Source organism: Symphalangus syndactylus, chromosome 6, assembly GCF_028878055.3.
Source record: "Symphalangus syndactylus isolate Jambi chromosome 6, NHGRI_mSymSyn1-v2.1_pri, whole genome shotgun sequence".
Taxonomy (NCBI): Eukaryota; Metazoa; Chordata; class Mammalia; order Primates; family Hylobatidae; genus Symphalangus; species Symphalangus syndactylus.
Genome location: NC_072428.2, coordinates 81941958 through 82185750, shown reverse-complemented (window position 1 = coordinate 82185750; position 243793 = coordinate 81941958). Strand labels below are relative to the sequence as shown.

At 37.4% G+C, this 243793-nt stretch overlaps 3 protein-coding genes across 22 annotated transcripts; 2 read left to right on the top strand and 1 right to left on the bottom strand.

The window, feature by feature from the left end:
• The first annotated feature begins 14697 nt into the window (after positions 1 to 14697).
• MTMR2 (myotubularin related protein 2) lies at positions 14698 to 110498 on the top strand. 3 transcript variants are annotated; one of them, XM_055283342.2, is made up of 16 exons: positions 14990 to 15014; positions 24567 to 24637; positions 54781 to 54886; positions 77937 to 78012; positions 81267 to 81361; positions 81531 to 81641; positions 84985 to 85086; positions 85984 to 86067; positions 93232 to 93381; positions 94122 to 94310; positions 96078 to 96263; positions 99117 to 99323; positions 102575 to 102667; positions 106383 to 106496; positions 108272 to 108448; positions 109140 to 110498. In XM_055283342.2, the coding sequence occupies exons 4-16, from the start codon at positions 77967 to 77969 to the stop codon at positions 109299 to 109301; spliced, it is 1716 nt and encodes a 571-aa protein (XP_055139317.1). In that variant the 5' UTR covers positions 14990 to 15014; positions 24567 to 24637; positions 54781 to 54886; positions 77937 to 77966; the 3' UTR covers positions 109302 to 110498. The 3 variants fall into 3 exon arrangements, with proteins under 3 accessions (XP_055139316.1, XP_055139317.1, XP_055139319.1); XM_055283344.2 differs by lacking the exon at positions 14990 to 15014 and adding an exon at positions 55355 to 55427 and having other exon boundaries at positions 24561 to 24637; XM_055283341.2 differs by lacking the exon at positions 24567 to 24637 and having other exon boundaries at positions 14698 to 15014.
• A 1437-nt stretch (positions 110499 to 111935) lies between these two features.
• Positions 111936 to 155289, bottom strand: CEP57 (centrosomal protein 57). Of its 11 annotated transcripts, none has more exons than XM_055283346.1 (12): positions 155197 to 155289; positions 145526 to 145682; positions 131559 to 131738; positions 131079 to 131200; positions 126699 to 126815; positions 125696 to 125773; positions 122630 to 122737; positions 122032 to 122109; positions 116605 to 116846; positions 115283 to 115427; positions 113359 to 113597; positions 111936 to 111964 (listed from the first exon to the last, which is right to left on the bottom strand). In XM_055283346.1, the coding sequence occupies exons 1-11, from the start codon at positions 155251 to 155253 to the stop codon at positions 113370 to 113372; spliced, it is 1512 nt and encodes a 503-aa protein (XP_055139321.1). In that variant the 5' UTR covers positions 155254 to 155289; the 3' UTR covers positions 111936 to 111964; positions 113359 to 113369. The 11 variants fall into 11 exon arrangements, with proteins under 11 accessions (XP_055139321.1, XP_063498126.1, XP_055139320.1 ...); XM_063642056.1 differs by lacking the exon at positions 155197 to 155289 and adding an exon at positions 154417 to 154704; XM_055283345.1 differs by having other exon boundaries at positions 111936 to 113597.
• Positions 154761 to 176186, top strand: FAM76B (family with sequence similarity 76 member B). 8 transcript variants are annotated; one of them, XM_063642063.1, is made up of 11 exons: positions 155640 to 155775; positions 156143 to 156300; positions 156607 to 156671; positions 157491 to 157545; positions 158906 to 159061; positions 161910 to 162109; positions 165252 to 165299; positions 165492 to 165572; positions 166222 to 166357; positions 169150 to 169251; positions 173496 to 176186. In XM_063642063.1, exons 2-11 carry the CDS (start codon positions 156292 to 156294, stop codon positions 173583 to 173585), a joined length of 942 nt encoding a protein of 313 aa, XP_063498133.1. In that variant the 5' UTR covers positions 155640 to 155775; positions 156143 to 156291; the 3' UTR covers positions 173586 to 176186. The 8 variants fall into 8 exon arrangements, with proteins under 8 accessions (XP_055139335.1, XP_063498132.1, XP_055139333.1 ...); XM_055283360.2 differs by lacking the exons at positions 155640 to 155775; positions 156143 to 156300 and adding an exon at positions 154761 to 154980; XM_063642062.1 differs by lacking the exons at positions 155640 to 155775; positions 156143 to 156300 and adding an exon at positions 154841 to 154980 and having other exon boundaries at positions 166225 to 166357.
• The last annotated feature ends 67607 nt before the right edge of the window (positions 176187 to 243793 follow it).

Sequence of the window (243793 nt, the reverse complement as noted above, 5' to 3'; positions counted from 1 at the left end):
AATTTATTATCTAAATTTTAAAAATTAAGGGGAAATAAAGTTTGTGCTGGCTGGGCACAGTGGCTCATGCCTGTAATCCCAGCACTTTGGGAGGCCGAGGCAGGCGGATCACGAGATCAGGAGATCGAGACCTTCCTGGTGAAACCTTATCTCTACTAAAAATACAAAAAATTAGCCAGGCGTGGTGGCGGGCGCCTGTAGTCCCAGCTACTTGGGAGGCTGAGGCAGGAGAATGGCATGAACCCAGGAGGCAGAGCTTGCAGTGAGCCGAGATCACGCCACTGCACTCCAGCCTGGGCGACTGAGTGAGACTCTGTCTCAAAAAAAAATAAAAAAATAATAATAAAAATAAGGCTTGTGCCAATAGTGTTGCAGGGTCCTTACTCATATTCCCCCTTTTTTGTTTTCTGAGCATATTTTTAAGTGTGGAATGGATATGTTCTACTATGGCCTGTCCTTGGGGGTTATATGTGATGCCTGTGGAATGTTGGATGTTCCACATGTGACAAAATTGTTGAAATTGTGACCTGGCATAAGCCAGACCATTACCAGTTTTAATTTTTGTGGGCCGCCCCATAAATGCAAAAGTTTAAAGTAGATATTTAATGACATATGCTCCAGGAGAGCATGAGCACAAATTAAATGAAAATTGGTATCAATGGATACATGTACATGTCTAAGTTTCCCAAATTCAGAGATGTGTGTAACATCTGTTTGCCATAACTGATCAGGTTCTGGTCCTCTACGGTTAACACCTGTAGAAGGAGGGGATGTGCCTGTGGGCTGGCAATCTGGGCATTATAGGATAATTTGTTTAGCTAGTCTCTGGGTAAGTTGAAATTGTTTAGATAAGTTTCTCCAATTTTGGTGGAAAAATTGATGCTATTGGGTGGCTTGGTCAAGCAGTGATGTCATAACCTGTAGGTCTGCTTGATCATTGCCATAAGCCAATGGGCCAGCAGTGAGCTGTGGGTCTGAATGTGTGTAATAAAAATAGAATGTGTATGTTGATCTAGCAATTGCTGAAGTCAGAGAAAAAGTGCACACAGGGTGGGCTCCAGAGTGGACTTAATGAGGGCTGCCTCAAGGTTCTGCAATAAATAAACAGAGTAAGCAGAGTCACTAACAATATTGATGGGCTGAGCGGAAAAAGTTTCCAAGGTCAATATTAAGGCTCCAACCTCAGGTCTTTGAGTGCTAGTAAATCCAGAACGAGTGAGGGAATTATGTGGTCTCCACCAGACAGCCACTTTTCCATGTTTACCAGAGCCATCAGTAAACAATGTTAAAGTGTTAGGTATGGAGGATGGAACAATTTTAGTAGACAAAACCACAGAAGTATGAGATAAGAACTGAAGTAGTTTATCAGCAGGAAGGATATGCTCTATATGGCCTGTATAATCAGAGAGTGCTATTTGCAGGTCCACAGATGAGGGCAATACTGCTTTGAATTGCTTTTTACTTAAAGGAATTCTGATGATATCAGTGTCATAACCTAGTAATAGATTGCATCATCTGCAGCCTGAATAGATGACTTTACTAACTAGTTGGATACAGGGAGAGAGTGTTTTAGTCCTGGTATGTGAGCAGAAAACTAATTCTAGAAAGTGTAGCTCTGGGGCCATCTGTCCTATTAACCCTGTAGGGGAGTGTTTGGTAGGAAAAACAAACAATCGAACTGAATACTGTGAATCTATGTGATCTAGTTGCCTTCGAGAAATAGCTTGCTCTATCTCTTCAATTTCCCTTTGTGCTGCAGGAATTAAACACCTACGAGAGTCCAGGGCAGCACTGCCTTTTAAGATAGAAAACAGGTTCTGTAACTTATCAGTAGTTATGCCTTAGGTGGGGTGAAGCTAGTTAATATCGTCTAGTAATTTCTGATAATCATTTAAGGTAGGTAAGTTTCTAGTATTTAATTTAACCTTTTGAGTTCTTACTGACTAGGAGTTAGTATGTACCCAAGATATTTCCAAAGAGAGGATATTTGTGCTTTTTCAGATGCTATGATTAAATCTCTTAACTGTGTATTCTTTATGAGAAAGGCATGTAAGTTTAAAAATACTGGCTCCATTGTGGTTGCTAGTAAAATATCATCCATAAAATGAACAATCTTGCAACTAGGAAATTATTTTCTACTGGGGAGCAAAGCCTGATTTATATGATACTGACACATGGTGGGACTGTTCAGCATTCCTTGAGGAAGCACATTCCAATGAAATTGGCAAGCTGGCCTTTCATTATTGATAGCTGGTATTGTAAATGCAATTTTTTTCTCTGTCCTGTTTTGCAAGGGGAATAGTATAAAAACAGTCTTTTCAGTCAATAACGATTATAGGCCAATCTTGAGGAATCGCTGTGGGGGAGGGGAGCCCCTGCTGAAGGGGCCCCATAGGTTGCAAATTAGCATTGATAGCACGTAAGTCATGCAAAAGTCTCCATATACCAGACTTTTTGGGAATGAAGAAAATGGGTGAATTCCAAGGGCTGTTTGACGGTTCTATATGGCCGGCTTTTAACTGCTCCTCAACTAATTCATGGGGTCTTTGTAATTTCTCTCCCTTTAAAGGCCACTGTTCTACCCAAAGTGGATCTTGAGAGAGCCACGTCAGGGGTAGAGGAGGGACAATAACAGTGGCCATTATTAGAAAGGGGTCTGCAGAGTGACCCTCTCATTGGGCTAATAGGTCCTGTCCCCAAAGATTAACAGGGATAGGCATGATTAGAGGTTGTATAACTGCCTTTCTTCCCTCTGAATCCAACAGGTTAGGGGAAATGTGCTCTGCTTGGCTGTGCGCACTTCTCCGATGCTGACAATTTTTTGTTTCTGAGTGACCCAAGGCCAAGTTTCTGGCCAGTTTTGATCACTAATGATTGGAATATCTGCCCCTGTGTCCAATAAGTCAGTGACATTCTTATTTCCAATTTTTAAGGTGATCATGGGTCTCTAATCAGTGATTAATTGATTCCGATATACTCCTGTGGCTCCTATGCTTCCAAAACTTCCCTTTCCCCTTTCTTTTCCGTGAGCATTGGGAACCCAATATGGTAAAAGCAGTAACTGAGCGATCTTTGATCCAGGAGGAAGAATATTCAGACTTTTACATTCCATCAAAATTAATATCTCACCTTGATAATCACTATCAATTACCCTGGTGAGCACATTAATTCCTTTACTGGATAGGCTTGGTCGCCCTGGGACTAATCACACTATTCCCGGAGGCAGTGGGCCCCAGATCCCAGTTGCAACCTTTTTAGGGTCTTCTCCTTTAAGCACTAAATCGTTGGGGCAGAGTAAGTCCAGTCCTGTGCTCCCAGTGGTGGCTGCTCTGAAAGAGAGTACTGTGGGCCTTCCATCTGACCGAGGAAAGCCACTGGCATTGCCCCAGTTTGAAACGGGGCCTGGGGCTGGCCCCTCATGAAGTTTCTCACCTGGTTACTTGTGTGGTTGCTGTTTTTATCAAATTTGGACCTGAATTAATTTGCCCAATGTTTTCCCTTTTTACATCAGGGGCATATAGAAGGGAGTTCTTTTCCTGAGTTACCTTGGTCTCTATTATTGAGGCATTCCCTCTTCATATGACCTGGCTCTCTGCATAGAAAACAATTTGGGTCTCTCTCCCTTTTCACTTTAGGAGGCCTTAATGCTATAGCTAGTATTTTGGCTTTGTGTGTTTCAGTCCCCACCAGTTGACATGCTCGTATAAGTTCCCTGACTGTGGCTGCCTTTCCTCTGATTGCCTGCGATGCTTGTTGACAATCCACATTAGCGTTTTCATAAACCAATTGCAACAATAATATATCAGCGGCCTGGGTGTGACTAATTTGTCACTTAATTGCCTGGGTTAATTGACTGATAGACTCAACGAATGGCTCCTGTGGCCCTTGTTGAACATTTATAAAAGATCCCTGTTGAACTCTGCTTCCAGGAATTCAGTCCCAAGCCCTGAGAGCGCAAAAAGACACCTGTGGATAGGCCTGGGGATCAAAATTAGCTGTTGTTGTACATCGGCAGGGGGACCCCTCCCCTGGAGCATAGCAGCTGTTATGTCTTGCCTGGCCACCTTATTCTGGTTGGCTTGTTGTTCGCACAACTCATCATATTCTGCCCTCCAGAGGAGGTAATGGCTGGGTTCCAAACTTGTTTTAGCTAGCACTGACCAGTCACATGGGGTCATACGGAAGTTTTCTGCCAAGGCTTCAATCATTCCATTCATAAATGGGCTAGCGGCTCCGTTTTCTTTAGTGCTTTTTCTTAGCTCTTTATAAGCATTAAAAGAAATGGGTTCATGCACTTCATTGTCCTGTCAATCTTGCATTACCGGGCAGGCTAAGAGCTCCCCTTCTAATGCTGCTTGTCTAAGACAGGGTCCCATAGCTGTAGCATATCCCTTGTATTTTTTCCAATTTATTGGAGGGGGGGCTCAGGCAAAACCTCTGTTTCCTCTTTGTTGTTTTGGCCTGGTGATATCAGGGCTGAGGGATAAGGAGGAGGTAAGGTAGGTGATGGTTCCTCTTCCTTTCTGAGGCTCTTCTGTGTAAAATGGGCCAGAGCTGCCCTATCTAAGGCCCATAATGTTAGAGATGTTACTGGGACCCATTGCCCTTGCACATAATGTTGTTTAAGATTTCTTCCCACTTGTTCCCAGAGCTCTGTGTCTAGCATATCTTCTTCTGAGAACCATGGGTTATGGAAAACAGCTATTTGCATTAGGTCCCTTAATTGAGCCTGTGAAACCGAGGCTGTGCTAGCTTTAAGCAGCTGTTTCAATACTTTTATATACTGCTTCTGTTGTGCTGATAACTGTTGTCCCATGATGAAACCCTAGCCTGAATAATTCCCTCGAACTTGGAAATCCCAAGCGGACACCAATGACTTACTGACTTACTGACTGTGCAGCCTTTTCACCTTCATTTTCAAGGGTTCTGTCGCAATCTGTTGGACATTCCTCATGCGGAGCACCACCTGCCAGGTCTGACCCACAGACCCTGGCTGAACGACGGATGAACAAATGCACTCAGACACATGTATCCAGTGAAAAAGTGGGCTGGGGACGAGGCTGCCCACAGACACCGAGGAGGGTGCTGTAAAGAGTCACGAGCTGTGGCCCTGACAAGGTGACTCTGTGAGCATTGATTCAGTATAGATTTAATGACAAAGGCCTTGGGTCAACACACTTGTGGGCAATTCACATGGTCGCCCTTTGCCCTCTGCCCCCTGCCCAACGGTAGTCCTGTGTGCGGATGATTAAAGGCCAGGTTCTGAGGCCTAAGTAAACTAACCTATCTAGATCAGTTTCTTTACATCCCCTTGTTATCTAACTTAAGCTTTCAGGCACTGGATAAGAGAATCTGGCTGCCTTCAGCCAAATCCTTTTCTGAAGCTTTTGTAAAACTTTCCGGCTTTCCAAGAGGGTTTGCATCTTTCTACAATTTTTCCCAATACCCTGACTGATCTCCTACAGGTAGGTTGGGTTTCTAGGAATTTATTAATTTCTTCTAGGTTTTCCAATTTTTTGGCTTACAATTGTTCATAGTATTCTCTTATTATCCTTTTTATTTCTTTGGTATCACTTGTAATATCTCTTCTTTCATCTCTGATTTTAGTCTTTGAGTCTTCTATTTTCTTAGTTAATCCCTGTGCTATTGGTTTCTGGTTTTATTTTATTGTTATTGGAAAAGATACTATGTATGATTTCTACACTTTTAAATTTTTTAAGACTTGTACTGTGATCTAACATATGGTCTATCCCAGAGAACATTCCACATGCACTTGAGAAGAACACATTCTGCTGTCATTTAGTGGAGGATTCGATGTCTGTCTGTCAGGTCCAGTTGGTCTATATTGTTGTTAAAGTCCTCTATTTCCTTATTGACGTTCTCTCTTGTTGTTCTATCCATTATTGAAAGTGAATTATTAAAGTGTCTTACTATTATTGTGTTTCTATTTCTCCCTTCAGTTCTGTCCAAATCTGCTTCAAATATTTAGGATCTCTGAGGTTTAGTACATAAATATTTATAATTGTTATATTTTCTTGATGAATCGACCCTCTTATTATGCAACATGCTTCTTCATCTCTTGTAACAGTTTTTGACATAAAGTCTATTTCACCTGGTACTAGTAGAGGCACCCCTGTTCTCTTTTGGTTACCACTTGCATGAAATGTCTTTTTTGCATCCTTTCACTTTCAGACTATGAGTGTAGACTTAAAGTGAGTCTCTTCTAGACAATATATACTTGTATCTTGTTCTTTTAATCCATTCACCCAATCTATGTCTTTGATTGGCAAGTTTAATTCATGTACATTTAAAATAATTACTGATAGGGAAGGACTTACCATTGCACCATTGCAATTTTGTTGTTTTCTGTGTTTTGCAGCCTTTTTTTCCTCCTTTCCTTTTCTATTGCCTACCTTTATGTTTCATTGATTTTTTGTAGTTGTATGCTTTGATGTCTTCATTTCCTTTTGTGTATGTTTTATAGATATTTTCTTTGTGAATACCATTGCAATTATGTACAACATATTTAAATGATAGCATTCTATTTTAAATGATAATAACCTCAATCATATACAAAAATGCTACTTCTTTATAGCTCCACTCCACCCCCACTTTATGTTACTGATATCATGTTACATCTTTACATATTGTAAACCCATTAACATATACTTTGTGCTGCTGTCTACAATCTTTTCACTTCAACTTGAAGGACTCTTGTTAGCATTTCTTGTAGAGGAGGTCTAGAGGTAATGAACTCTCTCAGTGTTTGTTTATCTAAGAAAGTCTAAATTTCTCCTTCATCTTTGAAGAACAGTGTGGCCAAATACAGTATTCCTGTTTGACAATATTTTTCCTCAACACTTTGAACATATCATCTTATACTCTTATGGCTTGTAAAGTTTCTGCTGGAAAATCTGATAATCTTATAGAAGCTCCTTTATGTGACAAATTGCTTTTCCTGCCTGTTTTCAAGATTCTCTCTTTGTCTTTGATTTTAGAAAGTTTGAGCATACCGTGTCTTGGGGTGATTCTCATTGAATTTATCCTAGTTGAAGTTCTTTGAGTTAATTGAATCTTAATGTTCATTGTTTCTTTTGATTTGGGAAGTTTTCAGCCAATATTTCTTCAAATAATCTCCCTGCCTTTTTCTCTCTCTATTCTCCTTCCATAATTTCTATAATGCATATATTGGTCCACTTGATAGTGTCCCATAATTCCCTTAGGCTCTTGATATTTTTTGGATATGTCTCCCCTCTAAATCTCATGGTGAAATTTAATTAGCAATGTCAGAGGTGGGCCTGGTGGGAGGTGTTTGGGTCATGGGGGTTGATCCCTCATGGCTTGGTGCTGTCCTTGTGACAGTGAATAAGTTCTCATGAAATCTGATTGTTTGAAAGTGTAGGCACCTCCCCACTACTCTCCCTCTTGCTCCCATTTTTGTCATATGAAACACCTGCTCCCCCTTCACTTCCTGCCACAAGTAAAAACTCCCTGAGGTCTCCCCAGAAGTGAAGCAGATGCAGACAACGTGATTCCTGTACAGCCTGCAGAACTGTGAGTCAGTTAAACCTTTTTTTCTTTATAAGTTACCCAGTCTTGGATATTTCTTTATAGCAATGCAGTAACAGCCTAATACAGCTTTCTTTACTTTTCTTCCTTTTTTCTTTTAGTTTTTCTGACTCAATGATTTCAAATTACCTGTCTTTAAGTTCACTAATTATTTCTTCTGCCTGATAAAGCTTGCTGTTGAATTCCTCTAATGAATTTTTCATTTCATTTGTGTTTTCTAGTTCCAGAAATTTTGTCCTTTTTAAAATAGCTTCTATCACTTTGTTGATGTTCACATTTTGTTAATGTATTGTTTTGTGATTCATCTATTGGTATTCTCTTTAAGCTCATTGAACATCTTTATTTTTTAACATTTTATTTATTTTTTTCAGCTGAAGTTTCATTCTTGTTGCCCAGGCTGAAGTGCAATGGTGCAATCTTGGCTCACTGCAACCTCTGCCTCCCAGGTTCAAGCCGTTCTCCTGCCTCAGCCTCCCAAGTAGCTGGGATTACAGGCATGTGCCACTACACCTGGCTACTTTGTTGTATTTAGTAGAGATGGAGTTTTACCATGTTGGTCAGGCTGGTCTTGAACTCCTGACCTCAGGTGATCTGCCCATCTTGTCCTCCCAGAGTGCTCAGATTACCGGCATGAGCCAATGTGCCTGGCCTCATTGAGCATCTTTATAACAGTTATTTTAAATTCTTTTTCAGGCAGCTCATAAATCTGAATTTCTTTAGGGCTTGTTTCTGGAGTTGTATTTATTTCTTTGGTTGGGCTATGTTTTACCCTTTCTTTGTATGACATGTAACTTTTTTGATAGGATTTGAAAAAAAAAAAACACCTCTCCCAGTCTTTGTGTACTAGTTTTGTGCAAGAGAAGACCTTTACTAATCATCTGGGCTGGAAGTTCTATGACTTCCAAGATCTTTTCTGATCTCCTGCTTTTTTTGGTGTCTGCCTGTAGAAATGGGGCTATAATATGCTGCTCTCCTCTATTACAGGCTCCAAGCTCTAGTATCAATACCATAAGTGCTCAGAGTCTGGCAAGACCAAAACCAGTCCCTTGGGCAGCCCCAGAAAAGCCAAAACATTTTATTAAAAGTCCCCTTTTTTGCTTTCATCCACAGGAAGAAGCCCTAATAAGAAGTGTGGAGTGTTCCCTCCACCCATTCCTTCATGACATGCCATCTAGGGAAAGGACGATAAACAGGTATGCCAAATGCCATAAGTTTTTCTACCTCTTTCTCTAGAATACTCTCTTGGTTTAACATGCTTTAACTTCTCACACAGATTGTCTTGTACTTTTTTTTTTCTTTCTTTCTTAGACAGGGTCTCATTCTGTCACCCAGGATGGAGTGCAGTGGCTTAATAACGGCTCACTGCAGCGTTGACCTCCTGGGCTCAAGCGATCCTGCCATCACAGCCTCCCGAGTAGCTGGGACTACAGGCACATGCCATCACACCCGGCTAGTTTTTTGTATATTTTGAAGAGATGGGGTTTCACTATGTTGCCCAGGCTGGACTCAAACTCTTGAGCTTAAGCAATCCGCCCATTTTAGGCTCCCAAATTCTGGGATTACAGGGGTGAGCCATTGTGCCCAGCTTGTACATTGTTTTTAAGTCATCATCTGTGTGGCCAGAAAAGCCTGCATTTTCCTAGTCCGGCCTCTTGTTGACATCACCCTATTTTAAGTAATATTTCATTTAGGATTTCACTTGTGTTTATAAATGTTCACGAAGGAAAGGCCTATGGGAAACAGACCTCATAAAATTGATTCAGCAGCTTTCTTTTTCTGTTCCTTAATTTCTTTAAAATCTGTTAGACTTGATTCATAAAAATATTTGAGGGAGAGGTTTTTGATTTTTTTTAACTTCTATTTTTTTTCTATTCCTTATTTAGCAAATTTTGGCATGTCTCTGTTTCAAAATATTTATTTATTTAAGATTATAAGCATTTGGCGTAAAGATGTCCATAAAATTATTCTATGATGTTCAATCTATTTTAATTATATCTTCTTGGTCATTCAATGTTTATTATTTTCATTTTCTCTCTTCATTTCGATATATAATATTTGTACATATCTATAGGGCACATGTGATATTTTGTTGCATGCACAGAATATGTAATGACCAAGCCAGAGTATTTAGGGAATCCGTCACCTTGAGTATTTATTATTTCTATGTGTTGAGAACATTTCAAGTCCTCTGCTCTAGCTATTTTGAAATATACTGTATATTCTTGTTAACTATAGACATCATATTCTGTTATTGAATGTTAGAACTTTTTTTTTTGAGATGAAGTCTCATTCTATCATCCAGGCTAGAGAGCAGTGGTGTAATCTTGGCTCACTGCAACTGCCTCCCAGATTCAAGCAATTCTCCTGCCTCAGCCTCCTGAGTAGCTGGGATTACAGGTGCCTGCCACCACATCTGACTAATCTTCGTATTTTTGGTGGAGATGGGGTTTCACCACTTTTGCCAGGCTGGTCTTGAACTCCTGACCTCAAGTGATCCACCTGCCTTGTCCTCCCAAAGTGATGAAATTACATGACCCACTGCGCCCAGTCTATAACTTATTTCTTCTATCTAACTGTATGTTTGTACTCGATAACCAACCTCTCCTCATCCTTCCTCTACACACCCTTCCTAGCCTCTGGTGTCCTTCATTCTACTCTCTACTTCCATGAGATTGACTTTTTGAGCTCCCATATATGAGAGATAACACGTGATTTTTATCTTTCTGTGCCTAGCTTCTTTCACTTAACATAATGACCTGTAATTCTATTTATGTTGCTGAAAATGACATGATTTCATTCTTTTTTATATTTCATTGCATACATATATTTTCTTTATTCATTTGACCATTGATGGGCATGTAGGTTGGTTCCATATCTTTATTACTGTGAATAGTGCTGCAAAATAAACATGGGGTGCAGGTATCTTTTTGATAACTAATTTCTTTTCCTTTGAATAAATACCCAGTAATGGGCATGCTGGATCATATGGTAGTTCTATTTTTATTTTTTTTTCAGAAATCTCCAGACTATTTTTCATACTGGCCGTACTAATTTACATTCCCACCAACAGAGTATAAGAGTTCCCTTTTCTCCACATCCTCACCAGCATCTGTTATTTTTTGTCTCTTTGATAACAGTCATTCTGACTGGGATAAGGTGATATCTCATTGTGGTTTTGACTTACACTGTCCTGATAATTAGTGACATTGAGCATTTTTTCATATACCTTTTGGCTATTCTTGTGTCTTCCTTTGAGAAACATCTGTTTATGTCCTTCGCCCTTTTTCTCTTTGAGACAAAGTCTCACTCTGTCTCCCAGGCTGAAGTGCAGTGGCATGATCTAGGCTCACTGCAACCTTGGCCTCCTGGGTTCAAGTGATTCTCCTGCCTCAGCCTCCAGAAGCTGGGATTACAGGCACCCATTACCACGCCCAGCTATTTATTTTTTATTTTTTATTTTTTGGTAGAGATGGGTTTTTGCCATGTTGGCCAGTCTGGTCTCGAACTCCTGACCTTAGGTGATCCGCCCACCACAGCCTCCCAAAGTGCTGGGATTACAGGTGTGAGCCACCGTGCCTGGCCCTTTGCCTTTTTTTTTTTGAGATGGAGTCTCACTCTGTCGTCCAGGCTGGAGTGCAGTGGCACGATCTTGGCTCACTGCAACCTCTGCCTCCTGGGTGCAAGCAATTCTCCTGCCTCAGCCTCCCGAGTAGCTGGGATTACAGGCACACACCACCATGCCCACCTAATTTTTGTATTTTTTAGTAGAGATGGGGTTTCACCATTTTGGCCAGGCTGGTCTCAAACTCCTGACCTCAAGTGATCTGCCCACCTCAGCCTCCCAAAGTGCTGGGATTACAGGTGTGAGCCACACGCTTAGCCTGCATATTTTTTAATGGGATTTTTTTTTTTTTACTGTTCAGATATTTTAGTTCATTATATATTCTAATTACTACTCCCTTGTCAGATAAATAGTTTGCAAATATTCTCTGCCATTCAACAAGTTGTCTCTTTACCTTGTAGATTGTTTCCTTTACTGTGCAGAAGCTTTTCACTTTAATATAGTCCCATTTGTCTATTTGCGCTTTTGTTACTTGTGCTTTTGAGGTTTTAGCTGTAAAATCATTGCCTAAAGTCCTGAAGTAGTTCCCTTATATTTTATTGTAGTTATTTGACAGCTTTAGGTGTTACATTTTAGTCTTTAATCCATCTTAAGTTGATTTGTGTATGTGGTAAGATACAGGGGTCCAGTTTTATTCTTCTGAATATGGATACCCAATATTTCTAGCACCATTTATTGAAGAGATTGTCCTTTCCCCAGTGTATTTTCTTGATGTCTGTCCAAAATCAGTTGGCTGTAAATGCATGTGTTTACTTCTGGATTCTCTCTTATGTTCCTCTGATATGTGTGTTTGTTTTTATACCAATACGACGCTGTTGGTATAGCCTTGTATTTATTTATATTTTGAAGTCAGATAGTCTGATGCCTCCAGCTTTGTTCTTTTTGCTCAGGATTGCTTTGGCTATTCAGGCTCTTTTTTAGTTTCATGTGAATTTTAGAATTTTTCTTCTTTTTTTGTGAAAAATGACACTGATATTTTGATACACATTGAATTTGCAGATTGCTTTGGGTAGTATGGTTATTTTAACAATGTTAATTGTTCTGTTCCATGAGCATGAAATATCTTTCCATTTGTTTGCATCTTCTTCAATTTCCTTCATCAGAGTTTTATAGTTTTTCTTATAGAGGTCTTTCATTTCCTTGGTTAAACTTATTCCTGGCTTTTGTTTGTTTGTTTTTGTTTTGCAGTTTTTGTAAATGGGATTGCCTTCTTGATTTCTTTTTTGGCCATTATAGATGCATAGAAATGCCAACTAATTTTGGATGTGGGTTTTGTATTCTGCAACTTTATTAATTTATGAGATCTCAATGGTTTTTTGGTGTAGTACCCATACATGAACTGTTGTCAGTCTATGATGAGATAAACGCAATATTGAGAATAAGTGTTTAGGAACTTTCACGAAACTTTCAAGGAATAATATCTGTTAAATCTAATAAACAATTTGGCCTTGTATTTTGCATACCTTTTTCTTTAATTTTCCTAGTGCAGTTATCCCTTCGTATCTGCAGATTATTGGTTTCAGGACCCCCAAGGATAGTAAAATCTAAAGATGCTCAAGTCTCTTATATAAAATGGCATTAGTATCTACATATAACCTATGCATATCCTCCTGTATACTTTAAATCAACTCTAGATTACTTATAATATCTAATACAATGTAAATGTTATGTAAATAGTTGTTATACTGTATTGTCTTCTATTTGTATTATTTTGTTTTTTACAATTTTTACAAATTTTTCAATCTGTGGTTGGTTGAATCTGAGGACATGGAACCAACTGTGATTAATTTTTCTTATATTTTAAAAAAGTATTGGTTGGTGACAGTTTGAAAATTAAAAACAAAACATTGCTCCTTCTTGCAGATAGTTTGAGAAAAAACAGCCCAGATTATAAATTGAAAAATTAATAACTTTTGGTGAGGTCCCAAGTTAACCATGTTTTATCATTTTCTTAGAGTTCATTAATTAATTAGAGTTCACTAATTAATTTTCAGCTGATATTCTTTGCTTGTGTTTTCACTCTGAGAAGTTACCATTTTACCAGTCAGGTTAGAAGTTAAGCAGTAAGTTCGGTGGAAAAACAAGTAATAATAGATCTACTTAGTGAGACCGTACTGTGCAACCGACCCTGCATAGAGAAAAACAACCTATTACGTAGATATTTTTATTCCCATTTTAGAGATGTGAAACAACTTAATCACAGCACAGAGGAAGTGTAGAGACAGAACCGGGATTCCGATGCAGGTTTGTCTGGTTCCAAAGTCTCTACACTTTTACTACACTGTTCTTTATTAATCACTAGGTAGAACCATACACATATTGTTAAATCAGGCAGAAGGTTTCGAGGGTTCTATTAACAAAGTGCTACGAACGAACTGGGTGGAAGAAAGTACACGGGTCTCCCATTCAAGGGTTCATCAGTCTTCACTAAGGAAATTTAAGTCAAAGTAGCTGACAGTGAGTCAGCATTTTGGAAGGCAGGTAGAGATGGTGAAGAAATAAGGAAATTCTTCTATGAGTCATTATAGATATTTAAGCTTGTTAAAAAATGTTTTTGACTACCTACTCCCTTTGCCTATAGAGTCCAGTTAAGGTCTCTTAAAAATTACGGAAATAAAAACAATCGGTCGCTGTCTGTCCTCGCCAAACTCAAAAAAGGCTAAGCCTTTTGTGCTTAAATACATACTCATCAGTAACTACTCTACCTTACACTGAACATAACTAAGCTAGGTTTTTCTTCTTGGGAATGTACTTGCAAGTTAATACTACACTGCAACTATAAGGTTTTTAAAAAGACATCAGCTATACATTATAAATTAAATCTAGTTTAAATCAATATAATTCTATTTATCCTAGCAAGGAATTTTTTCTTTTAAGGATCGTCTGATTTTTTATTTTACAGGAATAATGTTTGCATAATTTTAAACCCCATACATGAGATGATTGGGATTCAATCTCAATCAGAAAAATCCCTTTATGGTGTCCTTCTTATGGCCTTCCTGTGTTCTAACAGAAAAATCCTAGCAGAAGCATTTCCCCTTTACCCAGTTCCTGTTCTCTTATCATAGTTCTATTCCTCCACACTCCCTTCCTGCTAGGCATGGGAATTTGAAAGGGCAGGGAAAAATCGGTAAAAGTTTGTCTTCTACTTGGGTAATCCAATACCACCGCATCCAGTAGTATATAATTCTTTTTGCATGTATATCAGTTTGCATGTATATCAGATCCTCCCCAATCCCTCTTCCATACCTCTTTCTCACTTTTCTTTCATTATCAGGTTCTCTTGTTTTCCTTGACCCCCACATTCCTGTCTCAATCATCCTCCTGGCCTCAGGTCCTTATCTCTTTCCTGAGACCCTCATGTTTAGTGTTCCCTCATTCCTCTTACACCTAGGATTTCTCCTCCTTCCCTAAGGGTCTGGTCCTTCATCCCTCCCACTTCACCAGACCCCCTCACCCTGGGAGCCGCCACCTCCCTTTCCCCAAGACCAGAGGTCGCGCGGCCGGACACAACCAGCACGGAGCGTTGGTGCCGGCGTCTGAGCGGCGCAGTGGGGTCTTCCCGCTGCCCAGCAGCCTACAGGCGCGGTGCACTCTGGGGGAACATGGCCGCTTCCGGTCTCCCTCCCGGGCCGGCGCTGGCCTGACTGCGGCCCCTGCCCGGAGCACTCCGCCCTCCGCTTCTCCAGCCCTGTAGCCGCGAAGACTGCTTCAGCCTTTCCCGCTGCTGCCCCTGCCGCGCGATGGAGAAGAGCTCGAGCTGCGAGAGTCTTGGCTCCCAGCCGGCGGCGGCTCGGCCGCCCAGCGTGGACTCCTTGTCCAGGTAACCAGGACGCCCAGGGCCCCGCCCAGCGCCCGAAGGGGAGGAGAGGGGCCGGGGACCCGCTGGATTGTTGCCCCAATTCGCGGATTCTGGTTTCTGAAGGCTACGCCGGAATTCCTTCCCGGGGACTTGGGAACCGCTTCTGCCTCCCTCCCTGGGGCGTGGAGGCTGAGGAAAAGGAGGTTAAAACTCGCTGCTTCTCTATCGATTCCTCCACCTTTCATATTCCGATCTCGTTTTCTCCCCGATGGAGGTGGCCCCAGTTAATTACTTTCTCCTGTCTTTCATTCCCTCTCAAACCTTTTTTAAGACCGTTTCCCCCGCCCCCATTCTTTTCCCCACATTTCCTGTCTTTCTCTGTCACTTTTTCCAAAACCATCCTAAAGTCAATCTTTCTTCCTCCACCCCTTCTTATGTCTTTGGTTTTTGGGTTCTTGCCCAGCCTTTTTCTCTCTTTTCATGGCTTCACCTTCTTAATTTCTTTCATGCTTTTCTCTACACTCTGATTTTCTTCTCGCCTCTCCTTTTGCTTAAATATGTAAATAAAAATGTCTCCTGTGCTTCTCTTTTCTAAATCTTCCAGCTGAAAGTCAGTATCAAGGAATCTGAGTGGTTTTTATCCCCAGTGATAGGTTTAAGAAAACAAAATGAGTGGTAGTTTTCTTCCTTCTTGGGCTACTGGTTCTCCAGGTTGTCATTTCTCTTGTAACAGATGGGAATTTTTTCCTGGAATTTTGAGGAGGACTTTATGCAGCTTTGCAGAGAGCTTTTATGAATATTAACTAGACGCGTTTTGGATGCAGTCTTTTTCTTTGATTTTAAAATAATGATTTAAAATTTTATTAAAAAATAATGTAAGACCTGTATTTGCTTTTTATGCAGCCACGATGAAATCTGGTTCTTTTCCACTGAATAATAGTCTAATTGTTATTAGAGAGTGATTCGATAACTGCTGTGTGAAAACACACAATTTTCATTTTCTCCTCGAATTAGTTGAAGTGGCTCTATTATAATTCATTTTGGATTCTGCTAAATATGGGTAGTTATTGCCTTTTTTCCTGTTGGTGTTCCGTACTTCACTGGGGAACCACTGTCTGATCCTTCATTCTAAATCGCCATATGCACTCATAGCTCCCTGCCCAGTCGTTTTTCAGAGTCTTTAATAAGCACACTATAATTGTTGGCTTAAAGTGCCTTTTCCACCAGGCTATAAGCTATTATACTTGAGGGCAATCTTAATCATCTTCATATCTCCAGCACTTAACATAGTCTTAGCATGTGATAGGTACTCACTAAATGGTTTTTTTTTTTTTTTTTGAATTTGTAGCCTGAATTATCCAGGAGAGGAGGATTTTTCTTTGCAGTTTGATTATATATATTGCACGTTTGAGTCAAGTATTTTTTGAATTCTGTATTTATTGCTTTGAAATTTAGAAAGCTGAGGATTAACATGTTCAGTCGTATAATTCATTCAGAAAACAGGTTGGAAAATTCTCATTTTATGGGAAAGTTACAAATGACAACTATGCCTCAGAATAGAATAAGAGGCAACCAGTACTCTCATCCAAGGCAGGGAAGTTAGAACCACATGAAGCAGCATAGTATGTTAGAAAGAAGGAAGTACTGGAAGTTAGGAAGCTCCCATGCTGAAGTCTCTGGCTGAGCTAGCTCTTTGGTCTTTATCATTTAGACTTTTTAGTCTACAGTTTTCTCATCTTTTAAAATAAGAAGCTTGATCTAGAAAATCTGTAAGGTCCCTTGGAACTCTAACATTGTCATTTTTAAAATTTTAATGACAATACTAAGATAAATGCATTGATATTAATTTTAAAGATAATTCCTTTGCAAATAACCTTTGTTTTGGATTTTTGCAATTACACGAAATAAATGTCCTTTATTATTACAAACTAATATACCTAACGGTGCCACTTTAACATATTTATTTCCTAAAAAAGAGAGCCCGGCAAGTTTAAAGTTTATATATGTATATGAACTTCTTTATAAAAAATTGTGTTACTGACAAAATTGAGAAAATTAAGTACTCCTCAAGAGAATTGTGATATAGTAGATTAGCCTCATCCTCTCTGGACAAAAATATAAGTATGATTCCTATTTTCCATAAGAGAATGCCAGCTTTCATTACTCTCCTCTGGAAGGTAGAAAAGTAACATTTACTTAATGTCTACTGTATGGAAGTTTCCCTGCTAAATTCTATGTATCTTTTATTTCATTAATCATCATACCTGTTTGTGGCACTCTCCTTAATCAGCAGTATGTAATGTATTACATTATAGACACTAGTTAGAAAGCTTAATTTTAAACAATCTAGGCTAACACTTCATCGCAGGTGACTCTAATACATTGCCAGTGTGGACTGCTCTGGTCTCATAGCTACGTTAAGTGTCTATCTAGATTGTTTAAGTGACTTCTTTTGTTTCATTAGCCTTTGACAAAGCAAAATTATTGCTGTTTGGCCTATATTATCTCAGTTTTTGCAGAAATGATGCCCTTAAATTGTAATTTATTTTTATGCTTTCTGTTTTTATACAGAGGCCTAATTGGGAAACTGCCTTTGGAATTTGTTTTGATATCTCTGGCAGAATAATAGTTAATATTGTTAAATGTGTCACAGAATGTTTTTCACACATGGATTAACATAAATTTCTGCTGAGTTTAGCTACAAGGAAAATTATTTGTAGAAAAAATTATGTGTGCTCCTTGTTGGTTAGTAAGTGGTAACTACGTAACTGCATCTTTAGCTTAGTAAAACACTTTAGTCAAATTTATATTTGAAGGTGGTAGTATACTCATCTCTAATTTCTTTAAGTACTTTTATTATTACATGAACTCAAGTTAAATATTATGTGTTATGTTTAAATGTATTGATTAGATGTCTGAAGCCCTTTTGGAAAGTAGGAAGAATAATACACTAATCCATGTGGTTGCCCATTGTTTTTTGAAAATGACATACTTGGCCGAGCGCCATGGCTCATGCCTGTAATCTCAGCACTTTGGGAGCCAAGGTGGGAGGATCACTTGAGCCCAGGGGTTTGAGACCAGCCTGGGCAACATAGTGAGACCTCATCTCTAAAAAACAAAGACTTTTTAAAATAAGTCAAAATATTTTAAAAAATGAAAATGACATACTCCATTGAAGTTGGATGAAAGGCCGATGTGCAATCTGTAGTTCACAATAAACATGTGATGAGTCTTACTAAGTATCTGTAGTTATTTCAGAGTTCTCTTGTCACCAGTTATGCCTTCTAGGTCATCATAGGTCTGATGCTTTTGCCCACAAAAGGGCAATTTCATTCTTCATATGATATCCAGATAGTAGTTTCCTAACCAGCTATAGTTTTGTCATCCTGCATCTTTAAAAAAAAAAAAAAAGGTAACTGTCAGCTGGGCGTGGTGGCACGCACCTGTAATCCTAGCTACTTGGGAGGCTGAGGTACCAGACTTACTTGAACCTGGGAGGCCGAGGTTGCAGTGAGCCAAGAACGCGCCACTGCACTCCAGAGTGGGCAATAGAGTGAGACTCCATCTCAAACAAAAACAAAAAACAGTAGTTGTCTTTGGTGAGTCCTGCTTAATATTGCCATACTTCAGTAAACTGTTCAGCAACTCTTGTATATCTTGCTGTTGGCCATTCTTCATGTATGTCTATCCCCACAGAAAGAGAGAGGGAGTTGTGGAAAACTTCACTTTAGCATCCTGATAATCTAGTTATATTCTGTAATTTTATTCTTGTTGGGTGTGCTCTGATTCTTGATATAAGTATGACTTTATAGGATATAGGTAAAATAATACTGTAGGTCAGATGTGATCATAAGAGTAGGCCTGAGTCTCAGAACTGTAATGAGTTACACAGCAGAATTTGACATTATATTGGTAATAATCTGCCATCTTAGTCTGGTTTTCCATTTTTCAGTTTATACATTATTATAAAATGCACTGCTTTAGTGGGTTTCTTTGATTAGTTTGTATTGTGCATAATCAAATGGTAAGATATCTAGTGCCAAATAGGTGCTCAGTGAACATCTAAATAAAAGAATGTTGACGGAATGTTCACCACTGGTCTTGTTTGTTGTTCCCGTTCAAAGGATTAAAAAGGATTCCTTCTGTTGAATTTGGCCTGAACTCTTGCAATTTCAGGTCTAAGCTGAAGTTATTTTTATGGCAGACTCTGGGCATCTTGAGCTGATTTTACTGGCTGTATTATCTGTTCTGTGCCCAGTCCTATACACAGTGAGGTTATATCCTCTTCAACTACCTATTTATCCATCTGCTACTCTTGATTACTTTTGCCCCTTTTGCTCTAACTTGTGTTGTTAGTCGTTTTAATTAATGTGTATTCTTGTCATCCTTCATATACCCTCAGGCTTTAGTTATTCTGGGTACCATACTTGTTTATCCCAGATTATTTTGGTTTTATCAATTTCTAGTATATAATTTCATTAGCACTGATGAGCATCTTATATTTACATTTAACTTTCATTAAAAAAAATCAAAGGGGAGGTACACATACTTAAAGTAGTTCTCAACTAATTGCATTTCTAAATTGCATGCCTGCCTTCTAAGTTGCATGCCTCATTTGAAAACAGCAATTCCTAGATTTCTGTTTCCATGGATTTTGATGATACTTATAGCCTGAAGAAGTAGAAGAGTTTCCTGGATTTCTAAAACACATTTTGTTGCAAGTTCTTATCTTTAGTTTTAGCCTCAAGGTCACTTAAGAGTGACGTGTTGGAGGCCAGGTGCAGTATCTAACGCCTGTAATCCTAGCAGTTTAGGAGGCTGAGCAGTTTGGGATCGCTTGAGCCCAGGAATTCCAGACCAGCCTGGGTCACATGGCAAAATAAAAAGTTAGCTGGGCATGGTAGTGCATGCCTGTAGTTCCACATACTTGGGAGGCTGGTGTGAGAGGATCACCTGAGCCTGGGAACGTTGAGGCTGCAGTGGGTTGTGATGGTGCCACTGTATTCTGGCCTGGGCAAGACAGTGAGACCCTGTCTGAAGAAAAAAAAGTGATATGTTGGTAGGAAATATGCTTTTATGTTGTTTTTCTAGTAGTGGTGATGGATTTGTGTAAAATCACACATTTTTACCCATTCCCTTTATCACTCTTGGCATGTCTTCTGACACAGCTGGCAAGATTAGAGGTAGAAATTATAGCTGTAAAACAGAGTAAAGCTACCAGATTGAACCTACAACCTTGGCATTATTAGTAGTACCTTGCATCAAACATTGAACATATTAGACTAAAAATTACTTATTTTGGATGTCATTACTTAAAAACCCTCAAAGATCTAAGTTCTCTTAGATAAGAACCAATATTGGTCTGAAATAGTAATTATGTAGCTTTTCAGAAAGGACATATTTAAAGAATGCAAGTTGATAGTGAACCTGAGACTGGGTCCCAAATATATCTGTATTTTTCCTTTTTATGCTATTATCAATAATTTCCTATTACTGTAGACCAGTAGTTCTCAAAAGTTTGGTCTCCAGGCCAGTAGCATCAGTATCTCTTTGGGATTTGTTACAAATACAAATTCTTGGGCCCTACCTTGGACCTAACTGAATTAAAATTTTAGGGGTGGAGCCCAGCTGTTGGTGTTTTAGCAAGCTTTCCAGGTGATCCTGATGGATGCTAAAGTTTGAGAACCACTGCCTTGGATCTTCTGCTAATTGGTGCCTTTTGTAATGCAATCAACATTAGTTAAAACGAAGTTAAGGTCTATGTTAGAAGTACTGTAAAACTATTACTTGAGAGCATTTTTGTAAAAATGTTGACTAAAGTAGTAAAAGGTAAAAGTCATCTCTTGTTGATTTATTAGATTTGATTTCTAGGAAATTTCCTAAGGCATTTTTCTGTCTCAGCCATGAGTAACATAAAACAAGAATATGTGTTTTAGGTTTTTTCATAAAAATAGATTCTTAGTGAGAAAGATTAGTGGAAACAAGCATTTATAAAAAAGGTACAGTTGACCCTCGAACCACATGGGTGTGAGCTGTTCAGATCCACTTTTATGTGGATTTTCTTCTGCCTCTGCCACCCTTGACACAGCAAGACCAACCCCTCCTCTTCCTCCTCAGCATGTGCAACATGATGAGGATAACAAACTTTATGATGACCCACTTCCACTTAATGGGTAGTAAATGTATTTTCTTTTCCTTGTGATTGTCTTAATAACATTTTTTTCATTGTTAGAGTTCAGTATATTGGCATGCAGCCTGAAATATGTTTTGATGGGCTGTTTCTGTTATCCGTAAAGCTTCCAGTCAACAGTAGTCTATTAATAGTTAAGTCTGGGGAGTAGTTTGGGGAGTCAAAATTATATGCGGATTTTCAACTGCATTGAAGGTCAGCACCCTAACTCCTGTGTTGTTCGAGGGTCAACTGTGTTATGAACAAGTAATTCCAGGAGGCCATCACCTGAACCTGTAAAATTTGGATTATGCCCAGGGGAAGGAGATAACCTGGATACAGATGACCAGAAAGCAGTAAGTTTATTTTGGAAAGCTGCCAAGTTAATGCTATTGTATTCAAAATCGCCAGAGCCAAAGATTGCATGTGATTCAGGATTTGAGTAATGGAAATTCTCCAGATTTTAGTGTGGAATATTTTTCCTTTGTAAGGAAGATGGTTTTGAATATGTAAAGTACTTGCTATCTTTGTGTCTACTGTTTGATTTAGTTAAATCGGTAGATAATAATTAAACACTATTAGAGGTGATAGTCAAGGATAGGGAGTGATTTTAAAAACCTGCTTTCCACAAGAAGTCAAATTAAAAACGGAACTGTATAAAAAGATAAGGTTGGTACTAGATTATTAAAATAAAAAGGACTAGGGAAGATGCCTTCTTGAAAATAATAACTTCAGTTCCCTTTCCTGTAGCTTTATTACGCAAAACTAATTGTGCCTGTCCCTCCTAATATGTTTCTATATAGGTACCAATGTTGTCATTAATATAAACTGTTAATAAGCAAGCTTCATAATTCTTCCCTTCCCCAAGTACATAGGACCTATGGCCGTAATCACTGGTGAATACTTATTCTTTCAAAGACTCTTACTTTGTATGAATAACTCTTGGGCTCTTTAAATATTTTCAGTCTAGAGTAAATAAGAGCAAATGCTTTGTATTAAATATGTTAAAAATTACCTGTAAAATATATTTTAATTAAAAATTTAAACATTGTTATTTGGAAAATTCTTTTTTTTTAAGTTATGCTTTAGGTTTAGCAGCACATAACAAAATACAAACTGACAGTGGCTTAATATAAGAGATGCTAAATTTTTTTTCCACATGAAAGCCTGGAGATAGTCAATACAGATCTAATATGGTGGATCTGAAGTATCAAGGACCCAGATTGTCTTACATTCCAGGGTTACCGCATGAACCAAAATTATTGTTGGAACTCTAGCTATTATATCTTCAGGAGGAAGGGAAGAAGAGGAGCATACTCTCTCTCTTTGAAGGTTACTTTTTTGGCAGTCACATGTCGTTTTTTTAACTTACATCCAGTTGGCTAGAACATGGATGGTCCCATGGCCATACGTAGGTAAACAAGAGGCTAGGATAGGCAGTCTCATCTGTGAGGCCTTTGTGCTGAGCTAAATTTGGAGGTTCTGTCACTGAAGAATAGGAGAGAATGGGTATTGGAGTCATAGCAGCTTTTCCTCTTGTGTACAGATGAATCGTTTAAAAGAAAGACATTTTCCACCTAAAGTCTGCAATATTTCACTTATGCCAGAGACACCCTTAGAGTCGCAAATGCAATGACCAAAACAGAAAACACACTGAAAGAGAGGAGGTAATATATTGTTGCGGACTAAAAAAGAGAACTATCTTGGAGCACTCTGAACTCTTGAGTTTAGCTTTCTATTTTTTTGTGTCTTGTCTTGGGTCAGATTTTTATAATCCTAGTCTGGAACCATAAAATGAAAGTGATACATTTAATAATGACAAGATCATTAAGTGATGGAGAAATAGAAATCAAAGGAAGAATGGATTGCCGTGCTATATTATATTTCACTTGAAGAGCTCAAGGAATTGCACGGTAAAGTAGTAGCGTGGCCTACTCTGCTTACTTCCAATTTGACATCCATTTCCAAGCCATGTATCCATGTATTTTATCCTCTTCTAGAATGTTGCATCAGGTTCTACTTAGGTATTTTCTCTCATTTCAGTTGTAAGGATGTGGTTTCCATAAGGGAAATAAATAAAGCTGACCATTTTAATTTATGAATGCTTTTGCCAATATTCAGTTTGTTTGTGTATCTTTGACCTAAACATTTTATTAAAAGTCCGGAGACATCTGTGTCTTATATATTCCTTTGTCATCTAACTTAAATATTAATATTTTAAGCGTATAATTTCAAACATAAGGAGATTATAATTTGGACGTGAATAGAAGAGCATATGTATATAAGTCTCCTCTGGATTGATAAAACATTTATTCATCAGGCTCCGAGGATTTAATAGACATTAAGTCAGAAATATATCCATTTCTCTTCTCGGCAGAATTGCTTTTACTGATAGCAGCAAATGAGCAGTTGCTGAGATAGGGAGGAGGCCTTGTCTGGAGGTTATGCATTAGCAAAAGGGAAAATAACTGGCTGATGATGGGCTGGTGATTACAAGCCTTAATATTCTTGAGCTGAGCCAAGAAGCCCAGCAAAGTTCAAAAATAAAATTTTGTATAGTACGGATGTTCTCTGTTACCAATATTAGATAACAACATTCTTTTATCATAACCAAAGGCATTGCCTCAAAATAGCAACACTGGAGACAAGCCTTGCTTTCCTAGTGGTAGACAGTTATAGTAATAAATTAATAATATTAATATTAAACACAACAATAATATAAATAGCACATTTATTGCATGCTTACTATGCTGGGCGTGTTGCTACATTTCTTCTATGCATTTTCTCATATAATCCTCATAACTGTATAATTAGAGAGTGTTAATGTTTCCATTTTACACAGAAGAAAACGGAAGATTAGAGAGGGCACCTTGACATGTGAATTCAAGTCCATTTGACTTCAGAGTCTGTGTGCTCTAAAGAACACACATGTCTGAAGATCTAGTGCCCCAGGTGCAAACCAAAGCTTTGTAGTTAGAGGGCAGTCCCAGGGCAGGTTGATTGGGTGGTAGTGATGAGGACACGAGTTTCCTCGACCTGCTATTTTGCTGGAGAAGCATAAAGATACAGTATACATTCACCAAGTGAGAGTTTGTGTTTGGAGAGAATTTTCTTTACCTTTGAATTTTTTTTCCTTCTGACAGAAAATAGGATGTTTTTTTTCTTTGCCTGATGATTAAGAGGATAGTATCATTTCATTCGTTACCTGATGATTAAGAGGGTAGTATCATTTCATTCAAAAGAACAGTTTTATGTTTTGAAGATCATATAAAGTATGAAGCAAGTAATTGCCAAAGCCTCCTCCCCACCACTCCCTGCCCTGCAGGCTTTGCACAATGATTTAGAATACTTTAGGGTTCCTTAAATTTCTGAATTCCCCTAAGTTCCTTTGTGTTTATTTACAGTTAATGTGTTAAGAGCCATTGACATTTGAAGATCATCAGAAGTGAAGATAAAACATCTCAAAAATTATAATGTAAGTGAATGGGAAAATGCAGATATAAAAATGGACAAAAGTTAATATTGCCAACAATATTTCTGGATTATATATTATCCCAAATGAAATTTGCACATATGAGTAACAAGTAGTTTCAAACTTCAGTTCCATTTCCAAGTCCCTGTCCTTAAAATTCTGTGTTCTCTTCTGCTTGGGGAAAGCAGTCACTAAGTTTTAGTCATCCAGTTATTTTCCATCAGAATTCTTTTGGCATCCATGTTCTGTTTTCTTCCTTTTCCTCCTTAGCACTTTGCAGTTTGACTTGAGAAGAGGATGACAAGAATTCATGTTATATGCAAAATGTTGTAGATACTAAGGTCTTTGCTTTCCAGCTATTGATGTGTGTTGTGTATGTTATTCAAATGTAATTTTACTACTGTCTTGTATGTTTCTTAGCCAAAAATATGACCAGTTAGCTAGCCGCCTTCCTTTCTCTATTCTTTCTTTTTTTCTCCTCCTCTTTCCCTTCCTTTCTTTCTGTAAATAATTCTTTAACATCTACTGTGCCTTACACACTGTACTAGATTCTGAATTCCTAAAAGCTTGGTGCTGAAATGAATTATATCATCTTTTTATACTCTTAGAAGGATTAGAGATCACCAATTAGTGTTTTTCAACTGTGGCTGAGGACCACCTATGTATTTCAGTCAACTGTGAACTTGGTGAACATTTAACTTCCTAGGTTTCAGCGTGGACATTCTGAATCACTGAGGTGACGTTAGGAATCGGCATTTAACAGTTGAAGAACCACTGATCCAGATGCTGTTGGATGCTAGTGTAGTTCCAAAAGTTTTCAGATGTGGAAATAGATCTAGAGAACTCTGATAATTTACCCCAAAGCACAATAAATGTTAGAGGGCCGGGAAAGGTTGTGGTTTTCCTCTGAGGTCATAGAGCTATTTAGTGTCAGAGATGATCTCCTAATTCCCAGTTCTAGACTTTACCATGTAGCATCATGATTTTTTTGCAGGGCCATATAGCTTCACTGTATTTCCTGTCTATAGAACCCTCTGCTTATACCATGTATAAGATTATAACCAATCTATCACTGTTCCTGAAAATAATAAGAGGACATATGGGTTATGTAAATGAAAAACATACTGTTTCTTCATTTTTAGTCAGATATGTGACTCATTCTGGTTTTGAAATCATTGGATGATAGACTTGGTGAAGGAAAGAAAAAACATTTTTTTGTATCCATGATATTATTTCTACCTGGATTTAAGTTTTATGCTTACGAAAATGAGGATCTGATTTCATTTTGTGAGTGAAATAGTAGGTACAAATTTTATAGTGTTTTGCAAATAGTAGGTGCGTGATTAGCTATACTATGAACAGTTTAGTGTTAAAACTTTTCTTCATTTGTATTCTGTGAAGTACACTAGTTAGGAGTGATTTTATTTGCTTCATACAGAATCTGATGCTTTATATACCAAACCAGAAACTTTAAATAATTGAAATAATTTTGTTGTATTTATAATACTGTATTTTATAGTTGGTATTCACAAGATCTCTGAGGGACTGAAATCTATGAAGTATTTTTGAACTATAAGAGTTTGAATTAATTTTAGTATTGTGTATATTTTATATTGTATTATGTATGGTATATTGATAGTTACTGATTTGTAACTTTATATTAGTAAATCTCGTTATCTTAATTTTGGAAATACTCTGTAATTCTCAAATTACTAGAAAGCTTAATGATGCACTGCTTTTTTAATATTTCAAGCCATTTTAATTCTATGATATTTTTAAAAATGTCATTTTAAAATAGCCTATTGATTTCTAAAACATTATTATATTTTTCAATTATAAATTTTCTTTTCATTAAAAATTTTTTTGTTCTTTTCATAACCATGGAAACAAGATTGTAGTTATAAGAGCTCTAGAAAGGAACCTTATTATGTGGCTTTCTAGTTTATGATTTCCAACAACTAATCTGGTAAATAGGGAAGAGTATTCAAAATTAGGGAGAGATGTCCTTGGCAGTCATGGATCACTGAGTAATGTCAGTATTTTGATTTTTAGCTTAACCTTTCTGGACTACAAAGAGAAGTTGAATGCTTTACCTTTCCTACTGAGAGTTTCAACTTAGTAACAGAAAAAAAAAAAAAAACCCACCTGTGTTAACTTCATTTATAAGACTTTGAAGTTTGTGCAGAAAAGTTGTATCTCATTACATTGAAAGGATAGTGAAAGATTAATTGTATAATAATCAGTTTTGCTTGTCTTGGAAAAACAAAATATATCTATCTAGATAGCAAAAATAATGGATATATGACTGTCTAATTTTAATAATGAATTCAGGTTTGCAAGGTGGGGTGAGAAAATTACATGACAGATCATTTTTCAAGACATAAATTTCCATGTTTTCTATACTTGTCCAAGTAAAAGTGTTTGTTGAGCAAGTGTTTAGGGAATAGATCACCTTCTCTCTTTTAGTGTTTTTGCCTGTATACTTTAGTTTGGGATGGAAGGGTTAATTTCAGAGCTCTAATAATCTGACCAGTTTTCAGTTTAGTTTGATTCTTCTCTCAGTTAAGTGATATTTAAATAACTTTTTCCCTCTAGGCTACTTATAAATCTGTGTGTTTTCATTTGAGCTATCATCTGAATTTGAATCGGAGGTTTTTGAAGAGATTCTGAGAAGCTCCTTAAATGGGGTGCTGAGGCTGTGAGATTGGCGCTGGAACTCAAGGTTCTTCCTGCCCTCCAGTCCTCACGCCTGTCTCCCAGGGACACATTCATTTTCAGCAGAATACTTTGGCTTTCACCTCTTTATTTATTTAAATTTCCCGATAAGTTCTTTGAAGAAACAATACTCTGGAGAAAAAACAGACATATGTAAGTTATTTTCTATACAGACTGGTTGTTCAGACTCTGCTACATTATGAAATCATATGCCTGTGTTATATTTTGGGAAAATGTAATTAATAGACCTGGAAATAAATTGATAACTGTGCCCAGGGTCACGTGTACCTTAGAACCTTGGGATTTTCCAAACTAAGTGCCAACATGCACCAGTTGAAAGGCTGTCCCAGAGCTCAAATCCCCTTTGTTTCTCTGAAGAATACAACATGTTGTCTCTTATTTCTGTCAATCAGATGCCATGATGATCATTTATATAATCTTTTTTATCTTATGAATTGGTTAAGTTTAATGCAGGGTTCTGGCACAGCATTTTTAAACATAATTAAAAATTATAAATTAATTTGTTTTGGGGGTTTGTTTTTCTGTTTTGAGGATCCTGCAAATATTCTGACAATAGGTCTTTTGTGTCTCAAATGTTTTATACACACTGCAGGCCTTTTATTATTTTTTTTAAATAAAATCTTCAACAGAATGACTAATAGAGCATGAACAGTGCTTATGATACTATAGTGCATTGTGTAAGTATTGAGAGCAAAATTTGCATTCCTAGAAAAGCTTGTTCACAATCAGAATATAGAAGGCATGCTTTAATGTTCTTGGGCAAACATGCCGTGTATGTGCTCAGGACATTACTTACAAGAAAATCACTTTTTAAAAATAATCTTTTCTTTCTACGGAATATTGAAGAAAAATTGAATTGGCGGCAAGAGTCAAACAGTTTAAGGCAAGTGGTTTAGATCTTATTGTAATGACTATGGTTAGTAGAAATGGAGCCTCTCCTAAATCTTTTAGAGGCATTTGTTTACTAGGATATATGAAAGGATAGATGACTTGAAGTTTCCAGGTTGTTTTCACTTTAGAGTATATACTCTAAAGTATATATACTCTTTATATGTTTGTTCATCTGCATCTTTAATTTTCAGAAATACTTTTTCAATTTTACAAAAAGTATTTTTGTTGAATTATAAATATTAGATTCTGTTCATTGCTGTGAAGTACCTTCAGGTGTTGCTGTGATTGACAATAAAGTAATGATAATTCTATTTACACTCTGCCAAACCAGTGGAGCCAGAAAGGGTCAATACTTTTCTAACAGTTACATTGAAAAATACTGGTGGTGAAATTGGTTTTGTGATTAAAGTTTTGGGTCTGTCTTCTGATTGACTATATAAAAAATCATGTAGGGTGTGTGTGTGTGTGTGTGTGTGTTTATATATATATTTTTAAAAAAATTTCTCCCCAATATTTATGCTTTGTATTATGTGATTCATCAGTTAACTAAAATTTGTAAGTTTAAAAGTATGTATATTCAATTTTCCTAGTGCACATGAAGACATTTTACATTATAGAGCTGAATGAAAAGTACTTTTAGGGCCTAGTGCTTTGCTTAATTTTAATTTAATTAGTGGATGCCTTCTTAAAAGTAGACTTCCTATTCTGTTCTTGTATTTCCACAATGCTATTTGTTGAACACTTTCTACCAGTTTAGTACTTAACACTAAGTACTTTCTATAGATCTTGCTTTTTGATCCTTATTAAAATATTTTGATCCTTATTGCAAGATTTTATAATGTATCATTATCATTTTATAAATAGAGAACTCTATCCCCAGTATTTAGTACATTGATGATCTCAGTAAATGTTTGTGGAATGGAGGGGAGGTTAAAAAAAACAAAATAAAGGAGATTTAGGAAGTTCCTGCTCTAGAGAGGACAGGAGGGAAGATGGCTGAGGCCTTTAGTTAGAGGTGGAAGACCTCAGTCTCCATCCTTCCAAGGAAGCTAAGGTGGTGTTTTGAGGTGTGGAATATTTGGATGTGATAAGTGAACCCCTGCTATCTGGAGACAGATTTTTCTGCCTTTGCAGCATTAAGAGGGATTCTTATAAGTCCAGAGTTTGAGTCAAAATATGCTTCTGTAGTAGGTACCAAACTTCATTTGTTTAGACATAATCTTAATTTGAAAGTTTCTTAGGAATATTTGTAACTAAAAACAAAATCTGCATGAAACAACAGCAAAAAAATAAACAAGTGAAGAGTGCTTTGTCTTATTTATTGATTCTATTTTGAAAAGCATATAAAGAGTAATTTTTCCCCCCACCAATAATGTTTGTATAACTTTGTTCACCTAAATGCTACACTTTTAAATAGTAGAAGTTTGGAGACCAAAAGGGTGGAGCATTGCTTTTAAGAATAGTGTAACAAAGGAAAAAAACCCTTTGTTATAGTAGCAGCAGAAAAAACAATGTGTGGGAATGACTAAGAATCAGATGATGGGATTACTGTTTTGATCTTGTGGTGGAAAGAAAACTCTCTCTGGCTGAGATGGTGGCAGGGCTATTAGAAAACCAAGGCAGACTAGTGCTGTACTATATTATTCTGTTGCTATAAACCTAAGTCCTATTATTTCATAGGCATGTGTATATGTATATATTCCAGAGTGCTGGTTATACTCTGATAAGTTTTGTTGTTTTTGAGAAAATATTTTCTTTGTCACCACTTCATTCATTTCTAAGCGTTCCAGTTTCAGTCTATGTATAGATAACCCCCTCACAGCACCATTAATTGAATAGAGTCCTTTCCCCAATGCTTGCATTTGTCAGCTTTGTCAAAGATCAGATGGCTGTAGGAAGGCAGCATTGTTTCTGGGCTCTCTATTCTGTTCCATTAGTCTGTGTGTCTATTGTTTTTGTACCAGTATCATGCTGTTTTCGTTATTTTAGCCTTGTAGTATAGTTTGAAGTTGGGCAATGTGATGCCTCTAGATTTGTTCTTTTTGCTTAGAATTGCTGTGGCTATTTGGGCTTCTTTTTGGTTGCAGATGAATTTTAGAATAGTTTTTTCTAATTTTGTGAAGAATATCATTGGTAATTTGGTAGGAATAGCACTGAATCTGTAAATTGCTTAGGGTAGTATAATCATTTTAACAATATTGATTCTTCCTATCCATGAGCATGGAATGTGTTTCAATTTGCTTGCATCATCTTTGATTTCTTTTAGTAGTGTTTTGTAATTCTCATTGTAGAGATCTTTCACTTTCCTGGTTACCTGTATTCCTAGGTATTTTTTTTATAGGTATTGTGAATGGGATTGCATTCTTGATTTGGCACTCAGCTTGAATTTTATTTGTGTATAGAAATACTACTGACTTTTATACATTGATTTTGTATCCTGAAACTTTGCTGAAGTTGTTTATCAGATCTAGTAGCTTTTGGGCAGAGACTGTTGGGTTTACTAGGTATAAAATATATCATCTGCAAACAGATAGTTTGACTTCCTCTCTTTTTATTTGGATGCTTTTTATTTCTTTCTCTTGCCTGATTGCTCTTGCTAGGACTTACAGTGTTATGTTGAATATGAGTGGTGAGAGTGGGCATTCTTGTCTTTTTCTGTTTCTTAAGGGGAATACTTCCAGCTTTTACCTATTCAGTGTGATGTTGGCTATATAGCTCTTACTATTTTGAGGTATGTTCCTTCAATGCCTAGTTTGTGGAAGGTTTTTAACATGAAGGGTTATTGAATTTTATCGAAAGCCTTTTCTGCATCTACCGAGATGATCATATGGTTTTTATTTTCAGTCTGTTTATGTAATGAATCACAATTAAGTGATTTATGCACATTGAACCAGCCTTGCATCCCAGGGAGAAAGCCTCCTTGATCATTGTGGATTAGCTTTTTGATGCACTGCTTGATTCGATTTGCTAGTATTTTGTTAAGGATTTTTGCAGCTATGTTCATTAGGAATATTTGTCTGAAGTTTTCTTTTTTCGTTGTCTGTCTTCGAGGCTTTTGTATCAGAGTGATGCTGGCCTCAGAATGAGTTAGGGAGTCCTTCCTCCTCATGTTTTTGGGGGGAATAGTTTCCATAGGAACGGTACCAGCTCTTCTTTATGCATCTAGTAGAATTTGTCTGTGAATCCATCTGGTCCTGGGCTTTTTCTGGTTGATAGGCTTTTTATTACTGATTCAATTTTGGAACTTGGAATTAGTCTGTTCAGGTTTTCCCTTTCTTCCTGGTTCAGTCTTGGAAGGTTATATGTTTCCAGGAATTTTCTATTTCTTGTAGGTTTTCTAGTTTGTGTCTATAGAGGTATTCATAGTAGTCACTGAGGGTTTTTTGTATTTCTTTGGGGTTGGTGGTAGTGCCCCCTTTGTCATTTCTGATTGTGTTTATTTGAAGCTCCTCTGTTTTTCTTTATTAGTCTAGCTAGTGGTCTATCTTAATTATTCTTTCAAAGAACCAACTTCCACTTTCCTTGATCTTTTGTATGTTTTTTGTGCGTCTCAATTTCATTGAGTTCAGTTCTGATTTTGGTTATTTCTTCTGCTAGCTTTGGGGTTGGTTTGCTCTTGGTTCCCCAGTTCCCCTGGGTGTGATGTTAGGTTGTCAATTTGAGTTCTTTCTCATTTTTCGATGTGGGGGTTTAGTGCTTTAAACTTAACTCTTAACACTGCTTTAGTGATGTCTCGGAGATTCTAGTATGTTGTATCTTTGTTCTCATTAGTTTTAAATAATTTCTTGATTTCTGTCTTGATTTCATTGTTTATTCAGGAGCAAGTTGTTAAATTACCATGTAATTGTATGGTTTTGAGTGATCTTCTTAGTATTGATTTCTGTTTTTATTGCACTGTGATCCAAGAGTATGGTTGATATGAATTTGGTTTCTTTGAATTTGTTGAGTATTGTTTTATGGCTGATTGTGTTGTCGATTTTAGAGTATGTGCCATGTGCATATGAGAAGAATGTTGTTTTGGGGTGGAGAGTTCTGTAGATGAATGTTAGGTCTATTTGATCAAGTGTTGAGTTTAGCTCTTGAGTGTCTTCGTTAGTTTCTTGCCTCAATGATCTAATATTGTCAGTGGGGTGTTGAAGTCTCTCACTATTATTGTGTGGTTATCTAAGTCTCTTTGTAGGTCTCTAAGAACTTGTTTTATGAACCTAGGTGAGCTCCTGTGTTGGATGCATATATATTTAGGATAGTTGAGTCTTCTTGTTGAATTGAATCCTTTACCCGTTTTATAATGGGTATAATAATATAATGCCCTTCTTTGTCTCATTTGATCATTGTTGGTTTAAAGTTTGTTTTGTTTGTTTGTTTGTTTTTGAGACAGAGTCTTGCTGTATTGCCTAGGCTGGAGTGTAATGGCACTATCTCGGCTCACTGCAACCTCCGCCTCCTGGGTTCAAGGGATTCTCGTGCCTTAGCCTCCTGAATAACTAAGATTACAGGCGTGTGCCACCACACCTGGCTAACTTTCTGGTCTCAAACTCCTGGCTTCAAGTGATCCACCTGCCTCAGCCTCCCGAAGTGCTGGTATTACAGGCAGAACCACGATGCCTGGCCAAGTCTGTTTTGTCTGAAATTAGGATAGCAACCCATAGTTTTTTTTTGTTTTCCATTTGCTTGGTAGGTTTTTCTCTATCCCTTTACTTTGAGCCTATATATTATCTCCTTATTTTAGTGTGAATATATCTGGCCTGCTATTTTTATTGCTGTTGTTTTTAATATAGTGGATATGTTGTAAATGCTAATCTCTAAAAGAGTTCTGATTTTAGTTTAGAAAGATTTCTTGGTAAATAAGTATTTATTGAGTCTGTGTATTTCACCAAACTAGAAAACATAAATTTGCTTGAAAATATTAGCAAAGAACCAGTTTTAAATAGGTATGAATTAAAGATGAATGTGCTGAGGGAGGCGTATATCCAGGAAGAGGGGGAATAATATAGAAAGTCTAACTGAGAAAATTACTTTTGTTTCTTAGCCCCATACATATTTGTTTTTTGCTCTAAATTTATGTCTTATGCATTTTAACAGTAACTTCATTTTCTGCATTTTAGCACTGTTGTCAATTACAGGATGCTGGTCCCCTTTCCCCAGCCTGCGTTTTTGTTTTTAAGCAGTGGTATGTGTTGTGTTTGTGTGTGTGTGTGTGTGTGTGCAGGTGCATGCGTGTGTTTTTAAGAATATCACACTTTAGACAGTATTTTCACATCAGAGAACTGTGAGGCTGGATGAAATAACATTAAGGAGAGGAGGAGTACGTAGAGAAGACAAGTTCAAGGACTAAGTGAGTTTAGGGGCACTCCAGCGTTATGAGGTTAAGGAGGTGAGATGGAACCATTACAGGAGACCTGAGAGGATTGGCTAGGGAATAGGAGAAAAACCGTAAGAGTATAGAGTTCTGGAAGTCAAGCCTCGAAAGTGTTTCAAGGAGGAAGGTGTGATCAACTATGTTAAATGCTGCTGATAGATGAGGAGGAAGTATTAACAGGTTTAGCAAAGTGGAGATTATTGATGACCTTGACAAAAGCATTTTTGTTGGTGTGGTGGAGGCAAAGGCCTGACTGAAGTGGATTTAGGAAAGAATGAGAAGTGAGGAATTGGAAGCACTGCATATATAATACTGGAAAGGGGTCCTGATCCAGACCCCAAGAGAGGGTTCTTAGATCTTGCTCAAGAAAGAATTCGGGGCAAGTCCATAGAGTAAAGTGAAAGCAAGTTTATTAAGAAAGTAAAGGAATAAAGAATAGCTAGCTAGGGCTGCTGCTTGCCCATTTTTATGGTTATTTCTTGATTATATACTAAACAAGGGGTGGATTATTCATGATTGCCATGGTACTTGAGGGAGTCTAGCAGTAAGGACAACCAAAGGTCACCTCCGTCATTATCTTGGTTTTGGTGGGATTTGGCTGGCTTCTTTACTGCATGCTGTTTTATCAGCAAGGTCTTTAAGACCCCTGTCTTGTGCAGACCTCTTATCTCATCCTGTGACTTAGAATGCCTTAACCTCCTGGGAATGCAGCCCAGCAGGTTTCAGTCTTATTTTGCCCAGCCCCTATTCAAGATGGAGTTGCTCTGGTTCAAACACCTCTGACATATAGACATCTCTGTCAGTGAATTTTGCTATAAAGAAGCTCAGAGAAATGAAGCACTATTTGGAGGGATTAAGATGAGAGAAATAATACTTTGTGTCTATGCTGATTAGCGAGATTGAGTAGAGAGGGAAAATTTTATGATGCAGTAACTGGAGGGAAGAATTGCTGGAGAGATTTTCTTGTGTAAACAAGAGGAGATAGAGTTTAATGAGGGTTTTTGTTTCTTTGTTTTTTGTTTTTTTGAGATGGACTTTTGCTCTGTCGCCCAGGCTGGAGTACAGTGGTCTTGGCAAGATCAAGTGCAGTGATCTTGGCCCACTGCAACCTCCACCTCCCGAGTTCAAGTGATTCTCCTGCCTCAGCCTCCTGAGTAGCTGGGACTACAGTCGTATGCCACCACGCCCGGCTAATTTTTTTGTATTTTTAGTAGAAACGGGGTTTCACCATCTTAGCCAGGATAGTGTCAATCTCCTGACCTCGTGATCCGCCTGCCTCGGCCTTTTAATGTGCTAGGATTACAGGCACGAGCCACCATGCCTGGCCTAATGAGGGGTCTTTAATGGCAATATGGATGATTTCTCCATAGTAAGAGAAAGCAAGGCAGAATATATGTGCACAGTGCACACAGGTTATAGTTGGAGAGCTTGTGGAAAATCTGTGTTTGCTTCTGTATTTTTGAGTGAAACAGGAAGTTAGAACATCTAGGAAATTCAGGGTGGAGAGGATGATACAGGGTGAAGAAAGCAAAGAAGATATGAAATAGTAATCTAGTAGAATGAGAGAGTGTATGAACTAGAGAAATGTTGTGTAATATCTAGGCAGTATTAAGGGTCTAGTTGAGGTAAGTGGCCATGAATTCAAAATGAGTCCATGCTCTGTGGTGGTGTTTTTTTTCTGTAGACTCATTCAACTGTGTGGGTACGGTCTGGAACAGTCAGAAAGTTGGCTTTAAGCAGCTTTCCGTGTTGACAAGTAAGTACTATGAAGTAAGCAAGGGCAAGGGAATGATTGTAGTAACAGTCATGGAGTTTTAAAAGCTGGGAAAAGCGAGAAGTGAGAACATGAAATAGATACTCTGGAGTGTAGTAGGAACAGTGGAGATTTTGGTGAAATTGAACAATTCGAGGTGTTGGTTGAGGGTACTAGAGAAAAAGAGCTGGTGGTCAGACAGTAGAGTGTTTGAAATTTAAATTAGGGAGTGATTGCAGTTAATTGGTAGTGGCAGTCTGGAGGATATGATCATTGAGGTGAATGGCTGAGGTAGAATGGAAAACAAGATCATTGCGGAAGAGAAATTCGATTAACTGAATGGCCAAGTTGTTTAAATGCTCATTTATGTAAATTGGAATCAGCAAGAATTACAGCAGTTGGCAGTACTGGAAAGAATTATGGTAAGCCTGAAGCTGAAGTTTTAAGGAGTGAGAGAGAGTGACTTAGAGACAGGCAAATGATGTCAACAAAGAGGGTGGTACATGCTGTAGTCTGATGGCATAAGGTTGAGTACTTGGGGTTTTTAGAGACAGGTAGAAGAATCTGAAAGTGGCAGTCAGGGACAAGGCCCAGTTTTCAGGCCTAGTGGTGGGAGAGGAATATTGGAGAGAAAATAAAAGGGCTTATTTTTCTATCTGAGAAGGCTGTTGGGGAACAATGTCCTCAGGTAAAAACTAGGCTTTAGTAAGCACAAAAGGTAAAAAGACCCTTTAAGAAGAGCTAGAGATAAAGGTCATTTTGGTGATGGTTAACCTTAAAATTCAGAAACACAGGAATAGGGAGTGAATGGGAGGTAGAATCAGAAGGAGGATTAGAATCTGGTAGTTCTGACTACTTGTGAGAACTATTGAAAATAGAGGTAAAGGTATAATGATGTTAGCCCTTACAGTTTTTTTAATGTGGATAGTTGTAAGAATGTCCATGTTAAAATGCAAATGACGTTGAAGGGAGGAAAGGGTAAGGTTGTGCAAGAGACACTCACAATCTGGGGCCTCCACTTCACTTTTGCTAATGGTATTGGAGAGGCTGACAGAGAGATGGAAGGACAGTCTTTCTTCCTCAGAGCACATGGATTTCCAATGCCCTTTTTAAATTCTTGCTAATGGAGGCTGGGGGATAAGGAAATGGGTTGGCCTGTCTGCAGCACAAGGAGCTGAGTAAATAACCAATTACATGATATACCATTGCCATTTTACATAGAAAGAAACTGAGATTCAGAGAGGTAGAACACCCTGCCCATGGTCACATGGCTACTAAGTAGCAGGGTAAAAGAAAACGAAGCAGTCTTCGTGGATGAGGAGTCAAGGAACAGTAAGATTCTATGAGATAATATCATATTGCCATGAACTCTTATCTTCATTTACTATCAGATCTTATAATATCATATGGATTCATACTGAATTCTAAGTGGGGGATTAAATTACCAATCCAGCTTTCTCATGTGGAACGCATTCCTTGTTTTTTGTTGTCCAAAAACTTTAAAAATATTTATGGGAAATAGGCTTAAAGATAGTTACTGTCTCTGTAGTTCATTCTTAACCTGTTTCCAAATCCAGTTAAGCTTTATCTGCTCCAAGGAGCATTCCTTTATTGGTCTCAACTGAACTTCATCCTCATGCATTGAGTTTATATAATAAAAATACATATTGGGGTATATGTTTGTGTTATAGCTCCCCAGTTAGATAATAAGCACTTTGAGGGCATTTCTCCTTTTAGTTCTGTACTCCTTATCAGAAGCAATATGAGTTAGTCAAAAGGAGATCCAATTCTGTATCTGCTTCTCTCTCTCTCTTTCTCTCTCTCTGGCTGTGCCACTAATTTGATACTATATTCCAAACCATTTACTTCACTTCTCTGGGCTATACTTTATCTATAAATAGGGGGAGGGATGGGGTTTCACTAGAATGATCTCAGAAATCCCTTATATTTTCAATATTCTATAACTTCCTGATTGGCTGTGAGAATAGTTGGCTACTAATGCAATACTTGCATGTGAAAGGGACAGTTTAAAAAAATATTTGGTATAATTCTAGGTACAGTATAGCTTAGTGTCCTTGAAAGGTGTTGGCAGTAGCCAAGCAGGATCAGAGTGAGAAATAAGGCTGGAGAGAGAGTGTGGGGCCAGACAGTCAAATGCTTTGACTAGTAGTGGGTATTTGTGAATGTGGGACTGAGAAGATTAAAGATAGAAGTTTGAAAATCATTTGCACGGAGATGGTAACTGAAGATGTGGGAATTCATGATATTTCAGAGAGAAATTAAGAAGAGAGAACAGAGGCAAGGTCAGAGCTTTCAGGAGAATCTATATTTAGGGGACAACTGGAAGAAATAACTTAGAAAAGGAGAGAGTCAAAGCAAAGCTAGTAAATTTTAATGACAAGGGAAGCATAGAGAGCAAAGAATTCCAAGAGGGAGGTAGTGATGATAGCATCAAATAATGCACAGAGGTTAAGGAAGGTGAGAACTCAGAGAAACAAGGCCCCTGGTTTTTGTTCCTGAGGTCATTAATGACATCTAGAAAACAGCGTCAGTAGAGTAGTTGAGGGTGGAGTTCAATTTGAGTGTTATTAATGATTCTCACATAAATTCAGGTAATCAATATTGAGTTCCTACTAAATGTCTGGTATTGTGTAAGTTTATGCATGTGAGTGTGTGCGTGCACGTGCACGCATGCATGCACACACACACTTCTCCCAAAGTAGACTGGATGGGGCAGAATGATGCACATGAGAGAAAGGACTGGCTTTGAACCTGCAAAGAGAAATGTTATCTATAATAGGAAGGAAGGGTGCGTTTGGATATAGATAAGTTTATTGAACGAAGGGCAAGAAGTTGAGGCAGTCCATGCCTCCATACCTTAACTTTTTCATTCATGTCAAATAAGTATTTCTAAAACATTATAGAGACTGTGTTGACATTGTAATTAATTTAACATTTTATTAATCAGTCCAATGGACTTTTCTCTTATTTCCCTTGACTGCTCTGTAGTATTAGGTAGTGTTAAGTACTTATTTTGAATAGTTCCATTTGCTAAGTATTAAATCTTGTTTTATATCTTGTCCCTGGGCTACATAATTCGATTTTATGGATTTGATTTAGCTGTCACCTAGCTGTAATCTCTCCATAGAATGTTAAAGCTGTATTTTTGCTTGCTTAATGAATATATCCACTTTGATGCAAAAACCTCAAGTTCAATGTTCAATGATATCAAAATCTTTTGAATTATTTCCACATACCACATCCTAGCCAAACCTGCTCGCTCTTCTATATTTTCTATCTTTGTCATTATGTGGTCTCGTTCCATTGTCTATTGAGTGATCTTACTGCTCTAATACAATAACTTATTAACTGACCTAAGTTCCTCTAGAATTTTTTTCCCAGTGTATGCTTCATAACCTGAGCAGAATGTCTCTGCACATAGAAATATTTGACACTTCCACTCAGAAATGTTTGATGGCTTCCCTTTGTCCTCAGAACATAATCTGGATTTTTAGCATGGTATCGAGGTTTATTCACAGAACATAGCTTGAACTTTTCTTGCCTCCACAAAGCCCAGTTACATAGGTTTCCCCAAATGATCTATTTATTTAAGCTGTTCTCTGTCCGGAATGTTTTTACTCTCTTGCTTTACCATCAAATCCTACTAACAAGTCACTGGCCAGCAAATATGACATCTTTCAAGCTTGCCTCAGCTTTTCCCAGTCATATTTAGTCCTTTCCTCCTCTGCGCTCCTTTAGTTTTTTTTTAACCATTCTTATAGCATTCATCACAATCAGATTCATAGACAGTTAAAAAGGAATCTATCTCTCCCATGAGGCTATAATTTGGGAACACATATAACATTGTTGTATTACATATATATCTTCATAGAACACTCATATAACACTGATAAGCAGTAAATCAACATTGCCTGAATGAATGAATAATGAACAAATATATGATCAAGTAAAATCTAAAATACTTTGGCCTTGCTACCACCTCAGTCTTAAAAAATTTCAAGAACCATGCTGTTTTGGTTACTGTAGCCTTGTAGTATAGTTTGAAGTCAGGCAGCGTGATGCCTCCAGCTTTGTTCTTTTGGCTTAGGATTGACTTGGTGATGCGGGCTCTTTTTTGGTTCCATATGAACTTTAAAGTAGTTTTTTCAAATTCTGTGAAGAAACTCATTGGTAGCTTGCTGGGGATGGCAATGAGTCTATAAATTACCTTGGGCCATATGGTCATTTTCACGATATTGATTCTTCCAACCCATGAGCATGGAATGTTCTTCCATTTGTTTGTATCCTCTTTTATTTCATTGAGCAGTGGTTTGTAGTTCTCCTTGAAGAGGTCCTTCACGTCCCTTGTAAGTTGGATTCCTGGGTATTTTATTCTCTTTGAAGCAATTGTGAATGGGAGTTGACTCGTGATGTGGCTCTCTGTTTGGCTGTTATTGGTGTTTAAGAATGCTTGTGATTTTTGCACATTGATTTTGTATCCTTTGCTGAAGTTGCTTATCAGCTTAAGGAGATTTTGGGCTGAGATAATGGGGTTTTCTAGATATACAATCATGTCATCTGCAAACAGGGACAATTTGACTTCCTCTTTTCCTAATTGAATACCCTTTATTTCCTTCTCCTGCCTAATTGCCCTGGCCAGAGCTTCCAACACTGTGTTGAATAGGAGTGGTGAGAGAGGGCATCCCTGTCTTGTGCCAGTTTTCAAAGGGAATGCTTCCAGTTTTTGCCCATTCAGTATGATATTGGCTGTGGGTTTGTCATAGATAGCTCTTATTATTTTGAGATACGTCCCATCAATACCTAATTTATTGAAAGTTTTTAGCATGAAGGGTTGTTGAATTTTGTCAAAGGCCTTTTCTGCATCTGTTGAGATAATCATGTGGTTTTTGTCATTGGTTCTGTTTATATGCTGGATTACGTTTATTGATTTGTGTATGTTGAACCAGCCTTGCATCCCAGGGATGAAGGCCACTTGATCACGGTGGATAAGCTTTTTGATGTGCTGCTGGATTCGGTTTGCCAGTATTTTATTCCTCAATATTCATCAATTTATTGGTCTAAAATTCTCTTTTTTGGTTGTGTCTCTGCCAGGCTTTGGTATCAGGATGATGCTGGCCTCATAAAATGAGTTAGGGAGGATTCCCTCTTTTTCTATTGATTGGAATAGTTTCAGAAGGAATGGTACCAGTTCCTCCTTGTACCACTGGTAGAATTCGGCTGTGAATCCATCAGGTCCTGGACTCTTTTTGGTTGGTAAGCTATTGATTATTGCCACAGTTTCAGAGCCTGTTACTGGTCTATTCAGAGATTCAACTTCTTCCTGGTTTAGTCTTGGGAGGGTGTATGTGTCGAGGAATTTATCCATTTCTTCTAGATTTTCTAGTTGATTTGCATAGAGGTGTTTGTAGTATTCTCTGATAGTAGTTTGTATTTCTGTGGGATCGGTGGTGATATCTCCTTTATCATTTTTTATTGCGTCTATTTGATTCTTCTCTCTTCTTTATTAGTCTTGCTAGCGGTCTATCAATTTTGTTGATCTTTTCAAAAAACCAGCTCCTGGATTCATTACTTTTTTGAAGGGTTTTTTGTGTCTCTTTTTTCCTTCAGTTCTGCTCTGATTTTAGTTATTTCTTGCCTTCTGCTAGCTTTTGAATGTGTTTGCTCTTGCTTCTCTAGTTCTTTTAATTGTGATCTTAGGGTGTCAATTTTGGATCTTTCCTGCTTTGTCTTGTGGGCATTTAGTGCTATAAATTTCCCTCTACACACTGCTTTGAATGTGTCCCAGAGATTCTGGTATGTTATGTCTTTGTTCTGGTTGGTTTCAAAGAACATCTTTATTTGTGCCTTCATTTCGTTATGTACCCAGTAGTCATTCAGGAGCAGGTTGTTCAGTTTCCATGTAGTTGAGCGGTTTTGAGTGAGTTTCTTAATCCTGAGTTCTAGTTTGATTGCACTGTGGTCTGAGAGACAGTTTGTTATAATTTCTGTTCTTTTACATTTGCTGAGGAGAGCTTTACTTCCAACTATGTGGTCAATTTTGGAATAGATGTGGTGTGGTGCTGAAAACAATGTATATTCTGTTGATTTGGGGTGGAGAGTTCTGTAGATGTCTGTTAGGTCCCCTTGGTGCAGAGCTGAGTTCAGTTCCTGGGTATCCTTGTTAACTTTCTGTCTTGTTGATCTGTCTAATGTTGACAGTGGAGTGTTAAGGTCTCCCATTATTATTGTGTGAGAGTCTGAATCTCTTTGTAGGTCACTCGGGACTTGCTTTATGAATCTGGGTGCTCCTGTATTGGGTGCATATATATTTAGGATTGTTAGCTCTTCTTGTTGAATTGATCCCTTTACCATTATGTAGTGGCCTTGTCTCTTTTGATGTTTGTTGGTTTAAAGTCTGTTTTATCAGAGACTAGGATTGCAAGCCCTGCCTTTTTTTGTTTTCCATTATGCTTGGTGGATATTCCTCCATCCTTTTATTTTGAGCCTATGTGTGTCTCTGCACTTGAGATGGGTTTCCTGAATACAGCACACTGATGAGTCCTGACTAAATGGTGGTGGGAAAACTGGCTAGCCATATGTAGAAAGCTGAAACTGGATCCCTTCCTTACATCTTCTACAAAAATTGATTCAAGATGGACTAAAGACTTACATGTTAGACCTAAAACCATAAAAACCCTAGAAGAAAACCTAGGCTATAATACCATTCAGGACATAGGCATGGGCAAGGACTTCACATCTAAAACACCAAAAGCAATGGCAACAAAATCCAAAATTGACAAATGGGATCTAATTAAACTAAAGAGCTTCTGCACAGCAAAAGAAACTACCATCAGAGTGAACAGGCAACCTACAAAACGGGAGAAAATTTTCACAACCTACTCATCTGACAAAGGGCTAATATCCGGAATCTACAATGAACTCAAACAAATTTACAAGAAAAAAACAAACAACCCCATCAAAAAGTGGGCGAAGGACATGAACAGACACTTCTCAAAAGAAGACATTTATGCAGACAAAAAACACATGAAAAAATGCTCATCCTCACTGGCCATCAGAGAAATGCAAATCAAAACCACAATGAGATACCATCTCGCACCAGTTAGAATGGCAATCATTAAAAAGTCAGGAAACAACAGGTGCTGGAGAGGATGTGGAGAAATAGGAACACTTTTACACTGTTGATGGGACTGTAAACTAGTTCAACCATTGTGGAAGTCAGTGTGGCGATTTCTCAGGGATCTAGAACTAGAAATACCATTTGACCCAGCCATCCCATGACTGGGTATATACCCAAAGGACTATAAATCATGATGCTATAAAGGCACATGCACACGTATGTTTATTTCGGCACTATTCACAATAGCAAAGACTTGGAACCAACCCAAATGTCCAACAACGATAGACTGGATTAAGAAAATGTTGCACATATACACCATGGAATACTATGCAGCCATAAAAAATGATGAGTTCATGTCCTTTGTAGGGACATGGATGAAACTGGAAATCATCATTCTCAGTAAACTATCGCAAGGACAAAAAACCAAACACTGCATGTTCTCACTCATAGGTAGGAATTGAACACTGAGGACACATGGACACAGGAAGGGGAACATCACACTCTGGGGACTGTTGTGGGGTGGGGGGAGTGGGGAGGGATAGCATTAGGAGATATACCTAATGCTAAATGACGAGTTAATGGGTGCAGCACACCAACATGGCGCATGGATACATATGTAACAAACCTGCACATTGTGCACATGTACCCTAAAACTTAAAGTATAATAATAATAAAAAAAATCTAAAAAAAAAATAAATAAATTTAAAAATACAGTTTAAAAAAATTTAACATATATATTCTTATAAAAACAAGGATAATTACTGTAGAATTGAAATTTTTTACAAGATTCCAAATGTTTTTAGTGATAAAGTAAAGAAAATATATTGTATATAGAAAATAAATGTCAAAAAGCATTTAGCGAAAATTAAACTATTATTTCTGATTTTCAAAAAAAAAAAATTCAAGACAGAAATCAGCAGCTCCTCAAACGACCTGTTTTCTTCTTTGCCGTCTAATTTGGCACACTGATTTTTCAGTCAGCAAGACTGGGGATCATATTTTGAGTCTTCCTTCTCCCTTGTTTTTCAGGTCAAGTCAGCTGCTAAATTCTATTCTGTTTCCAAAGTGTCCCATATGTCCACTCCTATTTTATTTTTATTGCTAGTTTGGGCTCTCAGTACCTCTGACTTGAGAAGATCTCCTAATAGTCTTGTAACAGATTTTCTTTCTCTTGCAATCCATTCTTTGACTTATTGTTAAAAGTCTTCCTAAAGTACAGAAACTTTCAGAGGTCTCTCATTGCTTACAGAAATATCAACTTATTATTCAGCACTTTCTACTCTGTAATCCAAACCTACCTTTTCAGGCTTATCTCTAACTGTGCATTATAAGTACCCTGTACGCCAATAAAAGTGATCTGCCTTCTCCAGTTGCTTTAACATGTCTTGAATTTCCTACTTTGTCCTTTTTCATGCTGCTCCTTTGCTTAGTGAAATTGTTGAGAGTATTGAACCTCTTTTATCTTCTGGCCAACATCAAATGCCACCTCTTTCATAAAAGCCTTTCTTGAGCCTCTAAATTAAAACTTTATATGAACTTTTCATATACAGCATTGTTAGGTGGTCTCTCTCCCCAATATTATTGTGGATATATTTTGAAATGTAAGACATTTGAAATAGAATCACTACTTAGCTAAATAGGTATAGTTTCTGGTAAAATCACATAATATAAACAACACCCAAGGGCTCTGTTTCTCCAAACCCCCAGGGATTTGTTTCTCTTTCTCACATCCATTTATCATGTTCTGTTTGTGTTTTGTGTGTGTGTGTGTGTTTGTAGAAACAGCATCTCACTGTGTTGCTGTGCTTGTGTTAAGTACACTAGTGAAAGTTCACCAAAAGCAGCAAGGGTCATATTTATCTCTGTATTTCTAGGGGTTCCTAGATGAGTAGTATCTTACATATTGTAGGCACTAAAAAAGGCATTGTTAGTTAAACTGAGAAGTGGGATAACCAAAATAATATGCTGCTGAAGGGAGATGATCATTTATAGAATCAGAACTAAGAAAAAAACATTTTTTTAAAAAAAGAAAACAACCAGGCCATTAGTAATTATAGAAAGAACAATTTCAGGGCATCACTTGATAGTGGCAGAAGCTAGATTCCAAGAGATTAAGCAGTAAGTGGGCATTGAGAAATGGAGGCAATGATGATAGCCACCTAAGAATGGAATATGGTCTGCAGATTTGGGAAGAGACTTGTGAACAAAAACCATATGTAGTATTTGAAAGAAAAAGGAGTTTGCTGTCAGAAATGCAAGTACCAAGATTACTCCAAAGTGTTTCCATTTTTTCAAGTTGGCAGAAAAGTACTCCAAGTGAGTCAGGCAGGCCGCTGAAGCAAATAACCAGCTCTAGTGTGCCTTGGTCACAAAGTTAGAGTAAGTTTGTGAATCACAGAATAAGAAGACTTGTAAACATAACCTTGTTGAACACTGGCAAGGGTGATGTCCTGGAGTCAACTGAGTTTACGTTAGTCTGGTCCAGTTTAGTCTGATTAAATTATTTAGAGAGAAGAGTTACTGAACCAACTGTGTATGTATTGTTAGGGGGTCTCTCTCCCTGAAATTATTGTGGATATATTTTGAAATCTAGGACATTTGAAATAGAATCACTACTTAGCTAAATAGGTGTAGTTTCTGATAAAATCACATGATATAAACGAAAATATTTAAAGGAATTGTGGCTAATATTTGTTGATAGATGTCATTTCTATTTGTAAGTAAGGGTGTCGAATTTGCACAGTGATAGTCCAGAGCTCCTGAAATATATGTAGTTGTTGGACTTAATTTCCCTTTGACTCCATTATACATAAATATTCTCTTAAAGACTTTATTGTAAGAAACACAATATCAGATTAATTCTATTTAGTCTTTGTGTCTTTATATTTAAGACTGTGATTACATAATTAAAATACTAAAAAATTTCAAATATGAAGCTATTTTAGCACACATGCATGTGTGCATCGTGTGTGTATAAAAAGTTTATTTAATTTTTTAGTATTTATCTGCATATTGTGTGGATATTACAAAAGGTAGAATACTCATTTCAGAAGCCCTGGACCACTTTAGAACTAAAAGGGATCATCGGGGCCAAGATTCTTAACCTTTAAGTCCCTAACATTGTAAGCACTTCAGGAAATGGCTCTCATGGGATTTTAAAAGAGGTCTATGACCACCAAAAAAGTTAACCACCAACAGTCTAATTGGTACTTTTCATAGAGTGACAGTGTAATGGGGAGTGGGAATTAAGTGACTTGGCCAAGGATACTGCTGTTAGCTAGATAGGACTAATCCTGGTTTCTCAATTCCCAACTACTTCTTTAACCTTCCCAGTAGAAATAACATAGTCAAAAACCAGTTCCCACTAGTTTTTTTTTTTTTTTTTTTTTTTTAAAGATTGTCATTCTTTTAAGACAACCTCTTAAAAGAAATGTTCGTCTTGGTATCCAGGAAGCCTTTTGATGGGAATGGGACATGATATATCGTATACGGAATAATATGCACACAATAACAACTCCAGAAGGAAAACTAGACTTCCACCTTCCCTACCCATGTTTTATCCCTCTCCCTCCTTTCAGAGATTTCTTTTTTGATTTATCTTGCATGTTCTAGTGATGGCCTCTGATGCATTTGATTAGAATAATTCAATCTTCTGATCATTCTCATTCAGTCTTTCACTCCTTAACAAATATTTCCTGAGTGTCTACTTTATACCAAGTGCTATGCTAGGTCCTAGGAATAGAATGTTGAGCAAAACCAACAGGATCCCTTCTCCTTGAAGTTTGATGTCTTAGGAAGCATAGCCATTAATCAAGACAGGCACGGTGTCTTGCATCTAATTCTAGCTTCTTGGGAGCCTGAGGGGGGAGGATCACTTGAGTCCAAGAGTTTGAGGCTGCACTGAGCTATGATTGCACTATTGCACTCCAGCCTGGGTGACAGAGGAAGACCCTGCCTCAAAACAAAACAAAAACAAAATTAAACATTTGCAAAGATATGTAAGAAGAGACTGGTTGTAAGTGAAAAGAATGAAAAGCACAAAGTGCTACGAGAGTGGCTATGGGAGCACTGGTTTTGTCTGGGGCATCTGACTGGATTTTCCCAAGGAGGTGATATTTCACTTGAGGAGTGTGGCAGAACCATGCTTCCTGCAGAGGGCTAGCTAATTTCAGAATCTCAAAGAAGGCTAGCGTGGTTGAACTGGGGAGAGCAAGGGGAGAGGGAGATACACAAGAGGAACTGGAGAAGGAGGCAAGGATTAGATTATGTAGCAACTTGAGGCTGTGGTAAGGTATTGATCTTTATCTTGAGAGCAGTAGGAAGCCATTGAAGGATTTTAAGAAGGGGAATGACATGGGTTGTTTCCACTTTTTGGCTATTGTGAATAATGCTGCTATGAACATTCATGTACATATTCATGTACATTCATGTGTTTTTAATATATATTTTTTCTCTGGTAAATAATCGTAGTTTTTTTTTGTGTGTGGCAAAATATTTTCATTTCTCTTGGGTTTATTTTTAGGAGTAGAATTGCTGGGTCATAGGGTAATTGTGTGTTTCCCCTTTTAAGGAACTACCAGACTGTTTTCCAAAGTGGCTATACCGTTTTACATTCCCACAAGCAGCGCCTGAGTGTTCCGATTATTCCACATCTTTGCCAACACCTACTATTGTCTGTTTTTTAAAAAATTTTATTATAGACAATATAGTGTGAGTGAAGTGATATCTCATTGTATGCCCCTTGCCTTTTATTAGCCAGGTTTTGAAGCCTGGCATTTAGATTTCAGCAAATTACAGCCTTTTATCTGTTTAGTTTGAATAAACTACTTATTTACAAAATATGCCTTGTAGTTTCTCAAGCCCTTTATTTTTACTTTTTTTCCCTTTGTGTGTGTGTGATTTCCAAAGCCTTGATCTGATTCATTCACTCATTAAAGGCCCAACCTCAGTGTCTTCTGCTTCCTTCAGTAGCACGTGGAACCATCTGAAATAGTTGATATTTGGCCATCTGACCTATAAAAACAGCAATTTCAAATGGTTCAACGTAATACATTTCTTGGCTTCCTCTAGTCATAATTACTACCATTTCCTTCGGGGTTTTTTTTTTTTCTCCTGGCCCTTGTTTGTACCTCTCATGGTATTATTGATATGCTTGTGTGGTATAATGTCTCTTATTGGTCAGAAATCTGAAGTGCAGAGGCTGTTTCATAACCCAATGTTTTGTATGTAGAAAGGGTGTGGTAATATTTTTTTCAAGGAAGAAAAGAACATGAAAATGGTTTCTTCATGAAATTATCTTGTATAATTGGAGTGTTGGTCAGTGGGAGTAAACAGTTTTGGGAAATGTAGAAAACAGTAACAGGCAAAAGGAGCATTCGATTTTTACTCATATTTTCTCAAAGAAAAGTTATTATTGGTGATGTGATCATGTACCCTCTTCCATTGGTACTGTCTTCTTCTTTTTAGTCCTTTTGAGGACTTAAGAGTTTTCTTTATATAGAAGAAAAGTAATTTTAAGCAGTCAATTTCAAATTGGAGTTCTTTTTCTTCAAAATTTCAAGAAACTCTTTTGATAACTTTAATCTTCTATGATAGTTTCACTTTTAAACTGCATTTGCAATGCCAAGACACATGCTTCCATAGTGGGAATAATATTTATTTTTCTAATACTTCAAACATAATGCCATCCAAGAGACATAAGTTCTTATTTCATAAACATTAGGCCACTAATTATAGTTCTTGCCTTTGAACTTTTGCCATTATAATTTTATTTATGTAACTAATCTGACTTGAGGGATAATATGTGTGCAGTAACATTCAGTTGTCATAAATAATAATAGCTACATATGCCACGTATTCTTCTTTCAATGTTTTACCTGTTTTATTTTGAGAAGGTTGTTTGCTCACAGAAGATTGTAGTAAAGAAAGAATCTTGAAATAGTAAATAATAACAATATGTGGGGAGAGGAGCTTTTAGGTGAGTAAATGCAATATGTGTTACAGGTATTATGATAGAAATATGTACAGTGTACAGTAAAAGAAGCAGTAGGTATGTCTACAAGACAGATGGGACAAAGAGGGCATGGAAGATTATAAAGGACATTAGAGGCAGATACAATAGGGTTATCAAAGGCACAGAGGCATGAAATGGCTACAGAACTTAAGAAATCTGCAAGCCATTCCCAGTGGTTCCAGATGAGTAAAAACTACAGCTGAATATGTAGAACAAGGGCCAGATCGTGGAAAACTGAGTGTTATGCTGAGGAGTTTTGGCTTGATTCTGTAGGCAGTGAGGAATCAGTGAAGATTTAAGCAAGGGATTGATATTATTAGATTCGGGTTTTGGAAAGATCACTTTGGTTTTGGTTTGGGATGATGTATTGGATGAGTAGGAGAAAAGAGACAAGTTAATTTGCAGTAGTCCAGAGAAGTGGTGTTAGGATGGTAAAAAGTAGGATAGAGAGAAGATATACCCAAGGGATGGTAGGGAAGTAGACTGTACAGGACTTTGGATAGATTGGATTTGATAGCTGTGTGGGAGAAAAGGATGGTTATGGTTTAAAAAAGTCACTTGGGGAATGGGAGAATCATTGAGCACTGTGTTGGGCCTAGCTGATGTTTCTAATCATAAGTCCTAAGTGGCCCCAGTTTGAAGATTTCCTTCACTAGTAGCCAAGAAAGATGGTTATGTTGGTCCACATTTAGGGATTAGCAGGACAGTCGTGGCTAATGGATACAGATATAAGGACACTGATGGTTAGGAAGGGAAGTGAAGTGGGCAAAGGAGAGCAATGAATGAGGAAGGATAGTAAAAATGGAGGGGTTGAGGGTCTGGGTATCTCTACTAGGTTGCAGATGAGATGAAGGGAAAGTTAAGAAAGTTAAATATTTAGAAAGGGTTGGCATCTAGTTTCCTCAAGTTTAAGATTATAGTGGCAGGGTAATTCCCAGAAATGATAAAGTCCAAGGTGTAATGACAAGATGCACATTGCTGAAGTGGGAATGTGTATGAGGGGTGTAGGAATTGAGGAATTTTGAGCTAGGTTGTTGATAGTTTATCTTTATGGGTAATAAAATTCCAATAATGATGACAGCTTTGGAGTAGAAAAAAATGCTAGAGTAGAAAGTGAGCCAGATGAGAAAACCCTTAGTGAGTGAGGAGGATGGGTGGGTGGATGATAGTAACAAGGAGGTTGTATACTGAAAAGCCATGAACCTTAGAGGAAGAAGGTTTTTATATGTGAAGATGCAAAACTAATACTAATGTAGAAGCCTGAGAGTTCAGCTGGGAAAATGCTTGTTTCATCTTTGGGCGTTGTTACATGTGGGAAAAGAAAAGAGTCTCTTATTAAAGTCTGCAGAGAAGTGGATTCCTGTGAGGAGAGGTTAGTTGAGGCAGAGGTGAAGGGGAGAATCCTGTTGAAGATGTAGGGGAGCTTATTCACTGTGGACTAAAACATTCAGATAAAGATTAGGAAGAGAATTAGTAGTTGAAGAAAGGCTTGGATAGAGAAAAGTGGGTGTAGGAAACACAAAGTAATATGGTAATGAACATATGCGACAGAGTGTTGACTAGAAGTTTTAGCATTTGGAAGAAAGGCCCAGGTTGACAAGGAAAACAGGAATGTTTGGATGGACTGAGGTGAAGTATATAGGCCTGGGAAATCTGAGGACCAAAATGGTATCGGTTACTTAATGAGGTTAGAGACTTGCAGTTTCTACTCCAAGTTCAAATGCCTGGCTAATTACAAGATTCTTATTATTTGGAGTTTGTAATTTTAAAAAGAGGTGGCTGTGTAACTGAAGTTCTCTAGTCTAATGTGGGAAGTCTTAAGTGCAGTTATAGACAAAGTCTGTGAAAGTGTAGAAGACTGAGAATTTAGTTCCAACTGGAAGACCTTCTTGGAAGACTCCAAGACTTCTTGGAGAAGTTAGTTTTTTAAACCAGGTCTTAAAGGGTAGGTAGGATGTTATTAAATAGATTAGGGTAAAGGAACATTCTATTTTGGAAAGGCCTGAAGCAGAGGCATGAATTTTGGGAAATACAGAGCTTGTTTGTGGAACAGTTCATAAAAAATAAACATAGAGAGCTTGACTTCAAGATGAGCAAGGGAGAAATGGAAAAAAAGTGTTGGAAATTAGCGTGTGTTATACCAGTAGCTATGGTGACTACAAGCATGCACAGAGCCAGTATGACAGAAGAAAACAAACAACTACAGAAAAGAGAACTATGCATCCTAGTGTGCCCATGGCCACCTTCAGTCTGAGTAGCTGCTAAAGGCAGCATTTTACGTTTATACCAGAAGTTGTTTTTTTTTTTTTTTTTTTGAGACGGAGTCTCGCTCTGTCACCCAGGCTGGAGTGCAGTGGCGCAATCTCGGCTCACTGCAAGCTCCGCCTCCCGGGTTCACGCCATTCTCCTGCCTCAGCCTCTCCGAGTAGCTGGGACTACAGGCGCCCGCCACCACGCCCGGCTAATTTTTTGTATTTTTAGTAGAGACGGGATTTCACCGTGGTCTTGATCTCCTGACCTCGTGATCCGCCCGCCTCGGCCTCCCAAAGTATACCAGAAGTTTTAACGGTTCTGCTGCGCCTGCATGCTTACTTGCTCTCTCATGCTCTCTCTCTCTCCCTCTCTCCCTCTATCCTGTGCACTCTCTCTCCCTCCCTCTCCCCCTTTCTCTCTCTCTCTCTGCCTCTCTCTCTCTCTTTGTGTGTGTGTGTGTGTGTGTGTGTGTGTGTTTCTGCCATAATCACAAGAACAGTACTATGATGTATTCCCACACTGTACCCCTCCAGTTCAATATTTGCCTGGAGAGTAAAACCCTTTGTAGACTGGTTATACAGAGATATACATTTAGTGCTTATTCAGCTATAACACTGTGGATCATCATATCTACCTATGTTTATGTGTGTCTGAAGTTAATAATTAAAGGCTATTTACCACACTTTTGCTAGAAAGACTGATTCTTTGAATCTGAGACTGCAAAGTATAAGTTGCAGTACCTGGATTTGTTATTTTCTCTCTCTTAGATTTATTTACTTTATACTTTGGCTGTAAAGAGCCATTTGGTTTCTTTCTTTCGTTTTTTTTTTTTTGATGAGAGTCTTACTCTGTTGCCCAGGCTGGAATGCAGTGGTACGATCTCAGCTCACTGCAACCTCCACCTGCCAGGTTCAAATGATTCTCATGCTTCAGCCTCCCAAGTAGCTGGGACTACAGGCGTGTGCCACCACTTCTGGCTAATTTTTGTATTTTTAGTAGGGAGGGAGTTTCACCATGTTGCCCAGGCTGGTCTCGAACTCCTGGGCTGAAGTGCTCCACCCTCCTCGGCCTTCCAAAGTGCTGGGATTACAGGTGTGAGCCACCACGCCCAACCAGAGAGCTGTTTGGTTTCTTGTGCTACATGCTACAATAGTCTGTCAATATTATTTTTCTAGATAATACACTCTCCATAATTTCAAGTTATATTCAATTGCCTTTAAGAGTTTTTCTCCCAGAAGGGCATAGGCGTATAAAATAGCATTATACATTTGAACTTGCCTCAGATAGACTTTATGAGATGTTGATTGCTATATTGTGTTTGACTGTCTAGAACAGACTCTACTGCAGTGATTTAAAAAATTTAAGTTCATTTATTTTATTTAAAAAATTTTAATTTAATTTTTTGAGATGGGTTCTTGGCATGTTGCCCAGGCTGGTCTCAAACTCCTGGGCTCAAGTGATCCTTCTGCTTCAGCCTCTCAAGCATCTTGGACTACAGGCACACACAGCTATGCTCACCCATTTATGTTACATAACAAGAATTCCAGAGGTAGAGAGTTGTTGGCTCAGTGATGCTACAGGAACCTATGCTCATCCTATTCTTTGGCTCCTTGTCCTCAGCAGGCCAGCATGTTGCTAATGTTTATAAGATGGCTCTTGTATTTTCAAACTTTATATTCTTATTTTAGGCAAGAGAAATGGGAAAGGACGAAAACTACCCTGCTGTTTCTGCTCCCCTTTATTGAGAAAATAAAAGGTTTCTATAACCATTAGTAGATTTCCCACTAAATCCCACTGACTGGAATTGACTTACGTGGCTCTCCTAGCCACAAGGAAGAGAATAGCAAGCCTCTTATCTTCGGCAGGGCACAAACTACCCCGATCAAAGTCAGGGAGAAAGGGGAATCTATTTGAAATAGGGGGCTAACAATGTCTGTCAAAGTACTGTGCTTAAAATTTGGTTATTTTACCTGTTATTTTAAGGCAAATGACATTTAATCAGAATTTAGATACAAAGAAAAAGGAAAACATTCATGGCCTATCACTTTTTCTTTCCTTACATTATAAAACTATGTAATATAATTTCTTGTGACTGCTTTTTTGTATAATAGTATAGGTTGTTGGAAATACTATGTCGTGTTTGCACTGGAATGCCACTTTTCATTCATTTAAATGAAGTGACGATTTCTTTTTTGGGGAGGTGATTTTCACATTGTATAAGTAATTTAGTTATTCTTGTTATAGACAGGTTTGTAATGAATAAATGGGATTTATTTTAAAGCTAGATGGTTCTTAATATCACAACTCAAAGGTGAAGTATTTCATCAAAATCTAGTGAAAAAAATTTTGAATTCTGGTATAAGGAAGACTTTTAATATGTTTTAGAAAAATACATTTTTGAAAATCTGAACTTTAAGACTCAATTCAAAGTATTCGAGGTTTTTCTACCATTGATCTTACCTTAAATAATTTTAACTTTGTTTTACTGATAAGAGGAAATGATATCAGTTAGTCAGTTTGTGGCATATTGTCACAGACTTTTAAATTTAACAAACATAATACATGTTAACAGTGTACACAGGTCCTGAAGTAGATTTTGTGGAAAATAAAAAAGAAGTAGGCTTGAGCATGGTAGCCCATGCATGAAATCCTGACACTTTGGGAGGCTGAGTGAGAGGATCGTTTGAGACCAGGAGTTTGAGGAGAACAGCCTGGACAACATAGTAAGACCTCATTGCTCCCCTGCCGCCCCACCCCGCCCCCCAAAAAAAGACATAATTTTTGTTCTTGGGGCACTAGTTGGTGAGACAAAATAAACAATAAAAGTGTGATCAGGTATCAAAAGTTTGGCCAGGCGTGGTGGCTCACACCTGTGATCCCAGCACTTTGGAAGGCTGAAGCGGGCGCATCAGTTGAGGTCAGGAGTTCAAGACCAGTCTGGCCAACATGGTGAAACCTCGTCTCTACAAAAATACAAAAATTAGCCAGGTATGGGGGCAGGTGCCTGTAATCCCAGCTACTCAGGAGGCTGAGACAGGAGAACTGCTTGAACCTGGGAGGCAGAGGTTGCAGTGACCTGAGATCGCACCATTGCACTCCAGCCTGGGTGACAAGGGTGAAACTCTGTCTCAGAAAAAAAAAAGTTCTATAGGAATTTAAGAAAGTAAAAGTAACTGTAGAGTGATTACTTATAATGGAAGAAGTAGATACTTCAGGCAGGGTTGTTTGATATGGTGAGAAGTACAAGGTACAAAGAAGAGCTTCTCTTTCCATCCTCATCTGCTCTTTTATCCATTCACCCTTATTCAACTATTTGTAGTGTCTGAGATGTTCTGTAGACTTTGATACTTCTATACCTTTACATTGCCTTTTGTTTGTTTTTGAAATTTCCTTGTTTGTTGGTCTGATAATCTCCTATCTTTCAAGACTCAGTTTGAATATCATCTCTGAGAAGTCTTCCCTGAACTTTCTGGCAAGAATTGGCTGCTTCCTTTTCTTTTCTCCCATAGATATTTGTATGTATGTGGGGTGTTTGTGTGTGTGTGTGTGTGTGTGTATGTGTTTCTATTTAGAGTCATCACACTGCACCACTTTATTTACTTGTCTGTGTCACAGGCTTGTGAGTTTCATGAACATGGGGATGATGTCATATTTATTTTCAAATCACAGTGCCTGGTGTAGTGGTTTTGTACATTGGATCACTCAATGAGTGTTCTTTGGATGAATGAATGGATGGGTGAATGGATAAAAAGAAGGAATTAGCCTGGAGTGTCTTCAGGAGTACTGGGAGTCTATCCAGAGGGAACTTAGATTGTAAGAATACTTGACCCAGCAGGAATAGTTTGTAATTTGTTAAGACTTAGAGATAAGATTGAATAGGCAAAGCAGAACTTAGTTGGCTGTGGAAATTTTAATAAATATTGGAGTTATATTAAATACAGTGTCTGAAATTGGTCTTTGAAGCCCCCATTTTTCCAACATACTGTACTTTTGTATTTTGTAGTGCCTCCACTTCTCATTCAGAGAATTCAGTGCATACAAAATCAGCTTCTGTTGTATCATCAGATTCCATTTCAACTTCTGCCGACAACTTTTCTCCTGATTTGAGGGTATGTATACTATTTTAAAGTTCTGATGAAGTACTTTCTGTTAAATATTTGTGGCCAACACTGTCAATATAACTAATTTAGCAGGAGATACTGATGGAGTATTCTCATAGATCCCGGTCTACAAAATATCCCAGAATAGGCCAGCAAATTTGGAATGCTTACCTATTTGTAAAAGAAAAATGTGTAATTCATCTCTGAGGTTGACCACCTCTAAGTTCTTTGCCAAAAGATGATTAATGGATTTTTTGTGATATAAAAGATTTTTATGATTATTCTCATAACCAATTATAGCTAACATTTATTGAATACGTACTGTGTACCAAGCGTTGTTCTAAGTGCTATACATGAATTATCTCTTGTAAAACTCTCACCAATTCTGTCACCATTCTACAGATGATAATAACTTGTAGAGATTAAGTAATGTGTCCAAGATCTCATAGCTAATAAATTCTATTGCCGGTGTTCCAGCCCATGCAGTCCAGTTCGGGAGCTAAGTCACTTAAACACTGTGTGATAGTTCCTACACATCTTGTTATAGTTTGTAAGTATTCCTCTATTTATTAAAGGTCTCGTTTCTCTGAAATTAACCACATTAGCGATATCCTGTAGCACTCTATATTTCTGGATTTATCTACTTTTCTATAACTGCTTGTCTATGAATGATTGAGAAAATGAATTATATGTGTAGTGCTAACCCTTTAACTTTACTTCATAATCTTTTTTTTTTTTTCTCCAAAAAACACAAAACAGTAAACATTTATTTCTCATGGTTCTGGAAGCTGGGAAGTCCAAGATCAAGGTACTGGCAAATCCATTATCTGATGAGGGTATGTCTTCTTGTATCCTCACCTGTTGGACAGCATGTCAGAATCTTTTTATTCCAAAAATGTGGCTGCTTTCTCACTGGTTAAACTTACATAATTTTAGCTAAAACACTGTTTTCCCTAAGGAAGTCATTTGCTGTTGAGCATATGTTGAGGATACTTACATCTTTTTCATCCATTTCATTGTCAAAACAGAATTCAACAAGAAGACAACATCTGTAAAATCTTCTGCATATTTGTCATTACCTTTTGTTAAATTTCATAAAATATTAGATTGGGAGTAGCATGATTTTAAACATCACTAAAAGTTAGAAAGGCTTATCTTCGTAATCTGCATATATCTTGTGCTAATTATGAAAACTTCATGCATCATTGGCCATTATCTTGAAGCATACAAAGGGAAGGGTTCATTGTTAACAAGAATGGTTATAAATCCATTGTTGCTTCTCAAGTTGTTACTATTTAAAAATATATGTATGTATCTAACGTTCGCTTATTCATTACATTAATAAAAATCCACTAAGGGCTGATAGGCTTCTTAATAATTTTGAAATGTCTTGGCCTACTTCTGGTCAGATTTCTTTAGTTAAAAGCATCATTAAATAACAACTAACCTCATGTTGTGACTGATAAAGAACTCAGGAATGAAGGAATGTCACTTTTGCTACTTGCTTATGCCTATATCCTACCTGCTGTTTCCTGTCTGAGACATTTTAAACCATTTGTCTATACTTGTATTAGTTTAAACTACTTAACTCGACATACATGTGAAGTGCAGTACACTGCAGGATGCTGAAAATGGATAGATGAAGGAGGATTCTCCACTGTCAACTTCTCTCTGCATGTAGACCTCCATCATTTCCTCAGGACACCATGAATATCATAAATAGTGAATGACTGGCTTACATTTGGACAAAATGAGGGCCATAGTGCATAATGTTAATCTGTATATAAAATATTTTAAGGTTTTCTAATTTTTCTTAAACTTTTAATTTTAGAACAGTTTTAGATTCTTAGAAAAATTGCAGATAATACAGAGTTCCCATCTACTTTACATCCGGTTCCACCCATTATAACATCTTACATTAGTAAGCTACATTTGTTCCACATAATGAACCAATATTGATACGTTATTATTAAAGTCCACACTTTATTCAGATATCCTTAATTTTTACCTAATGTTCTTTTTGTTCCAGGATCCTACCCATGCAGGATGCCACATTACATTTAGTAGTTATGTCTTCTTAGGTTTCTCTTGGCTGGGACAGTTTCTCAGACTTTTTTTTGTTTTTGATGACTGTGTCAGACTGTATCTTGTTTTTGATGACTCGATGGTATTTTATAGACCATGTGACATTTTACTGATTCAACTGGGGTTATGTGTTTTGGGGAGGAAGGTCACAGAGGTAAAGTGAGTGCCATTTCATCACATTTTATTAAGGGTACATACTATCAACATGACTTACCACTGCTGATGATAACCTTGATCCCTTGGTTGAGGCGGTGTTAGGTTTTTTCACTGTAATTATTCCCTGAGCCCCTCCCCCACCCACATACTGTACTTTTTGGAAAGAAGTTGCTATGCACAGCCCACACTTAAGGAGTTAGGGGGTTATACTCTACCTCCTTGAAGGTGGAACATCTAACAAGATGTTTTGAATTCTGCATGGGAGATTTGTTTCTCCCATTTATTGATTTGTTTAATCTTTTATTTATCTTATTATGGACTCATGGATATTTATTTTATACTTTTGGTACAATCCAGAACGACTTTATTGATTCCAGCTTCAAATTGAGAGTTCTTTCAGTCAGATCTTTTGTTCCTTTGCCATGCTCTCGTCATTGTGTTTTTTGAGCACTTGCTTACTTTTTGGCATGACAAGATGCTCCAGACTCATAATATATATTTCTTCCCTCAGTTCTAGAATCATCATCCAGTTTTCATAGGAGCCCTGGTTCCTTTTTTTGGAAAACAATATCTAGCCACTAGGTGTGTTTAGTTTTTTTTACAAAAGAAAAAGTAACAAAGCCTTTTCCTTCTGAAGCAAAAGATCATTTTGCACATGTACAATTTGGAGATAATACGATGGGTAGGGTGATTATAAATGCAGATTTGTCTGGAATAGTTGTCCCTTCAGGTTTAACATTAGACATAAGTGTCCTGAATTACATGACTACCTTAGCACTAGGTTACAAAGGGAGTCTGTCAAATTTATACATCAGTTCTGTTTGCAGGAATTGTTTCAATGTATCCCCATTAGTGCCTTACTAATTTAGGATCTTTAACAACTTAGGAAGACCCTCACAGAATTTTTATTTGCTGAATAAGCAGATAGCTGTTAGATCAAGGAGAAGATGGTTTTAGGTAACAAAGGTTAACTGTTCTTTCCCTGGGAGCGTGCCTAAAAGGGCAGAGAAAAAAAAGAAAAGTAATATGTTGTTAAGCTACATGTTACCCAGTTTTCTCATTTTTAAAGGTATCTTTAGTTGTTAGATATATCTTTACTTGAATTATAGTCTTCAGTTGCTGGAGGGAGATGAATGAGTAACAATTAAATTAAGTGTTAGTATCATTTAAAAAATCCAGCCTGATTTCAAATGTATATGTGGATTTCTTTTGCGGGGAAGGTTGGGGTGGGAGAAAGAATGTACTTCTAACAATTTAAAAAAAAGTCTAGCCTGCTACTATGATAGATATTCATCCACGACTCATCTCTTTTAGCTTTCTAAACAATCCTGTGATGCAGTTGTTATTATTCCCATTTGCCAAATGAGAAACCTGACAGTCAGAAAGGGTGAATGAAATCATCATGTGCTGAGTGGCACAGTTGGCTGTTGCCCTTATTTTGTCTCCGGTCATTCATACTGTTGTAGGATACATTACTAGGAGAGACTCCTCCCACAATTTTGCTGCTAAGCTTTTTTAAATGCGAAGTGAGATTTTCTTAGTTAATAAGGAATATCTTATACATTTTGGGGGATGAAAATAGTGGTTTTCAATATTTCTTGATAAATATTTGAGAAGTGCTTTGCTAAGTAACCAGAAAAGGAGAGTTTTATAATAAAATTTGATTTCCTCTCTCAATTTTTTAAATTGGTGATGATTGCTTTTCATGTATATCTTTAGCAACCATAAAATGGTAGTGTTTTAATTACAGGCAAAACTAACTGCAGACATCGATGTGTTGCATTTTGACTGACTATGGTTTGGCTCTTATGTGTGTGATGAAGGGTTTGGTGTAGTGTTTTTGAAAATTATCATTCACAGATGATTTGAAGCTGGTTAACCTCTAGGCTTCCAGTTCTTCACATAGCCTCATTGCTTATTTGTGTCCTGAGCCTTCACATTTTATAAGCTCCTTTAGTAACAGCTTTTAAATAGAAAGTGTAGAGAACATAATACATTGAAAAGCTAATCCAGTTTCATTAAAAAGATTAAACTGTGTAGGTTTTTTGCTACAGGTACTGTAAAATGGCACTTTCCTGAAAGGATAGTGCCTTAGTAGATTAACAGCTAACTATGAAAGCTTTTTCTATTAAGAATTTTGTATTCAAACAAGATTTGTTGCCTCTGCATCAGTAAAGCAGAATGGAAAATGGGCTGGGGATGGAACTAGTCTAGATATATGTTGAACTTTGATTTTTCAAGTGGAATTCTATTTGTATTACTTTTTTGCCTTGTTATCCTTGTTTGTTATGGAAAAAGTCTTATACAGATGTAATCTGGTAGATGTATTTCGGAAAAATTGGGCACGAATCCAGGCTTTGTAAATGAAATTGTGCTTTTCTGGTGACATAATTGTAGATTGTTTTCTCTTTGCTTCATTTGTTCTCCCTCTGGAAGTAAAACTTATTTAATCTCAGTTTTAAAACTTAAAAATGTAATATTCTTTTACATAGAATTTTCAATAATGCAATTTAAAGAAATAACTCATTTGCAATTTTTAAAATTAGGCTTGTTTTTACTGAAACATATTTCTGAAGTTGGCCACTTAGTAGAATTAAGAACCCAGGGAACTTATGTCTGGTTATTTATTTGCTCACTGGAGAATAAATCCCATAAAATATAGGATTTTAAAATTCAAATGCACAGCTCTACTTATTTATAAGTTATAATTTGTATAGCACTGGGTTTTAATTAAAGTATGTGCCTCAATTGGTGGTTATTGAAAGATAAAAGTCAAGCTGTGTAGTAGTTCCTTTCCTTTGTGAAGCCTGTGGTTTTATACCACTGTTTGTCAACAATTCAGAATTAAATATTAAATAGACTTATGTCTTTTGGCCGGGCGTGGTGGCTCATGCCTGTAATCCCAGCACTTTGGGAGGCCGAGATGGGCGGATCACGAGGTCAGGAGATCGAGACCATCCTGGCTAACATGGTGAAACCCCGTCACTACTAAAAATAAAAAAATAAAAAAAAAATTAGCCAGACGTGGTGGCGGGCACCTGTAGTCCCAGCTACTCGGGAGGCTGAGGCAGGAAAATGGCGTGAACCCAGGAGATGGGGCTGGCAGTGAGCTGAGATTGCGCCACTGCACTCCAGCCTGGGCGACAGAGTGAGACTCCATCTGAAAAAAAAAAAAAAAAACAACTCACACCAGTTAGAATGGCCATCATTAAAAAGTCAGGAAACAACAGGTGCTGGAGAGGATGTGGAGAAATAGGAACACTTTTACACTGTTGGTGGGACTGTAAACTAGTTCAACCATTGTGGAAGTCAGTGTGGCGATTCCTCAGGGATCTAGAACTAGAAATACCATTTGACCCAGCCATCCCATTACTGGGTATATACCCAAAGGACTATAAATCATGCTGCTATAAAGACACATGCACATGTATGTTTATTGCGGCACTATTCACAGTAGCAAAGACCTGGAACCAACCCAAATGTCCAACAACAATAGACTGGATTCAGAAAATGTGGCACATATACACCATGGAATACTATGCAGCCATAAAAAATGATGAGTTCATGTCCTTTGTAGGGACATGGATGAAACTGGAAATCATCATTCTCAGTAAACTATCGCAAGGACAAAAAACCAAACACCGCATGTTCTCACTCATAGGTGGGAATTGAACAATGAGAACACATGGACACAGGAAGGGGAACATCACACTCCGGGGACTGTTGTGGGGTGGGGGGAGGGGCAAGGGATAGCATTAGGAGATATACCTAATGCTAAATGATGAGTTAATGGGTGCAGCAAACCAACATGGCACATGGATACATATGTAACAAACCTGCACATTGTGCACATGTACCCTAAAACTTGAAGTATAATAATAATAAAATTAAAAAAACACAAAATAATTATGTCTTTTATGTCTTTGTTTCAGATATCTTGTGTACATGTATATGATAAAGGATATGTTTAGTTCTTAACCATCTGTCTTGTCTTGAAGTATGTAATAGGCTTAAATCAGGCAAATGTGTCTATGTCTTCAAAATTTGTTATGCATATTTCCTTTACAAACTAAAGGCCAGAAATTATTTTATTTTATTATTATTATTATTTTTTTAGAGGGAGTCTCACTCTGTCCCCTAGGCTGGAGTGCAGTGGTGCCATCTCAGCTCATTTGCAACCTCTGCCTCCCGGGTTCAAGTGATTCTCCTGCCTTAGCTTCCCGAGGAGCTGGGATTACAGGTGCGTGCCACCACGCCTGGCTAATTTTTTGTATTTTTAGTAGAGACGGGGTTTCACCATGTTAGCCAGGATGGCCTTGATCTTCTGGTCTCGTGATCCGCCCACTTCGGCCCCCCAAAGTGTTGGGATTACAGGCATGAGCCACTGCGCCTGGCCAATTGGATTATTAGACTATGTCCATGAATGTGATATTGACATGTACTGAAAATATGCAGATCTATTTAAAATGAGTTAAGGAGTCTCATAGAGCATATGTTAGATAGTAAACAGTGTCTATCACATAATGATTATTTTAATAGAGAAGAAATGATTGTTAGCATTTATTTATGATTAGCACCACGACCTCCCTTACCAACAATATCAACTCTTAACAACCTAGGAATTGAAAAAAATCAACCTTAGCCCGATAAAGGATATCCATCAGAACTCTACAATAAGCCTCATACTTAATGATGAAATACTAGAAATGTGTTCATTAAGCTTAGAAACATGATCATTACTATCGCTACTTTTATTCAGCATTATGCTAGAAATCCTAGCCAGTAAAATAAGAAAAATAATAAATGATACAAGAAATGAAAGGAATAAACAAAACTTTCATTATTTGTAGAGGATTGTCTGTATGGGAAATCTGAGAAAATCTATATACAAACTACCAGAACTAATTGTATAGCTTACCACTGTTGCCGGATACAAGATAACATAAAAAGATCATGCTTCTGTACCTTAGCAAAAATGTTTAGAAAATGTGATTTAAAGAAGATCCCAGTTACAACAGCAACAAAAGTACCTTACTTAGGAATAAGTTAAAACGAGATATGTAAGAACTTTATGAAGAAAGTTATAAAACTTTATTAAAGAAGCTAAAAGAATAAATAAATGGATGAGTAAATTCAATAGTCTGGAGATGTAAAATATTTTCAAATATATCTGTTAATTGAATATAATTTCAAAAAAATTCAAAAGTTTGTTTTACAGAACTTGGCAAAGTTTTAGCTAACTCTAAAATTTATATGCAAGGGTAAAAGGTCAAGATTAACCCAGAGGAAAAATAAAGTGGGGAGATTCACCCAATCGGGCATAAAGCTAAAGTAAATCAGAATGGGAATAAATCAGTCAAGTTTAGGAACAGACCGATGTTTATAGGAACTCTGTATATGACAGATGTAGTATAACAAATCAGTGGGAGAAAGAATGAACTATTTGGTAATCAATGCTAGGTTGGCCATGTTTAATAAAAAAAGAGGTTGAATTTCTAATGCACACACACCGACTGGATTCATTAGATTGAAAACCTAAAACTGAAAATAAAAACTTTAAAATTTTAGAAGAAAATATATGACAATATCGTTATGATTTATGATATCAGGAAGAATATTTAAAATAAGACTCTAAGGTATTAACTTTTAAAGAAAAGATTATTATTTTTATTGTGCTAAAATTTACTAACTTTATGTGACAAATTCCGTATGTGAAGACTGTGAAAAGACAGGTCACATTTTGGGATAGTAGACTTGCAAAGAATATGTGTAACTGATAAAAGATTAGTACCCAAATATGCAAAGAACATCTACAAATTAATAAGAGAAAATGCAACCCAACAGAAAGTTGAGAAAGTCTATGAACCAGAAATTCAAGGAAAAATATATACATAATGTTTCACCAATATATTTTAAAATGTTAAACCTCACTATAATCAGGAATCAGGGAGATGCCATTTTTAAAGCAACTGAGAAAACTTATTTCACATTCATCAGATCAAAACAATCAACAAGTCTGATAATACCAAGGATTGTTTGAAAAGTGGGGCAGTGGGAATTCTCATACAGTGCTGAAACAGCCACAGTAGGGAGAAATATAGCAGTATCTACAAATGCTCATTCTTCTTAGTAGTTCCAGTTTTACTAATGTAGAAAGTCCCACATTTATTCCAGGAGACTGGAATAAAGATCTTAATTATACATTATTTGTGTACATGATAAGTGTACATCATTTGATCATTAATAGTGGTATATTCTATGACAGAATGGTATGTATCTAGCTAAGTAAATTTCAATACACAAAACATACTATATATTGATTTTAGACGTATATGCAGTTGAGAAAATACAGGCTCCTCCTAAAACACACGAGTAATGTATCGAGTATCTTACAGTTTCCCTCTTGCTTCACCACATCACCAAAGGCCTGTTTACCTCAGTTCTTTTTACCTAGTACCTTTTACATGTCTGACTTCCAACAAAAAATTACAAGGCACACTAAAAGGCAAAATTTACATATAAGAATTACACAGCTTTCTATTATAAAAATACTTATAAAATATAAGAGAAATAAAAATTCTATAATAACAACTAAAAATGTAAAATAGGAATAAACTTAAATATGCAGAAAGTATGTGAAGAAACTTTAAAACTCTGCTGAGTGGTGAAGATGAATACTTAGAAAGACATACCTTGATTTGAACAGAAAAGCTCAATATTTTTAAGATTTTAATTTTTGCTTATTCTAAAATAATATGGTTAAAATTTGACAAGATAATCCTCAAGTTTGTAATGACAAGTCTGGAGGCAATATGAATGCCTTTCAGTAGGGAGGATGATTTTAAGATCATTTATATGTTTACTGTTGAATATGTGCAGTCTGAAGTGAATGGGGGATCTCCATTTGTTTTTCAAGATAGATTAAAAATCCAAGGACAGAAGAACATTGTGAATAATAAGCTCCCATTTGTTGGCGATAGTAGGTGGAGTGATAGAAGAGGCTGTGGGTACATAAACAGGTGATACTAGTCAAGAGCAGGTAGAATGGAAAGAAGGAAGACATGTTTCGAGGCCATTGGAATAATTCCAAGTAAAAGTTGCTAAAGGACATGTACTAGGATAATGACATAATGCTTTGCAAAAAGCAAATCTGAAAAAATTATAGGTGAATGTAATGTACACAAAGCTACCTGAAGATTGCAGATTATGGGAAGAGAGGAGTCAAAGATGATGATTCCAGGTTTCAAATCTGGTGACAATATGTGGTTCATTTCTCATCTGCCCTTCTCTCCTATGTGTACTTTGCTGTTCCTTCTCTTATAAGTGGGGTAATGCTAAAGTTTTCTTCATCCCTTGCTTTCCCCACACTCTTTCTTCCACATTCTCTTTCTTCTTCGTGGTTTCAGCTGTCATCTCTTTTTGGATGACTCCCACATTTTTACCTCTGGTTCTGATCTCTTTCTCAGCCTCTGGTCCTTCATATCCCTTGCTTGCTTGGGATGTTACCATGTTATGATCATGGTCTTAGTGTAATCAGACATCTGTTCAATTCCAGCCACTGTTGGGAGATACATGCCACCTTGGAAAAGTTCCTTAACTTCTATAAGGGTCAATGACCCCATTTATAAATGGGCATATGAATACTACTTATCTTTCAAGGGTGTTAAGAGCACTTAATGAATAATGACCTTCTAAAAACAGTACATAAACTGGGCTCATTCTCCTTGGTATGAGGTGAAATGAAAGAAATTTAGATAATATATCTATCCACCTATCTTCTGTTTTTCTTGTTTTTGGCAGATAATCTATTATGAACCATCATTTATTAGAAAGGACTGTCTGAAGTATAGCTCAGAAGGACACATCAGAAGGTGTGGGGCTAGTCCTTATGGATGGAAAAGTGGGGCTATATTGGCATGGGGAATGAAAGGAAGAGACAGGACAAAATGTAGAAATGGATTAAAAATGAGAGTCAAGGAAGCATTAAATTATGACTTAGCTGATGTATGGAATAATGTGTTACCCTTTAGAGATACAGGATTTTTTGTAGAAGTTTTTGCAGAAAAGTGAAGGAATTGTCATTTATTCCGTTGAATGTACCTTGTGTGGAGCATTTGTTACAACTGATGAAACGATACTGATACATTTTTATATTAATACTAAAATACATAGTTTGCATAAGGGTTCATACTTTATGGTGTACATTCTGTGGGTTTTGACAAAAGTATGATGGCATATATTCATTGTTACTGTATCATGTAGAATAGTTTCAGTGCCCTAAAAATCCCCTTTGCGTCACCTCTTTCATTTTCCCCTCTCCCTGAACACCAGGCAATCACTAATCTTTTTCTGTGTCCACATTTTTGCCTTTTCCAGAATGTCATGTAGTTGGAATCATCTAGTGTGCAGTCTTTTCAGAGTGGCTTCTTTCACTTAATAATATCCTTTTAAGATTCCTCAAGTCTTTCCATGGCTTGATAGCTAATTTCTTTTTATTACTGAATGATATTCATTTGTATGATGTACCACAATTCGTTTATCCATTCTCCTACTGAAGGTCAGATTGCTTCTAAGTTTTCACAGTTATGAAAACCTGTATTTTAAGATTAAAATCTGGAAATTTTTATTGATATTAGGCGTTCATTTCTTAGGGCTGCTATAATAACAGAGTACCACAAACTGGGTGACTTAAAACAACAGAAATTTATTCTTTCATAGTTCTGGAGCCTAGACATCAGAAATCAAGGTGTTAGCAGGGTTTGCACCTGCCAATCAACAGAGCTTTGAGGGAGAATCTATTCCGTACCTTTCTCCTAGCTGCTCATGAGGGTTAGCCATCTTTAATGTTCCTTGGATTGTAAATGCATCAGTCCCTCTTCACGGGGCATTCTCCCTGTTTCTTCACATTGCTGTCTTCTTGTGAGGATACCAGTCATATTGAATTAGGGGCCCACCCTACACCAGTATGACCTCGCCTTAACTAATTAGATCTGCAACAACCCTATTTCCAAATTAGGTCACATTCTAAGGCACTGGTGGTTAGACTTCAACAACGTTATTGGAGGGCACAGTTCAACCCATAGCATGAAGTGATGTTTTCTAGACCATTCTTCTTTAGATAGTCATCCTTTTTGTTGTTGTTGAATCATGGATGGTGATGTAACGTTTTCCAGCTTTGGCTAGTTGTGGTTTCAGCTGAAAAACCAAAATGTCCTTGACTGTATTAATTAAAAAAAAAAAAAAAAGGGCTTCCCTGTGCTTGATCTTGAATGTACTTTGAAATGTGTAACCAGTAAGATCTATCCCAGATGCCAGTCTGTGGCTCCACCTTGTTAGAATTTTTGTTTGCATGGTTCATTTGGCCACTTCGTGGTTTGTCAGTCAAGTTGTAGAAAAAATAGAATTAAGTATAATTGATATAAATAGTTTTCTTTAGAAGGATTATCCAACAAAAAATAAGTTACTAAGAAAATCCTTTTTTTCTCTTCTGGGTTTTAGTACAGTATGTAAAAAGACTGTGGAGGATAGTTTATAACTGTATGGACTCATTTTTCCCTTTCAGGTGATTATTATTTAGTGTTTTGCAGATTTCAGACAAATTATTTCCTATTTTTCTACCATCTAACCATTCCATGTGAAAACTGACTCTTAAACTTGCCAACTTCTAGATCCAGTTGACAGTAATTTCCTAATTGTGTGTGTGTGAGAGAGTGCATTTTTGTGTTTGTGTGCCTGTGTGTGTGAGAAAGAGAGAGAGGGAGAGAAGAGAAAGGGAGGGAGTGAAAAAAGAAATTAAAGTCACATGGAAAATTACTGGGCAGTTTGAAAATAATTTGATGAAGTGGGCATGGAAGAAAATCAGGGCTGGGAAGGGAGGAATACCAAACTGATTATGTAGTAGGAATAAAAAAAATTATAAATTTGAATCTTGTGTTTTTTGTTTTCAAGTAAGAGTTTTAATAAGATTATCAGACTTTTCTTGATAATAAAAGGATTAAATATTGTATTAAATGCTATCAAATAGCACATTTTATGGAATCTTACCTATTGATGTGGCCAGAGCTCCAGAGTCAGGCAGGGTTCTGATGCATCTGATAGAAAACAGGTTGGCTAGCGAGTTAGTAACATTATTTTGACCCAGTAAGAGAAAGTGCTTAATGTATTCTAGAGGATTTCTCCAGGAGTGAATTTTCTTCCCTCATGTCTGAGGGTTGTGTAACTTATTCTCCACTAAAGATATTTACATGTGAAGGCAGAAAAACCTAATGGACCAGAGTGGCTTTGCTCTCTTGGTTCCCAACCCCCATTTTACGAAGATAGGTTCGGAAGCTCGAACTGGGTGGAGCCCACCACAGCTCAAGGAGGCCTGCCTGCCTCTGTAGACTCCACCTCTGGGGGCAGGGCATAGCCAAACAAAAGGCAGCAGAAACCTCTGCAGACTTAAATGTCCCTGTCTGACAGCTTTGAAGAGAGTAGTGGTTCTCCCAGCATGCAGCTGGAGATCTGAGAATGGAGAGGCTGCCTCCTCAAGTGGGTCCCTGACCCCAGAGTAGCCTAACTCGGAGGCACCCCCCAACAGGGGCAGACTGACACCTCACATGGCCGGGTACTCCTCTGAGACAAAACTTCTAGAGGAACGATCAGGCAGCAACATTTGCTGTTCACCAATATCCACTGTTTTGCAGACTCCGCCGCTGACACCCAGGCAAAGAGGGTCTAGAGTGGACCTCCAGCAAACTCCAACAGACCTGCAGCTGAGGGTCCTGACTGTTAGAAGGAAAACTAAACAGAAAGGACATCCACACCAAAACCCCATCTGTATGTCGCCATCATCAAAGACCAAAAGTAGATAAAACCACAAAGATGGGGAAAAAACAGAGCAGAATAACTGGAAACTCTAAAAATCAGAGCACCTCTCCTCCTCCAGAGAAACGCAGCTCCTCACCAGCAATGGAACAAAGCTGGACAGAGAATGACTTTGATGAGTTGAGAGAAGAAGGCTTCAGATGATCAAACTACTCCGAGCTAAAGGAGGAAGTTAAAACCCATGGCAAAGAAGTTAAAAACCTTGAAAAAAAAAATTAGACGAATGGCTAACTAGAATAACCAATGCAGAGAAGTCCTTAAAGGACCTGATGTAGCTGAAAACCATGGCAGGAGAACTATGTGACAAATGCACAAGCCTCAGTAGCTGATTCAATCAACTGGAAGAAAGGGTATCAGTGATGGAAGAGCAAATGAATGAAATGAAGTAAGAAGAGAAGTTTAGAGAAAAAAGAATAAAAAGAAATGAACAAATCCTCTAAGAAATATGGGACTATGTGAAAAGACAAAATCTATGTCTGATTGGTGTACCTGAAAGTGACGGGGAGAATGGAACCAAGTTGGAAAACACTTTGCAGGATATTATCCAGGAGAACTTCCCCAATCTAGCAAGGCAGGCCAACATTCAGATTCAGGAAATACAGAGAATGCCACAAAGATACTCCTCGAGAAGAGCAACTCCAAGACACATAATTGTCAGATTCACCAAAGTTGAAATGAAGGAAAAAATGTTAAGGGCAGCCAGAGAGAAAGGTCAGGTTACCCACAAAGAGAAGCCCATCAGACTAACAGTGGATCTCTTGGCAGAAACTCTACAAGCCAGGAGAGAGTGGGTGCCAATATTCAACATTGTTAAAGAAAAGAATTTTCAACCCAGAATTTCCTATCCAGCCAAACTAAGCTTCATTAAGTGAAGGAGAAATAAAATCCTTTACAGACAAGCAAATGCTGAGAGATTTTGTCACCACCAGGCCTGCCCTACGAGAGGTCCTGAAGGAAGCGCTAAACATGGAAAGGAACAACCGGTACCAGCCACTGCAAAAACATGCCAAATTGTAAAGACCATCGAGGCTAGGAAGAAACTGCATCAACTAACGAGCAAAATAACCAGCTAACATCATAATGACAGGATCAAATTCACACATAACAATATTAAGCTTAAATGTAAATGGGCTAAATGCTCCAATTAAAAGACACAGACTGGCAAATTGGATAAAGAGTCAAGGCCCATCAGTGTGCTGTATTCAGTAAACCCATACCAAGTGCAGAGACACACACAGGCTCAAAATAAAGGGATGGAGGAAGGTCTACCAAGCAAATGGAAAACAAAAAAAAGGCAGGGGTTGCAATCCTACTCTCTGATAAAACAGACTTTAAACCAACAAAGATCAAAAGAGACAAAGAAGGCCATTACATAATGGTAAAGGGATCAATTCAACAAGAAGAGCTAACTATCCTAAATATATATGCACCCAATACAGGAGCACCCAGATTCATAACGCAAGTCCTTAGAGACCTACAAAGAGACTCAGACTCCCACACAATAATAATGGGAGACTTTAACACCCCACTGTCAACATTAGACAGATCAGTGAGACAGAAAGTTAACAAGGATATCCAGGAATTGAACTCAGCTCTGCACCAAGCAGACCTAACAGACATCTACAGAACTCTCCACTCCAAGTCAACAGAATATACATTCTTTTCAGCACCACACCACACCTGTTCCAAAACTGACCACATAGTTGGAAGTAAAGCACTCCTCAGCAAATGTAAAAGAACAGAAATTATAACAAACTGTCTCTCAGACCACAGTACAATCACACTAGAACTCAGGATTAAGAAACTCACTCAAAACCGCTCAACTACATGGAAACTGAACAACCTGCTCCTGAATGACTATTGGGTACATAATGAAATGAAGGCAGAAATAAAGATGTTCTTTGAAATCAACGAGAACAAAGACATAACATACCAGAATCTCTGGGACACATTCAAAGCAGTATGTAGAGGGAAATTTATAGCACTAAATGCCCACAAGAGAAAGCGGAAAGATCTAAAATTGACACCTTAACATCACAATTAAAAGAACTAGAGAAGCAAGAGCAAACACATTCAAAAGCTAGCAACAGGCAAGAAATAACTAAGATCAGAGCAGAACTGAAGGAGATAGAGACACAAAAAACCCTTCAAAAAATCAATGAATCCAGGAGCTGGTTTTTTGAAAAGATCAACAAAATTGATAGACTGCTAGCAGGACTAAGAATGAAGAAAAGAGAGAAGAATCAAATAGGTGCAATAAAAAATGATAAAGGGGAGATCACCACCAATCTCACAGAAATACAAACTACCATCAGAGAATACTATAAACACCTCTACGCAAATAAACTAGAAAATCTAGAAGAAATGGATAAATTCCTTGACACATACACCCTCCCAAGACTAAACCAGGAAGAAGTTGAATCCCTGAATAGACCAATAACAGGCTCTGAAATTCAGGCAATAATTAATAGCTTACCAACCAAACAAAGTCCAGGACCAGATGGATTCACAGCCGAATTCTACCAGAAGTACAAGGAGGAACTGGTACCATTCCTTCTGAAACTATTCCAATCAATAGAAAAAGAGGGAATCCTCCCTACCTCATTTTGTGAGGCCAGCATCATCCTGATACCAAAGCCTGGCAGAGACACAACCAAAAAAGAGAATTTCAGACCACTATCCCTGATGAACATCAGTGCAAAAATCCTCAATAAAATACTGGCAAACCAAATCCAGCAGCACATCAAAAAGCTTATCCACCATGATAAAGTTGGTTTCATCCCTGGGATGCAAGGCTGGTTCAACATACGCAAATCAATAAACGTAATCCAGCATATAAACAGAACCAAAGACAAAAACCACATGATTATCTCAATAGATGCAGAAAAGGCCTTTGACAAAATTCAACAACGCTTCATGCTAAAAACTCTCAATAAATTAGGTATTGATGGGACGTATCTCAAAATAATAAGAGCTATCTGTGACAAACCCACAGCCAATATCATACTGAATGGGCAAAAACTGGAAGCATTCCCTTTGAAAACTGGCACAAGACAGGGATGCCCTCTCTCACCATTCCTATTCAACACAGTGTTGGAAGTTCTGGCCAGGGCAATCAGGCAGGAGAAGGAAATAAAGGGTATTCAATTAGGAAAAGAGGAAGTCAAATTGTCCCTGTTTGCAGATGACATGATTGTATATCTAGAAAACCCCATCGTCTCAGCCCAAAATCTTCTTAAGCTGATAAGCAACTTCAGCAGAGTCTCAGGATACAAAATCAATGTGCAAAAATCACAAGCATTCTTATACACCAATAACAGACAAACAGAGAGCCAAATCACAAGTGAACTCCCATTCACAATTGCTTCAAAGAGAATAAAATACCCAGGAATCCAACTTACAAGGGACGTGAAGGACCTGTTCAAGGAGAACTATAAACCACTGCTCAATGAAATAAAAGAAAATACAAACAAATGGAAGAACATTCCATGCTCATGGGTTGGATGAATCAATATCATGAAAATGGCCATACTGCCCAAGGTAATTTATAGATTCAATGCCATCCCCATCAAGCTACCAATGACTTTCTTCACAGAATTGGAAAAAACTACTTTAAAGTTCATATAGAACCAAAAAAGAGCCTGCATTGCCAAGTCAATCCTAAGCCAAAAGAACAAAGCTGGAGGCATCACGCAGATCTACAACTATCTGATCTTTGACAAACCTGACAAAAACAAGAAATGGGGAAAGGCTTCCCTATTTAATAAATGGTGCTGAGAAAACTGGCTAGCCATACGTAGAAAGCTGAAGCTGGATCCCTTCCTTACACTTTATACAAAAATTAATTCAAGATGGATTAAAGACTTAAATATTAGACCTAAAACCATAAAAACCTAGAAGAAAACCTAGGCAATACCATTCAGGACATAGGCATGGGCAAGGACTTCATTCTAAAACACCAAAAGCAATGGCAACAAAAGCCAAAATTGACGAATGGGATCTAATTAAACTAAAGAGCTTCTGCACAGCAAAAGAAACTACCATCAGAGTGAACAGGCAACCTACAGAATGGGAGAAAATTTTTACAACCTACTCATCTGACAAATGCCTAATATCCAGAATCTACAAAGAACGCAAACAAATTTACAAGAAAAAAACAACCCCATCAAAAAGTGGGTGAAAGATATAAACAGACACTTCTCAAAAAGAGACATTTATGCAGCCAAAAGACACATGAAAAAATGCTCATCCTCACTGGCCATCAGAGAAATGCAAATCAAAACCACAATGAGATACCATCTCACACCAGTTAGAATGGCGATCATTAAAAAGTCAGGAAACAACAGGTGCTGGAGAGGATGTGGAGAAATAGGAACACTTTTACACTGTAAACTAGTTGAACCATTGTGGAAGTCAATGTGGCAATTCCTTAGGGATCTAGAACTAGAAATACCATTTGACCCAGCCATCCCATTACTGGGTATATACCCAAAGGATTATAAATCATGCTGCTATAAAGACACATGTACATGTGTGTTTATTGTGGCACTATTCACAATAGCAAAGAGTTGGAACCAACCCAAATGTCCAACAATGATAGACTGGATTAAGAAAATGTGGCACATATACACTATGGAATACTATGCAGCCATAAAACATGATGAGTTCATGTTCTTTGTAGGCACATGGATGAAGCTGGAAACCATCATTCTCAGTAAACTATCACAAGGACAAAAAACCAAACACCGCATGTTCTCACTCATAGGTGGGAATTGAACAATGGGAACACATGGACACAGGAAGGGGAACATCACACTCCGGGGACTGTTGTGGGGTGGGGGGAGGGGGGATGGATAGCATTAGGAGATATACCTAATGCTAAATGACGAGTTAATGGGTGCAGCACACCAACGTGGCACATGTATACATACATAACAAACCTGCGCATTATGCACATGTACCCTAAAACTTAAAGTATAATTTAAAAAAAAAAGAAAAGAAAAAAGAACCTTAAAAAAAAAAAAAGATAGGTTCCTGGTGTTGCCTCTCTTGTTTTGACCTCACTTCATTTATTCATTGAATCTGCTTTCTCTCTTCTTCCATTGCTAACATATCTGAGATGCAATTCCTCTCAAGTAAAAACCATCAAGTATTATTCATATAATTGCTTCTATTTGTTTTATAAGCCTAGGGTCAGATTTGATCACTTTTCCAGTGTATCATATTCCTCTTTATTTCTATTACCAGAGACTAATCCAGAATTCTGTTTCTTTCCTAGATTATCATCATTTCATCTTCATCCTTTTCATTTCCTTGCCCTCCTTGACCATGCCATCTGCCCCTATCAAAGGCCTGCAGTGATTTTTTTTTTTTTTTACATGACTGGTCAAGTTTAAAGTCCTTAACTTCTCCTCAGTATTTTATTATAAAAGTTTCTGAACAGAAAATAAAGTTTACAAAGGACCCTGCTGTATCCACCCTACTTCTTGCTTTTATTTGACATCCATCATCTGTGTATCCCTCTATCCATCTATTTATCTGGCTTACTTTTTGATGCATTTCAAAGTAAACTGCAGACATCAGTACTTTTCCAACTAATTGTGTCAGCATGCAAATAAATATATGTAGTTTTTCTTTTGATATAAAATTTATATCTATTGAAATACAGAAATCTTAAGTGTACATTCTGTGAGTTTAGAAAAATGCATACACCTGTACAACCCAAATTCCTGTCAAGATATAGAACTTGTCACCCCAGATACTTTCATCATGCCCCTTTTCAGTCCACACTCTCATTCTCATCCCCATAGCAACAACTGTTTTGAAGTTTTTCGTACTGTAGTTTAGTCTGTTGCAGAATTTCGTACAAATGGACCCATACGATATGGACTGTCTTGCTGAAGGCATCTTTGAAACCCTTCACTAGGATGCCCTAAACTTTTACTCCATTTTTATTTCTCAAGCCATCTCCTTTATTCTCTCAGGTAGACATTATTCCATTAATTTTCCCGTGTCAGAGTCTTTGGAATATTGCAGCTATCTTCAGTCCTCATAAGAAATGAAAGAAAGGGAAAAGATTTGCTGCTTTGCTTTGAACAGTTAGATGCTTACTATCCTGTAGCTAAATCTAGAATATAGTAGTTAGGAGTCAGGGAGAGATTGATTTATGGTTCCCTATATGACATGCTTTCTCAAATATTAATCCCTTTGATGAGTATTAGAGAAAGTGTGTCATATAGGGAATCTCTAGAGCAGAGAAAAAAGCACCATGTCAATAGGCCATTTTGGTAAAAGGCAGTGAAAACTTCTGTTGATGCTTCTATTACGTGAATAATAAGTACAGATGCTCCTCGACCTATGATGGGGTTACATCCAGATAAACCCGTTGTAAGTTGAACATACCGTAAGTTGAACCATTATAAGCCAGGGACTGTCTGTATTTTTTTTTCATTTTCATGGTGTTTTGCAAATCTCTTTATGGTGCAGTTATCTTGATTTCATAGTTGCTAACTTTTAAGGTGGGTATTAATATCATGTTAATAATATGAATGGTGAAACTAAGACTCAGAGGTTAGTATGGTGGTAATGAATGTGGAGTTTTTTTAGGGGTTCTTAGGATATGAAACATAAGGTTTTGCAATACACCACAAATTCCTTGTATATTTTAATTTTGATTTTCCCTTTTTAGCTGAATTACAGTTTAAGGTATTTTTTTCCTTTTTTTTTTTTTTTTCTAAAATGTATTTCTGGGTTGTATTTTCTGAGACCTGGCTATCTGAGAATGACTTCCTGCTGCCATTAAATACTTTATGGGAGCATTTTCCTTCACAGCTTTGATCACGTTTTGTTATTGTCTTGTAGAATATGGTATTATAGATAACCTTGAAGCTAACCTGATTTTGCTTTCTTCAAAGGTAATTTTTTTTCTGCCTGTATTCTTATAGTTTGTATTTTAATTCTTTTAGTTCAAAAAAATTTGCCAAGATGCAACTAGGTATGTCTCTGTTCATTGATTTTGGGTGGAACATGGTAAACTCTTCTGATCAACATCAATTATATATTGGACTTTTTGCTCCTCTTGATTATTTTTTTTTCCTTTAGAAAATACAATTCTTTTCTTATTTTCCATGATGATTTTATCTTTGTTCTTTTCCTTCAAATTCTTACAGCACTTTTCAAGTTTGTCCTCAACAATTAAATCTGTTTTCTGAATAACCAATGCAATTTGTTGCTAATTCCATACAGATTTTATTTCTGCTATTACATTTTTAAATGTCCTTGCAGTCATTCTCACTCATTTCTCTTGTTTCATTGTGTCTCTTTCCTTATGGCTTTCTGTTTCTACTCTGTTTCTTTTTTTTTTTTTTTTTTTTTTTTTTAGCACAGGGTCTCACTCCCATTGCCCAGGCTGGAGTGCAGTGGAGTGCATCACAGCTCACTGAAGCCTTGACTTCTGGGGCTCAAGGTAGTCCTCTCATCACAGCCTCCCAAGTAGCTGAGACTGTAGACCCGCGATGCCATGCCTGCCCAGCTAATTTTTTGCATTTATAGTAGTGACAGGGTTTTGCCGTGCTGTCCAGGCTGGTCTTGAATTCCTGGTTTCAAGCAGTCCACTCGCCTCGGCCTCCTAGGATGCTGGAAGCATAGGCTGAGCCACTGTGCCTGGCCTTCTCTTTGTGTTTATTAGAAAATATGGCTTATTTCCTTTTGAGCATGCCAAGTACCTCATACATGCTTTTACAAATGCCTATAGAGAATTATTTTCAGAAGACTGCTTTTTTTTCTTTTTTAAAGTTTTAGGTTGATATTCTCTTTTCTTTGTAAGTCTTTTTTTTCCTAGTCTCTTTTCTCTTGTTTGATTAAGGATAGATTTGTCTAGAATCAGTGTTTGTCAACAAACACAGGGTCTAGATTGCCCCATCCCTGTTCTGTTCTCTTGAGTGCTAGTTGGAGTTCCTTTTCCTATCTCCAGTGTAGAATTAGTTGTTTACATACAACCTTTAGCATAAGCCTATTGTTAAAAGTCTGTCATCTAGAGTAGCTCTGCTGGACAAAGATAGGATCTTGTATTGCTTCTTTTCATTGCCTCACTCTTTGACATTCTGGTCAGAGAGAATATAAGAAAGCCTATGTGTGGTTCTCAAAGTGTGCTACTTGCAGTTTTCCTGTCTCTTTTCTCACTTTATGAAGCTTTAGGAGGATTGTATCTCCCATGTTTCTGTGTGCCTTTGCCAGAACTACCCTCTTCTCTTCTATACATAACATAAATATTTTCCGGGGGTTGCCAGTCCTTTCTGAATGTAGAATGTAGAGAAAGAGGAAGTCATGTGGAGCAGTGCTGTAGCAGCCACAAGAAGGTATACATACGCAATATGGGAACTACTGCCCAGCATTATAATTGACATAAATGTTGTATTTCTGAGTGAGGTGGTAGACCGGGGGAAGAATAAAGCATTTTCCTTTCTATAATCTTTCACGTGGTTGATTTTTTTCGGTATACTCTGATATTTGTTTTGTTATCTTTGGGTCTAATTTTGTTGCTTTCATAATTAGTAGAATTATTAGCAGATTCTGGCAATCAGTTGTTAGTTTGAACTTTTATTAACAATAGACAACACTTATTACATACATCTTATGTGTTAACACTGATATAAGTGCTTTAAATGTATTAACCCATTTAATTTTCATAACAACCTATGTGTGGTACTATAATAGTTACCATTTTATAGATGCGGAAAATGAGGCATAGAGAAGCTGAAAACCTTGCCTAAGAGTACCAAGTTAGTATGTGGTGCAGTCAGGATGTGAACCCAAGTCTGTATTTTTGTATATGGCAAGTTTTTGCCTTTTTAACCCCATCTTCATAGCCTGGTCCTCCTTTCCTCTCTTCTTTCCTTCTTCTCTTCTTTTATGACTACATAAGACTATTTAGGGACTGGCAACCAGATAGCATTTTTAGAAGATGACCTTTAAAGACGACTTTTCTGAAGTTTAGATGTGGCGCATAAAAATATATGTGTGTGTATATACTATTTATTTAGGTATTGCATTAAAGTTACTTTATGAAACAAATTGTTAAACTTTCAAAAGAATGAATTTGTTTAGATTGCAAATTTATTCAAAATAAGTTAATTTGTTCTTTGTGGTTCTTAGTTGTTGGTCGCAGGTGAGCCAGATTGCAGAAGATGGCGGAATTAATGGGATTGGGGACAGAAATTTACTGTTTGATGGTGACAGAGGTGGGAGGAGGTGAGGAAGGGTTTTGGTAGTTAATGGGGGATATATTTAGCATATGACAATTTGGGTGTGTCTGTGTGTTCTCTGGGTTGTAACTCCTTTAGAGAACTGTTTCTGTATCCACATTCTTGGAATATAGTGTAGCATCCTTCACAAGGTAACTACCTGGTAATATTTGTTGATCATGATTTTATTTAAACTCTTTCAACAAGGTTATTTATCAACATCATTTCTAAATTCTTTAAACATTAAATCTACATAAGAACTTAATTTTGTCTGAGTTTAAATGTACTATGGCCCTTCAGCATGGCTTTGGAATCCATTCAACTGTAATTCAAATCTACACACTGGCACTTTAACTATGTGATCTTGAACTAATTACCACTTTTGGCTGCTTTTTCCTCATCTGAGAAATGAGGATATAATACCTCTTTTATTGTTAGGCTGTCTTAGGATGCAGTGCAAAAACATGTACAATTTTTTGTGTAACAAATGTAGAGTGCTTTGATATGATTTAAGCACTCAGTAAATGCTTTCTAGAAAAACATTAACTTCATATATTATACATGCCAACACTACGGTTTAACAAATTTGATTTAAAATAGTGTATGTGATATGATGTTATAACTTCAAGAGCAAGTATACTCAGTTGAAATATGAGTGAAAAAGTAGCCTTTGAATAAAATTGTTTCTTTTTTTGTCTTTCCCACCCCAGGTCCTGAGGGAGTCTAACAAGTTAGCAGAAATGGAAGAACCACCCTTGCTTCCAGGAGAAAATATTAAAGACATGGGTCCGTAATGGTATTTTTTGCTTAATGTCCTTCTCCGTTCTGACTGTGCAGAATGTTCAGTACTCTCAGCATACAGAGAATAAACTGGCTGTCAGAGTCACCTCCTGTCTGGCAGAACTCTTTACCTGCAGTCTTCCCAGCGTCTTAGTGTGTTCTACAAACGTAGGCCTAGACCCGTTGCTAGTGTTTGTGTTTGAACTCCTGGGAAACATGCAAGTTGAATTATACTTTGCCTCTTCTTTGGTTTGTTTTACTGTCTTTAAAAGTAGGTGGCTTTTTGCTAAAAATGTTGCTGAAGCCTGTGAAGGAAAATTTTATTATTTTGAATTACTATATTCAGATACTGAGTTGCCTGGATAAAAACATTGAATTGTCACCTTATACAAGTAATTTTTCTTAAAATATCTTCTCTTCTGTTTGCTTCCTTCATGTCTTTCTTCTCTGAATAAACTCAGGTTAATTTTTGGATGAAATACATCATCTCCATTGCATCTGTTTGTATGTAGATGCCCTTCTCTTCCCAGCCTAATACTTATAATATGGACTGGAAACTGAAAATGAGCTTATAAGCTGTGTTTTTTTCCTCATGCTTTTGTTTTGTTTCATCTGTGTGATAATCTACAGATATCTACTCATAAACTCTGAGAAATAAAGTAATATGTTAGAAGAATGAAGTAAATGATTTCTTAGTTAATATAACTACCATCTTTCATTTTGCTACCAATCATAATTTTTAAAAAGGATTTTAAAAATGCTGAATTTTACTTGGCTAGGTGTCATTTCTATGTGTAAAAACAAGCCAAAGGGAGGACCTGTATTCTGAATGGATAATTATTTACTAAATTTAGCTTCCTAGTCCTTAGCATGCTATTTGTCTTTTCTTGCTCTTGACTCTTGATTGAATAACCTCTCAGTCTTTTTCTTTGCCCCAGTCAGCCTTATGTATACACCAAGCTCTCGATCTGAACTACCTACTTACATTTTTTCAGAATTGGCTATTATATAATGATAGTAGTTATTATTATTGAGTGCTTACTATCTCAGTCATTCTCAGAGAGTATATTCTTGAGAATAACATCAACCCCATTTTATAGATGAGGAAGGAAATTAAGGCATAGGAAGATAACCTAGCTAATAAGGTTATATCTAGCATTGTGACAATTTCTTTTTCTTATTCTGAACTTAATGCCGTAATTGCAGCTCCCATTATGAAATATGGCTTTATTAAAGACCTTCAAGTTACCACTCAGTCTCATTTGTTGGCTCTTCTTCCTTTAATAGCAACACGCCCTAGGACTTCATCCTTGACCCATTTCCCTTTTCCCTCCTGTATACTCTTTTCGGTTGACCATATCTAAATTTGTAACATCACTTGCCGTATATTGGCTGATGACTCCAAAATTTCTATCTCCAGTGTGAACCCCTGTCCTAATGTAGGTAAACAAATGCCTCTATCTTAAACACACATCCTTGAATATCCCATAGGAACCTTATACCCAACGTCTCCAAAATGGAAATCATCACATTTAACTCCAAACTTACTCTTTTTCTTGCATTCTCTCTCTCAGTTGACATCAATACCAGCTGTCCATTTACTCAAGTCAGAAATCTGGTTGTCGTACTAGACTGCTCTTTTTTTCTTTTCTGGACTCTTAACTTCCAGTCAGTGTCTGAGAATTTCTTGTATTTATCTTCTTTTCTCCATTGTCATGATCTCTTGAGGAATGATAGAGGGTACAGAACAAAGCAAAGACTAATGATGATAATAGTAACATAGGTATAAACCCTTGAATTTTTGTATTGTACTTAGAACTTTAGAAGCACCTTTATATGTATATTATCTCATGATTTTAGAATAAAGGGGAAGGTGTAACAGAAAAGCACTGGCCTGAGAATGACATTCCTGTGGTGGGATATAGGATAATAAGGCTGAGTTTTCTTACATGAGTAAGAAAACTGACTCTGGAAGGAATCCAGAAATGTTTTAGTAACCTTGAATAAAGCTTTTCTAGTTGAGGTAAAAATTCATAAGGGAAAAATATTATTTGTGCAAAGCAAGTTTGTGTATTTTTATATAATGATGGGTTCATTTAATTTTAAAAGCTTCCCTCTAAATGAAATATGCATTGGAAACAATGATTTAAAAAAGTAGTTTATACTTAAAATGTTCCTAAGGGAACTATTTTGAAGGTTAGAAATGATTGTGAAAAGATCAGTCTCATTTCAAATTCCATACAAAGCAGCCAGTCCTTCGAAGTGTTGAATGAGAAGCAAAGTCAGGAGGTTGTAATACCTTATTAAATATATTCCATGGCCCCAAGTTTTCCCAGAAGCCCGTTGAAAGGGTCTTAGAAAGTTGTTGCTCCACAGAATTGTCCCTTACTTCCTTGGAATGATGAAGATACTCCTTTATCTGCTGATTTGGTGTAATAATGACATACTAGGAATTTATGAATATTTTAAGATATAAAAACCATGTATTGGACATTATGAACTGTGGCATTTTAAATAATACTTTGAGATACTGATTCCTAAGTTATCCTGCATAATCAGTTAATGCATGTTTTACAAAACATAATGCCATGTAGAGCCATCGTTTATTTGATAAAACATTACTCGTAATTATTTCTTTACAAAGTCTGGCATCGGTTGGTCAGCAGTACAATATCCTCTTCTTATACTGTTATTTTTCTAAGAAATTATATTTTAAATGTGTGTCATTTCACCTGTAAAATTTTCCCCATAAGTATTAATCAGATCAGGAGTTTGTGGAATAACATATGTTTTGGACATTGCATTTTTAGAAGAATGTTGACAAACTGGACTGTAGGCAGAGGAAAATCAGGAAATTGGTGAAGTTACATAGAAACCGCAATGAGATGATGGCGACTGTGCCTTGACATGCTTATTGTTGATACCACCATTACCAGTACTCTTTCACCCATCTCTGCTGCAGCTACCCACACCTGTTTTATCTAGCCAGGATAGTAGCCCCTTTGTTTACTTCCGTTCTATCTCATGGGATGAGAAGTCCCTCCACCTTTTCAGCCTATCCCATTTAATTCTGTGTTTCTTCCCTAGATTAGTGCAGGGATGGAAGCTTGGGTTGTAGGATTCTGAGGTCTCTGGAAATTACTGGTTCTGTTATTTTTCAGCATAAATTAGTCTAGGAATCATAACAATTTTATAAGATGAGATAGCAGGTTTTAATAGCACATACTGTATAGTAAACTGTGGACTTCTTGCCTTTTCAGCCAAAGATGTAACTTACATATGTCCATTCACTGGTGCTGTACGAGGAACTCTGACTGTCACGAATTATAGGTTATATTTCAAAAGCATGGAACGGGTAAGAGTCAGATTAGATTTTTGTATGTACATGAGCGTGTTGTTTGTAGCTAGTTTTGTTCATTTCTGATCATTTCTAATTAAAGCATTTCTGATTAAGATTTAGATCAGCTGTATAATTGGACAGTATTAATTGCTCAGTTTTAATTATTTTTTCTTTCCTTCTTTAGGATCCCCCATTTGTTTTAGATGCTTCCCTTGGTGTGATAAGTAGAGTAGAAAAAATTGGTGGTGCTTCTAGTCGAGGTGAAAATTCTTATGGACTAGAAACTGTGTGTAAGGTAAATGTTATAATATGTATGTGATTTTCTTTGGTTTGAAAAGCTTTGTATTAAATAGAACCTCTGTTTTGAAATTGGTTTCCAAAATATAAAATGGATTTCCAATTAGAAATATTATTTTAGTATGACATTGATAGAAGAAAACAAAATTTAGCAGTAATAGAAAAGGTGATTCATGAATTAGACTTAATTCTTTTGGGCCCAGTTCAGTCTACATATTTTGATATATTCACAAATTCATAACTTATTTTTTAATAATGATCATCTTGGCCGGACGTGGTGGCTCACGCCTATAATCTCAACACTTTCGGAGACTGAGGCAGGCGGATCACTTCAGGTCAAGAGTTCGAGATCAGTCTGGCCAACATGATGAAAACCCATCTCTACTAAAAATACAAAAATTAACCAGGCATGGTAGCGGCCACCTGTAATCTCAGGTATTGGGGAGGCTGAGGCAGGAGTATTGCTTGAACCTGGGAGGCGGAGGTTGCAGTGAGCCAAGACAGTGCCACTGCACTCCAGCTTGGGCAACAGAGCAAGACTCTGTCTGAAATAATAATAATAATAATAATAATGACCATCTTTAATGCACATAGTACTGATAGCATACCACATAGTTCCACATTGATTATTTCACTTTGAGCCTTATACAAATCCTGTGAGGTAGGCACAATAGACATTACTACCTTTAATTTACAAATTAGCAACATAAGGCTCTGAGCAGTTCCACTACTTTGTAGTAGAAGAAGTAAATAACTAAATATGTTATATTCATCATCACCTATCTTTTCTATTTCTAGTTCTCATAATTTTTCTTTTTTTTTTTTTTTTTGAGACGGAGTTTTGCTCTGTTGCCCAGGCTGGCACAATCTTGGCTCACTGCAAGCTCCGCCTCCTGGGTTCACACGATTCTCCTGCCTCAGCCTCTCGAGTAGCTGGGACTACAGGCACCCGCCACCACGCCCAGCTAATTTTTTTTTGTATTTTTAGTAGAGATGGGGTTTCACCGTGTCAGCCAGGATGGTCTCAATCTCTTGACCTCATGATCCACCCATCTCAGCCTCCCAAAGTGCTGGGATTACAGGCGTGAGCCACTGTGCCTGGCCAATTTTTCTACTTCTAAAACAATAGTGGAGAAAAGTTGATATTGTAGACTTTTCTTATGCTCTTATTTACTGGCATTCTTTAAATGCATTGATACTTGAATGAAACATAGATTGTTACATTTTTATCATTAAGTCATAGGTATTTAATACTACGTACCACTCCTCCAGGTCACTGTTACTAAGGCCTAATTAACTAACACCCATGCACATTGAGATTCTACATCACATTGTTCCTTTCTTTTTATTCTGCCAGTGCCAAAAGAAACAGCATGTGTATAATTCAAGATACTTTGTTATGCTAATTTTAGAAGTTTTGTGACTCTGGTATTAAAGCTAATGACTTAGTAATTATTTTTGTAGTTTTTTTTTTTGAGACAAGAGTCTGGCTCTGTCGCTCAGGCTGGAGTGCAGTGGCGTGATCTCGGCTTACTGCAGCCTCTGCCTCCCGGGTTCAAGTGATTCTCCTACCTCAGCCTCCTGAGTAGCTGGGATTACAGGCATATGCCACCATGCCTGGCTAATTTTTGTATTTTTGGTAGAGACGGGTTTCACCACGTTGGCCAGGTTGGTATCAAACTCCTGGCCTCAAGTGATCTGCCCGCCTCGGCCTCCCAAAGTGTTGAGATTACAGGCGGGAGCCACTGTGCCTGGCCTGTGGTTTTCCATTATAGTCAGAAGGGCTCTGTGAGTGTAATCGCTGGGAACCATGTGTCAAGCACACTGTTTCCTCATCACTTTTCTGTAGTTTAAGAGTAAGTAGTGCATAGAATATAAGAGGATGTGAGAGAAGATAATTTTGAATCTTAATCATTTTAAATATAATTTTTTTTCCATGGAACAGGATCGTTATCAATAAACACAAATATTTTTAGGGCCCCTGACATGGTACTTTCAGAGAACTCTGTGGCTAACAGAATGATTCTGAGTATCTCTCCTAGTTATGAAGATATTTACTGAGGGAAAACAAGATATCAGCTTAGGTTCCTGCACATGTTTATTTTAAAAGATAGTAAAGCCAGCATTCTAGTTTTGTATCATATACTGTCTTACTTACGTATTGTGGGTACATTGTAGTGGAGTGGCTTTGTGTGTGGTTCTACAAAATGAGGCATAATAAAGCTATTTTGAATTCTGCCTAGGTAAAAACATTTAAATGATCAGTCTTAAAATTATTCTTTTCTTATAAATTTATTTTTTTTTTTTTAATTTTTTGTAGAGACAAGGTCTTGCTATGTTGCCCAGGCTGGCCTTGAACTTGTAACAATTTATGTTTCATTCAAGTGTCAATCAATGCATTTAAAGAATGCCAGTAGATAAGAACATAGGAAAAGTCTACAATACCAATTTTTCCCCACCACTGTGTTAGAAGTAGAACACCTCAAGTGTCCCTCTTGCTTTGTCCACCCAAAGTGTCGGAATTACAGGCATGAGCCACTGTGCCTGGCCCTTGAAATTATCTTAATCCCCAGTTTTTTTCTAAGTGCCGTTAAGATACCAGTAAACCAGAACATGAATAACTGCATTCAGCCTGAGCATAGAAAACTGCTTAGGGACAAATGGAAGGGAACCTTGGTCTTTAGACCTTACTGTAGAGCCTGGATAATATAAACTAAACTATTCAGAGTTTATGTGTCAGTAGATGGTGGAAGAACGTGGTTATGGAGTGAAGGAAGGAAGACTTTCAGGGAGGGTTTAGTTCTATCAAGTCTAATAGCAGGGGACTTAGGAAGAGAAGGTCCAATGCAAATGAACCCTGGGAAGGGATAGTTAGTAGGAAAATAATCACCAGATACAATGAACTGAAGACACGTATGAAATGTAACAACTACTAATCAGGTTTTATTAATAAAGAAATTTATGACAAAATGGGCTATCACAGGGAAAGCACATATGCTGATAGTTTGTATCAGTCATGATATTAATCTTCAGATGTAATATCGTTAATCTCCAGTGGTTACATCAAATACTACCTCTTTCACTGGCCTATTTTGAGTCCATAAGCATAGGTAAATTTCCTGCCCTCTGAATTCTGCTTTGTAGTAGAGTACCTTGTGTTTCTTTCAGTTTTTCCCAATAAACCATTATAATTTCCCTGTCTCCAGGAGCTGATGTCTGATTTATTTTTGTATCCCACATTCACAGATCTTAACATTTTACAAGATAGTTCCAAGTAACCTTATTTGTTCATTTAAGTAAGTAGTGAAGAATTATTAACTTGGTTCCTAAATCTTTTCTAGGATATTAGGAATTTACGATTTGCTCATAAACCTGAGGGGCGGACAAGAAGATCCATATTTGAGAATCTAATGAAATATGCATTTCCTGTCTCTAATAACCTGGTAAAATGTTTCCTGTCTTTGGAAAATTTGTGCTATAATTGTTGATGTAGTATAAAGAAACTTGTCTAGGCTGCCTAGAATCTCTACATTTACATCCCTGCTTTGACATTTAACCAGATGTATAGTGTTAAGTGTAACCTAGTCTCTTGGATCAATTTCTTTAGGTATGAAATAAAGGAAGCTGGACTAGCTGATTTCTGAGGTCCATTCCGGCACTAACATTTTATGATTACATGATCTTGCTATTCAGGGTGTTTCCATGATGAAAAGTTACCTGTTGTCTTCATTAGGATTTGAAATCTCCTTTTTAATTGGGAGCCAGTTAAGACTAGCAATTTGGGAGGCAGGTAAGGGTAGGCAAACCCTGAGTTCCCACTATGTGCTATAGACAGTGTTAGACTCCCACATTTATATCACGTCACTTCTATGTAGCCTATGGTGGTAGATATTATTTATCCCTGTTAAGCGATGAAAGCAACATCAGGTAAGCAGTTAACTCAAGGGCACAGTTAGTAGGAGTACCATTTGGAATCAACGTTGGTCTTATGACTCCAGTTCAAATTTTTTTGGCATCATAGTTGTTTTTAAATGTAATGTCTTTATTTGAAAGTAAACCTACAAAGGCTACCAAAGATAATCTGAAGGAAATATAATGATATGTTAGTATTTGATAAGTTTTGTTGGCAAGTGTCTTTGCTTTTTTGTATGCTTAAAAATATGTAAAAAAAATAGATTTTCAAAATGATAAAACAAAAACTATAATACAAAAAAGGATGCTAATACATAAAATGTTCTTGCAGATAAATAAATGAAAACTTTAGATATATGGATACATTTCTGATTCATTACCTTCGTGAATATCTTTTTTAGCTCTTACCATTGTTTACTTTTTTGTAGCCTCTTTTTGCTTTTGAATACAAAGAAGTATTCCCTGAAAATGGGTGGAAGCTATATGACCCTCTTTTAGAGTACAGAAGGCAGGTATGTACTTTCTTTTCTTTCAATTTTAGTATTTTGTATTCTTTTCATTACTAAGAAAACTGGGTGGAACCATGTACGAAAACCAGCATATCTCATACCACAGTAATTCACCACATTAAGAGATTAAAGCAGAATTCAATCTTGAAATCTGTTTTGGTATATCATTCTTCCTATTCTTCCTTCAGGATACCACTTCCCAGAGAGTCTCTATACTGCATTACTTAAGCCTCACCCTAAATAGTCTTTTCTTTATTTTTAACTTTCCTCCTGTCCACTATGCTTTCTTGAGAATTTAAGACATACTGATTATTTCTTGGTAATCGTTAGATTTGTTATCTAGAATATTCTAGAATTCAAATATGAAAATTCTTGAGCTTTTACTTTTGTATTTAAATTTCAAACATAGCATTTTAATTATAACGTTTCTAATTTATTGTGGTTTTGTTTCACAAAGCCAGGTAGAGGTAAAGAACCACCACCAGAGAGCTAAAGATATCTAAATGACTTGAAGTGGGGTTTGTTACCACACTTACATGTGGAAAGTGAAGTTGAAATTTCCTCCTTCAGTTATAAAGTTCATTGGCAAAATATGAAATAGAATACAAAATTAGTGGGAATCAACTAAAAGCCAAGAGTATACAAGAAACATGTTAGGAAATTCATGCTAACTCCAAAATCCAGTGTCAGAAGATGACTAAGCAACCAAAAAGTCTAGCAAGTGTCTTTAGAAATTATAAAAATGAGGACTACTCTTTGGGAATCTGGGAAGAAATTGCTGTCCCAGGAGCATTCAGTGTAGAACTTTGGAAAGCAGATGAGGTAACTGTGTCTAAAGAAAAGAGATAAATTATTACTGAAAAGAAAAAATAAGTTGAAGTGTAAATGAACAACTATACCCATACAGAAAGAGAATTATGAGATTAGGAATTGTGGCAGTAAGAATAGAGCATTGGCTTCTACATAAAATGGTATGGATGCTATATGGTCTTTGACTTACTAGATGAATTTGTTGGCTTTTTTTTTTTTTTTTTTGCAGAATGAGAAACTGTCTCTGAGTCAACTAAAAGGTCTAATGGAGAGGACACTGTATTTGTAGTTAGAAGCTGTAGTTTTAAGATTTCTTTCTTGGATATATTTTAAGTTTATTACAGAAGAAAATGAAGATGATCTCTTAAAATTAAGGACTAATGATAAAGCATCAGATTATTCACTTCCCCCCCTTTAAATTAAAAAAAAAAAAAAAGGAAGTGGTAATACTTGCATTCTGTACAAAATTCAAAAGGTCCAGCAGGGTATACTGAAAGGTAGGTTCTCCTTCCAGGACAACCCTGTGTCCCCCTAGCCGTTCCAGTTCCCCTCCCTTTAGGAAATGATATTATTGGTTTCCTGAGTTTTTTTTTCAAAGGTTTCATGTCTACAAAGCTTGTGTATGTATGTGTGGGTATTGTTTTTTTAAGCATATGTTAGCATGCCATGCACACTCTTCTGTGCTTTTGTTTTTTCATTAATATATTTTGGAGATGGTACCATCTTCAAACATATAGACCTTTCTTTTTTTTTTAAATTGAGATATTACTCACATACCATAAAATTTACTGTTTTAAAGTATACAGTCCACTGCTTTTTAACATATTCACGAAATTGTGCAATTACCACCACACTAATTCTGGCACATTTAGAAGACTTAGTTTTGAATTTTAGCTCTAGTTCTTACTCTCACACTCAGATGTAGGCTCTTGAATGAATCATTTATGGCACAGTGCCTTCATTTTTTACTTGGTGATAGATACCACGTTATGGGATGTTTGAAGGATTAGTAACATATAGAAGGGCACTTTGTAAACTGTAAAAATCTATCCAAATGGTGATGATTATATTTATTACATTGTGAGGCTCTGAAAAACAGATATCATGACTGGCTTTATCATGTGCTGCCACTAAAAAAATGAAAGCCACATTCATTCAATAGATCTACACTTAATAGTGTTAAAAGAAATTAGACTATATCTCTTCAAAAATGGGCATAGGCTGGGCACAGTGGCTTACACCTGTAATCCTGGCACTTTGGGAGGCCGAGGCAGGCAGATCGCTTGAGCCCAGGAGTTTAAGACCAGCGTGGGCAACATAGTGAAACCCCATCTATACAAAAAATAAAAATTAGCCAGGTGTGGTGTGCACCTGTGGTCCCAGCTACTTGGGAGGCTGAGGTGGGAGGACCACCTGAGCCTGGGAGATCAAGGCTGCGGTGAGCTGTGAACATGCCACTGCACTCAAGCTTGGGCAATAATGAGATGCCATGTCTCAAAAAATAAGTAAATAAAATAAAAATGGGCCAGGTGCGGTGGCTCACGCCTGTAATCCCAGCACTTTGGGAGGCCGAGGTGGGAGGATCACGAGGTCAGGAGATCAAGACCATCCTGGCTAACAGGGTGAAACCCCGTCTCTACTAAAAATACAAAAAATTAGCCGGGCGAGGTGGTGGGCGCCTGTAGTCCCAGCTACGCGGGAGGCTGAGGCAGGAGAATGGCGTGAACCCCGGGGGGCAGAGCCTGCAGTGAGCCGAGATCACGCCACTGCACTCCAGCCTGGGTGAAAGAGCGAGACTCCTTCTCAAATAAAAAATAAAAAATAAAAAAATAAAAAAATAAAAATAAAAATGGGCAAAGCTATTAATAACCATTTAGGTTTGTCATATAGGAGAATGTTTCTTTAATTTACTCTTGAAGGAGATATACAGTATGTAGTGATTATAGACAGGACTATGGAATTTGTGGATAAGGCCAAGAAAAATAAAGTCATCAGTCTGGGCACAGTGGCTCACACCTGTAATCCCAGCACTTTGGGAGGTCAAGGTGGGAGGATTGCTCAAGCCCAGGAGTTCAAGACAAGCCTGGGCAACATGGTGAAACCCTGTCTCTACCAAAAATACAAAAATTACCCAGGTGTGGTGACACATGCTTGTAGTCACAGCTATCCAGGGGGATTGAGGCAGGAGGATTGATGGAGCCCTGGAGCTCGAGGCTGCAGTGAGCCATGAGTGTGCCACTGCACTCCAGCCTGGGTGACAGAGTGAGACCCTGTCTCAAAAAAAAAAAAAAAAGGAAAAATATCAAGTCATGGGTAAAAATTTGTATAAAGATAATGAGCAGTCCAGTGCAGTGGTTCACACCTGTGACCCCAGTACTTTGAGAAGCCAAGGTGGGAGGATTGCTTGAGCTCAGGAGTTCGACACCAGCCTGGGCAACATAGTGAAACCCTCTCTCTACAAAAAATACAAAAATTAGGCGTGGTGGTGCATGCCTGAAGTCCTAGCTACTCTGGAGGCTGATGTGGGAGGATTGCTTGAGCCCCGGAGGTTGAGGCTGCAGTGAGCTGTGATTGCACCACTGCAGTCCAGCCTGGTGAAGAGTGCAGAGACCTTATCTCATGAAACGAACAAAAAAGATAACGAGCACGGTCTCCTGCAGAAATACCCAACATAAGTTACATGCATTACTTAACAAACTTGGAAAAGAGTCATTTCAGTCAAGGGAAACAGAATTTATCCTTAGAACTGGAATATAAGTAACTAAGAAAGCCATAGTCCTTTCAGTTTGTTTGTATAATAACTTGACCCTGACAAGTGGATACTGAAGGGCAGTGATTTTACTTGGAGAGTAGATATACACCAAAGATCAATAATTGTCAGAATATTTTTAGTAGTCTACAAAGAGAGTGTCTGAGGGCTAGCCAATTCCAGTTTTCTGCTTGAAAGGCAGTTTTTAGTGAAGATAGGTGTGTCGGCTTATCTAAGAATGAGGAGGACAATAGCCATGAAGGTAATTTAAGTCAGTGGTTCTCATTCCTACCCCACCCTGCTACTTACCTGAATAATGTGACATACCCCATGAGAACAGTGGTTCTCCTGGTAGTGTTTTTACAAGGATATGGGAAGTGGGGTGGGAGAGAGACGGGAGTACCTTTCTGGGTTGGGGGATGGTACATTAGGCTCTCTGATGTATACTTCTCAAGTGATCTTTTAGCTCCGACTCCATGTTTTCTAAGAAAACTTCAGAAACTAATTTTGCTTCATATGGAAACTTCCTGTGGTTCACTGATTTATTCATTCATGCATTTATCAAATTCATATAATACCTTCTAAATACTAGTGGCTAAAATATGAAACAAAATGATAAAGTCCAGGTTCCCAAAGAGTTTGTGTTCAATGGAGCATTCAAACAAATAGATTAACAATTACAATATAATGTAATGAATAGTCTGATAGAGCAAGTACTGTAGGGAGAGAACATGAGGCCATCTGGGAGCTGAAAGACGTTTGATATAGACTAGACCAGAGCATACAGTGGCAAGGGAGAGATCTGGAGAAAGCAGGATTGTAGAGGGCTTTGCTAAGTCTGGTAAAGGGCTTCATACTTTATATGAAAGGCAATAGGTAGCCATTGATTTTAAGCAGAGGAATGACATAATCCCTTTTGCATCTTAAAAGATTACTGTGGAGGCAGTGTAGAGAATGGATTATAGAGGGACAGGAGAGAAGTGATAATGGCCTGAATTAGGGAAGTGGTGGTAAGAATTGAAAAAAGTGAGCAAACTTCTGGTATTTCTGGAGGAGAAATCATAGAAATTGGTCACTGACTGGATGTAAGGGATAAGGGAGGGGGAGGAGTTAGAGATGATAACCAAGTTTCTTGGTTGAATGCTATCTCTTTAAACTCGCCAATTCACTGTACTTTTTAGTACCACATGTGAAAAAATATATATAAGTATATATATAATATATACATACATAAAAAACATGAAATATATAATTATATATATTTTTTCACGTGCTATAATAAAAAGTACAGTGAATTGTGTATATATGTATATATATAAAATATATAAATTTTTAGAATCTCGCTCTGTCACCCAGGCTGGAGTGCAGTGGCGCGATCTTAGCTCACTGCAACCTTCACCTCCTGGGTTCAAGCAATTCTCCTGCCTCAGCTTCCCAAGTAGCTGGGATTACAGGCATGAGTCACCATTCCCAGCTAGGTTTTGTATAATAGAAACGGGGTTTCATCCATGTTGGCCAGGCTGGTCTTGAACTCCTGACTTCTAGTGATCTGCCCACCTCTGCCTCCCAAAGTGCTGGGATTACAGGTGTGAGCCACCGTGCCCGGCCAGCACATGAATATTTTGTTAAAAACCTCTAATTAAGCCTTTTACTTCTGGAAATAAGTGATGGGTAAAAATCTGTATAAAGTTAATGAGCAGCCTGGTGCAGGGTTTAACTTTCATCTTGAAGTTGTCCAGAATATCTGAAGTCAAGGAAATCAGGAGGGAGGGAAAGATGTAGACCACAGGGAGCAAGATGGGACCAGGCTAATTATATGGGGTAAACAGGATGTAAGGTACTAATGAAAGAACAGTTAGGGATAAATAGAAGCGCTATTGAGAGTGTTTGCTGGAAGGGAATTTTCTTTCTTAACATCCTTCTGGGTGTTTGGCAACAGCTTGAGAAATACTTCTTTAAAGGAGAGTACATTCTGCTCTTTGAGATTTTTACAATTTAGTGAACTACGAGAGTAAATTTTTCTTGAGAAATAATGTACTTTTATATAAAAAGGATAGATTTGGAATGCTCCTGGAATTCTCTACTACTTTCTACTGTATAGCTTTGGCCAAATTACAAACTGTGCCATAGTTTCTTTATCTATGAAATGAAGTTAATGAAACCCGAGTACAGTAAAATGTATCTGTGTGTTTGGGTGTAAAGAGGCTGGCAAAGTGCCTACACATAGTAGATGCTCAGTAAATGTATTTTTCACTTTCAATTCTGTCTTTTTCTGTTTGATAAGAATTTTCAGAGATCATAAAATTTAAGATAGATTTTCTTAAGTCCAACCGTTTAATATAATAGCTTAATTTTGTATACAGTGAAGGATGGAAAATTTCAGTTGTCTTATTAAGTAATCCTATATGTGAAGTAGTACACTATTTATAAAATAGCAGATATTGAAGGAGCACAAGAGCTCAATAGTTGATGTTTTTAAAAATTGTTTTAAGCATTTTTCTTGCCTGTTGCCTGTTGTCATTTTGCCTTCCATTCCTCCCTTACTTTTCTAATATATTTTAGATTAGCAACATCCATTAGTACTATAATACCTGAGTGAAAAATGTACTTTACATATGTAAGTGATAGCTGTGTATGTAGCACTCTGGTGGACACTTGGTGCCTGGCTTCTGATATTTCTTTGTATAGATGAATGGCAACAAAGTCAACCATCTGGTCAAACTGAATGAGACCCTGTACTTTGGGAGGCCAAGGCAGGTGGATCACCTGAGGTCAGGAGTTCACAACCAGCCTGACCAACATGGTGAAACCCTGTCTCTACAAAAAATACAAAATTAGCCGGGCATGGTGGCGCATGCCTGTAATCCCAGCTACTCGGGAGGCTGAGGCAGGAGAATCGCTTGAACCCCAGAGGCAGAGGTTGCAGTGAGCTGAGATCACACCACTGCACTCCAGCTTGGGCAACAAGAGCGAAACTCTGTCTCCAAAAAAAAAAAGGGAACATTTGGCCAGGTGTGGTGGCTCACGCCTATAATCTCAGCACTTTGGGAGGCCAAGGTAGGTGGATCACGAGGTCAGGAGATTGAGACCATCCTAGCCAACCCCATCTTTACTAAAAATACAAAAATTAGCCCAGCATGGTGGCGTACGCCTGTAGTCTCAGCTACTCGGGAGGCTGAGGCAGGAGATTCACTTGAACCTGGGAGGCGGAGGTTGCAGTGCACTGAGATCACACCATTGCACTCCAGCCTGGGCGACAGAGCAAGACTCCGTCTCAAAAAAAAAAAAAAAAAAAAAGAATAGGAACATTTGAACTCTTACTGTTTCCTTCCTCCTCCTGAATATGCTTAGCACAGGCCCACACTCAATATTTAGTGAATTAATGTCTGTTATATTAACATCAAATTGGGTTCCACAAATGAATACGTATCCCTACATTAGAATATCTAATCCTAAAAGCCTGGTACAACAGGCTGACAACAGCTACCCCAACACTTTAGGAGATGGATAGTAGAGGTCAGAGAGATTGAACAGGATGGCTTCTGTCCTGGTGTCATTTAATATTTTAGTTATATAGTAATTTGTCTTATGTCTCATTTCACATGTAGGGAATTCCAAATGAAAGCTGGAGAATAACAAAGATAAATGAACGATATGAACTTTGTGATACATACCCTGCCCTCCTGGTTGTGCCAGCAAATATTCCTGATGAAGAATTAAAGAGAGTGGCATCCTTCAGATCAAGAGGCCGTATCCCAGTAAGTAGGAAGTTTGGATGAGCCTTTTCAAGTGCTTTTTTAGTCAACATAATGCTGAGATTAATGAGTGGGAGAATGGATTCAGGATATAAATAGCTATAGCAGCAGGTCTTTCGTGGGGATATTGGAGATTTATTTATTTAGTAAAGTTAAAACTGGAAGAAAGACTTAAAGAGGCTTCTGGAGAGTGTGATATGGGTATTAGATAACTGCACAGAATTGCATGATTCTTCACTGAAAAACAAAGTTTGCTCTGTGTATTAGTCACTATTTATCTTATTGTATATTCTTTAGTCATGGTGATAAATGTTCTTTTTTTTTTTTAAGTCCTAGAAAGAACACCACCTTACAAATTTATAACTGGATCTTAGAAAGATGAGCTTAAATAATTTTAGGTACAAAATTCATAGATTCTAAAGGCTTTTAGAACTGAGCAGTTTTACTAATATATTAAGTGGGGTTTACTTAGCCCTGTTTCACAGTATTTTTTTCAGGAGATAACATTTCCCAATAATCAAAGACTTTCCTAAATCAGTATCTGCATAAGAATTAGACCAAGTTTTCCACATGCCAGAATTGGCTTGAAAGAAAGGTGATGATTTTTCCTAGCAGCCCCAGATGTCCTTTCATGGCCAGGCTTTGGATCCAATTAGAAAGCAGAGCTTTATTGAGTACTGTTTTTGAGAATTATAAACAGAGAAGTATGTAAAAGGTATGTTACCATTTTTTTCCTCATTAAGGTTTTATCATGGATTCATCCTGAAAGTCAAGCCACAGTCACTCGGTGTAGCCAGCCCATGGTTGGAGTGAGTGGAAAGCGAAGCAAAGAAGATGAAAAATACCTTCAAGCTATCATGGATTCCAATGCCCAGTCTCACAAAATCTTTATATTTGATGCCCGGCCAAGTGTTAATGCTGTTGCCAACAAGGTCAGATGGTCTCTTAGTAATTATAATTATGGTTTCATGGATCAGCTGAGTTTGGCAGGGCCACAGTGTAGTAAAAAGAGCTCAGGCTCTATAGTGGTAAAGGTATAGGTTCTAGTCTTGGCTCTTCAACTTGATGGTGTGATTTTGAGTTAGTTATTTAACCTCTTTAGACCTCAATTTGTTTATTGGTAAAAATGAGAATAATAATAGTTAACAGCATTGTTTTGGGAGCAAAAATCACTTAATAAAAAATAATGCATAACCCTTTGCTTACTCACATAATAACTAGGTGTTCAGTTATTCTTAGCTTCCCACTTCTCCAAAGTTGACAACTGAGCTTATGACTAACTGAAGTCCCTGTGTAGTACTGCTCTAGGAATATCGAATTAGTGTTCTCAGTGACTAGTGGTGCCCTCTTCTGACCGTCCTCCACCTGAATAGGTTATTCAGACTGAAGAACTGGCAGTTAGCTGTAGCTAATTGTTCCAGCAGAATAAATATTAGCACTGTGGAAACTGAAATTTTGGTTCAGTTGACCAATCTATAGAAGGAGGGAAGGAGAAGACATAACTACTGCAGCAGGTACCATTAATGAAAAGCGCTCATCTTTTCAAGTGTACATTTCAGTGCTTTTAGTGTATTCACAAAGTTGTACAACCATGCCACTACCTGACTCCAGGGCATTTTCATTCTATGTGTTTCTGTGACAGGTTCTGTATAGTTGTTACCACTGCTGTCTTTCTAGAATGTTGCAACAAATTTGAATTGAAAGTTCCTGTCTTATTCCCACTCTTCAGAAGTAATCCTTAACAGGTATCCATTGAAACACTGTTAATTCTATAATTGTGCCAAACGATTTCCCAGACTCTCAGTGTCAGAAAGGAAGCTGAACTTCTGTTCTTTCAGTAATTTGTTGCTGGTTATGAGTTGTTGGGTTTTGTTGTTTTCAAAGGTGTGGGTCATATGATCACTTAATTTTATATAATTTACTGCTCCAGTATTTTCCTAATTTGTTTCTATTAGGACTCTAAGTAGTATGATTCTACATGAGTTAGGTAGGAGATAGAATATTTTATTCATGAAATATAAAAAGATTAAGTCCAGAAAAATAAGGTTCTTCTTTCTAGCCATAGCTTATTTTGAACACCAAATATTTTCTCATTCTATTCTGTAGATGTAGATTTAAGTCTTTGAGAACATTGATGATGATAGCATTCTGTGCTTTTATCCTTGTTCTGTCTTTTTATTTAAAGAGAATTATGTGGTTAAAAAAGACACAGGTCATTTTGATTGCAAAGAATTTATTTCTCAGATATGAAGATTAAAATGAGGTGAAGAGGCAGGGAGGTGAAGAAGCATAGGTGAACCAGACATGTGGTCTCAGCACATGAAACTTACAGTCTGGTAATTTCAGTATATATGAAAGGAAGTTTTCTGTAAGAACTTATGTTTGGGTAGGACTTGGCATATGGGCTGGGAAAATTTAGTGCTTTACAATGTTTAAATACCTTCCTATGTGTTTCATATTTAATTTTAATAATGGCCACATGAGCAAGTCAGAGTACGTATATATTCATTTTGTATAGAAGAACATGAGGAAGCGAGTGGTTGTGCTAAATAAGTTGTCCCAAGCCATCCACATTTTCCTGTGGAGTTTTCCTGGTCTCCAGTAATATGTATCATCTTTTATGCTATTGGATATTTTATATCACTTGTTTACAGATGTGCATTCATTTATGATTTTCCATGATGTGTGCTTTTTTCCAGGCAAAGGGTGGAGGTTATGAAAGTGAAGATGCCTATCAAAATGCTGAACTAGTTTTTCTGGATATCCACAATATTCATGTTATGAGAGAATCATTACGAAAACTTAAGGAGATTGTGTACCCCAACATTGAGGAAACTCACTGGTTGTCTAACTTGGAATCTACTCATTGGCTAGAACATATTAAGGTGGGTGTGTGTTACTATATCCCAAACAAACACTTTCTCTACCCCTTTGTTTATATTAGCTTTTTACTTATAATTGAAATCAACATGAAGGTACCTTTCTAAACAATGAAAAATGGGTAAATGCTTTGATACTTGGAACTACTACTGAATTTTAATGTTTGAATGAATTGGTTTTTTATATTGTGCATTTGGTTATGTTGTACTTCTTTTGTTCCCCCTCTCCCATCCTATCTGAATTCGAACCATCCTTCAGATTCCAGTTCATATTTCATTTCTTCCATAAAGTCTTCCCAGATTGCATCCTTTTCCATTTTCTCTGAACTCTTTACCCTGTCTTTCCATCTAATCAGGAACTAGCCTGTACTTTGTTTGCTTTTGTGTGTCAACCAATGTATATTGCTAATTTATGGAGACCAAGACTGGATAAATCCTATATATAGTTTTTTGTCCTCTCAGAAGCTAGGGCAGCACTATCCGTGTGAATAGGTACCCAATAAATATTAGTTGCCTGATTTGTGAAGTTAAAACCATTCTGATCAGGGAAATGAGGTGGAGTGATTTGGTTGCATGAGCCACACTGAGTGCTAAGTCATTCACAGAGCACATGTCAGTGCTAATTTACCTAACATGCTAATTTAATATGCTTATATTTTCAGATGTGGTCTGTCAGTAACATAACTCACCAAAATATAGGCTTATGTAACCACATATATAAATATTATGAGGCAATGGGAAATGCAGTCTTTCATGTTAAGAAGGAGGATACTTCTACTCACATTAAAATCTCTGAAGTTCGGCCGGGTGCAGTGGCTCACGCTTGTAATCCCAGCACTTTGGGAGGCCGAGGCGGGCGGATCACGAGGTCAGAAGATCGAGACCACGGTGAAACCCCATCTCTACTAAAAATACAAAAAATTAGCCGGGCATGGTGGCGGGCGCCTGTAGTCCCAGCTACTCGGAGAGGCTGAGGCAGGAGAATGGTGTGAACCCGGGAGGCGGAGCTTGCAGTGAGCCGAGATTGCGCCACCGCACTCCAGCCTGGGCAACAGAGCGAGACTCCGTCTCAAAAAAAAAAAAAAAAAAAAAAAATCTCTGAAGGTCAGACAGAATTGAAGAGAAAACCAAACTGAATAAGAATTTTAAATAGACCATTTTTACTATTGTTTCCCTTTGAGAAGCTTAGAAGCTTGAAAATCACCAAGTATAAACACTACTCAGCATGTTCATGTGGCCCATTTATTAAATTATGTGATGTGTAAATATACAGCCTTAGGCTTGATATGGAACTAACATAAATCGCTGTGTTTGATTCTGAAAACTCCAGATATTTAATTTGCAGTTTCAACATGGTCTCTAAAAGGCTGACTATAACAGAATCAAATTTCCCTAGAGGTATAAGACATATAGTTGGGCTAAACTACTTTATTCCAATCCTTATCACACAAAGAAAGTTTATTCACTCAATCACTCTCTTCTGGTCTCTGCTGAAATACCACCTTTCTGAGAGAGGCCTTTCCTAGCCTCTTTACAAAACAAGAGTTCTACCAGCATTCCCTATAACTTCTATGGAGCGTTTTCACTTATTGCCATCTAGTATACTGTATATTTCCTTGTTTATTTGTGACTGGTGGGCCTTGCCCAAATAGAATGTAAACTTCAGTAAGCAAGAACTTTGTTCCCTGCTGTATGGCCCGTGCCTAGAGCAGTATCTACCTTCTAGTAAGGGACTCCATAAATGTTTATTTAATGAATGAATGAACAATTACTACTTAGGATAACTCTTCCTGATCAATCTTAACTAAGCCTTTGGGTTAGTGATTCTTAACTTTGTATATGCACTAGAATTATAGGTGGAATTTATTTAAGATACTGAATTAGGATCATTGGACAATGAGGTCTAGGCACTTCAGGCTTACAAATGACTCTTGATATACAGTCAAGATCGTCATAGTACCCCATTTCCAGAATATGCTTATAGCTGTGATCAAGGGGAGGTTATCGTATTTCCAAACTTAATAATCTGTTTTCTTTCATTCTCATCTATGTAGAACTATACTGTTTTTCAAGTATAATACAATATGGCCATTGCAGAGAAGAATAGGGCTGTATTATCTTTTTTTTTTTTTTTTTAAGATACCATACTTTTGTGTTTCTTTTTTGGTTATATCTAATTATGTTTAGTTTTAACTCAAGATCGATTTCAGAAAAGGTAAGTTATTTTGCACAGGATTTCTGCATATTTAGAAAAACAAGAGGAAGTTATTTTAACAGATTGACATATTAATCTGTGAATTTTTATGCATAGCGTTACAGAAAAGTAGCTCACTCTAAAGTTTATACTGTGCTTGCTGTATGCTCTGTGACATAAAAATCTTTAGTCAAAACAATACAATAAATGCTACAGAGTATTTTAAAAGAGGTCCAGTATTATTGCTTTCAGGTACTTATCCCAATTTGGTTTAAGCATTGTTTTAAATCATAAAAAGGCTTCAATTGCCATATCAATTATTTTTATTTAAATAGATGATGGAATATTTGATTCTTAGGAACAGATCTCTTTAGAACTTTTCTAAGAAGAATCTTACACCATGATTTATTTAGCACCCAAAGGTACTTTTGATTTGGCTATTTCACTGGGCAAATTAATAGGAGTCAGCAATTATGAGGTTTTTCTAGTTTTAAAAGCAAAATTTATATATCTTCTACCATTAAAAAAAATTCTTCTTAGGAAGGGACAAATGTTTTTCCTCATGTTATTGAAATAATGATCCCTCATAAGCTGTATTAGTAAATTTTGAAGAAGGAAGTATTTACCTTGTTTAAAAACAGTTTATTAAAAAATCTGTTTTCCAGCTTATTCTTGCAGGGGCTCTTAGGATTGCTGACAAGGTAGAGTCAGGGAAGACGTCTGTGGTAGTGCACTGCAGTGATGGTTGGGATCGCACAGCTCAGCTCACTTCCCTTGCCATGCTCATGTTGGATGGATACTATCGAACCATCCGAGGATTTGAAGTCCTTGTGGAGAAAGAATGGCTCAGTTTTGGACATCGATTTCAACTAGTAAGTAAGGAACCTTGACTTTTGATATATCACATGCATCTCATGCCAAGGCATGTGAAAAAAATGTGTTTTTTAAAGTAAGATATTCATCTGAAATTGATCATTTATCTAGTGGGGTAAACGTGTTTGCTTGTTTTGGAAAGCATTAAGATATCCCTAACATGACTAGTCTGGAGCCAAAGCTAGCTATTTGCCAAGCGTCTGACCCGGTCTGTTCTGTGATCTCCACTGGGAAACATCCGATATCATTCAGTGATGTCCACGGGTGTTTCTGGGCAGGCGTTTTCCTAAATAATTGAAAAACTTTTAGAAGGGTCTTTACCCAGATGCTGTCTGTAATGTTTACCTTTAGTATCCAGTAGTTACCAGAGTATACTAGCAGTGTTTATACAGTTGTCCCATGGTATATGTGGCGGCTTGGTTCCCAGATCCCATGAACAGGCCAAAATCCACACATATTCAAGTTCTGAAGCTGGCCCTGCCAGGACCATGTAAAGTCGGCCCTCTTTGTATGTGGGTTCCGCATCCTGCATTTGGCTGAAACAAATCTGCATGTAAGTGGACCTGTGCAGTTCTAACCGTGTTGTTCAAGGGTTAACGGTAACTTGAAAGGAACAGATATTTAAAGTTAGTCTGCTCTTTTGAACTTGAACTGTTAAATAAAATGGGGTACCTGGAGTGTTTATTCAGATGGCTCACATTTTGCCGTTCGCTACACGATGTACTTATCATGAAAAGGCCATTTAAAACAAACTCGTACTTCAAAGAATCAAGTTTTAGTCAGCCAAAGCTGCACATGTTCATATAAATGTGTTCAAAATCAAACATTTTGGGGTGTTTGAAGTTGCTATGGATTCCTAAATTGCTAACTCTGGTTACCTACTCCCCCCCCGTTTTTTTACCTAGTTATATTCTGAAAATAGAATTTTGACAATTAAAGGGCATCCAGTCAAGAGGATTTGCTCATAAGGTTAATGTAGAGTAATGATTCTCAAACTTTTTGGTTTCAGGACCCCCTTTACATTGTTAACAATTATGGATAGAACTTTTTTTTCCTAACTCCCCAAACTTGTTACCCAGAGAACTTTATGTGAGTTATATCAATATTTGCCATATTGAAAATTAAATTTGAAAAAATTTAAAAATATTTCTTAATTTAGGAAATAAGCTTATTATATATTAACAGAAATATTTAAATGAAAAAATAATGTTTTCCAAAACAAAAAGTTTAATGAAAAGACTGGCATTGTTTTACTTTTGCAAATTTAATGAGTTTGGCTTAATAGGAGATAGCTGAATTTTATATCTATTTTTACCTTCAATCTGTTATGTTTTGTTGGTTTTAAGTATATGAAGAAAATCTAACCATATACAGATATGTAAGTGGAAAAGCAGAAAGTATTCTAATAGCTTTTTCAGGGAATTGTAGATATTCTTCTTTGATACTATGCCAGAACTTGATAAATGGTAGTTTCTTAGAGGTTAGTTGTTACATGGAATCCAAAATCAAGTTAATGAATTTTTTTATCATTAAATTCCATTGGTCTCACTTCCATTTTGAATAGATCTTTTACCCATGTGTGGTTCTGTAACATCACATATTGGTTATGTGGAAAATACGGGCTTATTGAGTTACACAGATCTTCCAAATGTAAATGCATTTCATCATATAATACCATAAAATCACACTTGTTAATCATCACCATTGATTTTGTCAGAAAAGCCTTCAAGTATTTTTAAGCTCATTATGGTGGGCAAAAGTTCACCAAAAATTGAGTTTTCACTCAAAAGCTTGGATTTTTTCATTGACAACAAATATTGCCAGCTGTTTTCCTTTCAGTGATAATTCACATTGTACATTTTCAAAAAAAAAAAGTCTTTAAGTCTTTCTAACCACAGTGCATACATTAATTTTTCTTTCAAGTAAAAATAATGAGAAAGTGCTGTCTCCTACCATACTACATGCAGCAGCAAAGAGTTACACATATTTCCCATTTTGTCACACAGACCATTAAAAAAAAAGTGTACTGAAGGGATGAGATTTAATAAAATTAGTAATTTTTACTGCCTTGTTAAGTACACTGGCATAAGAGAAACGGACTTTTTTTCTTTAATTTAACTGTGTCTGGTAGGGTAGAATACAGTGGGTACGAATGCAGTTTTAATTATAAGCATTGGCCTGCTTGATGCCTGCAAAGGCACCAGAAGTTCTATCCTTCATAACTTCTGCATCATTAGTGCAAATGCCAACACACTGAAAAAGGTTAATAATGTCTTAATATTATGAAAACAGTTTTGACCTCACAGCCCTTGGATGTTTGTGGACCACACTTTTAGAATTCCTGCTTTGGGGTAAGGAGCAGGATTCTGTTTTCAGTTATCTGAGTCAAAGGTCCTCAGAGGAAATAACTGAGAAACTAGGTAGATGACTGCATGCTTGGAGGGTGGATGTCAAGCATTTTTGACACGTTTTCTAAGATGTGTGCTAATATGGTTCCTCCTGATGAAGACACATTAGTGCTAAGATAGGATGGGGTACCCTTCACTTGGTGGTCAAGATATTAACAGAGAATGGTGCTTTCTGAGGCCGGTGTCCATGTAACTTATTTCTCAGAGAGAAATGAAAATCTCCAGGACAAAAATCTGGCCTCTGAGTTCTGACTGCTTCCATCTTTTATTAGCAACCTTTTAGGATCTGGGTTTATTAAACAGAGTAGTAATTCATATTACAAGCACTTGTGTCAGAAAATATCTGAGCAGTTTGCACATCAAAATGTTAGATTTCTGCTTGGCAGGATAATGGGTGATTTTTTACTTACTTTGCAATGCTCTTTAAAAGACTTTCTGAAAATTTTTATGTATTTGAGACAGGGCCTTGCTTTGTCATGCAGGCTGGAGTGCAGTGGTGCGACCGTAGTTCACTGTGGTCTTGTACTTTTGGGCTCAAGCCAGCCTCCCACCTTAGACACCTGAATAGCTAGGACTACAGGTGCATGCCACCATGCCTGGCTTTTAAAAATTTTTTGTAGAGATGGGGTCTTGCTATGTTGCCCAGACCCATCTCGAATTCCTGGCTCCATGTGATCCTTCCACCACAGCCTCCCAAAGTGTTGGGATTACAGGTGTAAACCACAGCACCCAACTTTGAAAATTTTTAGACTACTGACCAATTATTATTTTTTAAAAAAATTATTTCCATCAAAACATGAAAAATCCCCTGAAGTTCATATATTTCACTCTTTTTGCTTCAGAGAGTTGGCCATGGAGATAAGAACCATGCAGATGCAGACAGATCGCCTGTTTTTCTTCAATTTATTGACTGTGTCTGGCAGATGACAAGACAGGTAATTTATCTGGCCTATCTATTCTTACACATCTCCTTTCAGTTTTCCTGTCAGAGTGGGGAGATTTGGTCACTGATTATCCTATAAATCATTAAATGGAAATTCTTGTAACATCTCCATGTCCATGTGAGAGCTATTATTTATTGTCACATTATGAATCAGGTTAAAGATTAACACTTGAAAATTTGATTCTATTAGTATTCCAATGAGTAGCATTGATAATAACTCCCGAGAGGTTTTATCCTTTGTTTTGAACAAATAGTGTTAAATAGGCTCACCTAGAAGCTCATTTATATATTGCTAAGAGTGGAGAAAAAATAAGCTAGGTACTACAAGCAAAATAAAATCTTTTAAGTAACTTTAACTGTTAATTTTTTTTTTTTTTAATTTCAATCTGCTTCTTCTGAAAATTTTTATTTTAAGGGAAAAATGTTTATATAGAAAGCAACAAGGGAGGCACATATCACATCCAGTTCTTTTTATTTTTTGGCATAGAGAGAACTATTATGGCTTTTAGAACTTCTAACAAGTTTATTTGAAATATTAATATAAATGAATTTAATCTTTTGGAAAGAGCAGAGGGGACTGAGAAAACACCTGGTTTATTGTGAGATCACTTTATTAATGAGGCGACGGGTCATTGTCTTAAAAATATGACTGAATTCTGACTCAAACCATCTCGAAACCCTGTTGGATGCAGCTCATTGGGAGATAATTATTTACCCAAGGGTTTATTAGACCCCAAAACAACTGGAAGTCTGAATTGTTTTTACTTAGATTGCCATATGAATTTAAAGTAGGGCAAGTGCTGGCTCTGCCTGGCTTTGGATCATATTTATTTAGGAGCATATTTTTAGCTTCAATAAAATACTATTTATTTCAATACAAGAAAATTAATGGTAATCAGGTGAAATAATCATCAATTATATATTTAATAGTCCCTTGCCTCCATAAACATTTCTACTTGGGTGAATTATTTAGAAACTGTTGAGTTAAATGAAGCATTTTCGTAGCTATGACTACAATATGATGACACTAGTATTTTAGCATATATACTGAAAAGGTGTATACAATTCAGTTTTGGTTTATAAATCAGACCTCTGGTGTGTTGGGAGGTAGGAGGAAGAAAAGGTGCAATGTTTAGTACTTTCTTGGATTAGGTTTGACTTTTTCCTTTGGAATTGGCTTTGAGGCAGTACATCAACTACCTAAGTCCCTACAATCCTTTTTTGGATGTTTGACCCAAAACATTAGGACCCCACTTTTGACTATTACCATATTCAGTTTTAAATAACCTTTGACTCTTGGCAGAAATCAAATTCACCATCAAAGGAGTAGGAAAGCTCTTTGAAACTGTGGTACTGTTGATGGTTGTGTGTACTGCTTTCCAAGGTGAATACCTTGAAGGAAACAATGTGTTTGAATGTATCGGTTCTGATACGTTTGCTAGAAAAAAAGCACATTTACCAATTTCTTGCAAAGAAGAGTACATGATAATCTACAGCCAACCACCCTGAATGCACCCATCTCATCTGATTTTGGAAGCTAAGCAGGGTCGGGCCTTGTTAGCACTTGGATGGGAGAAGAATACATCATAATACATTTCTTCCTTAGTAATTTTAATTTTGGTAACTTTTTATATGCTGTAAATCTAAAAGTAGTTTAACCCTAATTTTGAGCCTGGCACTAAATAAAAGAAAATCAGTTTAAATCTGTATTTTTTTTTTTTTTTTGAGAAGGAGTCTCGCTCTTTCACCCAGGCTGGAGTGCAGTGGCGCAATCTCGGCTCACTGCAGGCTCCGTCCCCTGGGGTTCACGCCATTCTCCTGCCTCAGCCTCCCTCGTAGCTGGGACTACAGGCGCCCGCCACCTCGCCCGGCTAATTTTTTTGTGTGTTTTTTAGTAGAGACGGGGTTTCACCGTGTTAGCCAGGATGGTCTCGATCTCCTGACCTCGTGATCCGCCCGCCTCGGCTTCCCAAAGTGCTGGGATTACAGGCATGAGCCACCGCGCCCGGCCTTGATAGAACCTAAAATACTTTATAGCCATCTTTATTTTATACACCTAGTGTTTTTCTGTATATTTTCTTCCTGAATATAAAGCATATTAACTAGTCATAATGTTTGTTAGCAATTGTCAGTTTTATAAATACTTGAATACTAGTACAGAGACTTGAATAGCACATTTGTCAAAACAGAACCAACTATATTATGACAGCCATATTCTATACCTCTCCTCCTATTTCCATCCTCATTTCTGTCACCTCAGCCCTGAGATCAGGAAGCAATTGTTGAAGGGCCTTTTAGATTTTAAACATGTAAAGAAAACAAAATAGTTCTCTTCTGCTTAGGGTTTTAAAAGCAATAGCTGCAGTTAATGCCCTGCTATTTTAGTTTCTTTGTGAGGAAATGCCTACTGATTAAGCTGTCTTCTCATAACTGAGCTGATAGTTTCGCCAAGAAGATGAAAAACTAATCGCAGGCATAGATCCTTGGGATTGCTATTTAGTGATTCAGGATGCATTCATATTTTGCTAATAATAAGGCTGTGAAGACTGTGAAAAATATAGGAGGTGGGATTTATTTTTTAAAGGAATAAATGGGATTTGACAAAGTTTTTTACAATTGGCTTTTTGTTGTGGAAATGCTTGGTCATCTTCTGCTTGATCATCTGCTTCATTCAGCTTCACAGCCACAAAAATCAAGGCCTAGTAAGTGCCCTTTCTGATTTAGGAAATTTGTCATGTTACCCTGTGTATACTTGCTAAAATGTAGGAAACTTCAAGGCAAAGTTGTTTTCATCCCTGTTCCATTTTGCTGTTTATACTATTTTCCTCCACTATAAAGGAAGGGATCTAAGATGTAAAAGCTTGGAAGCAATGTGTCTTTTCACAGTCTGCAATCTAAATATTTATATAATTTCTTATCACGTACAGCCCTATAACTGGTAGAATCTTACATAGAAGCTTCCAAATAATTCTGAAATATTAGATAGGATGGATTAAACGAAACCTTCTAACTTTCAGGGGTTCGTAATTTTTCATTTGATTAGTCCCCTAAAATTGTGTTGTGTAAAACTAATACGACATCCAGTCAAGCCCCTGGCTTGGGTTAGAGAGTGAATTTTCTTTTTGTTAGATGCTGCCAAAATAGTGGCTTACAAGGGACTCTGGTTTGGTGGGATGGATGTTCCCTGAAAAGTTTAGGTCAGTGCAAAAGTAATTGCCATTTCAATGGCAATTACTTTTGCACCACCTAAATAATAGGTTGGTTGACTTGTAAATTATCTGCCTTAGATGTTTACTTTTGTGTATTGCTGACATTTTCTGGAGACATTATTGGCATTTTGTGTGTAATCCTTAAAAAAGAAAAACAACTATGTTGTTGAAAATTTAAAGAATCTTAATGTTGTTTGTGGTCATTTTTGGCAGAGAATGCCTACAGTTGCCAGAATTGCCTAAGTCAAAATTCAGCCTGCAAGTTTAGGGTTAGCAGACATAGCAGATACAGAAACATCATGATCAGAAAAGTGATAACACGATTTTTGGAAAAAAAAAAAAAAAAAACCACACAAATAATGCCATAATGGTTTGGAATAATGTAGATTTGAATGTTTAACTTAATTTTAAATGCTACCTCAAAAGGATCTACCCATACAGGGATGAATATGCTTGAAGAATGTCTTAATTTATGTGTTTGTGATGTTCGATTTGCAGTTTCCTACCGCATTTGAATTCAATGAGTATTTTCTCATTACTATTTTGGACCACCTATACAGCTGCTTATTCGGAACATTCCTCTGTAATAGTGAACAACAGAGAGGAAAAGAGGTAAAATATGCAACATGACCTTCCCATACTATCTCTACTGTATACTTTTCCCTAAAAGAATGTACTCTGATAGGTTTCAACTAAAGTCATTCTTTTGGGTCATACTTTATCTTACATGCTATAATAATTGATTGCTTCCTTCCATATATCTGGACCTGATGTATTCTGAAGTATCTTTCTCACAAGGCTGAAGGTGCTAGCTAGCTGTCTGCTGAGTTCATGAGTGGGAAGTGGTTTCTGCTAAAGAGAACTGAAGTACGTGAAGTCTAAGGAGCACCAGTGTACCAATTTTTCTATGTAGAATGGAAATCCTTTACAGCTGGTGCAGAAAAATTTAATTAGCAGAAAATGTATATTCGAGTGAATAGGCAGCTCAAATTCCCAAGTGTATCCTACTTATTGAGACATTTTAGGTTAAGTTTTTGAGTTTTTTAAGTTGTAAAGTAATACCATAAAAAAATTCAAATACTGAAAAGACAGTATGTAGAAAGTTAAAGTTTTTCGTTATCCCACTTTTCCCCCAAAGGTATCACTGTTAAGTGGGGTTGGTATTAAGAAGAAATGGTGTAAGGATTACATTTCAAGTTTTACTTCTTTATCAAAACTTGTCTATCCTATGTATCAACATCTTAATCATCTTGATTGGTATCACCCTCTGCATCAACTTTTATTCTAAAAAATGTGGTTATAAAGTATTTATGTTTTATTTTATAAAGCATAATAGGAATAAGTACTTGCACTGAAGCCCAGTTGCTGGGTTCAAATCTTGGATCTATCACTTACTGTAACAGTTCGCTTGGGGAAGTTAATGTCTGCTTTTGTAAAATTATGAAGATTATTAAATAAGCGATACAAAATACCACAAGAACTGCTATGTGGTATTTCCTAAACTTCCTTAAAGGCAGGTATTAAATTTTTAAATTCACCTTATGTCTTCAGTGTCTAGCATGCAGTAAATATTTCTATGCATAGCAGGCACTCAACAACTTAAGGAATGTTCATTAGAAATAGCATAGCTAAGTTTCAAAGATAGTTTTATTTTTTGAAAGCCTTGGGTAGGAATCATTGATTATTTAAAAAAAACTTTTTAAATTGATAATAATATGCATACCATGAAATTCACTTTGTATAGTGTATAGTTGACTGGTTTTTAGTATATCTGAGTTGTACAGCCATCACCACATTTTCATTTCAGAACATTTCATCACCTCAGAAAACCTGTTAATAGTCACTCCCCATTCACCCCTGCCAAACACTAATGTTTTTGTCTCTAGATTTGCCTCTTCTGGACATTTCATATAAATGGAATCATTTAATATGTAAACCTTGTGTCTAGCTCCTTTCCTTTAATATGCTTTCAAGGTTCATACATTTTATATCATTTCTTTTTATGGCTGAATAATATTCCATTGTGTGGATATATTTTACTTATTCATTCGTCAGTTGATGGACTTTTGGGTTGTTCCCACTTCTTGGCTGTTAATGAATAATGCTGCTTTGAACATCTATAAAAAAGTTTTTGTACAGACATATGTCTTCCGTTTGTTGGGTATGTACAAGAGTAGAATCGTTGGGTCATATGGTATCTATCTCTTTGAGGAACTGCAGACTGTTTTCCAGTACCCTCTGATCTTAAGTTGGTTTATCACTGAAGTCTCCAAGTCCACTTCCTCTAAAGAGATTTTAATGACAAGAAGGTACTTCTTTACAAATTTCATCTAAAGTGTAAATAGCTTATGTGGTGGAGAATCTTTACCTATTTTTCCTGCCTACAGAATCTTCCTAAAAAGACTGTGTCACTGTGGTCTTACATAAATAGCCAGCTAGAAGACTTCACTAATCCTCTCTATGGGAGCTATTCCAATCATGTCCTTTATCCAGTAGCCAGCATGCGCCACCTAGAGCTCTGGGTGGGATATTACATAAGGTGGAATCCACGGATGAAACCACAGGTATGTGCCTTACAATATACAATGGGAGTTTTCATTCATGCAATGCAACTTTGTCTCCTTAAAAGCAGCTGGAAAGATTATCTGTGCATGTTTAAAACTTTACCCATTGATAGGTACAATTGTATAGTAGAAAAATACTACACTGGGGCAGGGTTAATCAGTATACCTGCTTCTTAGGACTGCTTGTATGACATATGACATTGGACAAATCACTGCTGTCTTTTCTCGCATCTTCCCTCCTCTTTCTGGATAACCTCTAGGAGGTCTTGTTTTAATAAGCTGAAGAAAGTAGCTTTAGGAAAGCTAAAAGCTGAACAAAATTCTGGTCTACTGTGAATATATTTATGGAACATTAACTACTTAGAACTGTTTAAGACTAAAAACCTGTAAATAATAGGGAACCTTCTGACTACTGTCTTTTGTCTTGTTAATTATTTGTTGTATTTGGAAAAGTACCAGTTTCAGGAGCACCTACACAGCAGGTTATTCTTTGGAAATACTCAGGGGCACTGGGAAGCCAGTGAAAAGATTAGTGGTGTCCACAGTCCCTGTATTTAATTTCACTGATGGGTTGGAAAGGTGCCACTGGTTCCAACAGCTGAAAAAACATATACTGCAACATTTAGGGAATGATTTGACCTGGCTTTGGTCAGGAGTGCCTAGTTTAATATTTTATGTTTTGCTCTTGCAGGAACCTATTCACAACAGATACAAAGAACTTCTTGCTAAACGAGCAGAGCTTCAGAAAAAAGTAGAAGAACTACAGAGAGAGATTTCTAACCGATCAACCTCATCCTCAGAGAGAGCCAGCTCTCCTGCACAGTGTGTCACTCCTGTCCAAACTGTTGTATAAAGGATTGTAAGATCAGGGGCATCATTGCTATATACACTCTTGATTACACTGGCAGCTCTACGAGTAGAAAGTCTTCCGAATGTAGAACCCATCTATGAGAGAAAGTTCAGTCACTTTATTTATTTTAAATCTCTCTAGGATGAGTTTAGAACGTAGCAGTGCAGGTGGCTTAAGTGAAATAACCCCATATGTAATTACATGATTATGATACTAATCTTTTAAGTATCCAAAGAATATTAAAATACTTCAATCCTGATCCACAGTGGGAACAAGTTTAAATTAAAAGGCAAATGTTGTTACAAATTTTTGGCATCTGGTAATATTAAAACCATTTTAGAAATACACTCTGTGCTCACTGTGCAGAGGAACATCAGTTTTCAAAAAAACACTGAAATTCTGTGGCATCACATATATTAATTCTGTGGCATCACATATATTGGGCCTTGATGTCATGACAGATCAAACTCATTTGATATCCCTTTCTCCATTCTAGGTTTTTCTTTTTTTGCAGTAATTGATCACTTTTCAACTTCCATATTCTTCATATAGTAAAAGGCAAAGTGTTGAAGATATTACGGTGTGGTAGTAGTTGAAAATTATTGCCGTCATTATTTACATACTTAAGACATATTAGCAAGTTGATCCAAAATGGGAGGCCTTATAGATGTGCTTGGGGGAAAATGAAGGGGAGAAAGTAGCCATACAGGAGTTCAAAGAATTCCATGCCCTTCAGATTAGCCTAATTACCAGAAACATCATGGAAGATATTTAAAAAACTAATTATTTACTACAGTGTATTTCACTTGTCTGAACACACAGAAGTTAATTGGCAAGTTTTTAAGACTTATTTAAAAATCTTACTAGGATTGACATTTTTTCTGAAGTCTGTATAAATAGCTTATGGTGAGAAGTACTGTGCTCAAATTTTACATTTTTTTCCTTTGCAAATTCTGTAATTCCACTCAACGATTAAGTCTACCAAACAACACACGGTATGTAAACGATGTATTACAATCTCAAAGCCAGTAAAAGAAATCTTGCTTCACTGTTCACCTGCTACAAGTGTAAGAGTTTGGTGCTGGTAGAAACATTTGACTCTGATGTCTATTTTATTCTACATAAGAGCCATATGTAATGTACTGTAACAAAGGAGCTTCTTGTCCCCTTGGTCTTTTAATTAAAACAAATTCCAACTGACTTTTAAGCTTTGTTCTTGTCCAAAGTTGCTGTTTCTTTTTTTTCCCCAGAAGTATTTGGAAATTATTGGAGGAAGATGCACCCCAGATGAAAATGTTCAATTTGTACCCATTTTTCCTTAACCAACAAACACCCAAATCAAACAACTAAAATATACAGTGTTTTTCCACTCACTAATTCACTATACAGGGAGTCTGAACCTTAGCCTCCCTCTTGGTCTTGCAGTGAGGAACTATAGTTTCTATTAGTATATCCAATTTAGCAAAATTGGTACCAAAATGATTTCTTTGGTAATTGTGTGAAATATAAGCTTTTTAACAGGGCACTTAAGTGGCTAGCAAATCAGTATTAAAAATTAAGCTTTCTAAGTATTAAAAATTAAGCTTTCTCCAAGTATTTCACAAACGCATCTGCCATTTTCCTCATTTAAACCTTGGTTATCTTGGCCTGATACCACATAAAACAATGTAGAATGGCTGAAGAGATCAAGAATTTAAAGCTTCTAGTCTTAACATACTTGCATCCACTTCAAATTCAAATCAAAAGCCAGGGAAATCTAAGTGCAACCTTACCACTTCTCTGCTGAGAACCTTTCAGTGGTTCCCCCTCACCTTCTGCAGAAGTCTCCAATATGGAGTACATGCACTTCAGCATTTAATATATACCACTGGTGTGTGTGGAAGGGAGGGAGGAGGAATACTAGCCCTTTTTATATATTTACACAAGCAAAACTTTTAAATATTTGAATTGACAGTTACATGTTTCATAACTTTATATGTCTATTGGTTGTGCAGGTGTAATTTTTTCCCTCTTTGATTAGGGTTACAAAATTTAGAGACCAGTATGATTAAGTTGAAGCTCCTTGGCCTCCTTCGACCTAGTCTCTGCATACCTCAACTTTTACATACCAATGCTACTCTGTTGTTCACAATTGCCTCATGTAATCTCAGATTCCTGCCTCCCCACTTTTGTTCAGTCTATCTTGCGCACCTGGAACAACTGTTCTCCCTTGTGACTAATTCCTATTTTCTACAGTTTAGGCATCATCTCTTCCTCTAGGAAATAATCTGATTCATGACTGCCTTCTCTGACATCCCCACCTTCCTCTGTGCCCCCATAGCACTGTGTATACAGCTACTACCACTGCAGTTCACCACATTATATTGGAATGAACAATTCACATGTCTACCACAAGTCTATAAACATAACCTTATTTGAAATGAATTGCAATAAAGCTCTGTTACAACGTAAGTGGATGGATGACACATTCCTCTACTGTAAACTTGTAGATAAGAAAACGGAAGCAGTATTTTTTCACTTCTCACCTGACAGTACAAAAAGCTGGAGTAGTTCAGTTTGAATCCTAGCTGAGAAATGGGGTGGGATTTAGCATCATTCAATCACCATTCTCCTAATTAGGACTCAGAGCCACTACAATTCAAATGATGGTTATACAATTTAATGACCTGAAATTCAAACAAGGAGATAACAGGAGTTTTTAATAGTTGAAATGGTGGTTGACACATATATTTATCATGTCACCAGAGCACTGTTTCTCACTTCCCTTGTGTCTATGGGCTCACAATTATTAATTCGATCAAGCTACAAACCTACTCATTAGAAAACCGGACACACAAGCACAAGTTTACAATTTCAGGAGAGTCACAAATAATACCCCAAAATCTATTTAAGGATCCTAAATTAAAGCCTGTTACTGTAGTATCTTGTATCATGAGGAAATCTAATATTCTTGGGCTCTCTTTCTATGTAAGCATGAGTATGGCAACTAAGTACTAGTTTTTTCTCTTCATCAATACATTGATGTCCTATTTAGAAATGCATTTTTTGAGAGCTTATCACAAAGCCTTTATTAACAGGCTGTTAAGGAAAGTTGCAGTGTTTCCTTTAAAAAGGTGCTTTATTGACTTTAAATTTATAAAAAGTTAACATGTCTTGATCTAGTTGAAATTATGATTTATATCAACATGATAATTATGTGTACAGTTCATATTCCACTCATACTGTACACCAGTAAAAGCAAATATTCAAAGGGTTCTCTAAGTTTCAAGATTTAAAACCATAATGCCTTGACGGAATATCATGATTACAAAGCAGGTATTAAGAACTGTGAAGGTATATGCTCACAACATACCCCTTCTCCCATTCTCAATTTATTCTAAAATCTCATTTATTTCACTGATAATTTGTTTATACTTTCAAAAGTCCTTTTATAATTTTTATAGATACAACTCAAAATGACTGCTTGGGTCTTTAAAAAATTAACAGATTAAAAAGCAATACAAGTGCACTTAGTACTGATCAAAGTCTGAAATGCCAAAAAGCAAAATAAAAATCCTCTGAAATATATATTTTTAAATATAGAAAAACTCCACCAATAGTAGAAACAAAGTATGTTTAATGGTTGCTTTGGAAAGGGGAAGTGGGCACTTCATGCCAGGGAGATTTAAAAATGAGACTTTTCAAGCAAGCACTGCCTATAGCATAGTCTCATATTTTCAAAATTTAAACCTAATTTTAATTATATATAAAGAACTATTTTAAAAAATCACACCCACAAGTAAAAAACTGGTAATCTGTTTACAAAGTGCAATATACCAGTACAGCAAACTCATCTCAACAAAACAAGATTATGTGTGGTTTCTCAGGCTTTAAAACTCCCCTGGTTTCCATTTAAATGCTTTAACATTGAGTCATCCTGCATACATGAAAAGCCTGTGTAATGAAGCCTGGGTCCCTAAACACCTGCTATTAATTCCAACATAAGTGAGTATGAGACCTGGGAAGTAAATTGTCATCATCTGATTGATGAGGTACAGATTATCTGAATAAAATTTCTGACCTGGTTATGAGTCAGTAATCCCAACACAAACTACTGCTTTGTAATGAATTCTGTATGCTTTGCATGTCCTTCAATAACTGAAGATTTTTTCTCCTTTTTTCTCCAGGTCTCAGTTTGGTAAAATCTTTATTTGTGGTCCCTGTGATTCTAGAACGGCTGCTGCTGTTTCCTTCTTCATCAAGAGTCTTTTTGGTAGCTTTTAATTCCTTCTTCTGCTTCTCTAACTTCTGTTTCTCCAGCTATACCAAATAACCAAGGCAGGAAGGAAAAGGAGAATTTAATGAAAATATTTTTTTTCTGACAACAAAAATTACAAGAGTACCTTTTTTTTGGTTAACTCTCATGCTAACTGAAACTCAATATATTCTAGGTTTTCTTTTAAAGACTTCAAAATCTACTGCACTAGTCATTTAACACTTAAATATTAATATAAATAAATATATGCTTAAATACATATATATATATATAACAATATACAAACAAGTAAACATGAGTAAACAAATTCTGGTTGTCCTAAATTAAGGCAGTATTGCCAAAGTACAGAACAGGGTGAGTGAGAAGGGGAGTTGAAGGAAAGACTCATGGAGGAGGCAAAAAATCAGAAACAGAGAAAAGAAGAACAGGAAGGATTTTCACAAATGGGAAAAGAGGAGAAAGGCATTCTAGAAACTACTCTGAGGAGGCAAAGAAGCAATTTCCAGATGGATGAACAGATGTAATTGGTAATGTATTAATACTATGAAAAGAATTTTATTTTTGTTCCATTATTTTTAGAATCATTTTAAATAGGTGAGCTTTATTTTTACTTTAGCCAAACTGATGCTGGCATGTTGGTATTCCAATAGAATAAGTCTAATTAGTATAAGCAACAAATTAGACCATTACTCCTTACTCCTACAGGAATAATTTGCTTGTATTTCTTTTTCATCCATGAACTTTGAAAAAACAGCCAAAGTTTTAGAGTTGAAAAGGCTAGTTTCATCCTAGCTCTGCCATTTCCCAGTGAGCTGGTACTTGGGAAAGTTATTTAATTTCACTGAGGATATATGCATACTTTCCAGAAAATGTGGCCTAGCATCTACCTCATCTATATGAGAATATACCCACTTCAGAAGCCTTTTGTGAAAATTAAATGACATGACATACTCAGAGCACTTGGCACTGTGTGTCTATCATATGGCTACCAATCAACAGTCAACAAACCTGTTCTGCTCTCTGAACTTCTCAGCCTTCTCCATTTTAGTCAGTGGAATCACCATCCTGCCTAACTCCCTCTCCTTCTACATGATACCCAGCAGCAAGTAACCCCAATATTTTTTTTACTTCCAAAACATACCTCAAATCTGTTTACCTCTGCCCACACCCAACTACTGTCTTGCCGACCACCTCTGATACATCTATAGTTGATCTCTCAGCCTCTGCCTTGATCCCATCACCCTACCCCTAGTCACTACAGTAATCTCTTAAATACATGAATCATGTTTCTCTCTGGTTGAAAACCCTTGAGTGTGACGTCACCACTGCATCTAGTAGTACTACATTGTTGGCTGTTATAAAATGATTAGTAACAAATATATTTCACATATTTAACATATGACTTATTCCTTTGGAAACAATTTCGCAGGTGCTTTTAAAAAAAACTTACTTGGATAAACTCAGATTTAAATTCATCAAAGAAGTTAAAGCTTATTCATAAAGAATATTAAATATATTCAGTATTTGAAAGATGTTTCTTAGATGAATATGCTAAGTGACTAAAAGTGTCTTCTTAATCCACTTACCAATTCTCAATGAACAAATGTCTTCAGTAAAGAAGTATCTCCTGTAGATATTTATCTATGATACATTTAGTGTCATCATTTGAATTAAAGTGCATTTTTTTTTCTTAATCATTAGAAACCTAAGTGAAGGAAAACTGAGTTACCTGGGCTTGGTATTTTCGAACTTTAGTTATTTGGTTGGCTTTTGCTTCCATCCTTCCCACTAATGCCTCCAATTCACACTCTAACTTGTCTTTCAGTTCAACGGTTGGCGACTCCTGGATAAGTTTTGCAAGCTGCTGGTGATCACTATATACAAAGCAGAAGTAGAACGTGGTTAAGTTTTCTGTGTTTCATGGTTAGGTCTATTATACCTTACTCATTATGGGTTACTGCTCCATGTGTTTAAAAAGTGACTCCATTTTTTGAACACAGCAAGAAATTTTTTTTTTTTTTTTTTTTTTGAGACAGAGTCTTGCTCTGTCGCCCAGGCTGGAGTGCAGTGGCACGATCTCGGCTCACAGCAAGCTCCGCCTCCCGGGTTCACGCCATTCTCCTGCCTCAGCCTCCTGAGTAGCTGGGACTACAGGTGCCCGCCACCAAGCCCGGCCAATTTTTTGTATTTTTAGTACTATCGGGGTTTCACCCTGTTAGCCAGGATGTGATATGCCCACTTTGGCCTCCCAAAGTGCTGGGATTACAGGTGTGAGCCACCGTGCCTAGCCTAGATCAAGAAATTTTTAATTCAAAATATGAATTTAAAAGTTCAAGAAAGGCACTGGAGGGAAATGCAAGAGTTCTTAATTTCAAGGTTAACTCTTTATATTCTTATTTTCCCCAAAAGAGTATTGTATATGTAAAGGAAAGTCTACAGATGAATCTTGCTCTTCAAACACTCATGTCTTATCAGTTAAGTTTAGCTAAAATGAATGTAATGTCAGGTGCCAGATAATGATGTAGTAAACAACAGACCACATATACAACAGTGGTCCCATAAGACTTTAGTATCATATTTTTACTGTACCTAGATGTTTATATACACAAATACTTACCATTGGTTACAATTGCTTATAGTATTTAGTAGTAGAGTAACATGCTGTATAGGTTTGTAGCCTAGGAGCAATAAGCTATAAGCTTAGCACACTCTTATGTTAGCACAAGGAAAAGAAAATCGCCTAATGATATATTTCTCAGAGCACATCTTTGTCATTCAGTGATGCATGACTGTGTATCGTAAGTTCTCAAAGAAATAAAACTTAAATATAAACCTTGGTCTTCAAAACATTTAACAGTATTTAAAAAGAGAGAGATTTTACCCTTATTAGTTGTATTTGTTAAAGTCCCAGTAACTTGGTTGGTATAAGGATTGTGCTCAACCATACTTGCTGAACAAAGGAAAGTAAGATTAATAAAGTCAACAAATTTAAAAAAAAATGTGATTTTAGAGCTAAATTGAATTTAAAAAAAAAAAAAAAAAAAAACTCACAAGCTCATTTGCCCAAATTCATCCTGTAAAGTCTGTAAGACTTCTGACAACTCCTCATTAATACCGTTGGAGGAGGGAGGTGTTACTGACAACTTCTTACTTTTACCACCTCGTGAAGATAGTTGCTTTGCCAAAGGAATACTGTTGATGACTCGATCATTGCACAAAGCTTTACTGTGTTGCTTCATCAGATGCAAGACAAGCTGAACATTGGCTACCACGGCATGGCTAGGACTTGTGGACTAAAGGAAGAAAAATGATGAAAGAAGTAATTGAAGTTATATTCTCTATACCACTTTCTATTCCCTAAGCCTAGGTAAAAAGAACTCTCCACCCCCCAAAGTAGAGTATATAAATCCTAAAATTATTCTGATCATGATTTTCTTCTATTTGAAATCCTTTGATATAAATCCACTAACTATGTTTCAGAATGGAAAATAAGGCCCTACATACACATCATTGAGCTGCAACCTACATTTCCTAGCCTCATGTCCTATCATCCTCCACTTCTCTCCATTTTGTGAACAAACCATATTTGCAGATGACATTTTTTTGGTGTGTTAGCAACATTTATATCATTCTTTAAAACCCAGTTCAAATATATTATTTTTAAAGGCTTCCTTAAAACTGTCAGGTAATCGATCAGTCCATTCTCAGATCACCTATAACACTTTTTACATCTCTCTCATAGCATTTATCATATTTTAATTGCTTTTACATATCTATTTCACCTATTAAACAGTGTACATCCAGGTGGTAGAGACTACTGTTCTGTATCCTGGAATAATAGGAAGCACTAAATACATGTCTATCACATGTATAAGAAAAACCTGATCGACTTCTCAAAGATATTGTTTTTGTTTTAAACACTAAACCAACAATCTCAATGTACTATTCCACTTTATAAATAGATGGCTGGGCTTACTTGGCTCCATAAATATTATTAGACAGCATATTTCAAATGCAGGTTCCTAGGCAGCACACCAAACTCACTGCAGAGTTAGGGTTTGGAAATTTGTGTTTTCAAGTCCTCCAGTTGATTTTGATCAGCCAGATTTGGAACCACCATACTAAGCTAAACATAGGCTTTCCTTCTAATCTTAGTTTCTACTGTTAGCTAGCAATGTGAATGCAGCGGTATTTATATCACATCCAAGTGGGAGTTTATTACATCAATGCAAGGCTGGTCCACTATTCAAAAATCAATCGATGTAACCACTATTTTGCTCGTAACTTGTAATATATGTTTAGTATACTAATTGCCTATAAGTACACTTTCAATATGCAATAATTTAAAAAATTCTCGTTCTTGTTATTTTTCTGATTATATTAATATGCACTTGACCCTTGAACAATGGAGGGGTTAGGGGCACCAACCACCCATGCGGTCAAAACTCTGCCATAATGAAACTTTTTTTTTCCTTCAACTTTTAAGTTCTGGGGTACATGCGCAGGTTTGTTATATAGGTAAATGTGTGCCATGGTAGTTTGCTGCACAGATCAACCCATCACCTAGGTGTTAACCCCAGCATCTATTAGGTACTCTTCCTGATGCTCTCCCTCCCCGTTAACCAACTCACCCACCAAACAAGCTCCAGTGTATGTTGCTCCCCACTATGTGTCCATGTGTTCTGATCATTTGGCTCCCACTTATGTAAGTGAGAACTATAATAAATTTTGCCCTAAAATGTAACTAATAGCCTGCTGTTGACTGGAAGCATTTATATTATGTTTTATGTATTATAAACAATATTCTAAAAGTAAAGTTAGAAGAAATTATTAAGAAAATCCTAAGGAAGAGAAAGTATATTTACTATTCATTAACTGGCTCACCATACAGGCCTTCATCCCCATTATCTTCACTGTTGAGTAGGCAGAAGGGTAGGGTTGGTCTTGCTGTCTCAGGAGTGGCAGAGGCAGAAGAGATGGAGGGGGAGGCAGGAGAGGCTAGCACATTCTGTGTAACTTTACAGAAATACACTATAATTTGTCTTTTCTGCTTTTTCATTTCTCTAAAAATGTTTCTATATGATACCAATTTTTCTTCCACCACTTGCTTTAGTTTCAGTGATGTATCATAGAAGGGTCGATGTCGTAAAAGTCAAAAGCAGGCTGGGCGCAGTGGCTCATGCCTGTAATCCCAGCACTTTGGGAGGCTGAGGCGGGTGGATCACCTAAGGTCAGGATTTCGAGACCAGCCTGGCCAACATGGAGAAACCCTGTCTCTACTAAAAAATACAAAAATTAGCCAGGCATGGTGACGCGTGCCTGTTGTCCCAGGTACTTGGGAGGCTGAGGTGGCAGAATTGCTTGAACCCAGGAGGCAGAGGTTGCAGTGAGCCGAGATCGTGCCATTGCACTCCAGCCTGAGTGACAGAGCGAGACTCCGCCTCAAAAAAAAAAAAAAAAAAAGTCAAAAGCAGTCTTGAATAAGTAGAACCCTTCTGCCAGATTATCTAATGTCAACTTGTTTTCTGACATTACTTCTGTGTTGTCTTCTTCATCCTGTGGCACTGGTTTGAAAGCACTCGTATCCATCCCAGTAGTTTTCTGTTAATTCCTCTATCATGGTGTCTACTGACTCTTGAATTTCTCCAAGATTCGTATCTTGAAATCCTTCACCTCCAACCTTTTTTGCCATATCTACAATCTCTTTCATGATTGGCTCTGTCATAAATCCTGTGAAATCATGCATATCACCTGGAGAGTTTTCTTCAACAGGAATTTATTAGTTCAGGCTTGATGGCTTTCATGACTTTTTCTATAAAAATGATGGCATCATCTTCAACTGTAATCCTTCCAGAATCTCATCATGTTCTCTCTGAAGTTCTCTTCCACAGCATTAAGAACCCTTTCTATAGTGTATAATATGCCTTAGAGGTCCTCATGCTCCCTGATCTAGAGGCTGAATTAGACACATTGTGTTTAGGGGCAAGTAGACTACTTCCATGCCTTTGGTGTTGAACTTCCATGCTCCTGGGTAGCTAGGGGCAATGCCTAGTATTAAAAAGACTTTAAAAGGCAGGCTCTTACTGGCAAATTACTTCCTGACTTCAGGGACAAAGCACTGATGAATCAATGCTTTTTCTGAATCCAGTTTAGAAAAAGGGTTCTCAAAGGGGCATTCTTGTTGTACACCCAAAGACTGGCAGTTGGGTATATTTCCCCTTGAAGGCTCAGGGATTAGCAGCTTTATAGATAAGGGCAGTCCTGATTGTAAATCTGATTGTGTTTTCACCAAATAGTAGATTTAGCCTATCTCCTCTTTCCTTAAATCCTGGTGCTGACTTCTCCTCCTTACTTATAAATATCCTTCGTGGCATCATGTTTTTGCCAGAATAGGGTACTTTTGTCTGCATTAAAAGCCTGTTCAGGAAGATACCCTTTCTCCTCAATGATTTTCTTAATGGTATCTTGGGACTCATCTGCTGCCTCTTGGTCAGCAGAAGCTGCTTCTCCTATCTTGACATTTTTAAAGCCAAACCTCTAAAATCATCAAGCCATCCTTTGCTGGAATTAAATTCTCCAGCTTTAGATACCTCACCTTCCTTTTAAGTTGTCATATAATGACTTTCCTTTTTCTCAAATCATGTTAGAGTCTATAAGTATGCCTTTCTTATAGCAATCCTGCATCCACATAAAAGCTGTATTTTCAATGAGATAAAAAGCTATTTTGCAAAAAGCACAAGGTTTTGGCACCTGCTAGAGTAGCTGCAGTGGTACATTCACAAATTTCTTTTTTTTTTTTTTTTTTTTTTTTTTTAATTTTTAAAGAGGATCTTACTCTGTTGCCTATGCTGGAGTACAGTGGTGCCATCATCGCTTACTACAGTCTCAAACTCCTGGGCTAAAGTGATTCTCCTCCGTCAGCCTCCTGGGTAGCTGAGACTATAGGTGTACCCCAACATGCCAGGCTCCTTTTTTTTTTACAATAAGCCTTCAGCTGGATTCATTTATTTTGAAATGGTGGACAACCGCAGCTGCAGACCTCAATCTATGGTACGTATCAAGCAATGCAACTTTTTCTTGTCATGTCGTGATTTTTGTCTGCTTCTTGGGAGCACTTCCACCATCATTAGTAGCACTTGATATGGATCCTATGATATTATTCAAATTATTTACTGTATTGTGCTGAACATGATGGAAAATACGGAATTACTAGAGAACACCTTTTACTGTGATACACAATTTACTGGAGAGATGAACTGCTCAGTTGAAGATGATTAGCGTCACGTGGCATTTTAAGTGAATACTCCCAACCCTTGAGCTCATCACAATGGCAATAGAAGGTGGCTACAAAATTATCAGTCGTACAGTATGTACTACAGTTAATTTTACACAGTTATGATTTAATACTGCATCTTTATCTCTGTTTACATTTCTCTGGACTGTGAATGGCGTCACATAGTCTGTGTGCAGATCGTTTTGATAAATTATAATTAAAAAACAGATTTGTGCATATTTTTTGGTAGTAAATGATAAAATGCACTAGTATTGACTTAGTCAATTTTATGCATCCATGACATACCAACTTTTTCTTAACTTCTGATATTTCTAAGCTATAGTTAGCAAGTTTTTTCAAATTGCCAAAAATCTTCAAAAAATTTTCCGAGATACTTATTGAAAAAAAAAATCTGCCTGTAAGTAGACCCACACAGAGTTCAGACTCATGTTGTTCAAGGGTCAACTGTACCTTTTTCAAATACTTGTCACCACTAATATATTATATTCCCCATGATTTCACTGCGAATTTACTAGGGGTTTAAAATAAATAAATATAAACAAATATAAAATTCAGAAGAACATTTACTTCCCAAGATGCCAGAATAACAAATCTAGTTGGAATCTAAATATAAAACCACCAGCAACACAAACAGCTTATAAAGTAGTGTCAACTAGCACAGTTTTAGGCACTTCACTCAGTACTTGATATATGACAATACAGCTTTACATTCAAGTGCTGAAGAAACTTAAGATTCAAGTGTACGTATGACTGCTTCTTGGAGAATTAGTCCTAGAAATGAGCTGGATGTGAGGACAAGTAGAATGTGCTATATGCTTATTCGAATATCTACCTATACCTAAATATAACTCAACAGGATTGATACTAAAAATCCAATGCTACAAACATACTATTTCTTATTTCCTTGACCCCTACCTGAAACGACACCTTCTTCAACTTAGGGTCTCTGCTTTTATCACTTCCTTTCCACATATACTTTATCTACTTTAAGGTATCCTCCCCATCTCTTCCTTGCTTCCCCGATCCCCAAAAACCTCCCTCCATCTCATTTTCACATCACTGTGATCCACACTGGTAAAGGGACAGAAAAATGTTCCTTCCATTTATAGACATACTTGCAAATACAGGGACTTAATTCAGGGATCAACGTTGTACAAAAAGAATCCAGAGTTTGACCAACTCACCTTCCCAGCTACAAATGGCATATCGCCCAAGCATAATCTATAATGTGGTTGTGCACCAAAATAGTTCCTAGAACTTTTCTGAATGAAAAGAAAAGGAAAACAATTTTATTTTATTCACATGATAATAAAAACTGACTATACATGACTAACGTGAAACTTCAGTTAACTACTGGGCTACTACTTGCCTTATCTATAGCTGGCATTATGATCACAAGCCAGCTCCTAATAGTACTTGTTAGCATATATCCTAGCCTAGGAAAGGCTGGGGGGAAAAAAGCACTTGACAAAACAACAGTTACATTCTAAGTAGAAAATCGGTATACATATACACAAAACACTGTAAGAGCACAAGATAATGCAGTACTAATAATGCTAATTTTGTATGGTGTTCTGTAGTTCCAAAATGCTTATATATTTTCTCACTATCAGGATACAAATTTAGGAGTAGGTATTACTTATCTCCACCTTCTGAATGAAGAAATTGAGAATGAAAGATTTACTCTCTCAAGGTTGTAGTACACCACACAGTTTATGGGTGTTTTGACATAAACTATACCAAGTAATCAGCATGTTGCCTGATTTGGTTCTGTCTTCACACCTTTTCTGGTGGTTTTGACTTCTTTTTTTTAATTCTTCTTGCATTGGGAACGCGTGGAGTTGCCTTATCTTCAAAGATAAGTCTATTTGTTTCTAGACCAGTCTGCAACTAGGAAAAATGAGAGCCTAAAGTTAATGCTGTAGAAATAAAAGCTATGACTCAGATTTGAGATGCGTCATGTAAAAAGCCTGTAAAAACCAATGGTAGCATCTAACTGAAAAACATATTATAGCTGTATAACTATGTCTTGAACCAATCTATCAACGTTTGTCAAATATTTTAAATAAATACCAGTCTCTCATTTCATCTTGACCTTCTGTTATAATTTGTCCTTTCTTCAGTGTGGAACACATTATCTCCAGTATTTGTAGTTACTCCATAAATTCTATCTATCTAACGAGTTAAATGCAATGTATCTAACCCCAAACCATGGCTTAAATATATTCTTTTCAAAAATGGCATCTACTACATTACCAGACACAAAACAGCCGAAGAGCAGAATACATTTCTTCCCTTTCTAAAAAGCCATGCACTTACTATACAAGAAAAAGGAATTGAAAACTATGTCCAAAAAAATACCAAAAAACAAAAAACACTGGAAGCTATCAGGCAAATGTTACCAAGCCCTTTTCTCTAGAAGCTGAGTAACTGTATTAATTTAAAAATATCCTATCTTCACGGTAGAAATTCCGCGAGCACCAATAATTTCAAAAAAGGACTGCTCTTTTCACTAAGCCAACTTTCAACTTTCTTTAAAAAAAAAAAAAAAAAAAAAAAAAAAAAACCTGTCTGGAATAGTGGTTGTTTCAAATCTGCCTATATGTACCAAAACTGTCTGCAGTTTATGAGGACAATTTGGATTGCCAGGTGCCTGTCCAGATCTCATGATTTTGGCCCTTCCAGATTGCGGAAATTCATATTTTAAAGTATTTTAAAAGTTCCCCAGGAAATTCTAATGGAGCTAGAACAAATATTCAGAACTACTGGATTCCATAAAAACAGATACTGAGATTATTACTAATACTTCCCACATGAGTGCAGCTTTGGGGTAAAAAATCTATTCCATGACAAAGGAATACAGGAACCTCTACCCTCAGGAAGCATCTATACACTCCCAACACACCTAACATTGCTTTATATATAGTAAATTGACTAGACATAATTCAATGAACAGGAAATTACTACTCTAGAAGACTTATGATGCCAATGAGTGTAAACAGTATATAAGAATTTTTTTGAGTATTTTAACTTCCAGTTTATTTATTCTTCCCAGCAGTTGTATATTTCTGTTACAATTTTAAAACATTTTAAAGCACTTTCATTATTTTTTATTCTCATTTGATCACACCAACACTAAGAAGATGCAAAATGCAGAACACTTTTTTTTTTTTTTTTGAGACAGAGTTTTGCTCTTGTTGCCCAGGATGGAGTGCAGTGGTGTGATCTCAACTCACTGCAACTTCCACCTCCCAGGTTCAAGCGATTCTCCTGCCTCACCCTCCCAAGTAGCTAGGATTACAGGCATGCACCACCATACCCGGCCGATTTTGTACTTTTAGTAGACAGGATTTCACCATGTTGGTCAGGCTGGTCTCAAACTCCTGACCTCAGCAGACCACTCTTTAACAATGGTAAAAATCCAGACTCTGAATATTACATAACTCGCCCAACACTAGACTTGGAACCACACATCTATCCCTCATTGTTCTTTCAGTACAATAATGTTCACCATCAACTCAAAATATTTACTGGTAACATATTACCAGCAACAACTAATTTGGTCCCTATGTGTTGCCTGCTAAATGAAGGAGAAAATAGAAGTACCATAAATTATTTTAAAAATTCATTAAATAAGGAACTTACTAAATTTTGTATTTCATATATAATGTACTCAACACCACAATGCATATAAAGCACAACCCACAAGTTTGTTACAAGTATGGAAAGGAAACAGTGAAGTGGCCAACCCTAAAGAGAAAATGGGCAAAGAAATTTTGTTGGTCAAAAATTAAGCCATGTGGCTATATACCCCAGAAAGCACACTGAGGGAAAACAACAACAACAAATCTACAAATTGATCAGAAGGTAAATATTTGAGAAGGAACTGTATCAGATTTAATAGAAAATAAGTCAATAAATTTAGAGATGCACTAGAAGAAATAGACAACATGATAAAGATAACTTTTATATTCCTGTAATCACATATATGAAGTGAGCCCAAGACATTGTAGGCCTTTGGTCACAGATTGAACTGCAGAGGCTCTACTCCTTGGAATTGAGACCTGATTCTTGTGTTCATACGAAAAAAGATACATGCAAATGTCATAATAAAAGACCCTGGAAGCGGCAGGAGAGTATCTGGGAGGAATTTGAGCAAATAAGCTCATAACGAAGAGTGTCTTCAGTTAAAAACATGAAAATTTTATTTTACTGAGTCTGTAAGTCAGACTTACTTCAGTAGTCTTGCTATGTAGCTCCTAGAAATGCAGTTCTGGTTGGTACATATAAACTCAATGCTTTTGTGAATCCACACTACCTCACCTATTCTATCTGGTGGCCACTGCATGGGATAAAATCCAAAACTAGGAGAGAGTAGAGCTCATTTTCCTCATGTGGTGGCTTCTGTTAACTGGTCTGGGTCAATAGCTACTGGGGCATCCCACTACCTCAACTTCTGTCCTGGCATCTTGAGGCCACCAAAGAAGAGAAGTACCTATAAGTAGGATACTGAAAAATAGCTTTTAAATATTACTGATAGTGGCTGTAAGAAGTTTTACATGATTACAGACCTTCTTATGTGTGTAGTCTCTGATGTTTTTTAGTCTGTTATTTTTTAAAATGCTGACTGAAACTCCACAATTACAAACATGCTATAAAATTGTTCAAATTTTACTCTGTCTATAAAAATACTTGTTCATAATTTTCCACATTAACCTATATCTGAAAATTTATGTGTTGGACTATTCTAAAATATAAATAATGTAAGATACCCAAATGTAATTGTTTACTTGTACATAAAAAGCAGTAAGAAATATGAAGAGCCCAGTTTCTCACATTTTAACTTACCTCAGCTGCCTTAGCTTGCATGCGTTTCCTTTCCTGTTCTTCTTCATGGAGTTTTGCTTCCAACTCTTGCATTTTTTTCTAGTGATAAAAATGTCAAAAGGGATGAAGGTGAAAAGTCTTAAGTGTCTGTAAAATTTTAATATAGCAGCACTGGAACATGTAAATTTTATCCTACTCAATATAAGGTGGTTAGATCACTGTAGTAATGGAGGCTGTGAGCTGGACGGCATCCATGATGCTCTCCTTTTGTGTTGAATTATTTATCATCTGTGAGGTAGCTGGACAAAATTATGGGTAAAATCTATGGCCAAAGAACACAGCACTGCATGAATGTAAATAGGGACAGGGAGGCTAAATCTGGAACTTTATTCTCAGTGGCATTAAATATCTCCCAAATGAAATAATTAAAACTAAAATTAGCTCAGAGAGCAACTTAAACCAAGTGATGCAAGCCTTAAGGATACTCAAAAACATTTAATTTTTTTTTTCTTTGAGATGGAGTTTCGCTCTTGTTGCCCTGGCTGTAGTGAAATGGCGTGATCTCGGCTCACCACAACCTCCGCCTCCCGGTTTCAAGCGATTCTCCTGTCTCAGCCTCCGAGTAGCTGCGATTACAGGCATTTGCCATGATGCCCGGCTAATTTTTGTATTTTTAGTAGAGACAGGGTTTCACCATGTTGGTCAGGCTGGTCTTGAACTCCTGACCTCAGGTGATCCACCAGCCCTGGCCTCCCAAAGTGCTGGGATTACAGGTGTGAGCCACCACGCCTGGCCAAAAACATTTAATTTTTTAACAAACATTTTCATAAAAAAAAAAATGCCCACCAAGATTGTAAAATGTGAACATTCTCTCCAAATTTGTATTTTCTTTTTAAAACTCCAATATATTTCTTCATTATAAGATCACTTTTAATGCTATAAATATCCAGTGATACAAAATAATTAACATTAAAAAAAAAACCACCCTGATATATGTTAACAGTAAAAAGACACATGCACTGACTTCTGCAAGGGCCTGCATTGTGGTAAGTTTGTTATACTCCTGTTCAAGAAGATCCAATTTTTCAAGTTGGCTCTGAACATGTGTTTGATCATGTTGTCGTTCTCTTTCTAGGGAAACCTGAAAAACAATATTCAATATAGCTTGATAATTTGACAATCAAACACTGCTCAGTGTTTTTCTATGCTGTTATTTGGCCCTTCACATAACTACTTCTAGGAAAATAACATTAAGATGAAACCACAGGGGGCATCAATAAATGACCAAGTGGATACTGTTCTGAACTCAGTTGCCTTGGCTTATAGCTATTTACCTAATACATAGTTTTATATAGTGACATTATCTTTATGCTCTGGGATAGCAGGGATTTACTGGACATACAGGGTTCACACACAGATAAATACTTTTAGTTTGATCCTGTTAAGTAGTTAATCTCTTAATTAGGGTAAAAATTATGGTTTTGGTATCTATCTTTTTATATTTCCCTTGAATTCTATGTATAATATCCTTTTATACTTTATTTTTATTTTTGAGACGGAGTCTCGCTCTGTCGCCCAGGCTAGAGTGCAGTGGCTGATCTCGGCTCACTGCAAGCTCCACCTCCCAGGTTCATGCCATTCTCCTGCCTCAGCCTCCCCAGTAGCTGGAACCATAGGCACCCGCCACCACACCTGGCTAATTTTTTGTATTTTTAGTAGTGACATGGTTTCATCATGTTAGCCAGGATGGTCTCGCTCTCCTGACCCCGTGATCTGCCAGCGTCAGCCTCCCAAAGTGCTGAGATTATAGGCGTGAGCCACCGTACCCAGCCCTAAACTTTTTTTTTGAAATTTAGAGTCAAAGATTTATAAAGATTGCCTCCTATATAGACTTTTTTTTTTTTTTTTTTTTTGAGGTGGGGTCTTGCTCTGTCACCCAGGCTGGAGTGCGGTGGCATGATCTCAGCTCACTGCAACCTCTGCCTCCTGGGTTCAAGTAATTCTCCTGCCTCAGCCTCCTGAGTAGCTGGGATTATAGGCGCCTGCCACCATGCCCAGCTAATTTTTGTATTTTTAGTAGAGATGGGGTTTCACCATGTTGGCCAGGCTGCTCTCAAACCTGACCTCGAGTAATCCACCCGTAAACCATTATACTAGGATAATTTTAAATATATTAACTCAAGGTCTATTATTGGTAAAAAGTGCCTGAACTTGTAAACTGTGTCTTCAAAATAAGGCTATAGCAATAGGTACCATATTAATAGAAATTTGAATATGACAAATTAATATAAAGCAATAATTTAGGAATTTGTGTGAACTAATTCCCTTCTAGCCACATCCTAGTGGATATTAACAGCTCTTGACATCTATTACATATGCCTAATAGTTGTCTCCAAGACATATATTAGTCAAAACATCTTAAAGTTGTCTTATTAAACTGACCCCTTTCTCCAGCCCATCCATCACAGAAATGTTAGATAAACACAGCAGACATAATAATAATATATGATTATTGATGTGGTCTACCTCTGTGTCTCCAACCAAATCTCATCTTGAATTGTAATCCAAATTGTAATCCCCACATTTTGGGGGAGGGATCTCATGGGAGGTGATTAGATCATTGTGGTGGTTCCCCATGCTGTTCTCGTGATAGTGAATTCTCATGAGATCTGATGGTTTTAATAGGGGCTTTTCCCCACTTTGCTCTGCACTTCCCTCTCTTGCCACCATGTGAAGGACATGTATGCTTCCTCTTCCGCCATAATTGTAAGTTTCCAGAAGACCCCCAACAGACATACAGAACTGTGAGTCAATTAAACCTCTTTCTTTCATAAATTACCCAATCTTGGGTGTTCTTTATAGCAGCGTGAGAATGGACTAGTACAATTACACAGCAATTCTGAAAGCAAGAAAGGAAAATCTTCGGATACAAAAAAAAGAGAAAGGAACTGAAAAGCAAATCAAAGGATACTGAAGTCAAATATCACACAAGGCAATATTGCAGCTGGGGTACATAAAATGTGCAGGAATATAAAACTTTAAGCAATATATAATCCACAATGATCAACAATATCAAGCCAATATAGTAACATAAATCTGGATCAGAACCAGTGATTTTATTTATTTATTGTTTGTAGAGACTGGGTCTCGCTCTGTTGCCCTGGCTGGTCTCGAACTCCTGCACTCAAGTGATCTGTCTGGCTTGGCCTCCTAAGTGCTGGCATTACAGGTGTAAGCCACCCTGCCCAGCCAGAACCAGTGAAAACCATCAAGCCTAACCAAAGGCAAATTCACAACTGGCTCACAAGGCTGCCCACACAACTGAGGAATTTATTGTGGAATTACCACAATAAATGAAAAAATGAGACCACCATATAACTTTTCTTTATTAAGTTCCCATAAAAAAACAAGATACCATAAGGGAGAATCAATAGATAAAGCCAAACAAACGAGGATTAACACTTTGAAAACATCTAATAATTTAAAAAAATTGAGAATTGTTTATAGTGTTCAAAGAGGTAAAAGGAAGGTATTAAAACCACAGAGTAACAGTACATTCAAAGAACAAAACTAAGTGGATGGAAAAAGACCCAAATGAAAATGAAAAATTATAACCACTGAAATAAACGCAATAACATAGTGAAGAGACCTATCACACACAAGAATTAATTACTGAGACATTTTCTCAAATATTGTTGTATGATTGCTCAAATATTTAAGTCTAATTCTCTCCAACGAGAACTGAAAGCTGACTGAGGGTAGAAAGCACATATGGTAAGCCCTCTGTATCTGTGTGTTTTGCATCCATGGATTTGATCAACTGTGGATTGAAAATATATGAGAAAAAACAAAAAAAGATGGTTAAATCTGTACTAAACATACACAGATTCTTATTCTTGACATTATTCTCCAAACAATATAGTATAGCAACTATTTACATAACATTTACGTTGCATTAGGTGTTATAAGTAACACCTAATACAAGAGATAATTTACAGTATATGAGATTGGGTGTAGGTTATATGCAAATACCACACCATTTTATAGGAGACTTGAGCATCCATGGATTTTACTATCCACAGGGGTCTCAGAACCAATTCACTCATGGATACTGAGGGACAACTGCCTAGTATTTTTTTTTTTTCCACTGCAGAGCATCTGGCATGTTAAGTATATAAACATTCAAATTTTGCATAATAGAGTTAAGATGTCTACAAAACTAATGAATGCAAACTCTAGATTCATAAGAGAAAAAGGAGTAAGTTTTAAAAAATATACACAAGGCTGGCCGGGTGTGGTGGCTCATGCCTGTAATTCCAGCACTCTGGGAGGCCAAGGCAGGCGGATCACATGAGGTTGGCAGTTCAAGACCAGCCTGACCAACATGGTGAAACCCCGTCTCTACTAAAAATACAAAATTAGCCGGGTGTGGTGGCATATGCCTGTAATCCCAGCTACTTGGGAGGCTGAGGCAGGAGAATCACTTGAACCCGGGAGGTGGAGGTTGCGGTGAGCTGAGATCACACCGATGCTCTCCAGTCTGGGCAATAAAAGGGAAACTCTGTCTCAAAAAAAAAAAAAAAAAAAAAAAAATATATATATATACACACACACACACACACACACACACACACACACACACACACACAAGGCCAGGGACAGTGGCTCACGCCTGTAATCCCAGAACTTTGGGAGGCCGAGGCGGCCTGATCACTTGAGGCCAGGAGTTTGAGACCAGCCTGGCCACATCTATACTAAATATACACACACAAAAAAGTTAGCTGGGCATCGTGGCATGCACCTGTAATCCCAGCTACTCGGGAGGATGAGGCATGAGAATCACCTGAGCCTAGGAGGTGGAGGTTGCAGTGAACCGAGATCATGCCACTACACTCCAGCCTGGGTGACAGAGTGAGACCCTATTTCCAATCAATTCATCAATCAATATATTTGAGACTGATGTTGAGATATCTTCTCACAAATGTGCAGGTCACCTAAATATGAAGATCTCTGGTGTAAGAAAGCACAAAAATGCTATGCTAAATAACAATTCTGAAGAGTTTTACAACGTCATCTACTATCTCACCTGAGTCATTAAACAAATTTCAGAGATATAGAGGTATATGGTTATTTACACTTTTTATAATGTAGACTCAAAGAAGCTAACATAACTTTCAAACATCTCATAACTGTATTTTTACCATTTAAGTAAAACTCTATGAAACACAACAATAACAACAAAAAAAGCCAATCACATCTTTAGATTTCGTAACTGATGCCAAGAAATTTCAGTCCTGGGCTATAACAGCACTAGTCCTCACCGAAAGAAAAAAAGTCTTTATTCCATTAGTTTTCCGCATAACTAACTGTTCTTGAGTATCAATCTGTGAGGTGCTTTACTTACTTGTTTCTCTAAGACAGATGTCCTCTCCATTTCGGCATGCTTTATCATATTTCGCATGTATTCCAATTGTTTTTCTAATAGATTGCATTTATTTTCTGCAGCTAACAACTGAGATGTCAGTTCTGAAAGGAATACATAAGAAAAGCAGAAATCAACTCACCCATAAAAGAGTTTTAACAAGCTGTTAACAGGAATTGAATCTATTGTGTACACAATAAGAACATCTTCCACAAACCTGGATGCCTTTTCAGATTACCTAAATCATTCTCTTTCTACGTGCTAGTCAAACTGGCCTTGCATTCAATAAATAAATACCATGTATGACAACAACATTTGCTCCTCAAAATGCACCAGAATACAATGCAGTTTTGTAGTACTTGAAGATACCACTATAAAACACTAATGTAGTATTTCTTTTAGAATACTTCATACAGCACAACACTTATTTTGATAGAATTTTAATTTTCTTCATAAACAAACCTTGATTGTGCTTTGATTCCTCATTCTTTGAATTCTCCCTTTCTTGTATCTGTTCATCCAGTACTTTCTTATATTCAATTGTTTCTCTAGATAAGCTTTTCACATTTTCTTCTGCCTGAATCCTCTCAAGTTCCAAGCGTCGAATCTTATCTTGAAGATTCTTAAGAGCAGAAAATATGGCTGCCAAATACAAACACAAACATGGATGCTATAACAGCATATGTGGAGAAAGTATATTAAGAAAGAATAAACTCATCTAAATAAAAAATAAAATTGATGGATGAGTCCAGTGGAGGATCACTCTTTGGGAACAATAAAATGTTAATTATCTCATATTTGTTTTTTAAAAAATCAATTTAAAGACATTGAGTGTGCCGGGTGCAGTGGCTCACACCTGTAATCCCAGCACTTTGGGAGGCTGAGGTGGGTGGATCACCTGAAGTCAGGAGTTCGAGACCAGCCTAACACAGTTGAAACCCTGTCTCTACTAAAAATAAAAAAATTAGGCGAGCGTAGTGGCGGGCGCCTGTAATCCCAGCTACTTGGGAAGCTGAGGCAGGAGAATCGCTTGATCCCGGGTGGGGTGGGGAGTGTGGGGGGGGTGGAGGTTGCAGTGAGCTGAGATCACACCATTGCACTCCAGCCTGGGCGACAGAGTGAGATTCTGTCTCAAAAAAAAAATAATAAATTTTAAAAAAAGACATTGAGTGTTTGAAATGCGCTCAAGTAAAAACCCCATTACTATGGTAAAAAAATTTCAAAGACTTTTATAAAGTGGTAAAAAATTTAGCCAATCATACAAAGTTCACATAACAGTCCTAAAGCACATTACTGTCTTATTAATTAATAATATATTACTTATTAATTAAAATTATTAGTAAATGTATTAGTAACTACTATTAATACATTTTAATAGCAGCACATGTAGAAACCAACTATAGTTACAGTAAAGCACAAAAAAATACTACTTTTAAAATCTGCATTTTAAGTACTTTCTAAACTCCGCTTCAAGTTTGATTATAAAATTATGTTGACTGCAGTAAATGTAGAAGACTGTGAAAAAACACACTGAAAAATAACCAATAATCCTATTACCCAGAGATAATGACTGTCATTTGGTTATTTAAATTTTTTCCTATATGTGTAAAATAAATTGAGACAAAACACATCAAGGTTTTTTCACTTTAGCCTTATTAGTGAGAATTCCCTCAGGCAATCAGTCTTAAAAGATTTTCTAATGATCAATAATTAGAAACTAAAAAGTTAAGTTACTGGGTCAAAGAACAATCATAGCCATTCTAATGAGAAAAATATGCTACTTCTAGTTATTTTCCATTTCCATTAAGGTATAAATCTTTTCATATATATTATTGGCCAATTTTCTCCCTTTCATGAATTTCCTTTACCCATTTTTCTATGGGAAAAAGTTTTCTTCATTTTATTATCTGCCTTTAATTCTAGTTATGACGTACAGATGTTTTGATTTTTCACAGAGGTATACCTAATTCTTTTCCATCATTTTTTTTAAATTACAAGTTCTAGGGTACATGTGCACAACGTGCACGTTTGTTACATATGTATACATGTGCCATGTTGGTAGGCTAGACCCATTAACTTGTCATTTACATTAGGTGTATCTCCTAATACTATCCCTCCCCCCTACCTGCAACCCACGACAGGCCCCGGTGTGTGATGTTCCCCATCCTGTGTCCAAGTGTTCTCATTGTTCAATTCCCACCAATGAGTGAGAACATGTGGTGTCTGGTTTTCTGTACTTGGAATAGTTTGTTCAGAATGATGGTTTCCAGCTTCCTCCATGTCCCTACAAAGGACATGAACTCATCCTTTTTTACAGCTGCATAGTATTCCAATGGTGTATATGTGCCACATTTTCTTAATCCAGTCTTGATGGACATTTGGGTTGGTCCCAAGACTTTGCTATTGTGAATAGTGCCACAATAAACATACGTGTGTATGTGTCTTTATAGCAGCATGATTTATAATCCTTTGGGTATATACCCAGTAATGGGATGGCTGGGTCAAATGGTATTTCTAGTTCTAGATACTTCAGGAATCACCACACTGTCTTCCACAATGGTTGACCTAGTTTACGATCCCGCCAACAGTGTAAAAGTATTCCTATTTCTCCACATCCTCTCAAGCACCTGTTGTTTCCTTTTTAATGATCACTTTAATGGCTTAGGATTGTCTTGGTAATGTGGGCTCTTTTTTGGTTCCATATGAACTTGAAAGTAGTTTTTTCCAATTCTGTGAAGAAAGTCATTGGTAGCTTGATGGGGATGGCACTGAATCTATAAATTACCTTGGGCAGTATGACCATTTTCACGATATTGATTCTTCCTATCCATGAGCATGGAATGTTCTTCCATTTGTTTGTATCCTTTTATTTCATTGGGCAGTCGTTTGTAGTTCTCCTTGAAGGGGTCCTTCGCATCCCTTGTAAGTTGGATTCCTAGGTATTTTATTCTCTTTGAAGCAATTGTGAATGGGAGTTCACTCATGATTTGGCTCTCTGTGTGTCTGTTATTGGTGTGTAAGAATGCTTGTGATTTTTGCACATTGATTTTGTATCCTGAGACTTTGCTGAAGTTGCTTATCAACTTGAGATTTTGGGCTGAGACGATGGGGTTTTCTAAATATACAACCACGTCATCTGCAAACAGGGACAATTTGACTTCCTCTTTTCCTAACTGAATACCCTTTCTTACTCCTGCCTGATTGCCCTGGCCAGAACTTCCAACACTATGTTGAATAGGAATAGTGAGAGAGGGCATCCATGTCTTGTGCCAGTTTTCAAAGGGAATGCTTCCAGTTCTTCCTCATTCAGTATGGTATCGGCTGTGGGTTTGTCATAGATAGCTCTTATTATTTTGAGATACGTCCCATCAATACCTAGTTTATTGAGAGTTTTTAGCATGAAGGGCTGCTGAATTTTGTCGAAGGCCTTTTCTGCATCTACTGAGATAATCATGTGGTTTCTGTCTTTGGTTCTGCTTATATGATGGATTACATTTACTGAGCTGTGTATGTTGAACCAGCCTTGCATCCCAGGGATGAAACCAACTTGATCTTGGTGGATAAGCTTTTTGATGTGGTGCTGGATTCTGTTTGCCAGTATTTTATTGAGGATTTTTGCATCAATGATCATCAGGGATATTGGTGTAAAATTCTCTTTTTCTGTTGTGTCTCTGCCAGGCTTTGGTATCAGGATGATGCTGGCTTCACAAAATGAGTTAGGGAGGATTCTCTCTTTTTCCATTGATTGGAATTGTTTCAGAAGGAATGGTAACAGCTCCTCTTTGTGCCTCTGGTAGAATTCGGCTGTGAATCCGTCTGGTCCTGGACTTTTTTTGGTTGGTAGGCTATTAATTATTGCCTCAATTTCAGAGCCTGTTACTGGTCTATTCAGAGATTCATCTTCTTCCTGGTTTAGTCTTGGGAGGGTGTATGTGTCCAGCAATTTACCCATTTCTTCTAGATTTTCTAGTTTACTTGCATAGAGGTGTTTATAGTATTCTCTGATGGTAGCTTGTATTTCTGTGGGATCGGTAGTGATCGGTATCATTTTTTATTGCATCTATTTGATTCTTCTCTCTTTTCTTCATTCTTAGTCCTGCTAGTGGTCTATCAATTTTGTTGATCTTTTCAAAAAACCAGCTCCTGGATTCACTGATTTTTTGAAGGGTTTTTTGTGTCTCTATCTCCTTCAGTTCTGCTCTGATCTTAGTTATTTCTTGCCTGCTGCTAGCTTTTGAATGTGTTTGCTCTTGCTTTTCTAGTTCTTTTAATTGTGATGTTAGGGTGTCAATTTTAGATCTTTCCTGCCTTCTCTTGTGGGCATTTAGTGCTATAAATTACCCTCTACACAATGCTTTAAATGTGTCCCAGAGATTATGGTATGTTGTGTCTTTGTTCTGGTTGGTTTTAAAGAACATCTTTATTTCTGCCTTCATTTTGTTATGTACCCAATAGTCATTCAGAAGCAGGTTGTTCAGTTTCCATGTAGTTGAGCGGTTTTGAGTGAGTTTCTTAATCCTGAGTTCTAGTTTGATTGCACTGTGGTCTGAGAAACAGTTTGTTATAATTTGTTCTTTTACATTTGCTGAGGAGTGCTTTACTTTCAACTACGTGGTCAATTTTGGAATAAGTGTGATGTGGTGCTGAGAAGAATGTATATTCTGTTGATTTGGGGTGGAGAGTTGTGTAGATGTCTATTAGGTCCACTTGGTGCAGAGCTGAGTTCAATTCCTGGATATCCTTGTTAACTTTCTGTCTTGCTGATCTGTCTAATGTTGACAGTGGGGTGTTAAAGTCTCCCATTATTATTGTGTGGGAGTCTGAGTCTCTTTGTAGGTCTCTAAGGACTTATTTTATGAATCTGGGTGCTCCTGTATTGGGTGCACATATATTTATGATAGTTAGCTGTTGTTGTTGAATTGATCCCTTTACCATTATGTAATGACCTTGTCTCTTTTGATCTAGTCTGTTTTATCAGAGACTAGGATTGCAACCCCTGCGTTTTTTTGTTTTCCATTTGCTTGGCAGATCTTCCTCCATCCCTTCATTTTGAGCCTATATGTGCCCCTGCATGTGAGCTGGGTCTCCTGAATATAGCACACTGATGGGTCTTGACTCTTTTTTTTTTTTTTTTTTTTGAGGCAGAGTCTCGCTGTCGCCCAGGCTGGAGTGCAGTGGTGCGATCTCGGCTCACTGCAGGCTCCGCCCCCCAGGGTTCACGCCATTCTCCTGCCTCAGCCTCCCGAGTAGCTGGGACTACAGGTGCCCACCATCTTGCCCGGCTAATTTTTTGTATTTTTAGTAGAGACGGGGTTTCACTGTGTTAGCCAGGATGGTCTCCATCTCCTGACCTCGTGATCCGCCGGCCTCGGCCTCCCAAAGTGCTGGGATTACAGGTGTGAGCCACTGTGCCCGGCCGGGTCTTGACTCTTTATCCAATTTGCTAGTCTGTGGCTTTTAATTGGGGCATTTAGCCCGTTTACATTTAAGCTTAATATTGTTACATGTGAATTTGATCCTGTCATTATGATGTTAGCTGGTTATTTTGCTCGTTAGTTGATGCAGTTTCTTCCTAGCCTCGATGGTCTTTACAATTTGGCATGTTTTTGCAGTGGCTGGTACCAGTTGTTCCTTTCCATGTTTAGTGGTTCCTTCAGGAGATCTGGTAAGGCCGGCCTGGTGGTGACAAAATCTCTCAACATTTGCTTGTCTGTAAAGGATTTTATTTCTCCTTCACTAATGAAGCTTAGTTTGGCTGGATAGGAAATTCTGGGTTGAAAATTCTTTTAAGAATGTTGAATATTGGCACTCTCTCTCTCCTGGCTTGTAGAGTTTTTGCCGAGATATCTGCTGTTAGTCTGATGGGCTTCCCTTTGTGGGTAACCTGACCTTTCTCTCTGGCTGCCCTTAATATTTTTTCCTTCAACTTTGGTGAATCTGACAATTATGTGTCTTGGAGTTGCTCTTCTCGAGGAGTATCTTTGTGGCATTCTCTGTATTTCCTGAATTTGAATGTTGGCCTGCCTTGCTAGATTGGGGAAGTTCTCCTGGACAATATCTTGAAGAATGTTTCCCAACTTGGTTCCATTCTCCCCGTCACTTTCAGGTACACCAATCAGAGGTAGATTTGGTCTTTTCTCATAGTCCCATATTTCTTGGAGGCTTTGTTCATTTCTTTTTACTCTTTTTTTCTCTAAACTTCTCTTCTTACTTCATTTCATTCATTTGATCTTCAATCACTGATACCCTTACTTCCACTTGATCAAATCGGCTACTGAGGCTTGTGCATGTGTCATGTAGTTTTCATGCCACGGTTTTCAGCTCCATCAGGTCATTTAAGGTCTTCTCTACGCTGTTTATTCTAGTTAGCCATTCGTCTAATCTTTTTTCAAGGTTTTTAAGCTTCTTTGCAATGGGTTCAAACATCTTCCTTTAGGTCGGAGAAGTTTGTTATCACTGATCGTCTGAAGCCTTCTTCTCTCAACTCATCAAAGTCATTCTCCGTCAAACTTTGTTCTGTTGCTGGCAAGGAGCTGCGTTCCTTTGGAGGAGAAGAGGTGCTCTGATTTTTAGAATTTTCATCTTTTCTGCTTTGGTTTCTCCACATCTTTGTGGTTTTATCTACCTTTGGTCTGATGATGGTGACATGCAGATGGGGTTTTGGTGTGGATGCCCTTTCTGTTAGCTAGTTTTCCTTCTAACATTCAGGACCCTCAGCTGCAGGTCTGTTGGAGTTTGCTGGAGGTCCACTCCAGACCGCTTGCCTGGGTATCACCAATGGAGGCTGCAGAACAGCAAATATTGCAGAATGACAAATGTTGCTGCCTGATCCTTCCTCTGGATTCTTAGTCTCAGAAGGGCACCCGGCCATATGAGGTGTCAGTTGGCCTCTACTGGGAGGTATCTCCCAGTTAGGCTACTCAGGGGGTCAGGAGGAGGCACTCTGTCCGTTCTTAGATCTCCAACTCCGTGCTGGGAGAACCACTACTCTCTTCAAAGCTGTCAGACAGGATCGTTTAAGTCTGCAGAAGTTTCTGCTGCCTTTGTTCAGCTATGATCCACCCCCAGAGGTGAGTCTACAGAGGCAGGCAGGCCTCTTTGAGCTGCGGTGGGCTCCACCCAGTTCGAGCTTCCAGGCTGCTTTACCTACTCAAGCCACAGCAATGGCAGATGCCCCTCCCCCAGCCTCGCTGCAGCCTTCCAGTTGGATCTCAGACTGCTGTGCTAGCAGTGAGTGAGGCTCCATGGGCGTGGGACCCTCAGAGCCAGGCACAGGATATAATCTCCTGGCGTGCCGTTTGCTAAGACCATTGGTAAGGCACAGTATTAGGGTGGGAGTGTCCTGATTTTCCAGGTACTGTGTGTCAAGGCTTCCCTTGGCTAGGAAAGGGAATGCCCCAACCCCTTGTGCTTCCTGGGTGAGACAATGCCCTGCCCTGCTTCAGCTCACACTCCATGGACTGCACCCACTGTCTGACACACCCCAGTGAGATGAACCCAGTATCTCAGTTGGAAATGCAGACATCACCCGTCTTCTGCGTCACTCACTCTGGGAGCTGTAGACTGGAGCTCTTCCTACTCAGCCATCTTGGAACTGGACCAAGTTGTTCTTTATTTCTCTATTAATTATACCCAGCTTACTTCCAAAAAGAACTTAAAGAAAATGAACATTAAGACTAGGGTTTTTTCTCAAATATCTTACAGATTACAGGATGGTTCTTTTGAATTCTGAAAAGTAAGCTGGTTTTGCAGTCACTTTTATGATTGGGTCAGAAGTCATCAGTGCTTTAACAACACAGTCTTGGGTGTGGTGTTTCCTCCCATCATGTTTTCTTTCTTTATATACTTACAAAGTTCTTCCCAACCTCGAGATCAGATAAACTTTGTATTTTTTTAATTATATTTACAGTTTCATATGTTTACATTTGTTAAGTCACAGAAAAAGTGTTTTTTGTATTGAAAGAAAAACTTTAAATGTCAAATTGATCATACACTAAATTCACACATATATATATATTAGATACCGTAACTCTTTGTTACGTACACACCCTAAGACAGTTTCAGATCTTTCTTCTATTCTGGATTCCTTAATATTAGGGAATTAGTGCCAGTATTTCAATTACTAAAATTTCATAAACATTGATTCTATCAGTCACCTATATTATATAAATCTTAAAACATTTCCAACTGATTATTTAGAATCATTTTGTCTAAACACTAATTTAAACTATACACTAGGTAGGCAGAGCTGCCGTCTTTTAAGAATTGAGTCCTCTTACTCAACCCAAAGTACTCTTGTCCATTTATTAACATAATTTATTCCTTCACCAAATTTTTCAGTGCCTAGGATATTACAGGTCTCAAATAGGAGACTAATGTATTTTATTGAAGTCAGCTTATTCTTGCTGGTATGCAATGAGACTACAATGTAACTAGAAAAAATGCAGACATGAAACAGACACACACACAGGTAGAAACCTGAAAAATCAACTGAAAAGACACTCAGAACTAAAACAGAAGAAGCCTAAATATAAGATTAATAATAAAGGGAACAATTCTTTTATATACCTGCAATAATCAGATAAATACAAAAGAAAAATAAAATTTTAAATGTCCTTTAATATCCATTGAGTTTTCTTAACCTCTTCTGAACCAGAGGCAAATTTACTAAAGACTTCGTGATATCAAATATTTTTTGCACTCCTTCATTAAATTATACCCAACAGTACACAATTTTGCTAATATTTTATTTCTGCACTTATATTTATTATTGAAACTGGCTGAACATTTCATTTTTGTTCTTTACGTCAGCAACTGTAGTATCACAGGGATATGCTGGGGTGTGCGCTTTCCTTTTACGTATTCTTGAATGGCTTACATATCCCTGTTTAAATGTGTAATGTTTGTTTTCTTTTTCAAAAAATTACTGAATAAATGCAGGGGATAATTTAGAAAACACATGATTGAAAAGGAAGAAAATCACACCCATAATCTTACCATCTAGGTGTAGTAATTATAAACATTTTATTGAAATTCTATAGATTTTAAAAATGCTTTTATAGGTGAGACTGCCCTTTACTATGTCATATTTATTTATATATGAGCACACTTTAAATGCAATTTATATTAAGCATTTTCATTAACATTGTATAGCTCTCATTATGTATTCAAGTCTTCACATATGCACCTCAGTGAGCACATACAATTGGCTTGAGTTGACTTATCAGAGGTGACTTTTTTTATCCACAGTCTCTTCCTGAGACCACAGGCTGCAGTGTTCCAGTTCTGCTTTGACAACTCATCACGCCCAGCTTTTCAAAGTATTCCAGAAGTTGCCTCATGGGCGCCTAGAGCTTTGTTCTCCAGTCCCTACCCACATTTAAAATTCCATCATCTCTGCTACTGTACCCCAACACTTAAGGCTTATACCTAATGCCAAGACTCCTAATACTGTCCCTAAGGTTTTTGGCTTTAGTTCCATCCTTATTGTCCTGGCTTGAAACTCATTTTATTTCTGTACTTGGGTATTTCTCCTTCTCACTTTTAAACTAGGTATTATTTGTTTTTATTTAGTATTACATGCAGCTGCTATTCGTCTATACTATCTGTTTGACAGTAGTACTGCCATCCATCGTTTTTATTTGTATGGTAGTAAACACCTTTGTCAGCTATTTATTTTTTAAGTTTCATTTTATTTCAGGTTTTACTTAAAAAGCATATATTGACTTTTGAGTTGACATAATCACGTGTCATACCTGATAAATTTCATATTTTTCATTATATTTTATATTTCCTAATTTTGTTTCCTGGAATTTTTCTTATATTTTGCTATATGAAGTATAGCACACATCTTTGGAACTGTTTGCCTGACTTATATATCTCTTTTTCTGGGAGTTTCCCCTTACCTCAACATGGCTATATCTTTACTATCTTTTGACAAATCTGACTAACTGATCCACAAGGGACACACACTGAAACCCAGATAATGCTTGTCTTCTTGGGACTTTTGTCCAAAACGTCAAAGCCAGAACTGGTTCAACTTAAAACTCAGTAATTTTTAGTAATGTTTCCTGCTAGGCAAAAAAAAAGCTCTTTTGTAGCTAGAAAAAATGAAACTAGTTACAAGCTGAAAAAAAAAAGATGGAAAGTGCTAGCCATGTTTGAGTCCCTAATGTTCTTCAAGTCCACCTGGGTCTATTTATCGCTTGGGACATTTCTGTCATTAACATAAACACGGGTTTATGTTGTAGATTAAGGGGCAGGGGGACCCATATCTGTAATATGCATCTTTGATTTCTCCAATATTGCTGTCTTGGTAGTTCTCCACCTTTCTGACTTTTCCTACTTTTTAGTTTACTGTTTAAATGGTGGTATTTTCCAAAGCTCTTTTCTCCCTCTACTTTCTTTTTCTGGAGAAACCCCTCTATACTCATAGGCTTCATCCACTACTGTATCCTTGATGATGCCTGAGTTCATTAGTGTAGTGTTCTCTATTATACTTGACCTTTTCATTTTCATTTGCTTAGTATTCATCTCCATCTAATTCACAGGCATCTCAAATTTGATACAGCCAAAATCATATCAATTCCTCTAAGTATGCTTTTTTTCTGTCATCTGTCCTAATCATACCGCTAATCATCTACACTAGAAATCTTAGACTCAAAGATTTCTCCATCTTCCTCATTCCCCACAACAAAATATGCATAAATCTTTCCTTAATCAGTCTCCTGTTCTGTCTTGTTGCTTCAGTTTAGACTTCCTTCTGATGTAAACCTCAGTCCATCAAGCATACAGACCACATACGATGTGTGAAGCACTCTGCAAGGTGTGAAGACCGTCTTTGGCCTCAAGGAGCTATCATCCAGATTCTGGAACAAACGCTACTATCTACATTCTTCTCACACCTGGTAAAAAAGTATTTACATGAACAAAATACTACTCTGGACATACTCATATCCTTGATTACAGTGGTTCTCAAAATGTGGGGCATAGGCACATTGAGGGCAGGGCTCATGAGGCCTTTCCCAGGGCCTGTGAGGTCAACACTATTTTCATACTACTATTAATAGTAAGACTTCGCCTTTTTCACTGTGTTGAAGTTTGCCAACGATCACGCAAAAGCAATGTTGGGTAAAATTCCTAATTTTAGCTCAAATCAAGTTAGTAACACTAAACAACTATTTTAGGCATTGTATTCTTCACTGTCATAAATTCCCAGTAACAAAAAACTAAGCCACAATGTCCTTGATGAAGCAATAAAAATCATGTCAGGTTTGCCAGGCACGGTGGCTCACACCTGTAATCCCAGCACTTTGGGAGGCTGAGGTGGGCGGATCATGAGGTCAAGAGATCGAGACCATCCTGGCCAACATGGTGAAACCCTGTCTCTACTAAAAATACAAAAATTAGCCAGGCATGGTGGCATGTGTCTGTAATCTCAGCTACTCGGGAGGCTGAGGCAGGAGAATTGCTTGAACCTGGGAGGCAGAGGTTGCAGTGAGCCAAGATCATGCCACTGCACTCCAGCCTGGGTGACTGAGTGAGACTGTCTCAAAAAAAAAAAAAAAAAAAACATGTCGAGTTTATAAACCTTTCACATGCTGTACTCTTATTGAACTTTTCTTCTTATAAAACTGTACTCATTCTTTAAAACTCAGATTATCTATTATTTCGTTTTTCCTCTGAGAGGTTTTCCTCTCCTCTAACCTCCCCAACACACTTATCCCTATCCCCCAAAAATGTCTTTTCTGAACTCTCTTGGTCTTTGTTCATATCTCACAGCCTTTATTTTTTTTCTGGGTGAGAAGGGGATAGTGATTTCTGTGTCTTTCCTTCCCATTTGGAAAGTAAGTATCGTTGGATTAAAACACACTATAAAAGGATAGTGGATTGTAATGATTATCCTGGGACATTGCTTAAACAGTTCACAGCATCATGCTCTAAAGGCATAAAAGCTTATTTACTGTCTTGAAGGTTACTTTTTATCTTATTTCTCCTCTCCATCTCCTCCCTGCTTCTCTCACTTCTCTTTTATTCCTTAAAACCACTGATGTTGCACTCAAGCAGAATTTAGCTCTATTAATAACATGCTGTGCTAAAATTTTTCTGATTCTCTGTGAATAAATCTGCCTTCTTAATTTTTCTTATTCTTTGCTAGTAATTTCTCATTTTTTTGAACTTTTTGGAAGTTTCTTTTCATGGGTGTAAAGATCAGAACTAGATACAATATTACAGTTGAAGGATTAATATCTAATTCTTAGATTTTGTGTTCCTGTTAGAACTTTGTAAATGGATATTTTGTTTTGTGCTTATTTTTGAATAAGAAACTTACTGAAACTGATTTTTGCTCTACTGTGGGCTTCAGTCACTTTTTTTTTTTTTTGCTTTTTAAACATGTTGTTTGAATCTCATGCAACTTAATTTTCTTAAATTGCCAACCTGCTATACTCTGATGTGTAGAACCTTATCAATTGCTTTAACCATTAATTAAAAATTTTCGTTATCATCGAGACACAGTATCTTATAATAAAGAGGCTTCTAGGTTAACGATTACAGAGTACTAAAATTCTTAAAAGACATCACACTATTTAGTTACATTTATTTCGGCAAACACTTTTCAGCACCCATTATAGGTTAGGATTTAAACTGGTATTACCTACTTGGTATTTTACTGTACAATCAGTCCAGTTTACAAAACAGGTTCATTCTGAGATTTTTAGGATACTTACAATACATATCCCAACTAAAACAAAAAAAGTTCCTCAACTAATTTACAAACGCCTGTTTAGCCTACAATTTCAAAAATATTTCTTTTACCTAGAGAATCATTAACACATATAATTGTTGCAATATTAGTGATTAAACACAACTTTTAAAAAAAGGAAATGCCGTAGCATCCCAAATAAAGCAAAGACATTTCATTTAAACTTCACACAAAGTATAAGGTAGGTGTATTTTAAAAGATACAGATGAAGAAACATCTAAAAGATGATTAACAAATTCAGTATCAAAACCATCTTTTCATTAACTGAGTGGGCCCAATCTGATAACATGACCAGAAAATTTTCTCCAGCTGCGGTTAGAAAAATGTAACAGAACTCAGAGAGATTTGAAACGTAAGAGACTTGGCCAGGTGCCATAGCTCATGCCTGTAATCTCAGCACTTTGGGAGGCCAAGGCGGGTGGATCACGAAGTCAAGAGATTGAGACCATCCTGACCAACATGGTGAAACCTCGTCCCTACTAAAAATACAAAAACTAGCTGGGCGCGTCTGTAGTCCCAGCTACTCAGGAGGCTGAGGCAAGAGAATAGCAATAGCTTGAATCCAGGAGGCGGAGGTTGCAGTGAGCCGAGATCACGCCACTGCACTCCAGCCTGGTGACAGAGTGAGACTCTGTCTCCAAAAAAAAAATAAAATATAAAAAAAAAGAGAAACATGAGAGACTCTACCTACTGTTACCATAGGAGACCATAAAGAAAACATGAAGGAAGGAGGACAGTTTCTAGGAGCAAAGACTGTCCCCAAGTAAAAGTCTGCAAGGCAACAGAATCTCAGTACTGCAATGACAAGGAACAGAATTTGGCTAAGAATCTTAATGAGCTTGGAAGCAGATCTTCTCCAGAGCCTCTAGTGAAGAACAGAGCCCCAAGCAAAGCCTTGATTTCAGCCTTGTAAGGCTCTAAACAGAGGACCCAGATGAGCCTACACAGATTTCCAACCTACAGAAAACTGAGATAACAAATATTTAAAGCTAAGTTCATGGCAATTTGTTAAGGCAACAAGAAAACTAATACAGATGGCAGGTTCCAGGAACAAATGTATTTCAAAGTAGCCAGAGCAAAGGATGGGAAAGGAAAAAACAGAAGACAAGTTAGGGATGAAGCTGGTGAGGCATATAGGGTCTAGGTTATGAAAAATTAAGAATTTATTATGTAAGCTGTGATGAGATGCTAAAACTTTAATTTTGTGGGACAGATGATGGATAATGACAAATGACAGAAATGTTATTAACTGGGGATGAGGAGGAGAAAACAGGCAGGGAGATTAATGAGGAATGTATTATGAACATCTGGGCTACAGATGATGAAAGCCTGAACCAAAGCAATGAGAACACAAAAAGGCAGAAAAACCAGTATGCTTTTGGCATATTTCAGAAGCAAAAAAAGGCCTTCATTCTGGACTAATAGTGGGGATTACAGAGCAGTCACTGATGACTCAAAGTGTTTTAGCATCAGTAATTTGGTGGATGATGATGTTCAACAATCAATATAAGGAATACGAGAAAAGCATAATATTTTGTGGGGGCTAAAAACTGGAAGAAAAGGGGAAATATATTTTCCTCTAATGGCAAAATAATGGAGGACAAAGTTAAGAATTTTAAAGCAGCAAGAAAACACAAATAACATCTATTTCGTTAGACTCAATTACCTCTGCTGTTGCTTTCTGGATAGGCAAGTGTAGGCTTACTTGGGGAGCGTCGTAGATCACTATTAAGGAAAGGCTTATCCGAAGGATATACTACATATGGAGATGAAGAATGCCGAACCATGCTTCCATTAGACCTTGATGGCTCAGCTAAGCTGTTCTAAAAAATAAAGACACAAATTACCTTTCAAAAGTGTGCACCACAAATAGCAGATTTAAACCACAAATATTTATGACTGAGAACTAGACTGTCCATACAGACAACAGAAAAAATCCACTGACTAGAAACAATACAATTCAATCATTAAAGAAATACAACTTTTCAAGTGTTTCATATTAGTCTAAATATAGCCATATGCCAGACACTACAAGAAAATAATGTTCATACAACTTGAATACAAATGCTGTGCAGAAATACTTAAATGATACAATGAATGTAAATACCGTAGTTAAAAATATATACTGTGAAATGTAAGTTCAGAAAAATAAAAAAATTATTTTTACAGGACCAGAAACTGCTACAAATAACTGAATTACTCTATTCCCCATCAACAAACTACTACTTGAACATTTATAGTATTCAAAACTCCAGAAAGAAAATAAGGCACTGTCCTTGCCTCAAATAATTTACATTTAATTAACAAAAAAGAAAATAATTAGAAAACATTAAGGCCCATCAAACACTCAAATTTAAAACTTTATTTCCACAGTACACCATTCTGTCATGAATGAGATTCTGTTAAATTTAGGATTCCACATAATAATTTCAACCCAGGAGATGCTAACTGTGGAGTTTTATTTGTTGTAGGCGACTTCGTACTGACAGATGGTCCTAGACTGGGGGAAGTAACTAAGAAGCTGAGGGCTAAGGTGGAAGATATGACTGCCAGCTATTCAAAATGTTCAGACATCCACTTTCCTTCCTCAAACGGCCACAGCAAACTATGTTTTTCAATTCTTACCTTTGAAGATTTACATTTACCAGAATAATCTGTGTTCATAAAAGTACAAGAGCACAATGAATATTTAAAACAGTAAACAATCTCCTGAAGCAAAGGCTATCGAAATACCTGCACTGTATTTAAATCTTATTTAAAGATTTTACTTCCATGTTAAAAATCATGCAAATTTCCAGGTGACTTAAGAAAGCAAATATAAAACATTTTCTATTTATATAAATATAAAACACACTATGGCTATGACAATCAAAAGTGGGGACAAAGAGCTTAGGAGGGTAGGGCCAAGTCTTAAAAGTGGTACTCAAATAAATAAGTGCTAAGTCTACTATAGTATGTTCGTATATAACAAAGACTAGCATTTGTCATTTTCCAAACTTAATGGCAAATTGGCATCTGGTTTTAGAGGTAACTGGAAAACAGGATGAGTTTTCAATTTTTTATAATATGGTCAAAGGTCTTGCAAAGCATCCTCAATTACTGCATAGCTTAATTTTAAATGTCACAGAGAACCTCAAGTTTTCATTGGTTATTTACAACCCACCAGAATCCTATCATTTAACGTTCAAAAATATTAAGTGACTTGCCGAACACCCTCTGCCCAGTCAGAGGAATCCCATTAATTACGTGATTAACTAACAAACTAGTTCCCAAAATGGAACTACCTCTGTTCTACATTTTGTGTTAGTGGGCTTGCCCTTTACTCACTATTTTATATCACTCCTCACGACATATACATTTTTATTATCTGTATGCCCTGTGGTATAATAAAAAATATATTTAGTCTTTTGTCCTTGGTTTCAGATACAGATTCAAAAACTCCTAGAATTTCTTAAGTGATAGGGTATCCTTGTTAGGCTGATGAGGGGACTCAAGGTAGGGTGCCTAGATAGCTTCAGGTTTGAAGGTATCTTCTGGAAGCTGGTTGCCAGAAAAACCAACCACTAGATTATAAAGAGCTACAAATTTCAGCCAGGCACGGTGGCTCATGCCTGTGATCCCAGCACTTTGGGAGGCCGAGCTGGGCGGATCACTTGAGGTCAGGAGTTCGAGACCAGCCTGGCCAACATGGTGAAACTCTGTCTCAATCTAAAATACAAAAAAATTACTCAAGTGTGGGAGTGTGCCCTGTAATCCCAACTACTCGGGAAGCCAAGGCAGGAGAATCACTAGAACCCAGGAGGTGGAGGTTGTGGTGAGCCAAGATTGGGCCACTGCACTACAGCCTGGGCGACAGAGTGAGACTCCGTCTGTTTGTGTGTGTGTGTGTGTTGGGAGGGAGGTGGGGTGGGGGGGAAGAGTTACAAATTTCAGCCCTAGGCCCTGACCTTAGGGGAGGTAAGGGGCTGAGATTGAGCCCAGTAACCAGTGGACGATAATTTACTCAATTATGTATTTATGTAATGAAAGCTCAATGAAAACTCTTGAATAATGAGGTTTGGGGAGCTTCTAGATTGTTGAACATACTGATATGCTGGGAAGGTACTGCACCAGAGGATACAGAAGCCCTTTCCCACCTTGCCCTATGTCTCCTCCATTTGGCTGTTCCTGAGTTGTGTCCTTTATAAAACCGAAATTGCTTAAGTACAGTCTTTCCTGAGTACTGGGAGCCGTTCTTGGAAAGTTGCAGGAATCCCTTAATTTGTAGTCAGCTGAGCAGAAATGCAGATGCTCTGTGAACTCTGACTGACTTGGGGACAGGCAGTCTTGTGAAATGGAGCCCCTTAATGTATGGGGGTCTGAGCAACATCTGGGCAGTGTCAGAATTAAAATAACTGTAGGACACCGAGTTGGTGTAGAATTTTTGCTGGAGAAATTAAGTTCTAATAAAGGAGTTTTATTATGTTCAATAAATCTGTTGAATGTTAACTATACATTTCCTCCACAAAACAGGAAACTGCACATTACTTATAAAAGATTATCCTTTTCAACAAAGTTACCATAACCCTTTAAGCGATCACCAAAAGCTTTTGGGCTTCTTTATGTTTAACAAATATCACAAATATCATAGGAAGGCTGTGTAGAACGGAGCCCAAGTCTAACTCCCAATCCACTAATCTTTCCATGACCCTAAGCATTCAGTAAAAATTATTCCAACCAAAATATGATTGTAGGAGAAACTTTCAGGATTAAAGGTACAATGTTTAACCTGATCTAGCTTTTCCTGCAGCCTTTAGTTGTTAGGGCAAATATCTCATTGAGGAACACATAATTCAAATATTTATTGAACATCTTTTTATGACACTGTGTGAAGTATGAAGCATAATTTAAAAATGCATTATTACTTGCTTTCTTTATAAGTGTAACATGCAACACAGCTGCAAGATATTACCTAGATAAAACTCAAATACAAAAGAGTAGGTGGGAACTGCTAAATTGGATGTAATAGAGACTAAGTGCAAATTAAATTAAATTAAATTCAGGTGCATTCATCAGAGCACTGCTTCAGAAGGTCTAACAAAGGAAGGTCTTTATTAGTGCTGAAATCGATACTGGGTCTCGTAGATTGACATGTATTCTGATAGGCAAGCTATAAATGGGTATGAAAGGCAATATTTCCAGGTTAATGAATACATCAGTTTAGCTGAAAAAAGAGTTTGTGTATACATGTTGAGGAAATAAAATTGGAGAAGTCAAGGTCCAATGGTGGAGGAACATGATGTAGAGCTCTGAGCAGTGCAATCAATGCAACAGTTTCAAACTAAAAATCAATACGATCATCAACAAATGTAGAAAAGCATTCAATAAAATTCAACATCCAGCCATTATTTTGTAAAAAACTTACTCCCTTATGATAATATGAAGTTTTACAAGAAAACATGGCAAACATACTTAATGGTGGAAAACTTGAAATATTCCTTTTAAAATCAGGAATAAGACAAAGATATCTACATCAATTCTAGTCAACATTGTACTTCATTTCCTAGTATGCACATTAAGAAAAAAAAAGAATAACAGCTATTAAGATTGAAAAGGAAGAATCCCCATTTCGTATCATGACTATCTAAATAGAAAAAAACAAAAAAATCCTCAATTATGAGAATTAAGTCTGGAAGATTGCTGGGTAAAATAGATATGTAAAAGTCAGTAATTTTATATATTAGAAAATGCAACTTATGAAAATATGTATCACACAATTAAAAACTAGAAATTGAGAAATATACAAGACATGAAATTATACTGAAAAATGTTAAAGTTCTAAATAAATGGAGTAACATAACATTCAGACAGAAGGATCAATATCCTAAACATATCAGTTATACCCAAATTAAGCTAGAAATTCAATAAAATCTCAATCAAAATTCCAATAGCAGGTTCTAGAATTTCTACTGAAGAAAAGCAAAGGACCAACAATAGCTAATACTTCTCTTGAGTAACAAGGAGGTAAATGACCCCCCCACCTCCAAGTGGGTATCTAAGTAGGGGAGACAAATACAACAAAGGGACAAAGAGCCAGGTAACACACCCATAAACATATGGAAATGAACATATTGCAAACCACTGGGGATAGGATGAATTTTCAACAAGTATTGTGGGGACAATTGTGTATTTTAAGTAAAACCATTAAATTGGATCCCTATCTCACAGCATACAAATTAATTTCAAGTAAATTAAGGACATAAAAAGCTCCAACTTTAAAATAAGTAGGAAAAAAATATAGAAGAATACAACCAAGGCCTTGGAGAAAGGAAGAATTTCTTTAACAGAAATCACTAATTATAAAAAGACTAACAAATTTTACATTAAAAGTAACAACAACTATTAATCGAAAGATATCAACGACTAGCCAAGATGTCCTTGGAACAGTCTTAACAGACTGATAATTAATATCCAGTATATATATATATGTGTGTGTGTGTATATATGTGTGTGTATATATACGTGTATATATGTATATATGTGTGTATATGTGTATATATGTATATATACGTGTATATATGTATGTGTATATATATACACGTATATATATGTATGTATATATACGTGTATATATATGTGTATGTGTGTGTGTGTATATATATATAGGCAACCCAACTGAAAAACAGGCAAAGGACATGAACAGGTATTTCACAGAAGAAAACACACACACACGACTAGTAAAGGTACGAAAAAAACACGGTTGCATACTCACCAATGATAAGAGGTGCACAAATCAGAAAATTGGATACCATTTCACACACACAGCAAAAATTTACAAGTGGGACAATACCATCTATTTAAGAGGACATAGAATAAAGAGGGCTGTTGGTATAATCACTTGGTAAAACAATTTAGTATGACCGAGTAAAGGTGAAGACGCACATACTCTGTGAACCAGATAATTCATTCAGTTATATTTGCTGAACGATTTTCTCTCTCCTCTTTCTTGAAAATGATATGGGTTGAGTCACAGTACATATTCCATGACCCACTACTGAGTTGTAATCCAGACCCCAGCCTCCGGTCTGGAAAAAAAAAAAAATCACTGCTCTAGAGTTGCCCCTTGCAAACTTTTTCTCTCAGGACCCCTTTACACTCTAAAAGATTTAGTGAAAAGAATGGCACTATTTTACATTTCTGCAGATCTCTTTAATGTTTGCTTTAAAAAAAAAATGCTGGATTCTCTTATCTAGTTCTGCATTCGCTCTGTTGGATATGTTATTTTGTTTGACATATTAAAGAAGATCTAGTCTACCACAAACGTGGTCATTACAGAAGGATCTTGTAGACTCTGAGAGGATCTTGGAGATCTCCAAGGGTTGTGAGACCATACTTTGAGAACTGCACTCTAGAGAAACATTTGCCATGTACGGCATATAACAATGAATACAACAAGATTGTTTCTAATATCTGGCAAACAAATGGACAGCAAAACCCATTAAATCCAAAGCCTATTAAGATACTGTCATTTACTAGCTAGATAACTTTGACTCAACCTCTCTGGGCCTCATTTTGCTCATTTGAAAAAGGAAACATTAATGCCAATCCCAGAAGGTTATTGTGAGGATTAAACGAGTTAATGCATAAAAAGTGCTTAAAGTGCCTTCAAGGATTATGCCTGCCAGATAGTCCTATATAAATACCATACATTATAATCTTAAAATACGTGGTAGTGGGTGGGTGTGGGAAGGAGAAAGAAGAAGATACAAAGGGGAACATGAAGGTATTCATTTTTATTATTCTCAAAAAGTAAATCTTATATTTAAAATTATAAAATGTATGATAGCCATAAAACATTTTTAAGGGAAATTAATATGGAGCTACTGTGCAGCTTGGTCGAAGGACCTATCTAAAAAGTCAGACAGACAAATTAAGAGATTAGGTCATTAATCACCAAGGTTATTGTGAAAACATTACAAGGCTGACATGAAAGACATTCTTGTGTGTTTCAACACAATGCCGCCCATACTTCCATACGGAATTCTCATTATGCCCAATCATGGTTGCTTTCCTGCCTTTTCCACCAGGCGAAGTTTATCAATTCAAGAGCAATCACTCAATAAACGTTACCTAGACCTAACTGAAACCTATCGCCCTACTTCCATGCTGTTCACATTTGAGATTTACACGGTCACTGCTTCTTAAAGACGGTGATTTATGAATCTACTTGTTAAAAATCCTTGCCTGTAAAGCATCTCAATGCACTTATAACTAACTCTGTATGGGTTTATCAATGTCGAAAACAGTTGAATATAACAGTTGTTAATCTTCACAACCGTGAAATCTGAATATGACTTGTGTTCTCAGTTCATGGTATAGTTTTAACAAGTTTTTTTTTTTTTTTTTAATGTTGCCTGCTGTTAAGATCAGCTGTTTGATAAGCTAAGTGCTTTTCCAACGCTGTTGGAAATGGCAGCCTTATTTCTGATGGGACATCTAAGCAGGACCTTTTCTTACGCAGCAACCAACCAACTAAACTTAGTCATTTTTGTTTTGAGAAACAGTAACTTCCAAACTAGACATTTTGATGTAGCAGATTGAGTTATGGTTGTTACACTTTGATTTGTGGAGGATCCTAGATATTCTTAGTGTACCCTTGATATTTAGAATCCAATTAAAGCTGAGCTTAGCACGAAAAATATATATATGCTTTCCTAATGAACAGTCTTTGGGATTTCTGTCAAGGGTACCGTATAAGTACTAAGAGCTGACTATATCCCAGTGCCAATGCTCAGCTAGGTGTCCTTGGCATAATGCAGCTCAATTAAACATTCACTTAATATTTTATTTTATAGAGACAGGGTCGCTCTGTCGCCCAGGCTGGAGAGCAGTGGCACTCTCATAGCTCACTTCAGCCTCAGTGATCCTCCCGCCTCAGCCTCTCTAGTAGCTGGTATCACAGGCATGAGCCACGCACCCAGACTCAATTCAACATTTCTAAGAGTATTCCTTGTTCAGTCTCCAAGTGCTTAACTTTTGAGAGCCGTGAAAAGCTCTCTTCTCCCAAGTTTAATCATATCTCCTATAAAATCTCATCCATCTGCTAACACTTCCAACAGTTTCTTTTATTTTTTTCTTTTACTGACCTAATCCTGAATAACCTTAAATTGCTGCTTTCCTTACTTCTCCTTAACTTCCCCAGACCTCTCTGCAAACTTCTAATTCCCATTCGGCTGAAACACTGTAATACTTTTAGTCCTATTATTCTAACAATTTGTAATTGTTCGAAAAGCTGAAACTGACTTCTCCAAGGTGACCAGGCTTTCTTAGCGTTCCCGACTCTTTCCCCCTAGATTCTAGAAAACAACTTTCCCCCGATACTCTTCTAGTTCCTTCCCTCACCATCCTTTTTTTTTCACGTTTTTACCTACGTTTCCAATTCACCTCATCCAACTCTACCTCCGTATTACTTCTCATTCCGAACTATCTCAAGTTTCCTAAAAGCACCTACTGTTCTAGCACATACTCCAAAATTCCTGCAGCGCCTTTTCTCCTTCCTCTACTCTTGGGACAAGCAATTACAATTCCTTCGACACGCAACTAGCTCTATCTTCCCTTCTAGGAAACCTTCTCTAGCCTACCTAAGCACTGCTAATCACTCCCCTCTAGATTATTCTACTACGGTAGCACTTCCTAAACTGTACTGCGCAGTAATCACTAATTACGTGTAGTTTCTCTTCAGTGTTTTGCTCCTTCAAAGCAGGGTTTCTATTCTATTCATTTGGACCCTAACAGTATGCCAGGCATCGAACATTTGCTAATTGGAGAAATAAGAGCTCCAACATTTACTTCCTATCAAAGCTTTCCAACGCCGCGGTTTTCAAAAACCTAAGCATTCGACACTCCAATTTGACAAATACCAGTGAATAGCAGTGACTAAACTGGATGGTGACCTTCGATGAGGCAAAAACCATATTTAAAATCAATTCCCCCTGTCGCCTCTCCAAAAGGGCATTTCCACACTTAAGTTCCAGTAATTCTAGGTGACAGGAAGCGCGCGTTCTGGCTACGAGGATCACACAACGAAGTTAATGGGAGTGGGAGGCACTGCAGGGATAGGAAACAGCATAAGCAACGACTAGTAAGCGCTCGAAAGACGGCGGACTACTACCGTGCAGCTGTCTCTTAAACACACTGGCGCGCCTCACCTGATCTGGCGAGTTTCCTAGAGGGGCCGCTGAACCCACGTGACCAAAGGAGCTACGTTTTCGCAGGCCAGGGAGTGGGCGGTTATCCCAGCCGGTCCTTGGGAGTGTCAGGCAACCGGGGTTGCTACGCCAAAAGGTGAATGAGGGCTGGGGAACAGAGAGAGCCAGCCCAGTTTCACTGGGAGCCAGAGGCTGCAGCCTCGACAGAAGAACAGTGAATGGAAGCTTCGGGAGCGCGGAGCAATCTAGGCACACCCGCCGTCCTCCAGAATTGCGTCAAAAGCTGGACTGACAGCGCCCTGAAACATGAGGAAACTCAAAGAGGCGCTTAGGACCGATGTGGGGCCCACTCGCGCCAACTGCTTCTTACCGACAACTGAGAACAAGAAGCCGCAGAGACAGACGCCGCCGCCGCCATCTTTCAGCCTGCCCAGGGGGTCTCCGCACCTCAGGGGCGGTCTAGGTTCTCGTGCTCTTCTCCAAAACTCGGGAGCCGCCCACCAGGGGGGAACCCTAGGCTGAACCCCTGATGGAAAAGGGCAAGAGTGCTGGTGCTGGGCTTGGAAACCCCTGCCACACACCCCCTCAGGGCCGCCTACGCTCACAGCTTACATAGAAAGGGCAACACGTCCTAACGGACTTCTTCCCTAGCCAATCAAAATAGCAGACGTCTTTCTGTAGTAGGGGAGAATCCGCCTCTTCCCTGGTGACGTCACAAGGTAGCGCGTAACGGGGCCCACTAGGGCAGACAACGCCGGGGGCTACTGGCTGGCTCTGCGGGGATTCTACGGAGGGGCGGGCTTCCTCCAGTAAGAAGCGTGGGCGAGTAGTGTTGTCGCCAGTGGCAACCGAACGGAGTAATGGAGATAAAACAAAAGCGAAGGCGAAATTAAAGCGCTCCATGAGTTCCCTCGGATTAAACGCTGGAGAGAGCGTGAGTTTGCCGCGGGGACGCCTCTCCAGGCGAAGTACTTACCTTTTGGCCAATAACAAATAGGATTAGGAGGATCTTAACGATTTAGTCCAATAGAAAGCAAGGGAAAAATAGTTGCGGCAGAGAACGAGCCTTTCGCGAACATTTGCCCAATTGGATTGGGGCGCTCTCACCCAAACCTGGGACTGGCTGTTAGAAATAGCCGCGACCGCAGACCTTTGGGCGGGGCAGGTTCAAAGCAGATTTCGCGCGCTGAGAGCTCCGGGATGTCATTGGCCGCCGACATCCTCCCTTTGTGGGCGCTTCCTGCGTCGCGGAAGTTGGGAGTTGGGAGGAGCCATCGGGTGACGCGTAGCCTCCGCAGCCAATCAGGGATGGGGAAGGGAGGCCGAGAAGGAAGCGGATCCGCGGCCGCGCAGCTAAACAGCAACCTCCTACCCGCTTCGTCTCCCTCCGCCGTTATCGGGGCCTAAGCGGGAGCGGCTGGCACGGCGTCACTGGGTGGGCTGGGGCGGAAGTGGAGGCGGAGGGAGACGGTGGCGTCGTCCGCGGGGCCGTGGGCTCTCGCGGCGAGGCCCTGGTGGGCGCGAGGCAGGGGGAGGGGGAGGAGGAGGAGCCCGCGCCCCGGGCGGCGGCGGCGGCTCTCGGGTTCTCCGTAGGGCCCCGCCTCGGAGCGGGCGGCGGCGGAGGAGGAGACTGAGGAGCAGGATGGCGGCCTCGGCCCTGTACGCCTGCACCAAGTGTACCCAGCGCTATCCCTTCGAGGAGCTCTCCCAGGGCCAGCAGCTCTGCAAGGTCCGTGGGCTCCGGGAGGCGGGCGGGATGCGTGTCCTCGGCCGTAGCCGAAGGGGGCCGTGTAGCCGCTGCACTGCAGCCCCTCTCTTCGCCGGCGCCTCAGGGGTTTGGGAGTCTGGAGCCCTCGCCTCCCCATTCGGGGACCCCTTTTTCTGGGGACTTGAACATTAGCTGGGAACGGCCCCTGAAAGGGAGGCAGAATCGTGTCCTCTTCCAGGCGGCCCAGGAGGGTGCCGGTCCCCGTCAGCGTCTGGGGGTCTCAGGGGTGGGGTTGAGTGAGGCAGCCACCTGTCTATGCCGCAGAGACCCAGGGGTGGAGATGTTTTCATCTCGGTTTTCTGCCTGGTCTGTCCTCTTCTTCCACCAGGAGGCAGGGGACGGTTTTTGCACTTTCTTGCTAGGAACCCGAAGCCGCAAAGCTGATGGCATCCTTCTTCCCTGTCCAGGAAAGCGAAGCGACTGGTTTGGGAACAGAATGCTCTGATTTGGAGCTCCTCCCATCCCATTAAAGCCTGGATGCTGTCTGTGAGCAACCGTGCAAAATAATAAGTAGTTTCACATTTAACCAATCCTTGAAATCGGCCCTGACAGCTTTCTTAATTTGTCTGTAATATACCCCCAAGTCTACTAAAGACAAAGACACCTATGCCTTACCTAAGGAATTATATTGTGATTGGCCACTTATATGATAAAGCATCCAGTTCTTTACGTTGGGGCCTGGTTTTATAAATGATTTAGACATTTCACTAGGTTGGGTAAACAGTTTTCTACCAGAAGAGTTAGATTTGGGACTTTCAGATAGATACTGACTAATGTATTGTCTTATTACAGGAATGTCGGATTGCACATCCTATTGTAAAATGTACTTACTGCAGATCAGAATTTCAACAAGAGAGGTTTGTATACTGAACAGTTTTTGACTGTTAAAGACAAGTGTCGTCTGTATGGAATACTTGGGGGTTGTAATCCCATATTTTTATGAAAGTATTTTTAAAAAATGGTTTAGCCCCAGAAATTTTAAGTTGTAAACCTTTTATACATGGTGGGAGAGAGAATGTTGCCAAAAAAACCAGTGGTGGTTAATTTACATTTAGACTTTATATGAGAGAAAGAATAAATTACTACATGGAAAATGTACAGCCTTGCTAATGAAAATGCAAATGTAAACAGTTATGTTAAACTAAAAAAAATGATAAAGGCTTAATGGACCTGAGGAAAGGTCTGTAGTGTTACCAACTACCTTCCAAGGGTGAAATCTAATAATTTGTTACATGGAAGAGGAGTAGTACATAACATTTTTAACAGTTAGTTCCACTCTGAGAGTATATACAGAAAGTAGCTTCAGAAAAGAACAAATAATTTCTTCGTAAGTAGGCGTGGGCATTATAATGTTGGACAGTAGCCAAGTGGAAGATTAGGTAGGCACTGGTATTGTAATGCTGTGCATTAATAGTGTCAAGTGTGAAGATTTTGGAGCTATATAGGAAACATTAAGATGTTTTGTTTACAAAAAGAAATAATAAAAATATAAAAATATTTGTCGTAAGTTAATTTGGGTAAAACAACTCTGAAAATATCCTTGTATTTTTGAAAAAAATCCGTGGTCCATATTAGAGTTTTAAGTATGACAAATCTTTGACTCATTTTATTTTGACATTGTGTTAATTACTTTAGAAAGCTACATAAACATGATCTATATACAATTTCTTTTTCAGCAAAACTAACACAATTTGTAAGAAGTGTGCTCAAAATGTGAAGCAATTTGGGACGGTAAGTATGTCTTATGTTTTCATGTCATTGTTACCAGTTAATATTTTTCACAGAGCTGTACCTTGTAAAAAAAAAAAAAAGCACTGGCTGGGCGCAGTGGCTCACGCCTGTAATCCCAGCAGTTTGGGAGGCTGAGGCAGGCGGATCACGAGGTCAGGAGATGGAAACCATCCTGGCTAACACGGTGAAACCCCGTCTCTACTAAAAATACAAAAAAAAAAAAATGAACTAGGCATGGTGGTGGGCGCCTGTAGTCCCAGCTACTCCAGAGGCTGAGGCAGGAGAATGGCGTGAACTCAGGAGGCGGAGTTTGCAGTGAGCGGAGATCCTGCCAGTGCACTCCAGCCTGGGGGACAGAACGAAACTGTGTCTCAAAAAAAAAAAAAAAAAAAAAATGTACTGCTATGCTCTTAGATATTTCAACATGCCATATTTTATGAAAGACATTTTCCATAGTTACTTTGATGGAAAGGTGACAACATTTAAAAACAGTCAAATTATATACCTGTTTTACATGTATTGAATCCAGTGTGAAATTTGTGAAGCTATTCTTTAAAGATTCAAATATAGCAAATTCTTGGTTATGGAGAACTTATCCATAAAGTTTGCATGATCAGACTTCAGCCCACTTCAAAACAGCCTCCTCAGAACTATTTTTATAAAACAGCACAATTAAGATATTTATTGACAGAAGTCATGACCCAATCCTAGTACAAATTGTCTTATATGTATACTATAATCATTATAGGTATATTATACCAATATTATTTATTATTGGTCAAAAATGCTAACTTTAACGCTCTAAACTGTCCTGAATCATCTTTTGAATATCAAAGAAAATCAAGGTATGTTTTTATAGTTTATGTTGAATATGCTTGTCTCCATTTTTTTAAAGTTGAAAATCACTTATATATTCCTTATGATTTGTACCTATATGTGATGAAAAGTTAACATTTTTTAAATAAATGATAAGATCATTAAGCTAACTAGGATATTAAATTAATAGAAGGACATTTCCTCAAATTCTTGATTCATGAGACTTCTCTACATGTGTACCTTTATTTTCATTCTTTAAAACCTTTTTTATGTGTAGTTTTGTATTATCTAACAGACTATGCAAATCACAAATCTATTTCTCATGATCTTAGAGTAATAGTTTCATGACTAGAAATAAATACTAGTTGAATGCATAGAAACATAGTATGAAAGTTATTGCATATGACAGGGCAACAAACTTGACAGAAAACAAATTTTTTACGTGAGTTTTCTTAATTCCAGAAATATGTCTACAATACTGGGTATATGCTATGCAGCAAATATTTAATGTTTTTAAAAGTCTCAAAATGTGTATGTTTTTCAGCCCAAGCCTTGTCAGTACTGTAACATAATTGCAGCATTTATTGGTACCAAGTGTCAGCGTTGCACAAATTCAGAAAAAAAGTATGGACCACCTCAGACCTGTGAACAGTGCAAACAGCAATGTGCTTTTGATCGGAAGGAGGAAGGAAGAAGAAAGGTATGCTTTATTTATGTTATGACGTCTTCTGGAAATTAAATAAAATGCCAAACAAGTTGGAAATTACAATTAATACACTACTGAGACAGGATCTATTCTTTAGGTCCATGAAAGCAAGTAGTTAGATGAAAGTGCAGGAATAGTGAGTTTTCTCCTTGTTTGCATGATACATAGTTTCATGTACTATACTTTAAAAAATATTCTAGGGTGGCTATTCTGTACTGGTTGGCTATCCCACATTTGGTTCAGGAGCTTTAACTAATTGCTGTTAAATAACTCCTTTTACTTTACCCTTTTGCTGGTTACTTGACATCACTGGTGTGAAAAAAATACCTGATGGCACATTGGCACATAAAATTCAGTTACTCTTGTGCCTTTTGATACAGGCTCTTATTTGAAACTGTTGTTTGTTTTTGTCTACCTGCAGTGACTTAATAAGTATATGTGTTCATGTGATAATTCCTTTGCCGATCAGCATTCACACAGGCCTCCTGTTGCCTATCAATTTTAGTTGATTTGGAGAATGACTACCTCTTTGAGGGGCTTCCTCAGGTCTCCCCACAGCAATGTACGTACCGTGTTATAAGACATGTCCCTCCAGCATGTCTGGTACATACACATCATGGAATACTGTGGATGGAATACATGTGAACAAACAAGATAAAAAGTTGGTTTTATTTTTAGAGGTTTAGTCAGTACTTTTGGAAAGTCTTCTTTGACACAGGTACGATTGATTCTCATTATATGTGGTAGTTCTTTAAAGTTCCCACTAAACAGTGAATACGGTAGTACCCACCTTATCCCTGGGAGATACCTTCTAAGACCAGTGGATGCCTGAAACTGGGGATAGTAACGAATCTTACTGTGTTTTCTGCTGTACATACATGACTATGATAAAGTCTAGTTTTTTAATTAGGTATAACAAGAGACTAATAAAAATAAAATAGGACAATTATATTAGCATACCCCAGTTACAGTTATATGAATGTGGTCTTTATCCCTTAGAATAGTGTATCGTATGTAATATTTTTAGACTAAGGTTGACCATGGGTAACTAAAACTGTAGATGGGGGAGTACTGTATTGAAGCATTGCCCAAGAGAAATAAGGATTAAGTTCACATCTCCAGTAATAACATGTTGGTCAGTTGATCAATATATAACCTTATTTTGTTTGTGTTCCTGTTTGAAGATATCTCATTTAATATATACTGTCGATTGGCCAGGCATGGTGGCTCATACTTGTAATCCCAGCACATTGGGAGGCTGAGGTGGGTGGATCACAAGGTTGGGAGATCGAGACCATCCTGGCTAACACGGTGAAACCCCGTTTCTACTAAAAATACAAAAAATTAGCTGGGCGTGGTGGCAGGCACCTATAGTCCCAGCTACTCGGGTGGGTGAGGCAGGAGAATGGCGTGAACCCAGGAGGCGGAGCTTGCAGTGAGCCAAGATTGCGCCACTGCACTCCAGCCTGGGTGACAGAGACTCCGTATAAAAAAAAAAAAAAAAATATATATATATATATATATATATATATATATATATATATATATATATACTGTCGATTAATTTAATTGCACTGATGGCCAACAGCGTTAAGAGTGCCTGAGCATAACTTACGTAACACACGTATTTTCTCTGTAAGACACATCACAGCCTTCGTAGCTTTCCTTTTTTAAGTTCAGTGGTACATGTGTATGTTTATTATATAGGTAAACTTGTGTCATGGAGGTTTGTTGTACAGATTATTTCATCACCCAAGTATTAACCCTAATACCCATTAGTTATTTTTCCTGATCCTCTCCCTCTTCTACCCTCCACCATCTGATAGGCCCTAAGGTGTGTTGTTCCCCTCAGTGTGTCCATGTGTTTTCATCATTTAGTTCCTGCTTATATGTAAGAACATGTAGGATTTGGTTTTCTGTTCTTTTGTCAGTTTGCTAAAGTTAATGGCCTCCAGCTCCATCCATACTCCTGGAAGGGACATGATCTTGTTCTTGTCTATAGCTGCACAGTATTCCATGGTATATACGTACCGTGTTTTCTTTATCCAGTCTACTAACGATGGGCATTTAGGTTGATTCCATGTCTTTGCTATTTCACATTACAACCTTCTTGAGCCTAGGAACATTATACAGCACTTTGGCAGTACTCTTTGGGACTATAAAAACTTGAAAAACATGGCACTAAATAGACTCTGAAAAGGATACTTGTCTGAGAGGTGAAACAAATAAGGCAGAGCATCACCTTGTTCCACCTCAGCTGGGAATGTGTGCTCTTGGGTGGCACAGATTTTTCACCACTCTTGTGTATGTGTGCAGTGGCCACAAAAGTGCTACAAGTCTTGATTTTTGGGTTACAGATACATTTTACTAGTTAGGCAAATACACGAATAGGAAATGCAAGAATAATGAGAGGCAACTGTGTGTGTCATTTAGGTGTTTCTGTTTTTCTGTAAATTTACAATACTTACTGTAGTGAAAAATTATTAGTAATTACACAGTGATTTAAGAATTCAGGCTATATTTCTTGGGAGTATATCAGTCAGTTTATGCTTATTCTCCTGGAATAAGAAAAAAGGTAACATTTTCTTTGTCTTCAAATTAAAAATGCCTCAAAACTGATGTCATCCTCATCAGTTTTATAATTCTCCAAATAAGTATTTTCCCAAGTTTCAGAAAAGTCCAATTTTATTTCTGTTTTGCTAAAAATCCGTGAATATGTGCATACATGCATTTGCACATGTTACGTGTGGAATATAGGTGGAAGTTGAGTGGTTTATCTTACCTGGTTTCATTTACAGCCAGCTTATATGGGTACATTTAATTTAACACATTTTCTTGAAAGGTTGATGGAAAGTTATTATGCTGGCTCTGTACTTTATCGTACAAAAGAGTTTTACAGAAGACGAAAGAACAGAGGAAGAGCCTGGGATCTTCACATTCAAATTCATCTTCTTCATCTCTTACTGAGAAAGACCAGCATCATCCAAAACATCATCACCACCATCATCACCATCACCATCGTCACAGCAGTAGCCATCACAAGTAAGTACTTTGAAATCATATTTTCTAAAACTCTTCCTTGCATTTTAATGCCATTTATTGATGTTTACTTCTTGCAAATATTGACTATGTGCTTGTCTAGTTTCCATTGTACACAGTAAGCATCTTGAGTGTCTTAAGGCTGTGTCTCCATTTTATTCAGTGTATAATGTTATATACATGGAATATGTTTAGCTGTTTACCATAATGCAGATAAGATACTTAGGAAATTAATCTATAAAATTATAACCATATAAAGTCAAAATACAAGTACATCAGTTATTAACACTTAAATAACTTATCAAAAGCCTCAGTATTCTTTTTTTGTTTAAATAATTGTTAAAGTTTTATTTGAAAAATTATATTTATCTTAGTTGTCAATTTGTTTTAGTAAAAACAAACCGAAACAAACCAATGACTGGGTTTGGAGAACATATTTTAGTACTATAATTTGTTACTATGATAGAAGCATTTCTAATCTTTGTGGTCCCCAAAATATGAGAAATATTTTTAACTAGTGATACTTTGTGTTTTTTCAAATGTATATTTAGGAACTCTACTTAAATACAGACAACTGTAGTTTTCCCTCAGTATGCTTAAGGGATTGGTTCTGGAACCCCCTCATAGACCAAAATTTGCCTATACTCCAGTTCTGCAGTTGGCCCTGTGGAGCCTGCCTATAGGAAAAGTTGGCCTTCTATATATGCAGGTTTCACATCATCCAAATACTGTATTTTTGATCCGTATTTGGTTGAAAAAAAAAATTCTCGTATAGATGGTCCCATACATTTCAAACCTGGGTTGTTCAAGGGTCAGCTGTACTTGATTTTTAAAGTGACCTGTGGGGGGAGTTATGTAGTAGTAGTACCTTAACCCTTGATGTGTGTGGTATAAAGATTTTTTAAAATGCAATTTTAGTCTTCATGGAAAAATCAAGAACATGAAAATACAAATTAAACTGATAAACACAAATTAAAATGGAAAAAACAGGGACATACGGCATGCCCATTTTCAGAAGAATTTATTATTTGTTCGTAAATTTTTCTGTGAGTCTTTATAAGGTTTCAGATAGTTATTTAAAACAATTTACAAAAAAACTGATGCCCACCTCATTTTGGAACACATGCAGTATTTTTAGAATGTAATGTAGTTCTGTCTAATTAGTAAGATTTGTTCTAAACTGTATCCAGTTACCTATTAGATTATGAGGTTAACGTTGAGGTTAGTGATGTTTAATTCTACCATGTTGTAGTGCTTTCTAAATGTGGCAGTGGTAGACTACAATGCAATGCCTTCTCTTCTGGCTGTTTTGAAGAAATCTTGTGATCTTTATATCAGAGTATTTCAGGAAGCAAAATAATATAAGTCTACCTTGTTTTTGCTTGCTTTAAGAAAAAATATGACAAAATGACTATATAGCATAATAGCGTATGCCAGACCTACTTCTAAGACTCCCAAAATGTCTCCTTTCCCTATTCTTTACAGATAAATTTGTCTTAGCGTGATGTAAAAGGACACAATCAGATTATGTTTGTGAAGACTAAAGTATGTGACAGCAACTTAATTTTTTGAAAGAATGACAGGTTTCAAAAATAAAGGGAAAGATAACAGCATTGAAAATTAAAGTCTTCAATTTTTTTACTTTTGGTTACTTATGAAATACAAACATTATTTTCTATTTGATGGCTGTTGACCATTTGATGAGCAGTTAGTTTGTAGGGTCCTATCTTAAGTTCAGTAGATCAGAATGAAAATGAGCATTCATATTGTGATAGATAGTGATCGGCAGGGGTAGCGGATGTGGTTGCCAGGTGGCACTAAGGTGGGTCTGAATCTAGGAAGGGACAACCCTCAGAAAGCTAAGATGGGAATTCCAGGTGTTTGTGTCAGTCATATTAATGTGATTATTCTTAACTTCGAGATATGGTTAGTGCTGTTAGGTCATGTATGGCTTGTTATGCTTATAATGAAATTTGTGAAGAAAAAAAAGGACAACTGCATTTCTCAATAGGATTTCCATTCATTCACAAGTAAGAATAACTCAGTTGATGGAATTGTTGCTATTAATATTTTTTTCCCAACTTGGTACTTGTTTACAGCTGAGTCTTAAGGTCTGTTTTTTTCTTTTGCTTAAAAAACTTCTACAGCTGAACCAATAGTAAATTTTAGACGCAGGTAAACATGTATATGTATATATATGTATGTCTATTTTGTATATGCTAGCACTGTACTAAGTGCTTTTACATATATAACTCATTTAATGCTCATATCAGTATAAGGTATGTATTACTTATGAGGGAACCGAGGCTGGGGATTTTAAGTAATTTGCATAAGGTCACAGCTCAGGTCTTCTAACATCTTCTAAATTGTGTAAATACATGGCATCTGGTTCATAGGAGATGCTCTCTACATGCTGAGTGAATAAGCTAGGGGTTAGTGAAGCATTGACTGATATGCAAGTTTAGGAGGAAAAAAATGAAGGATTCATGATGAATTATAAAGTGATTATTAGTATTATGGTAAAATACAAAAGGAGTATTACAGTATTAATTATGAGTAAAAGTAAAATAATTTGTTACTATGAAATTTCTCAATAGTTTCAGCGTAACTTCTCCAGAATACTAATTAAAGAGAGATCTACGGACTTTGGAGAGGATTCTTAAGAAAACTGGGAAAGAATCAAAGAAATCAATATATTTCCCCATTTAAATTTATATACTATTCTGAGCAACTTGAGTTACTCCAGAAGAAGAATCTCTATTTTGGATTATTAGGAAAGCCTTAACTTTTAAAGATACAAATTTTGTGTCTGAAATAGGGCAGCCAAAGTACAGTGACATCTAGACACAAGCATGAAAACTACTTGTGTAACCCACCCTTTGTATGATATTAAATTGAACTGTGGAGATCCTGATTAAAAAGAATTCTTGAAGAACTTAAGATGGTTAGTAGTCATTTGATAAAATTTATCTCATCAGAATGTGATTTATTCAATATGTATTAGCTTAGTCTAAAAACTTAAATATACCTTTCTCTGAACAAAATATTATAAACATAAAATTTGTATCCATTGAGAAAGAATGTTAAATTTAGATGTATTAAATAAATAAATGTCGTTATTAGATGTCATTTGTGTATTTTTCAGAATCAGCAATCTAAGTCCAGAACAAGAGCAGGGACTGTGGAAACAGAGGTAAATACATTGCTGTATTTTCTGAAGTATTTTGAAATGTATATTTGTAAATGTGATATCCCTTCAACTTTGTTACTTAAGCCTTACCAAAATCAATATTTTCAGTAATATTTTAGGGGAAGATGAATAACTTATCATTTGGTTTCTCTGTCCTTTTTACTCTTAACTATTCTTATTAATGTTTGGTTTCAGCCATAAATCCTCTGCAGCAATTCAGAATGAAACTCCAAAGAAAAAGCCCAAATTGGAATCTAAGCCATCTAATGGAGATAGGTAAAAATGAATTCTTTTAGTGTTGTGAAAATTCAACTTAGCTGAATAGTTATGGTCGAATGCCAGTTATTACTAGATGAAAAAATAGAAACATGTATTTTCTACATTGACTTGAGTCACCTAGAAGAATAAACATAAATTAGTGTAAAATTTTTAGCTTAATTTTGGCAATAAGAAAGTGGCACTGAACTATGTTGTTCTATTTGGGAAATAAATTTGGGTTTTGAAGAAACAAATTTAAATGGAGAACATTATTTTTATCTTTATTCTTCAGTGAAACACAAATCTAATTGTGATATTTTAAATTGACCTGCTTAGAAAATGTTTTTAGATTAAAAATATTATGAGCATTACTTTGTTTTAGTTCATTAGCCAAAAGTTTGCTGATGTTACTGTACAAATTGGCTGCCTATTGCTTTACACTAGAAGTATTGACCCCCTAAAAGCTAATACTGAATTATATTTCTGCAGGTGTATGTAATGTGTGCCATTAGTAAGGTAATTTGCCAGTTGCATCCATTTCTGTCAGGTACATATTTTTTTGCATTAGCCTTAAGGATGTTTGTGGAATTGTCTAATTTATGCAATTTGAACACCTGCTAATTTTCCTTCTACTTCATTTAACTGTGTTTTACTTTTTTCTTTTTAGTAGCTCTATAAATCAGTCAGCAGATAGTGGGGGAACAGACAATTTTGTCCTTATAAGTCAACTGAAAGAAGAAGTGATGTCACTTAAGCGTCTCTTACAGCAGAGAGACCAGACCATTTTAGAAAAAGATAAAAAGGTAAGAACATGGTTCATTGAAGCCTGGTAAAAGTTACGTGTTGACTGTTGCTTGATAATTGCAAATTTTATTAGACTTTCTTTAATAATTTGGTAATGTTTGTTGTGCATGATTTTTATAAGACAAATTACAAAAGCCCTCCAGAAGCCATCTAATGAAGATAGGTAAAAATGGTCTTTCAGAATTTTAGTTCTAAGGATTAACTGAGGCTTAATTAGGATAGTAATTTCCAAACTTTAATTTTCAGTAAGCATGTAATTTAAAAATAGGTCTAATACCTAATTAAAAATGAGATGTAAATGGAATATTTGATAAACTTTTTTGATGTAAGAATGTAGTTTGAACAGTCTTTGATACAACATTCATATATTTATATCAATCCAGATCAAAATACTGCTGAAAAGTAATGGTATGGGAATTTCCTGTAGTAGTCAGTAATTAGCAATAGATGTCTAAAAGCTCATTGTGTAGGAAGTAAGGGTACTTATTGGGACTTTTATCAGTTAAATGAAGAGGAATATTAAAATATGTTGTTCATTTAGTGAAAAGAGGAATATTAACAGAATTATAGAAGGATTTAAGGTCTTGTGCTATGAAATCAGGATGGCATAATAGTGGGCAGGCATGGAACAGGAAACAGTTTTGAAGTAATTTAGCCATACTTAGATTCAAATCCCAGTTCTAACATTTTCTGTGTGACCTAAAGCAGAATGTGTACTTCTTTGGGCCTCAGTTTGCTCATTTAAATGAGAGCATTAATACTATCTCAAGTGATGGTTGTGATGATTAATGAAAATGCCAAGTATTTATTATAGCTCCTGGTATGTATAAGTGCCCATAGGGGCTATTACTGTTTGATCATCTTTTGTACTTGTTTTATGGTCCCAGACAATGTAGTTTGACCTATATCAAATGTATTATGCAGTAGGAGAACACTAAAATCATTTCTTTTAAAAGAATAAGACCTTATTATGAATACATATGACTTATATCCATCTCTGAGTCTGTGCTTGAGTCTGTGCTGAGTTGGCTTTTACTTCTGGCATTCAATAATTTTTGATACATTTTTCCACACCTTGATGGTTAGTGGGCTTAATTTATTTTATTACATTTATACCTTTAAGCAAATTTAGTATATGAAAATTAGGAGTGACATATAAAATAAAAATAGGATAGTTACGGGTGTCTTTGTCTTATGGTTCTTTTTGATTGACAGCATTTTTTAAATTAATGAGCCTTTATGGAAATTTGTCCTGTGTACAAAGTTTTAGAGACAAGCCAGGTATATCTGCATTAGCCTTGAGAAAAGTTGAATAAAATGCCAACTTTACTGCAAAACAGCAATGATTTCAAACCCAAGTAGTAATCAGTTATAGAATATTGACTGTTAGATTTTTCTTTCCTCTCTAGCGTAAGAGGTACTATCTTTGTATTGTGCAGTTAATTGAAGTTTTCTGCTTTTGTTAGTGTTCCTCTTTAAAAAAATCAAAACACTAATGGGGATTGAAATTAGCATTGTTGTAAGGAAAATCCTTATTGTAAACCTAAAATAACTATACATTTGCAACTTTTTCTTATAAATCTAAGACGACCAAGTTATTTTCCTGAATTGATTTCACAAAGTTATTTAATGATTTCTAGAGCCAGACACTGAACTAGATCATGAGGATACAAAGATGAATAAATAAGACATAATTCTTATTTTCCAGAAGTTCATAGTCAGGAGGCAACTCACAGTGTAGTGAATAGAGTTAATTGTCTTAGCTGATCTGGTGTAAGTTGGCATTTCAGAACAGAAAATCTTTTGTGATTAGAGAAAGTTAGAAAGAGAGAACTTAGTTATACTTTGAATTTGACAAAAGCAAGGGTTTTTTTTTTTAATAAGAGTATAAGACTCCATGATTTTATCTATTTTTGCTGTTGTATGTCTTTCAGTTTATTAGATACTGGGTAATTACAAAGGAGAATGTGTAAACCTTTAAAGCTGGCATAATGAAAAACATTAAAAAATAACCTGGAGTTGCTTCTGCATGGTTCTAATAGTGAAATTACATAATAACTTATTTAGTTTAAGTCATGAGATATTATACTGTTAGGTATGTCATTTATGAAAAAATTATCGTGTAGCCTTCTTCCTCAAAGCACTGATTTTTTTCTTGTATTTGTCTAATTTAGCCCAAATTTTATAGTAACCTTCTTTCCTTTCTCATTCTGTGTGTTAGTTGTATTTCTGTACTTTGTTCTCTATTTTTACCTCAAGTGTTAGGTGGTATTGTGTACATAATCCTGGACATAAATTAAAAAATGAAAACAGTGTAGCTTTTGGCTGAAAAGACCATTCCTTTTTATATTACCCAGTATGAAATTTCTTTCTTTAAGCATTGAAAGATTATTTTACCCTTAAGCTAGTTTAAATGTTTGTTTTTACTATTATTGAAGTACATTTTTAAATGAGGCATTTTCCCAGTTATTAGCCGTTAAGCTTTTTTGTTGGCATACCAGTTGCCAAACTTTATTTCCAGTCGAGCCATGTTTAGGAAAAAAAGAAAACTCAAAAATTTTACTGATGGTCAGGTATTAACATTAAAATTATACTATTGTAAAGCAGATAGATTTCATCATTTCACAAAACAAATTTTAGATAGCTTTTACAATTCAGGAAACTGCAGTTAACATCTTCCACTTTTGTAATGAAATGTGAGTTTATTGTGAAGGTTATTTAAAATGGTGTGTGTGTGTATGTGTGCAAATATATATATATATATATATATCTTTTTTCTTTAATCTCTCAGTTAACTGAACTAAAGGCAGACTTTCAGTACCAAGAGTCAAATTTGAGAACAAAAATGAACAGTATGGAAAAAGCTCACAAAGAAACTGTGGAACAACTTCAGGTAACTACCATCATTTACGTAAAATGTTAGGCAAGAAGGGCTAAACTTGAGTAATAGCATTCATTGACTTAAATTGTTATTGGTAGCCCTATTTTTTGCATTGTTGGTGCGTTTCAGTTTTGGTTTTGACTTTATAATCATGTTTAATCTTGATCCCATTAAAAGTTATTGTTTGAAATTACTTGAAAAGGGGATTCAGTACTTTAATCCTGAAAACTTTTGCCTAAACTTCAAATGGAGTTTTTGGAGGAGGGTATCATTGGAGTATGTTCAATTGATTATTGGGCTTATAGCAAAAAATTAAAAATCAGATTCATGAAACTAAGGTGAAGAGCAGATCTTCAGTAGCAATCATTCTTCGTATTAATATTTCCTTCCAGATAATGGGAAAGGAGATGGGTGTATAAAACCAATTCTTAAGGACCTCGAGTGGCAAAAATGTATGCAAAGCAAGAGAGTCTACTTAACCTGCGTACAGTGGTTTGCAAAGTGCCAAATAGGGTTCTGCTAAATGCTAACAGGTAGTGATCTACCTGAAACTCAGAGTACTGCAAAGTAGCATTTTAAGTACACAGAACAACTGAATGGTGAAGTCAAGAGTCACCACAGTAACAATCTGATGTCTGGCGTGCAGAGATGGTGAACATCCAATATGGATACAGAATGCTACCATATTAAGCTTGTTCTCATCTAGGTTTCATAAATTTAGAAATCAGACCACACTATACTAATTACATGTTTGATTTATACAGTCTCACATTTGTAGAATTAATCTTTAGTAACAAAATTTTTAAGGTGTAAGAAGTTTTAAGTGTTAGTGGAAGATGGCAGCACACAGACTTCAGACTTGGGAGAGTACAGCTTCAGAAGGAAGGAGTTAATACTGCCCTGTTTCATTTTGTTTTTTTCACATTGTAACACCAAGGGATATTTGCTGTTCCTTTCTTTTGGTTTTGTATTATTCATACTTCTTTGCAAGTAGCTTAAATTAGTAGGATTTAGGAACTTGCTGAAATTCGAGGTACAGATTGTCTGGTCTTAATCCCTATCATACTATTACAAAGACTGTTGAAAAGGAACCTCATATAGAACCTGGGACATAGTAGGCATTCAAATAATTTGTTGACTAAGTGGTGATTTATGGAAATGCCCATCTGCCGTCTGTTCTGAGAGATTGCCCATATCATATATCAGATTCTTATATATTAGTTAATGTTTTTATCCACCAGCAAGTATTACTTTTAATTTTATGTTATTCCTATTTTTCTTACTCAGTTATTAATGCTGAATGATTACCTGGAACAAAATCTTCCACCTGGTGATCTTTGATTTAATGTAATGTAACCAAAGCTCTGAAGTAAATCCAGAATGAGATAACAGAATAACTGCAATAGGTGCTTAGATATGTTTTAACTTAGTGCTCCCCACTGTTCAAAAGAGCAGTTTGTGTTTTGGTTTTTCTTTTTTAAAATCATAGTTGCAAATACATGGAGTCATCTTTGACTTAGCCTGATTGATATCTTAAGCCTTCCTCCTCTTGGTAATTGAAGTTTCATGTAGTGTAAAAGTAACTAATATTAAATAGGACATTTTGACATGATTTTACATATGTTGTCTTACTTGTTACAAAAACTGAGTTATGTGATATGCCCATTTTACAGAGGAAACTGTGATCACACAGTAAGCGGTGACATAGAAATCTCTATCTTCTGACTCCAGTTTATCTATACTTTTCCCTGTTCTACACTAGTTCCCACCACTTCAGGTTCCTCAGGTTTTCTATTTCATCCTTCCTATCAGGCCACTTCCTTGATTTTTTCCCTAGAGACAATCTGTCATAGCTGAGTGCCTCTTTTTACCTCAGTTCCTTTAGCAACCAGTGATACTAGTAGGATTCTTTACTGAGGTGAGGAAACAGGTAATTTTTTTTTTATCTTTATGTAATAAGGAATTGAATCCGGTGACACAAGATGGATCTTGCGCTAATAGCTAGTAAAATATTTTTAACTACCAAACTTATGACAAAACACTGAACATCACATGAAAAGATTGTTCAAAATGTCACCCCAAAATACCCCAAATATTGAAAATACTAAGAATATCAAGTAAAAACTCTTATTCACTTAATTAGGTAAGTGGTTAAAAGGAAAGGGACCTAACATTTGAGTGCCTTCTGTGTACCAGGAACTATGTTAAGCTAAGTGTTTTATATATTTGATAAGTTCCTTCAACTCATTTTGAGTTCGGATGGTGGAGTTACTGTGTTACAAATGAGAAAATATGCTCCAGGTTATGTAGCTGGTAAGCAAGCCAGGATTTAAAGCAGTATCTGTGTAATTCTTAATCCTGGTATTCTTTCCTTTGCACCAACATGTCTAAACTTTAAAACTTAGCTTTCTTAAGAGTCTGTAAAGAATTTCATTGATTTTTTTTTTTTTTGGCTGACTGCAAAATGAAGTAATTTTAGGATAAAACAATTTAAATGTACATATATTGAAATATTGCATTATAAAATTCATTTTTAAGGTATTCAAATTAGAATAAATTTGGACTTGTACTTAACAATTGTGTTATTTATTTACCTTAAAGACTTTTTTCTTATGTAATTTGTTAAGAAATATCTTTTATTAGTGATATAAACACATTAAAAGCAAATTGGAAATTAGCTACTAAAGCATTAAATGGAAAAATTGCTTTGAAGACCTAATGTTCAAATTATTGTATTTTGTACTTAAAATATGAAAATTATAAACACTTTATTTCTTGATGATTGAGATAACTTGTAGATTCACATTTTAACTATTTTGTATCAGTATAAACATTTTTACATAAATACAACTTACAGATCTAGTGGAGATCTTTGAGTCAAATTTGCAGACTCAAAATTTGGAATTGATACTGAATTTGAAATTGAAGTTTTTCATTGCCACCTTAGTTATTAATAACGACTGAATAGAAAAGTTCTATTAATCATGCATCTGAACATAAAAAATTATTTGATTTGCACATGTAAGATAGTACTGAGAATATTTGTATTTTAGAGGTCATGGGTGTTAATTAGCAAGAGCGACTGGAGAAGAAGGGTGGGGGAATGGAAGAATAAAGTTTGAAAAAGGTTATTTCATGAAACCACTTTAAGATGGCATACAGAGAAGGCAGAGTGTTATCTGGCCATAAAAAGCTAAAATTAGTATAAAATATGAAGTACTGAGGTTAGAAAAGTCTGTCTATATAATAAAAATTCCTGAAACCTGTGAAGGAAAATGGTGTTGAAACATAAGTCAGAGGATATCTTTTTAAAATGTGTTAAGTTTAGGGCAGTGCTCTCTTTTCATCATTTTGCCCATTTTGGCTCAAACTACAAAAATGCTTGATCATTAATGTATTTGTATATATAGGGATCCTTACTAAGTTTCCATATTTAAGAGACTAAATAAGGTGACAAAGGCAGTCAAAATGTGAAAATATTCACTGTACTTACACATTCCTCATCACTAAACTAGTGATGGATGGACATTTAATAATGAAATTCAAGTCAGATGATGAAATGAAATTTTGAATCTTTGCAAAAATTCAAGCTTTCATGAGATAGGAAATGATGATGTGGAATTGCTCAAGTCACACTAACATCAGTGTCAGATGACTATGGTAATTAAAGGAACAACAAGATAATGAGTGGTTCTGATGGGTGCTTTAAAAAAAAAATTGAATATCATTGGGTGCATTTGGCAAACTAACAAATTCTGAGTATTTTTTGCAAAAATGACCTCTTATGCTTGTTCTACAAGAGAGTAAACATAGAAGAAAGACCTTATACAGCTTGCCAGGAAATATTCCTCCCAAATCTTGATTCATTCTTTGATTTTATTAATTGTAAATTACAACTTATTTTCAGTTTTCATGTTTTTAAGATGAAGGGCCAAACACCTTTTCCCTATTAAAATTTGGACCTTCTTTTAAGTGGATTCACTTTGTTTCCTTTTTTGTAACCAATTATGCATCTTTGGACACAATTATATTAATAATGACATATACAAAGGGGGCTGATTAGCCAATCTAGAATTTTCCTTCTGCATGTTCATCCTTAAAGAGATGAATGTAAATGTATCAACTCTTTCATTTAATGTTAGTGCTTTAGTTAAATATTTATATAAATGAAAACAGTATTAAATAAGTAGTATTCTTCAGCATGACTTAATAATATTTCAAACATTTTTAATCTTGAATGTTTTTGTCTCCCACAGGCCAAAAACAGAGAACTACTCAAACAGGTTGCAGCATTATCAAAGGGTAAAAAATTTGACAAAAGTGGAAGCATACTAACGTCTCCTTGAGAAAATAATTTGTTTAGCGTTTCTTCTTACAATGTAAATTTGGGGAAAAAGAATTCTGTGAAGCCCTTAAATTCTGTGTAGTAGAAAAATATTTTTGCACACCAAATGAATTGGTGTGTTTCCTATTCACTTTTGTAATTGATATCCAGCATTTTTTAAGTTGTAAAACATTCAAATAAAACTTCAGCTGGTTTGAAGTAACTTTTTAATTATTTGATATCCAGGAACTTTTTTGCCAGCAATAGTATTAAACAGTTGTAAAGGAGTGCATGAGTAGTGCTCTTTGTAAAACGCAACATGCAATAATAGAGTAGGTATGGTTTAAGAAGTCAGAGCAGCAGGGTTTTTTTGTTTTGTTTTTGTTTTACACTATGCTAATTTCAGACAGTTTTCAATTTAGAAATACAAAAACTTTTAAACTCGAAAAATGGCGAACACTGGTTTTTTGGGAATTGTGTTTTTACTTTGCATCAACATGAATTTAGGAGAAAATCACGGTGCTTTTATTAAATGAACTTCAGATATATGTAAATTTGTTTTTTGAAGTTACATCATTAACATTAGTAACCTAGCATTTTCATTATTGGTATAGGAATTAATGTTTATTGTACAGTATGTAAGGTAAAATGTGTTTCCGTTTTGTAAAAACTACTGTAGATTTTTACTTACAAGTGCCTTTTTGCCACCTAATGTTTTTATTTATAGGAATGCTGATCTTTTGTACATAGTTTGTTTTAAAATCATGTTTAATAAATGTTTGTATATAAATGCATATGTACAGAAGCCTATTTCAAAAGGAAATCAAAGTTGCTAGTAAAATGTTTGAGATTACATTTAGAACTAACTGATAATGCATATAGATTGTAGAAAATTTTGTGATTTGTTTCTGTGTGATAAGAGAAGCTGTTGGTCTTTGAATTCGTTTAATTATGTCAAAATAGTTCCCCAAAGATTTAAAGTTGCTTCTTAAAGAGTAATTTTATTTTTTATGTCATATGGCTTCATATTAGTGTTTTGTGAGTTACATGTTTTGCTTTATTTTTTATAAAATTTCTTTAAATTTTTAATGTTTCTACAATGATCCTTATATCTGCTTTCCCTATGTGTGGTTATCTAAGTGAATATTTATGTACAACATACTTAATTTGTAAATTTAAAGCAAATCTGAAAAAAATTAAATCTTTTTAATCCAATCTGTGATATCTTTGAATAAATTGGAATGTACTATAAGATTCAGGCACTATAAGTAAATTGTCCTAAAGTCTTTAAAATTGTCTATAAAAGGTTAAAGTAGGGTGGGGTAGGTTATGTGAAGCTATTGACTAATTATATTCTGATCCAGCGGTTTTCAGCCTGAAATGGAATTTATCTCCTAGTTATTATCAGTTCAGAGTTTTAGTTTGATTTTAAAGTATTGCTAGATACACTGTATAGAGTGAGTTGCTTCTCTTAATAATTTATGGGCAAAGATAAATTTGCTTCATGTAAAACTGTTACTAAATTTATAAGTTTTAAAGGTTTTGTTTTTATACAAGCATTGATTGTGAATGTCATATCAAAGATTGGCTTTTTTAAGAACACATGATTGAAACATTTTTTTTTTAACATGATGTGTTTCAATAGACTGTTCTCATAGTTCATTATAAAGTGATACCAAATAATTCTTTGTCCATTTTCAAAGCATAATATAGGGTAATTTTCAAGTGATAGAAAAAGATTCAGTTAGAATCTTGTAAACTAAACCAGTTTATTTTTATGGGATCTTCATGTAATAATTTTCTTAAATTTAGTACTCTCAACCATGATAGATAATGCCTTAACATGGATTTTAATGTTTGCAGGATTTGCTAAATTCATAAGATAGTTATTACCTTTCTTTGAAATTTGTAATGTTTTATATTCTTGTTTCATAGCCATTTGTCAGTCCACAGTGGTGATTATGGTTTTACTTTTTGATAGTTCTTACACCTTGTTGGAGAAACTACAAAAGAAAGTTGTCCTTGTCCTTCTCCTTAGCTAACATCAAAATTAAAAATAGTTTAATATTAATATTAGCTAACATTAAAATGGAAGGTAATTCAGTTTTAATGTTAGCTAACATTAACAGTCTAATAATTAGCTTTGTAAATTCCAAGGCTAAAACCCTTTCATGGGCTTCACAGTATTTAGTCCTAATTAAATACCCTTCTTTATTCCATGACCTTATTTTATAACTTAAATTTTTTGCAATTGTATAAACTAGTAATTCAGTCCCAGTCCTGGATCTCTGTAGTGTTTTGACATAATAAACTGATATTCTTTAAATGTGGACCTGTAAGGAGATACTATGGTGTGGTGTATTGTGCTTTTAGCCTGTTTTCCACTATTAATTAGCATTTACCAGTAAGGGTTATTTTGACTCAAGTTATTTATGTATTAATAGCCTGTGAATATTGCAGTCCTTTTTAGATTATATTGGTCTAAATATGCATTCTGCAGTGAACCTGTTAAGCTGTTCACATGTATAGACTATTGAAATACTGTACTTGTACACATCTGACTGTTGACATTTTGTACTTTTTTCTAGATCCAATATTTCACAATAAAAAATTTGTCAAAGGCTTTGTATTAGTTTTCAATGGCTGCTGTAACAAATTCCCACAAACTTAGTGTCTTAATACAACAAAAATTAATTATTTTATGGTTCTAGAGGCCGGAAGTCCAAAATCAGGTTTACTGGTCTAAAGTCAAGGTATTGGCAGGATTGCTTCTTTCTGGAGGCTGTAGGGGAAAATCTGTTTTCTTGCCTTTTCTAGCTTCTAGAGCTGCATTCCTTGCATTCTGTGAGCTCATTGACCTTTGTCTTCAAAGCCCAGATTGTAGCATCTCAAATCTCTCTGCTGCTGTCATCATACCTTCTCTCTAAGAGTGTCTGTCTCCCTCTGTTCCCTCTTATAGGGACCTCACGAGAACATTATTGGCTCCACCTGCACGAACGACGTAGTTTTTCCATCTCAAGTCCTTAACCTAGTCACATCTGCAAAGTCCCTATTGTCATTAAAGGTAATGTATTCACTGGTTCCAAGGGTTAGGGCATGGACATATTGGGGGACCATTATTGAGCCTACATAGCTTCATCTACATTTTGCCCCCTTTTTCCAGTATGAAACCCTGAAACAACAGATACATGAGAGAAGTTTAGGCCAAACATTAGAAACTATTTTCCTGTCTGTCCATTCAGACCACTTTAGTGCAATAGTTATTTTTCCTGGAAGAAATAAATTTGCATCTAATTGAGCAAGTATTTCAAGCTATAGTGAAGTTTTTGAAAACTTTGGAACATGACTAGTACCATGCTAGGTTGTTTGATACGTTGAAAGTTGAAGGTGTGATTCTTTAATTTATAGACTAGGTGGGCAGATAACGTACTTGGGAAAAAATCTGGAACCTAACTTTGGTATTATAAAGTGTAGTAAAAGCTAACAGCTTTTAGCAAGGGGATTCCAAGACTTCAAGGTGTAGTCACTTGTTTCTCAAACGTTAGTATACATCAGTTACCTGGAGGGCATGATAAACACATGTTGCTGGACCTTATGCCCAGTTTCTGATTCACTGGGTCTGGGATGGAGCCTAAGAATTTTCATTTCTCAGTTCTCAGGTAATGCTGCTTCTGGCCCAGAGCTCACATTTTGAGAACTTATCATTTTAATATTTCCTGCATTTCCCATACAAACTATACCATTGGGTAGGTAAGTAGTAGATGGGGGGTAGTTTCTCTTTAAAACATCCTATTCTAATGAAAAAGGAAGGATAGAATTGCAACATCACTATTTTGCAACCTCTCATGGAGTTAAGGATTGGTCATCAACAGCTACTGACAATACGCAAACACATTCTTAAGTGCTTTCTGATGGCGGAATACACTGCTACCTATAAAGTTTTGCCAAAAAGAATCAAACCTAAATCTGACGAAGCATCTACCAATTAACCAAAAATAGAAAGGATGGAAGATCATGTTGAGTGACACCAAAAGGATACAGTTGGCACAGTTGTTCAATAAGTTGCAAGCAGGAGGAATCAGTGGAGGGAAAACCTATAGCATAAAAGGTACTTAATATAAGCCAATCACAATATGTGACCCTGATACAGATCTGGAATCAAGAAATTAAAAATTTTTGACATGTATGAGAACTGAAAATTTGAACACTGGTTATGTAATGATTTTAAGGAATTAACTACTGTTAACTTTTCAGATGTGATGTTGGTGTTGCAGCTATCTTTTTTTAGAGTCCTAGAGACACCTACTAAAATATTTATAATGAAATGATATGATGATTGGTATTTGCTTCAAAATAATACAGGGAGGGAGATACGAGAATATAAATGAAACAGGATTGGGTGTGAGTTGTTAATTTTTGAAACTGGGTGATAGTTATATGGTGGTTTATTATACTATATTCAACTTTTGTGTAAGTTTTTTCATAATGACAAGTAACACTACCACCATCGCCCCTGCCTGCCAAGTTACACTCAATTTAAACAATATATGCTTATTGAAAAAAAAAAAATGCACAGTACAAAAATCAGGAGAAAAAAGAAAAAACCACTCAGTTCTCCCAGGTGACATACTTGTTTCTGTTTTGTAAGTTTTCTTGCAGCATTGTAAGTAATGACTGTGATCATGCCACAATGTAATTCTGGTTCCTGTTTCCATTCTTCCTTTCTCCCCCTACTTAACAAAAGCAATTCCCACACTAAAACAACAACAGCGATTATTTGTTGTCATTTCTTAGCTGTGCATGTGAGGCATTTAAGACCACTATTAAATATTTAAGATGACTTTTTAGTGTAATGTCAGGTTTCAAATCCCACTTTGCCATTTGCTAGCTAGGTGTCTTGGAGGTGTACTTAATATCTCTGAGTTTCAGTTTCCTCATCTGTGTAATTACAGTTATTAATGAACATTAAGGTAAAGTATTGATACACAAAGCACTTTACATAATATGATAATAGATTTATAATATGATTGTTTATTTTAATCAATTAAAAATAATACATAAGGTAATATAAAGGCTAACTACCTTTTCAACTTTGGAGCATATCCCTTGATGCAGTCAATGAAAATTCTATTAGGGTTGATTAATGGCATCATAGTTTTCGGCCATGGAAACTTTTTTTTTTTTTAATAAAATCTTATCAAGCGTCCCAATATATAAAACAAAAGCTGATACACTGGTTGAAGTCGAGGCAAGGATTGGTATCCCTTTCATAGTAGGATCAAACATGGCAGATGCTGGTACGGTGTCTTTGATCCTTGATGCTACATAATTTAAATGTCACAGTTATTTGAATTATATCTGAGTTTTTGCTGATTTTTAATTGAGAATCTCAATTGTATCTTACTGTATAGACATTTTCATTTCAGGGAGGTGAATTTCCTGTTAAATTTAATTATCAGTTGAACATGTGTTATGTGCTATGCACCAGTCACTATGCTAATTGCTACAAAGATGCAAAGATAAGTCTTATTCCCAGGAGCTCATAATCTAGAAGAGACAGCTAGGTAAATAAATTATTGCAGAAAGTATAATAAAGTATAGATATTCACAAATATTTACATTAGGGAGGGACTTACTAAGATGAAACAATTTCATGTAAAGAGAAAAAATGTCCAAAGGTTCATGACTTCCAGAACATCACATTTGCCTGTTTTTTTTGTTTGTTTGTTTTGTTTTGTTTTTTAACCCCTTACCTTTCTTGATGCTTTTCAGTTTCTTTTGTTGGTTCCTTCTCTTATCCCTTACATGGAATGGTTGGAGTTGCTCAGGGCTCTTTTTTTGCTTTCTAGGTAAACTCATTAATATTACCTATAAGCCTAATGACTCCCAAACTTACAGTAACGGCCTAGACCTCTCCCCCTAATTTCCAGACTTTATATTCAATGAAACTTGGTATCTCTATCTGAGTGTCTTACAAAGGCTCTCAAGTTTAACACGTCCAAAATGATGTGCTCCTTATCTGCACTCCCCAGTCCAAACAACTACCAAGCCAGCCACTCTGCTATCTTCCCATCTCTGATAATGGCAACTCAATTTTAGTCGTTCAGGCCAAAATCCTTGATGTTATCGTTGACTCTTTTTCTCTCACTTTATGTCTGTTCTTTGAAAAGTTCTGCCAGCTCTAACTTCAAGAGTTGACCTTTTTTTTTTTTTTTTGTCATCTCCACTCCTAACTGGTAACTCTGTTGTCTGCAGTCTGTTCTCAACAAAGAGTGATCCTATTAAAAGATGTCATGTCATGTTATCCCTCTATTCCAGTGGTTCTCAGCTGAGGGTGATTTTGCTCCCCTGGGGACATTTGGCAATGTCTGGAGACATTTTTGGTTATCACACTGGTGGGGTTGGGGAGAGGTTGCTACTAGCATCAAGTGAGTGGATGCCAGGGATGCTGTTAAATATTCTACAATGCACGAAACAGCCGTATGCAATAAAGAATTGGTTAACTGAAAATGTCAGTAGTCTCAGCTGAGGGTTGAGAACCTCTGCTTAGTTCATTGGCACTGCTATAACATAACACCTTAGATTGGGTAGCTTATGAACATTAGAAATTTATATCTCACGGTTGCAGAGGCTGGGAAGTCCAAGATCAAGGAATTGGTAGATTGTGTGTGTGATAAGGACCCATAGCTCATAAACAACCTTCTTGCTATGTCTTTACATGGTGGAAAGGGTAATGCAGCTCTCTGGGGCCTCTTTTTTAAGGGCACTAATCCCATTCGTTGGATCAGATTTCTCATGACATAATCATCTCCAAAAGGCCTCACTTTCTAATACCATCACCTTGGTGATTAAAATACAACATACAAATTTGGGAGGGAACACAAACATTCAGACCATACCAGCTGCTCTACTCAAAACTCTAAAATTGTTTTACATCTCAGCTCTTATAATGGCCTAAAAGCCCTGTAAGAAAAGTCTTTATACCACACTACAGCTATTCTCCACCTCTTTTCTTTAATTCTGTAAATATTGAGGAAATAAAATGTATTTAAAAGTTTTTACCCTTTTTCTTAAAATTCCTACCTATTTCCACTAGGGGGAGGGCTTCACTACTAAATAATACAGTATTTTCATTCGCCACGTTGATACAGGAGTCACTGTAATCAGAGCAAGCATCCTCATACTCTTTGTAACAGAACGTTTTATTATATACGGTAACCCATTTTCAAATGCAATTTATTTTTCACAATTCTAGTGTATATTTTTTTCAATTCGATGAAAGTGAGTTTTAAAATATAATTTTGTCTTTGAATGTTTTTGAATCTGCAAATACTATTTTAAGGAGTCGCTTTAAAAATTTCCATACTGGATTTTTTTGTGCACATTTCTTTCCTTCTAAATCCAGTCCTACTGATGCACTAGGTGCAACATTTATTTGGTCCCTCCTTCATCTATCTGTGAGGAAGTTCCTGCACCCAGTATACCCAGGGGTAACATAATAGGTTAGGAAATCATCAATTCTAAATCAGAAGCCCACTATCTCCAACTAAGCCATTGTCTCCTAGAGAGGCATGACATGGGCACTGCATTATTGAGCTTTTCATTGTCAATGTACTCCTGGAGGCCTGGAATTCTACAGTACAAAACCTGTGCAGCCATGAATCCAAGCCTGAGGCTAGAAATGTTAGGCTTTGAATCAAGCCATCGCATGTATTAAATGCCTCCTAAATGATCGTTCTTTGTAGATGTTGCTTATTTTTGCACATTCTATGTGACATGAATTTTTCTTCAAGAGGATTATTTGGCCTCCCCTATTATTCATGGAACAATGTCTACTGGGACATCAAGGTTTCATAAAGGCTGGACCATTCACCTTCTCTTGTGACCCCCTCTTTTTATTTTATCAGTGCAGCTAGAAAAACTGTACAGTTTAGAAAATACCTGAAAAGTGATGAGTGAAACTGAAAACGATGAGGTGGAACAGCAGTGAGAAGGTAACCTGAGAAACCTGGAAAGTAGCTGAAAGGAATGTGGGGCATTGGGAAAAGCAGAGTTCATACAAAAACCAAACATGAGCCAGGTGTGGTGGCTCACGCCTGTAATCCCAGCACTTTGGGAGGCTGAGGCAGGAGGATCGCTTGAGCCCAGGAGTTTGAGACCAGCCTGGGCAACACGGTGAAACTGCGTCTCTACAAAAACTACAAAAAAACAAAAAAATTAGCCAGGTGTGGTGGTGCACACCTGTGGTCCCAGCAACTTGGGAGGGTGAGATGGGAGGATCGCTTGAGCCCAAGTGGTTGAGCCTCCAATGAGCCAAGATGGCACAATTGCACTCCAACCTGGGTGGCAGAGCAAGACCCTGTCAAAAAAAAAAAAAAATTAAACCAGTTTTTGACAACAAAAAAAATCTCCCCCCGACAACTGCCAAAACAAACAAACAAGCAAAAAACCAAACTCAGAAAACACTTTCTGGCATTTTTAAGTGGTGGTTGCTGAAAAGAATTTAACCTTTCCTTAACTCAAGGACAAATACCTAACATGAGACTTAGGATAGTGTTGCATAAAGAGGCCACAAAGTGTGATAGCTAAGAACTGATACTTCAAGTTAGATCCTGGTTCAAACACAGACTTGGCCACTGTCTGGCTGTATAACACTGGGTAAGTTACTCAAGCCCTCTGAGTTCAGTTTCCTCATTGCTAAAATGGAGGTATATCACATCACTGATGTCAAGTTTAAATAAGGCATGCAAAATGCTGATCTCATGGCTTAGCACATGGCAAGTGTTCAGTAAATGGGCCATTATTATTTTCTGTAAAAGCAAATGTATGGGGGCTCCCCTGGGAGATGCTGGTATGCCCTGAAGACCCCCAGGCCACAGTGGAGCACCCTGGACCTCTTAGCAGGAGAAGCCACTTGGAGGAAGCTCAGAGGGAAGGGAACACATGGCCCATGTTTGAGAATGCCAAGGGTGTCAGGAACATGGTGTTGAGGTTCCTAGGAGCCTTTTCCACCCCAGGCAGATGTACTTGAAAGGCAACACTCTCCCTACACAGGAGGGTAAACTGAGGTGGGAAGTGGACAGGGGGAGCCTTGGAAGGAGAGTCAGATCAGATAGGCTTCTGTTCCTCACTTCTATTATGGCCTTCACATGCCAGGGGCCCTCTATTGGACTTGGGCTCAGTGGATGGACAAGAAGCTGCTGGCCATGCTGGCCACCCAACCTGTTTGCTTCCGATGTCCCGCCACCAGCAATTCTACTCTCCATTTCCTGGCTGAGGACCCACAAGGAGTTCCATGGAGAGCCTCATATCAGTGTATCCAGTTGCAGCACCAGCAATGGAGCCTGGTCATGGAGAGTATGGTGGAGAATAAGTTTGGCAGCATCCTGCAGATGTACACACTGGACATGCCAGATGAGGGCTACAGAGAGGGGCAGGCAGAGGGGCAGCCTTCCAGTCCCCATCTGCCCCCACAGAGTGCTCTTCTCACTGACTAATTCTGCAGGCATGGCTGCTGCCCAATCAGACAATGGTGCTGGGCAGTGAAGTGGAGTCCCACTGCAAGGTGTACAGCAGCTTAGCACATGGAGATGAACAGCAGCAAAGTCGACCCTGCTGGCATGACGTACCTCACCATGCTCAAGGTGGGTGCCACTGCTGGCTAAGTGCAAGGGGTGGGTGGGCCAGGGTGACACTTCACTGAAATCTACCAGCATTATAGAAGTTTTGGAATAGCCTATGAAAGAGAAACTATGGTACCAGCCAGTAGACAAAATCCTCTGCAGTGAGCAATTCTGGATATGAACTTGCTGCTGGTTCACAGCATCTGCCATGAACTGCAGTCTAAAATTAGGTGCAGTTTCTCCTAAAGTAAGAATATGTGTGTCAGTCAATAAAAATGGGAATCACCCCTGTGACTACTGTCCCTCATAATCCTGCTTCTCCCTCTGCAACTTTGTGCTCTCTAAATTCCCATACCGAGTAAAGAACTCCTTGGTGAGCTTATCATCAACCTCACATATTTAATAAACGTGGTTTTATCTTAAGACCCACTCTAAAATTATGCGACAAAGTCTACTTGAATTATAGTAGATGACAAATTAAAGAATTAGGACGGGCCATTATGGAAGTTGTAGAATTAGTTTTATTTGTATCTATGAGTTTTCTATTGGCCTATATTCATTACTTGTAAAATATATCATGTTTCATTCTGTCAAGTTTAAACTGATACACTTTATAATAAAAGGTGTCCCAGCCAAGGCCCTGCTAGGCCACCACTACTGCACCACAGGCTCTGTCCCATCATCTGCAGAGACTCTGGTTTCTTCACGACAATTTTTGGGTGGCAGATGGGCAGCTGTGTACCTGGGACCGCATCATTGAACTTTTCAGGGATGTAGGATGTTCTAAGCTCCAACTTCCAGCTAGTCTACCTAAAAGTGTTTGAAATTCTTTGGTGTAGTATGAAGATGGAAATAAACAGCTCTGAATGCTGGCGGAAAACAAACAAATGTAGGACTAAATAGGAAAGGACACTGGAACTTGCTCCAGATATCAAAAGTTCCTTGAGATCCAGTTACTTTTAAATTATTTGCCTGTTTCAAATAAAGAGAAGGCATATCTATGCAGTTGCATGATTTCAGAGCTGAGCTTCCATTAAATTAATCACTGAATCAAAGTCTGTTGTGATGGAGAGAAATAAATATGAGATGTGGAGTCAGAAGACCTTGAAAATACCTTCTTTTTCATTTTGTTTCCTCTTTTAATGTGTCATACTAATTCTGCTGTAAATATCAACCCTCAGAACTGTGAGGATCCAGTAACATTATGACAAATTGCCCTCAAATATTGTTATTATTACAGACCATGCAGCAAATACTTCCTTGGCAGCTGAACTGATCGGAGCCCCAGGGTACCTTAATCATGGCCCCGGTTTGAATTCTGCCATGCTCGTTGGAGCTGCGGAAGTTAACAAGTTGCACGACCTTTCAGTGACCGTCCCTCTAGATCACAGGTTCTCTGTAAGGAACAGAGATATCTAACGGGCTTCCTTCATGTCATAGAATCCTGTTGGTGCTCTTCACATAGCAGATTCTCTTCTTTGCTTGGTCACTTCTATCCTCCTGCTGTTTCTACCCCAGAATCTGTGTCAAAGCCAGCTCCACCTCAGATCTCTACCACCTGCTGTGCTTTTGGGTCTCCAGCATTTGCTACTTTCTGACTGTTCCTTTTTGCTCTTTCATTTTTCTTCCTTTTCTTGTTCTTTCTTCCTAGTACTTCTTGTTTTGTTTTGTTATTTTTGCTTCTTTACAAGTGCTTTAAAAGAATTTTTGCTGTGCTAATAAGCAGCTTGAATTTCCTGGCCATGAGAGACCAATGAAAGTGGTTTTTTGTATTTTTAATACCCCAACCAACCAGCCAGTAGACCCAACCTGATAAAGGTGACAAGATGATCATGAATATGATTGAAAAATCCAGATTTGGAGAAATCTACTATGCTCAAATTGTTTTGTGATTATTTTGTTGAGGCCATGAGACCCTATGATACCTTGTAGAGGGGAAAGGATTTACTAGAAGGAAAGGAAGATTCCCACTGTTAACCACCTGCACATATGTGATGGACCAAGGTCGAGGAGAGGGAAGGGCTTTGTCTCCTCTCTAGAGCTCTGAGTAAGTAGGCGTGGGCTCTGAAGAGTGGGTAGGCCTGGAGAAGACCAAGGAGTAGAGCTGTACCAGTAACAAGGACAATGGGTAAGGAGAAACCAAGGAAAACAAATAACCACTCCCTCATGGGAGAGGCCTGAGCAGTGGCAACAGTAAGTTCAGAGGTTACAACCTCCAGAGCAGCAGGGAGAGCCTTTGGGTCTCAAGGCTCCTGTATGTATTCCACTCAGCCCAAAGCAGCAAGATATAAGAAAACATCTCCAGAAAGACTAGATGTCTTGCTCGTCTGATCAAATGAAAGCTTGGTTTTCATATCTTGCCAATGGGGAGATGTTTGAAATTCAAGCTGGTCAAACTCTTCATTCCTGTTGTAGATTCTTCAGAAGCTTCAGACTAGAGGTTTTCATACTGTGCTCCACAGAAGCTGTAAGGGTCTGCAAGTATAATAAAAATTCATTTAAACATTTTTGAGTACTTCAAAAACGAATGAGAAGTAAGAAACATGCTGGGCACCGTGGCTCACACCTGTAATCACAGCACTTTGGGAGGCCAAGGCAGGCGAATCACTTGAGGTCAGGAGTTTGAGACTAGCCTGGCCAATATGGTGAAAACCCTGTCTCTACTAAAAATTCAAAAATTAGCCAGGCACGGTGGCACTCACCTGTAATCCCAGCTACTCCGGAGGCTGAGGCAGGAGAATCACTTGAACCTGGGAGGCGGAGGTTGTAGTGAGCTGAGATAATGCCACTGCACTCCAGCCTGGGTGAAAGCAAGATTCCATCTCAAAAAAAATTAAATTTAAAAAAATTAAAAAGAAGTAAGAAACAGACTCACAACACATATATCACAAACATATAACAGACGTATAACAAATGTTACATGTAACAAGCGTTAATACATAGTAGGTTCTATACATTAGGATTATGATTTCAAGTAATAGAAATCAACCATAAAGAGCTAAAACAAAAATGGAGATTTTTATCTGAAGGATACTGGACTTTGTCATAGACCAAGTGCTAAAATGCAGCCAGATCTCAGGAAGCTATTGAAACCAGGTATCAAAGGACAATAGAAATCTATTGCTCACCTTTGTGTATTTCTTCATTCTTTCATTTGAAGACTTGCTTTCTATGCTCCTCAGGCCTTGTGGCCAAAAATGTCACCATACCACACACCCTGAGTCCATATATCTGCAGAGTCCATATATCTGCAGAGTCCATATATCTGCAGAGGCTGACTCAACTTTGAGTCCCTATTCCAAATGCTCAAGAGAGGAAATCGAATTGGCTAACGAGCCAAGTATCACCTGCGCAATGAATTAACTTGGCCACGGGCGCTGATACGCAGTAAAACATGGCTTCCAGGATCCTATCTATGTTCACGGGAGAAGAGATGTGTGGGAACCAGCAATGGGAAATCCCTGAGATGTCTACTGTAAGGGCCACAAGTTATGGGCTAACTTGTGATACCTTGTTTAACTTGCTTTTGAGTAAATTTTGGAATATTTTTTTCTTACAGATTTTGTATTGGTACTTTTAAAAAAAGCAAATGTGTTATATAGGAGGTTTGTAGCTCTACCCTAGTGTTTTTTTTTTTGAATTCAGATTGGTGCATGTGTTCTCTCATAAAGTTGTATTAGCAAGTGAATTATAACAACTCACAAATGCTGAGTTCAATTAAATGTTAGGTAACATTCAGATGCTTCCACTGGATGCATAGCATTTTTGTGGAGAAATAGCCAGTGTTAAGAAATATGTGAATGGGTAACATGTTGTGGTCCAATTATATTACAGATAGTTTTAGCATTTGTGAATTTGTGATGCTGTCTGACTTTTAATAAGCTGAACAAGCTCAATTTTACAATTCAATCCTTTAGTATTTTCCAGTTTATAAATGCAGATAAATGTCAAGGATAAAAGTGAACCTTAAAGTTTAAAATCTACATGCAAAACAAAATAAATATAACCATTTGAAAACAGCCTCAGTCTGGCAAAGCAATTATGAGATTCTAGATTTAAATTGCTTGAGTTCCACGTGTAGCTTCTTGCCTTACTAGCTGTGAAACCTTAGATATACTACCCAACTTATCTGTGCCTCTGTTTGTTCAGCCATGAATTCAAGATAGTTTTATAGATTGCTCTGAGCATTAAATGGGACAAAATCTAGTAAGGTGTTCAGAGCATTGTTTAGCACTTAATAAGTGCTCAATAAAACTCAGTTATGATTCATTATCAACTCATGACTTTGTTGGGCATCACTATTAAGTTTAATCATCCCTCTGTCTCAGTCTCTTCAGTTCATGCTTAGAGGTGGCACTGCCTCCATTCTTCCTCGTCCACTAGTATTCCATCATCTAGTCTCTATCTTATAGAAATTTACTAATGACTTTCATATGCTGATGTCCACCATCCATTCTCAGCTCCTATAGGAATTTCTCCCATTTTTTGCTGATTATCATTTCAGTGGGTCGTCAGAAAGATGGGAAAGGAGTGTGTGCTCCATTTACTGTCTTGAATAGAAGTCATTCTGGATTTAAAAACACATTGTTAGGTATCTCATAATGATTCCAATTATGTACTGCTTTTAAAAATGTCCCATCGCCGGGCGCGGTGGCTCACGCTTGTAATCCCAGCACTTTGGGAGGCCGAGGCGGGCGGATCACGAGGTCAGGAGATCGAGACCACGGTGAAACCCCGTCTCTACTAAAAATACAAAAAATTAGCCGGGCGTGGTGGCGGGTGCCTGTAGTCCCAGCTACTCTGAGAGGCTGAGGCAGGAGAATGGCGTGAACCCGGGAGGTGGAGCTTGCAGTGAGCCGAGATCGCGCCACTGCACTCCAGCCTGGGTGACAGAGCGAGACTCCGTCTCAATTAAAAAAAAAAAAAAAAAGTCCCATCAACTCACTCCAAACTGAATACTTACCAATGACAAAATGTGAACAATGTTAGATAATTGTTAGTAAGCCAAATTTGAATAAAAGGTATTTCTTCCATCCTTCTTTCAAGATTTGGATCAATTATATTGTAAGGTATTACAAGACTGCCAGGCAATCTGTTAAAAACATTATCGTGGGGGGTGGAGCCAAGATGGCCGAATAGGAACAGCTCCGGTCTCCAGCTCCCAGCCCGAGTGACACAGAAGACTGGTTATTTCTGCATTTCTGCTTGAGGTACCTGTTTCATCTCACTAGGGAGTGCCAAACAGTGGGTGCAGGACAGTCGGTGAAGCGCACTGTGCACGAGCCAAAGCAGGGCGAGGCACTGCCTCATTTGGGAAGTGCAAGGGGTCAGGGAGTTCCCTTTCCTAGTCAAAAGAAAGGGGTAACAGACGGCACCTGGAAAATCGGGTCAGTCCCACCCTCATACTGCGCTTTCCCAACGGGCCTGGAAAACGGCACACTAGGAGATTGTGTCCCGCACCTGGCTCGGAGGGTCCTATGCCCACGGAGTCTCGCTGATTGCTAGCACAGCAGTCTGAGATCAAGCTGCAAGGCCATTGCCCAGGCTTGCTTAGGTAAACAAAGCAGCCAGGAAGCTCGAACTGGGTGGAGCCCACCACAGCTCAAGGAGGCCTGCCTGCCTCTGTAGGCTCCACCTCTGGAGGCAGGGCACAGACAAACAAAAAGTCAGCAGAAATCTCCAGAGACTTAAATGTCCCTGTCTGACTGACAGCTTTGAAGAGAGTAGTGGTTCTCCCAGCACGCAGCTGGAGATCTGAGAACGGACAGACTGCCTCCTAAAGTGGGTCCCTCACCCCTGAGCAGCCTAACTGGGAGGCACCCCCCCAGTAGGGAAAGACTGACACCTCACTGGGCCAGGTACTCCTCTGAGACAAAACTTCCAGAGGAACTATCAGACAGCTGAATTTGTGGTCTCACGAAAATCCGCTGTTCTGCAGCCACCACTGCTGACACCCAGCCAAACAGGGTCTGGAGTGGACCTCTAGTAAACTCCAACAGACCTGCAGCTAAGGGTCCTGTCTGGTAGAAGGAAAACTAACAAACAGAAAGGACATCCACACCAAAAACCCATCTGTGCATCACCATCATCAAAGCCCAAAAGTAGATAAAACCGCAAAGATGGGGAAAAAACAGAGCAGAAAAACTGGAAACTCTAAAAAGCAGAGCACCTCTCCTCCTCCAAAGGAACGCAGTTCCTCACCAGCAACGGAACAAAGCTGGATGGAGGATGACTTTGACGAGTTGAGAGAAGAAGGCTTCAGACGATCAAACTACTCTGAGCTACGGGAGGAAATTCAAAACAATAGCAAAGAAGTTAAAAACTTTGAAAAAACATTAGAAGAATGGATAACTAGAATAACCAATGGAGAGAAGGGCTTAAAGGAGATGATGGAGCTGAAAGCCAAGTTTCAAGAACTACGTGAAGATTACAGAAGCCTCCGTAGCAGATGCGATCAACTGGAAGAAAGGGTATCGCTGATGGAAGATGAAATGAATGAAATGAAGCAAGAAGGGAAGTCTAGAGAAAAAATAATAAAAAGAAATGAACAAAGCCTCCAAGAAATTTGGGACTACGTGAAACGACCAAACCTACATCTGATTGGTGTACCTGAAAATGACGGGGAGAATGGAACCAAGTTGGAAAACACTCTGCAAGATATTATCCAGGAGAACTTCCCCAATCTAGCAAGGCAGGCCAACATTCAGATTCAGGAAATACAGAGAACACCACAAAGATACTCCTCGAGAAGAGCAACTCCAAGACACATAATTGTCAGATTCACCAAAGTTGAAATGAAGGAAAAAATGTTAAGGGCAGCCAGAGAGAAAGGTCGGGTTACCTACAAAGGGAAGCCCATCAGACTAACAGCTGATCTCTCGGCAGAAACTCTACAAGCCAGAAGAGAGTGGGGGCCGATATTCAACATTCTTAAAGAAAAGAATTTTCAACCCAGAATTTCCTATCCAGCCAAACTAAGCTTCATAAGTGAAGGAGAAATAAAATACTTTACAGACAAGCAAACGCTGAGTGATTTTGTCACCACCAGGCCTGCCCTAAAAGAGCTCCTGAAGGAAGCACTAAACATGGAAAGGAAAAACCGGTACCAGCCACTGCAAAAACATGCCAAATTGTAAAGACCATCGAGGCTAGGAAGAAACTGCATCAACTAATGAGCAAAATAACCAACTAACATCATAATGACAGGAACAGATTCACACATAACAATATTAACGTTAAATGTAAATGGGCTAAATGCTCCAATCAAAAGACACAGACTGGCAAACTGGATAAGGAGTCAGGACCCATCAGTGTGCTGTATTCAGGAAACCCATCTCACGTGCAGAGACACACATAGACTCAAAATAAAGGGATGGAGGAAGATCTATCAAGCAAATGGAAAACAAAAAAAGGCAGGGGTTGCAATCCTAGTCTTTGATAAAATAGACCTTAAACCAACAAAGATCAAAAGAGACAAAGAAGGCCATTACATAATGGTAAAGGGATCAATTCAACAAGAAGAGCTAACTATCCTAAATATATATGCACCCAACACAGGAGCACCCAGATTCATAAAGCAAGTCCTGAGTGACCTACAAAGGGACTTAAATTCCCACACAATAATAATGGGAGATTTTAACACCCCACTGTCAGCATTAGACAGATCATCGAGACTGAAAGTTAACAAGGATATCCAGGAATTGAACTCAGCTCTGCACAAAGTGGATCTAATAGACATCTACAGAACTCTCCACCCCAAATCAACAGAATATACATTTTTTTCAGCACCACACCACACCTATTCCAAAATTGACCACATAGTTGGAAGTAAACCTCTCCTTAGCAAATGTAAAAGAACAGAAATTATAACAAACTGTCTCTCAGACCACAGTGCAATCAAACTAGAACTCAGGATTAAAAAACTCACTCAAAACCGCTCAACTACATGGAAACTGAACAACCTGCTCCTGAATGACTATTGGGTACATAATGAAATGAAGGCAGAAATAAAGATGTTCTTTGAAACCAACGGGAACAAAGACACAACATACCAGAATCTCTGGGACACATTCAAAGCAGTGTGTAGAGGGAAATTTATAGCACTAAATGCCCACAAGAGAAAGCAGGAAAGATCCAAAATTGACACCCTAACATCACAATTAAAAGAACTAGAAAAGCAAGAGCAAACACATTCAAAAGCTAGCAGAAGGCTAGAAATAACTAAAATCAGAGCAGAACTGAAGGAAATAGAGACACAAAAAACCCTTCAAAAAATTAATGAATCCAGGAGCTGGTTTTTTGAGAAGATCAACAAAATTGATAGACCACTAGCAAGACTAATAAAGAAGAAAAGAGAGAAGAATCAAATAGATGCAATAAAAAATGAAAAAGGGGATATCACCACCGATCCCACAGAAATACAATCTACCATCAGAGAATACTACAAACACCTCTATGCAAATAAACTAGAAAATCTAGAAGAAATGGATAAATTCCTCGACAAATACACCCTCCCAAGACTAAACCAGGAAGAAGTTGAATCTCTGAATAGACCAATGACAGGTTCTGAAATTGTGGCAATAATCAATAGCTTACCAACCAAAAAGAGTCCAGGACCTGATGGATTCACAGCTGAATTCTACCAGAGGTACAAGAAGGAACTGGTACCATTCCTTCTGAAACTATTCCAATCGATAGAAAAAGAAGGAATCCTCCCTAACACATTTTATGAAGCCAGCATCATCCTGATACCAAAGCCAGGCAGAGACACAACCAAAAAAGAGAATTTTAGACCAATATCCCTGATGAACATTGATGCAAAAATCCTCAATAAAATACTGGCAAACCGAATCCAGCAGCACATCAAAAAGCTTATACACCATGATCAAGTGGACTTCATCCCTGGGATGCAAGGCTGGTTCAACATACGCAAATCAATAAATGTAATCCAGCATATAAACAGAACCAAAGACAAAAACCACATGATTATCTCAATAGATGCAGAAAAGGCCTTTGACAAAATTCAACAACCCTTCATGCTAAAAACTCTCAATAAATTAGGTATTGATGGGACGTATCTCAAAATAATAAGAGCTATCTACGACAAACCCACAGCCAATATCATACTGAATGGGCAAAAACTGGAAGCATTCCCTCTGAAAACTGGCACAAGACAGGGATGCCCTCTCTCACCACTCCTATTCAACATAGTGCTGGAAGTTCTGGCCAGAGCAATCAGGCAGGAGAAGGAAATAAAGGGTATTCAATTAGGAAAAGAGGAAGTCAAACTGTCCCTGTTTGCAGATGACATGATTGTATATCTAGAAAATCCCATTGTCTCAGCCCAAAATCTCCTTAAGCTGATTAGCAACTTCAGCAAAGTCTCAGGATACAAAATCAATGTACAAAAATCACAAGCATTCTTGTACACCAATCACAGACAAACAGAGAGCCAAATCATGAGTGAACTCCAATTCACAATTGCTTCAAAGAGAATAAAATACCTAGGAATCCAACTTACAAGGGATGTGAAGGACCTCTTCAAGGAGAACTACAAACCACTGCTCAATGAAATAAAAGAGGATACAAACAAATGGAAGAACATTCCATGCTCATGGGTTGGAAGAATCAATATCGTGAAAATGGCCATACTGCCCAAAGTAATTTATAGATTCAATGCCATCCCCATCAAGCTACCAATGACTTTCTTCACAGAATTGGAAAAAACTACTTTAAAGTTCATATGGAAACAAAAAGGAGCCCGCATCGCCAAGTCAATCCTAAGCCAAAAGAACAAAGCTGGAGGCATCATGCTACCTGACTTCAAACTATACTACAAGGCTACAGTAACCAAAACAGCATGGTACTGGTACCACAACAGAGATATAGATCAATGGAACAGAACAGAGCCCTCAGAAATGATGCCACATATGATCTTTGACAAACCTGACAAAAACAAGAAATAGGGAAAGGATTCCCTATTTAATAAATGGTGCTGGGAAAACTGGCTAGCCATATGTAGAAAGCTGAAACTGGATCCCTTCCTTACACCTTATACAAAAATTAATTCAAGATGGATTAAAGACTTAAATGTTAGACCTAAAACCATTAAAATCCTACAAGAAAACCTAGGCAATACCATTCAGGCCATAGGTGTGGGCAAGGACTTCATGTCTAAAACACCAAAAGCAATGGCAACAAAAGCCAAAATTGACAAATGGGATCTCATTAAACTAAAGAGCTTCTGCACAGCAAAAGAAACTACCATCAGAGTGAACAGGCAACTTACAGAATGGGAGAAAATTTTTGCAACCTACTCATCTGACAAAGGGCTAATATCCAGAATCTACAATGAACTCAAACAAATTTACAAGAAAAAAACAAACAACCCCATCAAAAAGTGGGCAGAGGACATGAACAGACACTTCTCAAAAGAAGACATTTATGCAGCCAAAAAACACATGAAAAAATGCTCATCATCACTGGCCATCAGAGAAATGCAAATCAAAACCACAGTGAGATACCATCTCACACCAGTTAGAATGGCCATCATTAAAAAATCAGGAAACAACAGGTGCTGGAGAGGATGTGGAGAAATAGGAACACTTTTACACTGTTGGTGGGACTGTAAACTAGTTCAACCATTGTGGAAGTCAGTGTGGTGATTCCTCAGGGATCTAGAACTAGAAATACCATTTGACCCAGCCATCCCATTACTGGGTATATACCCAAAGGTCTATAAATCATGCTGCTATAAAGACACATGCACACGTATGTTTATTGCGGCACTATTCACAATAGCAAAGAGTTGGAACCAACCCAAATGTCCAACAACGATAGACTGGATTAAGAAAATGTGGCACATATACACCATGGAATACTATGCAGCCATAAAAAATGATGAGTTCGTGTCCTTTGTAGGGACATGGATGAAACTGGAAAACATCATTCTCAGTAAACTATTGCAAGGACAAAAAACCAAACACCGCATGTTCTCACTCATAGGTGGGAATTGAACAATGAGAACTCATGGACACAGGAAGGGGAATATCACACACCGGGGCTTGTTGTGGGGTGGGGGGAGGGGGGAGGGACAGCATTAGGAGATATACCTAATGCCAAATGACGAGTTAATGGGTGCAGGAAATCAACATGGCACATGGATACATATGTAACAAACCTGCACATTGTGCACATGTACCCTAAAACCTAAAGTATAATAAAGAAAAAAAAAAAAAGAAAAAAAAAAAAAAACATTATCGTTTGCAACAAATTTTCTCTATGAATTAGAAATTTCTTAATACTCTGCAACCCCATAAAAATAAAGAAGTAAACTACAGACTGAGGGTGATATAATACAGCAACTGCTATGTATGATTTCTGTCAACCCTGATTTTTATCCAAGCAAAACCTTCATTGCTCATTGGTGACTGTATAAATAAATATTGGCAATTTTCTTAAACTCGGTGTACTGACCACATAAGTTTATAACCATTTCAAGACCTCACTAAAACTAAAGAAAATTAAAAGGTGTAGACCCAGGAAGAAAATGAGGATACCAGTGGATGCAGGAGAGTGATAAATGACTTAGCAGGGTAGAAGAGATCACAACATGAAGAGTCTGCAAAAGAGGAAACTGACCAGCAGCAAGCTAGTCCATCCCCATGGAAACTTTGCAAGGCTCAGAACTTGGAGGTATCAGGTACTGTGGAGGGTGGGAATGAGGGATAGGGCTGAAAATAAGAAGATTGTTTGAACATAAGCAATAAGCAAAACAAAGCTTGAACTCAGCAATAGCAGGCATTGTGTATGGCTAGAAGGAGAGGCAGGGAAGTCCCAGAAAGCAGGGACTGAGTGAAAGTTCACATACAGAAAACAGGACCAGCCTCCAGCCACTTGCCCTGTCCTGCTTCCAGAATGCCAGAAGCCTTGAAAGTAAATAAAACCAGATACAAATATACAAGGCCAGAGAAAAGGGAGTAAGAGGTTGCAGCAGGTATGAGATGCCCATGAATATTTTAGAAGAGAAAAAGTTAATGAGTGGGTGGTTCCAACTTAGCAGAGCGAATAAAGCTGAGATATACGTGTTTGCAGAGGAGGGTGCCAACAACAAGGCAATCATTTGGCTTTGCCCAGCCCAGGAACTGGAGGCAGGGGTGAGGACGGACTGCATGAAGGAAGACTGATTGAAACACAGCCTGTTTGAACTCCTCTGCTTTCCTCCATAAAGCTAAGCATCTGGAGGTTTATTCACCAAGGAAATGGAATCAAGACCCTCTGGACTTAGTGATGACAGACACAGCCTAGGCCCAGAGTGAGTTACTTTGTTAGAAATGAGTATTATTTTAAATTATTCACGATGAATGGTAAGGTCTTTCAGTCCATTTCTTTAGCTGGATGCTGAAATCATGGACACTTAGCATGGTGAACTGAAGCAGGGGTTTGGGGGATTTAGCCCTCCAAGGAAATGGGCATGGCAAGAACTAGGGTATGTATGTATGTATGTATGTATGTATGTATGTATGTATTTATTTATTTATTTATTTATTTCAACAGAGTCTTGCTGTGTTGCCCAGGCTGGAGTTCAGTGGCGTGATCTCAGCTCACAGCAACCTCTGCCTCCTGGGTTCAAGCAATTCTTGTGTCTCAGTCTTCCAAGAAGCTTGGATTACAGGCATATGCCACCATGCCCAGCTAATTTTTATATTTTTAGTGGAGATAGGGTTTCACCATGTTGGCCAGGCTGGTCTTGAACTCCTGGTCTCAAGTAATCTGCCCACCTCAGCCTCCCAAAGAGCTGGGATTACAGGTGTGAGCCACCATGCCTGGCCTAGTGTCATTACTAATGTTGTATAGCAAACCACCACAAAATTCAGTGGCATAAAAATATAAATCATTTTTTTATGCTGAAGGTTTTTATTGATCAGGATTTCAGAGAGTGCTCTCTCTAATAAAACTTAAGGATGGTTTTTCTCTGCTTTATAACAACTAGGGTCTCTACTGGGAAGACTCAGACATCTGGAATAACTCATATGCCAGGGACTGGAATCATCTGGAAACTTTTTTAACCACAGTTATGGTGACTGGTGATATGCCGTGAAGACTAAGCTTAATTGGAACTGTCAGTTGGAATGCCTGTGTATGGCCTCTTCATGTGGTCTGGGCTTCTGGTGGACTGTTCCAGCAAAAAAGATAGATGCTCCCTGATCACTCATGGCCCAGCCTTGTAAATCAATGTATCATTTCTAGTGTACTTTATTGGGTAAAGCAGTCAAAACTAATCTAGATTCAAGTAGGGTACAGCCACCATTTCTTAATGGGAGGAACGTCAAAGAATTTGTAGGAAGGTTTTAAAATCACCATATATAGTCATGAAAACAATAGTCAAATAGTCAGGAGCTCTTCAGAGAAATCAAGGCAGAAACCGAAAGGAAAATCAGGCTGATCTCTGTTGATGGGGTTTTGACAACAAAAATCATTCCTGGATCCAACTGCTGATGGCTGAGGCTGCTGCTATAATCTCTGGCATGTTACATGCTGGCTTAGGAGCTGCAAACGAAGAGTATTTAGGGCCCTAGATGGGAGAATCTGGAAAAGTCGGGATTGAGTTAACCTCTGGAGCCCTAGCAACTAAAACTCAGTGTGAATCTTGTTTGGATCCTGCCTCAAGAAAATAACCAGGGAAATTTGAACACTGATGATGTTGAGGATTTACTTAATATTTCTGTGTAATGATGGTATTGTCATCATGTTAAAAATGTTAATTTCATTTTGTTTCAAAATGAAATATTCCTTAATATTTATTCCTTAATATTCCTTAAGGAATATAAATATCCTTAATTAATAATAAATAGGATATTCCTTAATAAATTCCTTAATTTTATTTTGAAACAAATGACATTATTTATTAAGGAATTTTTATTTATTAAGGAATTATTAAGGAATTTCCTTATTTATTAAGAAATATCCTAAACAATGTGTAGATAAAATAATATGATGTCTTGGATTTGCTTCAACATAACCCAGTGAGAGAAAGAGGAGGAGATCGGGTTATAGGTGAACAAGATTGGATATATGTTGATATTATGGAAACCAATGAGAGGTACATGGGAGTTCTTTATACAGTTTTATCTCCTTTTGTGTAAGTTTGAAAACTTTCACACTGAAAATTTTTTGGAAGTTTACACACACACACCACACACTGGGATAGGTATTAACCTCTAGAATGGATTTACCGTATTTAAAAGAGTAATAAGGAACTTCCAATAAATTGTATTTGCATTTATTTAAGTCAATTGTTGTCTTGGTAGATAACAACTGTGTAGCACTTTTTATTTCATGAAATCCTTTGACCTTCACAATAATTCCACAAGGTAGGTAGATGATAAGTGTAAGCATAGAGGAATAAAAGGACATGTTCAAAGTCACACAACTAGAGCATGGAGGATGCAGGTCTCAAATTTGAGTCTTTTGGTTTTATAACTCATTGCCATTATATGATAAGTTACTATGCAGCAGTAGTTCTTAATATTTAGGAGCTGTGTGACACTTTGATGACCTGATCAAAGCTATGGAACATTTTTCCAGAAAAATGCAAATGTGCACACATCCAAAAATGTGAAGACAATTTCAGGGATGGGGAGGTTCCTTTCCTCCAATACATCTGAAGCCTACTCATGGATCTCAGGTTAGGCATTACTGCTGTATAAAGAACATGCTTCTTAGTCAATTCTATTTCTCCCTTGTTGGCTATCATAACTCAGCCTTCTAACAGAGTTCTGGCTTTCTCCCTCATCCAATTAACTACATCAAATCTGCTCTCTTGCCTTCTTTCTTTGTCTCTGATAATCATCTGAGCATTGAGCATGAAGACATCCTCCCTTAGCCTTAAATCAGCAGTTCCTCACAGGCCCTACAGATAGCCATTTCATTTTGTAAAGTTTCATTCACTGTTCCTCGTATCTCTTACAACATTACTATTTTAAAACTATCTCAATACTGAGAAACTCAGGTATATCGTCCATAATCTATTACTGAAATGGTACCCGGTCATGGGAAGCATGGAGAATTAATCTCTTTTCTGTGCTCATATAGCTCTCTAAGTATGTCTCTATCAAATGAGCTCACACTATATAATAATGATCCTGTTATATGTTTTGCTCCTTCAAGAGGTTGTGAGCTCCTTGGTGACAGAAACCATATCAATTCATCATTAGGGAATGGCTAGCGCAAGGCATGTGAAGCAAAGTAAGAGTGAAATAAACATTTCTTGCATTAATAAATGAATCTAAACATTCCATTTAATGAAATACTTAAAATAGTAAAACAAAACAAAACAAAACAACCTGTACATCCTTGCCATGTACAACTGCATCAACCTCAGAGGTCAATTAGGTAGGAATTGTTTTGAATGCTTCCTTCTGTTGCTATTCCAGATACTAGAAGGAGAGAGACATATTTTGGTTAAATGTTATTAAAGGTTCTCCAGTTCTATTAACTGTCTTCCTGGAGACTTATTTTAAAGCCTCATCTGATTAAAATTTTTAGTCTCAATGACTGGCCAAGAGGAGTGATTATTGATTAGTTGTTTTCTTTTGGGTTAAACATGAAAGGCAGAACTATTGTCTCCAGAAGGCATTTGCTGAAAAGAACAGGTGTTACCTTGATAAAAAGCAATAAACCCTGAGCTAGTCTCCCCACCACTGCTGGAGCCCATCTATATAGTCCCTGAATGTGGAGTTGGAGGCTGAACAGATGGATAATTAGGCAAGAAATTCTGTAGAGAGATATTTTGAAAAAAGTAGGAGCAAAGTGTGCTACATGGGAGTCCAGAACCAAGGATGCAGGTGAGGAAAAGTGGTTAGGCAGGAGATTGCTGCTAAACAAAAAGGGTAGAGAAACTTTATTATGAAAACCTTGCCAAAACAACCATCTTTGACCATTTGTTCTTTGCTTTTCCTTGAAGTCTGTTTAATGATAAAAAGGGATTATTCTGGTCTTTGAAGGAGAAGGTTGTCTTTTGTAGATTAATGTGACTTTTACTTAAATCAGAAACCATTTTGCCTAGAATATAATAGCAATCAAACCAGTGTTTGACTTCCATAAAGTAACTGAAATTGGACTTGGCCTCCTACCAGAAACACTAGAAAATTATACAAAAATGTATTAAACAACTGTCTTCAGACTTTGGACAAAAGGTAGTACAGGGCTGTGATCCTTGAGAGAAGGTAAATCAGTAATGTGGGCCCTAAAATGATCTCAGCTTTCTGTACTTTATGGACAGCACATAGCAGGAGAACCCAAACAGAACTCAGTGGTCTTGTTATGTTGAAGACATAGAAACTACAGATTGAAGAGGCTGAGGCAGCTGTAGTTTGTAGAGTAGGAAACTGGAGAGTAGGGAGCCATGCAGAGAAAGGGCACCAGAAATTTGCATGTAGGTCCATTTGAGTGTGTTGCTGAAAACTAAGCTATGCATGCTAAGGATCAAAACTGTATGCCAAGCAAGGAACCACTAGGGTGCTGCAAAATAAGCAATTTCCAGAGAACATACTTGACTGAAAGTTCCTTGAGTTCCAACCGGCCAAAGTGATGAGGCCTCATTAAACATTAAATATAGATCCTGGAAGACGTATACCTTAGTAGTAGGCTAGACTAACCCTAAGATAAAAGCTACCGTAGATATTTTCAAAAGTTTAAAAACAGGCCTCAAAAAGACTAAGTTGATCCACAAGTAATTTAATTGCCTTCCAAAAGAAACTTACACTCTAATGGAAGACAACAAAATTTAGACACTCAGCAGTGCAACAGTCACAATTCCCAGCATCCAACAAAGATTTCTAGACACGTGAAGAAGCGTGTGGCCCATAACCAGGAAAAAAACAAGTCAGCAGAATCAAATTTAGAAATGACAGAAGTGGAATTAACATACACTGGATTTAAATATTTGTTAAAATTGCTGTAACAAATATGCTCAAGAATTTTTTTAAGATGAAGTTAGGAAAGAAATAAATATTTAAAAATTGAAGCACATGGAACTTCCAGAGATGAAAAATCAATACAGAAAGTGAAAATATTGCAGGAGGGACATAACAGATTAAATACAGTAGAATAAAAGGTCAGTGAAATTGAAAATGTAGCAATAGAAACTATCCACATGGAAGCAGAGAAAGGAAAAAAAAAGTAGCAAAATAAATAAACAGAGCCTCAGCACTCTTTGGAACAATTTCAAGTGCTCTACATTTATGTAATTAAAATCCATGAAGAAGAAAGGGGGATTTTAAAAGTATTAGATTAAATAAAAAGAATTTCCGAATTGGATAAAAATCATAAAATTAATATACAATCATACAAACAGACAAAAAATCCACCAAGGCATATATTAATCAAATGTCTGAAAACCAATGATAAAGATCCTAGAAATGGCCAGAGGAAAAGAGAACTCTATACTATGTAAAAGGGAACAAAGATAAGAATGATATCAGACTTTTTTGTCAGAAATGGGACAAGCCAATACATACCAAGACAACAGATTTAAAGTACTGAAAGAAGACTAAAAAAGATATGTTAACCAAGAATTTTATATTAAGCAAAATTATTCCTCAAAAATGGAGAGGGAAAATAGTTATCCAGACAAACGTAAACAGCATGATCACAGATTTAAACCCAACTATATTAATAATTCATAAAATGTAAATGACCCAAAGTCCTTAAATAAAAGTCAAAGATTGTCAGATTGGATGTTTTTAAAAAGCAATATTCAATTTTCTGATACTGCAAGAAACTTAGGTTAAAAGTAAAGAATGAAAAAAAAAAACCCTGAAAATGTCTAATTAAAAGAGTGATTGCATTAACATTTAAGTAGACTCAGAACAAAAAATATTATCAGAATAAATATATTATGATTTAAGCTTCTATTTTAAGACAATGCATATTGTACACTATAGAGCAAATAAAACTCGAAGTAAACAGATGGAAAACAATAATACAGATAAGGACCGAAAGTAATTAAATAGAAAGTGGAAAACAGAGAAAATTAATAAAACCACAAGATGATTATTTGAAAAGATTAATACAATGGATAATCCTCCAGCCAGAGTAATTAGGAAAAAAAGATACAAATGAAATGACCAATATCAGGAATAAAAGAGAATTCATCACTAGAGACCCTGAAGCATAAAAAGGAAAATAGAAATATTATAAACAACTTTATGCCAAAAAAAATTTAGATGAAATAAACATTTCTTGAACAGTATAAATTACCAAAATCAACACAGGTAAAAATAGAATATTTGAATAGTCCTACATTTATTTTAAAAATTGTATTAAAAAATTAAAAGATTTCCCACAAAACTGCCAATTTTTTAAGTTGCTTCACTGGTGAATTTCATCAAATATTTGATGAATAATATGAGTCCTATACAAACTTATTTGGAAAACAGCAGCAGAAGAAACACTTCTTAACTTGCTTTATGAGGCCAACTGTCTTAGTCTGCTTTATGCTTCTGTAGCAGAATACTTGAGTGCATAATTTACAAAGAACAGAAATTTATTTCTTACAATTCTGGAGTTTGGGAAATCCAAGATCAAGGTGCTGGAAGGTTCATCATCTGGCGAGGGTCTGGTTTCTCCTTCAAAGATGATGACTTGAACATTTCATCCTCTGAATAGGAAGAATGCTGTGTTCTCACATGGCAGAAGGTAGAAGGGCAAAAAGGAATGAATTTTTGGTGAACAAGGCTAGGTTTGTCAAGCTCTTTTATAAGGGCATCTAATCAATCACCTCCCAAAGGCCATGTCTTCCATTAATGTTGCATTTGGTATTAAATTTCAACATGAATTTTGAAAGGAACAAAAAGTTAAACCACAGCATCAGACTTATCTGATAACAAAACCAGACCTCTGTGTCTGAGTGTGGTGTTGAGTTTCCTTTGAACCCAGTCTTTTCCACAAATGACTTTGCATGCATTATAAAAGAACTATAGACCCATGTCCCTCATGAATATTGACACAAAATTACTCTATGAATTATAAGCAAATGAAATCCAGCAGTACATTAAAGAAATGATATAGAATGGAGAAGATTTATCCCAGGAATGCAAAGTTGATTTACCTTAAATATCTGATTAATATCATTACCATTCACTGTATCAATAAAATAAAGAAGAAAAACTATATGAACATCATTAGATGCAGAAAAGGCATTAGACAAAATACAGCACATATTCATGGTAAAATATCTCAAGACATTAGGGATAGAAGGAAACTTTTCAACCTGATAAAGGGCATCTACAAAAAACAAACAAACAAAAAAACACAGCTAACATCCTACTTAATGATAAAAGATTCAATTTTAAGGCTGAGAGTATAACAAGTATGTCTGTTTTTACCACTTCTATTTAACATTACAAGGGTCCTAGACCATGGATCTAATTCATGCAAAAACCAAGGCAAAGAAAAAAAGGTATACAAATTAGAAAGGAAGAAGTGATGCTGTCTGTATTCACATATGACATGATCATGTATCTACAAAACTCTAAGGAATTTAAAAGACAGCTACTAGAATTAACAAACGGATTTATCAAGGTCACAGGATACAAAGCAGTAGACAAAAAAAATGTATGTACTAGCAATGAATCACCGAAAATGCAATAAAAGTGATTGCATTTAGCCTAGCATAAAAGATAAAATAATTAGAGATAAATTTAACAAAAGGTATTAAGAATGTACACTATAAAACCTTAAAACTACAAAACCTTGCTTAGAGAAATGAAAGAATGCCAAATAAATGGTAAGATATACCATGTTCACTGATTGGATCACTCCATATTGTTAAGATGTCAATTCCCCCTAACTTGATGTAGAGTTTTACCTCAGTTACAGCATGATTTTTTTTTTAGAATTGTCAGTTGATTCAAAAATTTATATGGAAATGCAAAGAACCTAGAATGACCAAAACAATTTTGAAAAACAAGAACAATATTGGAGGATTTATACTACCTTCTTTTGAAATTTATAAAAGCTAAAATAATAAACACAATGTAATATTCATGTAAGGATAGACAAATCAATCAATGAAAAGAAGATTGTGTGTGTATGTTTTTGTGTAGAATTGCCTTTCACACAGTATTTTCCACAAATGATGCTAGAACAACTGGGTTATCCATTAAAAAAAATGAACACCACACACCTTACTTCATACTCTTTTTACATAATAATTTGACATGGCTTATAGGCCTAAACATAATGCTAAACCTATGACATTTTTTGAAGAAAAATATCAGAAAATATTTGTGACTTTGTGTTGGCATGGATATCTTAGGCACATAGAAAGCATGGAATATGAAGAAAAAATGAAAAAATAGAACTTTATCATAATTAAAATATTGTGCTCGTAAGACCATTAAGAGAATGAAAAGGCAAATACAAACTGGGAGAAAATATTTTCAAAGTATATCTGACAAAGGACTTGTATATAAACATAAAAGAACTCTTAGAATTCAATGAGAAGATAAAAAAAACCCAAGTAGAAAATGGGTAAAAGATTTCAACAGATTCACCATAAAAGAAGATATACAAATGGCCAATAAGCACATGAAAAGATACTCAACATCACTAATCATCAGGGAGTGCAGATTAAAACACAATGAGGGCCGGGTGTGGTGGCTCACGCCTGTAATCCCAGCAGTATGGGAGGCCGAGGCAGGCGGATCACGAGGTCAGGAGATCGAGAACATACTGGCTAACACGGTGAAACCGCATCTCTAATAAAAATACAAAAAAATTAGCTGGGCATGGTAGCGGGCGCCTGTAGTTGCAGCTACTCGGGAGGCTGAGGCAGGAGAATGGCGTGAACCTGGGAGGCAGGGCTTGCACTGAGCCGAGATCGCGCCACTGCACTCCAGCCTGGGCAACAGAGCAAGACTCCGTCTCAAAACAAAAACAAAAACAAAAACAAAAACCGCAATGAGATACAATCACGCATTCACTAGAATTACTAAAATTAAAAAGATTGACAATACCAAGTGTTTACAAAATGTGGAGCTACTGTAACTCATAAATTAGTTATGAGAATATAAAATGATAGAACACTTTGGAAAACAGTCTGGCATATTCTTATAAAGTTAAATACAATTACCATAGGACCAGCAACACTGTTCAGGAATCCACACAGGAGAAAGAAAGCACATGTCCACATAAAAAATTTCACATGAATGTTCATAGCAGCTTTATTCATAACAGCCAAAAAAAAAAAAAAAACAGCAAACAACTCAAATGTCTATGAATAGGTTGATAAATAAATTATAGTATATTCACACACTGGATTACTACTTAGCAATAAAAAAGAGAAAAGTACTTAAACACGTAACAGCATAAATGACTCAAAAATATACTGAATGGAAGAAAATACACAAAAGCAAACGTATGAAATTTTAGCAAAGGCAAAACTCAACTAAAGTGACAGATGAGTGGTTGCTTGGGGACTAGGGCGGGGATAATTTGCTACCAAGGGGACAACGGAACTTTTTGGGATGATGAAAATGTATTGATGACTGTGGTAGTTATACAGGTTATACATTTGTCAAATCTCATTCACCTATAAATATAAGAAGTAGATGCACTTTATTGTGTATAATTTATACCTTAAGTTGATTTGAAAGACCAGGACAATGCATGACTCCCTGATGGGACCGCCGGTCATCCAGCAGCAACCATTTTACTAGTCATATAAGTTTATGTTACACTGATTCACTATTTAGGTTAGGAGGAGAATATAGCTCCTTTGGTACAGCGATGGGGGCTTTGCCTGGCTAGAATTTATCATGACCTCTGAGCAGTAGGAGATGTGATGAGATATCCCCAGGATGAAGAAAAGGGAAGGCAAAAGTGCAAAAGTCTGTCATGTGGTAACTAATATTCTTGACCACACAACACTTCTATAGGTCCCAGAGAAATCTGAGTAGAGGGAAAGGCCAGACAGATATATGCTATTCCTTGTCAGGATTTTAGCTCCTAATGCTACATTTACATTGTGAGAAGTGAGTTTTAAGAGATACCAAAAGGGAGCAAAGCATTAAGAAAGAACAATTTAGGCTGGGTGCAGTGGCTCATGCCTGTAATCCCAGTACTTTGGGAGGCCGAGGCAGGCAGGTCACCTGAGGTTGCGAGTTCGAGACCGGCCTAAGTGACATGGTGAAACCCCGTCTCTACTAAAAACACAAAAGTTAGCCAGGCGTGGTGGCACATGCCTGTAATCCCAGCTACTTGGGAGGCTGAGGCAGGAGAATCACTTGAACCTGGGAGGCAGAGGTTGCAGTGAGCTGAGATCATGCCATTGCACTCCAGCGTGAGCAACAAGAGTGAAACTCCGTCTCAAAAAAAAAAAAAAAAAAAGAACAATTTATATGGGAGCAAGGGTGCATAAACTCCTTAGTGTTCTACTCCCAACCTTTCAACAGTAATAGCCCAGGCTTATATTGTGTTCATTGTCTACTACACATTTCTTTCAGATATATATATATGTATATATATATGATGTATGTGTCATATATAAAGACACATGCTGCATACAGACATTTGTGTGTGTACACACATATATATTTTATATATATAGTTATGCATCATTTAATGATGGAAATATCCTTTGAGAAATGGATTATTAGGCACATTTATCACTGTGTGAGTATCAGAGTGTACTTACACAAACCTAGATAGTAATAGCCTACTGCACATCTAGGCTATATGGTGGTCCAGCCTATTGTTGCTGCTTGGCTACAAACCTGTACAGTATGCTGCTAAACTGAATGCTGTAGGCAATTGTAACATAATGGTAAGTATTTGTATATTTAGACATATCTAAACATAAGAAAATATAGTAAAAATACTGCACAAGAGATAAAATAATGGCACATCTGTACAGGGCAGCTCTGTTATAATCTTATGGGACCATAATTGTATATGCAGTCTTGTTGGCAGAAGCATTGTTATGTGATGCATAGCTGCATACAATTTATTTCTATCTCATGACAACCTTGATTATCACTCCTATCTGACAGTTTGGTCATTGAGACACAGAAAGAATAGCTAGCTTGCCCAAAGTCACACAGCTACTAAGAGACAGATCTAAGATTTAAACCTGTAGATTATGGTGCTTTCCACAATTCTGCCAGTTGTGCTCTTAAGGTATAAGCACTTCAGAACTACTCCCCTCACAGGTAGAATCAAGCAAAGAGAGACTTCACCTCCCGCTTCAGATTGAGAAATGTAAAAAATGTAAAAATGTAAAAAATGTAAAAAAGAACCCTATCCTTTATATATGTACATATGTATGGTGAGTGTATTTGCTGAAGGTAACTGCCTGCTATCACTTATTTGATTTTTCATTTAATAATTCAATATCATCAAATATTAAATTCATTTAATATTTGTTAAATGTGTGACTTCCATGTATCTGATATTATGCCAATCATTGGGGATTCAGAAATAAATACATTGTAATCCCCAGTTTCAAAGGACTGGAAATTCCTCCAGGATGACTGTGAAAGGCACATAGTGCAGAGGAGAGTTAGAACACTGACCACACTAGCTATAAGCTGGGTATTTAGGCCATACAACATCCGTCTACATTCTCAGGAGACTGTCTGCACTTGACTCACTGAAGGTCACACCTGGGCATCCCTCGGGATCCTCTTATCTTTACCATTAAGCAATGTGAAGCCATAAAATGATTAGGGTTGGCAGGCTTTTAGAGGATTAATGTTCTAACAAATTGGGTGATTTTGCTCAGCTTAGCTATTGAGCATAACATATTGTGAATTTACTGAGCTCATCTGTGACCAGATTCCTCTGCAGGGTAATTGAAAGTGAGTGGAAATGGCTATTTATGTATTCTCAGCCATTAGATGTTGCTTTCATCTCTGATTTCTTTGGATGATGAGTCAAGATATATACTGAGATCATTGCCTGCGGGTGCCACTTTGCATGTTCAATTAACTAAGGCCTGTGCTTAGTACTGGACATTAAAAGACAGATGGTGAAGCGAAGCTGGACTCAAACTTCAGAAGTGACCCACCAGCCAAATGGGGGTATATTTCTGAATTGCATCTTCCTTTAGGGCTTGGTGGCCACTAGGGGTGTGTGTTGCCCTCAGCTAAATTCACAGACCTGTGACAGTGTAGCCCAAAGTGTTTGTCTTGATGTTAAGAATAATTTTAAAACCCCTTAAAAAAGAGCTTCTGGTGAAATACATCTGAGAGGTTCTGCATTGAACAAGGTTGAATGCATTTCTGTAGTGCAGGATTTTTCAGCATCCTGGGCAGCCTTACATGTGTTGGTACTCTCTAAGAGAAGAAGGTAATAAAATTATCAATCTTATATAAGGGCACCAGCACTTAACAAGCACCTATATATTATTTATTACATTAAATACTTTATCTAGATTGCTTTATATAATCTGCCTAACTGTTCTAACACATGTCTTTACTTTTTTGGAATGATGGCACTGAGGCCGGGAGTGCTTATATAGCTTTGCCAAAGCCACAGTGAGCAAGTGACTTTGCTGAGATTTGAACCTAAGCACTTTGGTTATAGAACCCATACTCCTGAACACAATGCCCTATTTCTTCTTTTTTTATTTTTATTTTTTCCTAAGATGATCTTGCTCAAGTGGAGACCCACAGGTTACACTTTCAGAAGAAATTTGTAGCATAAAGATATCAAGTATTGCTGGGATGTGCCCCAGCTCAGGTTACACACATGAATGGTATAGTGGAGACAGGAAACAAAGAGTCCATGTTAGACATTTTCAACTCACCCTCGCCTGATTCTATTCTCTAAATTATCAAAGAAATTAATGACTCCTGGAGTTTGGGGATGAGAGCTGACTCTACATTTTTTCAAGCATCGGAGTCACCTAGCCGTGATCTAGCTCCTTCTTCACTTTTTCATTCAAGCATCACAAGGACTCTGATAATATCACTTCATTAAAGTCACTCATTTTTGAATGCATATTATGAGCCAGGCCAGCCCTGTGCTAGCTATTGCGTTCATGAGTAGACGCAGGAATCTGACAGAGATGTAAAACTGGCTTTTTTGGTAAGGTTGATTAGAGAATGTGGAAATAATTAAAACAAACAACAAAACAGAAATAGGGCATTGTGTTCAAGAGTTTGGGTTTATAACCAAAGTGCTTAGGTTCAAATCTAAGCAAAGTCACTTGCTCATTGTGACTTTGGCAAAGCTATATAAGCACTCCAGGCCTCAGTGCCATCATTCCAAAAATGGCATCCTCAATGGGCCACCTAAGACTTTACTACTGGATTAGGCAGACTCGTCTACTCACCCACCTCTTCTAGGCCCTAGAAGAGCAGTACAAACCCTTCACTCTCCAGCCCCCTCCATACATTTACTCCATGATAGTTGCAGAGAATATGGGTGTCCTGCAGGCAGGCCAGGTCCAAAAGGAGAGGCAGATGTGATGAGCTGAGTATGATGGTTTCTTCTCCCACATTTTCCAATGAAGTAAGTCACTTGGAGAGGAGTGAGGCAGCGCCTAGAGAGACATCACAAGTTCCTCTCATGCTTTTCTATTTTGAGGAGGAGAATAGAAATTCCTGCTCCTCTCTGGCTGGAAAAAAGTAGTGGGGAAGTAAGTGTTCCCCCAACCCAAATATTAGTGACAGGAGATAAAACCGCTAAACATAGCTAACATCTCAAGGATCCCAGAGTCCAGTGCCAAAGACAGGCAGACAAAAAGACAAACAGAACACTGTGAAATAAAAGGATACATGAAGAGGGAATGAAGCAGAAGGTCCTGGGAGAAATATGGTCCCAATAATATTTTCAACCAATTAAATACAAAATAGATATTGTTTCCTTCCCTCTGGCAGGATTACATTTTCATATATTAATATTTCTCTTCCATTCATTCATTCATCAAATGTATATGTGTACTAACATGTATTAAGCCCTGGAGATAAAAAGCTGGCTAAGATGAAGCCAGAAACTCACTTCCCTGCTAAAAATAAAAAAATTCTCTTGTATTAATTAACTGTGTGTGAATTAATTATGGTGAAACACTGGTTTTTTGGTTATACAGAAATTCCTCAAGGTAATGTCACCTATGGTATAAGCTTTGAGTAGGGGGAATATGCAGTGCAGGTCAGGGGACTACTTAAGCATTATCAACGGGAAGGAAAGAGAAAGAAATTTCTGTAATAAATGAGTTAAGAGCCTCAGAAATGAATTGTGGAGCAGCTCCCACCCCATTTTTATTTGCTTTACAATTTTTCCCAGAGTCAGTATGTGTTTTATTAAGATAGGGTTGTACCCACGGAAGTTCAAATGAGGTCCAGGGAATCAAATGAAAGTCTTACAACTGAATTGCTAAAACACAGAGAGTGGTTGCACTGTTCTGACGTCAAAGGACATGAGCTGGTAATTATTCTATTTGTGAAGGGAAGATGGAAAGATTGAGGACTTGGAGATAGAGAAGCTAAATTAGCCTTAATGAAATATAATGGATATAGAAACCAGGGTATCCTAATATGTAGTTCCACACAATCAGATCTGGAAATTAAAAGAGTAAAAATTGCTATGTAAAATTTCATTACTTGTTTGAATGGGAAAGAAACAAAGTCATTACTTGCCAGTATGAAATCTTGTTTCAGGAAAAGGGCTGTGTGCCTTCACAGAAATCTCTCTTTGGAATGCTGACAGCTGGGAGGACACAAGGAACTTTTTACTTCTCACCAATGCTGCGGAGAACTTTTTACTTCTTTCACCAATGCTGCCGACTCAGCACTCCTGGAACTGCTCCATGGTTCGTTGTTTTAAGCCATAATACTTATCACTTTCTAGCACACTGTACCATCTACTTCTTCTTTATGTTTCTTGTTCATTGTCTGTCTCCCTCACTAGAATATAAGCTCCATGAGGACAGAGATCTTCCTCCGTTCCTTGGTGTGCCCAGAGTGCTTAGAAGGGTGCCTGCATGGCATGTTGTAGGCCTTCAACAAATATTTGTTGGAAGATAAATTCTTCACTAAATTCCTCCAAAGGGCTAACATGGAGGTAGTTTCATGGAAAAAAGAAAAAGTAGTTTTATGAATAAAAGGATTCTCTGGGAAGAAGAATGGGTGGATTTGCAATAGATCATTCTCAGGGTCTGAATTAGAGAGGAAAACATAGCAACTCAACTAAAACCAGAACTGGGTGGAAAAACTGCCTGCCAGGAGGCATTTGAATAAGAAAACTGCGGCAAGAAACTACTTACAAAACTTATCTGTCCCCACCCCTTCTGTCAATTATTTTAAGGCAAAACTGTCCAGGTGATTTTCATTTCTTCTTCTGATTATTTAGTCCACTGTTTTGTAGGAAATCATTGGTTAGCTTGTTTAAGGGCTCCCTAGACCCAGGTGAACCCTACACATCTGGAATCCTTAGGGTTGTAAAGATGCAGTAATGCAGCTGGGTGCCATAAGTGAGTTTGATGGGTCTTCTTTCAGCTGCTGCATTTGAGATGGCATAGAAAATTGTCTGTGTTTTTCCTTCTCTAATCCTGTAATTGTTTTCTCTTCTCAAGACTGGGTTAATTATATAGTAGCTATTTCAGGGTTGCTTCTGACTACATAATGTTTGTGTTTGGTGTTTCTTCATCGGCTAAAAGGAAGGCATATTCTTGGGTCCCCAAAATAAAAAGGAAAACAACAGAAGCCAAGCGTTCGTGCCGTAGTGGTCACCAAATTTTACTTCGTTAAATCATCACAATGGCTTCGTGGAGTGGTACCATGACTGTAGCTGTTTTATTTAAAATGACTGGAGGCTCAGAGTCGTCAAGTTGTTTGTCCAAAGATACACAGCCAGAAAAGTACTCCCGGTGGTACTAAGACTCATGTCTTGGAACCAAAACCCTGGGCACTCTCTACTGCCCATTAAGTTATCATAGCGCTTATGCAACAATGATCTAATTGTTAGTCTTGTCATAACATTGTGCCTAGTAAATTATAGACTTAAGAAGTATACGAACACTTGAATTTAGGAGCACAATCTTTTTTTAGACTAAATTTTCTTTTTGTTAAAATAACTTTATGATGTCAAATAGAAGAAAAAGAAACTTTACCTCCCAATTATGTTTACTGGTTTCATGTCTCTAAAAATACACAAATCATCAAGATTAGTATCAAGATAAGATCTGAACTATTACTGTTAGTGGTTTTTTTTTTTCTATGCTGCAATTGAAATAGCCAGAAATAACATGGAACTTCTAACCTCCTTTCTCCACTTCACTACCACTAATCTCTGTGCCATAGGAGGCCGAGAGAATAGGATTGTGGTGGGATGGAATTAAACAAGACTCCCTTTTTCAAGCTTTGCTTGAGTATTTATTTTAATAATGTTTACCATTAAGTAAATTAATCTTCTTTCTCTTTCTTTCTTTTTCTTTCTTTCTTTCTTTTTTCTTTCTTTCTCTCTCTCTCTCCTTCCTTCCTTCCTTCTTCCTTCCCTCCCTCTCTTTCTTTCTTTCTTTCTCTTTCTCTCTTTCTTTCTTTCTTTCTCTTTCTCTCTTTCTTTTCCTTCCTTCCTTCCTTCCTTTTTTCTCTGTCTCTCTCTCTCTCTCTTTCTGAACCTACTAGAGCATAAGCCATTAACCCTTCCTTATGCTAATACATGTATTTTGAAATGTTCTAAAATAGCACCATACAGAGAATCATCTACTCTGATAGAAATTTTTGAATGTTTTTCAAATTCTGCTCTGTGTGTTTATTCTAGTTTGCCACAGTGCTGATTGCTGCCTCAGATCTATTCCTTGCTGTTCCCCTGCTTGAAGGGCTGATCCCTATAGGCTGTTTCCTAGGCTTAAGTGTCAGTGGGCTTCAGACTGTGTGTGGCCAGTGGGAAGACCTGCAGCAGACTGAGAGGTGACAGAAATGAAGGTACCAGGGAATTTCTCTTCAATTATATATTTTTGGTGTTATCTCTGGCTAGGTTGTATATTTTCCATGGCACTAGCTCCTGTCTGACAGGCCTGCCTTGAAACTGGCTTCTGCTGAGTAACCCTGACACCTGGACTCTGGTGACTTTGCCATCTCCCTTTATCTAGCCAGCCCAGGGAGAGGAGTGGTTCCCTGATGTTGCTAAGGGTTTCCTCTCACCATTTCATTTGGCTTCTCGGCTCCTTTATCATCTGTAGAACCAAATTCCTGTATTATGTATCCTCTGTTGTAAATACTTAAAGTGAATTGCATTTTCCTGGCTATACCCTGACCAAAACAGGCACTGATAGAATCACTTTAAGACTGCTGAGACAAGCAGCACTGTTAAACTGTAATAAACATTGACTTACTTGATGAGAGAATTGGCTTAAACTCTGTATGAGTTCACATTTACTTTAGTGGACCAGTAGGAAAGTGAATGGGCAGTGATTTTAACATGAATTCACTGTTATCTTTAAGGCAGAACTATTGCGACTCCTTTTTTTTTTTTAATTAATAAACTTATCTTTTTTTTAGAGTAGTTTCAAGGTCACAGCAAAACTGAGTGGAAAGAATAGTGAGTTCTCAAATCGCTCCTACCCCCACACATGCCCATTACTTCTTTTTGATTTTCTCAAAAGAAGAAGACTTAATAAGTAAATAGCAATCCCAGTTTTGCCATTCTATTAGTGAGGGCTTGTATTAGAGGGCAAAAGAAATGTAGCTTTCTAGAATTTTCTGCCAGATTATGTAGTAAATAATAGCTACTTCTATGTAGTAAATGCTTTGAAAAAACAACAAAACAAAACCACAAGCCATGAATCTATTCAGCTGGAGGAATTCTGGAAATAGAGCATATGAATGCCTTCAAGGTCTGAGGAAATGGAGGAGGGGTGGGGTTTGGGTTTGAGTGCTGCTTATGGGACATGGAAAGAAGCTTGAAACTCCCTTCACAATTGGGCGGTGTGTGTTTCGACGAGGAGCAAAGGGAGACCAGATAGGCATATCTAGACACACTAAAGCAGAAGCCAAGCAGATTAACTTCTGATGGAAGAGACATTTTAGTAATTCCATGTCAAAATACAGAGGCTTTTTACACAAGAGAACACCCTGCATGTGCTGAACAGGCACAGGTTGGAAAGCCCACAGATAGCACACTTGGGACAAGAGCGAGTGCTAAAATTCACTAGGAACAATTGAGCACTAACTCTGGAGCTTTGGAGACCTAAGAAGTTCCATAGAGCAGCTATGACCTGGCATTCTGAGAGACACCCGAGACATTCATTGCCTCCTTGCCCCTCCCTCCCTCCCTCTCTTCCTTCCTTCCTTCCTTCCTTCCTTCCTTCCTTCCTTCCTTCCTCCCTCCCTCCCTCCCTCCCTCCCTCCCTTCCTTCCTTCTTTCCTTCCTTCCTTCCTTCCTTCCTTCCTTCCTTCCTTCCTTCCTTCCTTTTTTCCTTCTTTCCTTCCATTTAACAATTATTTATGACTTTCTACTTAAGTGTCAGGCACTGTTCTAGGCAATGTTGACTTATTAATGCACAGCAGAGATTTTTTAAAAAAAGCTTTTTCCTTCATTCTGGTGGGAGAAAAAAATCAATAAATAATAATTCATTATTATATAGCATGTCAAAGGGTGAAGAGTGCTATGGGAAAATCTGGAAATAGCGAGAGTGTTAGGGTTGAGATGGAGGATGGAGTTGGATTACATAGGGTAGAGCTCATTGAGAAGGTGACTTTTGGCAAAGACAAGGAAGCCAAGGAGTTATCCATGAGATACCTAGAGGAAGAACATTCCAGGTAAGGGGAACAGCAAATGCAAAGAGCAGAAGGCACAGTTTCTTTCTTTTTTTTTTTGAGACAGAGTCTTGCTCTTGCCCAGGCTGGAGTGCAGTGGCGCGATCTCTGCTCACTGCAAGCTCCGCCTCCTGGGTTCACACCATTCTCCTGCCTCAGCCTCCTGAGTAGCTGGGACTACAGGCGCCCACCACCACGCCTGGTTAATTTTTTTTGTATTTTTAGTAGAGAAGGGGTTTCACTGTGTTAGCCAGGATGGTCTCGATCTCCTGACCTTGTGATCCGCCAGCCTTGGCCTCCCAAAGTGCTGGGATTATAGGCGTGAGCCACCGCGCCCGGCCGGCACAGTTTCTTTATAAAGTTAAACATGCATTTAGCCCATGCCCAATAGTCTCAATCCTTGGTATTTATCCAAGAGAAATAAAAACGTATGTCTACATGAAGACTCGTACACTGTGTTCATAGCCTCTTTGTTCATATTAGCCCAAAATGGGAAACACTCCTAATATCCATCAAGAGAAGAATGGATAAATGAACTGTAATATATTCATACCATGGAATACTAGTCATTGAATACTAGTCATTAATGGAAAGAAAAGAAAAACTATGAGTACATACTGTGACATGAACGAATCTCAAAAAGATTATGTTACATAAGAAAAAGCTAGACATAAAATAATATATACTATTTGATTACATTTATATTAAGTCTAAAATCAGGCAAAGAGAATCTATGGTAACAGAAATTAAAATTGTAGTTATGTATAAGGATGAATTGGAATTGACTGGAAAAGAACCTGAGGTGACAGAATATTGTTCTCTATCTTGAAATGGATGGTGGTTACATGGGCCTATAGAACTGTCAAAACTACGAACTTAGCACTTAATATTTGCCCATTTTATGTGAATTATAGCTGAATTAAAAACAAATAAACAAACAAACATATGACTGTAGGGTTTGTTGAGGAAATCAGGGTACTTGATTTTACTTGATGTAGAGTGAGCAAGGAGGGATGTAGCATATGATGCAGCCAAAGATATAATAGGAATGAAGTACATGATGTAAGGCATGTGGGCTATCATAAGGCATAAATTGGTCTGACATGTGTTTTAATAAGATCACTCTGGTTGCTGCGTTGAGAAAGACTGTGGGCAGATCCATTGGAAGACCATTGGAATAATCTGGGCTAGAGCTAGCGATGTTTGACATGAGGGTGGCAGCAGTAGAGATGGCAAGAAGAGGATACAAGTCTGAATAGAATTGAAGAAATTTGTAGAAAGATTGAACATGGGGATAAGAGAGGAAGAGAGGAAAAAAATGGCTTTAAATTTTGATCTGATCAACAAGAAAAATGGAATTGCCATTAGCTGAGAGGGGAAGATGGCAGGTGGAGAAGTCTTTGTGGACATAGTAAGTTTGAGAAGCCTACTGGGCATGCAAGTAAGGATGGTGATTAGGCAGTTGGGTATTGGGAGTTTTTAGTATATAGATGTTATTAAAGGCCACCAGATTGGGTGAGATCAACAAGGAATTGAGTGTAAACAGAAAACAAGAAAAGTTCCAAAGATATTTGGATATTACCACACCAAAGGGATTGCAGGCCTGCCCATGTTAAGCAGGAAAGGAGAGGACACCAATAGGAAAGAGATGGAAACCTCAGCATGGGCAGATACAGGAGAGGAGATGTAGGCTCTTCTGCCTTTCCTTCCTTTCTGCCTCAAGTTTAGAGGAGGACAGAAAGCAGGATGGAGAGAGGTAAAGAGGAGAGAAGACACAACCCTGTTTTCTCTCTTCGCTCTCCTCTCAAGTTTTAAGAGTCATGAGTTTAGCCTGTGCTAGGATGAAAACAAAGAGGCTTTGGATCAAATTTGAGATTGGAGCTAAATGAACAGCACTCAGTTTTAAGGATCCAAAATGTGACTATTTTAACTACTGAAAGTGACCACAAAGTTATGGAGCCAGAATCATACCTTAAGAGATCCTGCTTCCAAGCCTGGAAAACAGTAAAGACTGAAGAATGCTATTGGCGGGGGATGTGTTCAACAGAGTACAGGGGTATTTGTTATTGGAAAAAAACTCAAAGCTTTTACTGTTTATTCCCCTGTGAGTTGAGATAGCTCACAAAGCTGGGCATGTCAATATTTGATGCTGTGAGATCTATGACAGCGATAGCTTTTGGCTTTAAATTGCTCACATTAAAATAAGTAGGTTGGGCAATATGATAGGCTACATGATCATTTCTAAATCTCAAATTCTGTCATTTGGTTTGAAGCACTTGAGATCAGTGGTGGCACGTTGGCTGCTGTTACGTCAAAATTTTGGTAAAGTTTGATTATTTTTTCTATGAAACTACATTTGGAAGAACAGGATTGGACCACCTAAGTTGCAGTGAAACTAAAGAGCTTTTTAAATCAAGTTGTTAAAATATTTTTAAGATTCTGCTTTTAAGGAAAGCATTACCAATAATAAGGAGTAATATAATTTCAATCTATATGCGGAGCAAGCATATCGATGAAATTTCAGCTTATTCAGACACCTGCTTTACTGGGTTTAATGAGAATCTAAAAATAAGAACTGATGTCCTATGTGGCGATAAACACTCTGACAGATTTGTTTGACACAAAGAGTTCCCAACATTGAGGAACATGTCATTCCAACTCATGTTTTGACCTCTTTAAGCCCTCAAATAGCAATCTTTTAGCATACTTAATGACAGATGTGTTCCAGACATGATTCCCTGTAGTTCTTCCACATTAATGTAGAAATTAGCTAAGGTCACAGAGTGCAAATCAGTGATTTTGCCATACAAACTTTATTCTAATTTTCTCTTGGGAAAAAGCAATTGACATGCATTGGTTTTGAGTAGATTTGGGGCCTATTTTTCAACTGCAAATATATCAAAATTAAACCTTAAGCAGAAATTAATGGTCATATCATCTATGTAACTACATATTTTATAAAAGAGGAAAGGCCATCAGCAATTGACTCTGGGAATTCATTGCTATTTTGAGCAAACTTTTTTCCAAAATTTAAAACATTAATATGAGGATAAAAAAATGTGATTTTGAAGGAAGCTAGTTATATAATTCCAACTGGGGAAAAGCTCTCAATAAAATCTTATCTGATATGCTCAGTACAGTTCTGTACCCTTGGTGGTTACTAACTGGTCAGTTGACTGGTGTATTAGTCCGTTTTCACACTGCTATAAAGAACTTCCCCAAGACTGGCTAATTTATAAAGGAAAGAGGTTTAATTGACTCATAGCTCCATCTGGCTGGGTGGGCCTCAGGAAACTTACAAGCATGGCGGGAGGTGAAAGGGAAGCAAGTCATGTCTTACAGGGCAGCAGGTGAGAGGGAAAGAAAGCATGAAATGGGAAGAGCCTCATACTTATCAAACAACCAGATAGTGAGAATTTACTCACTATCTCAAGAACAGCATGAGAGAAACCACCCACATGATCCAATCACCTCTCACCAGGAACCTCCCTCGACACCTGGGGATTACAATTTGAATTACTATTCACGATGAGATTTGGGTGAGGGTACAGAGTCAGACCATATAAGGTTTTCATAGAGATGAAACGACTGAATATAAAAAATTTGCATCTCATTCATTTATTCGTTTAGAACTGTGGTGAGGCTGTCAACCTTAAGCAGTAATAAAATAGTAGGCTAAGATACTAATCTCAGTATAATTTAAAAATGGTTAAAAGTATAAATCTAATAGTTCTTATCCAGAATATTAGAATTTTTGATGGTTGACTTGACTGGGTTGCATAGCTTTTTTAACTTTTATTTCTGTATATATACTTTAAAAATTCTAGAAATGTCATTCTCTTCAGAAACAAAAAAATATGGTTATATATATACATATATATATATGGCTAGATATAGATATAGGGGCATGTGTATACACATGCACACATATATACATATATGTCTCCTATGTTGCAGATAGCAGGGACTTTATAGCCAAGACACCTGCAGTTTGATCTTGGGTCTATCACTTTTTGTTGCATAATTCAGACTTCAGTATCTCTGAAATTATTTCGTCACCTATAAAGCAGACAGTGACATAATTTTATGAAAAGGCATTAAAATATACTGGCCATCAGAGAAATGCAAATCAAAACCACAGTGAGATACCATCTCACACCAGTTAGAATGGCCATCATTAAAAAATCAGGAAACAACAGGTGCTGGAGAGGATGTGGAGAAATAGGAACACTTTTACACTGTTGGTGGGACTGTAAACTAGTTCAACCATTGTGGAAGTCAGTGTGGCGATTCCTCAGGGATCTAGAACTAGAAATACCATTTGACCCAGCCATCCCATTACTGGGTATATACCCAAAGGACTATAAATCATGCTGCTATAAAGACACATGCACACGTATGTTTATTGCGGCACTATTCACAATAGCAAAGAGTTGGAACCAACCCAAATGTCCAACAACGATAGACTGGATTAAGAAAATGTGGCACATATACACCATGGAATACTATGCAGCCATAAAAAATGATGAGTTCGTGTCCTTTGTAGGGACATGGATGAAACTGGAAAACATCATTCTCAGTAAACTATCGCAAGGACAAAAAACCAAACACCGCATGTTCTCACTCATAGGTGGGAATTGAACAATGAGAACTCATGGACACAGGAAGGGGAACATCACGCTCCGGGGACTGTTGTGGGGTGGGGAGAGGGGGGAGGGACAGCATTAGGAGATACACCTAATGCTAAATGACGAGTTAATGGGTGCAGGAAATCAACATAGCACATGGATACATATGTAACAAACCTGCACATTGTGCACATGTACCCTAAAACCCTAAAGTATAATAAAAAAAAAAAATAGTCTATAAAATGTAAAGTATTAATAATAAAAATAGTAAACAAAAGAGCATTGAGAGTTTTGTCCCAATATCTCTCTCTATATCTACATAGAGAGAGAAGCATATATATATATAGAAAAAATATAAAACATACCATCTATATCCATATCTAGCTATGTCTATCTACTATGTACAAGTTCTTTACACGGTTCCTCACAGTAAATTGTGAGATCAGTAATGGCCCTACTTTACAGATGAGAAAACAGCTCAGAAGTCTAAGAAATGTGTTTAAGCTCACACAGTTAGTTAATTGTAGATAAAGATCTATTCTTAGTCTATTTGGCTTGAAACCCATGTTCTTTTCACTCTGCTATGTTCTACCCTTTTCTGCAGATCTACTATGGAGGCAATACAAATCTACAAAGAAAATTAATGAGAAGTGAGTATTTCATTTCAAATTAATCCACTACAGAGTTTTTTTTTTTAAATCAGTGTTTAAATACCATCTGCCTTTATATACATTTCACTGCAACATATCAACTTTTTAGGAATGTAAGCATTACATAACATGAGACATGTCTTTTAAAATGAATGCCAATCAATGTGTTCCGGGCTACAGAAGATCTTTGTTGCTATCTTCCATATGTATAACTTCCTGACATCTTGACTAGTGTCATGGGTAGAATCCTTTAGTGAAAGTAGAAATGACACGGAAGGGATCACATGTTTGTGAGACATCAGGACTCTCATGAGATACATTTGATTTGAATTCCTACATTGTGTCAGAAGGCGTTCAGGAAAGGGCAGAGAAATGCACAAAACAACTTCCCCACCATTAAGTACCATGACATAGTATGGTAAAGAGGCAATACTCAGAAAACTCCATAGATAGAGAGATAGAAAGATATTCACATATATCTAGTGATATATACAGCATGTTTCCCGATCCAACAGCATCAGAATGGCAGTCCAAATATGGTATTCCTTTGGCTTTGTGTCGTTCACACCAGACTCCTTTAAAATCTTTATGGATTACTTCTGAGTTATTCTCAGCGTATTTCACCAGAACATCCCCGCCCCCAAACACTATCATTTTACTTCTTTCCAGCCCCAGCTTTTCTTCCTAGAGTAGGGTCTGCTGCCAAATATCCCAGTGCCAAAGAAGCAGATGCTGCTGCCCAGGGCTCTTGCCTTTGCTCCCTCCTGCCTCCTGCCCCCTGCTTTCCCCAGGATTGAAGCGATCTCATCGTGCCAAAACCACTGATGCGGGCAGCTTTCTGCAGAAATCTCATGTTTTGTTCTTTCCACTGGTGTGTGGAGGACTCCCCCTCTCTTTTGTATCACACCCCTGGTATCTGTGTAACCCATGTCCTCAGGCCTCACCAGTCTGTTGGTAGAAATGGAGTCACGTTAGCATAATGCCCAAGATTGGCTCGCTCCTTTCCTCTCATTTATAAAGCTGCAGTGATTTACCAATCCCCATATTTGCCTGAGATTCCTCACTTAAGTGGGAATCCTTAGAGAGCATCTCTGTGCATTCGGAAACAGATCTGTTAGCTGTTTCTACCCACTGAGTCCTCCTTTGAGCTGTCTCTTCTTTCCTCCAACATCTTCCCTTTTTCTTAGATTCCTGCAAAGAATGCTTAAAAATAGTCTTTAGTATCATGAGCCCCAGACATATGATCCTTGTAATACATTTCCATGTTTTGCTTAAGCAGGCTTAAGATAGTGTCTATTACTTCCAAGGGAAAGAAATCTCAACTGATACAAGTGCAGCAGGAAGGGGTGGGCTATTTGTCTCTGAATATAGTCACTTTTTAATGTTCTGAATCATTTCATTTCTTCAGAATACCCAAGATTGTCCCCAAACACTTAATTACTAGTTCTATTCTACACAATGAAGCTCTTTCAGATTGATTAATGTTGAGAGCTCAACTCATTTCTCTGATGTGATTTGTTGTCCATATTGATTAAGTGAACAGATTGGTAATTTTATTTCCCTCTGATATTTCAAAGTTTAATTCTCAATCTCATGATTTGTTTTATATTTTATAAATATGTAAATTTAAAAAGTTATTTAGATAAATCACTCTCTTTGCAGATGCGCTTTTATGTTGCAGATAGCACGGACTTCACAGCCAGTCCTGCAGTTTTGTCCTGGGGTCATCACTTTTTGCTGTATGACTTCAATTCAGACCCTTAGTGTCTCTGAAATTATTTTATCACCTATAAAACAGATCAATGATGTAGTGTTGTGAAAAGGCATTGAAAAATATGAAGTCTATAAAATGTAGTGTATTAATAGTAAAAAAGTAAACGAAAGGACATTGTGAGTTTTGTCTCAGTTTTTCTATAGGAGATAGGTTTGCAACATTTTTTGATTTAAATTCTTTTCTTAGTAATTTTGGAAGTACTCTAAGAAAGAATTTCAAATAGCATTTAAGCTAAACTTGATACAGAAAAAATGCTAATGTAATTGAATGAATAAAAATTTATGGTAGAATAGAATATATATTTATAAATTTATAAATGTGATAAAATGTGGATTTCCACCAGAGTCTTCTCTGCAGTCTTTTTAGTATTTGATACAGATTTTTTTTTCTGAATATACTACCATTATTGAAAGCTGATTTCTAGACTCATATTATGGATAAATATCCAAATTTATCAGTGTCAAACCTAGATAAATAGTCATTAACTCAGCCAGATTTCAGGATGGAGAAAGGGGAGACAGAGGTAATGTTTAACTGTTCCTTTGCCAAGGGCTGGTGAAGTTGTTAAAACATCTATTTCTTCAGTAGGTGCTAGACATCATCACCTGAATTAGACTAAAATTAAGATTAGACAATCAATGTTAACTTCCTGACTAAATAAACACAAAACAGAGTTTGGATTTTGGACTTAAATATATTTTTATGACTTGCTGATTATTGTTCACCCAAAGGCGTCCTCTTATTTGGAGTTCTAAGCATTGCCTTCTCCTTTCATTCCTCTTCTAACGACGTTGTCTTCAGCATTATTTTACACATAGTTATTTGTTTGTCTGCTTGGGTTCAGTTACAGCAGGCTTGCTAATACTAATACGATATAGCATCATGTATCCAGAAAGACTGTGTCTAAATTAGCCAATACATTAAAAAAACTTAAAAAGCATGCTTTTATATATTAAATATAATTTAACATGGGCTTGTTTCTATCAAGTTAATTAATATAATGAGAATATACCACTAAATATATTGCACTGGAGTTGCTAGCTTTTATTTTTATTCAATAGAACCATAGGGAATTCTCTCTGAATTGTCAAAAATTCTGAATTACTGGTGTACAAATTGAGATAGCGTCTTGTAGATTTTAAATTTAAATGTTCTCTCTAGTTTTTTCTCTTTCTCCACAGCATATTCCCAGCTTCCAAAAATAAATTGGATGAAACTTCCTTTCACCCTCCACAAGATAAATTGAGTTTCCTTGTGTGAAAGCAAAGCAACTAGAAACACAATTTTTCTGTCTTGGGAAGATCTGTTGAGTTATAGCATCATTGCACACAAGGCTTTTACTGATAAGGAAGTGAGGTGTGGGGAGACAAGAGCTCTTAAGGAGAGAGAGGCATATTTAGAGGGAGAGGGGAAACTATACTCAAAAAACTTATAGTTTGTGATCTTTCTGAGAAAAGAGAACATAGCATGTTGGAATAGAACATGTTCTGGAATAAATGAACAGATTTGTGTGAGGTTCCAGCTAAGCCCCTGAAAGTGGACGTTACATGTGCTTAGCAGTTTATACAATAACATTTAATCTTCATACCAATTCTGCAGGGTGGGTATTGTTAGCTAAATTTTACTGGTGAAGAAATTGTAGCTCAAAGAACTGGTATGACAAATATGAGACAGAACATGGGATTTTATCTTGCGTCTTCTGATTCTAATGTGTTGATTCAGTCCACCCAGCACCACCTTCCACAGAGTCTCTTTTGTCACCAATAAAACTTGTTTTCTGGCTGGGTTCAAAGGCAGCCTGTGGCTCTAAGGCCTAGAGTAAAGGATTTGGGATTAGTCTGAGGACACCACTTCAGCCTTTACATCCATTAATCTTTATGAACTCCTCAACATGGGTCCATTCCTTCTATTTTATTTAGTTGCTGAATGTCATTGCTTCAAATTAGACTATAAGCTCCCTGAAGGCATGGGCCAGGTTTGTTTTACTCATTGCTTTATATGAAGTGCAGCCCAGCACAATGCAAAAGCATAACAGCATTTGTTCAATGTAGAAAGAATAACTTTTAAAATACACTTTTATTTTAGAACAGTTTTAGATCTACAGAATTATTGTGAAAATAGTTCCATCTTTCCATATACCCCACACTCAATTTCCCCTATTATAACTATCTTACATTCGTATGTCACATTTTTCACAATTAATGAACCAATGGTGATACATTATTACTAACTAGACTGCATACTGTACTCAGTCCTTAGTTTTTTGTTTTTTTTTTTTCTTTTGTGACAGAGTCTCGCTGTGTCACCCAGGCTGCAGCGCAGTGGCATGATCGCGGCTAACTGCAAGCTCCAGCTCCCAAGTTCACGCCATTCTCCTGCCTCAGCCTCCTGAGTAGCTGGGACTACAGGTGCCTGCCACCACGCCTGGGTAATTTTTTTTGTATTTTTTTTTTTAGTAGAGATGGGGTTTCACTGTGTTAGCCAAGAGGGTCTCGATCTCCTGACCTCGTGATCCACCCACCTTGGCCTCCTAAAGTGCTGGAATTACAGGTGTGAGCCACCACACCCGGCCAGTTTTTTTTTTGTTTTGTTTTGTTTTGTTTTTTTACCTTATGTTCTTTTTTTGTTGTTGTTCCAGGATCCAATCTAGTGTATCACATTATATTTAGTAGTCATTTCTTCTCTTAGCTATGACAGTTTCTCAGATTTTCCCTGTTTTGAGGACCCTCATAGTTTTGAGGAGCACTAGTTAGATACTGCTACCATTTAAATGTCCCTTCCAAAGCCCTTGTTGAAATTTAATTGTCATTGTAGCAATTAAATTTCAATTTATTTATAACTGATATTTATAATTAATATTAAGAGGTGGGACCTTTAAGAGGTGATTAGGCTGTGAGCGTTCCCCCATTATGGGTAGGATTGGTGCCATTATAAAAGGGTGAGCTTGGCCCCCTCTTGCCCTCTCTTGACCTTCACTGTTCCACCACGGGAAGATGCAGCAAGAAGGCCCTGGCCAGATGCCAGCCCCTTGATCTTCGACTTCCCAGCCTCCAGAACTGTGAGCCAATAAATTTCTGTTCATTAGAAATCACCCAGTCTCAGGCATTCTGTTGCAGCAACAAAAATGAATAAGCCAGATATTTTGCTGAATATCCCACAATTGAGATTTGTCTGGTTTTTTTTCCCCATGGTTAGACTGGGTGATGTGTTTTGGAAAGGATGACCACAGAGGTAAAATGCCATTCTAATTACATCATGTCAAGGGTACACAGTATCAATATGATTTATCACTGTTGATGTTAACCATGATCTGGCTTGGTAGTATTTGTCAGGCTTCTCCACTGGGAAGTTATTTGGTTTTGTCCTTTTCTGTATTGTATTCTTGAAAGAAAGTCACTATGTGCAGCCCACACTTAAGTAGTTGTGTATTGTGCTCCCCCTCCTTTAAGGTGGAAAATCTATAAATTATTTGGAATTCTTCTGCATAGGACATTTGTTTCTTCTGTTTCATTTATTTATTTAGTCATTTATATGAGTGTGTAGTCATAAATAATTATTTTATACTTTAACTTAGAATCTAGTGCTACTTTATTTATTTTGTTGCTCATATTATTCCAGCTTTGGCCATTGGGAGATATTTCAGTTGCCTCTTGTATTGTTTTGACATACCCCCATCAGTGTGGGGTTTTGTTTTAAGCACTTTTTTTACTTTCTGTAGTTGCAAGGTGTTCCAGGCTCATCTTGCATATTTTCTGCTCAAGTTCTAGAGCCAGCCATTTTGCCAAGGGGCCCTAGTTCCTTTTATTGGAGAATGGTATTAGAAACCAAGATCTGGGAACTAGCTGTGCTTATTGCAACTGGGGTGCAATGGCTTCCAGGCCATCTCAGATGACAAAGCAAGGAGAGAGATGTGTGTGTACTTAATGGCATATATGCACATATCTATAAACATTTCTATATGTAACCATCTGTATCTATATTAATCTAAACATGGGTTTATACTGATATTTCAAACTCTAACCTATCACACATGGATCATTCTAGGCTCCTCCCACTGCTTATCTGTACCCTCTTACTCAACTCCAACAGTAAGAAACTTGGCACCTACCATACACCATCCATTTACTTAATTGCTCAATTCCAATATCCATGTACATTGGTTTCAGAGTTATTGACCCACACTCTTGAGGGAAAAAACTTTGTCAACTAGAGTACACAGAGACCCGTTTGTCTTTAGACTTACAGACTATACTCATTTCCAAAGTTATTTAAGTCGACACCTAATTCCCAACCCCATTTATTGAGGTTTAATGCATTTAAAATATTAGAGACCTTTATTATACCTGTATTCAATTCTGAGATCGTCTGACTTCCTAAATGATTTTTAAAACATTTGCATAATTTACAATGACACTTTGAACTGTAATATTCTATAAGCTTTGAGGAATACACATCATTACAGTATCATACAAGATAGTTTCATGCCCCCAAAAATCCGACACACTTCACTTGTTCAGCCCTACTCACCTACCTTCTGGAATATACAGCATCCACTGAACTATTTACCATCTCCATAGTTTTGCCTTTTCCAGAATGTTATATACCTGGGATTATACATTGCGTAGCGTTTTTAGAATTGCTGTTTTTACTTTGCAATATACACTTAGGAGTCATGCATGTTTTTGTGGCTTGATAACTCATTCCCTTTATCACTGAATAGTATACCATTGCGTGGATATAGCAAGGTTTGTTTATCCATTCATTTATTGAAGGGCATCTTGATTACTTCCAGTTTTTGGCAACTGTTAATATTAATTGAATTGCTATAAACATTCATGTGCAGGTTTTTGTGTGGACATATGTTTTCAAATCAGTTGGGCAAATACTTAGGAGCATGATAGCTTTTAAGTCTGTATTAGTTGCATAAGAAACTGCCGAACTGTCTTTAAAAGTGGCTATACCATTTTTCATTCCCACCAGCAATGAATGAGAATTTCTGCTGCTCTGAATACTTGATAGCAGTTAGTATTAACAGAGTTTTCAGATTTTAGCCATTCTAATAAGTGGTAGTGGTACATGTCCCTGTTGTTAAATGGATGAATTTTTCACAGACAAGGTTATCATTCACTCACATTCCCTTGGAAATGTACAACTGAAAGATCGTCTTTTGGACTCTAAACCCTTGTTTTACAAGCCAGTAAACTGAGGACCAGAGAAGAGCAGTAATTTCACAAAATTCCAATAGAGTTTGGTAGAACAAGAAATCACACTGAGGTCTTCAGTGTGACAATTGTTCCTTTTTCTTACCACTGTTATTTTACAATAATAGAGCAAACTTTATTGGGTAGAGTTTGAAAAACTTACATTGACAAGAGGTGTTTTTAAAAAAGTTATGAGGCTTCAGAACCAAAGGCAGATACTGTGGGGATGAGCCGATCATTGGGAGTCCAGGCACTGTGGGACTCATGAGCTCAGGTGAAACAGGGCCATGTTTATAAGGCTGGGGTGGAAGTCATTCTATGTCCAGCTCTGGTAGCTTTGTACTAAAAGCAACCCTACTTCCTGACCATGAGATTACAAGATTACATCTTTGCCTACAATGATTAGAGCAAATCTATGGATCACTGGAAGAGAAAACATACCTTTTTATTTATTACATTTGCTGTTTGTAAAACACAGAGCTAGGATAAGAACATCTGCTGCTTATCTATCCTTTTTGTCTAGATACCAGAATCTTGACTGCAAAATTTAGTGAAGTTTCATCTCAGTCCAGAAATCTTTTTATATACCTGGAGGAATTCTTTAACTTTGATTTTTAGTAAGAAAATGAAAGAGTTAATGAATGGTTAGCTAATCTATATTATGAAATGAAAATTGTATGAACTTTATTATACAGTTAGCATGAGTAAGATAACAATAGTATGTAACAAACCTAAAATCCTATATTCTTGTATCTATTTTGATTCCTCCATCCCAAGGAACTGGTAAAATCCTCTGCCAGAGGTGACCAAGGGAAATATTTCTATTTTGGTTCTTTATGCAGGGCTTGACTTGTCTACTCTGCTGTACCTCACATTATTTATGTCCCAGACTCACTGTGCAGACGGATTACTTTCTTCATGGGTTTTCATCTAATTGTATAGAATGCTCTGTATTTCTTCTGCTAGTTCCTAAAGTTCAGATGCAACGTTTTGAGTGCAAAGATGTTTATTATCTCTAGCCATCTTTTTCATATAAATTTTCAGCTACAATCAAAGCTCTGCAAAATACTGTATTTCAGCTTTCTGTATCTCTGTGCACCATGCATGCACTTATCTATGCTGCAGTCATAGGCAGAGTACGAATTTTTGCCTTGTAGAGGGAAGGGAGTGGTTGCCCAACTAGGTATGACCTACAAATGTTCCGCAAAGGCACAGAATTGGTGGATTCTCTAGACTGATAGAGTAGACATTTGTGGTTTCCTGATGTGGCAGTTGAAATGGGTACTCCCATTGTCATTTTTTTTCCTGCCCAGAATTGGCCAAAGGTGGCTCTGGGCCCCAGCCCCTCTTAAGGGCAACCCTTTCAATTTTAGTATATGTACTGCTGAAGAGAGCACTGGGCAATACTTTCTTTTCTTTCTCTTTCTTTCTTTTTTTTTTTTTTTTTTTTGACGGAGTCTTGCTCTGTCGCCCAGGCTGGAGTGCAGTGGCGCGATCTCATCTCACTGCAAGCTCTGCCTCCCGGGTTCACGCCATTCTCCTGCCTCAGCCTCCCTAGTAGCTGGGACTACAGGCGCCCGCCACCAAGCCCGGCACATTTTTTTTGTATTTTTTTTTTAAGTAGAGACGGGGTTTCACCGTGTTAGCCAGGATGGTCTCGATCTCCTGATCTCGTGATTCGCCCGCCTCGGCCTCCCAAAGTGTTGGGATTACAGGCGTGAGCCACTGCACCCGGCCAGCACTGGGCAATACTTTCTAATGGCAAAGTATGCCAGACCTGCTGGATCACGTTGGCATCTGTTATTTCTGTGTACTTGTCTGTGTACATGAGATAGATCTCAGAAGTTTAGCTACAATATTTTCTGATTTTGTTCTATTGCCTTTCAACAAATGGGAAACTGGGGTGATAGCAGTCCCAAAAGCGTCTTCTCCAAAGATTTATCTCTGCTTCAGGGTTCTCAGGTATCTTCTCTTCAGCTTCCCTTTCTACTTTATTCCCCTAAAGATCCCTCAGAATCAGGCAAATATTCCACTGCTACTGTCACTTACCAGCTGTGGCATGAGAGCTGTCAGTAAGGTCGGCAGTGTGTGCCAAGAACAAAACTCCTGGAGGATGAGGAAGCCCTTACCTGTAAGTCATGGTTAAAGAGGTTCTAAAAATGCATTTGACTTCCTAACTCAAGTATTTCCCTTCTGGATTCTGCCAAAGTGCTTGGAATTTCCCACAGTTCCTTATCCCTTGGGTTTAGGCGCTAAGGTCTTGTGTAAAGTATAGGTGCTGTTTAAGTATAGGAAACACGAAAAATTTAACTCCGATTAATTCATTGGTTGAGCTGCAGTAATTTAGCAGAGGAATAGGATATTCCTGAGAGAGTAAGACATGAGACAGATGAGATTTGTTATGGGAAGAGGAGTTGTTCTTATCTTTGGTGGTTATAGGCTCCTTAGAGAGTATTTCAAATGCTATAACTTTCTCTCCAGAAAAATGTATTATAGTAGAGATGACCTTTTGCAGCTGGGTATGTTTAAAAGTCAAAACTAGATGAAAACTTTGTAGAGACAAAATTTTGCAGAGACAAAATTTCGCAGAGACAAAATTTTACTTAAAAGCCTTTAAATCACTAGCAGGGCTTGGTTGTACATGCCTGTAATCCCAGCTACTTGAGAGGCTGAGGCACAAGAATTACTAGAGCCCAGGAGGTGGAGGTTGCAGTGAGGCGAGATTGCCCACTGCACTCCAGCCTGGGTGACAGAGTAAGACCCTGTCTCAGAAAAAAAAAAAAAAAAAAAAAAAAAAAGCCCTTAAATCACCTATGAATTATAGTGTAAATGATTTTGTGATATTTACTATTCAGTAATTATTAAGCATATTGAAACTTGATTACCATTGATCTAGACTAAAGAAAAAAGAAAGTGTATATGCTGGTGTCTGGCCCTTTACAGCATTCTGCCTTTGTAGTAACTATTAATTGTCCGGAAGAGAATGGGGAGTAGTGCCCATTCTCAAGCTTGCCTCCTGGTTATAGTCCAGTCTGGTTTTTTCCATAGCCTTAATACATGCTAATAGATTTGTTTGTGGTTGAGGATAAAGAAAATTAGTGGCAAGACTAGGTTCTAAAATCAGAACATGAGTTACATTTGTGCAAAATGAGGCTCTACTGTAAACACAAAACTAACTCTTGGTCTGGAGCATTTGTTGTTTCAGGTGGATGGACGGATGGGAATTAGAGCAGCTGGGGAGAGGGTAGGAGCTGAGTGTGATGAAAACACTGTAGAGAATAGAGAGGGAGATGGAGAGGGTTATGTTAAAATCCCTCTGCTGACCTTCAACTTTTTCCTTGGGCCAGCCCCGGCCAGAGACTTTTCCTCTTTTTAAAATTCCCTTTGCTCCCGTATCTGTTCGCTGCTTCCCGCCATCCTGTCTCTCTCCTATGTGCCGTAGTGCTCCTCCCTGGCCTCTTAGCATTCAGCAAGTGAGGCCTAAAGGAAATTCTCAGCTGGGTAAAAGGAAAGCATAAAGCAGCCTTATCACCACTTTCCTGATTCCTCTGGGGTTTATTGTTGTTAATTTTCTTATGCAATGTTTCTATGAGGCAGCTGTATTTTCAGCTGGAGAAAACTTTGAGACCTTAAGGACAGAAAAAAAAAAAAAAAAAGAGAATCTGTTAAGAAAGAGAGTGGAGAATTTTAAAAGTCAAGATTTCTTTATATAGTATCAACTATAGCCAGTTCCTATTTTTTCTACAAAATCTTCCCTGGGTGAATAGAAGGTAGATGGCCACTCTCTCTGATCTAATGGTTTCCCATTTCTTTTTTGGCACAAGGTTATGAACAAAATTCCTCAGTATCTAGTGAAACCATTTATTCACTTGTTATGTCAGCCTATAAATTTGCTAGGAAGTTAATTAGTGATTTAGGTGCTCTGACCATTACAAAAGCCATAAATCTCTCTATAGAGCCATAAAGGTACATCTCTACCTCTTACCCTATTTCCTCATTCGGTAGAAAATAAAAGGGGGCCATATGATGCACTTTGTTGTTTGTTTATTTCAAAGATTAAATGAGACAATGCATGTGAAAACGCTAATCATTACTTAGCACACCGAACAGTTCAGTGCATGCTATTTTCACTTTTCTTCTTTAGATGAATACTCCCACACTCCAGATATTTCTGTTCTTATCAGGACCTAGTGCCTATTCCTTCAGAACTCTGAGAGGTGGCAAGAAACAACAGGACATGTGAATTTATGCTAAAGCTTTTGGAGAGCTTGTAATGCCAGATGCAGAAAGGTGGGCATGGAGTGGTACACAGTTAGCTTTCATATCCATTACAGCAGATTTATGTATCCTTGAGTTGTACTTTGCAGGTTAAAACTCTTCTGGTTTTAGGGGGACAATCACCACCTGATTAAGATAGAAGAAAACTTGTGAGATCCTTAGCAATGTTTTTGAATTTTAATTAATAACTTATTTATTTATATATTTTTGAGACAGAGTCTCGCTCTGTTGCCCAGGCTAGAGTGCAGTGGCATGATCTCGGCTCACTGCAACCTCTGTCTCTTGGGTTCAAGCGATTCTCCTGCCTCAGCCTCCCAAGTAGCTGGGATTACAAGCATGTGCCACCACTCCTGGTTAATTTTTTTTTTGTATTTTTTTTAGTAGAGACAGGGTTTCACTATGTTGACCAGGCTGGTCTCGAACTCCTGACCTCAGGTAATCCGTCCGCCTTGGCCGTCCAAAGTGCTAGGATTACAGTTGTGAGCCACTGCGCCTGGCTGTTTTTTAATTTTTAATTTTATTTTTCATCTATAGATCCAGGAACTTGAGTTAACAGTGTTATGTAATCTGCAAACAAAATGATTTTTGTAGTCGAAGTAACTGTTTTTTTTTCAATTTCTTTTCAAAATATATGGATGCTAACACGCAAAACCCACAAGGACGGGAATTTTTTTTGTTGCTCTTTTTATTGCAGCATCCTGGTCATTTAGAGCAGTGCCTAAATTGAATAAATGAAGGAATGAACAATCTTGTTTAAGTAGACTAATTAAAGACAATCTACGCTCCGCCTCTCGAGTATATCTGAGAATGTCTTGCAGGTATTCCCAGGAGTGCTGAGAAAAGATGTTTTCGAGAGACTTCTGTGTATCTTGCATTATGTTGGGCTCTTGGGATTTTGTGGTTAACAAGTTAGTCATGCTCCCTGCCATGAAATGATCATATAGTTTAGTGGGGAGAAGAAAGATTTAAAAGTGAATATAAGAGGGATGGTTTTTATGGGGAAAAAAAAACGTACAGAGAGTGGAGCAATGTGAGCACTGTAGGAGACCCAGCATGTGAACAAAGGCAGCATTCTGAAAGCAAGTCTCAGAGAACATGAAAACGTCTTAAAAACTAAAACATAAAAAAAATTTCAAATGAAAGGTATTATCAGCAAAGGCCTTGTGATTAATTAGCTGCTCTATCTCTTTCCTGGGGTACAACGTGAGGAGGACAATTGTCTCAGTGGTTCTGACGTGTGTATGACCCTGAGATGCAGTTAAGGAATCAAGCCTGAATAGGTCAGCAAGCCACTTGTTCTAAAATTCTTCTCGGGAGGAAACATCTGTCTCTCTTTCAGGATGCCAGCCATCACATGGGTCTTTCAACATTAGCATATTTTTCAGCCATCTGCAGTGGTTGCCTCCCTCCCACACAAGCTTAGTCACTGCACACAAACACACCTTTGTCCAAACTTCAGTACCAGGCTTTACAATGAAAGTCTCTGTGGCATCTCCGTGGAACCACATTTCCCAAGAGTGCTGCATAGCTATTTTACTTGCAATGTATTTATCACTCTTTAGCTCATTTGAATTCATGGGAAAACACAGAAGACTGTTGTTGTAAGTGGTGGTGTTTTATGGTTGTTATTGTTTTTCCTTAAAGTCATCGGATAAAAGAAAGCTTGAAATATCGTTTGGTTTCACTTCCTACTAGGCAATTAGGTAGACCCACTCTTAAATAAAACCTCTAATTTAGTATCCTCTCATTTTCAACTCACCCACAGTGATGAAGTTCTACAGGTTCCCTATGTTAAATTATTCTAGCGTTAATAAACCTTATTTTTGAAAATTTCTTTTACTTTTAGCTAAAGTATCTTCCATTGTCTCTAGAGGTAAATGTTAAGTTTCAGTTGTAGAACTACATCAGCTTATGATATAGTTAAGAGCAAAGGTCTTGGAATCAGGCAAATGTAAGTACAAATTTGACCTCTGCTTCTGATGAACTGTGTGATTTGAGACAATTATATGACATTTTGAACACCAGTTTCCTTTTCTTCATCTGTAAACTGAAGAAACTGACACTCATCTCAAGAGAATAATGTCTGTGACCATAATATTGACCCAGTTTCTCCCCCGTAATGAGTATTTGATATATAGTGGTTATCATTATTGTAATGTTTTAAGTATCTAATAATAATATTGGGAGGATGAACCATGAATGTTTTGGATTTGTTCCCTTCACAGCCCTTAGTGCCATGGATATGGTAGGTACTCAGGATTTGTGTATAAATGATTAACAAAATGTAAGATAGTAAGAGTAAGCAGCAACCTGCTCTTCTATTAACTAGCTTCATGCCAGGGTAAATCATTTACACTTCCTGAATCTTAGTTTCCTCATCTGCAAACTGGTAGTTTTATAAATGCAAAACTGGTAGTTTTGCACTTGGATATTTATGATGAGTATTTAATTTGTTCCTTCAGGTCTCCAGAGAAGGAAGTTCTTTGGGCAAAATTTTTGGGTTTAAGAATTATTTCTTAATGATAATCTGATTTTCCAAAGCTTTCAGGTATTCTCAGCAAACTAACACAGGAACAGGAAAGCAAACACTGCATCTTCTCACTCATAAGTGAGAGGTGAACAATGAGAACACATGGACATTGAGATGGGAACATCACACACTGGGGCCTGTCAGGGGTTAGTGGGCAAGGGAACAGAGAGCATTAGAACAAATACCTAATGCATACGGGGCTTAAAACCTAGATGATGTGTTGACAGGTGCAGCAAACCACCATGGCTATGTATAATATGTAACCTATGTAACAAACCTGCACATTCTGCACATGTATCCCAGAACTTAAAGTAAAATTAAAAAAGTTTTTTGAGAAGAGATATCAGAAACATTGTCATTTTCTTGATTAGAGTTGAGATAAAAAGAAGTAAATGTTGAGTGTCTGCTCCCTTTGGTATTATCTATGGACAGCACAGGACCAGAATTGAATCCTGATGACCACACTGGAAGAAGAAGTGGAAAATGAGGTGAAGGAACCCAATTCTAGAACAATTCAGTTTCATTTGTTATTCTGGTGATTAATGTCTTCAGCTTTATCCCTGGAGTGTTTCCAAAGCTTTTCACTAGATGCTCACCTTGACTCTGCCCAATATTCTCAACCTCAGCTAAATGAAACTAGTTTTTGACAGCTAAAGAAATGGAACTTGTAAAACGTGGGCATAATTCTACTTAAAGAGACAATGATAAACCCATACTTACATTCATTTAACTGTATTGATTTTTTTCTCAGAATTTAAGTGGGTTGAGGCAAAGAGGTATGTGACAGGGAGGAAGGGGAAAATCTTCTGGGGGACTTATATACTCTTTAGAGTTCCTTTCTATACCTAACTCTTCTCTAGGGTTCTGAGGGTTCCAAAATAAATATTAATTACATCACAAAATTCTAAGAAGATGAATTTTTTTTTTGTCAAGTCCACCAATGGTCACTTTGGATTCCCAAAGAACACAGTAAACTTTAGTTAGGTGATTAAACCATTAGGTGAAAAAGGAGTATTTCAGTATTAGAATAATCTTCTCATCTGATTCCCCAATCAACAAGCCATACGGAGTCAATATACCAATATTGACTCTAATACGTATTAGTCAGAATATATAAGTTGAAAGAGGTAAATAAGACTACCTCCCTAGGTGTGTATGTCGACTTACAGAACCTAATTATATGGTGGTATTAGACAATGGAATTACGTCACATTTATTCATTTCTGATGGGCAGGTGGCATTACTTAGGCTTTTGAGTAGACTACATTGCAATGTGGGAAAATTGTTTGTCTAACTTCATTAATTGACAGCACCAATGAGAATACAATTCAGGTTGCTTGGTAGAGTTTCACAGTTTTGCTCTTTTAATACTGGAATCATATCTTTATATTCGGCAGTTTTACTCTGAGCCAATGACATCAGCAAAAAGTTCATCCTAAAAGAAATTTCCATGTTGAATCAAATAACTGTAAGAATGTTATTTCTTCTTAACTTCCTAAATTTTGTGCCAATGATTCCATTAGATATAGAGGAAAGAGTCTTTCCTTTGAGAGCTTTCTTTCTACAAACATTAAAAACATACAGTCCAGGAAATCCTTTTAGTACAAACCAGCGGAAGGTGATATAAATCAAAATACGGGGAAATAAAATAAAAACAGTGGGTTGAATCTGACATATTTGTTTGCTAAAATAACATAGATAATTATGAATGGCACAATATTATTCAGATTTACTAACATTTAATATCATTATCACATAAATAATCTTATTTAATGTTTAAACTTGGGAATTAGCTCTCATTGTCCCCTCTTTCCTTGAAGATGAGGAAATGGAGCAGAGAGGTTAAATGACTGTCTGAAACAAAGAGCTAGTATGGGTGAGAACCCAAATTCAATCCCAGTTCCATTGGACTGTAGTCCACTGTTTTTTCCTATTTTGCTGATGGTTCTAACATTTTTTCCTCACTCAGTGCACCTGATAATTTGTGTCTGTCAGCAGCACTGTGCCTCTGGAGGGGTGGGAAGGTGGGAGGTTTCCCTTAAGGGCCCATCAGAATCTGTGTATGGGTGGGTATGTGTAGTTTGGGAAAGATGCTAGAGATAATTCCATTTTCCCACCACCCACTTTGGATTCCCAAAGAATGCAGTAAACTTTAATTAGGTGATTAAACCATTAGGTGAAAAAGGAGTATTTCATTATTAGTATAATCTTCTCATCTGATCCCCAATCAACAAGCCATATGGAATCAACATACCAATATTGACTATAATACATATTAGTCAGAATATAAAAGTTGAAAGAGGTAAATAAGACTACCTCCCTAGGTGTGTATGTGGATTTATAGAACCTAGTTATATGGTGGTATTAGACAATGGAATTGTATAATTGACATTCTTTGCATTATCCCACACTCTACAATTTTGGTTTGATTTTATTCTATTGACTTTAGCACAGAACTTCTCCCAGCTTTCCTGTTTAATATCTCTGTGTTATGTGTTTTTGCACACATTTATCAAGCAATTAGTTTCGTGGAATATTTCTCAGTTGCCACATTTCCTTCATTCAGAAGTATATCCCAGAATACATGGAGCAAGAAATTCTTACCACAGAGTTATATTAAGCTTTAATTAGGATAAAACATCAATTCAGGTGTTACTATGTGAAGCTGGAAATCTCTCTGTCACATCTCTGTGTTTCTCCTCTTGTGAGAGTCCTTGACCTTGCTTGCCTGTAATGGCTTAATATTACAGGAATCATTTTGCCTGGGCTCATTCTGATACCCATGGCTCAACTCCTCCCTAATACGCTTCAGGAGGAGGATTTAATCACTTTCACTACCTCCTACCCACAGGTCTTTTTGTCTTCTGGCCACAGTTATCTCTAGTCTCCCTTGAGAGTCTCCACCCAGCCATTTTCAGCATCCACCATAACTCTACCCCTTTGCCTGTGATTCTCTGGTGTCCCAGCCAGGTGACATGCACACTTAATATTCTGTTGTGCTTTATACTGGTTGCCTTAGTTTTCCTTCATGGTCCATTCTAAGTAATAACTCGTTTTTTCTCGTTAACAAAATGAGCTGGTGAGTTTTGTGATTTTGAATCAGGCATGAGAAATACACAATATTAGACTATTAGGACCATGGAGCTTACTGAACTTAAGTGCCCTTAGCCCTCTGGAAATAATAAGTATGCCGAATTATATACCTTTATGTCCGGTCTTTATGTGCCATATTGCTGCTAAAAGGGACATTTCTGCTTTCTCTGTGTTAGTGGTTTCAGTATCAATATTCTTTGAAAATCATTGGCCAATTTGGATTTTACAGAGAGCACAGACTTTTCAGGGTTTAGCTAAGGAAAAGGAGCTGTTACTTTTCACAGAAAAGCTGCTGTCTGTTGGAAGCCAAACCAGGAGAAGATTTTTCACAGCTGGCCTTGATTGTTCTAAAACTTTCTTGGAGCAGCTGGGAGCCGCTGACGCTGCTTCTAACCTCAGAGGTCATGTGAAAGAAGAGAGCTACATATTTTACATACTCACCTCAATTGTTCTATTGCTTACTGTCTGCTTTGTCTGGGCTCTAACCTTCGGGGAGGATGGAGTAAGTGAGCCCACAAATGATGTAACTTCAGAGACAGGTGTAATTTTCAACCTTTTTCAAGATATCTGAATCTTACCTTGAGAGAGTCATTCTTTAGGGGCTTTCTTTCAATAGTCCCATATAAAAGTGTAAATACCATTGGGAGGTATTGTATTTTAAGCCTTAGACTTTTTTGGCACTTAAAACACCTTAAGGCAATGTCAGTCCACACCTGAGGGATATTCATTGACAACTGGCTGAAAGCAGAATAATAGGGAAAGCAATGAATCTCAGAAACAGTTTGCTAAGGAATGGTGTTGAAAGAAACCAGGGACAAGCTTTGACAAGTTCACACTTTTGGTCCTTCATATGTGTGTAATAATCATTCCATTGCAAGAGGTTTTGGCATATCACGTTTGTAGGGTGTGTATTACGGGTTGCATTCAAAATTTAACAATAGTTAACATTAGTCTCTAACAGCGGAAAGGCCAATGTGCAACATTAAAATGTGGAATACTTTATTTTCCAGCAACCAATAAAAATATGATTACAAAATTGAATATGTATTTATCTCTCAAATTGATGACTGATATTTTTGCTTTTCTTAGCTAGTTAACTCATTTGAATGAGTATGGCCCATCTCTCTCCCTCTTGGTGAGATCAGAAAGGCTTCCCTGGACAGAATGGGAACAACCTTTACCCAGAGTCAAAAGTGTGTGGACCCAGAATATGACTGACTCTTCCACTGGGTCTAGGAGCACAAGCATCAAACCAGAGGGAGATGTCCCACTGGTTAATCAAATCAGAAGAGGCCAGAAGTGGAAACTGGGAGAAGAGTTTAGGAAAAAGCCAGAGAAGGTGAGAACACGAAGAGCATGTTATCATAAGTGAACTGTTTGGACAAATGCTGGACATTGAACACTGAGGCCTAAAGATGAACATTTACGTATTCCTAACATCCATTGCTTAGTCAGACTAGGTCTGTTTATGGGGTCTGGGATGGCATGGAGCTATTCTTGCCTATTCTATTTTCTTTCAACATGTGTTTATATATTAAGCCCTTCTTGTGGGCCAGCTCCCTGCTAGGCTTTGTGAATCTAAATGTGACTACAAATTACCCTTACTACTTGGCACTGCGATAAGTGTTTTACACGTTACTCACTTAATCCTCACAAAAATCCATTAGGTGAATGTTATCTTGACTTTGCAGTTGAAGAAACAAGTTCAATAATACCAGGAGCATGACTAAGGTTACATGGGATATAAATGGTGGAGTGGGAATTGAACTCTGCTCTCTCTTTCTATAAAATTTAGGATCTTAAAATTTTATGTATGTTTTATATCTAGCTATATTCATTAACCTGTTGCTAAACATTAATGAAAACAAGGAATTCCAGAATTTCCATAATATGGCTGGGTAATTGAAATTAAGTTCAGGGTTATTAATGGTGAGGAACCTCTAGAAACAAATAAGACAACTCCTGTGCATCAGCTCTTCCCACTTTCACCTATACTCACTCCATCAGGCCAGGCACTGCATAAGGCATGAGGGGGATCCAGTGGTAAACAGTTGGATATGGTTCTTGCCCTGAAGGAGCTCACAGTGTATGAAGGGAGAGAAGCAATAACCAAATCCACAAAGAAACAAACATGATAATTTTGGATTGTGGTCATTTGTATGAAGGAAATAAAGAGGGTGATATGGTAGAAAGGAGACATCAAGAAGATTCTCTTGGGTGAGGTCTTATTTGAGCTATGAGAAGGAACCAGCCATTTGGAGAGCAAATGTCCACTGTTCAGTGAGGCTAAAAGCATACAGGATATGTGATTAACAACTGAATTCAGAGCTCTCTTATAGAGATAAGTTCCTCTCAGGAATTATGCAAAACGCAATGAGAGAAGTCATGGAGAAGAAATGATCAGATCAAGAGAAAGACCTATTAGGCCCAAGGCCTTGTTCTTGGTGCTGTGTGATATGAATAAACATCAGCTATCACTACTTGCCCTCCAGGAGCTTAAAAATCTGCTGGGGATGTTACCCACAAAGCATGTGACTACTTAGAGAACGAGGCATGAACGAAATAATAAAACTTACAAGAGAAATAAATAAATAAATAAACTTACAATTAAACAACTAGGTAGTCTAATTGATGAGTTATTGGTATTGACCACAAGCAATATGAAGCATTGTAATGACTCAAAAGAAAGCATGCCAGGAGAGATAAAAACATTTTTAACTAGCCCCTGAAAGATATGTGGGTTCTGGCTAAGTCAGGAAGCCAAGCCAATGGAAATGGAATGAGCAAAACTGTGAGAAACAATATAGGAGATGGTGAGGAATCCAACTTGGTGCACGCTTTGTACAGAGGGTTAGTGGGAGATAAAGCCCAGAAAGTGGGAGGGGGTAGAGTGTGCTGGGCTTCAAAAGTCATGGCAAAGAATTTGAATTGCTAGGAATTGTGAAGCCATTGCAGCTTTTTAGAAGAAAAGATACTCTTAAAGGACATTTTAGGAAGATAAAGCAGGGGGCGGGTAATAGGTACTGAAAGACTGCATGGAAGAGGAGGAATGTGCTCTGGTCACAAGCTAAGCTCTTCCCTGCTTATGGCTTTTCATCCTGCAGTTCTCCGGCTGGATCATGCTTCTCCTTGCTCTTCAAATGGCTGGTTCCTTCTCACAGCTCAAATGAGACCTCACCTAAGAGATTCTCCTTGATGCCTCCTTTCTACCATATCACTTTCTTTATTTCCTTCATACAAATGACCACAAACCAAAATTATCATGTTTATATATTTGTTGATTTGGTTACTGTTTCTCTCCCTTAATACAATGTGAGCTCCTTCAGGGCAGTAATCATATCCAAGTCTTTACCACCGGAGAAGCCCCCACCCCCCAACCCCACCAGGTCCTAAGCAGTGCCTGGCCTGTGTTAGACAGAAAAATAAAATAAAATAACTTATGAACAAAACTGTAATCTGGACACTATTTTTGATGACTATTATAATATTTTAAGCAGGAGGTAATAAAATATGAAATGTAATTTGTTAGGAATAGACCCAGAATAGAAAAGATAATCATGTGCATTTTCAAAAAGTAGACATGAAAAGCAAAAGAAAAATTGATTCATTCTATCATATGTCTGGTTAACTCATTGCTTTCTTTTTCCTCTCTGAATAGGACTGTATGTCTTAGTGTCTGCAAGAATTAAGAAGGCCTCACTTTTCTGAGTAAGACCTTTATAGATTTTTTTAAAATAATAAGAACAGAAATTAAAAGATACTGAAGAACATACATTCATAAAAGTGTTTTAATCTTCTTTATTCCAGACAATTCAGTGCCAAGTAGATCCAGCTATTGTATGGTTCCCTGCTGTCTACCTAAGGGTGGAACTTTTCTCCTGTCTTAAGAATCTTGGTTGAAAAGCTGCCATGGCTTTTTCTGCAACAGCGGGAGGTGGCAGGGGGTTGCACATAGAGTAGCTGAGTGTCTGAGCCTGAAGAAGGAACTATTCTTAGGGATTGAAAGTATTCCCATCACTCTCACTGACGCTCAGCACTGAAATCGTGAAGTCCACAATGACAGTCATTCTTATTCTTCTTGTACTTTATTTGAGGTATTGCCAAGATGATCTTTAGTGGGGTAGTATACTCCTAAACACATAAGATATAACAATAGATAATACTTATTAAACCCTATTCATGCATCAGTTCATTTAATTCTTGCAACAACGCTATAAATACTATTACTATCCTCATTTTATATATGAATGCAACACAGAATATTTTAAAAATTTGCCCAAGTTCCCAGTTAGTAATGGCAAAGCTGGGCTTTGAAACCTACATGCAATTGGGCTCCAGAACTGACACACTTCATCCTGTCCTGCTTGTCATGGTACTTGCTATAGGCTCTCTTCCTTGATGTGCACATGCAGTCTAGTTCCAGTGATGGGTGCAGAGCCCTTAGTGCTGTTGTATGCCAGAGCCAGCTTGTGTGGGCTCACAAGAGCTAACTAAGCACAATTTTCCCGAATTCCGCATTCAGTGATGTCATATTCGTAGCTTATATTTTGCTATGGTGGAAATATTTACGCCACAAAAATCAGCAAACACTGGAAGTTAGGGCCCCCATATTCCCGACAGAGAGTTGCCTTATCAGCACCTCACCAGCACTCTACTATCTTAGTGTACTTTGCATAAAAAATGATGTCATCTGCTTCCCAGGAGAATAAAAAATGTCTATTTTCATATGATTTCAGGATTTTTGTAGGCTTGTTTCCAAAGGATCACTCATAACACTTATATGGTAGTTATGCTTACATGGTAGTTACACTCTGTCTACATTTACGTTATGCAAATTCGAGTACATGTGCCTATTAAAAGAAAAACCCAGAGACATAACAATTTCAGTAGTGTGGACAGTTCTGTAAACTCTTGCAAGTGGGGAATATTTCTCTTGGAGTGAGCCTAGATTGGCAGGGCTACAAGAGCTCTGGGGCAGTGTAATGTAGGGAAAAGAATGAGCTTTGGGATCCACAGGTTCAAATCCTGTTACTTACAAGCTGTTTGACTTTGGACAATACTTTAGTCCCTCTCAATTCTATATTTTATTAGGTATATTAAACAAGAAAACCCATGATGGTTCTGTTCCCCAACATCCTCAATAATTTTTTGTTACCTGCCCCTTTCAAGAATCACTTGGAGGAGCCAGACTTCACCACCTCATGGTGCTTCTCCAGAGGGAGGGAAACCTGTTTAGGTCTGGGTCCTGATATGTAGTCTTGGAAAGATGTCAGTGAGGCAGTGTGAGCAGTGACATGGATCCAGAAGCGGAGGACAGACAGCAACAGAACTGCCTTGCAACCAACAGAAGCTGATGGCAAAAACAAACAACAAAACGACTAAATGATGACATACAAATATCAGTGCAAAATCACGGCAGAAATGAACAATGACAGTTGAGCCTCAGCTCCCGACACCCAGTCCACAAAAGTGCTAAACTCTGAAAATTGTAGCAAAGGTAAACAAGTGCGCTCAAAAACTTTCAAATGAAACTAGATGCTCATTAGAAACATTGTTTTAAAAAGAGGAGGGAGTGAAAAGGAAATAAAGACTATTCTATTATTTTCTGCCTGACTCCTTTTCTGTTCTTCTCTCCATTTCTTTTCCTTTTGGGTTCTTTCTCTTGGTTCTCCTTTGCTCTGTCTCTCTGGCTTGTTCTTTACTTCCTTCTGATTGTCTCTTGTTCTTACTTCTATGTGTGATAGAAGGTAAAGAAATTCTGGTGATAGATTCTTCTGCTCTTAAATCAAGCCGTGTCTGATCTTCCTGGAAGGCATCCTAGGACCAGGGGTCTGGGTGGTGAGGAGAAATCCGAAATTCTCCTTCCAAACCTCCGATATGATCCTCTCTGCCCAGCTCCAAGGCTGGTGCTTTCTTCCTCTCAATTTATTTCACAGTCCAGGATACACTTGTCCAGTTGGTGCTTTGTAACTGTGTCGGCCTGGGTGTTGCACGCTTGGAGCTGACAAAGAGGAGAAACAGTAGGGGGCTCTCTCTAACCAGGGCGGGAGCTGCCAGCAATGCCTGACTAGGCAAGGTCGGACTGCGGCTGTATATTTCTTAAATTTGAAATCAGGAGCTTCCCAGCCCATTAAAGGAATTGACATACCTCAGTTCCTGTATCACTTGCCATTTTCACTTTATTTAGCTCTTTCATGATGTTTTGAGGAGTGAAGGCTGGGAAATTTATGTCCTAAAGACATTATGCAAGCTTATCTTGGCAAATGAAATTGAAAACTTGATTAAGAGCTCTTGATATTCTGCTCAGATGTCAGGTAAGATGCTAGTCTTTCAGACAAAAACACCTGGCATGCCCGATGAAAGTATATTTTCTTTCCTAGCAGTTAGTTTTTGCATAATATTGCTAAACTTTATAGTAATAAATAAACAAATAAATACAGTCCTTTCTTAGAAGTGTGAAGAAAAATCTATTTCTGCTTGAGAGGAACCTTGGGAATATTTAGAAGACTCAGTGTAAGTGGGGCATGAGGTTGTTCTCAGTAGCGTGTTGCTACGGTAACACGTGCCCAATAGCCTGGTCCTTGGCCCAGTGCAGGGATAGCACCTGGCTTAGGGGTTGACACACAGTATAAACTCAGGAAGTGTTGGATTGAACATCCACTTTCTCTTTATTTTATGTTCAAGGGCGTAGGATATTTTATCTTTGTTTACTTTTCCTTTTCCCCTTGAAGAATGCAGTAAAAATATTCAGGCTAAATGGAAACATTAGGGTCACCTAGGGCAGCCCTGTGACATTTTGTTTTTCAGAAGCAGCTGTTTCCCTGTCCTTTCCTATCTTCCCATTCCTCTGTGAATTCCATGATGTTCTCTTGCAATAATGGCCCTGAACTATTCCATTCCACCTGGATCCATTGCTTTTCCTCCCGCTCCTTTCCATTAGAATAACACTTTTCCATGCCCATGAGAAATTAATATGTCAGTTCTTCTGGTACTATTATAAGTTCAAAAATTTTTAAAGCTCATAGTTACATTTTTACTTGTCCAACCACTTGACCCAATTTTAGATTTGTAAAATATGTTCACTATATTCAAGATCCTCTGGTAGTTAATCTGAAGAAATGTCCTGATCAGTGTTTGAGTAGAAGCTAATGACTAAATTCTTAATCATCCCTTTCCCTCTAATTGCACTTTAACAAAGGAAGTGAAGAATTTCAGGCACATGGTAGCCTGATGAAGGAGGTGATTTGAGGGTGGGGAGGCCATTTAGTTCTGTCAAATCACACCCTCTATGAGGAGAGTTACATAGTGCAACAAAATCTCCTGGGACCCTTCTTCTGCAGCCTGGTGCCTTCCGGTATATAGTAGGGCATATTCAGATAGGAATAATCCTGCTAAAGCAACATTCTGGAAGGGCTGTTGCTAATGTTTGCTTACCCTGATCACCAGAACCTTGGTTGTGATTTTCCACTGGGCAGATCCAGTCCAGATAATTATCCATCAAGCTATTTTCTTAGTGGGGGATTTATATGAGGTGTTACACAAATGAAGGAGAATAATTAAACCCATAACCAAGGAATATACTAGGTTCAACTATGTACTTAACGAGCAAATACAAACACACACACACACATACACCACCACCACTCCTGCAAATAATATGTAGTCAATCAATTGCAGTATTTCCTATCT

Bases quoted from the DNA above. Each gene is read 5' to 3' on its own strand.
- MTMR2 (XM_055283341.2), top strand. From the start codon at position 14,935: ATGGAGAAGAGCTCGAGCTGCGAGAGTCTTGGCTCCCAGCCGGCGGCG. The intron at 86,068-93,231 runs GTATGTACTTTC...TTTCACATGTAG, and splicing joins TTTTAGAGTACAGAAGGCAG to GGAATTCCAAATGAAAGCTG. The intron at 93,382-94,121 runs GTAAGTAGGAAG...TTCCTCATTAAG, and splicing joins GATCAAGAGGCCGTATCCCA to GTTTTATCATGGATTCATCC.
- CEP57 (XM_055283345.1), bottom strand. From the start codon at position 155,253: ATGACATCCCGGAGCTCTCAGCGCGCGAAATCTGCTTTGAACCTGCCC. The intron at 122,738-125,695 runs GTAAGTTAAAAT...CATTTTTCCTAG, and splicing joins TGCAAGCTAAGGCAGCTGAG to TTGCAGACTGGTCTAGAAAC. The intron at 113,598-115,282 runs GTAACTCAGTTT...TATTTGGTATAG, and splicing joins TTCGAAAATACCAAGCCCAG to CTGGAGAAACAGAAGTTAGA.
- FAM76B (XM_055283358.2), top strand. From the start codon at position 155,689: ATGGCGGCCTCGGCCCTGTACGCCTGCACCAAGTGTACCCAGCGCTAT. The intron at 157,546-158,905 runs GTAAGTATGTCT...TATGTTTTTCAG, and splicing joins ATGTGAAGCAATTTGGGACG to CCCAAGCCTTGTCAGTACTG. The intron at 159,062-161,909 runs GTATGCTTTATT...TTTTCTTGAAAG, and splicing joins AGGAGGAAGGAAGAAGAAAG to GTTGATGGAAAGTTATTATG.